The sequence below is a fragment of the Rhineura floridana genome, chromosome 3 (assembly GCF_030035675.1).
Source record: "Rhineura floridana isolate rRhiFlo1 chromosome 3, rRhiFlo1.hap2, whole genome shotgun sequence".
Classification (NCBI taxonomy): Eukaryota; Metazoa; Chordata; class Lepidosauria; order Squamata; family Rhineuridae; genus Rhineura; species Rhineura floridana.
The window spans coordinates 202,434,189-202,722,546 of record NC_084482.1 but is presented as its reverse complement, the minus strand read 5'-3'; the positions used below and the strand labels follow the sequence as shown (position 1 = coordinate 202,722,546).

Here is a 288,358-nt window from a genome sequence, read left to right as displayed (position 1 = left end):
CTTGGGTCACAAGTATGTATCTGGTTGCTTATCTGAAAGCTAAATCTTGGCGCCTAGACATAACAGTGTCTCTTCCCCGAGGTCAAAAGAGACTGCTGAGATTCATTATTTATGGAGAAGTGAAAGCTGTGCCTGGTTTGGGAGAGGGTTTGGGGAAGGGCCATAGCTCAGTGGTAGAGCAGCTGCCTTGCATGCAGAAGGCCACAGGTTAAATCCCAGGTATCTCCAGGTAGGGCTGGGAGAGAACCCTGCATGAAATCCTGGAGAGCTGCTGCCAGTCAGTATAGGAAATACTAAACTAGAAGGACCAGACACCTGCTTTGAGATAACGTACCCTTGCCTGCTTCAAAAGAACAGGGACATCTCCACCATAGCACTGCAGAGTACTTGAAGTGCCATTCTAAGTGTTCCACTTAAATGAATTCTCCCCAATGTTGATTCTATGATGGCTCTTACAATATGCTGATGAAAACTCATTACACACTCCATTCAAATGCTCTCTGAAAAAGACTCATTATCTACTCTCTTTTCTTCTCTCTCTATTAAGATTTCCTCTGCAACTGAATCATTTTCCAGAATACAGTAGGGCCCTGCTTCTCGGTACCCCGCTTTTCAGCGTTCCGCTGATATGATGCCAGCAGGGCAATCAGCTGGAGGGGGAGCTGGAGCTCCCCGCACTCCAGCTGATTGCACCGGAGGAGGGAAGATCCGCTGTAGCGTGCTACAGCCGATCTTCTCCTCCTTGGGGGCAGTCAGACTCCCACACTCCAGCTAATCGCGCCGGAGTAGGGGAACATCTGATCTTCTCATCCTCAAGTGAGATCAGCGGGTTAGGTTCCAGACCCCCGCGATACAGCTGATCCACTTTTCGGCGGTTTTCGCTTTCCAGCAGGGGTCTCAAACCTAACCTGCCGTATGAGTGGGGCCCTACTGTATATGCATTTAAATAAATGTTGACCCTCAGTGAGTTTTTCATGTGGAGTAAGTATTTTGCTCTTTCCATGTATGTACATGATTTCTTCACCATGAATATTCTTTTATATAAAGTAAGGTTTCCACTCAACTGGAACCTCTTTCCACACTCCAGTAATTTCTATGGTTTCTCCCCTGTGTGGGTTCCTTGATGATAAGTAAGGTGTCCGCTAGCTCTGAAGCTTTTTCCACACTCCATACATTTATAAGGTTTTGCCCGTGTGGGTTCTTTGATGATAAGTAAGGCCTCCACTAGTTCTGAAGTTCTTTCCACATTTTATGCATTTGTATGGTTTCTCTCCTGTGTGGGTTCTTTGATGTGAAGTAAGGTTTCCACCATCACTGAAACTCTTTCCACACTCCATGCATTTGTATGGTTTCTCCCCTGTGTGAGTTGTTTGATGTTTAGTAAGGCTTCCACTAACTCTGAAGCTTTAACCACATTCCATGCATTTGTATGGTTTCTCTCCTGTGTGGGTTCTTTGATGTTTAGCAAGATTTGCACTCTGGCTAAAGCACTTTCCACACTCCATGCATTTATATGGTTTCTCCTCTGTTGTCAGCTCTACACTGCGTCAGCAGTGCCGGTGGGGGCTGGAATTCCTGGGTGGTTGGCAGGGAAGCAAAGTCCTTAGCCGGCAGTCTGGCCATAAATCTGCCAGGTCTAGGAGGAGGGGAGCTGATAAGGGCCAGGCTTGTCCGAAGCGTACTTGCCGAGTCAGGAGTCCAGAAGCGAGGTCAGTAGAGGTCCGGGATCAAGTGCCAAGGGGTCAGTCCAAAAGAGGTTGCAAGGAAACTAGGAACACACAAGCCACGCCTGACGTTGCAGTCAGCAACAAGTGGCAGCCAAGGTGTGCCTTATAAAGAGCAGGGTTGACAGCAGGTGTGAGCCCTCAGCGTTTGGGCCTTAAGGAGACAGGCCTGCCCCTCTTCTGCCTGACCTTCTGCAGTCTACGTTCTGCAGGTGAGGGGGGAGTATCCTGTGCACTGTCTGCGTCTGGCTGCAGGGCCTCTGCTGTATCTGGGGTGCTCTGCAGCTGAGGGGGAGAAGGAGCTGGATTCTCAGGAGTTTCCTCCGTGTCTCCTTCTGAGTCTGCTGCTCCTGGGTCTGCTGCTGTTACTCCCGAGTCGTCCTCATCTGAGGAGTCCTCTGACAGGGCCATGACATCTGTGTGGATTCTTAGATGTTTAATAAGGCTTCCTTTGTGACTGAAGTTTTTTTCACATTCCATACATCTGTATGGTTTCTCGCCCATGTGGATTCTGTGATGTAAAGTAACCCCCCTTCTAGTTCTGAAGCTTTTTCCACACACCATGCACGGCAGACTCCCTGGCCGAGGTGCTCGAGGTGATCTCAAACGTGCGAATGTTGTCCCCGGAGCTGTTAGTTCTGGGTGACTTTAACATACACGCTGAGACCACTCTCACTGGAGCTCCTCGGGATTTCCTGGAAACCATGGCTTCCTGGGAACTGCGCCTTAGTAATACTGAGCCCACCCATGTAGCCGGTCATACCCTTGACCTTGTATTTGTCCCGGGGGGGAGGGTAGTGTGCTGAAGTTAGGGGCAAATTCTTTTGCCCCTGTGTCATGGTCAGACCACTATCTGGTAAAGATGGATCTCTCAATGCCGCATGCCCTCCGCAGGGGTAAAGGTCCTATTAGAATGGTCTGCCCCAGGCGCCTGATGGATCCAGACGGTTTCCTGACGGCGCTTGGGGAATTGGAACCTGCTGAAGGTCGCCCGGTTGAAGCCCTGGTGACGGAGTGGAATGAGAGGATCACCAGGGCGTTAGACCGAGTGGCTCCGAAACGTCCTCTCCCCCTGAACAGAACTCAAGTAGCACCATGGTACACACCATGGTTCCGTACTTTGAGACAGGAGGTGAGACGACTAGAGCGCTGGTGGCGGAAGTCGCACTCTGAAGATGCTCGGACACAGGTTAGAGCAGCAATAGCTGCCTACCAAGTGGCGGTAAGGGCAGCAAAGAGGGAATTCTTTGCTGCCTCTATTGCATCAGCTGAGTGCTGTCCCAGGAGGTTGTTCCAGGTGGTCCGAAGCCTGGTCGGTCCAGTTGCTCAGGAAACCTTGGAACAGTCTAAGGCCTCCTGTGACAAATTGGCAAAGCACTTTGCTGATAAAATCGAACACCTGAGGAGCTCGATTCCGTGCGCTGTGGATACAGTGAGTGAGCTAGAGTTGACCAGTTGCAAACCGGTCAAATGGGATCGATTTCGGCCTCTTCCTGCTGAGGATGTGGACAAGGTGCTCTCATCTGTAAGGCCTACCACTTGTCTAAATGACCCTTGCCCATCGTGGCTCCTTATGAGCTGCAAAGAGAGATTGGGTGAGGGGATCAAGGCAGTGGTTAATGCATCCTTGCAAGAGGGTGTTATGCCACTAGCCCTCAAGGAGGCTATTATTAAACCCATCTTAAAGAAGTCCTCCTTGGATCCCCAGATCTTAAACAACTTCCGCCCAATTTCAAACTTACCATTCTTGGGCAAGGTCATTGAGAGAGTGGTGGCAAATCAGTTGCAGACACACTTGGATGAAACGGATTATCTAGATCCATACCAATCGGGTTTCAGGACTGGACATGGAACTGAAACAGCCTTGGTTGCTCTGGTTGATGATATGAGGAGGGCACTGGATAGGGGAGAATTCACCTTCCTTGTCCTCCTGGATCTCTCAGTGGCTTTTGATACCGTCGACCACGGTATCCTTTTAGATCGCCTGGAGAGTTTGGGATTGGGAGGCATGGTTTTACGGTGGTTTCAATCCTTTCTCTCTGATAGGTGCCAACAGGTAGCATTGGGTGATGAGGTTTCAGACCCTTGGCCTCTCAATTGTGGTGTGCCACAGGGTTCTATCCTCTCTCCCATGCTATTTAAAATCTATGTAAAGCCGCTGGGAGAGATCATCAGGAGATTTGGGCTGCAGTGTCACCAATATGCAGATGACACTCAGCTCTATCTCTCATTTAAATCTTCACCGGAGAGGGCTGTGGAGACCATGTCCAAGTGCCTGGAATCTGTGAGTGGATGGATGGGCAGGAACAGGTTGAAGTTGAACCCTGATAAGACCGAGGTACTACTTGTGGGAGACAAGGGAGGGTTAGGAGATGTTGACCTGGTGTTTGGTGGGGTGAAGTTGCCCCTACAGGACCAGGTCCGCAGCGTCGGGGTTGTTCTTGATTCCAAGCTGTCCATGGAGGCTCAGATTTCGGCTGTGAGCCGGGCAGCTTGGTATCAATTACACCTTATACGTAGGCTGCAACCCTACCTCCCTGTTCAACAGCTCCCGCTCGTGGTGCATGCCCTGGTCACCTCTCGATTGGACTACTGTAATGTGCTCTACGTGGGGTTACCCTTGAAAACGACCTGGAAATTACAACTTATACAGGATGCAGTGGCACGCTTACTTACCAACAGCCGCCGACAGGACCACATCACGCCAGTATTATTTGATCTACACTGGCTGCCGGTTGTTTTCCGAGCCCGATTCAAGGTGTTGGTTTTAACCTTTAAAACCCTGTACGGTTTCGGCCCAGCTTACCTGAAAGAGTGCCTCCACCACCACCAATTATGCCGCCCAACTAGATCAGCCACACAAGGCCTTCTCTCAATCCCGCCAACCAAAACAGCTAGGTTGGTGGGTACTAGGGAGAGAGCCTTTTCTGTGGTGGCCCCCACTCTCTGGAACTCCCTCCCATGTGATCTTCGACATGCCCCTTCCCTAGATGTATTCCACAAGGCCCTGAAGACGTGGCTATTCCAACAAGCCTTTGAGGTCCTTGGGATGGGTAAATCGTCATGAGTCTGTCATCTATCGTATGTTGTTAATATAATTGCTTTTATATGTATTGATGGCTGTCCAGTATTTTTATCTATTGTTATTAATGTGATTGCATCTGATATTATTGTATTTTATCTTTTTTAATGTACGTCGCCTAGAGTGGCTAATTGCCAGATAGGCGACAAACAAATTAAATATTATTATTATTATTATATGGTTTCTCTCCTGTGTGGATTCTTCTATGTGTATTAAGATTTATACCATCACTGAAGCTCTTTCCACATTCCATGCATTTGTATGGTTTCTCTCCTGTATGGGTTCTTAGATGTACACTAAATTTCCCACTCTCCCTGAAGCTTTTTCCACACTCCATGCATTTATATGGTTTCTTTCCTGTGTGGATTCTTAAATGTTTAGCAAGGCTTGCCCCCTGACAGAATTTTTTCCCAACATTCCACACATTGATATGGTTTCTCCCCAGTGTGGGTTCTTTGATGTCTAATAAGGCTTCTACTATTACTGAGCATCTTTCCACACTCAATACATATATATGGTTTCTCCCCAGTGTGAGTTCTGCAATGAATGTTTAATTTAAATATATTTTGGAATATTTTCCCACAAACTGGACACTTCATTCTTCTCTGCCTTATGTAATCCTGTGGAATCAGGAGTTAATGGATGTCAGCACTCCAAGAAGCAGAGTATTTCTTCCTCCCATTTTTTGATTGGTTTTCTTCATGCCTTTTGTGTCCCCTTTGATTTCCAAATGTGTCTTTTCTGATTTCATGCTTCCTTGTTTCAGATGATACAACAGATGGCTTGCTATACTTCTCATTGTCCTGCCCATCACCAGCTTGAAAAAAGAGGAAAAAAAATATTCTGTTAGGAGTTCAATACTGAAACCAAAGCTCTCACTTGGTATCAAACCCCTTTAGTCACTTCAGTTTTCAACAACTACAAGTTTCTCCCCTTTCTTCTCCATATAGTACCCTGCTGAAACCTAGGCTGAAGTCCATTTCCTACTTGATTTCATTAGGAACAGGCAGGGAGATGTGTGTGTGTGTGTGTGTTTCTGTGCGCAGACACAAAACAAGGAGCTGCATGACAGTGGTCCCATCAAACCTTTTTTTTGGGGGGAGAGAGAAATCTTTACTTGGGCCTGAAAACATGAGGAAGGCACCAAGCAGACCTAAATGAGAAGATCATGCAAAAAACAGGGAGAACCAGAAGTGAAAAGGCCCTCTCTGTTATCATCCTCTGAGCTTCCCTACTCAAAGGAAGGACCTGCAGAAGATCTTCAGATGAAGTTCTAAGAGCTGGGTAGGTTCATATTGGAGGAAGCGTTCCAGAAGACAATGGGGTCCTGAGCTCAAAGATATCACTTTGAACAGGCAACCAATGTAGCTGTGGCAGAACTGGTGTTATTTGGTAGGGGAATTCTTCACCATTTAACACCCAGCAGAGTGTGTATCTCATGTGCAACCACTGAATCTTGACTAATGAGGGCAGGTGTTGTTATTTAGCCATTTGAACTTTTTTCCCTATTATAACTTTTCCCTCAATGAACAGACTCTTCTTGTCTTTTCCTGTTCCTAGGTTGAGACTAGGGGACAGAATGAGATTAGAGGACAGCCTTCAGAGGAAGAATTACAGGAGATCATGGGAGACAGCGAGCGAGAGGCGAAGTTCAATCAAGCAGAGGCAATGAAACCATACTCTACAACAAGAAAATAGTAGCGGAAAACTCCCTACTGCAAGTATACCGAGAAGACCCATGTACTTGCCAGGTATGCTATCTCCCTGGAGGATGGATTAGAGATGTGACTGAATGGTTGCCAACACTCATAAAGCCCACTGACATGTATCCCTTTCTTTTAATGCATAATATTGCCAATAGTGCTACAAAGAAATCACATCAAGACTTTGAAGCACTGGGAAGGAATCTCAAGGACCTTGGGGCCCAGATAGCTTTCTCATCCAATCGTTCCAGTACTTAGGAGTAGAAAGAGAAAGAAAAATACTCCACGTGAATAATCCAGGTGGCTACGACACGAGATATTTGGATTCTGGTATTATGGGATTCACTTCCTGGAAGATTGTCTGCTGGGGGCAAGTAATGTGTTGTACCTCACAAGGACTGCGAAGAATGTGTTTGGCTATGGCATGGAGAACTTCATCAGGAGGGCTTTAATCTGAATCCTAAGGGGGAGACAGATGTAAACTTGGAGGTAACAATTAATGAAGACTTACAGACAGGAACTGAGAGAACGGCTCTAATGGGGCCCAATAATAATCTTCATAAAACTGCAGGAAGGAAGTCATACTATAAAATCACATGGCCTTCAATATCTATATACTAATGCCCACAGTATGGAAAACAAACAGGACGAACTTGAACTCTTAATACAGGAGGGTACATATGACTTTATAGGTATAACTGAAACTTAGTGAGATGATTCCCACGACTGGAATACAGCAATTAAAATATACAACTTGTTCAAAAAGAACAGAAGGAATAGAAAGGGAGGTGGAGTCGCACTATATGTTAAACAATATATCCCTGCACAGAAATACAGGGGGATGAGCTTGGTAGCCCCATTGAGAGCATCTGGATTAAAATTAATGGGGAAAGGAATAAAAGGAACATGAGGATTGGAGTCTACTATCGACCACTCAGTGAAGGAGAGAACTGAAACTTTTGAAAAGCAAATTGTCAGTGTATCAAGGAGGCATGATGTAGTAGTAATGGGAGACTTCAATTATCCCAGTACCTTTTGGGAGACAAATTCTGCCAAACATGGCCCCTCTAAGAAATTCCTGACTTGTGTTGCTGATAACTTTTCCCTACAGAAAATGGAGGAAGGAACCAGAGAATCAGTTATCCTTGACTTGATTCTAACCAATAGAAATGACTTGGTGGATGAAATGGCAGTTACGTGAACTCTGGGGAAAGTGACCATGCTATACTTGAGTTCTTGATTTTAAAGGAAACAAAATCTGAGTGTAGCCAAACATGTACCCTGGACATAGGAAAGCTGATGATAATAGACTCAGAACAAAGATGAATAAGGTCCCATGGCAAGAGACCCTAATGTGAAAAAGAGCCCCAAATGATTGGGAGTATCTAAAAAAGGAAATTCTAAAGGCACATTTGCAAACAACTCCAACAAGGGAAAAAGGTGGAAGGTAGCAGAAGAAGCCAATGTGGTTCCACAAAAAGCTCAGAGATGACCTGAAAACAAAAAAGGAGACATATAGGAAGTGGAAGAAAGGCCAGGCCACAAAGAAAGAGTACAGACAGGTAGCACAGAATTGCAGGGATGGTGTCAGCTTAAGCTGAGAATGAGGGATGCCAAAATCAACAAAAAAGCTTTCATCAGGTACATGCATAGTAAAAGCCAGAGAAAAGAAATAGTGGTTCAGCTACTCAATGAGGATGGCAAAATGATAATAGATGACAAAGGAAAAGCAGAAGTGCTCATTTCCTACTTTGGCTCAGTCTTCTCCCAAAAGAGGTTCTATGACCCTCCTGGCAAACATGAAGTACAAGTTGAAGGGGCAGGATTGCATCCTGAGATCGACAGACAAACAGTCAAGGAGTATCTAATGACTTTGAACGAGTTCAAATCTCTAGGGCCCGCTGAACTGCATCCTAGAGTAATGAAGGAACTGGCTGAAGAACTCTGAGAACCACTGTCTATTATTTTTGTGATATCATGGAGGATGGGCAATGTGCCAGATGACTGCAGAAGGGCTAATGTTGTCCCTATCTTCAAAAAGGACAAAAAGGAGGAACCTGGGAACTACTGACCAGTCAGTCTGATATCAATCCCTGGGGAAATTGTGGAACAGATTATAAAGCGGTCAATCTGTAAGCACTTTGTAAACACTGCAATGATTACTACAAGCCAACATGGTTTGCCAAGAACAAATCCTGCCAGGCTAATCTTACCTCATTTTTTGATCAGGTAATCTCCCTGACAGAATGTGGGAATGCTGTGGCCATAATATATCTCAATTTCAGCAAAGCATTGACAAAATGCCTCATAATATTTTGATTAGGACTAGAAGTTAATGAAATTTTCAGCTACAACTAAATCCAGTTCTTTTGTTATGCCTTAAAAGTTGTGTTAGAAATAGATCCAACATAAATATACAAGAACCTGTCCTCTGTATCATGACTTGTACAAAACTACTATTTGCAAAATGTTGGAAGGTGCACAATGGGTTTTATTCCCAACTAAGTGTGCAGAAGAATGCATATAAGAAAACTGAGATCAAGTGTAAGAAAACCAGGAAGATGGGAAACCACCTGCCATATATATGTTGAACAGTTATACAACTTCTAATACAGATCTTAGTTAATTGGATCTGTTTAAACTTGATCCTCTCACATCACTCTAATTACTTCTCCCATTAATTATTGTAACATGCTATTAGTCTCACTGTCCCCTTTCTCAAATCTGCCTAACCCTACATTCTTTTGCTAATGTCTATTCTGCCAAACATTACAATCGACTGATTCCTTCCCATTATTCTTATCCTCTCATCCTAATCCACCCCAGTAAACATCCTAATTCACCTCAAGGGGCAATCCCCTTTCACTGTTGAACAAACCTTGTATGTGGGGGTATACTTCAACGACACACACCATATAGTGTATATTCCCAATAGAAAACATTTCTTCCTAAATACATTACAACCATGCTCCAAAGAGCAAATTCTAGCATTCCCCAGGAGCATGAACAAAAAATACCTACAGTCTTTGGGGAAAAGACATAAAAACATAATCTTAATGAATTTTATCACAGAATTTTTAACCACAAAGTGACCATTTATAGGATTTGCTTCCTTATGAATTATCTGATCCTTAAGAAGATCTCAAAGCATGCAAGTCGTTTCTTTTCTTGTGTAGGTTCTCTGATACCTTGTAAGATTTGCATGTTGATTTATGCGCCATATGCATTTACATGGCTTCTTCCTTATCTGGATTCTTTAATGTCTCCTATGACTAAAACTCATTTCATACACCATACACTTCTATGGTTTCTTCCCTGTGTAGCAAATACTGTGTAGTAAAGTGTCTGAAAAGTGGGATAAAAATAATTAAATAAATAGAACAGTATGATTACCAGACAGCCAGGTTTTATCAGGGTTATTTACACATTATTGTATATTAATGGAATAACTGAGTTGAGGAATAATTTTGAATTATGTTTTACTTAAGTTTCCAGCTCTAATCTGCAACACCTTACCAGCAACAGGCAACACAACAAGTGAGACTTAGCAATGTTTGGAGAAAGATTTCTGGAACGTGTTAAGCTGTTTATAGGTTTCAAACATCTCGTTTAATTAAAGTTTTCCATATTTTCACAATCTGTAGTCCTGTCTTTTTCTGCTCTTCTAGGTGTGGCAGCAGTTTTGTGTTATGCCATGTCCTCACAGCAATTTTATACTATGCCATAGTTCCAGGGTGACCATTTTGCGCTATGCCACACCCCCATAGAGACCATTTTGTGACTGGTGCCCACCACACATTCTTAGAATTTCAGATGTGCCCATGGGCCCAAGATGATTGGCCACCACTGACCTTAAGGGCCCCTGAGCATTAGACTTATGCCTCGGCTTCTGAACTGTCCACTGTTCTGAATGTAGCCATGGAAGAACCATAGAGAATAGGGCTCAAGGAACAAGCTGGAAAGTTCAAATTTATCGGCGTGAAAAGGCCTTTGGGTGGACAGAGCCACAGGGAAAATGCCTGAACGAATAACTAGCAGATTAGGAGACGAATGTTTGAGGTAATTAATAGGGGAAAGTAAGGAAATTTCAAAGGGACCATTAGAGGTTAAAATATTATGTTCTGTAACAGAACCACTGCATTGCACTGAGTGTGTGTGATCAAGGCATACTATGATTATGCCCTGAGGTTCTCCACCGTCCACATCGCTCACTGCACATGGGAGCCACATCGCTTCCATTCAAAGGAGGTCGCTGATTCATAGGGTCGCCATAAGTCATAATCAACTTGAAGGCACATAACAACAACAAAAACATTCAAAGGATTAAGATCAACAGTGAGCTAAAAAAGATTGTTGTTGTTGTTATGTGCCTTCAAGTTGATTACGACTTATGGCGACCCTATGAATCAGTGACCTCCAAGAGCATCTCTCATGAACCACCCTGTTCAAATCTTGTAAGTTCAGGTCTGTGGCTTCCTTTATGGAATCAATCCATCTCTTGTTTGGCTTTCCTCTTTTTCTACTCCCTGCTGTTTCCCCCCCAGCATTATTGTCTTTTCTAGTGAATCATGTCTTCTCATGATGTGTCCAAAGTAGGATAACCTCAGTTTCATCATTTTAGCTTCTAGTGACAGTTCTGGTTTAATTTGTTCTAACACCCAATTATTTGTCTTTTTCGCAGTCCAGGGTATGTGCAAAGCTCTCCTCCAGCACCACATTTCAAATGAGTTGATTTTTCTCTTACCTGCCTTTTTCACTGTCCAACTTTCACATCCATACATAGAGATTGGGAATACCATGGTCTGAATGATCCTGACTTTAGTGTTCAGTGATACATCTTTGCATTTGAGGACCTTTTCTAGTTCTCTCACAGCTGCCCTCCCCAGTCCTAGCCTTCTTCTGATTTCTTGACTATTGTCTCCATTTTGGTTAATGACTGTGCCGAGGTATTGATAATCCTTGACAAGTTCAATGTCCTCATTGTCCACTTTAAAGTTGCATAAATCTTCTGTTGTCATTACTTTAGTCTTTTTGACATTCAGCTGCAGTCCTGCTTTTGTGCTCTTTTAACACATACTTTTAACTTCTACATGTCTGGATATTATTATTATTTAATAGATTTATTGGTCACTTGATACCTGAAGGTCTTCAAGCGACTTACAATATTAAAAACAAAAACTAAATTATTATTATTATTATTTATTTCTACCCCGCCTTTTGGCCAAGAGGCCCTCAAGGCGGCTTACAAAAAACCACAAATATAAAAATATATCAATAAAAACAATACAATTTACAATAGGCAATACATAAATAAATAAGTGTGGGTAAGGAGAAGGATGGGCACAGGAGAAGTCCAAAGGAATGGATCTTGAGGGGAAAGACCTGGAGAAGAGATCCTTTTATCATACTATAAAAACAGCAACACCCCCATACAGCCACAGGAAGCTTTGGCTAAAGCACCATCTCAGCCTATCGAATGCCTGGGAGAAAAGGCAAGTCTTTCCCTGGCACTGAAAAGATGTCAATGAAGATGCCAGGTGGACCTCACTGGGGAGCATATTCCACAGACGGATAGGTTTCCCTGAACAAAAACGCTTTAAGCAGATGCTGAAAAGAGTAAGGCAAAGCAGTCTCCCTGAGGTCAATAGGCAGGGAGTTCCAAAGGGTAGGTTTTGCCATATTAAAAGAACTATGTCATACAAGTGCAGACTGAGTATTATGTGGCACCTTTAACAGTGCCAGTTCCTCAGATCAAAGCAGTGGTTATACATTAAATATATACGCTGTATTTATGTATAGTGTAATTTTAATTTCTCTTTGATAATAATATATTTACATAAACTAAAGGGCATTCTAGGGTCTACTGCTGATGTATTTAAAATAAAATCTTTCCAAATGGATTTTAGCCTCTCGGGTCCTGTTTTGCCAGCACCTCTTGCCCACTGGGGCAATTTAAGAAGCTCATTTTCACGACCAGCCAAGGAAAAGCCACCCTTACCCACAGATGCAACATTCTCACCCTTCTCCAGCGTGACTTCCTCCTAGACAGCTCTTTGGCCTGGATCCAGGGATCTCTCTCCCTCTTGGTGAAATACACAGGCACTTCCCTCAGAAGACAAAAGCCAGTGAAAGACAAAAGCCAGTGAAAGACAAAAGTTTCTCTGCTCAGAAATAACCTCTCCTATATGCATTCCTCTCCATGCAGACATCTTCCCCCAATTTGAATGGGGAAGACCAGGCAGCTTTGTGTCCGCTTTTTATTTTATTTGTGCAGGGTTCAAAACTCGATGTGAGAGACGCTGTATTTTTCACAGCCTTTTCCCTTGGTCACCTTGACTTCTCACAGCAATACAAGCGACACAGGCATATGATTTCCCCCAACACAGAATGAGACACCCAGGCTACCCCCCGCATCTCTCCATGAAAAACCCTCCCTTACCCAAGGGGGTTACGAAGCAGCTCCACCATGAAGAAGCTATGATTCAAATTGTGTTTCTGATGCCATTGCTCTGCCTGTAGGGGAGACAACAGAGGAGGAAACCAGGCCGTCTCTGGGATTCTTACAGATGTCCCCATTGTGCATTGCAAAGGAAGCAGAGCTTGGGTCCAGGGGCAGCTGAGAAGTAGCGTCATTCATGCAGGGTGGACTCCAGATTTTGGAGGGCCCTTGGGCAACGCACCCTCCACGCGCCTCCCTCACCAAGTGAGTCCATCTCCACACAGCAAGTCCAGACGGCTCTTGTCAATGGGCCCCTACTTGGAGTGTGGGCCCTTGGCAGATGCCCAAGAATACTAACCGTTGAGACCAACCCTGCTCCCAAAGGTCAGTGGGGGAAAGAGAGGTGATGGGAAAGTTTTCATTCTTTGTACATGTTACTCGGCTCATTTTGGCATGGGAGAATCTGCGCAAACTGTGGTGATTGCCCCAGAGAGCTATGGGGCAATATTGAAGCAAACTGTGGTGAAGGAACTCTGGCTGATGGTTTAGGCAGGCCTGAGTGTCTTTCCTAAAGTCACAGATGTCTCCCTCTGCCTGAACTTTGGAATTCAAGTAGCAGAAATGCTGACGAGGCCTCAGTTGAGCAGAGGCAAAGGACCAGTGCAAAGAAGAAACAGGATCTGTTACTCCTTATGTCCCCAACAAGTGACCTTTGTGGGGTTCACATGTAGCCCGATAAGACTCCAAAACGAGTCAGCTTCCTAAAACGTTGGAAAACTCTTCTCTTTGTTTGGGGGGGGGAGGTTTCGGCCTGTCATTTACCAATACAGAGTCAATGTTTGGTTGTGAGCAATTGGAGGATTAAAGTAACCAATCAGCAAGTAAGAAAAGATTTTGGGATGTTGGGAAACAAAGTGAAGCATTTTCTTCACTGACTCCTTCTTAGCATCATTTCTTTTTCACGCACGCAGTGCCTCCTCTCCCACTGGATGCTTTGTGATGCAACTTCTCTGGAACTTACACAGAGAGGACTACTTTGGTTTTTAATTTCGTTCTTGCTGCTTGTAATAACTTTACACCGGGCTCACATTTTCTCTGCTGAGTTTTCACATACTTTTTGCACCACTCTGATTAATCTTTGCTACTTGTTTGGGGTGATTTTCTTTCTACCTTCTCAGAACTGTTGCTTGTGATTTTTGGCTCTGGAGGTACCATAGCTCAAGCCTCCCCATTTTAGGCAGAATTGCTTGATCCAGAGGCTCCTAAATGGAGGTTTTTTATTTTGTGTTCCTGCCCCACATACGCCTCTCCGAGGTTTTTGTTTTACTCATCTCCTGTAATTTATTCACCACTTACCCTATTCCCACCCTCAACTGCCAGTTTCTTTCATCTCCTCCCCCCCTACTCCTTTGACATTCACTTTTTCATCCTATGAAAGCTTCCTTCTCTTACCCCCTTTGTTCTCGATTCCCGGCTTGCTGTTTTTTAGGGTTTTTTATTACTACTTTTAAGTCTCAACAAGGTTCTCTTCAATATTCCCTTTGGCCCTTTCCTTTCACAGGTGGGAGAAGAGGCTTCTTGGATTAAGGAGACTGGGTGGGGGAAAAGGAGGACTGTGTGTGTGTGTGTGTGTGTGTGTGTGTGTGAGAGAGAGAGAGAGAGAGAGAGAGAGAGAGAGAGAGAAGATTTGGGACAGACAAAAGTAAGTACCTCTTCACACAGGTATGGAATTCACACCCACAAGAAGCAGTGATGGCCACCAACTTGGATGGATTTAAAATATGATTAGACACATTTATGGAGGAAAAGGCTCGCAATGGCTGCTAGGCACGATAGTTATGTTCTGCTTCCACTGTCTGAGGCAGTATACCCTTGAATATCAGTTGCTGGGAAACAAAGTCAGGAGAGCGCTCTTGTAGTCAGGTCCTCTTTCCAGCCTTCCCACAGGCATCTTGTGGACCACTGTAAAAACAGGATGTTGGACTAAATGGGCCATCGGCCTATCCAGCAGGGCTCTTTTTATGTCCTCATGAGAAAGTGGAGTGGCAGAAGGCTTTGCAACCATCCTAGGGGCTTCTTCTCCCTCTGCCCATCCCTTTCACCTCCCTCCTTCCTGCTCTCTGGTCTTTCCCTCACACTAGACCAGAGCTTGGAAAAGTTACTTTTTTGAACTACAGCTCCCATCAGCCCCAGCCAGCGCCATGCTGGCTGGGGCTGATGGGAGTTGTAGTTCAAAAAAGTAACTTTTCCAAGCTCTGCACTAGACCAACCATGTCATCCATGTCCTCTCTGTCCACCCTCCCCTCCAGATTTGCATGCTGCAGCCTTGCTCTCTTACCAACCCCCAACAGTCCGGCAAGAGAACTAGATGATACATTTTACTGTTTTTAAGTTTTACTACTGACAGAGAATGAAGCCAGCTTTTATTCTATGACTGTCAGCGGGATTCTAATAAATTGGATATTGTGCTAGGTACAGTTTCTCTGTGAGCATCTAAGCAATAAACAAAGCTCCTTGTATTTTTGCACTTGAGGTCATGACATCACAAAGAATGCTTGGACTAATTTACCACTACATACCACTGCTGATTCCTGCTTTGGAACTCAGTGATGAAATATTTGGAATGTAACCCCATAATTTTTCTGCCAGGGTCCAGCAACCTTAATTACGTGCACAGATTCTATGGGCTTTGACTTGAGAGCCACTTGCACACAGAAGACAGCATACATCATTAATTTATAGAAGTTGATGTCAGAAGATGTCCTGATGCACTAGCTTGGAGGTCTTTAAAGGGGGACAGACCCAGTTTGTGGAGAAGCATAAGCATAGTGGGATCAGTTTACCTGAAGAATTGCCGTTCGCACTTGAACATCTACAAGTATTATATAGTGCCCATTGCGCATGTGTGAGTCAATATTTTAGTGAGGTAGCACCTGTGCTTTAAAACATTAGGCAGGCACCCTCACTATGCTATCTATGACATCTACGAAAACCTTTTAAAAAAATTCTGCAAGCCCATCCAGACCCTGGCTTGTATCCAGTGTGGCATCGTCAGCTCTAGGGCCACATCCACACCAGACATTTATTCTACTTTAACAGTCCTGGATTCCCCCAAAGATTCCTGGGAAATGTAGTTTGTAAAGGGTGCTGAGAGTTAGGAGACCATTATTTCCCTCACAGAGCTCCAATTCCCAGAACTCTCTGGGAAGAGGGGCTGAATGTTAAACCACTCTGGCCATTGTAGCTCTGTCAGGGGACTAGGAGTCTCCTAATAACACTCAGCACCCTTCATAAACTACAGTTCCCAGGATTCTTTGGGAGAAGCCATGACTGTTTAAAGTGGAACAAATGTCTGGTGTGGATGTGGCCCTGTTACCACTTGCACAAGGAGCCTTTTCCCCCTCCTCCCCCTGTATGTCTCCTAAACCTATTCTGGGGATCCTTCCAACACTCCAGATCAGGTTTGGGAAGGAGGGAGCTCCTGTGGTGCAAGCAGGATATAACAGCCGCAGAGCTTGGAAGTAACTAGTTACAAGTAACGAATTACTTGTAATTCATTACTTTTTCAAGTAACGAGTGGGTAATTCCTTTACATTTTGACTGTAATAGAACTAGGAGTAATTTTATTACTTTTGTGGAGTAATTGTAACGTTTCCAGAATTACTTTTGGGCATTACTTGGGGGGGGAGCAGGGGAAGTCTTCTGCTCCTCTGATTTGTGGATGAAAATCATGTGCCTCAAATTGGGCTTCTGTGCAGTGTCGCTCTTTCCTCGTGCTCTGTGGATGGGCAGGAGGCGACGAGGGAGGAGGCGGAGAGTGAGACGGGGTGGAGTGGAGAAAACAATTATTTAAAAAAACGGATAGTGGTGGTGAAGAATGGAGTGGAGGGGGAAAGGATCTGGAGGTCAAGAACATGGATAAAGGAGGATAAGGAGGCAGCAGCAGAATGGAGATAAAGAACTGTGGAGATGAAAGATGACAACGTGTGTGTATACTGTGTTTGCACTTGGCACACAAAGTGGCCTCCACCACCCTCTCTGGCTACTGGCATTTGCAGTATTTTAACTTTTTTGCATCTCAGAGGAAAATGTTTGCTTGAGTGAGTGTCCCTTAGTTGGTGGCAGGGCAGGGTCCAGGAGGTGGTTAAGTGAGAGAGATTATGCTGTCTGTCTGAATGGGGGAGAGTTTGCACTTGGTTTGACGTGCAAAGATCTGAGTAGTGGCCTCAGCCTCCCTCCCTACCACCCATACCAGAGGAGAGACCACCATTGCTATCTTATGAATAAAAATAATTATTCTACTACCTCTGTATGTGTGTGTTTATTTTTAATGTTGTTTTAGGCTACTTAGATGTGCAGCAGCCAAGGCCAGCACCTTGTAGGCGGTTTTTTTAAAAAGTAACTGAAATGTAATTGTTACACCAGAATTAAGGTTTGTGCCGCTGGTTGAGGTCCAATATCAAACAACGGAGACTCAGAATTGCCAACCAAGGCCTTTTATTAGCTATACGTTTGCAAAGCGGAGAGCTCACATAGGCTCATGTCATTTTGTGAGGTCTGAAGCTGTCATGATTCTACAAGCAGTTATACACTTTGAGTTCCAAGCAGTTGGCAATACATAGACATTCCAAAGGTGGGAGGGAGTTCTACTCAGTTCTACTGTGCCTCAAAGTAAAGATAAGGAATACTCCCTGAATTGTACTGTGTTCCTCTCACTAACTGTTTTCTGCTGCTATACAAGATCGCTGTTAAACAATGAACAGAGCTGAGAACTGAGCATCTCTTCTTAAAGCAGGCAGGAACTTAAAATCCATTCTTTCTATCAATCAATAATCTATATTTTTATAACAATTGTAGTGATTACTTTGAAGAAAAAGTAAAGTAATCAGTTACTTTCAGAGCAATTGTAATTGTAACGGTAATTACTACTTTTTGGGGCCATGTAACTGTAACTGTAATTTATTACTTTTTAAAAGTAATCTTCCAAGCTCTGAACAGCCGTCGGTTTCCCCACTAAAGAAAGGGGAAAGAGTCGCAAAGCTACCCCGCCCCCATGCCTCGTGCTCTCAAACCCATAGAAAACGCATAGCGCGCCAATAGGGAGATCGGTGCTCCTTAGGGGCTGGCTAATTTGCAGTTGGATAAGCTTGGATTCTGTGGTGGGGCCACTTCCTTCGTTTTTAAAGAGGACTCCCCCACTCCCACCATCCCCTCCATAAGGAAGCCTGTTTTCCTCTTCAGCAGGGCGTCCTTGCCCCGTCCCAAGGCAGGGATGTGGGGGGCTTCAAAGAGGATCGTGCAATGGAAGCCCCGCAGCTCTTTGGGTTCTACATTCGCAAGGATCAGTCCCTGCCTTTTGTTACAAGAGGGAAACTGGGTGGAGGACCTCCTTCATTCCCTTCCCCCTTCCCTTGGTCGACGCTTCAGTCTCCTCACCGAAGTTGCTCCTTTCTAGATTTTATTCTGTGCAAACTGCGCGCATCAAATTTCAGCTCCTCCGAGGAATCTCACAGTGTTCACCACCCTTTGGGAATGCATTCACTACAGTCTTCCCCATGTTACAAGCTTCCTGCTTCTCTAGGAAAGCGAGCGCAATCCATTTAACCTTGGAGGACTCAATGGCAAGCCCCCTCCCCCCAAACAACCCTGCCACCCTCTCCCCGTCTACAAAGCTGCATTCATTGTGTCTTCAGAATAGGTCTGTTTGTTCTTGGCTTTTTCCTCCCTGGAACGAATTAGGAGGGAGTCTTCGGGCTGCAAGGGAGATGGAAAAGCCAATTGTTTTTTCCTTCCTCGCTCGGAAGCAAATGAAAGAAAAGCTGATTGCCAAGGCCACAGTCATTTAATATACTTGCTTCCCAACTTTCTTCACACCATTACCCTTGGCCCTTACTGGCCCATAGCCTGGGGTGGTCCGCCCCCCCCTTAAATTTTGTCTGCCCCTCCCCTATTTTTTTAACAAAAATAAATTTAAATTTAATACAGAACATCCCGCACACACATTTTGGTGACCTCCCCCCCTCGAACTGCTAGGCTTGCACGACACTGAAGTTGGTTCCTAGTTCCCAGTTCCTTATTTGCTTGAAAGTTCAAAACACTAAAAAAAGAAGAAAAGTTGACAGCTACAGCAACTTCAAGCCAAAATTAACATGTCTTTGAACACCAAGATATATGTTGGGGTACCCTGTGTATGATATATCACTGTGATCGGGGGACTCCCCCCCCCCGTCAAGACTGACAATAAATTTATGCAATCCAAATCATCAGGTTTCTGATATTATCATAAATACATAATGATATCATAAAATCATAAAAAATAAGTAACTGGGGGTGCCCATCCCAAAATCTGCTCTGGGCCAGGACAAATCATATACCCCAGGAAAGGGGAGGGTGTCCTCTATGAGATGCCACTGCGTCCTGCCTAGCCCAGAGCTTCTGTTGGGCGCAGGGCACGGAGGAGGGCATCTATGCAAAACCAAAGCAGAGAAAAACATACAGGAAAAAATAAGTAACTGGTAGTGCCTCCCCAAAAACTGCTCTGGGACAGGACAAATCATATACCCCAGGAAAGGGGAGGGTGTCCTCTACGAGATGCTACTGCGTCCCGCCTGGCCCAGGGCTTCTGTTGGGCGCAGGGCACGGAAGAGGGCAATTATGCAAAATCAAAATGGACAAAAATACGCAGAAAAAATAAGTAACTGGGGGTACACACCCCAAAATCTGTTCTGGGCCAGGACAAATCATATACCCCAGGAAAGGGGAGGGTGTCCTTCTAAATCTCCAACTAATTCAGAGATGATTGAAAACCAGTAGATTATTTTGAATGGGTGAAATTGTTTAATTCCAGCCCATGTGAAATGGTGTTGATTTTGTAAACTGCAAAAATGTTCTGATATATTTCTAAGAAAAAAGTTTTTTACTGTTTTACCAGTTCTGATGACTTCCTGATTTCTTTTTTTTAAAAAAAATAAGTCTGCACTTGTTTACGTGTTCATTTGTATACTTGGTTGTTACCTGTTGGAGAACTATAATATATATATGTAGTAAGTTATTCAGAGATATAATAAATCAAATGCACAACAGTTCTTCTCAAAGTATGACTGTATGTTATCTGGTGCCATGACAGAAGGAAACTTGGCCGGATCACCAGACAATGATTCACTCGAGAAGCATAAAGATGTAATTTCATAGATGAGACTCTAAACTATGCATGGATGGCATCTAATAGGAGACAGTATCCCTGATGTGTGGAACTATGATTTGTGGTGCCCCAAATCATATTTTGGGACGGGCATCCAAGTTCCTTATAATCTTTCCTATATATTTTGGCTATTCTTCTGATACGTAAATTAATGTTGTTGGTGTTGGTTAGATTTATTCCCTGCCGTTAACTAAAACGTTCCCGGGTGGATCACAAAAGTTTAAAAATGCATAATTAAATACAGTTAAAAACACTCTAAAATAAGAAATGTTTAATGACATTGTCTGTGCTATGACTGAACAAAAAGCTCTGACCTGGGTTGGAACCAATGCCATCTTGCAGAGGATCCTGTCCTGTATGAATATGTGTATGATTTATGGTACTTCGAAGAAAGTTTTGGGGTGTGCAACACCAGATCCTTTCCCCCCCACCTTATATATTTTGATGTGTATAGTTGCTCAGATCCACTCCTTCTGCCCACAAGAAACTCTGGGCCAGTCAGGAAGCCATGGATTCTCATAGAGGATGTTTTTGTCCATTTTGATTGTGTGTAGATGCCCTCATCTGCGCCCTGCGCCCTGCAGAAGATCTGGGCCAGGCAGGAGGCACTGGTATGTTATAGGGGACACCCTCCCCTTTCGTAGGCTGAATGATTTGTCCTGGCCCAGAGAAGATTTTGGCGTGAGCACCCGTTACTAATTTTTCCTGTATGTAGTTGCCTGCTTTGGTTTTGCATAGATGCCCTCATCCGTGCCGTGCACCCAGGAAAAGGTCTGCGCAAGGTGGGACACAGTGGCATCTCGTGGAGAACACCCTCCCCTTTCCTAGGGTATATGATTTGTCCTGGCCCAGAGCAGAGTTTGGGGTGGGCAACCCAGTTACTTATTTTTTCTTGTAAGTTTTTTTCTGCTTTGAGTTTGCATAGATGCCCTCATCCATTCCCTGCACCCAACAAAAGCTCTGGGCCGGGCGGAACGCAGTGGCATCTCATAGGTGACACCCTCCCCTTTCATGGGGTGTATGATTTGTCCTGGCCCAGAGCAGATTTTGGGGTGTGTATCCCCAGTTACTTATTTTTTCCTGTATGTTTTTGTCTGCTTTGATTTTGGATAGATGACCTCCCATGTGCCCTGCGCCCAGCAGAAGCTCTGGGCCAGGTGGGATGCAGTGGCATCTCATAGAGGACACCCTCCCCTTTCCTGGGGCATATGATTTGTCCTGGCCCAGAGCAGATTTTGGGGTGTGTACCCCCAGTTATTTATTTCTGTATGTTTTTGTCCATTTTGATTTTGCATAGATGCCGTTGTGCGTGCCCAGTGCCCAGCAGAAGCTCTGGGCCAGACGGGATGCATGGGCATCTCATTGCAGACACCCTCCCCTTTTCTCAGGTATATGATTTGTCCTGGCCCAGAGCAGATTTTGTGGCTTGTACCCCCAGTTACTTATTTTTTCCTGTATGTTTTTGTGTGCTTTGGTTTTGGATAGATGCTCTCCTCCATGCCCTGCGCCAAGCAAAAGCTCTGGGCCAGGTGGGACGCAGTGGCATCTCATAGAAGACACCCTCCCCTTTCCTGGGTATATGATCTGTCCTGGCCCAGAGCAGAGTTTGGGGTGGGCACCCCCAGTTACTTATTTTTTCCTGTATGTTCTTATCTGCTTTGGTTTTGCATAGAAGACCTCTTCCATGCCCTGCGCCCAGCAGAAACTCTGGGCCGGATGGGATGTACTGGCATCCTGAAGAGGACACCCTCTCCTTTCCTGGGGTATATGATTTGTCCTGGCCCAGAGCAGATTTTGGGGTGTATACCCCCAGTTACTTTTTTATGATTTTATGACATCATTATGTATTTATGATAATATCAGAATCCTGATATTTTGATTGCATAAATGTATTGTCAGTCTTGACAGGGAGAGTCTCCTGATTACAGCGATATATCATACAGGGTACCACATCATATATTTTGGGGTTCAGGGGCATGTTAAATTTGGCTTGACGTTGCTGTAGCTGTCAACTTTTCTTCTTTGTTAGTGATTGAACTTTCATGCAGATAAGGAACTGGGAACTAGGAACCAACTTCAGTGTCGTGCAAGCCTAGCAGTTCGAGGGGGAGAGGTCACCAAAACGTGTGTGCGGGATGTTCTGTATTAAATTTAAATTTATTTTTGTTAAAGAAAATAGGGGAGGGGCAGACAAAATTTAAGAGGGGCGGACCACCCCAGGCTATGGGCCAGTAAGGGCCAAGGGTAATGGTGTGAAGAAAGTTGGGAAGCAAGTATATTAAATGACTGTGGCCTTGGCAATGTTACGCTTGCTACGTTATACCTCCACCTGGAACTCAGTGCCAGTCAACATGGATGAAACTGACTCTGCAACCCCCAACTTTTTCTTCTGTAACTTTCTACCTATCAATTTCATGGAGAAGCCTTTGAATGGGTACTTATCATAAGTCTATGAAACCTCCTGGATCACAGGCAGTATACCACAGAGTACGTTTTGCTGGGGAATAGTAGCAAGTAAAGTTGATTGCCTTCAGACTTCCCAGAAGCATTTAGGTGGCCTCTATGGGGAACAGGAGGAGGATGGATTAGGTCTTTTGTTTGATCCAACAGGTTCCTCTCATGTTTGGACTACTCTGTGTCTGGGAATTGTGACTAAACTAGAATATGAGTTGTTCCCCCAATCAGCATTACTTCGCACAGTGGTTCTTAAACTTTCCTACTCCCAGGGCCCTCCAGTCACAAAATGGTGGTGCAGGGGCAGAGCCAGTTATAGAACGAGTGGTAGATGGAAGTAGAGTTGGAAGGGGCATATAAGGCCATCAAGTCCAACCCCCTGCTCAATGCAGGAATCAAGTAAAAGATTTGCTAGATAGGGCTGGAGGACATTCCTGATCAGGGATGGCTCCTCCTACTGGTTGTGACAGGAAGGATCTAGAAACTTCTTTCTCCTGGGGGAGGAGTCGTCCTGGTCTCCAGACTGGCCTTGCCTGTTGCCTGTGAAGGTTGCTCTTTTCTTCTCTCTGCTCAGAACTTCCTTTTACCTCTGTTTTTTGCTGTTTTTTTTCCCGTTTTTTCTAATTTTGGTCGTTCTCTCCTTAATGTTAGCTATTTCTCTCTTCTGTCTCCATCCTTTACTGTTTTCTCCCCACCCTGCCCGCCTTCACATCATGAAGCAGAGCCAGCATGGCTTCTGCAAGGGGAAGCCCTGTCTCAGTAACCTATTAGAATTCTTTGAGAGAGTCATCATATAGATAGAGATAGATAGAGATAGATAGATAGATAGATAGATAGAGGTGATCCAGTGGACATAGTGTACTTAGACTTTCAAAAAGCGTTTGACAAGGTACCTCACCAAAGACTTCTGAGGAAGCTTAGCAGTCATGGAATAAGAGGAGAGGTCCTCTTGTGGATAAGAGATTGGTTAAGAATCAGAAAGCAGAGAGTAGGAATAAACGGACAGTTCTCCCAATGGAGGGCTGTAGAAAGTGGAGTCCCTCAAGGATCAGTATTGGGACCTGTACTTTTCAACTTGTTCATTAATGACCTAGAATTAGGAGTGAGCAGTGAAGTGGCCAGGTTTGCTGACAACACTAAATTGTTCAGGGTTGTTAAAACAAAAAGGGATTGCGAAGAGCTCCAAAAAGACCTCTCCAAACTGAGTGAATGGGTGGGAAAATGGCAAATGCAATTCAATATAAACAAGTGTAAAATTATGCATATTGGAGCAAAAAATCTGAATTTCACATATACGCTCATGGGGTCTGAACTGGCGGTGACCGACCAGGAGAGAGATCTCGGGGTTGTAGTGGACAGCACGATGAAAATGTTGACCCAGTGTGCGGCAGCTGTGAAAAAGGCAAATTCCATGCTAGGGATAATTAGGAAAGGTATTGAAAATAAAACAGTCAATATAATGCCGTTGTATAAATCTATGGTGCGGCCGCATTTGGAATACTGTGTACAGTTCTGGTCGCCTCATCTCAAAAAGGATATTATAGAGTTGGAAAAGGTTCAGAAGAGGGCAACCAGAATGATCAAGGGGATGGAGCGACTCCCTTACGAGGAAAGGTTGCAGCATTTGGGGCTTTTTAGTTTAGAGAAAAGGCGGGTCAGAGGAGACATGATAGAAGTGTATAAAATTATGCATGGCATTGAGAAAGTGGATAGAGAAAAGTTTTTCTCCCTCTCTCATAATACTAGAACTCGTGGACATTCAAAGAAGCTGAATGTTGGAAGATTCAGGACAGACAAAAGGAAGTATTTCTTTACTCAGCGCATAGTTAAACTATGGAATTTGCTCTCACAAGACGCAGTAATGGCCACCAGCTTGGATGGCTTTAAAAGAAGATTAGACAAATTCATGGAGGACAGGGCTATCAATGGCTACTAGCCGTTATGGCTGTGCTCTGCCACCCTAGTCAGAGGCAGCATGCTTCTGAAAACCAGTTGCTGGAAGCCTCAGGAGGGGAGAGTGTTCTTGCACTCGGGTCCTGCTTGCGGGCTTCCCCCAGGCACCTGGTTGGCCACTGTGAGAACAGGATGCTAGACTAGATGGGCCACTGGCCTGATCCAGCAGGCTCTTCTTATGTTCTTATGGGTCCGGGAGCTTGGGAGGATCGTTCAGTCCAATTGAGCAGTTTGGCGCCGTGTGAGGCTTTCTTCAGAGCAACGGAGCGTGGCTAGCCGCAGTGCTTCAGCAACAGTGGCAGCCATTTTTGAAGGGAGACTGACTTCTTGCTCCTTGGAGCTGTGTTTTTGCCACACTCATGCTGAGCGAGATTGCAGGATCCGGCTCCCCCCTCCCCCTTCTGAGGAGAAGAACCAGTGAGGTGTGCTGCCTGGGGGTATCTACCCCCAAATCAGATCGTGCAGGGCAGCAGGGGGTTGAGCGGCGCCCGCTATGGCAGTTCGCTATTGCAGCAGTTTCCCGCACTTTTTTCCTAAGTGCAGAACAGCTGTGGCTGCCACTTTATGGCTTTGCCTGCCTCTTCCTCATTCTCCCGCCAAGATTTCTGTTACATGGGAGATGTGATGGATTCTCGAGAGCTGCCAGCACAAGGCTCAACAAGCTATCAGCCTACGCTCTACCCAACCCCAAGTGGGGGCAGCGGGGGGGTGAGTATTCCTGCTTGAAGGTATGGAAGTCCCACACACACACCCCATTCTCAGTTTCTTAAGCTCTTGTCTGGAGTCAAGGAGTTTATCTTTGTTGAAATCAGGGCCCCCATTTACCAAGCCCTTAAAAGTAAGCGGGACAGGCCCTCAAGTAGGTGATCCCATAAAGGAAAGTGGAGGTGCAGATATCACTCTAGCGACTCACGCAGGGAGAGGAGATATAGCAGCTATACCAAATCCCCCTCTCAATGTACCCTTGCCATCAGCTGGGGTGACACACACCCTGACATCAACCTAGGTGTCCTACTCCTATTCCCTGCGATATTGTGCAGGGTGGGGGTTCAGACAGTGCCCATGGTGGGAGACAAGGATCTCACTGGTAAAGGGTGCTATGAGTCAACAGGACTGATCAGATACCCAGACATATGCATACCCCGCACCCACTACAGTCCAGGGGTTGCAGGTACAATGACAGTTGCCCAAGCAGGTCTATGGCCAACAGAGGGCATTGTCTGACTTGGATGATTCCCCTGAACCTGATAGGGAAGAGGGGGAATCGTCAGGAAAGGATCTAGAGGTGACCCAGTGCAACCTAGGCTCTTTCCCTGGAGGTTTTTCAACCCCTTCCTCTGAAGGCACACATAGTGCTGCAGTTCTCAGATATTGAGGGGGGAGGCGATGCCCATGACCAGTCGAATTCAGCGGGAGCTAAAAAGGCTTCCATCGACTGGTGCTAAGCTGGTTGTTGTCCTCAGGCTTTTGATGATGTGTGGGATGCAGAATGGGCGTTCCCATGTAAATCAAAGCTGCCTACTAAATAGGCAAAGAAGCATTTCGTGTTTGCAGCAAGATCCTAGTCTCCATCCTGGTTTGATGTTATATATATTCCCAGGATTTTAAGGGGCCTCCCCCTTGGGGGAGATATCCTTCATGAAGGAGACATACAAGCCAGGGATACTCGGAGCTACTAGTTATATTTGCAGGAAATCCCACAGATTTTCCTTTGGCAGCCATTTTGTGGGATCTCACCCTTTGAGCTCTTCCAGCAGTTTGTTCCAGCAGTTTGCACCCAGTTCTCGTGGAACCAGAAATCTGAGGCTGCTTCTGTTCTAAGTTTTCAGGGGATGAATTGGAATCCACGCCTGATATTTCACCCTTGGCTCTGGCCAGGCAGTTTTTCCGGTAAATTAAGGAACAGCCTGTGGCACCCAAGCCAAGCCAAGTTCCTGGCCACAGGGCATAAAATAAAACAAGGATGTTCCCTTCTGCTCCTGCCAAACAGCCCACAGAGGTGGTTTAATTCCCCACGCCCCTTCAGAACTGTCTGGAGGGCTGAGTGGGTTTCTCTTCATGATGTTTTTGAATTGGTCTAGCTTTCCCTGGTTTCCACCTTGATGGTTGATGTGAGGCCCCTTTACCCAGAGGTTGTCAGCTGGAACAAAGGGTGCTTATCAAGATTTTGGGGGGGATTGGGGATGCCTAAGCTTAGGTGACAAGGTATTCCCTCTTCCTTGTGTTCTAGCCCCGACGCCAGGTGCTTAGGTCAAAGCATGGGGCAGTGGATACGTGTAGTGTACTCCCTGGAGAAAGTGTGTTCCCTCTATGTGGAAAGGTTACACAAAGTGACTCCCTTAAACCCAGTCAGCCTTCAGGTTGGCTATGTCTGTTTCCTCCTCCCTCAGAAACATAAGGGGTGAAATATCTGGGAAGAAATCTTACGTATTTCAGGTTTGTTCCTGTGGAAACGTTAGATTTTCCTCCTCAGAACAGACAGGGACATGAGTAATCTGGGCTGAGACATTTAGAGAGCTGATTCTCTCTCTTAAAGGCCTGAAATGGTAGGCCCAGGGAACGTTGCCAGGACAACAACAGAGGAACCTGTTAGCTCCTCTAGGGGGCCACAGTCAGAAAGCATATAGCGGGTTATGTTCCGGATCCCCGCTGTAAAGCGAAAACCTCTGTAAAGCGGATCCCATTGACTTACATTGACCCAAAATGACGCCTGGCAGCAAAAAACTGCCGTAAAAGTGGAACAAGCGCTGTAAAGCAGGGCCTTTCTACAATTCACAACCGGTGTATTAGTGGAACGCTGTAAAGCAAAGCGCTGTAAAGCGGGGCCCTACTGTATATGGAAAGCCTCAAAGCCTTTCCTGAGGCCTCAAAAGGTTATTACACCCCCTCCCCCCAGGAGAAGGCCCACAACCCTTACATGTGGTAGTATTTGCAAGAACAGTTGGCTTATCTCTATAGCTGCAGTTTGGAATAAATTCAAATAATTACCTTATGAAGAGCCAGTGGGGTGTAGGGCCAGTCACTGCCTGCTAGCCTCAGAGGAAGGCAATGGTGGGCCTCCTCTGAGTGCCGCTTGCCTTGAGGCCTTACTCATGGGGTCGTTATGGGTTGGAACCGACTTGAAGACAACCCCCTTCGACCTTAGGAACCCTTGTGGAGCCTGAGCGCACCCTCTAGAGGATGGAGGTTAAGTGTCCTGGTGGGTGAAACGGAAAGATGGGCTTGTCTCTTTTTCTGGTGTCATGAGGCTATATCCCTAGACATTGAAAAAGTTCCACTTGCCTCTGTGTTGTCAGGGTTTCAGTATACTGGCTTATGGTATACACAGCTTCAGAAGAGCTCAGTTTCTATACCATAGGTGTAACGGCCTGCACATAATGGCCCCTTCAACCTCAGAGACTATTGTGGTTTTTCTGTCTGAGCCTTGGCAGTTCAGTATTAATTAAAATGTATGTTTTCAATGATAGCCAGTGTGGGACAGTGGCTGGAGTGTTTGGCTATGACATGGGAGCCCATGGTTCGCATCCCCACATGGATGTGGGGATCATGGGGTGACCTTGGGCCAGTCACTTCCTCTCAGCCTCAGAGGAAGATGGTGGTAGGCCACCTCTGAGTAGCACTTACCACAAAAACCCTATGAACTCAACCAAAGGTTTCTTGGGGTCGCTATAAGTCGGAATCGGCTTGAAGGCAGTCCACTTACTTTTATCTGTTAAATGTAACGTAAATTTCTTTATTCCTCTCTTTCACAGATAATCCCTGTCCGAGGATAGTTTTAATAGAATGAGGGAGCAGAAAATGCTTGCTTCTATATTGTCTAATCAAGAGGAAAAGCAGCCCCCTATCCTTCTACTCTTTGATGTCCCTTTAATCAAAGTTTGATTATGGGGATGGTTGGTGCTGCACAGTTCTACGTGACATTGCCAGTAGCTGCCACCACAAACAAGCATGAGAAGCTGCATCTAGCCGCAGAAGCTTTTGCCTCAGAGTTTGGTATAAGGTCAAACCATTCTGACATATAAATAACGACCTTTACAAGTGTTCTTTGGGCATGCTCTTTCTGACCTAATCGGAGGAGGGTGTCGGGCTATAATCTGATGGGTGACGCTCGTCCCCCTGTCCTTTCAGTAGCTTCTGCTTCCTTTCCCGGTAATGACTCTCATTATTTGAAAAAATGGTTTTAACTAGAAATTCATATAAAGTGTTGGGTATTTTACCTACTAACCCTACTGCATTTACCTCAGAGAGGAAAGTTATGAATGATTATGGGCAGTCAAGGATTACGCAATATTATAGAAAGAGAGAAGCAATACCACCTATTCCAATTAGAACTTTTAATCTAGAAGAAAATTTGGATGGGACAACTTTAAATAAATCCTCTTCACATTTACAGGCTACTACAGATATTTCCCCTTTAAGAGCACAAACTTCGGAAATACCTTGTTTAAAACTTTCCCAAGAGATAAAAACGATAGAGGCATCGGAGACAGTCCCTTCTGGACCTGTTATAATGACTAAAGAACCAAGCTCTATGCCAACATTGGAATCTTCATAAACTGATCAAGTTACTGACTCATTATGCCACATAGAAGGGGTTGAAAGTACGATAAACCAATTAGAATCATCTCTACAAGGAACTCCTTTGGATATGAATGCTCTTAATTTTACACAGTTTATGGATAAAATTCTTAAAGGAACCGTAGTAGAAAATGTTTCTCCTTTTAAGTCTTTTAATTCTTCTGCAAATAAATTTAATTGTGATATAACTGCCACTCAGAAAACCCATTATATAGAGGGGTCCTGGGCAACAGCGGTCACTCAATCCCTCTCACAAATATCGAATTTTGTGGCGGAGTCGATTTCTTTATTATCAACCTTGACAGATCTAATTTTAAAAGCCCAACCCCACCCGAAGTTTGAGAAAACATCTTCAATCCAAGTATCTCAGAGCTCTCAAACTATGATTATGCGTTCGAAACTCTGTATGTGCAGCAACACCACTAAGAAACAACAAAAAAAGCTACACGGAAACAAGAGCAAAAAGACTAAGAATTTTAGACCAAAATGCAAATCACATATGAATTTTGGGAAGCTTTTTACTTTACTGGACACTCCAAGACCTTCAGGAAAAGCGAAAAAGAAAAAGAAGAGAAAACTTAAACAGCTAAAAACACAAAATATGAGCGACAATCTTTCAGTGGATACGACCATCATTTCCCCTGTTAATGATGTATGCTGCGAAACTCTCCTGAAGCCTATACGAGAGGAAATTCCAGATCAACCGGATTCCTCCCAATATACTCAACAATCTGTTAGTGGAGATATAAAATCATCAGTAGAGGCAACCCATGATCAACTTGATTTCTCCCAATATCTACAACAGCCTGTTAATGAAGACACAACAATGAAATCAAATATAGACCAATGGAAACTTGTTTTAAATGAAGAAAAACTGGTTATATTGAACCTTTCAAAACCTACCAATTGGCTTAACCATAGAGGTCGAAGACAACATATTTGGGAATTCTTTGAATCTTTACTGCCGGGTATGATTGAATTTAATATAATTAAATCGGTACACTATCTTTCCTCTAGCTATACGGCGATTAAAGCGTTAGTAACTTTTCATACTCCTACTGCAGTAAACCTTTTATATGAAGAAAGACTCTTTTTAGCATCCCATCATATTGAATTAATAAGAGTCTTTGAAAATCAAGCACCACCTCAAAGCCTTTGTCTACCTCACTCAAAGACATCTATTCGACAAATTCTGACAAAGAAAATTGGAAAACTAGAGAACACCCCTCAAACAAACTTACAGAAAATAAAGACGTGTTCTCGTTTGTCGGAGAATTTAATTTATATACCAACTAACAATGCTGCCAACCAAAGGAAATACGACAATTTACCTGAGGAGCAAAGAAATGTACAGAAAGTAAAGACTTATTCGCGTTTGCCGGAGAATTTAGTTCACACACCAATCAACAATGTTGTTAATCAAAGGAAATATGATAACTTACCTGAGGAGCTCTTTCTCCTCGATTCCTACAAAGATTTTACTGTAGATGAGCAGACTGAAGTAATCACCAGATTAAAGCAACTATTGATCGCTCTGGGAAAGATCTCAGAACCTTGACTAGAAACAGTCTCTGAGAATGACGGAAGCCGATTGTTTATATGTGTGAATGAGGGAATAGTGGAAGAGACCCATGTGACGGCCATCGAAGTTTTGAAGGATCGAGGGAGATACGCTCTTGGGAGACACTTATCTAATCGAACTAGGGAAGAATCCAACAGAACGTTGGTAATCCCTAAGTTGCTCTCTCATTCAGATACCCTGGATAGCCGTGGTGACTATTCCCCCGGGTTGAAAATGCTGCTCGTGAACGCCAGGTCAGTGAATGGCAAATCTAGTGCTATCCAGGAATTGATTCTGGATGAGCGCGCTGACCTGGCGTGTATTACAGAGACCTGGTTGGATGAGGCTGGGGGAGTTAATCTCTCTCAGCTTTGTCCCCCTGGTTTCTCTGTACACCAGCAGGCTAGACCTGGGGGACGGGGAGGTGGAGTCGCAGTGATTTTTCGAAATACCATCTACTTGACCAGGTACCCTCTTCCACAGTTCTCAGGGTTCGAATGTGTTTTTTAGAAGCTGGGTGCTGGGGACAAAATAGGGATTCTGTTGGTGTACCGCCCACCCCGCTGCCCAACTGTCTCCCTTCCTGAGCTAACTGGGGTAATCTTGGGGTTGATACTGGAGTCTACCAGGCTTGTGGTACTGGGCGACTTCAATGTCCACGCCGATGTTGCCCTTTCTGGAGTGGCTCAGGAGTTCATGGCCTCCATGACAACCATGGGTTTGTCCCAAATAATATCTGGCCCCACTCGAGACGCTGCTGGTCATACTTTGGACCTTGTCTTCTGCGCTAGATGAGATATTTGTGATCTTGGTGTGGAGGAACTTTCATTAGTTCCGTTGTCATGGACAGATCACTACCTGGTCAGTTTTCAACTCACTGCGACTCAGAACCTTCACAGGGGTGGGGGACCAATTAGAATGGTCCGCCCCAGGAGACTGATGGATCCGGATGGTTTTCTGATGGCTCTTGGGGATTTTCCGGTCACCTCGGCAGGTGATTCTGTCGAAGCCTTGGTCGACCTTTGGAATGAGGAAATGACCAGGGCAGTGGACACAATCGCCCCTAAGCGTCTCCTTTCGCGGATTGGAACTAAATCTGCTCCTTGGTTTACTGGAGAACTGACGATGATGAAACACGAAAGACGGAGACTAGAGCGACACTGGCGGAAAACTCTAAACGAATCTGATCGAACACGGGCTAGAACCTATCTAAAAACCTATTCCATAGCAATGAAGACCCAGAAGAAATTCTTCTTCTCCGCCTCTATTGCATCCGCTGAATCTCGTCCGGTGGAATTGTTTCGAGTTGTTAAGGGTCTTTTAAATTCTGACCCTCATGAATACATTGACCACTCTATAGCCCGTTGTCATGAGTTTGCATGTTATTTTGCAAACAAAGTTGCTCAGATTTGTTCTGACTTAGACGCCAAGATTAATACAGTCTCTATGGATGTAACTTCGGCTCCTGCTTGTTTAATTAGAATGGATTCTTTTCAGCTTGTTCAACCCGAGGATGTGGACAGAATCCTTGGAGAAGTACGTCCTACCACGTGCATGTTAGATCCTTGCCCTTCCTGGCTTATAAAAACTGCCAGAGAGGGACTGGTTAAGTGGGTCATGGAAGTGATTAATGCCTCTTTGGGACAGGGCAGAATACCGTCCTGTCTAAAGGAGGCAGTAATAAGACCTTTATTGAAAAAAACTTCCTTGGACCCTCTATTATTAGGTAATTACCGCCCAGTATCTAATATTCCTTTTCTTGGCAAGATAATAGAGCGGGTGGTGACTGCTCAGCTCCAGGGATTTTTGGATGAGACGGACTATCTAGATCCAGCTCAATCTGGTTTCAGGCCAGGTTGTGGAACTGAGATGGCTTTGGTCGCCTTGGTAGATGACCTTCGCAGAGAGCTGGACAGGGGGAGTGTGTCCCTGTTGGTTTTACTGGATCTCTCAGCTGCTTTCAATACCATCGACCATGGTATCCTTCTGGGCCGCCTTGCTGGGATGGGACTTGGAGGCATGGTAATACAATGGCTGCGGTCCTTCCTGGAGGAACGAACCCAGAAGGTGGTTATGGGGGACTTCTGTTCGACCACCTGGCCATTGACCTATGGGGTCCCACAGAGCTCAGTTTTGTCCCCCATGTTATTTAATATCTACATGAAACCGCTGGGAGAGGTTATCCGGAGTTTTGGGGTTCGGTGCCACCAATATGCAGATGACACCCAACTCTATCTCTCCTTTCCACCTGATGAAACCAAGGAAGCCGTCCAGGTTCTCAACCGATGCCTGGTATCAGTGATGGACTGGATGGGAGTGAACAAGCTCAAATTAAATCCTGACAAGACAGAGGTGCTCCTCGTCAGTCGGAAGGCGGAGCAGGGAATAGGGATTCAACTTGTGCTGGATGGGGTTACACTCCCCCTGAAATCACAGGTTCGCAGTTTGGGAGTGCTCCTGGACTCGGCTCTGACCTTGGAGGCACAGGTCTCGGCTGTGGCTAAGAGTGCTTTCGCTCAATTAAGATTGGTGCGCCAACTGCGCCCGTTCCTTGACCAGTCAGACTTGACCACGGTGACACATGCCTTAGTTACATCCCGATTAGACTACTGTAACGCGCTCTACATAGGGCTGCCCCTGAAGACTGCTCGGAAACTGAAATTGGTACAAAGAGCTGCAGCCAGGATGCTAACTGGGGCGGGATATAGAGAACATACAACTCCTTTGTTGTATCAGCTCCACTGGTTGCCCATTTGTTTCCAGGCACAATTCAAGGTGCTGGTTTTGACCTATAAAGCCTTATACGGCTTAGGTCCAGGCTATCTGTCAGAGCGCCTCTCCCTCTATGAACCTGCTCGGACTCTAAGATCCTCCAGCAAGATTCTACTTATCACCCCTTCTTTCCTGCAAGTTCATCTTGCAGAGACACAGAATAGGGCTTTTTCGGTGGCCACCCCTAGACTGTGGAATTCTCTCCCTATTGAGGTCCGGTTGGCTTCCTCATTATCGAATTTTCGTGCACAGGTGAAGACTGTTCTATTGAGACGGGCTTTTAACCAATGTAGTTAGTTTTAACCTATGTTTATTTAATTTTATTTTAAATTGTTTAAACTGAATATCATGTTTATTAATTACTTCTGTTTTTAATGTAAGCCGCCCTGAGTTCCTAGGAAAAAGGGTGGGGTATAAATATTTTAAATAAATAAATAAATAAATAAATTCCAAGATCCCATTCCAGCAAAGGGGAGAATTAGGGCGTCCATTCCAGATATGCCTTAGAGGGAGCTACAGTGGTAGTTGTTGCTCTCCAATTAATGGAGTGTACGATGGACAGCTTGGTGGCTGAGCGGATCGGGTCAAGGGACAAGGTTTTCTTGGGGAAAGTCCTGGATATATTATCGACCTCATGTAAACAGTCAACCAATAGGGGTTTCTCTCCCACCTGGAGGGTATTTTTGAGCTGGTGCTCAAAAATCTCTGTGGATCCGTTGTCCTGAAGCGTTCAGGCCTTCATGGGTTTTTTACACTCAGGTTTGGACCAAGGGTTCAGTGCAGCCATCCTCAGGTGCCAGGCAGCTTCCCTCAGTAGTATGTCCTCTAGTCTGGGGGTTCCCTGTTGTCTTCAAACCGCTTGCTCTAAGCGTTTCCTTAAAGGGGTGGTTCTCGTTTCTTCGCAGACTGTTCATAGGTTTTCAACGTGGAACCTAAACTGGATGTTGTTGGCACTAGCAGGCTCACTCTTAGACCCTATGGCCACCTGCCTTCTGAACACCTTGTCTTATATGACAGTATTTTGATGGCCACCACAACAGTTTTTTATAGGTCTCAGGAGATGGATTTACCGTCTTTTCTGACCATCTCCTTCCTGCATTCAGGTGCGTAGGTGGCACCTGTTGGACATTATTTCTTTCTTTCTTTATTGCATTGGTATACCGCCCCATAGCCTAAGCTCTCTGGACGTTGGGGGTGCTACATACTGGAGTTTAGACATCCCGAATCATCATTTGTATCTTTCCTGGGGAACTCTTAAGGGAAAGAAGGTGTTTACCTCTTCCATCTCTCTCAGGTTCAGGGCGGCCATAGCTCAGGCCTAAGAGGCATTGGGTAAGGACCCTGCAGCACATTCTGTTAGAGGGGCGGCTGCCTCTGCATCATGTAAGGGCAGTTTCCCAATCATGGACATCTGCTGGGGGACACGTGGGCCTCTCCACACACCCTCATCAGATATGATAAAATAGATTTCTATCCCCCAGCCGATGCCGTGTTTGGTAGCAAGGCATTCCAGAAGGGGCTAAATCACTAGTTTCACACAGAGGAAGCCCACCCTGGGGATGTGGATACTGCTATGTTATATCCCTAATCAGAAATGTCCTCCAGTCCTGTCTAGCAAAAATGGACATTTTACTTACCGTGAATTTCTATTTGTGGGTAGGGCTGGAGCACATTCCACCCACCTCTCCTTCCTCTGCACCGGCCTTCTGGAGCTTGGGGTTGGGGCTTGAAGCATTCTGCTAGTGTCTTACATTTTCACACGATGTCTAGTACCGCGCGTATCTCATTTTGTGGGAAGTTTTTCTCCAGTTGTCTGTTTTGTCTCTGGTTATTACCTTTTTCTAGTTACTACCTTTGTACAGGTGTCTGTTTAATAAACGTCTGCATGGTTGGCGTTGATGGGGTCGAGGAGTTCTTGCTCTGTCAGCTCAGTCTGGAGAGCGAGATGACTCCTCCCCCAGGAGAGGAGACTAAGAAGTTTCTAGACCCTGCTTGTCATGACCAGTAGGAGGAGCCATCCCTAATCATGAATGTCCTCCAGCCCTATCCACAAATAGAAATTCACGGTAAGTAAAATTTCCATTTCCCCCCAGATGATCTGGTATGGAAGGAGAAGGCTCACGGTTTGTCCTTTGCGCTGCTTGACATTGCATTTATTAATTTTTAAATATTTAGAGTGATTTCTAGACTACTGGTTTTCAGAAGCATACTGCATCTGACTGTGTTGGCAGAGTGCAGCCATCGGGGCCAGTAGCCATTGGTAGCCGTATCCTCCATGAGTTTGTCTGATCTTCTTTGAAAGCCATCCAAGTTTGTGGCCATCACTGCCTCTTGTGGGAGCACATGCCATAGTTTTACTATGTGCTGTGTGAAGTAGGACTTTCTTTTGTCTGTCCTGCATCTTCCAACGTTCATCTTCATTGAATGTCCATGACTTCTGGTTTTATGACAGAAGGAGAAAAACTTTTCTCTATCCACTTTTGTCATTCCATGCATAATTATATCCACTTCTGTCATGTCGCCTCTGGCTCGCCTTTTCTCTAAACTAAAAAGCCCCAAATGCTGCAGCCTTTCCTCATAGAGGAGTTGCTTGATCCCCTCGAATATTCCAGTTGCCCTTTTCTGATCCTTTTCCAACTCTACAATATCCTGTTTTGAGGTGAGGCGACCAGAACTATACACAGTATTCCAAATGCAGCTGCCCCATAGATTTATACAGCGGCATTATGAGATCAGCAGTTTTATTTTCAATACCTTTCCTAATGATCCCTAGCATGGAATTTGCCTTTTTCACAGCTGCTGCACCCTGGGTCAGCTTCTTCATTGAGCTATCCACTACGACCCCAAGATTTCATTCCTGGTTGGTCACTGCCAGTTCAGACCCCATGAGAGTATATATGAAATTAAGGGATTTTGCTCCAGTATGCATAACTTTACACTTAGTTACATTGAATTGCATTTGCCATTTTACTGTCCATTCACTCAGTTTGAAGGTCCTTTTTGAGCTTTTTACAATCCCTTTTTAACAACCCTGAACAATTTAGTAGCATCAGCAAACTTTACCAGCTCACTGCTCACCCCTAGCTCTAGATCGTTGATGAACAAGTTAAAAAGCACAGGTCCCAATAACAATCCTTGGGGGACTCCAAATTCTACAGCCCTCCATTGGGATAAAGTTTATGCCATTTATTCCTACTCTGCTTACTGCTACTTAACCAGTTCCTGATCCTCATGACTTCTAAGCTTACCCAGGAGTCTTCAGTGAGGTACCTTGTTGAAAGCTTTTTGAAAGTCCAAGTACACTATGTACACGGGATCACCTTTATATGCTTGTTGACACTCTCAAAGACTTCTAATAGGTTAGTGAGACAGGACTTTCCCTTGCTGAAGCCATGCTGGATCTGCTTCAGGAGGACTTGTTCTTCTATATGCTTGGTTGATTTGTCTTTAATAATACTTTCTTCCATATTTCCTGGGACAGACGTTAAGCTAACCGGCCTGTAATTTCTGGGATCCCATTTTAAAGGCTGGCACTACAATGGCCATTTTCCAGTCCTCAGGTATGCAGGTGGTTCTGAGGGACAAATTATATGTTTTTGTTAGAAGATCAGCAATTTCACATTTGAGTTCTTTGAGAACTCTCAAGTGGATGCCATCCAGACCCGATGATTTGTCAGTTTTTATTTTGTCTATTAAGCCTAGAACTTCATCTTTCATCACCGCTATCTGCCTCGGTTCCTCAGACTCCCTTCCTGCAAATGTTAGTTCAGGTTCAGGGATCTGCCCTATATCCTCTACTGTGAAGAGAGATGCAAAACATTTATTTAGCTTCTCTGCAATCGCCTTATCCTGCTTTAGCACACCTTTGACTCGCTTATCATCTAAGAGTCCAATCGCCTCCCGAAATGGTTTCCTGCTTTGAATGTATTTAAAGAATGTTTTGTTGTAGGTTTTTATGTTGTTAGCAATGTGCTCCTCAAATTCTTTATTAGCATCCCTTATTATCTTCTTGCATTTGTGTTTCCAGAATTTGTTTTCCTTTCTATTTTCCTCGTTCAGACAAGACTTCAATTTTTGGAAGGAAGCCTTTTTGTCTCTAATAGCTCCTTTGACTCTGCTCATTAACCATGCTGGCATCCTTTTGGGCCTTGTGAAACCTTTCCTAATCTGCGGTATATACTCTAGTTGAACTTCTATTATTGTGTTTTTAAACAACTCCCAAGCATTTTGGAGTGATGTGATCCTCAGGACTTTTCCTTTCAGCTTTCTTTTTACCAATCTGCTCATTTTGGGGAAGTTTTCCCTTTTGAAATCAAATGTGACTGTTGGATTTTCTGGCAAGTGGCCATTTACTTGTACGTTTAATTTATTAGCACTATGGTCACTGTTCCAGATTGGTTCGACAATACTTACTTCTTGCACCATGTCCTGAGTGTCACTTAAGAGTAAGTCCAGGCTCGCTGTTCCTCTGATTGGTTCCATGACCAACTATTCTAGGGCACAGCCATTTAGGGTATCTAGAAATTTTGCTTCTTTGCTGTGACTGGAACACCTATGTAGCCTTCTATGTCAAGATAGTAGGATTACTGTAATGCGCTCTATGTGGGGCTGCCCTTGAGGTTCGTCCAGAAGCTGCAGCTGGTGCAAAATGCTGTGGCGAGACTGCTCACTGGGGCAGGGTATCACCAACATGTCACCCTGCTGCTGAAAGAATTGCACTGGCTGCCCATTTGCTACCGGGCCAAGTTCAAGGTTGTAGTTTTGGTGTACAAAGCCCTATACAGCTTGGGACCAGGATACCCGAAAGACCATCTTACCCCTTATATACCCAGTCAATCACTGCACTCTGCAGGTGAGGGCCTCCTGCAGATACCATCTTGTCAGGAGGTTTGTTCTGTACAGTATAGGAAACGGACCTTTAGTGTGGCAGCACCTACCCTGTGGAATTCCCTTGTCTTAAATATTAGACAGGTGCCATCTCTGCTATCTTTTCAGTGCCTTTTGAAGATTTTCCTCTTCCAACAAGCCTTTTAAGTTGAGACCTATCCCAGCCTGTATCTGTGTTAGAATTGCTTTTAATATGTCTTTTAATATGTCTTTAACCCTTTTTTAAAAGATGTTTTTAAAGTTTTTTTCTTTTAAATGTTTTTAACATTGTTTTGTTTTAATGTATTTTAAGATCTGTTTTTATGATGTTTTAAAGTGTTGTTAGTACTTTGTTTGCCGCCCTGGGCTTCTGCTGGGAGGAAGGGCAGGATACAAATTAAATAATAAATAAATAATAGTTGAAGTCACCCATTACTACAACATTTCCTAGTTTGGATGCTTTCTCGATTTCATTTCTCATCTCAAATCTCCCTGAGCTATTTGATTGGAGGGACGATAGCATGTCTCCAGTACTAAGTTCCTCTTGGGGCGCAGCATCACCAGCCACAACGGTTCTGTGGAGAAGGTTCTGTGGGGGTTCTAGCTTGCTGGATCCAATGCCCTCTTTCATCTATAGAGTGGCACCACCGCCAATACATCATTCCATTTCGTTCGAGTGTAGTTTATATCCAGGGAGAACCGTGTCCCACTGGCTTTCTCCGTTCCACCAGGTTTCTGTTATGCTCACTATATCAGTGCTTCCTCCGAAGATGTTGTGTTTTTCCTGCAGTGGAGGAAGGGAGTCATGGAGGGGTTGTTGCTGCCTGCTTGCCCCACTGGCAGGAAGTTGGTCTTTTGAGGGGTTCAAAAAAGGGGTCAAAGACCAAGATGCTGGAAAATAGGAACTTTTATTATAGATAAAACCCAACATGTTTCAGCCTGTTATCTGCAGGCCTTCATCAGGGGATAATACCTTATAAGATTATAAGACCAGCAAATCGCTTTCTGTGAGATTGAGACATTTGATATTGACACAGTACAGAAAGCGATTTGCTGGGCTTATAATTTTACAAGCTATTATCCCCTGATGAAGGCCTGCAGATAACAGGCTGAAACGCGTTGGGTTTTATCTATAATAAAAGTTCCTATTTTCCAGCATCTTGGTCTTTGACCCCTTTTTTGATTTCTCTTTTGGATGCTAGCCACCCTCTGCTTATTCTTTTGAGGGGTTCCCCAAGTGGGCTGGGCAGCCACATCCCAGATTGACTTCCTGCTAGCTCCACTGGAGGTCATTCATGAGCTCTCTCCAGAGCACGTGAGAGCAAGATGGGATTCTTTTCTTTGTCTCTTTACTTCCTCATTCCTTCCTCTCTTCTTCTTGCTCTTTCTTAGCCAGCTATTTCAGCAACCTGATCTCCCCCTCCTTCTTTCCATTGTCCTCTCCATCTGTCAATTTCACCCCCCTTTTTCAAAAGAAAGAGGGGAGGGGGAAGGAAAGAGAGGGGCCAACGTGAGCATGATGGTCCTCTCAGTGGATTCCTCGGAGGAGAGTGAGGGAAGGAAGCTCGCCCGAGGTGGGGGTTCTGCTTCTGCGGTTCAGCATTGGGACTCTTCTGCCCTCTCCAGCACCACAAAGGTAGCTGGGGGTCTTGTGACACGAGCGGCGGCATTAGGCATTCCGGCAGGCCCAGTGATGAGCCGGGAAGAGGAGGGAGGGAAAGGCCAAGGGTCCCTATCTCCTGTACCTCATGAGGCCATTCTGCTAACACCAGAAGTCTTCAGGGGCTTCAGTGGGTGTTTACTCACCCAGCCCCCAGTTCCGGACAGGCTCCCCACCCCAGTGAGGCCTGGCAGTGGAGGCCGTGGAGGTTCCTGGCACTGCAACAGGCCAGGGGTTCAAGGGGGGACTCATTTGCCACAGGTGGTACCGGTGCCACTGCAGTTTCCACACGTGCACCCCCAGGCCTCCCATTTCACAGGATGGTTCCCTTTCTCTGGAGGAAGGCAGCCAGCAGGGTCGGGGAAGGTCGCTTAAGGGCAGGCAGGGCTGGGGGTCCCAGGAAGACATCAGTCCTCGAAAGAGGCAGTTCCCAGGCAATGAGGCAGCGGGGGCAGGAAGACCCCCCCTTCCCTCCCTCCCTCAGATAGGGTGGAGGGGGAACTCTCATCTGTAGGGTCAGAGGAGGAGGAAGACTCGGGAGCTCCCAAACTGTTCGCCCCACAGGACCTAAAAGCCGTCCTCAGGAAGGCCTGCAAAACAGTTGCACTCGCTCCTATTGCCTCTAGGGAGGAGGAGCAAGCAACAGAGGCAGGGGACTCTTCTATAGCTGTTCCAAAGCGCAAAACTTACAAGAGAAGTCCTTTGCACCAGGCTTTAAGGAAACCGTTATGTCCGAGTGGAAGAACCCAGGGGCCGCTAGATCCTGTCGAGCGCTCCTGAGACATCCTTAACCACTTGAGAAAGAAGAGGTTGAATTTCTGGGGGTCCCGCTCATAGATCCGCCAGTAGCTTCTCTGGCGCATGGCTCCACGATGGTCCGGGATGGGCAGGACTTCCGAAAGAACCCAGAGGATAGGAAGGCAGAGGCCATGTTGCGCACGGTGCACAAAGCCTTGGTCTTATCCATCAGAACCTCAGCACCGCCATCCTTTATGGCCAGGACCTGCCTGGTATGGGCACAGGCCATTTTGCAGTAGGCGGCCCAACCTGATCCCCATGTACAACCGGGACTGACCGAGCTAGCCACGGCCTCCGCCTTTGTGGCAGGTGGTTCAGGAGATGCTATCCAGCTCTCACCTAGAGCCATTGCAGTGGATGTTACTGCACAGAGACAGCTCTGGCTCCAGTCTTGGCACGCTGCCATCAGGGCAAAGTCCAACCTGGCCACTGACCCCTTTTAAGGGGAACAGCTGTTTGGAAAATGTCTGGTTGCCAAGCTGGTCTCCAGGGCCTCAGGAACTGTGGCCACTTCCAAGCAGACCTTCCGAGTCAAGAAAAGTTCTCCCTCCTGACTGACATTGGCTACAAGTCCACGCGTGGCTCTTGAGAGGGGACACCTAAGGGGGTTTGGTTTCTCTGACAAGGGAGCTTCAGCCATCATGGCCTTGCAGAGAAGCTCCATGCAATGCATGTATGAGTTGACGTGGAGAGCCTTTGTCAGGCGGCCATAGAGGAAAGGCCAGGCCTATTAAAGTACCTAGACAGCCCAGCCCAGGGCTCTGACCCCAGTGGGGACAATGGAGTGATCTGCTAATTCTGACTGTACCTTCTTCTTCAGGACTCTTTCAACTTTTGCCCAGGAGCTCTGCTCCCCTTCTCTCCTTTATCTGGGTTGCTATGCAGAAATATGGGCTTCAGTTAGATGTTAGAGTCTGGTTGCCCAGTCAACTCGAATAACCCATCCCAAAGGTCAGCTTCCTGCCAGCAGAATGAGTGAGTGGCGACAACACCTTCATGACTCACTCCTCTGCTGCAGAAAAGCAACTTTTTTTTTTTTTTCAATAATTTTTATTCAGATTTTCATAAAACATACAAGACAAAATCATAAAACATTCAAAGACAAAAAACAAAATCAAAAATAGTTAAACAAAAAGAAAAAAAGAAAAAAAAACAAAAATAAAAAATAAAGAGTAAAATATTGACTTCCCATTTGTCAAAGATCAAATCAGTTATAAGTCTATAATATATAACAATCCTGTCTCTTAAGTCATATTATAAAATCACTTTCCTCCAGTAGTTATCTTACTTAATCATCAAATCTCATAAACATTACTTTATTCTTTCCACAAAAAGTCAAAGAGAGGTTTCAATTCTTTAAGAAATATATCTATCAATTTTTTTTTCCAGATAAGCATATCGATTAATCCATCTCATTACTAATTATGATAATCTTATTGTCATAACCATAGTCAAAATAAACATTTCAATTAATCCATCACATCAGAATCTGTTAGGTTCAATAATTTCAGTAGCCATTGTTCTATTATCTCTATTAGTTCCATTTTCCATCTTCCATCTTCAGTAGTCTTGTTAAGTCCAGTAATTTCAATATCCAATCTTCCATTATCAGTATTCCATAATAATCTTGCTGTCAAAGCCATAGTCATATAGTAAGAGTCTGATGGGAATTACCTCTATCCCAAATATTTTCTTGCCATCCATTCTGAATAGGTTGCTGAAATACTGCTGTAAAATCATATCTCTGTTCTTTTTTTCAAAATACACTGGGTCATCTCTTAAAAGTTTTTCCATTGTCACATGGCTGCAGTTAATTCCATAAATTTTCTCTATATTGGGCTCCATCACATCATTCCAGTCCAGAAGATTATCCATGCCATTGATAACTTTATCTCTAGAATCTTCATTCATTTCTTCAGAGATAACATTGAGTTCCAAACAATAGATTTTATTTCTAAAGTCCATAAACTCCAAATCTTGTTCCTGTTCCACGTTGGTTCCAATCTCCGGGATCTCCTCTCTCACAGGGACCCCTATTCCAGTCTCCAGGGTCTCCTCTCTCACAGGGACCCCTGTTCCAATCTCCGGGGTCTCCTCTCTCACAGGGACCCCTTCCAGGGTCACCTCTCTCACAGGGACCCTTATATCTTTAATCTCCTGCTTCATTTTACTCAATTCAATTTTCATTATCTCAATCTCATCCATTATTTTATGAAACATAGTTATTTCCAGATTTTCAGCCACTTTCTTAATTGCCATTTTAAAAGAAAAATATAGGAAAACCACTTCTTATTTCAGCAACAATTGGGTTAATTCTCCAAACTTGGTGACATCACAGTATAAACAGAGCAGACAGCCTTATCTCTCCAATAGTTAAGTAAACAAAATGCAGTTCCCAGGATCGAAACAATTAATGGCAATCGTCAAGAAACAGATTCGTCAAAATAAAATAGACCAAAAAGAGAGTAGTCTCAAAACAGTATAATATTTTTCAAAATAAAAATCTGGAATAGAAATCCCTCTTCTGTGTATATCTTTAGAATGCAAATCCAGGACAGCTTTTTGCAACAAAAACAGAGATAAGCTATTAATTAGTGCGTAGCAGAGAGAAGTTATGGCTCCCCAGTGAGATGTCAAAAACTGATCAATCTGGCAAATCTCTTTTAAACAGCAACAATTTAAGTCAAGTAAAAGAAAAATATAGAAAGAAGGGTGCTTGCCTGTTAGTGCGTTCTCTCTTAGAAGATAAGATGAACGTTCGCTTTAACAGATAGAGCTTGCTGTTGAAAATCCGTCCCATAAATCGTCGGCTGGACCTCGTCCCATAAATTAATGAGATCTGGTCGTCCCAACAAAAATAGGCTTTGAGGTTAATCTCTTCGTTTCTCCCTACCCGGGAGAAGTTTAATCAGTCAAAAAAAAAAAAAGAAAAAACTGACTGATATATCTGAATAAGCTTCTTTTGAGGCAGGAGCCCGTCTCAAAAGCAGGCACAGGCTAAGTCACCCTTCCCGGAAGTCCAGAAAAGCAACTTTTCATGGTACGACCAACATTCACTTCACATAAACACATCCTGAGAGTCTTGTGAATTAGGATCTTCCGAAATTGTCAATTAAGATCTTTCAAAAATGTCAATAGCATGTGTAGGCAGATCTCCGTAGAACGTACACTCACAGAGGTCTTAAAAATGGGGATATTGAGCGCACGCATACAGAATCAAAATATACACATTTAACACCCCAATAGGGAATAGTTCAGCAAAAATACATATCTATTAACATCAGTAGAGTTAGCCTGTGACAATATACATTTCTTTGGAGTGAGGGAATTAGCTAAATAATCTTGACCATAACGAAAGTCACCCACACATTCAACATACATGCAGACACGAAGGAGCAAACACAGAAGGCATAGGAGTAGGTGGGGGGTTGAGTTCAGCACAACTGAGGAAGGACACTAGACTGCCCTTTATCATTCAGGGTTTACTTTGGAGAGTTGGCCTCAATCACAGCACTTTACCAGCTTTCCTTTTTATTCCACCAGGAGATGTCTGCAGGATTATGGCTGAAGGGGAACCATCAGAAGCGTCATTGGAAAGAGCTGAAGAGCAGAAGGAGGAATGGAAAGTGTGGAGTAAAGATGGAGCAAAGAGACAACAGGGGAGACACACAGAGAAGCTGGGGGATGAAGCCAGTACTTCTCAGGGAGGTGTAAATAAAATTCAGGGGGGTGCTGATCACCTGAAGGAAATGAGAACATCTCCTAAGTGCAGTAAAATCTTAACTTGCCCAAAAGCCCTGAATATACATCCAAGACGGCATATGAGAGAAAAAGCATATAAATGTTTAGAACGTGGAAAGAGTTTCAGTTACAGTAGCTCCCTTACAAAACATCAAAGATCTCATTCAAGGGACAAACCTTATGAATGCTTGGAGTGTGGAAAGAGCTTCAGTCAAAGTGGCACCCTTACTACACATCAAAGAACTCATACAGGGGACAGACCTTACGAATGCTTAGATTGTGGAAAGAATTTCAGTGACAGTGGCCACCTTACTAGACATAAACGAACTCATACAGGGGACAAACCTTATGAATGCTTGGAGTGTGGAAAGAGCTTCAGTCAGAGTGGCAGCCTTAGAGGACATCAAAGAACTCATACAGCCAAGAAACCTTATCAATGCTTTGAGTGTGGAAAGAGCTTTGGTGACAGTAGCTCCCTTACTAGCCATAAACAAACTCATACAGGGGACAAGCCTTATGAATGCTTTGAGTGTGGAATGAGTTTCAGTCAGAGTGGCACCCTTACTAGCCATAAACGAACTCATACAGGGGAGAAACCTTATAAATGCTTGGAGTGTGGAAATAGCTTCAGTCAGAGATCCTCCTTTACTTTGCATCAAAGGACTCATACAGGGGGCAAACCTTATGAATGCTTGGAGTGTGGAAAGAGCTTCAGTCAGAGTGGCAGCCTTAGAGGACATGAAAGAACTCATACAGGAGAGAAACCTTATCAATGCTTTGAGTGTGGAAAGAGCTTTGGTGACAGTAGCTCCCTTAGTGGACATCAAAGAATTCATACAGGAGACAAGCCTTACAAATGCTTTGAGTGTTGAAAGAGCTTTAGTCAGAATAGGAATCTTCAGGCACATCAAAGGATCCATACAGGGGGAAAGCCATAGAAATGCTTTTGATGTAGAAAAAGCCTGAAGCAGAGTTCCAGTCTTAATGTACATTAGAAGTTCCATACAGTGAAGAAACCATCTAAATGTTTGGAATGTGGAAAGAGCATTACACCCTTGCTACAGATAAAATTTAATTGAGGTTCACACTGGTGGAAAACTTGTTCTGTTCACTTCTCAGTACACCTCTTCTACATAATAGATGCCTGTAGGATATACTAGTGGAAGGAATTGTTAGGAATGTTTGAGCTGTTAGGAAAGTTTAAGTGAAGGTTGTTACTGAGCTCAGTTTTGGGGTCAAATCTGCGAGGATGGTTGTAGGGGCAAATAAAAACTTCAAGATACCTAGATGTAATGAGGAGGCTTAGTATGGCATGCCCCAGTTCCCCTGTCTCATAATTGTCTCATACCCCTGATCTATAGGGTGTTTGTGGGGTGCTTATTGCTTTTGCAAACTGCTTGAATCTAAGAGAGCTCTCTGTGTAGAACAGCAAGCTGAAATTGCGGGATACAAATTAAATAAATATAGCACACATGAGGCCTTAGAACATAATTTATTGAATTAGTCTGCAGAACATATCAAGAGAGTGTTGGGAGTAAAGCACCAACACAATGGTATAAATAACCTGAAGTGGGGTGGGGGAAGAGACAGAAAGGCAATCTAGTCTTGCCTCTGCTGATTCCTCTTCCACAGAGTTTGGTGTTTTTGCAGGCTTTGCTCCTCTTTACTCCCTTCCTGTTTTTCTTCAAAATCTCTCCGAGTGCAAGCCACATGGCTGTTTCAGCGTGTATGATTTTTCTGCTTTGTTGTAATAAACCTTATGTTTCTTTAAACTACCAGTCTTAACAGACCAGTTATTGCTGCAATATATATCTAAAATGAAAGGTACTTCAGCTCCACATAAAAGTAAAATGCATTTAAAACATGACATAAGGGAGAAAGCACCCTTTTCTTCCAGTGCGAGAGCCGCATTGCCTTGTGGGCAACCTTGCAGGGGGCTGCATACCAGTGATGGGTGAGGCCAGAGGCAAGAGCGGGGGTGTTAATCTGGTCATTGCTGGGGCTACATATGGCAGTTATGGTAAGAACATGTAGTAGTGAAAGTGTGAGGTGAAGGCTGGAAAGTGACTTGAAAGACTAGGGAAATGTAATTGTTTTCCTGCTTCTTTTTCTTCATTTTCGAAGGGCTGAGGAATGTTTTATTGGCAACTGAGTTATCTGAGGGGAGACGGCGAGAGAACGAGCTAATGCTAATGGTCTCTCCTGTTTCTCTACTCTTGCTTCAGATCTGCAGAAGCTGATTTGTTCAGGCCCACTTTGAGGCTGGGAGGAGGGGGAGCTCTGGTTTTATTTTTATTTTTTATTATACAACCACAAGAGTGGCTGTATACTATAGCCAGCATGGATTTTTTGCATTCCACAATGTTAAATTGAAAATACCCCCATACCATTCTGCTGCTTCCCATAAGCACCTTACAAAACTTATAGTCCTGAACTCAGAAACTCTTGCTTAACAACCCTGTATGTTTTCATGGTGATACACAAAACAGTCAGAGAGAATCAAGTGTTCAAAGTGTAAAAAGAGGAGGGGGGGGACCCAGATCCCTTTTGGACTTTTTTCTGTCAGAGTTCTCATAATTTGTTGAAATTAATTAAGCATCAGCCATGTTCACAGAGTCCCTGTAATCCTATTACTGGCATTGCCCCATACTCTGACCTTCATCTTCTGCAGTTTAAAAGTTTAAAAAATGCATGGCTGATTTTTAATTAAAGTACGACATTTAACATTGAAGTCTATTATAGTGTTGTGCATGCTCAGTAAGAACCAACTATCAGTGTTCTAAAAGCCAAAGTCACATCTGTTTGGCTTGGCTAATTGGGGCCACCCATGCCAGACATTGATTCCACTTTAGACAGTCATGGCTTCCCCCACAGAATCCTAGGAAGTGTAGTTTGTGAAGGCTGCTGAGAGTTGATAGGAGACTCCTATTCCTCCAACAGAGCTCTAGTGGCCAGGCTGGTTTAACAGTCAGCCCCTCTTCTGGGGATTTTAGGTCTGTGAGGGGATTAGGGCCTCTCCTAGCAACTCTCAGCACCCTTCACAAACTACACTTCCCAGGATTCTTTGGGGCAAGCCATTAAGGTCTAAAGTGAAATAAAAGTCTGGTGTGGACGTAGCTAGTGACAGCTTTGGTTTAAATTTGGGTGGGAGACTACATGTGCCTGCCGTAGAATAAAAAGGTGGGGGAAATGCTGAAAAACAGTGATACTGTTCACAATGTTTCCCTTTTGGAAAGCAAAGGGGCTTTCCCTCTGTCTAGTGCCTGACCCCCAATCTCCCTCCACTTTCTTACCCCTACCCTTCCTCCCCTTCTTTCCCCCTTCACCCTCCCTGCCCCTCCCCAAGTCAGTTGTACCTCTCCTAGGTATGATTGCACAGGAGTAAATCCCATTGAACTCAATAAGCATGCAAATCATCAAATCTACACTCCCTCCTCCCTCCTATCCCCACCCTTTTGCCCCTCCGCTTCCTTCACCCCTCCCTCCCATTCAGTCCGCTCCCCCTCTTTCTCTCTCCTGTCCCCTTCTCCTCCATGGTCAGTTTCACCTATCCTAAGCATGATTGCAGGGGAGTAAATCCCATTGAACTCAATAAGCATGCAAATGATCAATCCATTCTCAGCAAACTTGCACAGGATGCCATTTCTTACCTTCTGGATTAAAAAGCAGAGAAATTCACTAATGGGCAAAAAAAACCCTTGCAGTTTAAGAACGTACCTATAGACCACAGATATTTCTATTAAACTTTAAACAGCATGGAAATTGGGCAGCTATAGTGAATGCAACAGGGCGGCAGGAGACCTGACCTCCTCTCTGAGATACTGTATGGCCCAGAAATTTGTAAAAATGCAAACAGAATTTGGGTTGGTCTTTCACAGTCCAAAAAAATACCTTGGACAACTTATTCCTTGACCAGTAACCAAAGACAAATGAGCATACAAAGTCAAGGTCTAATAAAACGTGATATGTTCTGAAAAATATGCAGAAATAAATAATGGAAAATATGGTCTCATAGCCATATGAATGTACAATAATGACCAATTTCTACTGCACATCCAATTTACTCCCACAAATTGTGATGTAAACTGCTTGCTGTGCTGACAAGATGTACGTGCACTCCCAATGACAACACAGCAATAAATTGCCAAGGTATTCTAATGCAGAAGTATAAAATGCAAACAGAGAACATATCTCAAATAATTTGCCAAACGTGATTCGACTTGAGACAAGTCTTCTTTAATGGCATCTATATGGAAAGTTTCTCTTTGAGTGGGGATTTAGATAAGGCAATACTTAAAAATATATAAAAAAAACTTTTATTAACATGAAAGAATGTACCAGTTCATATTAAAAATATACTTAAAATTTAAAAAAGGCTTACCAAGTGAACTACATTGCTGCTGCAGCAAATATCATCTATGGAAAATACTTTACAATCCTTCCATAATGCAGCAAGATACAAGCCTATGTGAACATGACCACTCAGGATTATATTCCAATTCATATTTGGAATTGCTTTTTAATATGTTTTTAAACCTTTTAAAAAAAACCAATATGTTTTAACCTTTTTTAAAGATGTCTTGGAAGCTTTTTAAAAATGTTTTTAAAGATGTTTTGTTTTAATGTATTTTAAAGTCTGTTTTTATGATTTTTAATTTATCAATACTTGGGCGCAGTCATTAACCAAAATGGAGACAGTCAAGAAATGAGAAGAAGGATAGGACTGGGGAGGGCAGCTATGAGACAACTAGAAAAGATCCTCAAATGCAAAGATGTATCACTGAATACTAAAGTCAGGATCATTCAGACCATGGTATTCCCGATCTCTATGTATGGATGTGAAAGTTGGACAGTGAAAAAAGCGGATAAGAGAAAAATCCACTCATTTGAAATGTGGTGTTGGAGGAGAGCTTTGTGCATACCATGGACTGCGAAAAAGACAAATAATTGGGTGTTAGAACAAATTAAACCAGAACTATCACTAGAAGCTAAAATGATGAAACTGAGGTTATCATACTTTGGATACATAACAAGAAGACATGATTCATTAGAAAAGATGATAATGCTGGGGAAAACAGAAGGGAGTAGAACACAACAGGTTCACAACAGATGCTCTTGGAGGTCGCTGATTCATAGGGTCGCCATAAATCGTAATCGACTTGAAGGCACATAACAACAACAACAACGTGTTTTTAGTGCTTTTGTTTGCCACCCTGGGCTCCTGCTGGGAGGAAGGGCGGGATATAAATCAAATAATAAATAAAATATTCCAATTCAAACAAGAACTTAAAATTTATCTCAATCCATGAAAAGTTTCCTCACCCAAATGTTCTACTTCTTTCTCTTGTTTTTGCTCCCATTCTGCATGTATATGCTTCTTTATTCTAAGTCCATGCTCAGAAATAAGCTGATTTATATATTTATTTTTATGGGTTTTTTTATGATGACTCAGCATCCAGTGGGAGGATGATGCAATGTTACATTTTCCAAGACTGATGGAATGCTAACACCCCTGCATACGGGCTTCACTCTGACAGTACTTAACATATTTAGAACAATGATATCAATTTACAGAACTTAGCATGTAATGTAATATATATATACAATCTATGAACCATTTTGACAGAGCCAAACTGACTCACAGAGAATAGCTAGGAATAACCATAAATGAATCTATGAACAGGATAGATATAGTTCTACATAAGAGGCATCCAGTCTAACTCTTCATTTAAACCATTTGGCATTAAGGTATCTAACTTATATATCCAAAACATTTCCCTCCTTCTTAGCTGTTTGCACAATTCTTTCCCTGAGGTTTTAATTTTTTCTACACACCAAAATTGAAGAGATTTCTCATCATGTTTGAATTCCAAAAAGCGTTTTACTAATGGGACACATACTTTCTTTGTTCTAATACAACTTTTATGTTCACAAATGCATATTTTAATTTTCCTTGTAGTCATACCCACATACAAAAGTGGGCACGGACAACGCACAATATATAGAATCCCTTTAGCATTGCACGTGAATAAATCTTTGATATGATATGCTCTCTGATCTCTGGGGTTAATGAATGATTTGATTTTGTTGCAATTAGAACAAACACTACTGTTGCCTTGCCTGGAGTGCTATGAAGCAACCTTGGTGTTCTCAGTCCCAAATGTACTAACAAGTCCCTTAAATTAGGTGCACATTTGTATGCAAACATGTGATAGTTCTTACAGCGTGAAATATCCTCCAGGAGGTGCCAATGTTTATTGATAGCCTCCTTTATGGATGCTGCATGTGTGTTAAATGTTACCGGTACAATCATCCCGTGCTCTGGAGCAGACCTGTTCTTGGATGTCATATATATATATATATATTGTGCTGGTACACAGCAGTGCAAAGTCATAACAAAAGTGAAAGCAGAGCATGTTTTTGAAGGTGCCAGTGGAGAATCACAGAGGCAGGGGCCTCAGATGCTCCTCTTTGTCCCCCTCCCAGATGAACGTATTCTGGGGTCCACCCACCTTCACTTAAAGTCATAACATTTATTGGACAATTCCAACTTTCTGATCCAGTTTGGTGGTCAGTATAAAAGATGCATTCAAATATTGGGGAATTAGCTGTTCTTTGGGGGGGGGTTGCATTTGGGTCACTTTTTTTCTTACTATTATCTGCTTTGCTCCGTCCCTGCTTTTGCATGCTTTGCCCAAGCTGAAGGCTTCAGGGCCACCCAATCATATGTAGCTATGTCTTTAATATCCTGGGAAACTCAGCTAAAAACACATGTCGTTGGGCTGGAGGGAGTTAGGTGGAAAATACTGTGTTTGCTTTGTCGATGCTATTTTAATCATTCTCTCGGCGTTAACAGTTCATGTTTTTGTTACTTAACTATGAGTTCATATCATTACTCATTAGTTTATGCAAATATATATCACATTGTTTTAAGACGTTTTGTAAGTTACCTGAGGTTGCTGTAGTTTCAAGTATTTCTCAAAGTAAACCAGGACTCTTGCCAACTCGCGATGTGGCAGCCTCTCAGCCAAATCCCCCTTCCCTGCAGAATACCAAGCCTTGTGAGGGGAGATAGGGAGTTGCCAGCCTCTTTCCTGCAGCCTTCTTCCTTGGGAAGGAAAGGGCCGAGAGGTATAGAGGCATCTGAAAATTAGTTTCTAAATTTCAATTAGTTTAAGGCATGCATACACTGTCAAACTCTGGCCCATGCATCAACCTTCATTGGATTCTTGACCCTGGTTCAGTTTACACAGCAGCAACCCAGTCTGCGTCTGTGTTGGAATTGCTATCTAACATGCTTTTAAACCTTTTTTTTTTTTTTTTAAATAACCTTTTTTTTTGTAAAGTCTTCAAAGCTTTTTTAAAAAATGTTTTTAAAGTTGTTTGATGTATTTTATTGGCTGTTTTTATGATGTTTTAAAGTGTTTTCAGTGCTTTTGTTTGCCGCCCTGGGCTCCTGATGGGAGGAAGGGCGGGATATAAATTAAATAATAAATAAACAAACAAACCCAGGAGAACAGGGAGAGAGAAAAAACAAATCTATTACCAGAAACCACAAACTCAGAACTGTAACTGAAATGAATACACCAGTTTATTGAAGTACAGTGGTATCAGAGGACATGAAATGATCGACATTCTCAACTGAGACAACAAAAATGTAATGTTACAGCAACACAAATTATCATATTTATTTATTTATTTATTTATTTATTGTACTTGTATAGCACCCCATAGCCGAAGCTCTCTGGGCAGTTTACAGCAATCAAAAACATTAAAACAAATATACAATTTAAAACACATATTTTAAAAACAATTTAAAACACATATTTTAAAAACAATTTAAAACACAATTTTAAAATTTAAAACAATATAAAAACAATTTAAAACACATGCTAAAATGCCTGGGAGAAGAGGAAAGTCTTGACCTGGCGCCGAAAACATAACAGTGTTGGCACCAGGCGCACCTTGTCAGAAACATCATTCCATAATTTGGGGGCCACCACTGAGAAGGCCCTCTCCCTTATTGCCACCCTCCAAGCTTCCCTTGGAGTAGGCACCCGGAGGAGGGCCTTTGATCTTGAACGTAGTGTATGGGTGGGTTTGTATCGGGAGAGGCGTTCCATCAGGTATTGTGGTCCCAAACCGTGTAAGGCTTTATAGGTCAAAACCAGCACCTTGAATTGAGCTCAGAAACATACAGGCAGGCAATGCAAGCGGGCCAGAATCGGTTTTATATGTTTAGACCGTCTGGTCCCTGTTACCAATCTGGCTGCTGCATATTGCACAAGCTGCAGTTTCCGAACCGTCTTCAAAGGCAGCCCCATGTAGAGTGCATTGCAGTAATCTAATTTGGAGGTTACCAGAGCATGGACAACTGAAGCCAGGTTATCCCTGTCCAGATAGGGACGTAGTTGGGCCACCAACCGAAGTTGGTAGAAGGCACTACGTGCCATCAAGGCTACCTGAGCCTCAAGTGACAGAGATGGTTCTAGGAGAACCCCCAAGCTACGAACCTGCTCCTTCAGGGGGAGTGCAACCCCATCCAGAACAGGTTGGACATCCACAACCTGGTCAGAAGAACCACCTACTAGCAGTATCTCAGTCTTGTCTGGATTGAACCTCAGTTTATTAGCCCTCATCCAGTCCATTGTTGCAGCCAGGCACCGGTTCAGCACATTGACAGCCTCACCTGAAGAAGATGAAAAGGAGAAATAGAGCTGCGTGTCATCAGCATACTGGGCGGCAGATTGATGATTTGATAGTGGCAACAAAAAATTGTTTTTTTTGCTGCCCTCACTGCCCCTAAATACAGCTTACATAGGCACTTACCAGTGAGTAATTGCATCTACCAGGAGTTCACCTCCATCTGTACTCAAGCCGTCTCCGATATTGTTTCATCGCTCTCAGCTCTGGGGTATACCATGGAGCCGTATGAGCTCTACACAGGAGAGGGCGCTCAGGATCAATCATGTCAACCACCCGGGTCATTTCTGTATTCCACAGTTCAACCAGGGTTTCGACAGGAGCACCAGCCCTATTAGCCGGAAAACTCCCCATCTGGATCCATTAGTCTCTGGGGGCGGATCAACTTAATAGGTCCCCCACCCTTGCAGAGGGGAAAAGCCACTGTAAGTCAAAGCTTCAGCAATCAGTGATCTGTCCATGACAGAGGGACTGATGTAAGGTCCCCCACATTCAGATCACCATCTCCATGTCCAGTTGCAAAAACCAAGTCTAGAGCATGCCGTGCTACTTGTGTTGGGCCAGTGGCATATTGGAACAGTCCCATGGTTGTCATGGAGACCATGAAATCCTGAGCCACCCCGGATAAGGTGGCCTCGGCATGGATGTTGACATCCCCCAGAACCAACAGTCTGGGGGATCTCAACAGTACACCCGAGACCACCTCCGTCAGCTCAGCCAGGGAGTCTGTTGGGCAGCGGGGTGGGCGATACACCAACAGAATCCCCAGTCTGTCCCGTTGACCCAACATAAGGTGCAAACACTCCAGACCAGTAGTCACAGGGACAGGGTGCCTGTAGAGAGAGATGGAGCTCCTATAGACCACAGCAACCCCCCCTCCCTGACCCTCAGGTCTACTCTGATGCTGAACCAGGTATCCTGGCGGGCATAGCTGGAAGAGACTGACTCCCCCCTGCTCACCCACCCAGGTCTCAGTTATACATGCCAGATCGGCTGCCTCATCCACAATTAAATTGTGAATGAGGGAGATCTTATTATGCACCGATCTGGCATTTAGCAGCAGCATCCGGAGGCCTGAGAGCTGGCTGATAGGGCAACCAACAAACCTGCGGGTGTGGGAGGACCGGAACAAGGCACAGCCGTTAACTGCCTGGACCGCGTTGCCCTTACCTGGCAAGCCCTCCTCACAACTCCATATCTCCCTCGACCCATTACTACACTGATTGGGGGCCCCTCAAATCTCCCCACTTGGCTCTGAGTCCTCTCTCCCAGGTACATAACTGAAGACCCAGAAAAAGGCAGACAAAGCAGGAGCCGCCTCAGCCAGCTGGCTTATGTATCCCCTCCAGAGAAGGGACAGGCGGAAAAAATCAGCCACAGCTGGCTGAGTACCTGGGGCCTGGTCCTGCAAGGTGTGGCCCCCGCAGAGCAGAAGTCCAACTGGGAAAGGGCGGTGGGGGTGGTAACCGAGCAGCAGCAGCAAATGGCTCCCTTTCCCTGGATGGTGGTGTCCCCCTTCCTCCTGCTGGCACTGGGTCTCATAGGAAATATCTTACTTTTGGATCATCTGCAAATTTGGTAAGGATTCCCTGCACCTCCTCATCCAAGTCATTAATAAACATGTTGAAGAGCACGGGACCCAGGTACCCTGCTCATTACCTCCCCCAAGTTTGAGAAGGAACCATTGATAAGCACTCTTTGGGCACGATTCTGTAACCAACTGTGGATCCACCTGAGAGCAGAGCTTGGAAAAGTTACTTTTTTGAACTACAACTCCCATCAGCCCAATCCAGTGGCCATGCTGGCTGGGGCTGATGGGAGTTGTAGTTCAAAAAAGTAACTTTTCCAAGCTCTGCCTGAGAGTTGTTCCATCCAGCCCACATTTAGCTAGCTTGCTCATCAGAATATCATGGGGCACTTTGTCAAAAGCTTTGCTGAAGTCAAGATATGCTGTATTATGTCCATAGCATTCCCACATGCGTCAGAACGATCAGATGCTGTGGCACCCCCATTTATTTTAAAGCATGCCATAGTGTAATTGGTTCATTAAATGTAGAAAATCCTTCCCAAAGTCTAATTTACACAATAAAGCCTTTTAAAAACTCTGTTCTACCCATCAAAGGCTCTAAAAGCATCTAGGAAAACAAGCTGCTGAACATTTACAGGAATTATTAATTAAATGTATAAAATTTAGAGCTCTGTGAATGGTATCACCAATGTTCCTCGTAGGAATAACATCAGTTTGATCTGTCACCACATACTGACCTATAAAGAGATTCAACCTTGTGACCATCACCAAAGAGGATCTTAGTGTCTTGGTTTATGAACGCAAATGGGCAGTATGAATCCTATTGAATCCTATCTGGTTTCAATAAAAGCACTATCTTTTACCATTGCCAGGTTCCAGGCAATAGCCTCCTGATGGGGTATAGTTAAAAGTTTGGTGAGCCAAAGGGTTCGTTCAGGCCTAAATGCCTTATTATTATTATTTATTAAATTTAGATCCTACCCTTTCTCCCAGTAGGAGCCCAGGGTGGAAACAAAAACACTAACAATCCTCTAAAACATCATAAAAACAGACTCTAAAATATATTAAAACAAAACATCTTTAAAAACATTAAACCAAAGCATCTTTAAAAACATCTTTTTTAAAAAAGCTTTGAAAACATCTTAAAAAACCATTCTAACACAGATGCAGACTGGGATAAGGGATATAGACTGGGATATAAAAGTCACTTGTGAAGCCGTCTTCTGGTGATTTGCCGTTCTTCAAGTTTTTGATAGCCCACCTCCTACTGAAATGGCCTGAATGCACAGGATTGAGAGTTCTGCGGTCTCCCCTTTTGTCCGTAAAATATCCAGATTACTTATATGGCAAACGTGGCCACCTGAGCTTCCAGAGTCTCTGCCAGCAGTTAGTCTGAGATAGGCATGCTAATGGTTTGAGATCTTGATCTAGGGATAACTTAGGAAAATTCATTTCTTTAACATATAAATTGCTTCAGTACACATAATGCTATGGACAGCTGCAGCCGAGGAATCAGAATATCAGATCATACACAGTACATACGGGGGATGTGCACCAAACATGTTACACTTTAGAACAGTAGATGTCGTACATCACATTACAGTCTTCTTCGCTACAACATGTAATGGACTCAGCTCGCTCTTGTAGTCTGGATCAGCAACAGGCAGAGCAGCGTTCTTCTGACCAGGCTTAAAGCACTGGTAAAAATGTCCTGGCCTGACTGTCTTGTCACCTGTTCCCATCTGTGAATCTCACAGCATATGCTGCTTATGTTCTTTATGTATTCTCTGTATAATGTAATCTGACCTTGTGTCTGTAAGCGATGGTGCTCATCAGGAGCGTCTGACGTATACAAATTAGCAAAGAAAGATGCAAATTCAGAATTAATTTGCTTGTGGTCAAAAATAGATACTCTTGAATCATTCCAGGGATTAGAAATTAAATTTCTTGTATTTGGAGAGCATGAGTTAATAATTTAGAACCCCTGTCACCAAATTCATAGTATCACCTTTTCATGTGTGCCATGGCCACATCATCTTTACCTGTCTCTAAGGCTTGTAACTCCATTTGCTTACTGTGTAAGACCTGGCCTATTGTACCATGGCAAAGGCAACGATTTTGGCAGAATCCGGCTCCAAAAGGCCAACTGGCCATTATTAGGTGCACAAGGGGAATATAACGTATACATTTCTAATTTCCCTCACAGAGCTCCAGTTCTCAGAGTTCTCTGGGAAGAGAGACTGACCACTACACCACTGGGGGAATTGTAGCTCTGTGGGAAGGACAGGAGTCTCCTAACAACTCTTAGCAGTACCCTTCACAAGCTTCACTTCCCAGGATTTTGGGGGGAAAGCCGTGACTGTTTAAAGTGGAATAATAGTGGAATAAATGTCTGGTGTGAATGAGGCCCGAGTTTCTTTTACATAGTTCTCAGTCTGGCATCCATCTTGGAAACACTCCCTTAAAGTGTTTAAACTAGTTAAAGTGGAAGAATAGTGGGATTATTGTTTTCATCTTACTGATGTAGCCTAAATACAGTAGATTATAGCTCCCCCATACCAGCTTGCCCATTTCCACAGCCAGGGACAAGAGCACAGCGGAACACGCAGCCATGGAGCCTCCTGTAGCTCACAGATGGGAGTGGCAAAGCCAGCATGGCCTTCAGTAGCTCATCTGGTAGAGCAGAAGAAGGTAGTGTGCAATGCAAGGCATCCTTAGGCTGCCGGTTCAACTCTGGCTCGGAGGAATGCTGGAGGTTCCGGTGGCAAGAGTGGCACAAAGCAAGGGGAGTGTTCTTTTGGGCAGCGTCCATCCAAGAGAGACAACTTGGCCAAAGAAATGTAAAGCTTTGCCAAAGCCTGGGACTGAACTCGAGACCTTTAGCTTTTCAGTCTCCCAGCTGAGCTACTTCGGCTGCTTCAGGAGCAAGCAAGCACAATTCTAACCTCTGTGAGCCAAGGTTCAAACAGGCTAAGAAGGGGGCTGTCATCTCCCCACCACACACACTGGTTTGAAACCTGGTTTCAGTCTAATGATGGATGTTTATATTTTAATGTCTGTGTAATTGGTTTTTTATACTTGTAAACCACTTAGGAACCTGTTCTGACATCATGTAGTATATAAATGAATTAAATTATTGCTATTATTACTATTATTATTTCACATCTGGGGCAAACATGGCAACCATGTTGCTACAAAAACTGCACCTTGGCCAGAGCCTCATTCCTGCCCCCTGAGTGAGAGGGATCCATCAGGCATGTGGTTACTGCATGTGGCAGTAATGGCCACCAGCTTGGATGGCTTTAAAAGAAGATTAGACAAATTCATGGAGGACAGGGCTATCAATGGCTACTAGCCATGATGGCTGTGCTCTGCCACCCTAGTCAGAGGCAGCATGCTTCTGAAAACCAGTTGCCGGAAGCCTCAGGAGGGGAGAGTGTTCTTGCACTCGGGTCCTGCTTGCGGGCTTCCCCCAGGCACCTGGTTGGCCACTGTGAGAACAGGATGCTGGACTAGATGGGCCACTGGCCTGATCCAGCAGGCTCTTCTTATGTTCTTACCCCTTACTGTACCTCTTGAAAAGTTTCATATGAAACCTACAGAACATTTGTGGCATGAGAAGTTACAGGATTTCAGCAGGATGTGCACTGATCGGAAATGAAGCAATCTGACCTCCCCAAAACGCTTGCAGGTCCAAATAGCTTTGAAAGCAGGATCACATATGCACCAACAATGCACAATAAAAAAGACCACCTGTAGGGGCCCCAGCTGCAGTTTCTGGACTATCTTCCAGGTAGTGCCACAATCCTGCTGGCAGGAGCAGAACCATCATCACATCAAGCCTCCAACTCCAGCGTCACCAAGTTGTCTGTGGGAGGATACCATGGCTAATGGCATGAAAGCTACCGAGAGGTCAACTCCCCACATCTGATACAGGTCATAAGTCAGGATGACTATGACGCTAGCACATCCATTGCACTCTTGGTGTGCTGATCCCTGCAATTTCCCCAAATGCAGGAAACTTGAGTGTATCATTTGTGGGTCATGCGTGGCCTGAGAAGGGAGATCCAGCCAAACCGAGTGTTCCCGTCTGCTCGGGCCACCCTTCCCTTTAGACCTTGCTACTACCAGATGATTGGGTTTTCCTGCAAGGCTGCCAATCATCATTCAGCCTTGGGTCTCCCTGAAATCTCTCAAAGTAGTATTGTTTATGGCTTCTAGGCATGGGGGTGTTTAAAATAATTAGAGACCACAACAGTTTTAGGAACAAAATAAAAAGTTTTTCTAAGTGTTCATGAGTAGAATGATGCGGTGAGGCAGTGGTGCTCAATGCGCCTGGTGGCGGTGGTGGCAATGACGTTGCTCAAGACGCCCAGTAGCGGTGGTGGCAATGGTTGTGTTCAAAGCGCCCGGTAGTGGCAGCAGCGATAGCGGCACTTGAAGTGCCCTACAGCAGCAGTGAAGGAGGTGCCTGGGGGGGGCAGAAGCAAGCAAGGCACCCAGTGCACTGGCTGTGCTGTCTGGGCCTGGGTCAGTCGGTTGGTTGGTGAGAGGGAGACCTGTGGGAGGGGAGGGGATCTGGGTGGATGGTGACCCATGGGGAAGGAGGGCTGGTGACCCATGGGGGGAGGGGAGGACTGGCAACCCATAGGGGAGGGAGGGCTGGTGACCCATGGGGGGAAGAGCACTGGTGACCAGTGTGCAGGGGGAGGGAGGAGGAGCACTGGTGACCTGTGGGAGAGGAGCGCTAGTAACAGTAGGCAGGGTTGGCAAGCAAAGCAAGCAGAGGTGGAACCCCTAGTACTAAAATATTTTTTTAAAAAGTTTATTAGAATACAGGCATTACAGGGAAAAAGCTACTAGCATACAAGCAACTTCCCCATGGAGCAAAAGAAAGTAGATTAAAACACCATCAACGTTGCCTGAAACGAAACGGTTCCTTGCCATACCATTCTCCATAGAACTTTCTGTCTTTCTGCAGCTATCATATATATTCTTAACATGCCGAGTTCCACCTTGAACTAAATCTCAATCAGCCAGCTACCTCCAAAAATAGCCCCTGCCTACCTGCCCCCTGTCAATCACAGGCTCTGCCCAGCAGGTTAAAGACATCAGGAAATATTGGAACCCAGGTTACACGCACCAGGAAGTATTTGGAGACTTTAATTCCCAGGTCGCAGGGAAAAGATGCGACATCCTCCACATCCTCAGTGGAGTTCCCACTTCCCATTTGAGTCGCACAGGGCAGGGCAGGTATAGCTAGTTACCTCTATAATCCTCAAGACAACAGACAGGCAAGAGTTTATATGTTCATGTAATACAAAACAGTCTATAAAAGCAAGGTCCATACAAGCAGTCCATTTCAGCAAAGACGACTTTCTTCAATGACCAAGGCCACTTCAGTGCCTACCTGAGACCTGAAGCTAGTTCAGGGATGCGGAAACTCAGACCCAGGTGCCAATTGTCCTCTTTATCTGGCACATGAGAATCTCTCCAGGCCATATCCCTCACTGGCTCTGCTTTGCACTTTCCTTGAGTGTTTCTGCCTGGCTGGATTGTGTTCCTTAACTCTGATAATGCTTCCTGTTGGCCTAGACTGAGGATAGATGTGAGTCTGTGTAGAAACCAGCTTACTATAAAAAGGTAAAGTTGACATTAATTGCTCTGCCCAGTTCTGCATCTGGCCCTGCCCACCACTGGCATGTGTTCCCCAAGGCTGTCCTGGAAGGAATGTGACCCTTGGGCAGCAGCGCAGTGGCAAATTTAGAAGTGCAGGGTCACTTCATTAGTCATCAGGATCCTTACCATACCATTAACAGAAGTGTAGTAATGGGGGATTTGGGGGCTTGAAAGAGACATCTAGTTCAAAAACCCTTCTCAGTGGCAGGACGCACCATGTGCAACAGAACCCTGAAGTCTTTCTTGGAAGAACAAGGCCTGCTGTCATCCGACCACATTACAGTAGGACCCCACTTTACAGCATTCTGCTGATGTGGCAGCTTTCAATTGGGGGAAATTCCCCGTTTTAAAGCCAATTTTGCCGTTTTGCAGCATTTTTGCGCGACGCCACCCATTAAAGTAAATGGGTTCCACTTTACGGCGGGGGCCTGGTCCCTAACCCGCCGTATAAGCAGGGCCCTACTGTAGATTCTTTTACAAGACAAAGGCTCCGAAGTTCATTTGCCGCCTATAAGCTTCTAGGACAAATTGCCCAAACAAGTGACGTATGCCACAATTTACTATGGGGAAAAAAAGGGGGGGGGACTTGAGTCATCATTCAAGCTGACCGGATGTACAATCTTAATTAGCAACTAATACGTGGTTTTGTTGAGTTCTGAGTGAGCAGTATCATGAGAAAGAGCAACTTTAGTTATGACGGGGATACAGGAGGGCAGGAAATGCAACTCCTTGTGCGTCCTTCCTCCTCTGTGCTACTCTGACAGGCCTGAAATGCAAATTTGCTCCATCTTCCCTGCCCCCCATCCCTACATAAAGATGCGCAAAGTCCCTTCGCATGTTCTGTTTCTACAAGTTCTGTTCTGACATGATTTCAAGAGAAGGCGTAGCTCACTGGTAGAGCATCTGTTTTGCATACATAAGGTCCCAGGTTCCATATTTGACATCTCCAGGTAGGGCTGGAAATTGAACCCCGGTCTTGAAACATGCAGAGCCATTGCCAGTCGGTGTAGTACATACTGAGCTAGATGGACTCATGGTTGATTCCGTATAAGGCAGCTTCAGATTTGATAGAAAAGTCCAAGCCAGGAAGCCCAAGACACTTGCATATCTGAAATCTCCATTCCATGTGAAGATACTGAATGACCTTTGCGTGTAAATCACTGCATTAAGTCGTCATTTGGTGACTCCCAGTTGAACATGTGAGTTGCCACCGTGGAAAAGCATTGTGTATGAGGTGAAAGAAGAAGCTCTGCATGTGGCTGTGGGTTCTGTGATTTCTGCACAGAGCATAATTAAACAATTTGCCCAGTACAGGCAAGTGGTATAGCCAAGCTAAATTCTAGGCTATTGGGTATGTTTTTAGATGTGACTTTCAAAGTAATGGATAAGGGAAAGAAAAAAAATACTTTACATACATCATATTGCTAATTATAGATATAAAGGATAAATGGCATTTTGTCAAAAGTATTTTTGTCTACATTTTATACCTCCTCCTTGGTTTTCCAAGCTTGGCATGGAATGCTTCTCATACAGAATTAATTTGAAATGCTGCGTATTTATTATCATAATCATCATCTTCAAAATAAAAAATGTACTGCCTTCAAGTTGATTTCGACTTATGGCGACCCTACGAATAGGGTTTTTATGAGGCTGAGAGGCAGTGAGCTTCATTTGGCAGAGAGATTCCGTTATGCCATTGTTAAATCTTATGGATAAAAAAAAATTATTCTACTACCTCTGTATGTGTGTGTTTATTTTTAATATTGTTTTAGGCTACTTAGATGTGCAGCAGCCAAGGCCAGCACCTTGTAGGCGTTTTTTTTAAAGTAACCGAAATGTAATTGTAACAGTAATTACTACTTTTTTTGGCCAAGTAATTGTAACTGTAATTTATTGCTTTTAAGTAATCTTCCAAGCTCTGCATGTTCTCATATTCTTATCATTCCCTAGTGTCTGTCTCCCCAACTAAGCATTAACAGGGAGAAGCACCACCCCTTTCAGCTGCCCTGCTGAAAACGTCAGTTGCTTAGTCCTTTCTTGAAAGGGGGGAAGAAACTATTCACAGATCTTGAACGTGCAGACAGCATAGACTTATTTTCACAGGGCTCCTGTAATTATATTTGCAAAGCAGTAGGCTGGTATGGCATTTTAAACTCCAGGCACACAATCCCCTCCCCAGGTCAGTAGAATGTGGACAGATTTCCTAATGCAACTTTTACCCACCTGATGCCTTCCAGATGCTTTTGGATTACAACTCCCATCAGATTGAGCCAGCATAACCATCCTCCTGGACCAGAATGGCTTGACCAGTTTGATGACAAAAATGGATTACTGCAATGCACTCTATGTGAGGCTTCCCCTATGCATGGTCCGGAAAGTGCAGTAAGCACAGAATGCCGTGACATGAGTGGTGCTGGGGGGGGGAGACCCTTAACATTATGCCTTAATAGTTGTGTTAAAAAAATATAACAGCCCTCCTTAGAGCTCTGCACTGGCAGGTCAAATTCAAGGTGTTAATATTAACAGCTTGAGACTAGTTTACTTACTCCATATATGCTCACTGGACTGCTGCAATCTGCAGCACTGGCATTTTTACAAGTGCCATATAATGTTCATTCCACACTTACAAGGAATCTCTTTCCGTGTGGCAGCATCCACTCTCTGGAACTCCCTGTCCACTGACATCAGTTGAGTGCCTTTGCTGTATTCATTTCCAACCTCTCCTAAAAAGTATTTGTTTAGGCAAGCATACCCAGACACATACATTTTACATGTATTTTAATACGGAATTTTATTTTATAATTTTACAAGCTTGAAGCTTTCCCCATATTCACAATATTTGTGTGGTTGCCTGTTCCACCTCCAAGCAGTGAGAAGTTCTGGGACAGCTAATAGCCACAATAGCTGTTGCACTCGTAATGCTTGCAAGATCTGTAACAAGCACAGATGTCAACTGTCCCCATTTCTACTCAGGCAATATGATCACAGGGCTTAGTAATGGCAGCCACATTATCAAGGGTTCATTAATCTTCCAATGTGATAAATGCTATTAAATGACAACAATGCCAGTCTACATTCTATATATGAACTGGCAGGAGTGTAGTAGTCTTAGGAGTAGGGTCCCAGCAGGGTTCCTATGTCTCCAGCATCCTGAGCCAATCAGCATGAAAGGAGACGGTATTAGCAGCTGAGAATAGTCTTCTAACATGCTTCATCCTTTCCTGCTGACTGGAACCAATCAGAGTGAGAGGACGTTAATCAGCCACAGAGAAGACTCTTTTCAATAGCTAACACTCTCCTCTTTCATGCTTACTGGCTCCTAGGGACGTCTGTTGTTCTGGGAGAAGGCATTCACAAAGATCTCATTCTCAACACAGCAGCAAAAAAGGGTGTGTGACTGTGACTATCATGAAGGGACCCTGCACTTCTGAATTTGCCACTACACTACTGTGAACAGGTCAGCCTCTGCACAAAAGAATAAAGCTACAGCAACCAGAAATCAGAAAGGGCCAGTCTTCAAAAAGTAATCCAGAGTGGAACTGCTGAATTATAACTTAACAAGAAGTTGGGATTATCAGTTCTAGATTGAATTGTAATACTGGATATTTCTTCTTTAAATTCCCTACAGCTGTCAATTAATTTAGCAATACTAGGATGTTTGAGTTATCACCAAGTTCTGCAGTTGTGAATGGCCACTGTTTCTTTGCATGAATTTAAGCTTTCATTGTCGCAACTAGTATTTTTCATGTTTCATTTTCATCTGACCTCACTGCTCACTTTCATCCACTGCTCACTAATGGTCACACTTGGTGCATTTCCTGAAATGGCCACCTGCAACGTAAACTCTGATTCCATAACAAACTTGTTCGTCTCTGAGATGTCACAAGACTCTGGCCCTTCATTACCATACTGATTTAAACATGCAATTTGATACACTTTCAAATTTTCAAAATTCATCACTTAAATCTTTTCTTTCTGAATTTAAAGCGTAAATAAGAGAAAAGGCTACAAGTTAATGAAATTTTCAGCTACAACTAAACCCAGTTATTATGCCTTAATAGCTGTGTTAAAAAATGATCCAAAAGAAATCTACAAGAAAATTTCCTCTCTATCATGACTCCTACAAAAATGCTATCTGCAAAATATTGGAAGGTGCACACGGGGTCTTATTCCCAACAATAGGAGCGCGTATAGTCAAGTATAAAAAAAAGGAAAGATGGGAAACCACCTGCCAAATATATGTTGAATATTTTTATAACTTCTAATATAGATCTTGGTTAATTAGATCTGTTAAAAGCTTGGTTCTCTCTCACACACATTTCTCACACTAGCTCCTTCTCCCATTAATTATTCTAACATACTATTAGTCTCACTGGCTCGTTTCTCAAATCTGCCCAGCCTGAGATTCTGCTGCTAGTTTGACCTCAATGCACAGTCCCCCTTCACTGCTGAAAAGAACTTTGAATGTGTGTGTGTGGGGGGGCATACTTCAAACACATGCACCATATAGCGTGCATACCCAATGGTAAACCTTTCTTGCCGCATAAATCACAACCATACTCCAAAGGGCAAGTTGATATTCTGATTATCATGACATTCTGATTAGCAAGCTAGCTAAATGTGGGCTGGATGGAAGAACTACCAGGTGGCTCCATAGTTGGCTACAGAATGGTACTATCAATGGTTCTTTCACAAACTGGGGGGAGGTAACAAGCAGGATACAGCAGGCCTCAGCACTGGGCCCAGTGCTCTTCAACATTTTCATTAATGACTTGCTCTGACTAAATTTCTTTCCACAGTCCATGTGTTTCTCCCCATATGGGTTCTTTGATCTGTATTACAATTTCCATCATTAGTGAAATTCTTTGAATAGTGCCAACTCTCATTATCTCTGACTGTTGGCCGTAGTAGAGTTGGAATCCAACAAGGGCAGTTCTAGGCGTTTATATGTTTGCTGCAGTTTGATCTTTTTGATGCCAAGTTTCAGTTACGTCCAAACCTCAGTCCAAATTCCATACATTTATATAGTTGCTCCCTTGTACGACTTCTTTGATAAGTAGCAATGCTTCCCCTCCAACTCAAGCTTTTCTAAACATTAAGCATTTATATTGTTTTCCCCCTATATGGGTTTTTTATGTTTAGTAAGGCTTTCCCCATCAAGGATGGACTTTCCAGACTTGATTTATACAGTCTCTCCCGTGTAAAGTTTTTCATGTGTGGTAAGTTTTTCACTACCAGTGAAACTCTTTCCATATTTCATACACTTACATTATTTCTCCTGTGTGGGTTTTTTGACGTGAAGTAAAGCTACTGCTTACACTGAAGCCCTTTCCACATTCCATGCATTTATATGGGTTTGTTTAGCTTTTAGTAAGGCTTCCAGTATGATGGGAGCACTTTCCACAATAGGCATTTACATAATTTCTCTCCTGTGAAGGTTTTGATATGAAGCCAAATTGTTACTTTTACTGAAGCTCTTTCCACATTCCATGCATTCAAATGGCTTCTCTGGTGTAGGTTCTCTGATGAGCAATAAGTCTCCGGCTTGCACTGAAGTTTTTTCCGTATTCCATGCAATTATATGGTTGATTCCCCGGGTGGGGTCTTTCATTTGAAGTAAGACGTTAATGCTGACTGAAGCTCTTTCCACACTACATACATTCAAATGGGTCCTTTCCTGTATGGGTTCTTTGATGTTTAGTAAGATTTGCAGTCTGGATAAAGGACTTTCCACATTCCATATGTTTGAATAGTTTCTCTCGTGTGGATTCTTTATGTTTAATGTTTCTCCCCTGTGTGGGTTCTTTGATGTTTAGTAAGGTTTGCACTCTGGCAGAAGCACTTTCCACACTCCATACATTTATATGGTTTCTCCTCTCTGTGAGTTATTTGATGTGTTTTAAGATTTGCACTCTGGCTGAAGCACTTTCCACACTCCATGCATTTATATGGTTTCTCTCCTGTGTGGGTTCTTTCATGTAAAGACAGACTTCCACTACCACTAAAGCACTTTCCACACTCCATACATTCATATGGTTTCTCCCCACTGTGGGTTCTTTGATGTGCAATAAGGTTATTGCTCACACAGAAGCTCTTTCCACACTCCATGCATTTATATGGTTTTTCCCCAGTGTGGGTTCTTTGATGTAAAGACAGACCTCCACTACCACTAAAGCACTTTCCACACTCCATACATTGATATGGTTTGTCCCCTGTGTGAGTTATTTGATGTGCAATAAGGCTTGCACTCTGGCCAAAGCACTTTCCACATTCCATACATTTAAATGGTTTCTCCCCTGTGTGGGTTCTTTGATGTGCATGAAGGTTTGCACTTTGGCTAAAGCACTTTCCACATTCCATACATTTAAATGGTTTCTCCCCTGTGTGGGTTCTTTCATGTAAAGACAGACTTCCACTACCACTAAAGCACTTTCCACACACCATACATTTATATGGTTTCTCTCCTGTGTGGGTTATTTGATGTACAATAAGGCTTGCACTCTGGCCAAAGCACTTTCCACATTCCATACATTTAAATGGTTTCTCCCCTGTGTGGGTTCTTTGATGTTTAGTAAGGTTTGCATTCTGGCTGAAGCACTTTCCACATTCCATGCATTTATATGGTTTCTCCCCTGTGTGGGTTCTTTCATGTAAAAACAAACTTCCACTACTAGTAAAGCACTTTCCACACACCACACATTTATATGGTTTCTCCCCGGTGTGGGTTCTTTGATGTCCATGAAGGTTTGCGCTCTGGCTGAAGCACTTTCCACATTCCATGCATGTATATGGTTTCTCCCCTGTGTGGGTTCTCCAATGATTATCTAGTGTTGATTTGTCTGCAAAGAATTTCCCACACAGTGGACACTGTTTCATTTTCTTTCTTTTGGGACCTTGTGGAAGTTCATGGAGGTCTGAACACAGAGATGCAGAGTATTTCGTCCTCCAAATCTCTGACTGGTTTCTGTCCTGTGTTTCTGGTCCCCTAAGATTTTCAAATGTCTCTTTTCCCACTTCATGCTTGACTGTTTCAGATGACTCCTCAGATGGCTCATTATAACACTCATTATCCTTCGCATCATCTGCTGGGGAAGAAAAAACAATACAATTCATATTACTCGTACTATTGTCAACAGAACAGAAGAATGTTGGTCAAGAAAATTCTGCAACAGGACCATGTCTTAAAATGAGGATGGGGAACCTACGGCCCTCCAGATGTTCTTAGACTCTTGCCTCCTATCATTACTGGGAATCACAGCCAATGGTCAGGGCTGATGGAAGCAACATCTGGAGGGCCACAGCTCTCTCATCTTTTGTATATGAGTTCTCAAAGCAGGCTGAACTATTTTTTGTGGAGTGTGGAGAATTCTCTCTACTTGAATCCTAGAATGGAAGAAAAGGCAGATTTATCTATTTATCTCATTGGATTATTTATAAACCAACTTATTACAAATATCACGGTGTACTATCAAATCAATAAAACATCATAAAATTATAAAATCATAAAATACAGAGCAGATTACCAATAAACAACCCGGTAAACGTTACTCTGGTTACTAGGCCTTGGTCAAACTAGGAAACAGTGTATTAATAGGAAAGAGATACAGGGCTACTTTTTCTGTGGCCGACCATTTCAGGGTAATATAATGGTACAGATGGGCACCAGGGGGCATGGCTGGAATTTGGGTGAAATCTAGCAAAATGGGTGTGAAAATCAAGGCACTCTTAACCCAGTAACAAGTGAGATGATAGACATGCTTTGAAATAGGATTGCCCCCTGCCTGCACACTCCACCCAGGCAAGCCTGTCCCTGTAGACAGCCACACATTGGATTTGCTGAGGACCTACACGCAAAGTCCAATGTTTGTAGGCCTGAATATCCTAGTAGTGTCACAGATTTTTTTTCCTTTGGTTGTTAGGTTGGGCTTTTTCAAACATGTTCCCTCTTCCCAGTTCAAAATTGGCAGCAGACAGGCTGGAGACAGACATTTTATTCTGATTATTTTTTAAACTCGTATTACATACATATCCATTCCAACCTTTCTCCAAGGAGCTCAAAGTAGCATTCATGGGTCTCTTTTTCCCCATGTTATCCTCACAACAACCCTGTGAGGTAGGTTAGGCTGAAAGACAGTGAGTCACACAGTGAATTTCATAGCCAATGTTAGCTCTGTTCTCCTAGGTTCTAGTCCACTTAATATCCCTCCATCTTATTCCACATTCTGGAAAAAGATAAAGATGTTAATCAGCAGGGGAAGGGTAATAATGTTTTCCCATAGGTCTAGAAATGTGTGGGACTGTCCTTAACAGTCCTGTGTGGCACCTTTAAGATTAACCAATTCTAATCCTGTACATACTTATCAGGGAGCAATCCCCGTAGAATTCAGTGGGACTTATCTCTGAGTAATGTATCGTTATTGTTGTATGAATGCACACTAGAAATTTTGACAGCAGGGACCTCTTCTCAACCAAGGTAAGACTTGTAAATGCTAAAACTGCAGTGTTTAAATGTTTGTTTACAAAGGAAAAGACAGGGAGAGAACCAGAAGAGGGGGGACGGCGGCACAAAACTTTTCTTCCAGCAGAGAAGCACCAGTGACAGCAGGCACCCTTTCTGAACCAAGGTAAGACACTTTTCAGTTTACGTAGGTGCTAATTATTTGTAAAATTGCAAAACGTAAGTGTCCACAGGAGCTTTGCAACAGAGGAGAATGGGGAGAATACCAGAACAATTTGGCCACAGCCCCGTGCCTGCTCACTGGCCACACCCCATGACCTCTTAGCAGCACAACCAGGTCTAGTGAGCATCAGCCACCACTGATGTTCAGGGACCCTTGAGGTCAGTAGTTGCCAACCTTTTTAGATCCAGGGGCATGTCTGGAATTATGATGATGTGTCATGGGCACCACTCACAAAATGGCTGCTGTGGCAGCATGGCATAGCAAAGAAGGGCTGCTGTGAGGGTGTGGCGTAACACAAAATGTCAGCCAAATTCAAAAGTGCAAAAAAAAGTAGGATCACAAAATTGTGCAAATTTAGAAGACTTTAATTTTTAAAGAAATGTTTGACATTCAAATGTTTCAAGCCACAGAGTGGAAAACATATGAATAGCCAAACAAGTTATAGGAACCTCCTTTCCCAAACATTGCTAAGTCTTCTCCGTTGAGGCCTTCAAGGAAATACCTCTGAGCATTCTCTGACTGCCCTTCAAGGTAGGCCTATAAAGAGCCCTCATAAAAACTGATGGTTTAGGAGCCTTCCTAACCTGGACTGGAAAGCAGGCAGTCCCCCTCCAACTCACACATGGACACACATGGAAGGAACCTCTTTGCCATATTTCTGGATTAGGACTGGCTGAGTGCTGCAGAGAGCTGATTGGCCAGAGGGCAGTAGATTGACAGAAATGTCTGCAGAGCTTCTCTAATAATAGTATAAAATGTGTGTGTGATAGGAAAGAATTCACAGCTTTGAGATTTTTTGGGGTGGTGGTAGCAGTAATAAATGTTTGGCATTCTCCTTGGGAGGGCTGTGCCTTAGTAACCCTAGTGGACCAACCTCCACTGTTGAACATTATGCTGATGCCTGGGCTTGTGGTTACTCCAAAAACTGTCCAAAGCTACTGAATGTAGCTTACACCAGCTTGGAATTAAGTAACTGAACTCAACGAACCTCACTGGACTGATCTAAAAATCTTTGAAAGCAGCTGACTGTAGTTCCTATATTGCAGGGTAAACTAAAGGTGAATAAAGATCATTTCGGAGTAGAACTTCGAACGGATTCTAGTTCATATGCATGTCCATTCCCTTCAACATCATCCCACCAGCAGGGGCCAGACTCTTAGCTTTCATTTTTAAAAAAAGTAAGTCAGATACCTATATAAGAAAATTAGAAAACAAATTGTGGAGGCGATATTCTAAGGCTTATTAGGCAGATACAGAGGGGCTGCTCTTGCTGAGGACGCTTAGTCACTTAACCACTCCTGCTAAGCAATCAGAAGGAAGGGGTGTGAGGCATTTCGTGTTATCCTATCTGAGAGAGATTCATTCTTTTCCAACAGGAGCAGCTTGCAGCGAGAAGTACAGGTGCAGGAATGAAGTGAATGATGCCTTGTGCCTTTTATAGCTTGTGTCAGGCAGAAATTAAACAAGTCAACCCTTTTCTAGTACGGACATGAAATTATGAGGAAAGCTTCACTTGTCAATGCTGTCTGTCAGATATCTTATTAAATTTGTGTGGCTCGCGATTTACTTTTGGAGTCTATAATTCACCACAGCACCCTGAAACATTCTGAATGCTGAAATTTATTTTGCTCAGGATGATGAAAGCCGAAAGGAAGCCCAGAGGCTGATGCGCACAGATGCGAAAGGAGAGTCCAGAGTTGCACGACGCACACAATAGGAACATGGAACGTCAGAAGCATGAACCAGGGAAAGTTAGAAATTGTCAAGCAAGAAATGGAACGTATCAACATTACAATACTTAATGTGAATGAATTAAAATGGACGGGAATGGGACATTTTCAATCAGGAAACTACAAAATATTTTATGCAGGAAATGAGAAATTAAGAAGAAACGGGGTTGCTTTAATAATGAGAAGTGACGTAGCAAAAGCAATAAGGAGCTATAACACAAGGACTGAGCAAGTGATGTGAATGAGATTAAACAGAAAACCTATTAACATAAGGAGTGGAGGGGAGCACCTCGACAAGTGAGAGACTCCCCCGCTTGGGCAGCCCATGATGCAAGGGGCAGCAGGGGTGCGTGAGTGGGCAGAGGAGGTCCCCGTGGACCATATAGTGCTGTTTGAAAATATAGTTTGAAATGGCAGCAGAATACCATCAGCCAGCCACACTTTGCTGTTTGGCTTTCGTCTAACTTTCTCCAGCCCGTCTGGCTGTGAAGAGGAATGATACAGGTCTGGAGGAGGAATGCACAGTGTGGTGCTCCCTTTTTCCTGGGTCTTCATCTTTAATTAATCCTCATGCAAAAAAAAAATCAGTTTTAAAAAATGGACTGTTGCTTCAGCTTGCCTTGGGATTATGTTTTGGACCTAGACTGATTCCTCGTGTTTAACCTTGTCTTGCTGAGACTACCCTGCACCTCAAAGCCTGCTCTCTTGGAGAGACTCGGGAGGCAGCAGTACGGAGCCGCACTCAGACTGGAGGCGGAAGCAGCTGCACAAAGTGTGGAGTGTGGAACTCGTTGGGCTGCCGGAGCCCGCCGAGTGCCCAGAGTCCCCCTTCTGCTTCTCCCCACTACTTCTGCTGCCCCCGCTAACACCATCTCCTCTTCCTCGGGCCGGCAGCCCTGCGTCCTCCCCCAGCCGCAGCTTCATCCTAGCTGGCTCCCACGACACGCTGCTGGCGGGCGTCAAGACTCAAGCTGCGGGAGCTGGCGCCACCAAAAAGACCATGGAGCCGCTGCCACCCTCAGTTGGAACAGGCTTCAGGGAATTGTGACATTGAGATGCAAACCACTGCAGGAAAAAGGATGGATGTCTTTAAGACAAGGTCTTCAATTGTGAGTTTTTTCCTGGACTTTTTTTTCTTAATAATGTTATTTGTTATTTAGTTTAATTTTTGTAAATTGTATTGCTTTCATTGATGTATTTTATACTTGTGTTTATTTTTCTTTGTAAGCCGCCTTGAAGGCCTTTGGCCGAAAGGTGTGGTATAAACAAATTTAATAATAATAATAATAATAGTGTTTGGGAGACTGTCCATAGTCTCCCATGGGGCTGAGGGCCAGGGTCCTACAGCCTTCAGAAGGGGGAAAGCGCCTGAAGCAGAGTTGACAGACAGCGAGCGGAGCAGAAAGAGCGAGGAAATGACTCTCCAAGCAACTTTTATAGTGATGGGGAGCTGGAACAAACAGAGTGAAGTTCCTGTCTTGTACATCAATTTAATTATTTTCGTTAGGCAGATCTGTGTAAAATGTTGTAGTTTGTGGATTATCGTCATCTTTGGGGTGGGAAGGAATAGTGTAATAGGGATCCTTGCTGTTTCCTCAGCAGTTCTTTACTCTGCTAACTTTGACACACTCCAGCCCTTGCTTTCCAGAAACAGTTTAACAACGTGATGGTTCCTCATTCCACACTCATTTAGGCCTCGTGGCTGTTGTCGCCTTTGCCTTCCTTAGCATCTCATTATGTTGATGGCATGCTGTTTCCTGATAACCTTATCATACCCCCAGAGGACAAGGTCTCGCATGACAGTAAGCAAAATGTAGCACAAAGTTCCAAGAATAGTACATCAAAGCTTGCCACACAGAGGAGGGCCAGGATCTCTTCTCGATCGGCCCAGAGTGCAGGACATGGAATAATGGGCTTGAGTTGCAGGAAGCCAGATTTTGGCTGAACATCAGGAAAAACTTCCTAACTGTTAGAGCCATATGACAATGGAACCAATTACCTAGAGAGGTAGTGGGCTCTCCGACACTGGAGGCCTTCAAGAGGCAGCTGGACAGCCATCTGTTGGGAATGCGTTGATTTGGATTCCTGCACTGAGCAGGGGGTTGGCCTGGATGGCCTTATAGGCCCCTTCCAACTCCACTGTTCTATGATTCTATAACCATCATCCAAGTCTACGGTCCAACAGCAAACTCAGAAGAAAAAGAATTGGAAAGATTTTACACAGAGGTACAGGAAGAAATTGATCACACACCAAAACAAGATGTGCCGATAATCATGGGGGACTGGAATACAAAAGCAGGGAACAGAGAAGTATTGAGGGAAAATAGGGCTTAAGAGATAGAAATGAAGCAGGAGACTTATTGAATTCTGTAAAGCCAATAATCTGTTTCTTGGAAACATATTTCTGAGCAACCGAAAAGACAACTGTACACGTGGGCATCACCAAATGGTCAATATAGGAATCAAAATTGATTATATAATTGGTAGCAGAAGATGGAGAAGTTCTATACTTTCTGCAAAAACAAGACCAGGAGCAGACTGCAGTACAGATCATGAACTGGTCGTATTGAAAATCAGAGTAAAGCTAAAGAAGAAGAACAAAGCAATCATAAGGCCATAATACCATTTAAATAACATCCCAGAAGAACATAAAGATCAAATAAGGAACAGATTTGAGGCTTTAAACTTAGTTGACAAAGAACCAGAAGAACTGTGGAGTAAAGTCAGAGACTTTATCAGGGAAGAATGCAAAAAGAGAATACTAGTTAAAAAGTCTCTCTAGTTAAAAAGAGAGAAAGACCCCAATGGATGACTGAAGAAACTCTTAAAATGGTTAAAGAGAGAAGGAAAGCAAAAGGAGACAGGAACATGGTTGGAACACTAAATGCAATAATACAGCAACTAGCATAGGGACAAAAAAAACTATTACAAAAGTTATTGTATAGAAATAGAGGAGGACAAGAGGCCTATTCCGAAAGATCAGAGAAATTAAAGGGAAATTTAAACCAAGAGTAGGGATGTTGAATAAACAACAAGGGAGCAACTGACTGACCGAAATAAAATAAAAGGAAGATGGAAGCAATACACTGAAGAACTCTATAAAAGAGATGCAAGGATGACAAGATTCATTCATGGAGGAACTGTATGATGAAGAACCAGAAATTTTAGAATGTGAGGTGAAAGCTGCTCTTAAAATACTTGGAAGAAACAAATCACCAGGAACAGATGGCATACCAATAGAGTTGCTACAGGTTACTGAAACTGAATCTGTCCAAATTTTGACAAAAAAATGTCAATAAATACGGAAAACAATGGGCCACAGACTGGAAGCGCTCAATATACATCCCAACTCCAAAGAAAGGGGATCCCAGGGAATGCAGTAATTATCAAACTATTGCCTTAATATCCCATGCAAGTAAAGTAATGCTCAAGATTCTACAACAAAGGGACTTCCGGGAAGGGTGACTTAGCCTGTGCCTGCTTTTGAGACGGGCTCCTGCCTCAAAAGAAGCTTATTCAGATATATCAGTCAGTTTTTTCTTTTTTTTTTTGACTGATTAAACTTCTCCCGGGTAGGGAGAAACGAAGAGATTAACCTCAAAGCCTATTTTTGTTGGGACGACCAGATCTCATTAATTTATGGGACGAGGTCCAGCCAACGAAGGTGGGACGGATTTTCAACAGCAAGCTCTATCTGTTAAAGCGAACGTTCATCTTATCTTCTAAGAGAGAACGCACTAACAGGCAAGCACCCTTCTTTCTATATTTTTCTTTTACTTGACTTAAATTGTTGCTGTTTAAAAGAGATTTGCCAGATTGATCGGTTTTTGACATCTCACTGGGGAGCCATAACTTCTCTCTGCTACGCACTAATTAATAGCTTATCTCTGTTTTTGTTGCAAAAAGCTGTCCTGGATTTGCATTCTAAAGATATACACAGAAGAGGGATTTCTATTCCAGATTTTTATTTTGAAGAATATTATACTGTCTGAGACTACTCTCTTTTTGGTCTATTTTATTTTGACGAATCTGTTTATTGACGACTGCCATTAATTGTTTCGATCCTGGGAACTGCATTTTGTTTACTTAACTATGGAGAGATAAGGCTGTCTGCTCTGTTTATACTGTGATGTCACCAAGTTTGGAGTATTAACCCAATTGTTGCTGAAATAAGAAGTGGTTTTCCTATATTTTTCTTTTAAAATGGCAATTAAGAAAGTGGCTGAGAATCTGGAAATAACTATGTTTCAGAAAATAATGGATGAGATTGAGATAACGAAACAAAACCTGCGACAGGGTTGTAAGGAGCTGAAAATTGAATTGAGTAAAATGACGCAGGAGATTAAAGATATAGGGGTCCCTGTGAGAGAGGTGACCCTGGAAGGGGTCCCTGTGAGAGAGGAGACCCCGGAGATTGGAACAAACGTGGAACAGGAAAAAGATTTGGAGTCTATGGACTTTAGAAATAAAATCTATTGTTTGGAGACACAGGAGATTAAAGACATAGGGGTCCTTGTGAGAGAGGAGACCCTGGAGACTGGAACAGGGGTCCCTGTGAGAGAGGAGACCCTGGAGACTGGAACAGGGGTCCCTGTGAGAGAGGAGACCCCGGAGATTGGAACAAACGTGGAACAGGAAAAAGATTTGGAGTCTATGGACTTTAGAAATAAAATCTATTGTTTGGAACTCAATGTTATCTCTGAAGAAATTAATGAAGATTCTAGAGATAAAGTTATCAATGGCATGGATAATCTTCTGGACTGGAATGATGTGATGGAGCCCAATATAGAGAAAATTTATGGAATTAGCTGCAGCCATGTAACAATGGAAAAACTTTCAAGAGATGACCCAGTGTATTTTGAAAAAAAGAACAGAGATATGATTTTACAGCAGTATTTCAGCAACCTATTCAGAATGGATGGCAAGAAAATATTTGGGATAGAGGTAATTCCCATCAGACTCTTACTATATGACTATGGCTTTGACAGCAAGATTATTATGGAATACTGATAATGGAAGATTGGATACTGAAATTACTGGACTTAACAAGACTACTGAAGATGGAAGATGGAAAATGGAACTAATAGGGATAATAGAACAATGGCTACTGAAATTACTGAACCTAACAGATTCTGATGTGATGGATTAATTGAAATGTTTATTTTGACTATGGTTATGACAATAAGATTATCATAATTAGTAATGAGATGGATTAATTGATATGCTTATCTGGAAAAAAAAATTGATAGATATATTTCTTAAAGAATTGAAACCTCTCTTTGACTTTTTGTGGAAAGAATAAAGTAATGTTTATGAGATTTGATGATTAAGTAAGATAACTATTGGAGGAAAGTGATTTTATAATATGACTTAAGAGACAGGATTGTTATATATTATAGACTTATAACTGATCTGATCTTTGACAAATGGGAAGTCAATATTTTACTCTTTATTTTTTATTTTTATTTTTATTTTTATTTTTATTTTTTTGTTTAACTATTTTTGATTTTGTTTTTTGTCTTTGAATGTTTTATGATTTCGTCTTGTATGTTTTATGAAAATTTGAATAAAAATTATTGAAAAAAAAAAAAGATTCTACAACAAAGGCTCTTACCATATATGGAGAGAGAAATGGATCATATTGCAAACATACATTGGATAATGGAACAGTCCAAGGAATTTCAGAAGATAATCACCCTGTGCTTTATAGATTACAGCAAAGCCTTTGACTGTGTAGATCATGAAAAACTATGGAATGCTTTAAAAGAAATGGGGGTGCCACAGCATCTGATTGTCCTGATGCGCAACCTATACTCTGCACAAGAGGCCATTGTAAGGACAGAATATGGAGAAACCGATTGGTTCCCCATCGGAAAGGGTGTGAGACAGGGGTGCATTTTATCACTCTGTTTATTTAATCTGTACGCAGAACATATCATATGGAAAGGGGGACTGGACCAAGATGAAGGGGGTGTGAAAATTGGAGGGAGAAATATCAATAATTTAAGATATGCAGATGATACCATACTACTAGCAGAAGCCAGTAATGATCTGAAACATACGCTAATGAATGTTAAAGAGGAAAGCACATAAAGCGGGACTACAGCTGAAGTCAAGAAGTCTAAAATAATGACAACAGAAGATTTATGTAACTACAGTTGACCATGAGGACATTGAATTTGTCAAGGATTATCAATACCTTGGCAGTCATTAACCAAAATGGAGACAATAGTCAAGAAATCAGAAGGCGGCTTGGACTGGGGAGGGCAGCTATGAGAGAACTAGAAAAGGTCTTCAAATGCAAAGATGTATCACTGAACACTAAAGTCAGGATCATTCAGACAATGGTGTTCCCAATCTCTATGTATGCATGTGAAAATTGGGCAGTGAAAAAAGGGGGTAAGAGAAAAATCAACTCATTTGAAATGTGGTGGTGGTGGAGAGCTTTGCACATACCATGGTCTGCGAAAAGACAAATAATTGGGTGTGAGAACAAATTAAACCAGAACTATCACTAGAAGCTAAAACGATGAAACTGAGCCTATCATACTTTGGACACATAATGGGAAGACATGATTCACTAGAAAAGGCAATAATGCTGGGCAAAACAGAAGGGAGTAGAGAAAGAGGAAGGCCAAACAAGAGATGGATTGATTCCATAAAGGAAGCCACAGACCTGAACTTACAAGATCTGAACAGGGTGGTTCATGACAGATGCTACCGGAGGTCATTGATTCATAGGGTCGGCATAAGGTGTAATCGACTTGAAGGCACATAACAACAGTGGAGGAAATGGAGCACTAGGGAGAGCTTCTGCTGCCGCTGGGGTGGGGAACCTCCACCGCGAGAGGGTGAATGTGGCCCACCAGGGTTCTCTATCTGACCCTTGGGACCCTCCATAGGCTACAGCCCCTCTCCCCAGGCCCTCAGCAGCTACACTATTCTATGCAGACGTAGGTAACAGACAGACATGAAGACTGAGTCTGCCTTCCTTTATGGAGTGTGTAATTTTTAAAACAACATGGTTTTTTAGGCGGAAAGTGATGGCAGCGTGGAGAGTACTGTTGAGCTCAGGTGCTGCTTGCAGGCTTTTCATAAGCAGAGTGGGGCATGTTTTTAGCACAGTAGGCAAGATCTTTATCTCCTTCCCCCCACCCCACCCTGCCTAGTGAGCCAACTTTGACAGGCAGGTGGGGCACCTCCCTGTCAATCATCTCATGGGGCCAGTTGATGTCGTCATGATGAGTTGGCGAGGCTCATTTGACAGTGACATGAAATGGAGCCTGCAGTGTCATCAGTGCCCAGTTCTCTGGAATGCTCTGCCAACAGAGATTCAGCAGGAGCCTTCTGTTTCAACTGTTAAGCGCCTGCTGAAAACCTTTCTCTTCCACCAGGCTCATGCAGGCAATTAAGAAGATGCCTTTTTTTGCAACAGTTAACCTTGGTCTCTATTGTATTTTTAATGTTTTTATTCTATGGTTGTTTTTTTAATGTGTTGTAAACCACTTTGATGTTTTTAACAAAATAGAGGTATAAAAATATTTTAATAAATAAATAAACAGGTGGGCAGTCCTGCCCATTTGTCAAAGCTGACCTGTGGGGGTGGGGTCTGACAAGTGGAGGATTAAATCCTGCTCTCTGCAGGGATCTGCTTTGTTAGCACATTCCCCACAGGGAACTCACTGGCAAAGCAGTACCCAGCAGGATTGAACCTTGTCTCCTGACTCATCAGTTGACATCACTCCCCCCTCCCCCAAAAAATCAAATACCCAGCCCTCACATGTTAGGGAGACAGCTAGGCTAGATCCTGTCACACTAAAAATATAGATCTAATATTGAGCGGTGGGGGAGTAGAGAATTAAAGCCTATGCACCAAGACTTTGAGGTTTACCACCTCATCTGATTTTGAGACTGGGCCACAGAAGGAGAATGATGAAGCATCACCAGAGCAACTGGCCCAGCTCCCCCTTTCCACACTGGCACCCCTAAAGTGCGGTAAAGAATCCTAAGAAGAGAAATTTTCCCCTTCAGCATCTCTGAATCAAGAAAAACTGTCCTTACCCAGAGAGGCCACATTCTCATAATTCTCCCACATGACTTCTTTGGACAGAGCTCTTTGGCCTGGATCCGGGAGGTCTCACTCCCCCTTGGGGAAATACACAGCCAGGGACACCAGCCTCTGAAAGACAGAAAAAGATTCTCAACACAGAAATAATCTCCAGGCAGACAGCATTGTCTCCAGTTTGAAACGGTATTTGATAACTGGTTAACTTTGTGCATTTTATTTTTTCAGGATTCTTGCAAGATTTAAGACTTCAGGCAAGAGACTTAAGAGCATTTACCACCTTCTTACTTGGTCAGCTTAACATCTTGGAGTGCCAAAGGTAAAAGGAAAGAGATGTTTTATTCTAGACAACCAAGGACACAGAAGGAGGCACCCAGGCTCTCCCCTGCATTGCTCCCTGATCATCCCTCCCGTACCTCATCTGAGCTCACAGCACCCACCCTGGGCTTGTTTTGTCTTTGCACAGCCATAAATGGCAGAAATGGCAGGATTAGCTTGACCTGTCCCCCAAGGGAGCAAACATTCTCAAATCCAATGCAAAATCTCTTAACAAAGCTCCATATAAACACAGCCAGTCGTGTTTCTTATCATTGCTGACCATATTCTTTTTCCCCTCCAAATAACTATCAGGCAAACCATTCTCTGATCTGATTGCTATTTATTTATAACAATGTTATGAAGCCTCACATCCCTTTTAGGATTTTTTGACACTGAAACCTGAATGCACCCCAGAAGTCAGCATCCTAAAGACAGCAAACATAAATTCAAAGGAATTTTATTGCATCTAAAGAGGATTATCATACTTATGAAAATATGTGAACAGTTGTTAACTTACATAGGCAAGCCTAGCCAGGAGAAGGGGGGGGCTGCTTGCCCACAGCAAGAGAGAAATGGTTTGACAACATCAGCTGTATATGAGAAAGAGAGAGACAGATAGACACACTTTGGGAAAAGAGGAACACAATTTAGTGATTTTAATAAAAGAGAATCATAGAATCATAGAATAGTAGGGTTGGAAGTGGCCTACAAGGCCATCCAGTCCAACCCCCTGCTCGATGCAGGAATTGAAATCGAAGCATTCCCGACAGGTGGCTGTCCAGCTGCCTCCTGAATGCCTCCAGTGTCAGAGAGCCCACTACCTCTCTAGGGAATTGGTTCCATTGTCGTATGGCTCTAACAGGAAGTTTTTCCTGATGTCCAGTCGAAATCTGGCTTCCTGCAACTTGATTCAAAGGAAGTTTATTGCATTTAAAGGGGATGATCATACTTATGAAAATATGTGAACAGATGTTAACTGACACAGACAAGCTTAGCCAGGAGAGCTTTGGGGGGGCTGCCTGCCCACAGCAAGAGAGAAATGGTTTGAAAACATCAGCTGTATATGAGATAAAAAGAGAGAGACAGACCAACACACTTTGGAAAAAGATGGGGAAAGAGGGACCCAATTTAGCAATTTTAATAAATGCAGGAGATTTTGGAGTGACTGGGAAAAGACATCAAGTTCAGTTCCGGAGAGCTCAAAGAAGGCATCATTGTGAACCATTTGGCTTTCTTAAGAAAAGTAAAGGAAGAAGGCTAGAAAAATAGGCTGAGAATTCAGTGGAAGCTTGAAGGGATTTGTACAAAGCTTTGGGAGGAAATGGGAAGAGAGAAAAAAGGGAAGAAACAAAAAGGCATTTTAAGAAGGTATGAGAAGCGTAGAGGAGGAAAAAGATCTGTTGTCAGTTTTAATGGACTGGATCAGACTATTTTGGTAAGGAGAGTTTGGTCGTGTCTCCCTGGAGCCATCCTGGCACAGCAAAAGTGACAAAGGAAGGAGTGTAACAACTACAGACCAGTCACCAACACCCCATTCTTGGCAAAGGTGGGGGTGAAGGTGGTTGTAGAGTAACGGCAACTATTCCTGGATGAGACTGTTTATCTAGATCCATTCCAATCTGGTTTCAGACCCAGTTTCGAAACAGAATCAGCCCCAGTTGTCCTTTAAAGGTGATCTTTACCCTGAGCGAAATAGGGAAGTGTGTCCTGTTACTTCTGCTTGATCTCTCAGCGTCATTTGATACCATTGACCATGGTGTTCTCCTGGACCGACTCAGTGGGATGGGTATCAGAGGCACTGTATTAGAATGGTTCTGCTCTTACCTTCAGGACTGTGTCAAGACAGTAACACTGAGTGAATGATCCTCAGTCCCCTGGCACTTGTGCTGTGGGGTTCTGTAGGGTACTGCTCTCTCCCCAGTACTATTTAACATCTATATCAAGCCGTTGGGAGCGGTCATTAGGAGCTGTGGAGCAAGGTGTCAGCAGTATGTTGATGACACATGACTCTATTTCTCCACTTCTATAGCTACTAGGTGATTCTTCCCTGATTCTGAGCTTGCTAGTAGCCACATTCATGGCCAACCCTTGAGTTTAATAATAAGAACAAAAGCAAAGACTAAAAATCTTGTCTTCCTGATAGTTATTGAGTGTTAAAATGTTTTTAAGTGGTGTCAGCAAGGAAGTTTGTCCTAAATCTCTGAGAAATGGTTTCTAGAACTGCAGTTTTTCCGAGGTGAACATAGTTAACCTTAAAACTTCCAGAAGAAGTCTGATGAACTTTTGTTTTACTTCAAATATATACACAATAAGAGGGGGTGGCCAAGAACTGCAGTGAAAGGAGACAGCAACCAATGGATTTAACAGGAGGTGTTGCAACTTGGCTTCCTTGAAATTGCCCCTATCTGAGTTGTTATAAGGGAGGCTCTCTCCTCACTTCACACCCACAAGCTGTTCCTCCTGCCTAGGAAGGTGGTTTCCTCTACGTCCTGACAACTCTGATGGACTAAGGAAAGAACTTCAAAAGTCAATGGAAGGAAAATGGTGCAGTTGGTCCATTCTGCATAAGAACATGAGAAGATCCCTGATAGACCAGGCCAAAGACCATGTAATCTGGCAGGGGCCATAGCTCAATGGTAGAGGATATGCCCTGTGCATAGAAAGTCCCTGACCACGACCTGGGAGACCAGGGTTCAATTCCCCACAAAGCCATGAAGCTCACTGGGTGGCCTTGGGCCAGTCACTGCCTCTCAGCCTCGGAGAAGGACAATGGTAAACCCCCTCTGAATACTGCGTACCATGAAAACCCTATTCATAGGGTCGCCGTAAGTCAGAATCGACTTGAAGGCAATCCAAAAAATAAAAAAATCCAGGTAAGGCTTGGAGAGACTCCTGCCTGAAACCCTAGAGAGCTGCTGCCAGTCAGTGTGGACGATACTGAGCAAGATGCCCCAAAGTTCTGTCTCTATAAAACGCTGCTTCTAAGGTCTAATCGTGTTCTCACAGTGACAAACCGGATCCAGGTGTGTACATTTCGATTCCGGGGGGGGGGGAAGAGGCTTCCCTCGTTTTTGAGAAAGCTCCCCCCCCCCTTCAAGCAACCTGGCAAAGCTTTTTTTTTCCCTTTGCATAAAGGCGCCCTCTACACACACCCCATCTCCCAAAGGGGGCCGAGTTGAGCTCCGGGGGCGGCTTCAGAAAGGCTCCTGCCCTAGAAGCCACGCGGTCATTTGGGCCTCTCTTGGCAGCTGGGCGTGGACAGATTCCGCCCCCTCCCTAAGATGCTGGGCAGGGGCTTCTCCCCCCTAAACCTAAACCAACAAAAATGAATCCTCAACCCGCCCCTTCCCCCCAATCGCTCCCAATGTTGCACCTTAAGCGTTTCCTCCTCCCGTCCACGCCCGAATCGGCCTCCCGCCGCTCCTGACGAAGGAACCTCGCAAAGCCGATTTCCCTTCCGGAAGAGAAAAGGAAGCTTCAGACGGTCTCACCCCCAGACTTTAAAACTTCCTGCCTCTCTAGGAACGAGAACTCTGTACATTTAACCCTTGGAGGAAAGAGGGGCAGAAGCTGACTCTTCTCTGCCTGTCAGCCGTGAGACAGCCCCATGGTCATCATGGAGGCTATGAACAGGGCCACCGTCAGCCTGCCTCGGGCCCCAGCACACGCACACATGCATGCACGCACCCTGGGCCTTCACCCCTTGGCTACCTCATCAAGCTCATTGCGTTCACAGCCATCCCTGAGTGGGCTGGAACCATCATCCTTCCAATTAACAGTCAGACACACTAACCCATTGTGCCACAGGCACTCAAGCAGTGCTGCTTGTCAGCCTCTCTTGCTCTGAGCACGCACAGACAGAGATGACTGGCTAACAAACGGTGAAATGATCCAGGCCAGGTCATACCACCCCCACCCCTGCATCCAACAGAGCGGTGCATGGGGGGCGCACTGGGCCCATAACCCAAAGGTCAGTGGATTGAAACCGTCCTCTGCTAAGTGGTTGCTGCCCTTTGCTTTTGCCCTTGAATGAGTCACAAAAGAAAGGGGGGGAATGGTACCTTCCTGCTACTGATTAGGGTTAATACTCCCTCCTTCATCTGACAAGCCTCGGATAAAAAATTGTATTGAAGAGCAGAGGGAGATGGCTTCTTGCTACTTTTGCTTTGGTGCAACTTGCTAGCAGGGTTATAGCTCAGTGTTACAGTCTGTGCCTTCTGTGGAACCCTCAGGTACTGAGGAAGTCTACCACCAGACAGCAGACACAGGAGAAACCAGCAAACCTTTCAGGCCTCTTGGTTAGGTTTCCAGCAGCAGCTCTGTCCAGAAATGCTGATCTAGTTAGACTCTGGCGCTGCTCCCATGGAGACTCAGATAATGGGAAAGATCTCTTGTTGAAGCACACTGCAAACTTTTACCATGGGCAGAATATTCCACTGACAAGATGTTGCTGAAGTTGGAAGCTTTTCCTGTACTCGAAACATTTTTATAGCTGTCTTTTCTCAAGCAGTGAGAAGTTCTGAGGCAGCTCGTAGCCACGATGGGTCTGTTCTGCCTCTGCTTTCAGAGGCAGTATACTTCTAAATATCAGCTGCTGGGAACCACAAGTGGGGAGAGTGCTCTTGCACTCAGGTCCTGTTGGTGAGCTTCCCAGAGGCATCTAGTTGGCCAGAGTGAGGACAGGAAGCTGGACTAGATGGGCCTTTGGTCTGATCCATCCCCAGGGCTGTGGAGTCGGAGTCGTGGAGTCAGAAGCAATTTTGGGTGGAGTCGGAGTTGGAGTCAGAAGAAATGTACAGACTCCAACTTCGAAATAAAATTAATATTAATAAATTAATATACATTTGCCATTATGAAGTAGTCGGAGTCAGACAGTAGAAAAACAGAGGAGTTGGAGTGGAAGGTTTGACGTACCGACTCCACAGCCCTGTCCATCACGGCCCTTTTTATGTTCAGTTTGGTTTCCTCTGGAAAGCTTTTGGGATGTTAGTAAGGGGAGGCAAATATGCCCTCCTACAGTTTGTCAGAACTGCTACACCACATCAGAACCCCAGATAAAAGCCCTGCAAGACCAAAATGCCTTCATACCACTCACAGCTCTCTCTCTGCCTGTTTAATCTGGGGGGCAAATATCCCTTCCTACCTGGCTCTCAAAACTCTCCCCAAGCCATGCCCTTCCGCACTTCGGCTTTGCACCCAAAGTCGTTTTGTCTGGCTGGAATGCATCCCTGATAATGCCTCTTGCTCGTCTGGATGGAGGACCGAGAGAAGTGGCGTACATAATAGGAACATGGAATGTGAGAAGCATGAACCGGGGAAAGCTAGTAATTGTCAAACAAGAAATGGAACGTATCAACATTACAATACTTGGCGTGAGTGAATTAAAATGGACAGGAATGGGACATATTCATTCAGGCAACTATAAAATATTTTATGCAGGAAATGAGAAATCAAGAAGAAATGGGGTTGCTTTAATAGTGAGAAGTGATGTAGCAAAAGCAATTAGGAGCTACAACGCAAGGTCTGAGTGAGTGATATCAATGAGATTAAATGGGAAACCTATCAACATAACCATCATCCAAGTCTATGCTCCGACGGCAAACGCAGAAGAAGAAGAATTGGAGAGATTTTACGCAGAAGTACAGGAAGAAATTGATCTCACACTAAAACAAGATATGATGATAATCATGGGGACTGGAATGCAGAAGTAGGGAACAGAAAAGAACTAGGAATTGTGGGGAAATGGGGCTTAGGAGATAGAAATGAAGCGGGAGAAAGACTTATTGAATTATGTGAAGCCAATAATCTATTTCTTGGAAAAGAGAAAGCAAAAGCAAAAGGAGATAGAAATACGGTTAAAAGCCTGAATGCCATAATATAGTGACTAGTCCTTAGGGACAAATACAATTATTACAATAATAATTGTATAGAAACAGAACAGTAAAATAAAAATGATAGAACAAGAGCCTTATTCCAAAAGATTAGAGAAATTAAAGGAAAATTTAAGAGTAGGGATGCTGAATAATCAACAGGGGAATATAGTGACTGACCGAGATAAAATAAAAGGTAGATAAAAGTAATATACTGAAGAACTCTATAAAAGAGATGACAGATTCATTCACAGAGGAATGATATGATGATGAACCAGAAATCTTAGGATACGAGGTGAAAGCTGCTCTTAAAATACTTGGAAGAAACAAATCACCAGGAACAGATGGCATACCAATAGAGTTGCTACAGGTTACTGAAACTGAATCTGTCCAAATTTTGACAAAAAAATGTCAATAAATACGGAAAACAATGGGCCACAGACTGGAAGCGCTCAATATACATCCCAACTCCAAAGAAAGGGGATCCCAGGGAATGCAGTAATTATCAAACTATTGCCTTAATATCCCATGCAAGTAAAGTAATGCTCAAGATTCTACAACAAAGGCTCTTACCATATATGGAGCAAGAAATGGCAGATGTCCAAGTTGGATTTAGAAAGGGAACAGGTACCAGAGATCATATCGCAAACATACGTTGGATAATAAAATGAACTAAGGAATTAAAGAATAAAATCACCCTGTGCTTTATAGATTGTACCAAAACCTTTCATTGTGTAGATCATGAAAAACTATGGAATGCTTTAAAAGAAATGCGGGTGCCACAGCATCTGACTGTTCTGATGCACACCCTATACTCTGGACAAGAGGCTAATGTAAAGACAGAATATGGAGAAACCGATTGTTTCCCCATCGGAAAGGGTGTGAGACAGAACGTATCAAAGCAGGATTGGACCAAGATGAAGGAGGGGTGAATATTGTTGGGAGAAATATCAGTAATTTAAGATATGCAGATGATACCATACTACTAGCAGAAGCAAGTAATTATTTGAAACGAATGCTGATGAAAGTTAAAGAGGAAAGCACAAAACCAGGACTACAGCTGAACGTCAAGAAGACTACAGTAATGATAACAGAAGATTTATGTAAATTTAAAGTTGACAATGAGGACATTGAACTTGTCAAGGATTATCAATACCTTGGCACAGTCATTAACCAAAATGGAGACAATAGTCAAGAAATCAGAAGAAGGCTAGGACTGGGTAGGGCAGCTGTGAGAGAACTAGAAAAGATCCTCAAATGCAAAGATGTATCACTGAACACTAAAGTCAGGATCATTCAGACCATGGTATTCCCAATCTCTATGTATGGATGTGAAAGGTGGGCAGTGAAAAAAGCAGATAAGAGAAAAATAAACTCATTTGAAATGTGGTGTTGGAAGAGAGCTTTGCGCATACCATGGACCGTGAAAAGTACTAATAATTGGGTGTGAGAACAAATTAAACCAGAACTGTCACTAGAAGCTAAAATGATGAAACTGAGGTTATCATACTTTGGACACATAATGAGAAGACAGGATTCACTAGAAAAGACAATAATGCTGGGGAAAACAGAAGGAGTAGAAAAAGAGGAAGGCCAAACAAGAGATGGATTGATTCCACAAAGAGAGCCACAGACCTGAACTTACAAGATCTGAACAGGGTGGTTCATGACAGATGCTCTTGGAGGTTACTGATTCATAGGGTGACCATAAGTCGTAGTCGACTTGGAGGCACATAACAACAACAACAAAATTTGTAAGTAATGTGGAACAAAACATAGACATCAAAATGTGAGCTGCCCCACCCCAATGCACACTTTCTGTGAAATGAGCTCGCCTGCTCAAGGTCTCACCCCTTCAGGTTTTTAGCCAATGAGTGAAGTCAGAACTGTGACTGAGTCAACCAGGAATGAAAAGCTGCTGCTGTTGTCTTCTTTCTGGCTAGCGTCTATCTCCTTGCAATCTCGGTTTGAGATCAGGTACTCCTTATGAGTTACTTTCTGAAGATTCTACTACAAAGTAAATGCCAATGGGTTTAAAGAATCCCTCACACGCACACACACACAACCAAAACGGGCAGATGCAATACTGAACACTTTGCAAAGAGGCTTGGAACTTAAGTTCCAGGAATTAAGAATTTACTGTATAATTAAGTACAAAGGTATACATGTCTATTCAGAGGTATGTCTGTGTGCCTAACGGGGTGTACTCTGAGGTGAGCGAGTAGAGGATTGCAGCCTAGTTTGCCTTGTGAGAAAGAGGCAGAAAAGGGTTCATGGTGAGACGACCCCTTGTGCACATCAACCCCGAAGTTAACTTGAACCTATGCATCTAAACACACAATAATCATGCCACGTGGATTGAAGCTTGGAGATGTAGTAATTGGGGTGGGGAACAAAACATGTCCCTTTACAAAGATGTATCGCTTTGGTTAAAAGAAGCAAAATGTGATGCCTATAACACAAGCATGACATCCTCTTTTGCAGCCAATGTATATATCTTCTATATCTTCACAACAGCTATGTGGGGTAGGTTTGGTTGAGAAGACTGGCCCAAGGTGGGAAGTGAGCAAAACAATGATGAGTTGAATGAGTTTAAAAGGCAACACTGTACATGCTCACAGTACTTTTTTCAATGGTGGCAAACTGGCTTTTATTTGCTGCAAAAAAAAAATCAGGAATGTAGTAAGCAATCAAAGCATGAAGTTTGGGGGTTAGAGAAAAGATGAGCAAGAGGTGACATGAGAGAAGTGTCATAAATGATGCATGGCATGAAGAAAGTGGATAGAGAAAGGCTTTTCTCCCTCAGAACACTAGAGCATGTGGATGAACTAGAAAAGGTCCTCAAATGCAAAGGTGTATCACTGAACACCAAAGTCAGGATCATGCAGACCATGGTATTCCCGATCTCTATGTATGGATGTGAAAGTTGGACAGTGAAAAAAGCGGATCAGAGAAAGATCAACTCGTTTGAAATGTGGTGTTGGAGGAGAGCTTTGTGCATACCATGGACTGCGAAAAAGACCAATAATTGGGTGTTAGAACAAATCAAACCAGAACTATCACTAGAAGCTAAAATGATGAAACTGAGGTTATCCTACTATGGGCACATCATGAGAAGACCTGATTCACTAGAAAAGACAATAATGCTGGGAAAAACAGAAGGGAGTAGAAAAAGAGGAACGCCAAACAAGAGATGGATTGATTCCATAAAGGAAACCATAGACCTGAACTTACAAGATCTGAACAGGGTGGTTCACGACAGATGCTCTTGGAGGTCACTGAATCATAGGGTCGCCATAAGTCGTAATCGACTTGAAGGCACATAACAACAACAAACAGTGAAAGATTCAGGAGAGACAGAAGAAAGGACTTCATGCAGGACATACTTAAACTATGGAATTTGCTCCCATAGGAGGCAGTGATGGCCACTAATTTAGACAGTTTTAAAAGAGTTTTTGCTATTGGAGGCCGCTGATTCACAGGGTCGCCATAAGTCGAAATCAACTGGAAGGCACATAACAACAAAAGAGGATTACTCATGGAGGATAAGGCCAGCAATGGCTACTAGCCACAATGGCTATGCTCTGCCTCCATGGATGCTGGCAGCATGCCTTTGAATGCCAGTTGCTAGAGACTGCAGGAGGGGAGAGTGCTGTTGTGCTCACGTCCTGCTTGGGGGCTTCCCATTGGGGCACCTGGTTGGCCACTGTGAGAACAGGATGCTGGACTAGATGGGCCACTGGCCTCATCCAGCTTTAGGGCTCTTCTGGTGTTGTTAGAGATCAAGGTCAGGCACACGGTCCTCTCCCTTTCTGGCTTATCCTCACAACAAGCCTGAGGTAGGTGAGGTAGGTTAGGCTAAGCGACAGTGGGTGGCCCAAGGGCACCAAGTGAGCTTCATGGCTGCGTGGAGATTTCAAATCCTTTTAATTCAATATTGAAAAAGAAAACCTTGCTCTAATTATTACATTTGTGGCTTCTTTTGTGAGTGCAGCACGGAGCCCTATTCACATACAGTCTACGGAGCCCAGAAAATCCTGTGGGAATCCCTGGTACTCCTCACCGGCAGGATTTAAGACTGCAGGTGAGAGTTTTAGGAGCATTTACCGTCTTCTCAATTGGCCAACTTGACATCTCGGAGTAATGTACTGCCCTCAAGTCGATTCCGACTTATGGCGACCCTATGAATAGGTTTTCATGAGGCTGAGAGGCAGCGACTGGCCCAAGCCACTCTGTGAGCTTCATGGCTATGTGGGGATTTGAACCCTGTTCTCCCAGATCGTAGTCCAACACCTTAACCACTACACCACACTGGCATTTACCGTCTTCTCAATTTGGCCAACTTGACATCTCGGAGTACAAACATAAAAGGAAAGAGGCATTTTATTTTAAACAACCGACGACACAAAGGAAGGCACCCAGAAAGTCCTTTGCATTGCTCTCTGATCATCCCTCCCTCATCTCATAGCGTAGTGACAAATTCAGAAGTGCAGGGTCCCTTCTTGATAGTCATAGCCATGCCCCCCACTTTTTTGCTGCGGGGTTGAGAATGAGATAAATGACTTCTTGCACAACAACAGACATCTCAATAAGCATGAAAAGGGAAAGTGTTAGCTACTGAAAAGAGTCTTCTCAGTGGCTGACTAGCCACCTTTCACTCTGATTGGCTCCAATCAGAAGGAAACGACAAGGAAGCATGTTAGAAGGCTCTTCTCAGTGGCTAACACACTTCCCTTTCATGATTGGCCAGCAGGAATCTAAAGACACAGGGATCCTGTTCCCAAAAAAGCAAGGGGTCTAAGACCCTCCAAGACCTTGGACAACTACACCTCTGTCCTTACCTGATCTGAGCTCACAGCACCCACTCTGGACTTTTCATTTTAGAGCTTGATCTGTTCCCCAAAGGAGTGAACTTTTAGAATTAAATCCAAAAATCTTAACAAGGTTCCACAAAAACACTCCCAGCCATATTTAATATCACTCCTGACCATACTCTAATTTCTCCAAAAAGCAATCAAAGCGTTTTCTGATCTTTTAATTTTTTTTATAACAACGGTAAGAGATGTGCAAGTCTCAGGATCTTTTGACGCTGAGACATGCACACTCTCCAGAATTTGCTACACCAAGGACAACGACAAATTCAAAGTAATTTTATTGCATCAAAAGGGAATTAGCATAATTTTAAAAATATGTGAAAAGTAGGATAGACTTATCAAGAGCATTGTCTGCCCAAAGTAAGAGAGAGAATTGGTTCTAAAACGTCAGCCTTAAGGGCCCAGAATACCACAAAGACTCCAGATACACATGAGTGTGTATACGTGCAAGAGGGAGTGTGTATGAGTGTGTGAGTGGCACAGACTTTGGAAAAAAGATGGGGAAAGAAGAGAAGATGGACACAAGTTGGTGATTTTAATAAATGAGGGAGGTTTGGGGCTGACTGGGAAAAGGCAACAAGTTTCTTTCTGGAGAGCTCAAAGCAGCCAACAGCATGAGCCATGAAGGCAAATAGGAGGCTGCTTCCTATGTTTTATCCTGTTCTCACAGTGGCAAACCAGACCCAGGTGGGTAAGTCTGGATTCTTTGTGGGGGGACCTTCCCTCATTTTTGGGAGACCTCTTTCTCCTCTTCCCTCCTCCCCCCTTCAACCAACCCAGCAAAGCCTTTTCCTTTCCAGAAAGACACCCTCTAACCCATCCCCATCTCCCAGACCACATTCATTCCACAGTCATCACTTTCCCCAAAGAATCATGGGAAGTCTAGTTTGTGAAGGGTGCTGATAGCTGTTAGGGGAGCCTTATTCCCCTCGTAGAGTTAAAGTTTGTCAGAGTAGTTTAACAGCCATTTCCTCTTCCCAGAAAACGCTGAGAATTGTAGCTCTGTGAGGGGAACAGGAATCTTCTAACAGCTTTCAGCCCCCTTCACAAACTACACTTGCAGGATTTTTCGGGGGAATCCTTGACTATTTAAAGTGGAATAAATGTCTGGTGTGAATGTGGCTCCAAAGGGGGGCGAGTTTAATTCCGGGGCAGCTTCCCCAGGAGCCACGCGGTCTTTTGGGCCTCTCTTTGCAGCTGGCTTACTTTGGACAGATCCAGCTCCTCCCTAAGATGCCGGGCGGGCCTTCCCTCTTTCCCAGCCTAAACAAAGAAAAACGAATCCTCGACCCGTCTCTTCCCCCCAATGGCTCCCAAAGTAGCACCTTTAGCGTTTCCTCCTCCCCTCCACGCCGAATCTCCGGCCGCAGGAACCTCGCAAAGCTGATTTCTCATCCAGGAAAAAGAAGCGCGTTCAGAATGGTTCTTCTTCCTATGAGGTTTTATGAAGAAGCAAGGCCTAAAAGGCCCGTTTACCGCCGCCTACTGGCAGAATAAGAAACAAAACGCGCGCGCGCCGCACACACACACACACACACACACACACAAACTGTCATCTCTATATCGTAAACAATCCCATAAAATAAGGTCTGCCGTTTTACACACCCCACAAAAATCTCAAATATCCAAACTTACTCGCCCTTTACTAAAAAATTAGGATGAACTGCACAGTGTCCTGATAAAACACGGAATAATCAAACTGGTCGCATTCGACCAGGTCGACCAAACATTTGAAAATCCACTCAAAACAGATGCCAATGAAATTGGTTCCTAGTTCCCAGCTCCTTATTTGCTTGAAAGTTCAAAACAGTAAAAAAGAAAAGTTGACAGCTACAGCAACTTCAAGCCAAATTAACATGTCTCTGAACCCCAAAATATATGTTGAGGTACCCTGTATGATATATCACTGTGATCGGGGGACTCTCCCTGTCAAGACTAACAATACATTTATGCAATCAAAATCATCAGGCTTCTGATGCTATCATAAATACATAATGATGTCATAAAATGATACAAAATAAGTAACTGGGGGTGCTCACCCCAAAATCTGCTCTGGGCCAGGACAAATTGTATACCCCAGGAAAGGTGAGGGTGTCCTCTACAAGATGCCACTTGTCTTGCCTGCCCCAGAGCTTCTGCTGGGCACAGGGCACGGATAAGGGCATCTTTGCAAAACCAAACTAGAGAAAAACATACTGGAAAAAATAAGTAACTGGGGGTACCCACCCCAAAATGTGCTCTGGGCCAGGACAAATCATATACCACAGGAAAGGGGAGGGTGTCCTCTATGAGATGCCAGTGCGTCCCGCCTGGCCCAGAGCGTCTGCTGGGCGCAGGGCACGGATGAGGGCATTTATGCAACATCAAAATAGACAAAAACATACAGAAAAAAATAAGTAACTGGGGGTACCTACCCCAAAATCTGCTCTGGGCAGGACAAATGATATACCCCAGGAAAGGGAGGGTGTCCTGTACGAGATGCCAGTGCATCCCGCCTGTCCCAGAGCTTCTGCTGGGTGCCGGGCACGGATGAGCGCATCTATGCAAAATCAAAGCGGACAAAAACATACCGGAAAACCAAAGGAAACAAAAACATACAGGAAAAATAAGTAACTGGGGGTGCCCATCCCAAAATCTGCTCTGGGCCAGGACAAATCATACACCCCAGGAAAGGAGAGGGTGTCCTCTATGACATGCTACTGCGTCCTGCCTGACCCAGAGGTTTTGCAGGGCGCAGATGAGAGCATCTACGCACAACCAAAATGGACAAAAACATCCTCTATGAGAATCCATGACTTCCTGACTGGCCCAGAGTTTCTTGTGGGCAGAAGGAGTGGATCTGAGCAGCTATACACATCAAAATATATAAGGTAGGGGGGGAAAGGATCTGGTGTTGCCCACCCCAAAACTTTCTTCGAAGTACCATAAATCATACACATATTCATACAGGACAGGATCCTCTGCAAGATGGCATTGGTTCCAACCCAGGTCAGAGCTTTTTGTTCAGTCATAGCACGACAAGGTCATTTATCATTTCTTATTTTAGAGTGTTTTTAGCTGTATTTAATTATGCATTTTTAAACTTTTGTGATCCATCCTGGAACGTTTTAGTTAACGGCAGGGAATAAATCTAAACAACACCAACAACATTAATCTATGTATCAGAAGAATAGCCAAAATATATAGGAAAGATTATAAGGAACTTGGATGCCCATCCCAAAATATGATTTGGGGCACCACAAATCATAGTTCCACACATCAGGGATACTGTCTTCTATTAGATGCCATCCATGCATAGTTTAGAGTCTCATCTATGAAATTACATCTTTATGCTTCTCGAGTGAATCATTGTCTGGTGATCCGGCCAAGTTTCCTTCTGTCATGGCACCAGATAACATACAGTCATACTTTGAGAAGAACTGTTGTGCATTTGATTTATTATATCTTTGAATAACTTACTACATATATATATTATAGTTCTCCAACAGGTAACAACCAAGTATACAAATGAACAGATCTAATTAAAAAAAAAAATCAGGAAGTCATTATCAGAACTGGTAAAACAGTAAAAAAACTTTTTTCTTAGAAATATATCAGAACATTTTTGCAGTTTACAAAATCAACACCATTTCACATGGGCTGGAATTAAACAATTTCATTGTTGTCTTTTCGGCGCCAGGTTAAGACCTACCTCTTCTCCCAGGCATTCTAGCATTTTAGCATTTCAGTATTGTAGCATTTAGCATTTTAGTATTTTTAGTATTTCAGTTTAGTATAGGTTTATTTGGAAATTTAATGAGTTATGTTTTAAATTGATTAATGTGTGGTTTTAAATTGTATGTTGATATTTTGATGTTGTGAACCGCCCAGAGAGCTTTGGCTATGGGGCGGTATAAAAATTTAATAAATAATAATAATAATAATTCACCTATTCGAAATAATCTCCTGGTTTTCAATCATCTCTGAAATAGTAGGAGATTTAGAAGAGCACCTTCTAAATTGCACATTGCACATCATCGTTATTATTTGGTCCTTTATAGCCTCATTGCTACAATATGACTTGGAGTACTATTTTTCTTTGTGAAGCCTTGGAACAACTCATCTGTTGCACAAACATCACCACATCCTGTGTTTTGAAACTCCCTAACTCCATCATAGACATTCCAATCACTTGCATTTCCCAGATTGTGGAAAGAAACAAAGTGATTTCCAGTGTTGAAAGTTAGCCCTACAACTTTGTACCTGGGCCGGACGGGATGCACTGGCATCTCGTAGAGGACACCCTCCCCTTTCCTGGGGTATATGATTTGTCCTGGACCAGAGCAGATTTTGGGATGGGCACCCCCAGTTACTTATTTTTTCCTGTGTGTTTTTCCCTGCTTTGGTTTTGCAAAGATGCTCTCATCCGTTCCCTGCGCCCAGCAGAAGCTCTGGGCCAGGCGGGACGCACTGGCATCTCATAGAGGACACCCTCCCCTTTCCTGGGGTATATGATTTGTCCTGGCCCAGAGCAGATTTTGGGGTGGGCACCCCCAGTTATTTATTCTTTATCATTTTATGACATCATTATGTATTTATGATAGCATCAGAAGCCTGATGATTTTGATTGCATAAATGTATTGTTAGTCTTGACGGGGAGAGTCCCCCGATCACAGTGATATATCATACAGGGTACCCCAACATATATTTTGGGGTTCAGGGACATGTTAATTTGGCTTGAAGTTGCTGTAGCTGTCAACTTTTCTTCTTTTTTAATGTTTTGAACTTTCAAGTAATAAGGAACTGGGAACCAACTTCAGCATCGTTTATTTTTTCCTGTATGTTTTTTTCTGCTTTGGTTTTGGATAGATGCCCTCTCACGTGACCTGAGTCCAGCAGAAGCTCTGGGTCAGGCAGGACGCAGTGGCATCTCGTAGGAGACACCCTACCCTTTCCTGGAGTATATGATTTGTCCTGGTCCAGAGCAGATTTTGGGGTGTGTACCCCCAGTTACTTATTTTTTTCTGCGTGTTTTTGCCCAGTTTGATTTTGCATAGATGCCCTCGTGACTGCCCGGTGCCCACCCGAAGCTCTGTGCCGGATGGGACGCACAGGCATCCCAAAGAGGATACCCTCTCCTTTCCTGGGGTATGTGATTTGTCCTGGCCTAGAGCAGATTTTGGGGCATGTACCACCAGTTACTTATTTTTTCCTGCGTGTTTTTGTACAGTTTGGTTTTGGATAGATGCCCTTGCATGTGCCCTGCGCCCAGCAGAAGCTCTGGGCCAGGCGGGATGCAGTGGCATCTCATAGGGGACACCCCTTTCCTGGGGTATATGATTTGTCCTGGCCCAGAGCAGATTTTGGGGTGTGTACCCCCAGTTACTTATTTTTTATGATTTTATGACATCATTATGTATTTATGATAATATCAGAATCCTGATGATTTTGATTGTATAAATTTATTGTCAGTCTTGACGGGGAGAGTCTCATGATTACAGTGATATATCATACAGGGTACCCCATTATATATTTTGGGGTTCAGGGGCATGTTAAATTTGGCTTGACGTTGCTGTAGCTGTCAACTTTTCTTCTTTGTTAGTGATTGAACTTTCACGCAAATAAGGAACTGGGAACTAGGAACCAACATCAGCGTCGTCTAATAAATCACCTCCTTGCATGCGTCGCACCTGGAGTATATCCCCAACAGCTTTCTTTAACCACTCTGCCAACTTTACCAGATCCACATCTCCTACTTTTATCGCTTGTGCCACTGATTTAATCACAACAAAATACCGATTCCTTCCTTCCTTGAGTAAAGTCAGCAACACCACCTCCTCCACCAGCTGCCCCCAATTTCTTCTTCTTAGCCTGAATCCCTTCCTGCACTTTCTCCTCGAGCCCCTCTTCCACATGACCCTCTCTTCTCTTCCTTCCTTTAGAGGACAGCATTTCTGCTATCCTCCTTCATACAAACTCACACCACACACACACCACTCACCCTAAGAACAGCTCCAGTTCCTCCCTACTCTAACCCTCCCTAGCACCACAACTTTCCCAACGACAATTGGAGCCAGGTGCTCCTAGAAAAGAAAAAACTGGACTCTGCTTCACCCGAAAGACCTCCTCACACAACACTCACACACACTCAACTCGTCAACTCTCAAAAGCCTCCATTCACGATGGTCTCACCCCCCCCACTTAAAAACTTCTGTTCATTTTAACCCTTGGAGGAAAACGTGGAAGAAGCAGACTCTCTTTCCCTGCCCGTCAGCCTTTCAACAGCATTCATTGACACTCCAGAATAGTTTTGTTTGTTCCTGGCTTTTTTCTTCCTCTTTGGAATACACTAGCACAGTGGCTCCCCAACTTTATTTCCCCCCACAGACCACCTGAAAATTACCGAGGGTCTTGGCAGACCACTTACTGATTTTTGTACCTGTTGTAGCAATTGTGATGTGCTGAGCGAGATGCCGTATATTTAATTGTATTTTTATTGCTTCTTTTATTTACTATGTTGCAGTTTATAGTATTACAATTTGAATTCTATGGAATTCAATAAAATACAATATAATAAAAGAAATAATAAAAATGAATATGAATATTTATTCTGGACTCGCTGTAGGCCACCTGATGAAGCTCATGGACCACTGTTGGTCCACAGACCAATTTGGGAACCCTTGCTGTGGTGTAGTCTAGTGTTATCAAGGGGCATTGGCTTTTGGGGGGGACAAATGCAGTGGGGAGGCTGTGATGGTCCCTGAAACAGTTCAATGAATTAAGGGTTGGAGGGGGTGAAAGGAGCCAGGGAAAAACAACTGAGGGTTTCAATGGCAAATGGAAAAAATGTTGTCTGATGCCAGGTCTTCCTGTAGATGGACAACTAATTTACCCCTTGAGAAACAATCTACACCTGGAACACAAGACCAGAGACCTGGTGGTTTTGCCACCACTCAAGGTTGTACCAGAGTAGACCTCTTTTATTATACTGGTTGTGGGTGATTTGGGTGCAAGTTCTGCCTGGCCCATGTCTTTCTCTGCCTTTTGTCTACCAAAGACAAGCATAGTCAAAAGCTTGCAAACAGTTGATGAAGGTGGGATTTGAACCCACGCGCACAGAGTGCAATGAATTAGCAATCCATTGCCTTCACCACTTGGCCACCTCATCAAGGGAGGGCATTCACAGCCATCACTGGATGGGACTGAACCACCATCCTTCTGGCTAAAAGCCAAATACACTGACCCATTCAACTATAAAGACCTGGGCAATGCCACCCCCCTCCCCAGCTTCCTTTGACTTGAGGTTTCAAAGCCTGACCTGGCTACATAACAGGCTGATGAGCCACACCAGGCCACTTTTCCCCATCCAGTAGAGTGGCAGAATGGGAGTGTCCTGGGCCCATAACCCAGAAGTCGGTGGATCAAAGCCATCCTCTGCTAGGTGACTACAGGTTTTAGATCATGAAAAAATGAGAAAGAAAAGGACTCTCTTTGATAGGAGTTATCCGCGCTTGTGTCTGGATCCCTCAGGTCCTACATCATGTTCCAAAACTTGAAAGGCTGAATCCTTTTAAATAAGGGGTTAATGGTTCTCATCAAACATCAGAGATACCCGAAGAAAGTTCACTTAAAACAAGCCCATTTCATAAAACTCAAACTCTCACGTGAATAAAACCTACCCTTGTCTGTATCTCACAGGATTCATTTTTTTAAAGGTCTGAACATGCATTCTGAAGTAGGGTATTGTTCCATGTGCCTTTCACAGGCCTCTCATGGAAGGCCTTTCCTTGGTTACATCAGCCCCCTATTCTGGAACAGGGACTCACCAGCAACAAGAGAGCAACCAACACAGAAGGGATGGGGAACCCGTGGCCCAGGGGCCAAATGCGGCCCTTCCAGGCAACTCAATCTGGCCCTCAGAACTCTCCTCAGGACATAGCCCTCAGTAGTCATTTCTCCAAACCCTCCTCTAGGTTCTTTTGCCCGGCTAGTAATGTAATAAGGCCTCTCGCTTGCCTGGATTGAGAGCTGCGTATGTTGAAACATCTGTGGAGTGGGTGCACTCAGTGGCGGCTGGTGCCCCCTGGAACAGGTAGGGCGGAAGGAAGTCAACAGTAGCTGGGGTCAGAGTCCATGACTGGTGGAGCCACAGCCAATCACAGGCAGAGCCTACTAATCCTAGTTTTGTCCCCAAACTCCTTCCTGCTGACTTCTGTAAGAGCAATATTGAGATTGAGAGGGAGTAGGTTCACAAGCAGTGCCACCCGATGGATTGATTGCAAGGAACAGGGCAGGCAGATGTGGGTTGGCTGAAAGAAGACTGAGGTTGTGAGGCAGTGCCCCACTTGCCCTAATGCAGGGTTTCTTAACCTGGGGTCCAAGGACCCCCAAGAGGTCTGTGGATATATTTCAGGGGGTCCGTGAACTTGGATGGGGAAAAAATTACGTCTTTATTTTCACTAACCTCTAAGAGAGTCTAACTGAAATTTAGCATTTCCTTCAACTATGAATGTAGGCAACAAACCACAGTAGTACGTGTGACTTTGTCACCAATAGAAATCACAGATATTTTCATATCACATTACAGTTGTTGCAGATATCTCAAAATATTGTTTTTGCTCATCAATACTTCAAAATTACAGTAGTTATTAGACCCTCCGCTGGATCGCATGTAATCACAGTCTTCCTGTCTACAGACACTTGTGTGACGTAGCTGGCCAACTATCGGGCAACTCTGCGCCTAGTAGTCATTCAGCTACCAAACCAAATATTTCTTTTAATGTTTTGAAGGTCATCGAGGAATTGGCAGCCTCGCCATTCCCCTTCAGTATGCAACTGGATGAAACTACAAACATCTCTCAATATAGCAGCTCCTTGTTTTTGTTCGCTATGTGCATGCTGACGCCATCAAAGAAGAATTCTTATTTTGTGAGTCTCTTTTGGAAGCTACAAAGGCCGTCAACATTTTGGAAATGGTAGAAAGTTTTTTTGCCAAACAAAACTTTGACTGGAAAGAAAAGCTTCATACACTTTGCACAGATGGAGCTCCTGCGATGCTTGGCAATACATCTGGTTTTGCTACTTTAGTGAAAAAGGAAGCTCCTCACATCATCGTCACTCATTGCTTTTTACACAGACATCAGAGCTTGGAAGTAATTCGTTACAAGTAACATATTACTTGTAATACATTACTTTTTTGAGGAACGAGTGGGTAATTCCTTTACATATTGATTGTAATAGAACTAGGAGTAATTTTATTACTTTTGTGGAGTAATTGTAATGTTTCCAGCATTACTTTTGGGCATTACTTGGAAAAAAAGCAGGGGAAGTCTTCTGCTCCTCTGATTTGTGGATGAAAATCATGTGCCTCAAACTGGGCTTCTGTGCAGCGACACTCTTCCCTCATGCTGTGTGGGTAGGAGGCGATGAGGGAGGAGGTGGAGAGTGAGACAGGGTGGAGTGGAGAAAACAATTGTTTAAAAAATGGATGGTGGTGGTGAAGAATGGAGTGGAGGGGAAAAGGAGCTGGAGGACAAGAACATGAATAAAGGAGACAGCAGCAGAATAGAGATAAAGAACTGTGGAGGTGAAAGATGACTGTGTGTGTGTGTGTGTGTGTGTGTGTGAGAGAGAGAGAGAGAGAGAGAGAGAGAGAGAGAGAGAGAGAGAGAGAGATTGTGAGAGAGAGTAATGTGTTTGCATTTGACACCCAAAGTGGCCTCCACCACCCTCTCTGGCTACTGTGCTGCATTTTAACATCTCAGGGGAAAATGTTTGCTTGAGTGACTGTCCCTTAGTTGGTGGCAGGGCAGGGTCCGGCAGGTGGTTAAGTGAGAGAGATTATGCTTGCACTTGGGGGGGTTGCACTTGGTTTGATGAGCAAAGATCTGAGTAGTGGCCTCTGCCTCCCTCCCCACCTCCCTTACCAGCGGAGAGACCACCATTGGTATCTTATGGATAAAAAGAATTATTCTACTACCTCTGTATGTATGTGTTTATTTTTAATGTTGTTTTAGGCTACTTAGATGTGCAGCTTAAGATGTACTCAGATCATGAAAAACTATGGAATGCTTTAAAAGAAATGGGGTGCCACAGCATCTGATTGTCCTGATGCGCAGCCTATACACTGGACAAGAGGCTACTGTAAGGACAGAATATGGAGAAACCGATTGGGAAAGGGTGTGAGACAGGGATGTATTTTATCACCCTATTTGTTTAACCTACACAAAGAACATATCATACGAAAGTGGGATTGGACCAAGATGAAGGAGGTGTGAAAATTGGAGGGAGAAATATCAATAATTTAAGATATGCAGACGATACCATACTACTAGCAGAAACCAGTAACAATTTGAAATGAATGCTGATGAAAGTTAAAGAGGAAAGCACAAAAGCAGGACTGCAGCTGAACGTCAAAAAGTCTAAAGTAATGACAACAGAAGATTTATGTAAATTTAAAGTTGACAATGAGGACATTGAACTAGTCAAGGATTATCAATACCCAGGAGGGACTTAATACTGGGAACGATCTATCGTCCCCCTGATCAAAATGCTCAGGGAGACCTTGAGATGAGATATGAAATTGAGGAAGCATCCAAACTAGGAAATGTGGTAGTAATGGGTGACTTCAACTACCCGGACATAGACTGGCTGTATATGTGTTCCAGTCATGACAAAGAAGCAAAGTTTCCAGATATTCTAAATGACTATTCCCTAGATCAGTTGGTCATGGAACCGACCAGAGGGACGGCAACCCTGGACTTAATCCTCAGTGGGGACCGGGACCTGGTGCGAGATGTAAGTGTTGTTGAACCGATTGGGAGCAGTGACCACAGTGCTATTAAATTAAACATACATGTAACTGGCCAATTGCCAAGAAAATCCAACACGGTCACATTTGACTTCAAAAGAGGAAACTTCACAAAAATGAGGGGATTGGTAAAAAGAAAGCTGAAAAACAAAGTCCAGAGGGTCGCATCACTCGAAAATGCTTGGAAGTTGTTTAAAAACACTATATTAGAAGCTCAACTGGAGTGCTTACCGCAGATCAGAAAAGGTACCGCCAGGGCCAAGAAGATGCCAGCATGGTTAACGAGCAAAGTCAAGGAAGCTCTTAGAGGCAAAAAGTCTTCCTTCAAAAAATGGAAGTCTTGTCCGAATGAAGAAAATAAAAAAGAACATAAACTCTGGCAAAAGAAATGCAAGAAGACAATAAGGGATGCTAAAAAAGATTTTGAGGAGCACATTGCTAAGAACATAAAAACCAACAACAAAAAAATTTATAAATACATTCAAAGCAGGAGACCATCTAGGGAGACAATTGGACCCTTGGATGATAAGGGAGTCAAAGGTGTACTAAAGAACGATAAGGAGATTGCAGAGAAGCTAAATGAATTCTTTGCATCTGTCTTCACAGTGGAAGATATAGGGCACATCCCTGAACCTGAACTAACATTTGCAGGAAGGGATGCTGAGGAACTGAGACAAATAGTGGTAACGAGAGAGGAAGTTCTAAGCTTAATGGACAATATAAAAACTGACAAATCACCGGGCCCAGATGGCATCCACCCAAGAGTTCTCAAAGAACTCAAATGTGAAATTGCTGATCTGCTAACTAAAATATGTAACTTGTCCCTTGGGTCCTCCTCCGTGCCTGAGGACTGGAAAGTGGCAAATGTAACGCCAATCTTCAAAAAGGGATCCAGAGGGGATCCCAGAAATTACAGGCCAGTTAGCTTAACTTCTGTCCCTGGAAAACTGGTAGAAAGTATTATTAAAGCTAGATTAACTAAGCACATAGAAGAACAAGCCTTGCTGAACCAGAGCCAGCATGGCTTCTGCAAGGGAAAGTCCTGTCTCAGTAACCTATTAGAATTCTTTGAGAGTGTCAACAAGCATATAGATAGAGGTGATCCAGTGGACATAGTGTACTTAGACTTTCAAAAAGCGTTTGACAAGGTACCTCACCAAAGGCTTCTGAGGAAGCTTAGCAGTCATGGAATAAGAGGAGAGGTCCTCTTGTGGATAAGGAATTGGTTAAGAAGCAGAAAGCAGAGAGTAGGAATAAACGGACAGTTCTCCCAATGGAGGGCTGTAGAAAGTGGAGTCCCTCAAGGATCGGTATTGGGACCTGTACTTTTCAACTTGTTCATTAATGACCTAGAATTAGGAGTGAGCAGTGAAGTGGCCAAGTTTGCTGATGACACTAAATTGTTCAGGGTTGTTAAAACAAAAAGGGATTGCGAAGAGCTCCAAAAAGACCTCTCCAAACTGAGTGAATGGGCAGAAAAATGGCAAATGCAATTCAATATAAACAAGTGTAAAATTATGCATATTGGAGCAAAAAATCTTCATTTCACATATACGCTCATGGGGTCTGAACTGGCGGTGACCGACCAGGAGAGAGACCTCGGGGTTGTAGTGGACAGCACGATGAAAATGTCGACCCAGTGTGCGGCAGCTGTGAAAAAGGCAAATTCCATGCTAGCGATAATTAGGAAAGGTATTGAAAATAAAACAGCCGATATCATAATGCCGTTGTATAAATCTATGGTGCGGCCGCATTTGGAATACTGTGTACAGTTCTGGTCGCCTCATCTCAAAAAGGATATTATAGAGTTGGAAAAGGTTCAGAAGAGGGCAACCAGAATGATCAAGGGGATGGAGCGACTCCTCCCTTACGAGGAAAGGTTGCAGCATTTGGGGCTTTTTAGTTTAGAGAAAAGGCGGGTCAGAGGAGACATGATAGAAGTCTATAAAATTATGCACGGCATTGAGAAAGTGGATAGAGAAAAGTTCTTCTCCCTCTCTCATAATAATAGAACTCGTGGACATTCAAAGAAGCTGAATGTTGGAAGATTCAGGACAGACAAAAGCCTCAGGAGGGGAGAGTGTTCTTGCACTCGGGTCCTGCTTGCGGGCTTTCCCCAGGCACCTGGTTGGCCACTGTGAGAACAGGATGCTGGACTAGATGGGCCACTGGCCTGATCCAGCAGGCTCTTCTTATGTTCTTATGTTCTTACCTTGGCACAGTCATTAACCAAAATGGAGACAATAGTCAAGAAATCAGAAGAAGGCTAGGACTGGGGAGGGCAGCTGTGAGAGAACTAGAAAAGGTCCTCAAATGTAAAGATGTATCACTGAATACTAAAGTCAGGATCATTCAGACCATGGTATTTCCGATCTCTGTGTATGGATGTGAAAGTTGACAGTGAAAAAAGCAGATAAGAGAAAAATCAACTCATTTGAAATATGGTGTTGGAGAAGAGCTTTGCGGATACCATAGATTGCAAAAAAGACAAATAATTGGGTGTTAGAACAAATAAAACCAGAACTATCACTAGAAGCTAAAATGATGAAACTGAGGTTATCATACTTTGGACACATCATGAGAAGACATGATTCATTAGAAAAGATAATAATGCTTGGAAAAACAGAAGGGAGTAGAAAAAGAGGAAGGCCAAACAAGAGATGGATTGATTCCATAAAGGAAGCCACAGACCTGAACTTACAAGATCTGAGCAGGGTGGTTCATCACAGATGCTCTTGGAGGTCACTAATTCATAGGGTCGCCATAAGTCGTAGTCGGAGGATACATAACAACAACAACAAGATGTTTGCATTATCACTGAGTCCTGAAGTTGTGAATGGTCATTATTTGCATGAATCTAAGCTTTCATAGTCACAGATGGTATTTTCTGAATTTCATTTCCATCAGACCTCAGTGCTTACTTTCCTCCTGTCAATAAGGATCACACTTGATGCATTTGATCAAGTGGATCTCTGGACCACAAAAGCTTATGCCATGATAAATTTGTTAGTTCCCCCAATTTCACAAAATTCTGGCCCTTCATTACCACACTGATTTTAAAAACAAAACTTTTTCAGCTACAATTATTTTCAGCTACAACTTTATGCCTTAACAGTTATGTTGAAAATAGATCCAACACAAATCTATAAGAAGCTCTCTTCTCTATAATAACTTCTACAAAAACATTATTTGCAAAATGTCAAAAGGTGCACAGTGGGTCTTACTCCCAACATGTGTATAGGAATGCATGTAAGAAATTGGCGATCAAGTATAGGAAAGATGGGAAACCACCTGCCATATATATGTTCAATATTTCTACAGCTTCTAATACAGATCTTGGTCAATTGGATCTATTGTATTATTATTATTATTATTATTATTATTATTATTATTATTATTTCCAATCCACCCTTCCTTCCAGAAGGAGCCCAGGGAGGAGAACAAGCAATAAAACACTAAAAATATCTTAAAAACAGAACATCTTTAAAACATATTTAAAAACATTTAAAAATATATTTTAAAAAACTCCAAAATGCAGAATGGGATAAGGTCTCTACTGAAAAGGCTTGTTGAAAGCGCTGAAAAGACAACAGAGACGGTGCCTGTCTAATATTTAAGGGGAGGGAATTCCAAAGGATAGGTGTCACTACACTAAAGGCCCGCTTCCTATGTTGTGCAGAATGGACCTCTTGATAAGAGGGTATCTACAGGAGGCCCTCACCTGCAAAGCACACTGATCAGCTGGGCATATAAAGGGTAAGACGATCTTTCAGGTATCCTCGTCCCAAGCTGTATAGGGCTTTATACACCAAAACCAAAACCTTGTACTATGCCTGGTAGCTGATGGGCAGCCAGTGCAATCCTTTTAGCAGTGAGGTAATATGGCAATATCCTGCCCCAGTGAGCAGCCATGCCACCATATTTTGCATCAGCTGCAGCTTCTGGACCAACCTCAACAGCAGCCCCACACATAATGTATTACATTAATCCAGCTTGGAGGTTACCAGTGTATTGACAACAGTGGTCAGGCTATCCCAGTCCAGAAACAGCCGCAGCTGTCTTACCAGCCGATCCTGGTAAAAGGCACTCATAGCCACTGAAGTCACCTGGGCCACTAATGACAAAGATGGATCCAGGAGCAACCCCAGACTATGAATCTCTCTCAGAAGGGGTATGACCCCATCCAAAGTAGGCAAGTGACCAATTATCTGGATTGGGAACCATCGACCCACAGCATCTCCTTCTTGCTATGATTCAAACTCAATTTATTGATCCTCATCCAACCAACCACAGAGTCCAGGCTCTGGTCCAAGGCTTGCACAGCCTCTCCCGATTCCAATGTTACTTAGAAATAGAACTGGGTATCATCAGCTTACTGCTGACCCCTTGCCCAAGTCTCCTGATGACCACTCCCAACGGCTTCATATAGATGTTAAACAGCTTTGGAGATAAGTTGGTATCTTGCGGCACCCTGCAGCACAACTGCCAGGGGGCTGAAAGATATCACTCAATGCTATTATCTGAAACCAACATTGCAGGTAGGATTGAAACCACAGTAACACAATTCCTCTGATACCCATCTAACCAAGTCTGTTCAGAAGGCTACCATGGTGAATAGTATCAAAAGCCGCTGAGAGATCAACCAAGAATAGCAGGGTCATACTCCACCTTCTCCCAATAAAGGCCACCCATTAGTGCAACCAAGGCCAATTCAGTCACACAGCCAGGCCAGAATCCAGATTGGAATGGATCAGGATAATCTGTTTCATCAAGGAATCCTTAAAATTGCTGCACCACAACTTGGTTTTCTCACTTGCTATTCTAATTTCTTCTCCATTAATCACTGTAACGTACAATTAGTCTGTGCTGTCTTTCTCAAATCTGCCCAGACCTAGAGTCTTCTGCTAATTTAATCTACGCTTCTTGTAAATTCTCTGATTCTTAGGAAAATTTCAAAGCCTGCTCTTCTCTTCTGTGTAGGTTCTCTGATATCTAGTAAGATTTATGTGTTGATTCAGGTAGTTTCTGCACCATGTGTATTTCAAAGGTTTGTTTCTTATGTAGATTCTTTGATTATTCCAATGACTGAAACTCTTTTCACACACCATGCATTTATATGGTATCTTCCTTATGTAGGTTCTTTCCTGCGTAGCAACTCTTTTCTTACAGCCTATGTATTTCAATAATTTCTCTTCTGTGTGGGTTCTTTCATGTAAAAAAAGAATTTACCCCATCTAAATCTTTCTGATTGCATACATTTATACAGTTTTTCTTGTGTGGGTTTTTCTCATTTTGAGAAACAGCTGTGCGGAAGCTTCTTCCAGAATCCATACATTTAAACTGTTTCTCCCCAATGTGGTTCCTTTGATTTGTACTAAGCCGTATTAGAGAAGCCAACAAGATATGGAGAGCACCAGTTCAGTGAAGGTATTTCTATGGTCACTCCCATCTGAACTTTTTGAGGTCAAGAAAGGTTTTAGTCATGTATGAAGCTTGTCCTTAATTTCATACATTTATATATAGAATCGTTTGATGTAAAGTGAGGGTGCTGTTCACACTAAAGCTCTTTCTACATACTATGCATTTAAATGTTTTCTCCCCTGTGGGTTCTTTGATGTGAAGTAAGTTTTCTACTACTGATGAAGCTCTTCCCACACTCCATGCATTTATAATTTCTCTCCTGTGTGGGTTCTTCGATGTTAAGCAAAATTGCTATTTTTACGGAAGCCCTTTCCACATTCCATGGATTTATTTGGCTTCTCCCCTGCGTGCATTCCTTGATGTTTATTAAGGATTCCACCATCTTGGAAGCGCTTTCCACACATTAGGCATTTAAATAGTTTCTCCCCTATATGGGTTCTTTTATGTAAGTTAAGGTTTCCACTAGACCTGACGCTCTTTCCACACTCCATGCACTTATAAGGTTTCTCTCCTGTGTGGATTATTTGATGCAAAGTAAGAATACTGCTCACATTGAAGCTCTTCCCAAACTCGGTGCATTTCAATGGCTTCTGCCTGTATGGGTTCTTTTATGTATATTCAGGATTCCGCTAGAGTTGAAGCTCTTTCCTCATTCCATATATTCAAATGGTTTCTCTGGTGTAGGTAAGACTCTGGCTGGCACTGAAGTTCTTTCTGTATTCCATGTAATTGCACACTTGTTCCCATGGGTGGGGTCTTTCATGTAAAGTACGATGTTAATGCTGTCTGAAGCCCTTTCCACACTCCATACATTCATATGGATTCCTTCCTGTTTGTGTTCTTTGATGTTTAGTAATGTTTCCAGTCTGTATAGAGCACTTTCCACATTCCATACATTTTGTTTCTCCCGTGTGTGGATTCTTTGATGTTTAGTAAGGTTTATCCCGTGTGGGTTCTTTGATGTTTTCTAAGATTTGCACTCTGGCTACAGCACTTCCCACATTCCATACATTTAAATGGTTTCTCCCGTGTGGGTTCTTTGATGTTTAGTAAGGTTACTGTTCACCCTGAACCTTTTTCCACATTCCATACATTTATGTGGTTTCCCCTGTGTGAGTTCTTTCATGTTTAGTAAGATTCCCGCTATTATGGAAGCATTTCCCACACACTAAACATTTATATGGTTTCTCATCTGTGTGAGTTCTCTAATGTCTATTAACATGGGCAATCCGACTGAAGCAGTTTCCACACACCATACATTTATATGGTTTCTCCCCAGTGTGTATTCTTTGATGTGAAGTTTTTAATTACTGATGAATCTCTTTCCACAGTCCATGCATTTTATGGTTTCTCCCCTGTGTGGGTTCTTTGATGCTTAGTAAGGCTGCCAGTATCATGAAAGCACTTCCCACACACTAGACAATGATAAGGTTTCTCCTCTGTTTGAGTTCTGGGATGTATATTGAGACAAATACTCTGGCTGAAGCACTTTCCACATTCCATGCAATTATATGGTTTCCCCTTTCTGTGGGTTCTTTGATGCGTATTAAGGTTTGCACTCTGGCTGAAGCACTTTCCACACTCCATGCATTTATATGGTTTCTCCCCAGTGTGTATTCTTTCATGTGAAGTAAGTTTTTGATTACTGAGGAATCTCTTTCCACAGTCCATGCATTTATATGGTTTCTCCCCTGTGTGGGTTCTTTGATGTGTATTAAGATTTGCACTCTGGCTGAAGCACTTTCCACACTCCATGCATTTCTTTGGTTTCTCCCCTGTGTGGGTTCTTTGATGTTTAGTAAGGCTTCTACTGTCATGAAAGCACTTCCCACACACTAGACAATTATATGGTTTCTCCTCTGTGTGAGTCCTGTGATGTATATTGAGGCAAGTACTCTGGCTGAAGCACTTTCCACATTCCATGCATTTATAAGGTTTCTCCCCTGTGTGGGTTCTTTGATGTGCAGTAAGGTTTGCACTCTGGCTGAAGCACTTCCCACATTCCATACATTTATATGGTTTCTCCTCTCTGTGGGTTCTTTGATGCGTGTTAAGGGCTGAACTATTGCTGAAGCACTTTCCACACTCCATGCATTTATATGGTTTCTCCCCTGTGTGAGTTCTTACATGTAAAGACAGATTTCCACTACCAGTAAAGCACTTTCCACACTCCATACATTTATATGGTTTCTCTCCTCTGTGGGTTCTTTGATGTGCATTTAGGTTTGCACACTGGCTGAAGCACTTTCCACACTCCATACATTTATATGGTTTATCCCCTGTATGGGTTCTTTGATGTGCAATAAGGTGATTGCTCACAAAGAAGCTCTTTCCACACTCCATGCATTTATATGGTCTTACCCCAGTGTGGGTTTTTTGATGTAAAGACAGACTTCTGCTACCACTAAAACACTTTCCACACTCCATACATTTAGATGGTTTCTCTCCTGTGTGGGTTATTTGATGTACAATAAGGCTTGCACTCTGGCCAAAACACTTTCCACATTCCATACATTTAAATGGTTTCTCCCCTGTGTGGGTTCTTTGATGTGCATGAAGATTTGCATTCTGGCTGAAGCACTTTCCACATTCCATGCATTTATATGGTTTCTCCCCTGTGTGGGTTCTTTCATGTGAAGACAGACTTCCACTACCACTAAAGCACTTTCCACACACCATACATTTATATGGTTTCTCCCCTGTGTGGATTCTTTGATGTCCATGAAGGTTTGCAGTCTGGCTGAAGCACTTTCCACATTCCATACATTTATATGGTTTCTCCTCTCTGTGGGTTCTTTGATGCGTATTAAGGGCTGAACTATTGCTGAAGCACTTTCCACACTCCATGCATTTATATGGTTTCTCCCCTGTGTGAGTTCTTACATGTAAAGACAGATTTCCACTACCAGTAAAGCACTTTCCACATACCATACATTTATATGGTTTCTCTCCTGTGTGGGTTCTTAGATGTGCATTTAGGTTTGCACACTGGCTGAAGCACTTTCCACATTCCGTGCATGTATATGGTTTCTCTCCTGTGTGGGTTCTCCAATGATTATCTAGTGTTGATTTGTCACTTAATATTTTCCCACACACTGGACACTCTTTCATTTTCTTTCTTTTGGGACCTTGTGGAAGTTCATGGAGGTCTGAACACAGAGATGCAGAGTATTTTGTCATCCAAATCTTTGACTGGGTTCTGTCCTGTCTTTCTGATCCCCTAAGATTTCCAAATGTCTCTTTTCCTACTTCAAGCTTGACTGTTTTTGATGACTCCTCAGATGGCTCATTATAACGCTCATTATCCTTCGCATCATCTGCTGGGGAAGAAAAAACAATACAATTCATATTACTCATGTGCTACTGTCAACAGAATGTTGGTCAAGAAAATTCTGCAACAGGACCATGTCTTAAAATGAGGATGGGGAACCTATGGCCCTCCAGATGTTCTTGGACTCTTGCCTCCTATCAGTACTGGGAAACACAGCCAATGGTCAGGGCTGATGGGAACAACATCTGGAGGGCCACAGCTCTCTCATCTTTTGTATGTTCTCAAAACAGGCCCAATTAAATCATTAAAACATCATAAAATTATAAAATCATAAGATACAGAGCAGATTACCAATAAACAACCTGGTAAACGTATTAATATGAAAGAGATACAGGGTTAACTTTTTCTGTGGCCGATCATTTCAGGGTAATATAATGGTACAGACGGGCACCAGGTGGCATGGCTGGAATTTGGGTGAAATCCAGCAAAATGGGTAACAGAGCATGAAAATCAAGGCACTCCAAACCCAATAACAAGTGAGATGATAGACATGCTTTGAAATAGGATTGCCCCCTGCCTGCACACTCCACCCAGGCAAGCCTGTCCCTGTAGACAGCCACACGTTGGATTTGCTGAGGACCTACACGCAAAGTCCAATGTTTGTAGGCCTGAATATCCTAGTTGTGTCACAGATACTTTTTTTCTTTGGTTTTTAGGTTGTGCTTTTTCAAACCTGTTCGCTCTTCTTAATTCAAAATTGGCAGCAGACAGGCTGGAGACAGACATTTTATTCTGATTATTTTTTAAACTCGTATTACATACATATCCATTCCAACTTTTCTCCAAGGAGCTCAAAGTAGCATTCATGGGTCTCTTTTCCCCCATGTTATCCTCACAACAACCCTGTGAGGTAGGTTAGGCTGAAAGACAGTGAGTCACACAGTGAATTTCATAGCCAATGTTAGCTCTGTTCTCCTAGGTTCAAGTCCACTTAATATACCTCCATCTTATTCCACATTCTGGAAAAAGATATCGACGTTAATCAGCAGGGGAAGGGTAATAATGTTTTCCCATAGGTCTAGAAATGTGTGGGACTGTCCTTAATAGTCCTGTGTGGCACCTTTAAGATTAACCAATTCTAATCCTGTACATACTTATCAGGGAGCAATCCCCGTAGAATTCAGTGGGACTTACCTCTGAGTAATGTATCGTTATTGTTGTATGAATGCACACTAGAAATTTTGACAGTAGGGACCTCTTCTCAACCAAGGTAAGACTTGTAAATGCTAAAACTGCAGTGTTTAAATGTTTGTTTACAAAGGACAAAGACAGGGAGAGAACCAGAAGAGGGGGGACGGCGGCACAAAACTTTTCTTCCAGCAGAGAAGCACCAGTGACAGCAGGCACCCTTTCTGAACCAAGGTAAGACACTTTTCAGTTTACGTAGGTGCTAATTATTTGTAAAATTCCAAAACGTAAGTGTCCACAGGAGCTTTGCAACAGAGGAGGATGGGGAGAATACCAGAACAATTTGGCCACAGCCCCGTGCCTGCTCACTGGCCACACCCCATGACCTCCTAGCAGCACAACCAGGTCTAGTGAGCATCAGCCACCACTGATGTTCAGGGACCCTTGAGGTCAGTAGCCGCCAACCTTTTTAGTGCAAAAAAAAAAAGTAGGATCACAAAATTGTGCAAATATAGAAAACTTTAATTTTTAAAGAAATGTTTGACATTCAAATGTTTCAAGCTACAAAGTGGAAAACATATAAACAGCCAAACAGGTTATAGGAACCTCCTTTCCCAAACATTGCTAAGTCTTCTCTGTTGAGGCCTTCAAGGAAATACCTCTGAGCATTCTCTGAGTGTCCTTCAAGGTAGGCCTATACCGAGGCTGCTAACTGGCCAGAGAACAGCAGATTGACAGAAATGTTTGCAGAGCTTCTGTAATAATAGTATAAAATGTGTGTGTGATAAGAAAGAAATCACAGCTTTGAGATTTTTTTGGGGGGGTTAACAAATGTTTGGCATTCTCCTTGGGAGGGCTGTGCCTTAGTAACCCTAGTGGATCAACCTCCACTGTTGAACATTATGCTGATGCCTGGGCTTGTAATTACTCCAAAAACTGTCCATAGCTACTGAATGTAGCTTACACCAGTTTGGAATTAATTAATTCAACTCAACAAAGCTCACTGAACTAATTCAAAAATCATTGAACTACAGGTGCAGGAATGAAGTGAATGATACCTTGTGCCTTTTATAGCTTGTGTCAGGCAGAAATTAAACATGTCAAGCCTTTTCTAGTATGGACAAGCAATTATGAGGAAAGCTTCACCTGTCAAAGCTGTCTGTCAGATATCTTATTAATTTTGTGTGGCTCCTGATTTACTTTTGGACTCCATACTTCACCACACCACCTTGTAACATTCCGAATGCTGAAACCTATTTTGCTCAGGATGATTAATTATGAATGAAGACATACATTTGGAGGAATTTGAACTGAACTAGTTTGTTTTGTAAAAAGATGTACTTAAACTGGAACTGGTTCTTTTTTAAAATGATCCTTCCAAACTCTGGCTGTTGTTGTTATGTACCTTCAAATCGATTATGACTTATGGTGACCCTATGAATCAGTGACCTCCAAGAGCATCTGTCATGAACCACCCTGCTCAGATCTTGTAAGTTCAGGTCTGTGCCTTCCTTTATGGAATCAATCCATCTCTTGTTTGGCCTTCCTCTTTTTCTACTCCCTTTTGTTTTCCCCAGCATTATCGTCTTTTCTAGTGAATCAGGTCTTCTCATTACGTGTCCAAAGTATGATAACCTCAGTTTCCTCATTTTAGCTTCTAGTGACAGTTCTGGTTTAATTTGTTCTAACACCCAATTATTTGTCTTCTTTACAGTCCATGGTATGCGCAAAGCTCTTCTCCAACACCACATTTCAAATGAGTTTATTTTTCTCTTATCTGCTTTTTTCACTGCCCACCTTTCACATCCATACATAGAGATTGGGAATACCATGGTCTGAATGATCCTGACTTTAGTGTTCAGTGATACATCTTTGCATTTGAGGACCTTTTCTAGTTCTCTCATAGCTGTCCTCCCCAGTCCTAGCCTTCTTCTGATTTCTTGACTATTGTCTCCATTTTGGTTAATGACTGTGCCGAGGTATTGATAATCCTTGACAAGTTCAATATCATCATTGTCAACTTTAAAGTTACATAAATCTGTTGTCATTACTTTAGTCTTTTCGACGTTCAGCTGTAGTCCTGCTTTTGTACTCTCCACTTTAACTTTTATCAGCATTTGTTTCAAATCATTTTAATAGGGGTATACAAATCTTTTAACTAATAAATGAACAGGTGGGCGGTCCTGCCCATTTGTCAAAGCTGACCTGTGGGGGTGGGGTCTGACAAGTGGAGGATTAAATCCTGCTCTCTGCAGGGATCTGCTTTGTTAGCACATTCCCCACAGAGAACTCACTGGCAAAGCAGTACCCAGCAGGATTGAACCTTGTCTCCTGACTCATCAGTTGACATCACTCACCCCCCCCAATCAAATACCCAGCCCTCACATGTTAGGGAGACAGCTAGGCTAGATCCTGTCACACTAAAAATATAGATCTAATATTGAGCGGTAGGGGAGTAGAGAATTAAAGCCTATGCACCAAGACTTTGAGGTTTACCACCTCATCTGATTTTGAGACTGGGCCATAGAAGGAGAATGATGAAGCATCACCAGAGCAACTGGCCCAGCTCCCCCTTTCCACACTGGCACCCCTAAAGTGCGGTAAAGAATCCTAAGAAGAGAAGTGTTCCCCTTCAGCATCTCTGAATCAAGAAAAACTGTCCTTACCCAGACAGGCCACATTCTCATAATTCTCCCACATGACTTCTTTGGACAGAGCTCTTTGGCCTGGATCCGGGAGGTCTCACTCCCCCTTGGGGAAATACACAGCAAGGGACACCAGCCTCTGAAAGACAGAAAAAGATTCTCAACACAGAAATAATCTCCCCTATGTATATCTCCCCCCCCAAAAAAAATCATCTCCAGGCAGACACCATTGTCTCCAGTTTGAAAGGGTAGTTGATAACTGGCTAACTTTGTGCATGCTCTTTATTTTTTCAGGATTCTTGCAGGATTTAAGACTTCAGGCGAGAGATTTAAGAGCATTTACCACCTTCTTACTTGGTCAGCTTAACATCTTGCAGTGCCAAAGGTAAAAGGAAAGAGACGTTTTATTCTAGACAACCAAGGACACAGAAGGAGGCACCCAGGCTCTCCCCTGCATTGCTCCCTGATCATCCCTCCCGTACCTGATCTGAGTTCACAGCACCCACCCTGGGCTTGTTTTGTCATTGCAGGGCCATAAGTGGCATGTGCAGAAATGGCATGATTAGCTTGACTTGTCCCCCAAGGGAGCAAACATTTTCGAATTTATTTATTTATTATTTATTTATTGCACTTGTATACCGCCCCATAGCTGAAGCTCTCTGGGCAGTTTACAGCAATCAAAAACATTAAAACAAACATACAATTAAAACACATATTTTAAAATTTAAAACAATATAAAAACAATTTAAAACACATGCTAAAATTCCTGGGAGAAGAGGAAAGTCTTGACCTGGTGCCGAAAAGATAACAGTGTTGGCACCAGGTGCACCTCATCACACACGTCATTCCATAATTTGGGAGCCACCACTGAGAAGGCCCTCTCCCTTGTTGCCACCCTCCGAGCTTTCCTTGGAGTAGGCACCCGGATTTTGATCTTGAACGTAGTGTACAGGTGGGGTCGTATCAGGAGAGGCATTCCATCAGATATTGTGGTCCCAAGCCATGTAAGGCTTTATAGGTCAAAACCAGCATCTTGAATTCAGCTCGGAAACATACAGGCAGCCAATGCAAGCGGGCCACAATCGGTTTTATATGTTTAGACCGTCTGGTCCCTGTTACCAATCTGGCCGCTGCATTTTGCACAAACTGCAGTTTCCGAACTGTCTTCAAAGGCAGCCCCACATAGAGTGCATTGCAGCAATCTAATTTGGAGGTTACCAGAACATGGACAACTGAAGCCAGGTTATCCCTGTCCAGATAGGGACATATAGTTGGGCCACCAACCGAAGTTGGTAGAAGGCACTCTGTGCCACTTAGGCTACCTGAGCCTCAAGTGACAGAGATGGTTTTAGCAGAACCCCCAAGCTATGAACCTGCTCCTTCAGGGGGAGTGCAACCCCATCCAGGACAGGTTGGACATCCACCACCTGGTCAGAAGAACCACCCACTAACAGCATCTCAGTCTTGTCTGGATTGAGCCTCAGTTTATTAGCCCTCATCCAGTCCATTGTCGCAGCCAGGCACCGGTTAAGCACATTGACAGCCTCACCTGAAGAAGATGAAAAGGAGAAATAGAGCTGCGTGTCATCAGCATACTGATGGCAATGCACTCCAAAGCTCCGGATGACCGCACCCAATGGTTTCATGTAGATGTTGAACAGCATGGGGGACAGAACTGACCCCTGCGGAACCCCATACTGGAGTGTCCAGGGTGCCGAGTAATGTTCTGCAAGCACCATCTTCTGGAGGCGACCTACCAAGTAGGAGTGGAACCACCACAATGCAGTACCTCCCACTCCCAAAGCTAGTCTCCCCAGAAGGATACCATGGTCGATGGTATCGAAAGCCGCTGAGAGATCAAGGAGAATCAACAGAGTCACACTCCCCCTGTCTCTCTCCCAACAAAGGTCATCATACAGAGCGACCAAGGCTGTTTCTGTGCCAAAACCAGGCCTGCAACCCGACTGAAATGGATCCAGATAATTGGTCTCATCCAAGAGTGTCTGGAGCTGGCCTGCCACCACTCGTTCAAGGACCTTGCCCGGGAATGGAACATTTGCTACCGGCCTACAGTTATTGAGATTTTCTGGGTCCAGGGAGGGCCTCTTCAGGAGTGGTCTCACTACTGCCTCTTTCAGGCAGCCAGGGACCACCTCCTCTCGCAGAGAGGCATTAATCACTTCCCTGGCCCAGCTGGCTGTTCCATCCCTGCTAGCTTTTATTAGCCAAGAAGGGCAAGGATCCAGCACAGAAGTGGTTACACAAAACTGTCCAAGCACCTTGTCAACGTCCTCAAGCTGAATCAAATGCAAAATCTCTTAACAAACCTCCACGTAAACACAGCCAGTTGTACTTCTTATAATTGCTGACCATACTCTTCTTTTTCTCCAAAGAGCTATCAGGCAAACCATCCTCTGATCTGATTGTTATTTATTTATAACAATGTAATGAAGCATGCAGCTGGCCTACAACCCTCACATCCATTAGGATTTTTTGACACTGAAATCTGAATGCACCCCAGAATTCAGCATCCTAAAGATAGCAAACATAAATTCAAAGGAATTTTATTGCATCTAAAGAGGATTATCATACTTATGAAAATATGTGAACAGTTGTTAACTGACATAGGCAAGCCTAGCCAGGAGAAGGTTTGGGGGGCTGCTTGCCCACAGCAAGAGAGAAATGTTTTGAAAACATCAGCTGTATATGAGACAGATAGACACACTTTGGGAAAAGAGGAACACAATTTAGTGATTTTAATAAAAGAGAATCATAGAATAGTAGGGTTGGAAGTGGCCTACAAGGCCATCCAGTCCAACCCCCTGCTCGATGCAGGAATTGAAATCAAAGCATTCCTGACAGGTGGCTGTCCAGCTGCCTCCTGAATGCCTCCAGTGTCAGAGAGCCCACTACCTCTCTAGGGAATTGGTTCCATTGTCATATGGCTCTAACAGGAAGTTTTTCCTGATGTCCAGTCGAAATCTGGCTTCCTGCAACTTGATTTTGGGGTGACTGGGAAAAGGCATCGAGTTCAATTCTGCAGAGCTCAAAGCAGGCATCATTGTGAGCTATTTGGCTTTCCTAAGAAAAGTAAGGGAAGAAGGCTAGAAAAATAGGTTGAAAATTCAGTGGAAGCCTGAAAGGGTTTGTACAAAGCTTTGGGAGGAAATGGGAAGAGAGAAAAAAGGGAAGAAACAAAAAGGCATTTTAAGAAGGTATGAGAAGCGTAGAGGAGGAGAAAGATCTGTTGTCAGTTTTAATGGACTGGATCAGACTATTTTGGTAAGGAGAGTTTGGTTGTGTCTCCCTGGAGCCATCCTGGCACAGCAAAAGTGACAAAGGAAGGAGTGTAACAACTACAGACCAGTCACCAACACCCCATTCTTGGCAAAGGTGGGGGTGAAGGTGGTTGTAGAGTAACAGCAACTATTCCTGGATGAGACTGTTTATCTAGATCCATTCCAATCTGGTTTCAGACCCAGTTTCGAAACAGAATCAGCCCCAGTTGTCCTTTAAAGGTGACCTTTATCCTGAGCGAAATAGGGAAGTGTGCCCTGTTACTTCTGCTTGATCTCTCGGCGTTATTTGATACCATTGACCATGGTGTCCTCCTGGACCGACTCAGTGGGATGGGTATCAGAGGCACTGTATTAGGATGGTTCTGCTCTTACCTTCAGGACTGTGTCAAGACAGTAACACTGAGTGAATGATCCTCAGTCCCCTGGCACTTGTGCTGTGGGGTTCCGTAGGGTACTGCTCTCTCCCCAGTACTATTTAACATCTATATCAAGCCATTGGGAGCAGTCATTAGGAGCTTTGGAGCAAGGTGTCAGCAGTATGTAGATGACACACACCTCTATTTCTCTATTTCTGTAGCTATTGGGTGTTAAAAGTAGTGTCAGCAAGGAAGTTTGTCATAAATCTCTGAGAAATGGTTTCTAGAACTGCACTTTTTCCTAGGTGAACATAGCTTGCCTCAGAACTTCCAGAAGTCTGATGAACTTTTGTTTAACTTCAAATATATAAGCAATATGAGGAGGTGGCAAAGTATTGCAGTGAAAAGAGACAGCAATCAATGGATTTAACAGGAGGTGTGGCAACTTGGCTTCCTTGAAATTGCTGATCTGAGTTGTTATGAGGGAGGCTCTCTCCTCACTTCACACCCACACAAGCAGCACAGTTGTTCCTCCTTCCTAGGAAGGGGGCTTCCTCTGCATCCTGGCAAGTCTAATGCACTATGGAGTCCAGACACTGAGAGAGAATGCCAAAAGACAATGAAAGGAGCATGGTGCAGTTGAAAACACTTTGGGGGGACGCATTCTGCATAAGAACATGAAAAGATCCCTGGTGGACCAGGCCAAGGCCCCATGTAATCCAGCAGGGACAATGGTAGAGTTCAATGGTAGAGGATCTACCTTCTGCCAGAGTCCCTGATTCAATCCCCTCATATCCAGGTAAGGCTGGGAGAGACTCCTGCCTGAAACCCTAGAGAGCTGCTGCCAGTCAGTGTAGACAATACTGAGTGAAATGGCCCAAAGGTCCATCTCTATAAAATGCAGCTTCTAAGGTCTTATCGTGTTCTCACAGTAGCAAACCAGATCCAGGTGTGTAAGTTTTGATTCTGGCGGGGGGGGGGTTCCCTCATTTTTGAGAGAGCTGCCCCCTTTCAACCAACCCAGCAAAGCTGTGTTTTTTTCCATTGCAGAAACCCTCTACCCCCCCAATCTTCCAAAGGGGGGGGGAGTTGAGCTCTGGAGGCAGCTTCAGAGGGGCTCCTGCCCTAGAAGACATGTGGTCATTTGGGCCTCTCTTTGCAGCTGGGCTTGCACAGATTCAGCCCCTCCCTATGATGCCAGCTGGGCGGGGGCTTCTCTCTTTCCCCTAAACCAACAAAAATTAATCCTCGACCCATCTCTTCCCCCCAATCGCTCCCAATGTTGCACCTTAAGCATTTCCTCCTCCCCTCCACGCCCGAATCGGCCTCCCGCCGCTCCTGACGAAGGAACCTCGCAAAGCCGATTTCCCTTCCAGAAGAGAAAAGGAAGTGTGTTGACGATGCTCTCACCCCCCTTTAATAATAATCATCTTTATTGTTACAGTCAATGACCAGCTTGAAGTGATCAGATAAAATTGTTAAAGTACAATACTATAAAATAGAATTGTCAAAGACATAGTTATAAAATCCCAACAAAACACAAGAAAGAAAAAAACCAAGAATTATAAGGAGTCAGTTCGTGGTGAATTTTGATCGCTGCAGCACAAAATTTGGCAACACTGGAGGTGATAAAAGTATTTTGATCCGAAAGTAGTAGGACATAAAATGCGTCTGATCGTCCTAGGGTTTTCAACAGGAGAAGTACAATTAAAGATTTTCGTAGATCAGAATAGAATGGGCAGTGTAGGAGGACGTGGGTCACTGTTTCCACCTCTCCAGCGTCACACGGGCACTTACTGTCATAGTAGGGTTTTTTTATATATATCTTCCCTCCAGGACAGCAGAAGGAAGGACATTAAAACATGCTAATGTGAAAGCTCTGTGATGTTTTTGCACCGAGAGTGTAAGAAGATAATTTGCAGGTTTATTGAATTGTAGCGCTCTATCCACTGAGGCATAGTTAGAGGACAAGCCCAAGTCTTGTTGGCGCTCGATATCAGCAACATGTTGCCTAAATGTAGACCAAGCCATATCATATCCTTGGGAAATGAGGTAGCCAAGGGAAAGACCATATAGTTGGAACTTTTGAGGCAAGGTTTGTTTCCATAATGACTGGAACTCGTCCTGTAACGTTAGTGGGGCCAAACCAGTTGGAAAAAAGATTAGTTTCCGCCAGAATTTGAAAATAGCAAGCCAAACCCTGGTTTTGGCCTTTTGCAGGCCAGCCTCTAATTGTAAGACAACAATTGGGACACAATGAGGTACATGAAGGACAGCCCTCAAGAATTTGGATTGTACTGCTTCCAGAGGTGTAAAACTGGGATAGGGGCCAAGTTGTGCTCCATATAAAAGCTGTGTTAAAGACTTAGTCTTGAACAGTCTTATTGCCGCTGGTACAGATAAAGTTTAATATGGCAGAAGCACTCCTTTGGGCTCACTGGGCAATGTACGCTGCTTTGGCCTTCCGGCTGCCATTTGCCTGAAAAACAACACCCAGATATTTGAAAGTCTTTACCTGTTCAATCTTGTGTCCACTTATAGACCATTTGTACATCCTCAGTCTTTTAGCAAAGGCCATGACCTTTGTTTTTGGTAATTTATTTGTAGCTGTTCATCATGGCAGTATTGCGCAAGGGCTCGCAAGGCTCTCTTCAGTCCTATGGGTGACTGGGACAAAATCACTGCATCGTCAGCATATAGTAGCACTGATATAGTAGCCTGTGGGCTAGTTTTGGAGGATGTATATTTAGGCAATCGAGTGCTGTAGGCAGTGAGTTTATATAAACATCAAACAGCAGTGGGGCTAGTATGCATCCCTGTGTTACTCCTTTAGAGGTTGGAACAGGGCTTGAAAGGAGGCCCTCTGGATTGCACCTAATTCTTAAGAAGGTGCTTTCATGTAGTTTGTACATGAGGAGTAGCAAGCGACGGTCCATGATGGAGGCCTCAAGTTTTTGCCAGAGTTTGTTTGGGGAGATAGAATCAAAGGCAGATTTGAGATCAACGAAGGCAGCAAACATATGTTTTGGGTTTGCTGCTATATTTCTCCACTAGGTGTTGCAAAATTAGTGCCTGGTCCATTGTGGATTGGCCTGCTGTAAATCCAGTCTGTTGGTCAACTAGTGTTGAGCCTCTGATCACCCACAAGGGCATGGGAGAGGGAAGACATGAGCTTCAGACTCCCCAGCTGCCAGGAGGTGCGGAAGACGCAGGATTGGTGGAGTCTCAACAAGACCTTGGGAGGGAGAGTGAGGATGCATTCGGGCCAATTCCCACGGATGGAGCGATATCCGAAGAGGAGAGCGCGCCACCCCCAGACTGATCCGAGGAGCCGTCGGAGGCTGCCTCTGAGCGGGCAACTCCCCCTTCACCAAGTGGCTCAAGGGAGCCTCCAAGTGCGTCTCCGCCCCTCAACCTAGAGCCTGTTGCTAAGGAGCCAGTTCTTTCGGATGAGCCGCTGGAGGCAGGCCCCCCCTCACCCCGCTTGTGATGCCGTGAGAAATGGACAGGACAGAGGTCGGACTTGCGCAGGAGTCAGAGATTACAATCAAAGACTTTCCCTACTTAAGACTGCAGCTTTCCAGTTTACGCTGCTGAGTCAACTTTCTTCACACGTTGCAGAGCATGTCTAAAGTGTAGTTAGGGAACTCTAGTGAGCTAGCATAGAGATTTTTATGAAGCGCACTGCTTTTGATGTATCCATTACTTTAATAAAACAAGATTTAATTGCACCAGTGTCTCAGCCTCGTGGGTCTCGCTCTGAACGGGACAACTAGAATATTTTTGTGGTCCATCCAAGCTAGGAGTTTCCAATAAAGATGTCTAGCGTATAGCTTGCTGATTATAGATAGTAAACTAATTGGACGATAATTTGCTGGGTTATCTTTCCTTCCCTTTTTAAAAATGGGAATGATAACAGTCAGGCCCCAGTCAGGGGGGAAGTGTGCGTTTTTGTCTATATAGGTAAAGAGGTTGGCCAGTATTGGGGCCCACCATTCGATATTTCTTTTAATGAGCTCTGGGGGGATATAATCACAGCCTGGTGCCTTGCCTGGTTTTAGCTGGTTTACCTGGTCAGTTATCTCAGAAATTGAGACAGGGGCCATTTGGGTAGAGATCCAAGAGTGCATTCCAGCGGTAAGGTTGGTATTGCCTCATCTGTATACAATCCATGAAAGTGGGCTTCCCAAGCCTCAGCAGCGATATGACAGTCAAAACACAATGGAGCAGAATTAGATGAAATTGCAGTTAAATGCCAAAAGGCAGCCATATCATTGGACTTAACTGCACTAATGAGCTGTTCACAAGCTGCTCGTTGTGCGTTCACCTTTTTTCCCTTAAGCAAGGTTTTATATTGTTTTTTACAGGATATTAAGTCGCTCAATGGTACCACTGAGGGATTTTTCTCATACAACCTGAATTTCACAATGAGAGCATTTTTTGCAGCAATACACTTATGATCAAACCAGCTCTTAGATCTGGGTTGGTTGGTTCTTGGTTTCCCTATGCACTTTGCTGTTAGGTGGTCCTTCAGTTCTTTAACCAGTATATCACAGTGATCTAAGATCCCAATTTGGGTCTGTTGCAATGATTGAACAGCGGATCATATGGAGTTGGTCAGTGCATAGAAGCTGTGTAAAGGCCCTTTCGATCCTCGGGGACCATCTAAACCTGGTGATTCTAACGTTAGCCTCAATATTAGGCTGGAAGGCGGCTACTGTGAACATGTGCCAGTCTAAAGGCTTTAAAGCCAGGGCCAATGGAAGGTGGTCACTGTCTGGGCAACTGTCTATTTCCAGTTGGACCACAGAATTTAGCAAGTTGCAGGAGGAAATTACATAATCGATGACACTCATCCTGTCACCTGACCAGAATGTAAATTCTCCTGGGGTGTCCCATTACATTGCAGTTTAGAATACACAGGTCCATTCATTGTGTCATCTGGGCCAGCTGAAGCCCTGCATAATGACAAGTATTGTCTTTAGATTGGCGTATATTCATCAAGGAAGAGAAGGGCCTTTTTGGAGGGCATACATGATGGTGTGCATTAAGGTCGTTATCATTTGGCCCCAGTCTGGCATTGAAGTCTCCCTCAATAAGCACTTGCATGTCGGAGGCAATTTGTAATAAATCTCCAATGTAGGTTTCTAAGCCTTGCCATCTGTTTTATTTGAGAACGGAGACCTTGAGGGGGAAGATATACATTTATGAGTATCATATTGGCACGTTGTAGTTTAACCATCACTGCTATTGCAAGTTGATCCAGGGAGGGAAGATTAGTGATTGAAACACAAAGTCTAGTAGAGATCAGTATAGCTAAGCCACCCCTAGGCCTGCCCTTCTTATCGCTGGGGGAGGCATATAGCTGGTGAACGGTGTATATGTCTATGTCATCTAAGGCCCAGGTCTCTTGTAGCATCAGAATATCAAAATTAGATATGTAGTTGATGAAGGAGTTATCTCTGGTCTTTGATTTCTATCCTGCAATATTCCGGGTGAGGACTGAGAGATTCCTTTGAAACATTAAAGGTTGTTCAGGATCTTCTAAGGGAAGCTCTGTCCGTATTCTATGCAGGCCACTATGTCAGCCCGTATTAATTATGCTTTCCAACTGAGCAGGTGGTCATTCATCTCCTGAACCAAGGTATAAAAGTTCATCTTTAAGTGGGCTCAGTTTGCTAACATTAGATCTCACCGGATGAATGATGTCTATTTGAGGGAGCCCTACATTTTCCAGCTCTGTCGCTTCCCAACTCATCCTCTTCCAGATATCTCATTGCCAGCCAATTTATATCACTAAGTTGCCCCCCTATTAAGTACTTAGCTGGTGCACTATGATCTCCCTTGACTGGGTTTGAGCCCGTGTCTGTTACCATGGGGTCTATTTCTACTAGAATATCCTCTCCTATCGCTTCCTTCTCTTTGCTAGCAGATACCTCAACCACAAGTTCTTCTCTTAGTTGGGGTATGTCTTGTTTGCCGGCTCTTATATTGTCTACAGTCGGGCAGCTGCGCTTCTCTTTTCTCTCGTTTAGATCTGTTGTTTCGTCTATCGGACAAAACTGTTTTTCCTTTAATCTGCTTCTTAATAAATCAAGTCTATTCAAAATCTCTGCCTGATCAAGAGTAGGCAACATCCAAAATGAATTTAGTAAAGCTTCCTCCTCTGCATCAAAGGTTTCAGCACTTCGGATAGAGGCTTGTTGTAGGCTGCAGGTGGGGACTGAATATCTCAAATATAATCCCTGGGAGCTTGGTTGTGTGTAAGATGAACCAGAGTCTGGAGTCTGGTTTAAATCAATAAGGTGTTCAGTGCAATGCACATAAACATTTCTTTTATGATAAACATAGGGGAGCTGGGGGGGCCTGATTTTCAAAACATCTTATAATCGCTAAATTATATTTGGAAAAAGCCTCCCTGGCTCTATAGATGTAATTGGCTGTATCCCGGTCTTTAAATGTGACTATAGCCCGAGCTCTAATTCCATTAAAGTACAGATATTCAACAAGAGTTATATCCTTTGGACTCAGTGTTCCCAACAGCACTCTGTTTAAGATGTGTAGAAGATGTAGTGTGCTGTGTCAGTAAGCCTTTTGGTTTAGGGCAATTAACGAGGTCAGCTTTTGTGGTATTATCACTAAATTCCAGCCATTTCTCATTTGTTTATCTAGCTGTGGCTCCATGCAATAGTGTATGTGGCCCGACTTAGGGATGTAAGGATCAACATCATACTTTCCTGCATTAGCGCTGAGTACGTTTGCCCATGGGTCCTGCTTCTCTTCCAAGCTTAGATGCCTTATTTTCTGATTGATGTTGTCCCCCCACTTCTTCCTATCGGCTGCTGACTGGCAACATTATTTGATCCTATTTTCTTTCCCCTTTTCCCCTTAGGAGCTGTCCGGGCAGTCTTACTAGGATCTGGGTTTATGTCGCTGTCTAGCAGTTTAACCAGCCTCTCCTAATGTTTATTCCAGCAACAATGGACTTTTTTCTCCTGCTTTTTAATATTTTTAAAACTTCCTGCCTCTCTAGGAACCAGAGCTCAGTTCATTTAACCCTTGGAGGAAAGAATGGCAGAAACTGACTCTCTCTTTCCCTGCCTGTCAACCGTTAAACTGCATTCATTGACACCTTCAGAATAGTTTTGTTTGGTCCTGGCTTTCTTCTTCTTCTTTTTATGCAATACACTAAGAGGAAGCAGGGGGTTGGGGGGAGCCCTCCGGCTGCAGGGGAGACGGAACGGCCAATTATTCTTTTACCCCCTCCTTGCTCAGAAGCTATTAAAGAGAAGCACAAAGTTCACCAGAAACACTGTAAGTCAAGGATGGGGAGAGGATCCTGGATTCCAGCTCCCATCAGCCCCTGCCAGCACAGCCAACAGTCAGGGATGATGGGAGCTGTGGTTCAGCAGCATCTGGAGGGCCGCAGACACTTCCCGTCCATCCCCTTGGAAGGTTCTAAGCTGGTGTCTTATCCAGACCTTCTTAATTTCAGCAAATAAATGTAAACGTACTGCCTTCAAGTCAATTCCGACTTATGGCAACTCTATGAATAGGGTTTTCATGGTAAGTGGTATTCAGAGGGGGTTTACCATTGCCTCCCTCTGAGGCTGAGAGGCAGTGACTGGCCCAAGGTCACCCAGTGAGCTTCATGGCTGTGCGGGGATTTAAACTCTGGTCTCCCAGGTCGTAGTCCAACACCTTAACCCAGCCTTTCCCAACCAGTGTGCCTCCAGATGTTGTTGGACCACAACTCCCATCTTTCCTGACCATTGGCAATGCTGGCTGAGGCTGATGGGAGTTGGATGAAATGTTTGGCTGCAACCACTGTTTCTTCTCCCTGTCGATTTCTGCCCACCTCTGTGATTGTCCAGCAGCCTTCCTTATATGAAAGATCATTCATTCCCAATGTTCCCTCTCCCCAGACCACTTGAAAATTTATTTATCTATTATTTGATTTATATCCCGCCCTTCCTCCCAGCAGGAGCCCAGGGTGTCAAACAAGAACGCTAAAAACACTTTAAAACATCATAAAAACAGACTTTCAAATACATTAAAACAAAACATCTTTAAAACCATTCTTTAAAAAGCTTTCAAAACGTCTCTCCTGCATCCTGCTGCTGCGCACGCTATGCGTACAGAGCTACTATCAATCAAGATGTCAGCACAGGCTTCTCTAAGGGACTGATACCCCTGCCGCCATCTTGGTTGATGACACGCATGCACGGTACGCTACGTGCACACATGCTTGCCATCAACCAAGATTGCCTGCCATCAACCAAGCGCGCACAGCAGCAGCAGCCAGGAGAGAGGTAGGTGGAGTGAGCGAACAGGCAGGTGGCCTGGAAGCTCCCTCCCTGTGATCCACGGCGATTGAGAAAGGGGAACGCTACTCACCCACCCTAACAAGGGCCCTTCAGGGGCCCCTGTGGGCCACAGGGCCCTCGGCCAGGGCCCAACCTGGCTGCCCTTTGGCACCAGCCCTGACCATGAAGTTCCAAGCCGGAACACTAGAGGCAGCCTCAGCATGGACATTGAAATGACCCAAGACTATGGCTTCCTAAAGGAAGACAGCTGACCTGCTATCCTTATTGGGGGAGCAGCAGGAGCTGCCGCCTGCTGCGGAGGACGAGCCTGGGCCAAATCTCTTGACTGCAGCTGCTGGAGAAGGAGACCTACAGCAGCATGAGGAGGAAGAAAGCACACCTGGGAAGCCAGCAAGCTGCCTCCCCCCTCCCCGGACAGTGCAGCAAGCCAGCAACAGGGTGACTCTGAGGGGGAGGCATGAGGACTGCAGGCTGCCGCCGCTGCTATCATCACTGCCACCATCCAGAGGCCCCATGGCTTTTCAATGGAGGAGCAGCCCGGCCTGCAGCAGCAGCACTCGCCATCACCACACCACCACCACTACTATTACAACCAACACCACCAGTAGTACTTGGCCGAGGGCAGCAGGCCCGGTAAGGCCCAGCCGCAGCAGAAGGTGCCCCTGCAAGCGTTCAAGCCTCCAGCCTCCACAGCACGAAGCACCCCGCAAGAAAGCAGCCCTGCAGTGTCGGTTAGCTGGAGGAAAGATGATGGTCCCAAGGCCATCTAGGGAGCTGAGCAGGGACTTGAACCTGAGGCTCCCCAGTACTTTTGATTTAACTAATAACTTCTTCAGATTGTAACCCTGGGCTCTTCCTGCTTTTAATTAACAATATTATGATAATGTTATTTGTACTTTAACTTTTGTAAATTATATTGTTTTTATTGTATTTTTATTGTATTTTATACCTGTGTTTATTTTTCTTTGTAAGCTGCCTCCAATACCACAGCTATGATGGCCTCCCCAGCTTGGTCAGAGAAGTTGCTAGGCAGCAGGGTGGATGGTATACCAGCAGCAACCCTAGTTTACTATCTTCTTGGCCTGACACCGGGTGCAGGCCCTCACAGCCAGCTCTAAGACAGTCTTGGTCGCCATAAGTCGTAATCAACTTGAAGGCACATAACAACAACATAGTTTGTAAGTAGTCTGGAACAAAACATAGACATCAAAATGTGAGCTGCCCCCACCCCAGTGCACACTTTCTGTGAAATGAGCTCACCAGCTCAAGGTCTCACCCCTTCAGGTTTTTAGCCAATGAGTGAAGTCAGAACTGTGACTGAGTCAACCAGGAATGAAAAGCTGCTGCTGTTGTCTTCTTTCTGGCTAGCGTCTATCTCCTTGCAATCTCGGTTTGAGATCAGGTACTCCTTATGAGTTGCTTTCTGAACATTCTGCTACAAAGTAAATGCCAATGGGTTTAAAGAATCCCTCACACGCACACACCACAAAAATAGGAAAATGTGATACTGAACACTTTGCAAAGAGGCTTGGAACCCAAGTTGCAGGAACTTGTTAAGAATTTACTGTATAATTAACTTACAGTACAATGGTATACATGTCTACTCAGAAGTAAGTCTCTGTGTGTCTTATAGGGCTTACTCTCTGGTAAGTGGGTACAGGATTGCAGTCTATACTACCTTGTGAGAAACAGGGAAAGAAGGGTTCATGGTCAGAAGATCCCTTGTGCACACCAACCAGGAAGTAAGTTCACTTGAACTTATGCATCTAAACACACAATAATCATGCCACATGGATTGAAGCTTGGAGATGTAGTAATTGGAGTGGGGAACAAAACATGTTCCTTTACAAAGATGTATCGCTTTGGTTAAAAGAAGCAAAATGTGATGCCTATAACACAAGCATGACATCCACTTTTGCAGCCAATTTATACCTCCTTCTATATCTTCACAACAGCTATGTGGGGTAGGTTTGGTTGAGAAGACTGGCCCAAGGTGGGAAGTGAGCAAAACAATGATGAGTTGAATGATTTTTAAAAGTGACACTGTACATGCTCATGGTATTTTTCAGTGCTGGCACACTGGATTTTGTTTGCTGCAAAAAAAATAAATGAGGAATGTGATGAGCAATCAAAGCATGAAGTTTGGGGGTTAGAGAAAAGGTGAGCAAGAGGTGGCATGATAGAAGTGTAATAAATGATGCATGGCATGAAGAAAGTGGATAGAGAAAAGTTTTTCTCCCTCAGAACACTAGAGCATGTGGATATTCAATGAAGCTAAAACAGTGGAAGATTCAGGAGAGACAGAAGAAAGGACTTCATGCAGGACATACTTAAACTATGGAATTTGCTCCCATAGGAAGCAGTGATGGCCACTAATTTAGACAGTTTTAAAAGAGTTTTTGCTATTGGAGGCCGCTGATTCACAGGGTCGCCATAAGTCAAAATCAACTGGAAGGCACATAACAACAAAAGACGATTACTCATGGAGAATAAGGCCAGCGATGGCTACTAGCCACGATGGCTATGCTCTGCTTCCATGGATGCCGGCAGCATGCGTTTGAATGCCAGTTGCTAGAGACTGCAGGAGGGGAGAGTGCTGTTGTGCTCACGTCCTGCTTGGGGGCTTCCCATTGGGGCACCTGGTTGGCCACTGTGAGAACAGGATGCTGGACTAGATGGGCCACTGGCCTCATCCAGCTTTAGGGCTCTTCTGGTGTTGTTAGAGATCAAGGTCAGGCACACGGTCCTCTCCCTTTCTGGCTTATCCTCACAACAAGCCTGAGGTAGGTGAGGTAGGTTAGGCTAAGCGACAGTGGGTGGCCCAAGGGCACCAAGTGAGCTTCATGGCTGCGTGGAGATTTCAAATCCTTTTAATTCAATATTGAAAAAGAAAACCTTGCTCTAATTATTACATTTGTGGCTTCTTTTGTGAGTGCAGCACGGAGCCCTATTCACATACAGTCTACGGAGCCCAGAAAATCCTGTGGGAATCCCTGGTACTCCTCACCGGCAGGATTTAAGACTGCAGGTGAGAGTTTTAGGAGCATTTACCGTCTTCTCAATTGGCCAACTTGACATCTCGGAGTAATGTACTGCCTTCAAGTCGATTCCGACTTATGGCGACCCTATGAATAGGTTTTCATGAGGCTGAGAGGCAGCGACTGGCCCAAGCCACTCTGTGAGCTTCATGGCTATGTGGGGATTTGAACCCTGTTCTCCCAGATCGTAGTCCAACACCTTAACCACTACACCACACTGGCATTTACCGTCTTCTCAATTTGGCCAACTTGACATCTCGGAGTACAAACATAAAAGGAAAGAGGCATTTTATTTTAAACAACCAACGACACAAAGGAAGGCACCCAGAAAGTCCTTTGCATTGCTCTCTGATCACCCCTCCCTCATCTCATAGCGTAGTGACAAATTCAGAAGTGCAGGGTCCCTTCATGATAGTCATAGCCATGCCCCCCACTTTTTTGCTGCGGGGTTGAGAATGAGATAAATGACTTCTTGCACAACAACAGACATCTCAATAAGCATGAAAACGGAAAGTGTTAGCTACTGAAAAGAGTCTTCTCAGTGGCTGACTAGCCACCTTTCACTCTGATTGGCTCCAATCAGCAGGAAACAACAAGAAAGCACATTAGAAGGCTCTTCTCAGTGGCTAACACACTTCCCTTTCATGATTGGCCAGCAGGAATCTGGAGACATAGGGACCCTGCTCCCAAAGAAGCAAGGGGTCTAAGACCCCCCAAGACCTTGGACAACTACACCTCTGTCCTTACCTGATCTGAGCTCACAGCACCCACTCTGGACTTTTCATTTTAGAGCTTGATCTGTTCCCCAAGGGAGTGAATTTTTAGAATTAAATCCAAAACTCTTAACAAGGCTCCACAAAAACACTCCCAGCCATATTTAATATCACTCCTGACCATACTCTAATTTCTCCAAAGAGCAATCAAAGCGTTTTCTGATCTTTTAATTTTTTTTATAACAACGGTAAGAGATGTGCAAGTCTCAGGATCTTTTGACGCTGAGACCTGCACACTCTCCAGAATTTGCTACACAAGGACAACAATGACAAATTCAAAGTATTTTATTGCATCAAAAGGGAATTAGTATAATTTTAAAAATATGTGAAAAGTAGGATAGACTTATCAAGAGCATTGCCTGCCCAAAGTAAGAGAGAGAATTGGTTCTAAAACGTCAGCCTTAAGGGCCCAGAATACCACAAAGACTCCAGATACACATGAGTGTGTATACGTGCAAGAGGGAGTGTGTATGAGTGTGTGAGTGACACAGACTTTGGAAAAAAGATGGGGAAAGAAGAGAAGATGGACACAAGTTGGTGATTTTAATAAATGAGGGAGGTTTGGGGCTGACTGGGAAAAGGCAACAAGTTTCTTTCTGGAGAGCTCAAAGCAGCCAACAGCATGAGCCATGAAGGCAAATAGGAGGCTGCTTCCTATGTTTTATCCTGTTCTCACAGTGGCAAACCAGACCCAGGTGGGTAAGTCTGGATTCTTTGTGGGGGGACCTTCCCTCATTTTTGGGAGACCTCTTTCTCCTCTTCCCTCCTCCCCCGTTCAACCAACCCAGCAAAGCCTTTTCCTTTCCAGAAAGACACCCTCTAACCCATCCCCATCTCCCAGACCACATTCATTCCACAGTCATCACTTTCCCCAAAGAATCATGGGAAGTCTAGTTTGTGAAGGGTGCTGATAGCTGTTAGGGGAGCCTTATTCCCCTCGTAGAGTTAAAGTTTGTCAGAGTAGTTTAACAGCCATTTCCTCTTCCCAGAAAACGCTGAGAATTGTAGCTCTGTGAGGGGAACAGGAATCTTCTAACAGCTTTCAGCCCCCTTCACAAACTACACTTGCAGGATTTTTCGGGGGAATCCTTGACTATTTAAAGTGGAATAAATGTCTGGTGTGAATGTGGCTCCAAAGGGGGGCGAGTTTAATTCCGGGGCAGCTTCCCCAGGAGCCACGCGGTCTTTTGGGCCTCTCTTTGCAGCTGGCTTACTTTGGACAGATCCAGCTCCTCCCTAAGATGCCGGGCGGGCCTTCCCTCTTTCCCAGCCTAAACAAAGAAAAACGAATCCTCGACCCGTCTCTTCCCCCCAATGGCTCCCAAAGTTGCACCTTTAGCGTTTCCTCCTCCCCTCCACGCCGAATCTCCGGCCGCAGGAACCTCGCAAAGCTGATTTCTCATCCAGGAAAAAGAAGCGCGTTCACGATGGTCTCACCCCCTCCCACTTTAAAACTTCATGCCTGACGTTGAACTCCGGGGCAGCTTCCCAGGTCGTTTGCGCCGCTCTTTGCAGCTGGGCTTGGACAGATTCAGCCCACCCGCATGATGCCGGCCGGCGGGGGCTTCTCTCTTTCCCCGGCCTAAACGAACAAGAATGAATCCTCGACCCGCCCCTTCCCCCCAATGTTGCACCTTTAGCGTTTCCCCTTCCCCTCCATGCCGAATCGGCCTCCCGCTGCTACTCCCGAAGGAACCTCGCAAAGGCAATTTCCCTTCCGGAAGAAAAAAGGAAGCGCGTTCACAATGGTCTCACCCCCCCATACTTTAAAACTTCCTGCCTCTCTGGGAATCAGAGCTCTGTTCACTTTAACCCTTGGAGGAAAACGTGGAAGAAGCAGACTCTCTTTCCCTGCCCGTCAGCCTTTCAACAGCATTCATTGACACTCCAGAATAGTTTTGTTTGTTCCTGGCTTTTTTCTTCCTCTTTGGAATACACTGGGACAGTGGCTCCCCAACTTTATTCCCCCCCACAGACCACTTGAAAATCACCGAGCGTCTTGGCGGACCACTTAGATTTTTGTACCTGTTGTAGCAATTGTGGTGTGCTGAGCGAGATGCTGCATGATGTTTAATTGTATCTTTATTGCTTCTTTTATTTACTATGTTGCAGGTTATGGAATTCAATACAATACAATATAATAAAAATGAATATGAATATTTATTCTGGACATGTCATGGGCCACTGTTGGTCCACAGACCAATTTGGGAACCCCTCCTGTAGTGTAATCTAATGTTACCAAGGGGCATTGGCTTTTTGGGGGGGGAATGCAATGGACAGGCTGTGATGGTCCCTGAAACAGTTCAGTGAATTAAAGGTTGGAGGGGGTGAAGGGAGCCAGGGAAAAACAACTGAGGGTTTCAATTGCAAATGGAAAAAATGTTGTCTGATGCCAGGTCTTCCTGTAGACCGATAACTAATCTACCCACTGAGAAATAATCCACACTTGGAACACAAGACCAGAGACCTGGTGGTTTTGCCACCGCTCACTGTTTCTACCAGAAATAGTAGACCTCTTTTATTATACTGGTTGTGGGTGATTTGGGTGCAAGTTCTGCCTGGCCCATGTCTCTCTCTGCCTTTTGTCTACCAAAGACAAGCATAGTCAAAAGCTTGCAAACAGTTGATGAAGGTGGGATTTGAACCCACGCGCTCAGAGTGCAATGAATTAGCAATCCATTGCTTTCACCACTTGGCCACCTCATCAAGGGAGGGCATTCACAGCCATCCCTGGATGGGATTGAACCACCATCCTTCTGGCTAAAAGCCAAATGCACTGACCCATTCAACTACAGAGACCTGGGCAATGCCACCACCCCCTCCCCAGCTTCCTTTCGCTTAAGGTTTCACAGCCTGAGCTGGCTACATAACAGGCTGATGAACTACACCAGGCCACTTTTCCCCATCCAGCAGAATGGCAGAATGGGAGTGTCCTGGGCCCATAACCCAGAAGATGGTGGATCAAAGCCATCCTCTGCTAGGTGACTACTGCTTTTAGATCTTGAAAAAATGAGAAAGAAAAAGACTCTCTTTGATAGGAGTTATCCACGCTTGTGTCTGGATCCCTCAGGTCCTACATCATGTTCCAAAACTTGAAAGGCTGAATCCTTTTAAATAAGGGGTTAATGGTTCTCATCAACATCAGAGATACCCGAAGAAAGTTCACTTAAAACAAGCCCATTTCATAAAACTCAAACTCTCACGTGAATAAAACCAAATTGTCTGTATCTTACAGGATTCATTTTTTTAACGGTCTGAACATGCATTCCAAAGTAGGGTACTGTTCCATGTGCCTCTCACAGGCCTCCCGTGGAAGGCCTTTCCTTGGTTACATCAGCTCCCTATTCTGGAACAGGGACTCACCAGCAACAAGAGAGCAACCAACAGAGAAGGGATGGGGAACCCCTGGCCCAGGAACCAAATGTGGCCCTTCCAGGCAACTCAACCTGGCTGTCGGAACTCTCCTCAGGACACACCCATCACTATTTATTTATTTATTATATTTGTATACTGCCCCATAGCTGAAGCTCTCTGGGCGGTTTACAGTACCTAGTCATTTCTCCAAACCCTCTTCTAGTTTCTTTTCCCCGGCTAGTAACAGAATAAGGCCTCTTGCTTGCCTGGATTGAGAGCTGCGTATGTTGAAACGTCTGTGGAGTGGCTGTGTGATGTTCCTGTATTAGTGTATATAGGGTAAGTGCTGTTTGTATAGGAGATACATGGTAAGTAGAATGAAAGAGGAAGGGGGATTGAATGGGCAGTAGAATGCTGGATGATTGGCTGAATGTTTTAAAATGGCTGAGGGTATAAATGGAAGGAGGTCAGGTAAATCTGGAGGTGGTGAACGTTGGAGTGGATGTTGATAGGTTGTTTTGGTGGGTTTGAGAGAGTTGTTTGTCAGGAGAGCGTGGAGAAGGAGGGGGTAGAGTTCGGATTAGTATTAGATAAAACCATATGCTTATGTGCCTTATGAAGTAATCTTGTTATCTTTGTTATCTGTGTTATTTAATAAATACTTAATTTGGTTTACCAAAGGCCTGATCCTTGGCTGGGGTTTCACAGACCAGAAAGGAGGGTGAGGTAAATAACCAAGCCTGAAGGGAAACTATAACAAATGGTGGCAGCAGGGAAGGGAAGAATAACACCACAAGTATTCAGAGCAAACCAGAATTATAAGCAGTCTGAGTAAATCAAAGGGATTGAGACAGCTTAAGCACGCAGTCACAGAGGTAACCTAATTGAGGGAGACTCAGGCAGAGTCTCTGGGACTACTGGTTATAGGATGTGACTGGTGGTGCTGCCTAGCAGGGGGATCTGTTGAGATCTGTGCTAGAGCGGGGAGAGAAATCATAAGAGAGGACAGTCCGGATTGGTGGAGTCCCTGGTGGTGCCTAGTGACAGGCAGTAACCACGAGCAGGTAGGAACCTGACAGGGAGAGCCAGGGAAGGACGCCTCACAGGCTGCACTCAGTGGAGGCTGGTGCCCCCTGGAACAGGTAGGGCGGAAGGAAGTCAACAGTAGCTGGGGTCAGAGTCCATGACTGGTGGAGCCACAGCCAATCACAGGCAGAGCCTACTAATCCTAGTTTTGTCCTCCCTGCTGAGTTCTATAAGAGCAGTATTGAGATTGCGAGGGAGTAGGTTCACAAGCAGTGCCACCCGATGGATTGGTTGCAAGGAAGAGGGCAGGCGTGGGCTGGATGGAAGACGACTGAGGTTGTGAGGCAGTGCCCCACTTGCCCTAATGGGTCAGCCTCTAGTAGCTGAATTGCAGCCCAGTGTACAGCCATTGCCCATCAACCGCTAATCTGCAAACCCCAGAAGTTAGCTAACTAGGACCGGGGGCCCTCAGTATGAAAAAGGTGTCCCACCCCTGCGATAAGAGATACAAAGGGACCAGATCCTGCAACAAGCCCAGATGTCAACTATGTCCCTCTATCTATTCAGGCATCAAAGGTCCTAGTAATGTCAGCCACATCGTCAAGGGATTGTTCACCCGCTTATCTTCCAACATGATAAAATGCTGTGAACTCCCAGCAGTGTCACTATTTGCATAAATCTAAGCTTTCATTGTTACAGATGGTATTTTCAGAATTTCATTTCCATCAGAACTCGGTGCTTACTTTCCTCCTGTCAATAAGGATCACACTTGATGCATTTGATCAAGTGGGTCTCTGGGCCACAAAAGCTTATGGCATAATAAATTTGTTAGTTCCCCCAGTTTCACAAAACTCTGGCACTTCATTACAAAAGCATTCTTTGCAAAATGTCAAAAGGTGCATAGTGGGTCTTACTCTCAACAACATGTGTAAAGGAAAGATAGGAAACCACCTGCCATATGTAGGTTCAATACTTCTACTGCTTCTAATACAGATCTTGGTCAATTGGATCTATTGTATCATTATCATTATTATTGATTATTATTATTATTTCTATCCCACCCTTCCTCCCAGAAGGAGCCCAAGGAGGAGAACAAGCAATAAAACACTAAAAACATCTTAAAAACAGAACATCTTTAAAACCATTTTAAAAACATATTAAAAAAAACTCTAAAATGCAGAATGGGATAAGGCTCTACTGAAAAGGCTTGCTGAAAGAGGAGGGTCTTCAATAAGCGCCGAAAAGACAACAGAGCTGGTGCCTGTCTAATATTTAAGGGGAGGGAATTCCAAAGGATAGGTGCCACTACACTAAAGGTCCGCTTCCTATGTTGTGCAGAATGGACTTCCTGATAAGAGGGTATCTACAGGAGGCCCTCACCTGCAAAGCACACTGATCTGCTGGGCATATAAGGGCTAAGATGATCTTTCAGGTATCCTTGTCCCAAGCTATATAGGGCTTTATACACCAAACCCAAAACCTTATACTATGCCTAGTAGCTGATGGGCAGCCAGTACAATTCTTTCAGCAGTGGGGTAACATGGCAATATCCTACCCCAGTGAGCAGTCATGTCATGCCACCACATTTTGCATCAGCTGCAGCTTCCAGACAAACCTCAACAACAGCCCCACATAGAATGCATTACAGTAATCCAGTTTAGAGGTTACCGGTGCATTGACAACAGTGGTCAGGCTATCCCAGTCCAGAAACGGCCGCAGCTGTCTTACCAGCCAATGCTGGTAAAAGGCACTCATAGCCACGGAAGTCACCTGGGCCACTAATGACAGAGATGGATCCGAGAGCACCCCCAGACTATGAACTCAGAAGGAGTATGACCCCATCCAAAGTAGGCAAGTGACCAATTATCTGGACTTGGGAACCATCAACCCACAGCATCTCCTTCTTGCTATGATTCAAATTCAATTTATTGGTCCTCATTTAGCCAACCACAGAGTCCAGGCTCTGGTCCATGGCTTGTATAGCCTCTCCCGATTCTGATGTTACTCAGAAATTGAGCTGGGTATCATCAGTGTACTGCTGACCCCTCGCCCCAAGTCTCCTGATGACCACTCCTAACGACTTCAAATAGATGTTAAACAGCATTGGGGACAAATTGGTATCTTGCGGCACCCTATAGCACAACTGCCAGGGGGCTGAAAGACAATCACTCAGTGCTATTCTCTGAAACCAACCCTGGACGTAGAATTGGAACCACAGTAACACAATGCCTCCGATACTCATCTCACCAAGTTGGCTCAGAAGAGTATCATGGTCAGGGCTGGCCCCAGACATGCTGTGGCTTTGGGGCACAAGCCTGCCACAGGCCCCAGCGCTCCCCTTCTGTGATTCGTGGCAGGATCGCTGCCGCGGATCGCATGCCCTGCCATTCCTTTGCTTAACCTACCTTTCTCAGCTGTTCTGCGGTTGCACACACAGCATTGCCCTTAAGAAAGATGGCGGACGAGGTTTCCCTAAGGGGCTGAAACCTCTGCCGCCATCTTGGCTCATGACAGGGATGTGCACATGCAGCATGCATACATGCCATCAGCCAAGATGGCAGCAGGGGCTTCAGTCCCTTAGGGAAACATCGTCCACCATCTTTGTTAAGGGGAGCACTGCGTGCGCAACCGCAGAACAAGGTAGGTTAAGCAAGGGAATGGCTGAGCCCCAAAGCTCTCGCCATGCAATCCGCAGCAGCAATCCTGCCGCAAATTGTGGAAGGGGAGCAGAGGGGCCCCCTGTAGCCCCAGGTGCCCTTGGCCAGTGTCCCACCTGGCCACCCTTTAGAACCAGCCCTGATCATGGTCAATAGTATCAAAACTGGTGAGAGATCAACCAAGAATAACAGGGTCGCACTCCACCTCCCAATAAAGGCCATCCATCAGGGCAACCAAGGCCAATTCAGTCCCACAACCAGGCCTGAACCCAGATTGGGATGGGTCAAGATAATCTGTTTCACCAAAGAGTACTTAAAATTGCTGCACAACTTAGTTCTCTCACTTGCCATGCTAATTCCTTTTCCCATTAATCACTGTAACACACTAGTCTGAGTGCTCTCTCTTAAATCTGCCCAGACCTAGCATCTTCCACTAATTTAATGTACAATTCTTGTAAAATCTGATTCTTAGGAAAATTTCAAAGCATGCAAGTAGGTTCTCTTCTGTGTAGGTTCTCTGGTATCTAGTTTTATGTGTTGATTAAGGCAGTTTCTGCACCATGTGTATTTAAAAGGTTTGTTTCTTATGTAGATTTCTTGATTATTCCTATGACTGAAACTCTTTTCATACAATATGCATTTATATGGTTTCTTACTTATGTAGGTTCTTTCCTGTGTAGCAGCTTTTTTTACAGCCTATGCATTTAAATAATTTCTCTTCTGTGCGGGTTCTTTACTCCATCTGAATCTTTCTCATTACATACATTTATACAGTCTTTCTCGTGTGGGTTTTTCTCATTTTGAGAAACCGCTGTGCAAGGACTGAAGCTCCTTCCAGAATCCAGACATTTAAACTGTTTCTCCCCAATGTGGTTCCTTTGATCTGTACTAAGCCGTATTTTAGAGAAGCCAACAAGATATGGAGAGCACCAGTTTGGGGAAGGCATTTCTATGGTTACTCCCATCTGAACTTTTTGAGGTCAAGAAAGGTTTTAGTCATGTACAAAGTTTGTCCCAAATTTCATACATTTATGTATAGAATTGTTTGATGTAAAGTAAGGGTGCTGTTCACACTAAAGCTCTTTCTACATACTACGCATATAAATGTTTTCTCCCCTGTGGGTTCTTTGATGTGAAGTAAGTTTTATACTATTTATTTATTTATTTATTATTTGATTTATATCCCACCCTTCCTCCCAGCAGGAACTGATGAAGCTCTTTCCACACTCCACGCATTTATACTTTCTCTCCTGTCTGGCTTCTTTGATGTAAAGCAAAATTACTATTTTTACTGAAGACCTTTCCACATTTTTTTTTCAATTAATTTTTATTCAAATTTTCAAAATCAAGACAATACAAAAAGAAAAACACAAATTAAAACTAATACAATAAAAAGAAAAAAGAAAAAAAACTATTGACTTCCGATTTGTCGTAGTTCAGCTATAGGTCTATAATATATAACAAACCTGTCTCTTGATAAATTGTAAAATCACCTTCCTCCAGCAGTTATCTTAGTTGGTATCAAATCTCATTAACATCATATCATTTTATTCCTCTACAAAAAGTCAAAGAGAAGTTTCCAATCCTTGAGATATATGTCCATCATTTTTTTTCTAGACAGACATGTCAATTAATCCAACTCTTCAAGTCTATTAAATCCAGTAATTTCAAATCGCTCTTCTTCCTTTATCCGTGTTGATTCCATCTTCCATCTTCACGCACCCAATAATCTTGCTGTCATAGTCATATAATAAGAGTCTGATAGGGATTTCCTTCATCACAAATATTTTCCTGCCATCATTTCCGAACGTATCACTGAAATATTGTTGCAGAACCGCATCTCTGTTCCTCTTTTTTACAGAATGCACTAGCACATCTCTTGAAGGGTTTTTCATTGTCACAAAACAGGAATTAATTCTGTAAACTTTCTCCATTTCAAGTTCCATCAAATCCTTCCAGTCCATGAATTTTTTCGAACCGATATCTTTATCTCCAATCTCTTCACCAATTCCTTCAGGGACAGCGCTGAATTCCAAACAGTAATATTTGTCTCCAGGATCCATCACAGCCAGGAAATCCAAATCTTTTTCCAAGACCATATTTAATCCAATCTCCAGGGCTTGAACCTTCCCTTTAATTTTTCTTTCATCCTTTTTTAATTTTCCAAATTTATCTTTGTTCTCCTTTCTCATAGAATCCTGAATTTCTTTCAGCTCCTGTCTCATTTCGCCAAATTCACTTATCATCACTTGTCTGTTATGTCTGAGTTCTTGTTTTGTTAGCTTAATCTCATTCATTATTTTCTGAAACATATCTAAAGAGAAAGTCCCTTCTTGTACATCCATGATCTCAACCACCTTGATTGTCATTCTTAAAACCAAAAAAAAACACAATCCCTTCAATTTCCAATGTCCCAAGCAAAGAACAGTTTATTTCTTTATCCAGTTACAAAGGAGTTAATCTTTCAAGCCAGCTGACGTCACCCTCTAGACAAGACGAACTGTCTTATCTCTTGTATGTCCAAAAGTGCCAAAACAACTTTAATTCACAGCATCCAAATAATTAGTAGCAGGAAGAATGAGCAGATTCGTCAAAAAAAAAAAAAGTAAACCGGAAAATAGTCCCAGACATATATTACTCAAAAGTCTTATAAATCAAAAAAAAATTTTTTCTCTTTAAATTAGAAACCCCTCAGCCGTCTGTAATCTTTATAATGCTGAATTCCATGCCAGCTTTTTGCAATAAAAATAAATAATAATAATAATAAATTTTATTTCTAGGCCGCCTATCTGGCCACACAAGCGGCCACTCTAGGCGGCGTACAAGATAAAGTAAAATACAACATACAAACTACATAAAAACCCAAGAACTACAATATAAAATGAAACCGAACCCACCCATAGCTAAAACCAATGGCACCCAAAAGAAAACAAAAACAAAAAAACAAAAGACAAAAACCCAGGCCACCTCAGCCAGCCGGCTTATGTATCCCTCCAAAGAGGGACAGGTGATGGAAATTAGTCACAGCTGGCTGGGTACCTGGGACCTGGTCCTGCAGGAGGCATGTCTGCCAGGCAGCAGTCCCACTGGGAAGGGTGGTGGAGGTGGTGTTCCAACAGCAGCAGCAACAGCAGGCTCTCCTTCCCTGGGTGGCGATGTTCTCCTTCTTCCTGCAGGCACTGGGTCTCCCAGGCCACCTCAGCCAGCCGGCTTATGTATCCCTCCAAAGAAGGACAGGTGATGGAAATTAGTCACAGCTGGCTGGGTACCTGGGACCTGGTCCTGCAGGAGGCACGTCTGCCAGGCAGCAGTCCCACTGGGAAGGGTGGTGGAGGTGGTGTTCCAACAGCAGCAGCAACAGCAGGCTCTCTTTCCCTGGGTGGCGATGTTCTCCTTCTTCCTGCAGGCACTGGGTCTGAATATAAAGATAAACTATTTCTATTTTCTTCCCCTTAGCTCCGTGAATAAAAGAGAAAGCTATGACTCACCCAGGCTTTCTTAATTGCTGGTTCTTTGACAAATCTCTTTAGCTGTATTGATAACAAAATAATGAGAAAAGACAGGAGGATGCTTGCCTGTTAATCCGTTTTTCTTTGAAGAAAAAAAAACGGCTCACTTAATCAGTTGAGCTGGTTGGAAATCCTAGCTCCCTCCGAGCTGCTGGAAGACCTTCTTTCACAGAATTCCAGCCTCCAACAAACACAACAAAGCTCTGTGGAAAATCTCTACGTTTCTTCCTTATCTGGAAGAAATTTTCCCCAGTCAAAAAGCCCTTCTGACTGGTTTTAAAACTGAAAGTTTCCACCAAGACGGGAGCCCGTCCCAGAGGCAGCACAGGCGGAGCGATCCTCCTGGGAAGTTCAAGACCTTTCCACATTCTATGCATTTATTTGGCCTCTCCCGTGTGCATTCATTGATGTTTATTAAGGATTCCGCCATCTTGGAAGCACTTTCCACACATTAGATATTTAAATAGTTTCTCCCCTGTATGGGTTCTTTTATGTAAGTTAAGGTTTCCACTAGACCTGAAGCTCTTTCCACACTCCATGCACTTATAAGGTTTCTCTCCTGTGTGGGTTCTTTCATGTGAAGAATACTGATCACATTGAAGCTCTTCCCACACTTGGTGCATTTCAATGGCTTCTCCCCGTATGGGTTCTTTTATGTATATTCAGGTTTCCACTAGAGTTGAAGCTCTTTCCACACTCCATGCACTTATAAGGTTTCTCTCCTGTGTGGGTTCTTCAATGTGAAGTAAGAATACTGCTCACATTGAAGCCCTTCCCAGACTCGGTGCATTTCAGTGGCTTCTCCCCGTATGGGTTCTTTAATGTATATTCAGGTTTCAACTAGAGTTGAAGCTCTTTCCTCATTCCATATATTCAAATGGTTTCTCTGGTATAGGTAAGAGTCTGGATGGCAGTGAAGTTTTTTTCCATATTTCATGTAGTTATATGGTTGTTCTCCTGGGTGGGGTCTTTCATGTGAATTAAGATGTTAATGCTGTCTGAAGGCCTTTCCATACTCCATACATTCATATGGGTTCTTTCCTGTTTGTGTTCTTTCATGTTTAGTAATGTTTGCAGTCTTGATAAAGCACTTTCCACATTCCGTATGTTTGGTTTGTCCTGTGTGTGGATTCTTTGATGTTTAGTAAGGTTTCTCCCCTGTGTGGGTTCTTTGATGTTTTGTAAGGTTTGCACTCTGGCTAAAGCACTTCCCACATTCCATACATTTAAATGGTTTCTCCCCTGTGTGGGTTCTTTGATGTTTAGTAAGGTTACTGTTTACCCTGAACCTTTTTCCACATTCAGTACATTTATGTGGTTTCTCCTCTGTGTGAGTTCTTTCATGTTTAGTAAGGTTCCCGCTATTATGGAAGCATTTCCCACACACTAGACATTTGTATGGTTTCTCCTCTGTGTGAGTTCTCTGATGTCTATTAACATGGGCAATCTGGCTGAAGCACTTTCCACACACCATACATTTATATGGTTTCTCCCCAGTGTGTATTCTTTCATGTGAAGTAAGTTTTTGATTACTGATGAATCTCTTTCCACAGTCCATGCATTTATAAGGTTTCTCTCCTGTGTGGGTTCTTTGATGTGTATTAAGATTTGCACTCTGGCTGAAGCACTTTCCACACTCCATGCATTTATATGGTTTCTCTCCTGTGTGGGTTCTTTGATGTTTAGTAAGGCTTCCACTATCATGAAAGCACTTCCCACACACTAGACAATGATAAGGTTTCTCCTCTGTGTGAGTTCTATGATGTATATTAATGTGTGCAATCTGGCTGAAGCACTTTCCACATTCCATGCATTTATAAGGCGTCTCCCCTGTGTGGGTTCTTTGATGTTTAGTAAGGTTTGCACTCTGGCTGAAGCACTTTCCACATTCCATACATTTATATGGTTTCTCCGCTCGGTGGGTTCTTTGATGCGTATTAAGGTTTGCACTCTGGCTGAAGCACTTTCCACACTCCATGCATTTATATGGTTTCTCCCCTGTGTGAGTCCTTTCATGTAAAGACAGACTTCCAGTACCACTAAAGCACTTTCCACATTCCATGCATTTATATGGTTTCTCCCCTCTGTGGGTTCTTTGATGTGCATTCAGGTTTGCACACTGGTTGAAGCACTTTCCACACTCCATACATTTATATGGTTTCTCTCCGGTGTGGGTTATTTGATGTGTAATAAGGTTATTGCTCACACAGAAGCTCTTTCCACACTCCATGCATTTATATGGTTTTTCCCCAGTGTGGGTTCTTTGATGTAAAGACAGACCTCCACTACCACTAAAGCACTTTCCACACTCCATACATCGATATGGTTTCTCTCCTGTGTGGGTTATTTGATGTGCAATAAGGCTTGCACTCTGTCCAAAGCACTTTCCACATTCCATACATTTATATGGTTTCTCCCCTGTGTGGGTTCTTTGATGTGCATGAAGGTTTGCACTCTGGCTGAAGCACTTTCCACATTCCATGCATTTATATGGTTTTTCCCCAGTGTGGGTTCTTTCATGTGAAGACAGACTTCTACTACCACTAAAGCACTTTCCACACTCCATACATTCATATGGTTTCTCTCCTGTGTGGGTTATTTGATGTGCTATAAGACTTGTATTCTGTCCAAAGCACTTTCCACATTCCATACATTTAAATGGTTTCTCCCCTGTGTGGGTTCTTTGATGTGCATGAAGGTTTGCATTCTGGCTGAAGCACTTTCCACATTCCATGCATTTATATGGTTTCTCCCCTGTGTGAGTTCTTTCATGTAAAGACAGACTTCCACTATCACTAAAGCACTTTCCACACTCCATACATTTATATGGTTTCTCCCCTGTGTGGGTTCTTTGATGTCTAGGAAAGTTTGCACTCTGGCTGAAGCACTTTCCACATTCCATGCATGTATATGATTTCTCCCCTGTGTGGGTTCTGCAGTGATTATTTAGTGTTGATTTGTCTCTGAATATTTTCTCACACACTAGACACTGTTTCGTTCTCTTTCTTTTGGGATCTTGTGGAAGTTCATGGAGTTCTGAACACAGAGATGCAGAGTATTTCTTCCTCCAAATATTTGACTGCTTTCTGTCCTATCTTTCTGATTCCTTATGATCTCCAAATGTCTCTTTTCCCACTTCATGCTTGACTGTTTCAGATGACTCCTCAGATGGCTCCATATATCTCTCATTGTCCTTCTCATGACCTGCTGGGGAAGAAAAAAGAAAACAATACAATTCATATTACTCATGTGCTATTGTCAACAGAACAGAAGAATGTCGGTCAAGAAACTGCAACAGGACTACGTCTTATAATGAGGGTGGGGAACCTATGGCCCTCCAGATGTTCTTAGACTCTTACCTCCTGTCAGTACGAGGAAGCACAGTCAATCGTCAGGGCTGATGGAAGCAACATCTGGAGGGCCACAGCTCTCTCATCCTGTGTATATCAGTTCTCAAAGCAGGCCCAACTATTTTTGTGGAATGTGGAGAATTCTCTCTTTGAATCCTAGAATGTAAGAAAAGGCAGATTTATCTATTTATTTCATTGGATTACTTATAAACCAACTTATTAAAAATATCATGGTGTACAATTAAATCATTAAAACATCATAAAATAATGAAATACAGACCAGATTACCAATAAACAACCCAGTAAACGTTACTCTAGTTACTAGGCCTTGGTGAAACTAGGAAACAGTGTATTAATATTTTATTTATTTATTTATTTATTTGTTAAATTTTTATACCGCCCCACTAGCATAGCTCTCTGGGCGGTGTACAACAGAAAGTATATAGAATAAAATCACATAAATCAGTACAAAAACATATATAAAAAAACCACAAATCTAAAACCAAATTGAACATATTAAACTAAAATGCCTGAGCAAAGAGAAAGGTTTTAACTTGGCGCCGAAAAGATAGCAATGTCGGCGCCAAGCGCACCTCAACGGGAAGACTATTCCACAATTCAGGGGCCACCACTGAGAAGGCCCTGGTTCTTGTAACCATCCTCCGAGCCTCTCTGAGTCGGAACTCGGAGGAGGGCCTTCGATGTTGAACGTAGTGTACGGGCAGGTTCATATCGGGAAGGCGTTCCAGGAGGTATTGTGATCCCGCACCGTATAAGGCATTATAGGTTAAAACCAACACTTTGAATCTGGCCCGGAAACATATAGGTAGCCAATGCAAGCGGGCCAGAACAGGTGTTATACGTTCGGACCGCCTGGTCCTCGTTATCAGCCTGGCCGCCGCGTTTTGCACAAGCTGTAGTTTCCCAACCGTCTTCAAAGGCAGCCCTACGTAGAGCGCATTGCAGTAATCCAATCGAGAGGTTACCAGAGCATGGACAACTGAGGTGAGGTCCTCCCTGTCCAGATAGGGACGTAGCTGGGCTACCAATATGAAAGAGATACAGGGCTACTTTTTCTGTGGCCGACCATTTCAGGGTTATATAATGGTACAGATGAGCACCAGGTGGCATGGCTGGAATTTGGGTGAAATCCAGCAAAATGGGTAACAAAGTATGAAAATCAAGGCATCAAGTGAGATGATAGATACACTTTGAAATAGGATTGCCCCCTGCCTGCACACTCCATCCAGGCAAGTCTGTCCCTGTAGACAGCCACACGTTGGATTTGCTGAGGACCTACATGCAAAGTCCAATGTTTGTAGGCCTGAATATCCTAGTTGTGTCACAGAATAATGTTTTCCCATAGGTCTGGAAATGTGTGGGTCCCTTCTTAACAGTCCTGAGTGGCACCTTTAAGATTAACCAATTCAGGCTGTAATCCTGTACATACTTATCAGGGAGCAATCACCATAGGATTCAGTGAGACCGCAAAGAAGACAAATAACTGGGTGTTAGAACAAATTAAACCAGAACTATCAGTAGAAACTAAAATGAAGAAACTGAGGTTATCATACTTTGGACACATAATGAGAAGACCTCATTCACTAGAAGACAATAATGCTGAGAAAAATAGAAGGGAGTAGAAAAAGAGGAAGACCAAACAAAAGATGGATTGATTCCATAAAAAAAGCAATAGACCTGAACTTACAAGATCTGAACATGGTGGTTTATAACAGATGCTAGTAGAGGTAGTTGGTTCATAGGGTCACCATAAGTCATAATCAACTTGAAGGCACATAACAACAACTAATTATACAATTGCAAAATTTAAGTGTCCACAGTAGCTTTGCAACAGAGAAGGATGGGGAGAATACCAGAACAATTTGGCCACAGCCCTGTGGCTGCTTGTTGGCCACACCCCATGACCTCCACAACCAGGTCTAGTGAGCATCACCCACCACTGATGTTCAGGGACCCTTGAGGTCAGTAGTTGCCAACCTTTTTAGATCCAGGGGCACGTCTGGAATTATGATGATGCGTCATGGGCACCACTCACAAAATGGCTGCTGTGGCAGCATGGCATAGCAAAAAAGGGCTGCTGTGAGGGTGTGGCGTAACACAAAATGTCAGCCAAAATGTCAGTGCAAAAGAGTAGGATCACAACATTGTGCAAATACAGAAAACTTTAAGTTTTAAAAAAATGTTTTGACATTCAAATGTTTCAAGCCAGACTGGAAAACATATAAACAGCCAAACAGGTTATAGGAACCTCCTTTCCTAAACATTGCTGTCTTCTCTGTTGAGGCCTTCAAGGAAATACCTCTGAGCATTCTCTAATTGCCCTTCAAGGTAGGCCTATACTGAGGCTGCTGGGTTAGCCCTCATAAAAACAGATGGTATAGGAGCATTTCTAACCTGGACTGGAAAGTAGGCAGTCCTCATCCAATTCAAATGTTAGTCATATGAGTTTTCTCTTCAGACACACATGGGAGGGACCTCTTTGCCATAACTACACTTCTGGATTAGGATTAGCTGAGTGCTGCAGAGACCTGACTGGCCAGAGAACAGTAGATTGAGAGAAATGTTTGCAGAGCTTCTCTAATAATAGTATAAAATGTGTGTGTGATAGGAAAGAAATCATAGCTTTAAGATTTTTTTGGGCGGTGTTAATAAATGTTTGACATTCTCCTTGGGAGGGCTGTGCCCCAGTAACCCTAGTGGACCAACCTCCACTGCTGAACATTATGCTGATGCCTGGGCTTGTGGTTACTCCAAAAACTGTCCAAAGCTACTGAATGTAGCTTACACCAGCTTGGAATTAAGTAACTGAACTCAATGAACCTCACTGGACTAATCTAAAAATCTTTGAAAGCAGCTGACAGTAGTTCCTATATTGCAGGGTAAACTAAAGGTGAATAAAGATCATTTTGGAGTATGAACGGATTCTAGTTCATATGCATGTCCATTCCCTTCAACATCATCCCACCAGCAGGGGCCAGACTCTTAGCTTTCATTTTTAAAAAAAGTAAGTCAGATACCTATATAAGAAAATTAGAAAACAAATTGTGGAGGCGATATTCTAAGGCTTATTAGGCAGATACAGAGGGGCTGCTCTTGCTGAGGACGCTTAGTCACTTAACCACTCCTGCTAAGCAATCAGAAGGAAGGGGTGTGAGGCATTTCGTGTTATCTTATCTGAGAGAGATTCATTCTTTTCCAACAGGAGCAGCTTGCAGCGAGAAGTACAGGTGCAGGAATGAAGTGATTGATGCCTTGTGCCTGTTATAGCTTGTGTCAGGCAGAAATTAAACATGCCAAGCCTTTTCTAGTATGGACATGAAATTATTTATTTATCGTACTTATATACCACCCCATAGCTGAAGCTCTCTGGGCGGTTTACAGTCATAAATCAATGCTGTCTGTCAGATATCTTATTACTTTTGTGTGGCCCCTGATTTACTTGTGGACTCTGTACTTTACCACAGCACCCTGAAACGTTTCTAGTTCATATTCATTTGGAAAATTTGAACTGAACTTGTTTGTTTTATAAAAGGGTGAACTGGAACTTGTTCCTTTCTAAAATGACCCTGCCAAACTCTGGCTAAAATCCATCTTAATTGGGGGGAGGATGAGGCCCTCCAGATGCTACTGGACTCCCAATACCCATCAACCCCTGACAGCATGGTCAATGGTCAAGCATAACTGGAGTCCAGCAACATCTGGAGGGCAGAAGGCACACCATCCCTGCCTTGTAAGGACACAAAGCTGCATGTGCTATGAACCCAAATATGGGCTTGTTTATAAGGATGCTTTTCTCTCAAGATGCAGGTGGTTCATAAGGACGTTGGGATAACAACAACAACAAAAAGTCCTGGTTTTGGGGTCCTTGATAAGAAGACGTCCACTACAACTGCCTAAAGATGATTGCATATCCATCTTTAGGCAGTCATCATCACTAACCATCATCAACCTTCTTGCTGTTGGAGAATTAGCTGGCACTACAGGAGGAAATGGAGCACTAGGGAGAGCTTCTGCTGCCGCTGGGGTGGGGAACCTCCACCGCGAGAGCGTGAATGTGGCCCACCAGGGTTCTCTATCTGACCCTTGGGACCCTCCATAGGCTACAGCCCTCTCCCCAGGCCCTCAGCAGCTACACTATTCTATGCAGACGTAGGTAACAGACAGACATGAAGACTGAGTCTGCCTTCCTTTATGGAGTGTGTAATTTTTAAAACAACATGGTTTTTTAGGCGGAAAGTAATGGCAGCGTGGAGAGTACTGTTGAGCTCAGGTGCTGCTTGCAGGCTTTTCATAAGCAGAGTGAGGCATGCTTTTAGCACAGTAGGCAACATCTTTATCTCCTTCCCCCCACCCCACCCTGCCTAGTGAGCCAACTTTGACAGGCAGGTGGGGCACCTCCCTGTCAATCATCTCATGGGGCCAGTTGATGTCGTCATGATGAGTTGGCGAGGCTCATTTGACAGTGACATGAAATGGAGCCTGCAGTGTCATCAGTGCCCAGTTCTCTGGAATGCTCTGCCAACAGAGATTCAGCAGGAGCCTTCTGTTTCAACTGTTAAGCGCCTGCTGAAAACCTTTCTCTTCTGCCAGGCTCATGCAGGCAATTAAGAAGATGCCTTTTTTTGCAACAGTTAACCTTTGTTTCTATTGTATTTTTAATGTTTTTATTCTATGGTTGTTTTTTTAACGTGTTGTAAACCGCTTTGTTTGTTTTTAACAGAAAAGGGGTATACAAATCTTTTAACTCATAAGTAAATAAATAGGTGGGCAGTCTTGCCTATTTGTCAAACCTGTCCTGTGGGGGTGGGTCTGATGAGCGGAGGATTTAATCCTGCTCTACTCAGGGATCTGCTTTGTTAGCACATTTGTTACGATTGCTTGGCTAACCCCATTTTGGTTCAAGTGGAACCCAGGAGGTGCAAGGCCAGGAACTATAACTCCCACTCTCACACCCCCCCACTTAATGGTATGGCTGGTGATACGTTCCAGAGGTTTTGTGCGAAGGGTAACAAGGACAGCTGTTGAGACACAAAAAGTAACTAACTGCATAAATGTTCTGCATAAATGTTATCTCTTCCTTTGGCAGATTTCCCTCACCCACAGTGAATCCTATTGTTCGTTAGGCGCCTTAGTTTTCAGGGTCAGAGATACACACACACATACACAACATCACCAGACTTTCATACCCTCCTTGGCAGGAGGGGGAGAGAGGAAAAAGTCTTTTAAAAACCAAAGCTTGAATCTAGAGGAAGAAAGGAGGAGGAAGGGGGAGCAAGGAACATCAGAGCTCCCACACACGTGTACGATGCTCTCAAGGGACGCATCAAGGACTGCAGGGACAGAACCGGGGAGACTCCGGGTCTCGGTGCAAAACCTTGAGACCAGGAGATTCCTTCCTGGTTTTGGATCAGAGCTCTTCCACATAGCTTTAACTGTATTCAACCACCCCTCTGGGCATAGGATAGGTAATCTCTCCTACCTTTCACCACTTATAGTAATAGGGTCCTTTGATTTCTTTAGTATAATGAATGGGTTAGGATATTAATCATTAATGCTGCCACGCACCCAAGTAATTCTGTAATGCTATTCTACTCTTTCTCTCAATAAAAGAAAGCTTTGCTTTATTTTGGTTTGGACCTGCATTTCTTGGGGATAGATACACCATTTAGGCACATTTCAGGGCAAAGCGCTTGTTTTATCCCTAGCAAAAGATCCCCTCCTCTCAAGGAGGTGTGTTTCATGGGACATGAGCGTGACAAATTCACACACTCAGGTTCCCAAGAGCACATGTCGTAACACATTCCCCACAGGGAACTCACTGGCAGAGCAGCGCCCAGCAGGATTGAACCTTGTCCCCTGACTCATCAGTTGATGTCACCCAAAACTAAAAATAAAAACCATACACCCAGCCCTCACATTAGGGAGACAGCTAGACTAGATCCTGTCACACTAAAAATATAGATCTAATACTGGGGGGTGGGGGGTAGAGAGAGAATTAAACCCTATGCATCTCCAGCAAGACTTTGAGGTTTACCACCTCATCTGATTTTGGGACTGGGCCACAGAAGGAGAATGATGATGCATCACCAGAGCAACTGGCCCAGCCACCCCTTTCCACACTGGCACCCTTAAAGTGCGGTAAAGAATCCTAAGAAGAGAAATTTTCCCCTTCAGCATCTCTGAATCAAGAAAAACTGTCCTTACCCAGAGAGGCCACATTCTCATAATACTCCCACATGACTTCTTTGGACAGAGCTCTTTGGCCTGGATCCAAGAGATCTCACTCCCCCCCTTTGGGGAAATACACAGCAAGGGACACCAGCCTCTGAAAGACAGAAAAAGATTCTCAACACAGAAATAATCTCCCCTATATATATCCCCTCCCCCCAAAAAAAATCATCTCCAGGCAGACACCGTTGCCCCCAGTTTGAAAGGGTAGTTGGTAACGGGCTAACTGTGTGCATGTTCTTTATTTTATTTTTTCAGGATTCTTGCAAGATTTAAGTCTCCAGGCAAGAGATTTAAGAGCATTTACCACCAGTGTTTGGTTAGGTGTTGGACTATGACCTGGGAGACCAGGGTTTGAATCCCCACACAGCCATGAAACTCACTGGGTGACCTTGGTCCACACTGCCTCTCAGCCACAGAAGAAGGCAATGGTAAACCACCTCTCAATACCGCTCACCATGAAAACCCTATTCATAGGGTCGCCGTAAGTCAGAATCAACTTGAAGGCAGTCCGTTTCCATATTCCACCACCTTCTTACTTGGTTAGCTTAACATCTTGGAGTGCCAAAAGTAAAGGGAAAGAGGCGTTTTATTCTAGATAACCAAGGACACAGAAGGAGGCACCCAGGCTCTCCCCTGCATTGCTCCCTGATCATCCCTCCCGTACCTCATCTGAGCTCACAGCACCCACCCTGGGCTTGTTTTGTCACTGCAGGGCCATAAATGGCAGAAATGGCAGGATTAGCTTGACCTGTCCCCCAAGGGAGCAAACATTCTCAAATCCAATCCAGAATCTCTTAACAAAGTTCCATATAAACACAGCCAGTCATGTTTCTTATCATTGCTGACCATATTCTTTTTTCCCTCCAAATAACTATCAGGCAAACCATTCTCTGATCTGATTGTTATTTACTGTATTTATTACAATGTTATGATGCATGCAGCTGGCCTACAACCCTCACATCCCTTTTAGGTCTTTTTTGGCACTGAAACCTGAATGCACCCCAGAAGTCAGCATCCTAAAGATAGTAAACATAAATTCAAAGGCATTTTATTGCATCTAAAGGGGATTATCATACTTATTATAATACGTGAACAGATGTTAATTGACATAGACAAGCGTAGCCAGGAGGTTTGGGGGGCTGCCTGCCCACAGCAAGAGAAATGGTTTGAAAACATCAGCTGTATATGAGACAGACAGACCAATACACTTTGGAAAAAGATGGGGAAAGAGGGGAAGGGGGGCACAATTTAGCGATTTTAGTAAATGAGGGAAATTGTGGGGTGACTGGTGAAAGCCATCGAGTTCAGTTTTGGAGAGCTCAAAGCAGGCAACATTGTAAGCTATTTGGCTTTCTTAAGAAAAGTAGGGGAAGAAGGCTAAAATAACAGGCTGAGGATTCAGTGGAAGCCTGAAGGGATTTGTGCAAACCTTTGGGAGGAAATGGGAAGAGAGAGAAAAAAGGGAAGAAACAAAAAGGCATTTTAAGAAGGTATGAGAAGCATAGAGGAGGAAAAAGATCTGTTGCCGGTTTTAAAGGACTGGATCAGCCTGTTCTGGTATGAAGAATTTGGTCGTGTCTCCCTGGAGCCATCCTGGCACAGCAAAAGCAACAAAGGAAGAAGTGTAACAACTACATACTGGTCGAAAACACCCCATTTTTGGTAAAGGTGGTGATGAAGGTGTTTGTAGAGCAACTGCAAGTATTCTTGGATGAGACTGATTATCTAGATCTATTCCAATCCGGTTTCAGACCCAGTTTCAAAACAGAATCAGCCCTGGTCGTCCTGATGGATGACCTATATTGTGAGCGACACGGGGGAGTGCGCCCTGTTACTTCTGCTTGATCTCTCAGCATCATTTGATACCATAGACCATAGTATCCGCCTAGACCAACTCAGTCGGATGGGTATCAGAGGCACTGTATGAGGATGGTTCTGCTCTTACCTTAAGGACCGTGTCAAGACAGGAGGACTGGGTGAGTGTTCCTCAGTCCCCTGGCACTTGTGCTGTGGGGTTCCATAGGGTACTGCTCTCTCCCCAGTGCTATTTAACATTTATATGAAGCTGTTGGGGGCGGTCATTAGGAGCTTTGCAGCAAGTTGTCAGCAGTAACATTTCTCCATAACATCTGAATGAGAAGAGGCTGGTAATGCTCTGGAATGGAGTCTGAATGCTGTAGTGGACTAGATGAAGGCCAATAAAATGTGCTTGAGTTGTGGGCAGAGGCTCTTTAGGTAGATGGTTCTTATGTCCAAGAAATAGGCAAATGACCAATTCTAGATAGGATTCAGCTCCTCTGAAGGAGCAGGACAGCAGCTTAAGGATAAACCTTGATTCATCTTTGTCACTAGAGACTCAAGTATCCTCTGTGGCTAGAAGTGCCTTTTGTCAGTTTTGTCTGGTTCCTCAGCTACGGCTGTTCCTGGACAAGCATAACCTGACCACTGCAGTCCATGTGTTGGTAACCCCAAGGCTGGATTACTGCAATGCGCTCTATGTGGGGCTGCCCTTGGGCCTGGTTCAGAAATTCCAGCTGCTGCAAAATGCGGCGACCAGTTTGCTGATGGAGGCACATGGCTGATGACATCTGTTAAAACATTTGCACTGGCTGCTCATCCACTACACAGCCAGGTTCAAGGTCCTTGTACTACCTTGCAAAGCCCTGAACAACTTAGGTCCAGGGTATGTTAGGGACCGCTGAACCAGCTCAATCACCAAGATCATCTGTTGGAGCAGCACTAGTTGTCGGTTGAGTTGGCAGGGCTCATTTAACATTGACACAAAACTGAGCCTTTAGTGTTATTGGCCCAATTCTCTGGAATGCTCTGCCAACAGAAATACAGCAGACACTTTCTGTTATGATTTTAAATGCCTGCTAAAAACATACCAGGCTTATGCAGGCAGTTAAGATGTCTCTTTGCAGTGGTTGATCTTGTTTGTACTGTATTTTTACTGGGTGATGTTTTTTGAAATGAAATAGCAGTATACAAATATGTTTATAAATAAATAAATAGAAAAAGGAATTCCAGAAAAGGACAATTACAGAAGGGGCACATAACCTGTTCTGCAGAGAAGAGACCACAGATCCTGGCAAAATGCAAGTTGTTGGAGATCTGAAAATTACAAATCGCCAAGCTTAGCAAGGATCCTTGGAAGCAAGAATCCTCACCTTGGAGAGAAGTTCCCCTTTCTCCAATTCTGAGCTTGCTAGTACCCACATTTATGGACAAATCTTGAGTTTAATAATTAGAACAAAAACAAAGACTAAAACTCTTGTCTTCCTCATAGCTACTGGTGTTAAAAGTTTGTAAGTGGTGTCAGCAAGGAGGTTTGTTGTAAATCTCTGAGAAATAGTTTCTGGAACTGCAGTTTTTCCTAGGTGAACATAGCTTGCCTCAGAACTTCCAGAAGTCTGATGCACTTTTGTTTTACTTCAAATATATAACCAATAAGAGGGGGTGGCAAAGAATTGCAGTGAAAGGAGACAGCAACCAATGGATTTAATAGGAGGTGTGGGAACTCAGCTTCCTTGAAATCGCCCCTAACTGAGTTGTTATAAGGGAGGCTCTCTCCTTACTTCACACCCACAAAAGCAGCACAGCTGTTTCTCCAGCCTAGGAAGGTGGTTTCCTCTGCATCCTGCCAACTCTGATGGACTCTGGATACTGGGAGAGAATGCCAAAAGAGAATGAAAGGAACAAGGTACAGTTGAAAACACTTGGGGACCCATTCTGCATAAGAATATTAGAAGATCCCTGGTGGACAGGCCAAGGGCCATAGCTCAATGGTAGAGGATCTGCCTTGTGCACAGAAAGTCCCTGATTCAATCCCCGCATTCAGGTAAGGCTGGGAGCCTCCTGTCTGGGAGCCTCCTGTCTGGAACCCTAGAGAGCCGCGGCCAGTCAATGTAGACAATACTAAGCGAGGTGGCCCAAAGGTCTTTCTCTATAAAACGCAGCTTCTAAGGTCTTATCGTGTTCTCACAGTAGCAAGCCGCATCCAGTTGTGTAAGTTTTGATTGTTGGGAGGGAGGCTTCCCTCGTTTTTGAGGGAGCTCCCCCCTTCAACCAACCCAGCAAAGCTTTTTTTCCCTTTGCTGAGAGGCGCCTTCTATCCCCCCCCCCATCTCACAAAGCGGGAGAGTTGAGCTCCGGGGGCGGCTTCAGAGAGGCTCCTGCCCTAGAAGCCGCGCGGTCGTTCCGGCCTCTCTGGGCAGCTGGGCGTGGACAGATTCAGCCCCTCCCTAAGATGCCGTCTGGGTGGGGGCTTCTCTCTTTCCCCCAAACAAACAGAAATGAATCCTCGACCCGCCCGTTTCCCCCAGTCGCTCCCAATGTTGCACCTTTAGCGTTTCGTCCTCCTCTCCACGCCCGAATCGGCCTTCCGTTGCTCCTGACAAAAGAACCTCGCAAAGGCGATTTCCCTGCCGGAAAAGAAAAGGAAGCGCGTTCACGATGGTCTCACTCCCATACTTTACAACTTCCTGCCTCTCTAGGAACCACAGCTCAGTTCATTTAACCCTTGGAGGAAAGAGTGGCAGAAACTGACTCTCTTTCCCTGCCTCTCAACAGTTAAACCGCATTCGTTGACTTCTTCAAAATAGTTTTGTTTGGTCCTGGCTTTTTTCTTTTTTTTGGAATACACTAAGAGGAAGCCGAGGGGGGGGGAAGCCCTCCAGATGCATGGGAGATGGAACAGCCAGTTGTTCTTTTACCCCCTCCTTGCTCAGAAGCTATTAAAGAGCAGCACAAAGTTAGCTAGAGCTAGAGGGAGCCCCAGCTGACAAAGCGTCAAGGCCCCAGCTGACAAAGCATCAAGGCAAGTTAAGCAGCAGAGCGAGTTCGGCAGCAGGGCGAGGAGGCCAGGGCCCCCCACTCTGCCCTTCTGTTCCCTGACCTCAACTAAACCACAGTCTCCAACCTATTGACGTAATAAACCTTAAACAAAACTATGCAGGTAAGAAGCCAGCAGGGGTGTGGGGGCTTTCCAGTGTTTTGCACAGCCTGCAGCATGTACGACTATCTGCCTGTTGGACAGAAGTCGTGGGTGTGCTCTCGGTGCAATGAGCTCCTGGCTCTCTGGGAACGACTTCATTTCCTTGAGGCCAAGGTGGCAGACCTGGAAAAGCTGAGAGAGGCAGAGAGGTGTGTGGAGGAGGCCTTCAGGGACGTTATAGCTGTGTCCCACTCCAGCGATGATAGCTCTCCTGCTATCATGGAGAACGATGGTCTCGGGGAAGGAGAGCATCCAGTTGAGGAAGAGGGAAACGATCCCTTAGAAGGGACCCATTCCTTGGGGGATGAGCGGCTATCCTCTCGTGCCGAGGATATGTCTCCAGGGTGTGGAGGGATCCTTGTAGTGGGTGATTCGATCATTAGGAACATAGACAGTGGGGTGTGTGATGGGCGTGTAGACCGCAAGGTGTTTTGCCTGCCTGGTGCGAAGGTTGCGGATATCGCCCGTCGTTTAGATAGTTTGGTAGACAGTGCTGGGGAGGTGTCAGTGGTCGTAGTGCACGTTGGCACCAACGACATGGGGAAATGCAGCCGTGAGGTCCTGGAAGCAAAATTTAGGTTGCTAGGTAGGATGCTGAAAGCCAGGACCTCCAAGGTGGCTTTCTCTGAAATGCTACCGGTTCCACGTGCAGGACCAGCCAGACAGGCCCAGCTTTGCAGTCTCAATGCGAATGGAGAAAACCAGTGGGATACGGTTATCCCTGGATATAAACTATATCGGAAGGACAGGGAAGGACGTATTGGTGGCGGAGTCGCTCTATACGTGAAAGAAGGCATTGAATCCAGCAAGCTCGAAACCCCAAAAGAGGCAGACTCCTCCACAGAATCGTTGTGGGTGGTGATACCATGCCCCAGGAGGGACTTAATACTGGGAACGATCTATCGTCCCCCTGATCAAAATGCTCAGGGAGACCTTGAGATGAGATATGAAATTGAGGAAGCATCCAAACTAGGAAATGTGGTAGTAATGGGTGACTTCAACTACCCGGACATAGACTGGCCGCATATGTGTTCCAGTCATGACAAAGAAGCAAAGTTTCTAGATATTCTAAATGACTATTCCCTAGACCAGTTAGTCATGGAACCGACCAGAGGGACGGCAACCCTGGACTTAATCCTCAGTGGGGACCGGGACCTGGTGCAAGATGTAAGTGTTGTTGAACCGATTGGGAGCAGTGACCACAGTGCTATTAAATTAAACATACATGTAACTGGCCAATTGCCAAGAAAATCCAACACGGTCACATTTGACTTCAAAAGAGGAAACTTCACAAAAATGAGGGGATTGGTAAAAAGAAAGCTGAAAAACAAAGTCCAGAGGGTCACATCACTCGAAAATGCTTGGAAGTTGTTTAAAAACACTATATTAGAAGCTCAACTGGAGTGCATACCACAGATCAGAAAAGGTACCGCCAGGGCCAAGAAGATGCCAGCATGGTTAACGAGCAAAGTCAAGGAAGCTCTTAGAGGCAAAAAGTCTTCCTTCAGAAAATGGAAGTCTTGTCCGAATGAAGAAAATAAAAAAGAACACAAACTCTGGCAAAAGAAATGCAAGAAGACAATAAGGGATGCTAAAAAAGAATTTGAGGAGCACATTGCTAAGAACATAAAAACCAACAACAAAAAATTCTATAAATACATTCAAAGCAGGAGACCATCTAGGGAGGCGATTGGACCCTTGGATGATAAGGGAGTCAAAGGTGTACTAAAGAACGATAAGGAGATTGCAGAGAAGCTAAATGAATTATTTGCATCTGTCTTCACAGTGGAAGATATAGGGCAGATCCCTGAACCTGAACTAACATTTGCAGGAAGGGATTCTGAGGAACTGAGACAAATAGTGGTAACGAGAGAGGAAGTTCTAGGCTTAATGGACAATATAAAAACTGACAAATCACCGGGCCTGGATGGCATCCACCCGAGAGTTCTCAAAGAACTCAAATGTGAAATTGCTGATCTGCTAACTAAAATATGTAACTTGTCCCTCGGGTCCTGCTCCGTGCCTGAGGACTGGAAAGTGGCAAATGTAACGCCAATCTTCAAAAAGGGATCCAGAGGGGATCCCGGAAATTACAGGCCAGTTAGCTTAACTTCTGTCCCTGGAAAACTGGTAGAAAGTATTATTAAAGCTAGATTAACTAAGCACATAGAAGAACAAGCCTTGCTGAAGCAGAGCCAGCATGGCTTCTGCAAGGGAAAGTCCTGTCTCAGTAACCTATTAGAATTCTTTGAGAGTGTCAACAAGCATATAGATAGAGGTGATCCAGTGGACATAGTGTACTTAGACTTTCAAAAAGCGTTTGACAAGGTACCTCACCAAAGACTTCTGAGGAAGCTTAGCAGTCATGGAATAAGAAGAGAGGTCCTCTTGTGGATAAGGAATTGGTTAAGAAGCAGAAAGCAGAGAGTAGGAATCAATGGACAGTTCTCCCAATGGAGGGCTGTAGAAAGTGGAGTCCCTCAAGGATCGGTATTGGGACCTGTACTTTTCAACTTGTTCATTAATGACCTAGAATTAGGAGTGAGCAGTGAGGTGGCCAAGTTTGCTGACGACACTAAATTGTTCAGGGTTGTTAAAACAAAAAGGGATTGCGAAGAGCTCCAAAAAGACCTCTCCAAAGTGAGTGAATGGGCAGAAAAATGGCAAATGCAATTCAATATAAACAAGTGTAAAATTATGCATATTGGAGCAAAAAATCTTCATTTCACATATACGCTCATGGGGTCTGAACTGGCGGTGACCGACCAGGAGAGAGACCTCGGGGTTGTAGTGGACAGCACGATGAAAATGTCGACCCAGTGTGCGGCAGCTGTGAAAAAGGCAAATTCCATGCTAGCGATAATTAGGAAAGGTATTGAAAATAAAACAGCCAATATCATAATGCCGTTGTATAAATCTATGGTGCGGCCGCATTTGGAATACTGTGTACAGTTCTGGTCGCCTCATCTCAAAAAGGATATTATAGAGTTGGAAAAGGTTCAGAAGAGGGCAACCAGAATGATCAAGGGGATGGAGCGACTCCCTTACGAGGAAAGGTTGCAGCATTTGGGGCTTTTTAGTTTAGAGAAAAGGCGGGTCAGAGGAGACATGATAGAAGTGTATAAAATTATGCATGGCATTGAGAAAGTGGATAGAGAAAAGTTCTTCTCCCTCTCTCATAATACTAGAACTCGTGGACATTCAAAGAAGCTGAATGTTGGAAGATTCAGGACAGACAAAAGGAAGTACTTCTTTACTCAGTGCATAGTTAAACTATGGAATTTGCTCCCACAAGATGCAGTAATGGCCACCAGCTTGGACAGCTTTAAAAGAAGATTAGACAAATTCATGGACGACAGGGCTATCAATGGCTACTAGCCGTGATGGCTGTGCTGTGCCACCCTAGTCAGAGGCAGCATGCTTCTGAAAACCAGTTGCCAGAAGCTTCAGGAGGGGAGAGTGTTCTTGCACTCGGGTCCTGCTTGCAGGCTTCCCCCAGGCACCTGGTTGGCCACTGTGAGAACAGGATGCTGGACTAGATGGGCCACTGGCCTGATCCAGCAGGCTCTTCTTATGTTCTTAAAGTTCGCCAGAAACACTGTAACAGTCAAGGATGGGGAGAGGATCCTGGACTCCAGCTCCCATCAGCCCCTACCAGCACAGCCAACAGTCAGGGATGATGGGAGTTGTAGTTCAGCAATATGTGGAGGACTGCAGACAACTCCCCTGTCCATCTCCTTTGAAGGTTCAAAGCTGGTCTCTTATCCAGACCTTCTTAATTTCAGCAAATACCTGGATGAAATGTTTGGCTACTACAGTCCTCTGTTTATTTCTCCTTGTCCATTTCTGCCCACCTCTGTCAGCGTCCAGCAGCCTTCCTTATATTCTAAGCTACACAGGAAGCAGATTGGACTGTGAAGTAAAGGTAAAGGTATTGCCTTCAAGGCGATTGCGACTTATGGCAACCCTATGAATAGGGTTTTCATGAGGCTGAGAGGCAGTGACTGGCCCAAGGTCACCCAGTGAGCTTCATGGCTATGTGGAGATTCGAACCCTGGTCTCCCAGGCTGTAGTCCAACATCTTAACCACTACACCACACTGTCTCTCTGGACCAGCCTTTCCCAACCAGTGTGCCTCCAGATGTTGTTGGACCACAACTCCCATCAGCCTCAGCCTGAGGCTGATGGGAGTTGTGGTCTAACAACATCTGGCGGCACACCGGTTGGGAAAGGCTGCTCTGGACTGTGAAAGACCAACCCAAATTGTGTTTGCATTTTTACACATTTGTAGGGCAATACAATATCTCAGAGATGAGGTCAGGTCTCCTGCTCCCCTGGTGCATTCATTATAGCTGCCCAATTTCCCTGCTTTTTGAAGTTTGATAGAAATATCTGTGGCTATAGGTACGTTCTTAAACTGCAAGGTTTTTTGCCTATTACTGAATATATATTCAATGCAGTGAGGGTGTAACCTTTTCCTCCCCTTAAGACCAATAGGAATGGTTTTTTCTCCCTTAAGACCAATAGGTCCTGCCAGGTCTCTAGAATTCACTGATTTTTTTTAAAAAAAGAGGTGCCATGATTCAAGTCTCCATCAAGTTCCAGCCTTAGAGGGCTCCGTTTCTCCTATCTCTGATCTGGTATTTGAGAATCAGTATACTAAAGACACATCTCACATGCTCAGACACTACCCTCGTTAGATAAGATGATTGACTGAACTGATAATATTGAAATCTTGATTTCTATCTGCATCACAATTTGTAGTGGTGTGTTCATTTCACATTTCCTAATTGTTGGTAGAGGCAGCCTCTCAGTCACAATATTGCTTTTAATTGATGCTTTGCTGGCTTTTTGTTTTATGCTGGATTTTTATACTGCTGCATTGACCTGTTTTATGTTTGTTTCTATTTTGTGTTTTTATTATGTCTTTACATTGATTGTGTATTTTTATTGTTTTTATTATGTTTGTAAGCTGTCCTGAACTCTGTTTTTAACAGTGGAAGGGCAGGGTATAAATCATCTTAATAAATAAATATTCCATAGTGTTGCAAAGTAGAATCTAGGCATTTAAGGTGGAAAATGAAAGGGTTTTTTAAAAATTCCTCATATCCTGTCCCAGTTTTGGTGGTAATTACTAGGCACAAAAACAAAACAACTGGATAATCCAACCTTGTGAAATGTGGGTTCAAATCCCAGCCTCATCAGATGAAGTTTGGATTTGCTGCACTGACTTTGCCCCTTAGGAGGTAAAAGGCAGATGAAAGCTTGTGCCAGTCAGGGCTTGAACCCAGGTCATAAGATTGAAGACTGCCCAGAGCCAGCAAACAGCTTTGCAGGTTCTCTCAGGAACTGGGGCATTTGTTGCTATGCCCACTTTTGGTTGCCCAGAAGGGAATGCAGTCCTTGGCCTGAAAAACATTCAGCAGCCCTGGCTTATTTCAGGTTGTGCAACACACACACACTCCTTTAGACGTGCAGGATGCTAGCATCCTCATCTCAGATCCCCCATTATTTCCTACCCATGAACCACCACCAAGAAAGGCCCCAACCAAACATTTTGGATCACTAAACTGCATCTGCCTAGCAAAAAGGATGCTCAGCCAGTAGTGTTAACAACATAGTCTGGGTCCTTACTGCTTCCTCCCCTACAGAAAGATGTGCTGACTTAAAACATTCCTGCAGATATATTTTTTGATATGATTTTACAGTGGCTATTTAATATATTTAACAAAATTTATATACCCCCTTGATTATTTTTTTAATTAACAGCTTCTGAGCAGTTTGCAAGAAATATTAAAATTATCTTTAAAAAAACAATTAAAATCTTTTTAAAAATAAGTAAAACAGCAGTAAACTAAAAAGAGACTGAAACACTTCAACATCTGTGTGTCTGGATAGCCTTGCCTAAGCAGAAATGTTTTAAGCAGGCACAGAAAAGAATATAGCAAAAGTGCCTGCCTGATGTCAATGGGCAGGGAGTTCCAGAGTGTAGGTGCAGCCACACTAACAAAAACAATTTCTTACAAGTGCGGAATGAGTATTATGTGGCACCTGTAACAATGCCAGTTCTGCAGATCAAAGCAGTTGAGTGGGCACATAGGGAGAACGTGATCCCATAAGTAAACTGGTCCTGAGCTGTTGAAAAAAAAATGAAAGGGACAGCCTTCAAGTCGATTCCAACTTATGGGCGACCCTATGAATAGGATTTTCATGGTAAGCGGTATTCAGAGGGGGTTTATCATTGCCTTCCTCTGAGGCTAAGAGGCAGTGACTGGCCCAAGGTCACCCAGTGAGCTTCATGGCCGTGTGGGGATTTGAACCCTGGTCTCCCAGGTCGTATGGGTTTATATACCAGTAGTTACACCTTGAACTTGGCCCGGTAACAAATTGGCAACAAGGGCAGATCTCTGAGCAGAGGTGTTATATATTGAAAGGGTCGCACGCCTGGCAGCAATCATGCTGCAGCATTCTGCACTAACTGCAATTTCTGGGTCAAGTGCAAAGGAGCCCCCACATAGAGTGCATTACAGTACTCCAATCTTGAAGTCACCAATGCCTAAACTACTCTGGTCAAGCTCAGCCAACATAACATAAGAAAAACCTGCTGGATCAGGCCAGTGGCCCATCTAGTGCAGCATCCTGATCTCACCATGGCCAACCAGATGCCCATGGAAAGCCTGCAAGCAGGACCTGCGTGCGAAGAGCACTCTCGTCACCCCATCCAGGAATGGCCATCGCTGTCATACTAGGTGTAGCTGGTACAAGGCACTTCTATGTAGACAGGCTTCTGCTATACTGCTGCAATCCTATGCCAGTTTACCTGGAAGTAAGCCCAATGATCTCAATGGGACCTACTTCTAAGTAGACATCATAAAAACTTGGGTATTGCACACATGGTTAAAGGCTCATCACTACTCTGTCTGCTTGTAATTCCTAGCAACTACCAGAGGCATACTACCTCCAACAGTGGATGTACAGTAGAACATAGCAAATGTACCCATTTCTAGTCTTATATTCCATCCTCCATTTTAACCCCTATCTGGTTCCCTCAGTTCCTGCACATGTTCCTTGTTCCAAAACTAAAAGGCTTAAATCTGTTTAATAAGGATTTAATAGTCTTATCAATCATCAGAGGCCCTTGATGAAAGCAAGTTCACTTTTACTGAAAGTTCACAGAACTCAAGCTCTAAAAGGACAATAAGGCAACAGCACAATCCCAACTATATCTACTCGGAAGTCCTTAATAAATGTCAAGTGTAGTGTCTTCGTGTGGTGGTGGGGGGCTTCCCTTTGGTGTATGAATAAAATCTGCCAGATTGTTAACTCATCTGTATCTCATGGGAATCACATTTTTAAAAGTCTGAACCCCCATCCTGAAGGACGGCAGCCACGGTGAGAGTGTGACCATTGAAGCATGCATCAAGCAATTGTCCAGATCTCAGTACTAAGAATAAATCTACAATGTATGAAGGTCTAAGCAGAAATACAATGAGAATTAATAAAGACCCACAATGTACAAAAGGTTCTGTATTGAACTCAGTAATAATAATATAAAGACACAAAATGAAATGAAGTCTGTGAAGTAATCATGAATAACAGCACACAGATACAAGTCTGTTTCAACTAAATGTCTTAATCAGATCTTGTTATAAATGTACTGTCAGTACTACCTGTCTTGCGACTGTGGGTTGTATGTTACTCCTACTCAGAGAAGACCCACTGAAATTAATGCAATTACTAACACAGGTTTATTCATTTCTATTTTTGTTTTTTTAAAAAATTCTAAGATATAACAAAAAACCCAAAACAGCAGGGGATGAAAAAACAGGAAATTAGGAATATCCTGACTGCGTATTGAGAATCAACAAAAGTGTATCTAAAAATATTTTTTTCTGCACCTTGATACAAAGAAAAAGAATACAGTACTTTCACCTTTACAAAATCCATAGATTGCAGAAAGCCTTGGGCTTTGATATTGCTATCTGCCTCCTTAGGGTAGGAAATAAAACTCCACCCTTCTGTAACAAATGTTGTTTTCTTTCTATTAATTTCAAGAGGTCTACTCTGAGTAAAATCTAATTGGACACAACCCAGTCATGTTAAGTGTTCTACTTGCCCCTTCCAGGCTTTGGGTGGAAAGGCTTTCCTTGATTACAGAGAGCCCCCTATTCTGAAACAGCAACTCACCAGCTGCAACAGCCCACCCAACAGAGAAGAGGGGGGAACCCCTGGGCAGAGGTCCAAATGTGCCCCTTTCTGATCTCTTGATCTCACCCTCTGATCTCTTTCAAGCCACCTCTCCCTGTGGACCCTCGTCCCTCACACTGGCAATTCTTCACTTCCTGCCCCAGTTTTTTTTGTCTGGCTAGTAATAATGTGTCTCAAACATGCCAGAAAGAAGAATGGCTTCTTTATTTGTACAATATGCCTAATGCGTTTCAGCCAAAAATGCCTATCAAGGGCTTTTCTAAAAAGATAACATGACAATTACTACCCAGATACAGAACCACATATAAAAAATTAAAAACTTAAGATTATTATTATATAATGAAAATTCTGTGCAAGCTAAAGGTTCAGTGAGAAACATATAAACGAGAAACAGCCATAAGACATAAAAACATCTTTAATGAAATTAAGACCCCTGGGCTTGATGAAACAACTTCATTGCAGTTTGAAGAGGGCCTCCTACGAGACTTTGCCCTAATAGTTCTTTTATAACACAAGTATCTAAGGTCAGCTCTTTAAGAAAATGAAAAAGTGTTTATGAATTGCAATAATGGCTATTTTTTAGAATTTCACTACAGCTATCAATCAATTGAGCAATGCTAAGATGTTTGAGATCACCAAGTCCTGCAGTTGTGGATGGCCACTGTTTAATTGCATGGATTTAAGCTTTCATCATCACAGACTCTACTCTCTACATTTCATTTCCATTGGACCTCACTGCTTACTTGTCCCCCGACCACTTAGGTACACACTTGGTGCATCTGATGTATGGATCTCTGGGCCTCAAAAGCCAATGCTGTAATAAATTTCTTATTCTCTGAGGTGTCAGAAGATTCTGGCCCTTCATTACCACACTGGTTAAAAACTCAAATATACTATTTGATACAGACTTTCAAATTTTCATAATTCATCACAGAAATCTTTGTATATTTGAAGTGTTAATACTGAACATGAGGGGGCTGAATGCTGTTACTGACATTTTCAGCTACAACTGAACCCAGTTCTTTTATTATGCCTTCACAGTTATGTTGAAAATAGATCCAACAAAATATATAGGAAGCTCTCCTCTCTCTGGTAATGTATACAAAAATATTATTTGCAAAATGTTGGAACATGCAGTGGGTTTTATTCCAAACGTGTGCATAGGAAGGCATAAATAAATCAGAAATCAAGTACAAGAAAAGCTGGAATGATGGGAAACTACCTGCCATATATAGGTTGAATACTTCTACCACTTCTAATACAGATCTTACTTAATTGGATCTGTTGTAAGTTTGGTTCCCTCTTGCGCACACACACACTTGTTACACTGATTCCATCGCCCATTATTGTAACATACAATTAGTATCATGGTCCCTTCTCACATTTGCCCAGTCCTAGATTCCTCTGCTTACGTCCAGTAAGATTTGTGTTAATTCAGGCCCTTTCTGCACCACATGCATTTAAAGGTTTCTTTCTTTTGTGGGTTCTTTGATGCCCCCAATGATCGAGACTCATTTCATATACCATACACGTATCTGGTTTCTTCCCTGTATGGGTTCTTTCCTGTGTAGCACTCTTTTCTAGCTGTGTATGTATTAAAATAATTTCTCTCCTGTGTGAGTTCTTTTGTGTAAAACAAGAAATCACTCCATCTGAATCTCTCAAAATTTATGGAGTGTGGAAAGTGCTTACTAAACACATTCCTCTGTGTGACGTTTTCTAATGTTTAGTAACAGTTGTACTCTGATTGAAGTTCTTTCCACAGTCCATAGGTTTACACTGTTTCTCCCCATATGTGACCCATATCAAGACTTCCACTGTCGATGAAGCTCTTTGAACACTGCAACTGTCATCATCTCTGACTGCTGGCCTTTTTAGAAGTGGAATTTTATAACGGGGGGGGGGGAGAGACCAGGTTTAGGAAGGCTGTTCTAGGCACTTGTTTGCTCACCTGTGTGAACTTTTTGACACCAAGAGAGTTTCACTCACGCCTGAAGCTCAGTCCAAATTCCATGCATTTATACAGTTGCCCCCTCATGTGCATTATTTGATCAGCAGCAACAGTTCCACTCCAATTGAAGCACTTTCCATAACCTAAGCGTTTATATGGTTTCTCCTCTGTATGGGTTTTTCATGTGTAGGAAGATTCACTACTCATGAAACTCTGCCCACATTCCATGCACTTACATAGTTTTTCCTGTGTGGGTTCTCTGATGTGAAATAAGATTCCTACATTTATTTATTTGATTAAATTTATATCCCACTCTTCCTCCCAGAAGGAACCCAGAGTGGCATACAAGGTGCACTTTTACTGAAGCTCTTTCCACATTTCATGTATTTCTATGGTTTCTCCCGTGTGCATGCGATGTGTATTAAGGTTTGTGCTCTGGCTGAACCACTTTCCACACTCCATACATTTCTATGGTTTCTCCATGTGAGTTCTTTGGTGTCTAGTAACGTGTGCAATCTGGCTGAAGCATTTTCCACACTCCATACATTTATATGGTTTCTCCCCTGTGTGAGTCCTTTGATGTCTGCTAAAGTGTGCAATCCAGCTGAAGCACTTTCCACACTCCATACATTTATATGGTTTCTTCCCTGTGTGGGTTCCTTGATGTGAAGTAAGTTTTTGACTACTGATGAATCTCATTCCACACTCCATGCATTTATAAGGCTTCTCCCCTGTGTGGGTTCTTTGATGTGTACTAAGGTTTGCACTCTGGCTGAAGCACTTTCCACATTCCATGCATTTATAAGGTTTCTCCCCTGTGTGGGTTCTTTGATGTTTAGTAAGGCTTCCACTATCATGGAAGCACTTCCCACACACTAGACAATTATATGGTTTCTCCTCTGTATGAGTTCTTTGATGTATATTGAGGTAGGTACTCTGGCTGAAGCACTTTCCACATTCCGTGCATTTATATGGTTTCTCTTCTCTGTGGGTCCTTTGATGTGTACTAAGATTTGCACTCTGGTTAAAGCACTTTCCACACTCCATGCATTTATATGGTTTCTCCCCAGTGTGGATTCTTTCATGTAAAGACAGACTTCTGCTACCAATAAAGCATTTTCCACACTCCATGCATTTATATGGTTTCTCCCCTGTGTGGATTCTTTCATGTAAAGACAGACCTCCACTACCACTAAAGCACTTTCCACACTCCCTACATTTATAGGGTTTCTCCTCTCTGTGGATTCTCTGATGTGTATTTAGGTTTGAACTCTGGCTGAAGCACTTTCCACACTCCATGCATTTATATGGTTTCTCCCCTGTGTGGATTCTTTCATGTAAAGACAGACTTCCGCTATCACTAAAGCACTTTCCACACTCCATACATTTATATGGATTTTTCTCTCTGTGGGTTCTTTGATGTGCATTTAGATTTGTACACTGGCTGAAGCACTTTCCACACTCCATACATTTATATGGTTTCTCCTCTGTATGGGTTATTTGATGTGCAATAAGGCTATTGCTCACACAGAAGCTCTTTCCACATTCCATGCATCTATATGGTTTTTCCCCTGTGTGTGTTCTTTGATGTGAAGTAAGGTGTGCAGTTTGGCAGAAGCACTTTCCACACTCCATGCATTTATATGGTTTCTCCCCTGTGTGGGTTCTTTCATGTTTACTAAGGTGTGCACTCTGGCTAAAGCACTTTCCACATTCCATACATTTAAATGGTTTCTCCCCTGTGTGGATTCTTTGATGTGAAGTAAGGTGTGCACTCTGGCTGAAGCACTTTCCACACACAATGCATCTATATGGTTTCTCCCCTGTGTGGGTTCTACAATGATTCTTTAGTTTTGACTTGTCTGTGAATATTTTCCCACACACTGGACACGCTTTCATTCTTTTTCTTTTGGGGTCTTGTGGAAGTTCACAGAGGTCTGAACACAGAGAAGCAGAGTATTTCTTCCTCCAGTTCTTTGACTGGTTTCTCTTCTGTCTTTCTGATTCCCTATGATTTCCAAATGTCTCTTTTCCCACTTCATGTTTGACTGTTTGTGATGACTCCGCAGATGGCTCCCTAAAATTCTCATTATCCTTCTCATCACCTGCTGGGGAAGAAAAATGAAAAATTAAGCAATTCATATTTCTAAGTGCTATTTTCAACAGAAGGGAAGAAAGTTGGTCAAGAAAACTCTGCAACAGGACTATGGGTTATTGCAAGGACTGGAAACCCATGGCTCTCCAGATGTTCTTGGATTCTGAACTCCCATCAGTAGTAGGCAGCACAGCCAATTGTCAGGGTTGATGGGAGCAACATCTGGAGGGCCACAGCTGTCTCATCCTGTGTTTATATCTTCATTCACAAAGCAGGCCCAACTGTTTTTTTGTGGAGGGTGGAAAACTCTCTCTACTTGGATCCTGGAATGCAAGAAAAGGCAGAATTATTTATTTATTTCATTAGACCATTTATCAACCAACTTATTAAAAAATCATGATCTACAATGAAATCATTAAACATCATAAAATTATAAAATACAAAACAGATGACCAATAAACAACCAGGTTACTATGTTCATTAGGCCTTGGGCAATAATATGAAAAAGATACAGGGTTATGTTTCTGCGGCAAACCACTTTAGGGCCACATAATGGTACACAGGGGAATTAGGTGGCATAGCTAGAATTTGAGTTGAAAATGTGTAACAAAAGAGAGCATGAAAAACAAGGCACTCTCACCCAAATGGGATGAAAGGAGTGCTTTGAAATAGGACAGGGATTGTTCCTGGGATCATGAAGATGATCTAAGGGAGGCACCCCTTCATGCACCCATGAAAGTTACCAACTGATGCCAAAGGGACCAAAAATGATCACTAAAAATAACCAATAACCACATTTGAAAACTTGGCTAGAATCCAGGTTTCCTAGTCTGGGGCAATGGTTCCCCAACAACTACTCTGGTGAGGTACTATTTTCTATTCTATTCTGTATTTCATATTTTTGTAACTAAGAACTTATCCTGCCTGTGTTATTAGCCAGTAAGTGACGTCAGAGCTGTGATTGATAAGTGAGTTGTTTGGACACTAGGCAATAGGAATTCCTGGGGTCCTAAAGAGGTGCTATTTGCTCTTTCCTTTTAGTGCACTTTTCCTGCTTCCCTCTCTCTCTCTCTCTCTCTCTTTAGTCCTTGGAATCCCCATAGTTTGCCCTTTTTCACCAGGATGTGCTGGATTTACCTGAGATCACATAGTGCCTAGAAATTATTTTCTGCAAATACTACTACATAATAAATGTGGGTGAATGTTAAAGAATCTCCCTCCCCTCAAAAGGCAAATGTGAAAACTTTGCAAAGAGTCTTAGGCATGCCTTTGTAGGAGCTAAAGACCAAGGACTCATTAAGAATTCACTGTAGAGTTAACACAGTACAATGGTATATATGTCTATTCAGAAGAGAGTGCCTTTTCGTTAATGGGGCTTACGTCCAGGTAAGTGGATACAGGATGGCAGTCTAGGCTTTGGTTTACGGTTGGCACTGGGGGGAACAGCGTTTTTTTTTTGCCTTTAACAGCTGTATGTCAGCAGAAATTCAACAGGTCAAGCCTTTATGATGGGAAAACCTTAACCATAACAATTGTCTAATTTGGTGTTTTGCCATGCCCTCCATGGAAGCCATTTTGTGACTGGCACCCCAGCAATCTCTAAAAATTCACGATGCACCTCTGATCCAAAAAGGATGGCAACCCCCGGCTTATACTGAGGCTCCTGGTTAACCCTCATAACAATAGATGGGAGTAGAAGCCTTCCCAGCCTAAGTTGCAAAGCAGTGAATCCTTTTATAGTTCAAATGTCAGTCTTCTCTGCCATAGCTATACTTTTGGATTAGGATTAGCCAAGTGCTGCAGAGACCCGATTGGCCAGAGAAAAACAGACTGACAGTGTCATGCCTCCATTGGATGAGTCCTCGGCAAAGGATGAGTGGAGTGCCACAGCAGACTCATCTGAGGGAACAAGCAGACCAAAAGTGCTGCTCCAAGCCCCTGCCACTGGAAAAAGTTCCACGCACAGCTGGAGTCCCTTAGTCAGGCTCAGGGAATGAACTGAAGGCCCCTCTGGCCCCTGCAGAGTGAAGATGCCAGCAAGTAGCAGAGCAACACAGGTGTTCTGACTGTTTAAGGTTGTAAGTTCCTGGAGCCGGAGGGCTGGCTGCACAAGAGAGTGGAGTTCAGAAGGCCACAAGAGGCCTTTTACCCTCCACTGGAAGCAATGTTGGACACCAGTGTTGGACCTTCACTAGTTTTAACCATGACCCAGACTCTGTCAAGTATTTTGGACCCTGGACTGCCTTGCTAGACTTCGCTTGCTAAACCCCAACTGGATTTGTTGCTCAGAAAAAGACCACAGCTCCTCCTTTCCTTTCCCTCATTATCTCCAAGCCTCACCAGATGTATTTTATTATTTATTTATTTATTTATTACATTTATATCCCGCCCTTCCTCCTAGCAGGAACCAAGGGCAGCCCAGCCGCTGGCTAATTGTTTTACTGCACCATCAATCATCACTGTGCAGCGGACAAAGACTGACAGAAATGCTTGCATCACTTCTCTAAGTTCCAACAGAAGTATAAAATGTGTGTGGGAAAGGAAAATGTATGTGGCTTTGAGATTTTGGGAGGGGGTATTTTTTAAAAAATGCCTGACATTCTCTTTGGGAGGGCTGTGCCCCAGTAGGCCTAGGGGAGCAGCCTCTACTGCTGAACATTATGCTGATGCCTGGACCTGTGATTCCTGTAGGAATTGTTCACTGTTCTGAATGTAGCTTACACTAGTGAAGAACCATAAAGAAGAGGGCTCAAGGACCAAGCTGGAAAGTCCCAAATTTATAGGTCTCAAAAGGCCTTTGAGTGGAAAGACCCACAGGGAAAATGCCTGAGTGAATAACTAGCAAATTAGGTGAGAAATGTATGAAATAATTAATGGGGGAAGTTATGGAACTATTACAGGTCAGAAATATATTCTGTAACAGAAACATCATTATCACACTGAACCTGTGTGATCAAGGCATGCTTTGATTTGTGCTTGGAATTAACTAGATCATGTGAACGTTAACTGAACTAGTTCAAAAATGTCTGAACACGACCTGAAAATAGTTCTCAAAAGTGCTGGGTGAACTAAAGGTGAATTAAGTTCATTTTGGGGTAGAGGTTTGAAATCTTTTTAGTTCATATTCTCTCTCATCCCCATCACCACCAATGAAGGGGCCCCAGCCTCTTACCTTTCCTTTAAAATAAAAAAAAAGTCAATCAGACACCTATGAAGAAAATTAGAAAACAAACTGTGGAGGTAATGTTCTAAGGCTCATCAGACAGATAGAGAGGTGCTGCTCTTGCCAAGGATGCTTAACCACTGTTTATAAGTAACCAGAAGGAAGGAATGTGAGGCATTTCCTGTAACGTCCTTGCTGAAAAGATTCACGCTCTTCCAACAGGTGCAGCTTGCAGGTATAGGAACAAAGGGAATGGTGCTTTGTGCCTTTTATAGCTGTGTGGCATGCAGAAATTACACAGGGCAAGCCTCAGTATGGAGATACAATTACAAGGAAAGGTTTCCCTGTTGGCATTCTGTCAAACATCTTATTTTGCCTGACTCTGGTTCATATGTTCTGATAGCTTATAATGTATTTTAAATGTTATGTATATATTGTCAAAATGAATTATTCATTTGGATTGTTATATTGTGTTTGAACGGTCATTAACTGTGGCTTTTTATCAGAATCTGTATACTTTGTGGATGTTTGAATTTTAATTATACCCTATTGTTTTAATGTTGTGCATTTATATGCTGGTCTTTGACCATAATAAATTATTATTATTATTATCATTATCATCATCATCATCAACTGTCATTGTAATGCTATATTAATACATATTTTTTCAGTTGTGAGCCACTTTGGCGCTTTTGTGTGGAAAAGCAGCATACAAACTGAATTAATAATAAATCGGGAAGCCCGGAGGGTGGTTACGAGATCCAGGGCCTTTTCTGTGGTGGCCCTGAGTTGTGGAACAGCCTCCCCGAAGAGGTACGCCTGGCGCCTACACTTCCATCTTTTCGGCGCCAGGTAAAGACCTTTTTATGCTCCCAGGCATTTTAATCTTTTTAACTTTTTAATCTTTTAATCTGTATTTCTAATTTTTGTAGTATTTATTTTGTTTTTGTTGCGTTTCTTGTTGTTTGTTCGTATATGTTTTTGTATTTTTATTATGATATATTGTATTTTATCTCGTTTGTTCACCGCCCTGAGAGCTATTTTGCTAAGGGCGGTATATAAATTGAAATAATAAATAAATAAATAAATTATTACTACTGCTACTAGCCTGTGGTCCCTGATTTACCTGTGGGGTTCTTTTTAAAACGAACTGTCAAAGCTCTGGCCACAACCCATCATAATAGAGGTGCAGAACTTGTGGCCCCCCAAATGTTATTGGACTCCAATTCCCATCAGCCTCCTGGCAGCAGGGCCAATGGTCAGGCATGATGAGAGCTGGAGTTTAGTAACATCTGGAGGGCACAAGCCACACCATACCGGCCTTCTAAGAAACAAAGTTGCATTTGATCTCACCCCAAATATGGGCTGGTTTACCACGAGGATGCTTTTCTCTCATGATATAGGTGATTCAGAAGGACTTTGGTATAGTGGGCTAACCCCCCCTCACACACACCATGATTTTGGGCTCCTTGCTAAGAAGACGACTGCCTAAAGATGGGTGCATGTCCATCTTTAGGCAGTTATCGCTGCCCATCATCAGCCTTCTCACTGTTGAAGAGTTCGCTGGCACCAGAGGAGGAAATGGAAAACTTCTGCCATAGGAGAGGTGAGGAGCTTCCTGCCCAAGGGCTGAATGCGGCCCTCCAAACCTCTCTATCTGGCCTTTGGGGCTTGTCCCACGATACACCCCCCTCTCCTTAGGTCACATCCTTTAGCGGCTATAGTACTGTAAGTAGGTCTGAGAAACAAGACATTAGAATTGAGTTTGCCTTCGTCTATTGAGTGGTTTATGTTTAAAGGGATGTGCAGGCGGTTAGTCAGAAAGTGAAAACAGTGGGGGGGAGCACTGCTGCGCTCAGGTTCTGCTTGCAGACTTCCCATAGGCCAGGGTGGGGGAACATGTCTTTAACTCTCCTCCACTCTTTTGTGGGCCAACTGCAGTTAATCGTGCAGCCTCTTGTACCAGCTCCTGGCTGGGACAGGAGGCATAAAAGCCCAGCTGCCCTGTGGTTTCTTGGGAACAGCTGCAGCACTAGGGGGACAGAAGACCTGCCCTGGGAATGAGTATCTGAGCATCTGGGTGCTTGCTGCCCCTCAAGGCAGCTGAAGTCCCTAATAAGTGCTGCAAGGATTGGGACCCCCTGCCTGACCCTGGCTCCAGAAAGAGGCTGCAGTTAATCACGTAGCCTCCTGCATCAGCTCCTGGCTGGGTCAGGAGGCATAAAAGCCTGGGAGGGCGAGGGCGCTACCCTCTTCTATTTCTTTTGTTTTTCTAATCAATCTGGAGGAGAATGGGTAGTGGGGAGGGAGTGTGGTGCATGTGTAGTTCCTGCGCAGGATGAGAGCCTGTGCAGTGAACTAAATAAGAGAAAACTGCCAGATGCCTTCAGAGTGAGAGTCTGTCACTGGCAGAAGGCGGGCCCTCCCTGGGTGTGATCTGAGAGGGGGAGTAGATCTGCCCTGTGTGAAAATATTGAATGGGTCTCACTGTTGCTAATTCTCGCAGAGAATTGGCTCAGGTAGGTATTGTTGGTGGGGTCTTGTTGGGCCCATATCAGGTATTTAGGAGTTTTAGTAAGGAGGAATATGGGTGATGCCACCCCAATTTCGGTGATCACGGGTAGAGGGAGGAATAGCCATAGGGAGGTGGTGAATTACCATAAAAGACGAGGGCAAGGCTATCTACGCCTTGTTCCTTGCTGCCACTCCTCTCATGGATGGGTTCCTCGTTGCTCATCTGCTGTGCCCACTGGCCCGTGTGGGTTGTTGTTTAATGCCAGATCAGTACATAGTAAGACCACACTCATCCATGATTTGATTGTGGCTGTAGGTGCCGATTTGGTGTGCATTACCAAGACCTGGGTGGATGAGCTGGAAGGTGTTGACCGACCCAGCTTTGCCCACCTGGATACTCGGTGCAACACCAGCACAGGCTGCAGGGACGGGGGAGAGGAGTTGCTGTGGTCTAAACAACTTTCATCTCTGTCACCAGGAAACCACTCTGTCTTGGAGCTGGCTGTGAGGGCCTGCACCTGGTGTTGGGCCGAGGAGACTGTAAACTAGGGTTGCTGCTGGTGTACTGTCCACCCTGCTGCCCGACAGCTTCTCTGACCAAGCTGATGGAGGCCATCTCGGTTGTGGTACTGGAGAAGCCCAGAACAACAGTCCTGGGTGATTTCAATGTCCACGCTGAGGCTGCCTCTAGCGTTCCAGGTTGGGACTTCATGGCCTCCATGATGACCATGGGCCTGTCTCAAGTTGTCACCAGCCCAACACATAGGGCAGGGCACACCCGCAACTTGGTTTTTGCTCCAGATGGAGGAGAGGTGGTCTGGAGATAGGGGTGGTGGATGTCACCCCATTGTCATGGTCAGACCACTTCCTGGTGAAATTTAGATTTACGGCTCTGATCCTTCCCTGCAGGGGTGGTAGACAGATTAAGATGGTCCACTCCCAGAGACTAATAGAATCCACTGGATTCCTGAATACCCTAGGGGAGTTCCCAGTAGATAGAGCAGGTGACTCTGTTGAAGCCCTTGTCATGCTGTGGATCAGCAAGGCACGTCAGGCTCTTGACACGATTGCCCCTGAATGCCCTCTCCAGCATTATGGAGCCCAGTTTGCAGCTTGGTACACCAGTGAGTTAAGGGCAATGAAACAGGCTGGACAACAGCTAGAGCACAAGTGGTTAGAGACTGAGGCTGATCGGGCACGAGTAAAACATCATAACCGTGCCTACTGTGTGGCGGTGAGGGCAGCGAGGAAGGCCCACTTCTCTGCCTCCATTGCATCCTCAAGTAGCTGTCCAGTGGAGCTTTACCGTTGACCTCAACTCCAGGAAATGGGAGTTTTAGACCCCTCAAAGGCCCACTGTGAATGATTTGCTAGGCACTTTGACGGTAAAGTTGCTCACCGTAGCAGTCTTGATGCCCCATCCACATCTACTGTGATTCCCCATGTCCAGTGCAACGTCTGCTGCAACTTCTTGGGAACGGTTTCAGTTGATGCGGCCTGATGACATACACACGGTCTTTGCGATGATGCAGCCACCAACGTGTCCTCTCGACTCTTTCCCTTCTTGTCTTATTAAAGCTTGCCAAGGGGGTTTGACCAAGTGGATCCAAGGTGTGGTCAACACATCATTGCGGGAAAGAGTGGTTCCAGCCACCCTGAAAGAGGCGGTTATTCAACCACTCCTGAAAAAGCCAGCCATGGACCCATTGGTATGTGACAATTACCGACCGGTTGCAAATACCCCTTCTTAGGGAAGGTGATAGAGAGGGTTGTGGTGCAGCAATTGTAAGTACCCTTGCATGAAACAGATTATCTTGACCCATCCCAGTCTGGGTTCAGGCCTGGTTATGGGACTGAATTGGCCTTGGTTGCCCTGATGAATGACCTTTATCGGGAGAAGGACAGGGGGAGTGCGACCCTCTTACTCTTCTTCGATCTCTCAGCAGCTTTTTGATACCATTGGCCATGGTATCCTTCTGGGCTGACTTGGTGAGATGGGTATTGGAGGCACTGTTTTAGAGTGGTTCTGATTCTATCTCCAAGGTCGTTTTCAGAGAATAGCATTGGATGATTATCTTTTGGCCCCCTGGCAGTTGTGCTGTGGGGTGCCACAGGGTACCATCTTGTCCCCCATGCTGTTTAACACCTATATGAAGCCCTTGGGAACGGTTATCAGGAGATTTCGGGTGAGGTGTCAGCAGTACACTGATGATATCCAACTCTATTTCTCTATAACATCTGAATCAGGAGAGGCCGTGCAAGCCCTGGACCGCTGCCTGGACTTGGTAGTGGGCTGGATGATGGCCAATAAATCGACTCTGAATCCTAGCAAGATGGAAGCACTGTGGGCTGGTGGTTCCCGAGTTCAGATAATTAGTCAGTTGCCTGCTTTTGCTGGGGTCGTACTCCCTCAGAAAGAGATTCTTAGTCTGGGGGTGCTCCTGGATCCATCTCTGTCATTAGTGGCCCAGGTGCCTTCAGTGGCTAGGAGTGCCTTTTACCAGCTTTGGCTGGTGAGACAGCTGCGTCTGTTTCTGGACCGGGATAGCCTGACCACTGTTGTGCATGCACTGATAACCTCTAGGCTCGATTACTGTAATGCGCTCTATGTGGGCCTGCCCTTGAGGTTGGTCCGGAAGCTGCAGCTGGTGCAAAATGCAGCAAGACTGCTCACTGGGCCACGGTATCGCCAACATGTCACCCCCCTGCTAAAAGAATTGCACTGACTGCCCATTTGCTACCGGGCCAAGTTCAAGGTTCTAGTTTTGGCTTACAAAGCCCTATACAGCTCGGGACCAGGATACCTGAAAGACCGTCTTACCCCTTATATGCCCAGTCGATCACTGCGCTCTGCAGGTGAGGGCCTTCTGCAGATACCTTCTTATCAGGAGGTTCATTCTGCACAATATAGGAAACGGACCTTTAGTGTGGCGGCACCTACCCTGTGGAACTCCCTCCCCTTGAATATTAGGCAGGCACCATCTCTGCTATCTTTTTGGCGCCTTTTGAAGACTTTCCTCTTCCAACAAGCTTTTTAAGTTGAGACCTATCCCAGTCTGCATCTGTATCAGAATTGTTTAATATGTTTTTTTAATAATGTTTTTAACCCTTTTTTAAAGTTGTTTTTTTTAAAATGTTTTTAATGCTGTTTTGTTTTAATGTATTTTAAGACCTGTTTTTATGATGTTTTAGTGTTTTAGTGCTTTGTTTGCCGCCCTGGGCTCCTGCTGGGAGGAAGGGCGGGATACACATTGAATAAATAAATAAATAAAATTATAAATAGTCTTGGTGTACAAAACCCTATACAGCAGCCTTTCCCAACCGGTGTGCCTCCAGATGTTGTTGGACCACAACTCCCATCAGCCTCAGCCATAGCTTGGGACCAGGATACCTGAAAGACCATCTTATCCCTTATATACCCAGATGATCACTGCGCTCTGCAGGTGAGGGTCTCCTGCAGATACCATCTTATCAGGAGGTCCGTTCCGCACAACATAGGAAACAGACATTTGTGTGGCGGCACCTACCCTGTGGAATTCCCTCCTCTTAAATATTAGACAGAGAGCCAGTGTGGTGTAGTGGTTAAGGTGTTGGACTACAACCTGGGAGACCAGGGTTCAAATCCCCACATAGCCATGAAGCTCACTGGGTGATCTTGGGCCAGTCACTGCCTCTCAGCCTCATGGAAACCCTATTCATAGGGTCGCCATAAGTCAGAATCGACTTGAAGGCAGTACATTTTTAAAAAATATTAGACAGGTGCCTGTTATCTTTTCAGCGCCTATTGAAGAGTTTCCTCTTTCAACAAGCCTTTTAAGTTGTGACCTTATCCCAGTCTGCATCTGTGTTGAAATTGCTTTTTAATATGTTTTTAAACCTTTTTTTAAAAAAATATGTTTTTAACCTTTTTTTTTAAAGATGTCTTTGTTTTATTTTAATGTATTTAAAGTCTGTTTTATGTTTTAAAGTGTTTTTAGTGCTTTTGTTTGCTGCCCTGGGCTCCTGCTGGGAGGAAGGGCGGGATATAAATCAAATAAATAAATAAATAAAATTCGAGAACTAGGTGGACCACTTACCTGTCACATCATTTGACTTCATGATGACATCAGGTAACTGACAGGTGGGAGGTACAGCCCGCCTTTCAGAGTTGACCTGCAGGGTCTGAGGGTCTGAGGAGTGGAGGGATAAATCCTGCTTTCTTGCCAGGAAACACAACTGCTGAAACACTACCCAGCAGGACCAAAACTTACCCCACCAACCCATCAGCTGGCATCACCCAAAAATAAAAATCCTCCACATGTTAGGAAGATCCACCACGTTAGGGAGACAGCTAGGCTAGATCCCTTTACAGTAAAAATAGAAATCTAATATTATGCGGGGGGGGGGAAGAGAGGGAAATTAAATCATGTGCGTCTCCACCAAGTCTTTGACATTTACAACTTTATCTGATTTTGAGACTGGAGCACAGAAGAATTATGACAGCTGACCAGAGCACCTGGCCTAACTACCCATATCCAGGCGGCATCCCTAGAGTATGGTGAGAATTACTAAGAAGAGGCATTCATCCCTTCAGCATCTACTAACCAAGAAAAAAAAGTCCTTACCCAGAGGTGCCACATTCTCATAATTCTCTTGCATGACTTCTTTGTAGACAGTTCTTTGGCCAGGATCCAGGGGTTCTCACTCCCTCTCGGTGAAATACACCATGAAAGACAGCAGCCTCTGAAAGAAAAAAGATTCTCAGCACAGAGATAATCTCTTCTATATACATTCCCTATATACAGAAATAATCTCCAGGCAGACACCATTGCCCCCCATTTGCTGGATAACTTTGTGCATTGCCAACAGACAGGTAAAAAAGGTCCAGTGGGGCTGGAGCCAGAGGGGACCCAGACTCTTAGTTTCCATTAAAAGAAAGTTTGTAAGTAGTCTAGAACAAAACATAGACATCAAAATGTGAGCTGCCCCCACCCCAATGCACACTTTCTGTGAAATGAGCTCACCTGCTCAAGGTCTCACCCCTTCAGGTTTTTAGCCAATGAGTGAAGTCAGAACTGTGACTGAGTCAACCAGGAATGAAAAGCTGCTACTGTTGTCTTCTTTCTGGCTAGCGTCTATCTCCTTGCAATCTCGGTTTGAGATCAGGTACTCCTTATGAGTTACTTTCTGAAGATTCGACTACAAAGTAAATGCCAATGGGTTTTAAAGAATCCCTCACACGCACACACAACCAAAATGGGAAAATGCGATACTGAACACTTTGCAAAGAGGCTTGGAACTTAAGTTCCAGGAACCTGTTAAACATTTACTGTATAATTAGCTTCAGAGTAAAACAGCTGGTATAGCACAGTGGAGAGGAGAGCCTGGCTGGGAGTCCAGAGTCTGTGAGTTCAAATCCCCGATCGTGGCTCCTGGGTGGCAAGGGCCAGCTAAGTATCATCCCCACAGTGAGTGGCTCAGGGGTTATGTGCCCTGCCACCTGCACAGCCGTGGGCAAGCCCCATAGTCCCAGTTGCCCCCTAGCTGGCAATTGTGGACAGGAAGGGGCTGCCTTGTGCAGCTGTGGCAAGCTGAGCAGGCCCTAGGCAGCTGGGGAGGACTAGCCTCAGAGGGACGCAATGATAAACCCCCTCTGAATACCACTTACCATGAAATCCCTATTCATAGGTCGCCATTAGTCGGGATCGACTTGAAGGCAGTCCATTTCCATTTTAACTTAGAGTACAATGGTATACATGTCCATTAATAAATGAGGGAGGTTTGGGGGTGACTGGGAAAAGGCAAAGAGTTCCGTTCTGGAGAGCTCAAAGCAGCCAACAGCATGAGCCATGAAAGCAAATAGAAGGCTGCTTCCTACGTTTTATCCTGTTCTTACAGTGGCCCCCCTCTAGGATGCACACCTTAACACGGTGAGGGGGTTTGAGAGTGTTAAAGAATCTGAGAGCAATGCTGTCAGGCATCTAGCAGGGGCACTCAAGGCGGAATAGTCAAAGCTGAGACAGCAGACTAAGATGCATGCAAACTCAGAGGAAGGCAATGGTAAACCACCTCTGAGTATCTCTTACCATGAAAAACCTATGAACATAGTGTTACGATTGTTTGGCTAACCCCATTTTGGTTCAAGTGGAACCCAGGAGGTGCAAGGCCTAGAACTATAACTCCCACCCCCACTTTCACACACACCCCACCCGATGGTATGGCTGGTTATGCATTCCAGAGGTTTTGTGTAAAGAACAACAAGGGCATCATTAAGAAACAAAATTAACCAAAAGCTACTGCATAAATGTTATCTTCTTCTTTGGCAGACTGCCCTCACTCATAGTAGAATCCTCCATTGTTCGTTAGAAGGAGCCTTAGTTTGTCAGGGTCAGTTAGAAATATACACACACACACACACAAAATCACCAGGAGATTGACAGGAGAGGGAGAGAGAAAAAGTTCCCTTTTAAAAACCGAGGCTTGAATCTAATGAAGAAGAAGGGGGCAGAGGGTCATCGGAGCTCCAACAGACATTGCTCTCAAAGCAGGACTGCAGGAACTTGAACTAGGAAGCAATTCTGAGCCTCAGACCAAGCCTGGAGACAACCAGATTCCTTCCTAACTTCGGTTCAGAGCTTATCCACATCACTTCAGCTGTTTTGACAGCTCACTCGTGGGGCTAGGATAGGTAATCTTTCTCTCTTACCTGTCACTCTTTATAGTAATAGGATCCTTTGATCTCTTTAGTGTAAAAGTTATGAATGGGTTAGGATATTAAGAACATAAGAACATAAGAAGAGCCTGCTGGATCAGGCCAGTGGCCCATCTAGTCCAGCATCCTGTTCTCACAGTGGCCAACCAGGTGCCTGGGGGAAGCCCGCAAGCAGGACCCGAGTGCAAGAACACTCTCCCATCCTGAGGCTTCCGGCAACTGGTTTTCAGAAGCATGCTGCCTCTGACTAGGGTGGCAGAGCACAGCCATCATGGCTAGTAGCCATTGATAGCCCTGTCCTCCATGAATTTGTCTAATCTTCTTTTAAAGCCGTCCAAGCTGGTGGCCATTACTGCATCTTGTGGGAGCAAATTCCATAGTTTAACTATGCGCTGAGTAAAGAAGTACTTCCTTTTGTCTGTCCTGAATCTTCCAACATTCAGCTTCTTTGAATGTCCATGAGTTCTAGTATTATGAGAGAGGGAGAAGAACTTTTCTCTATCCACTTTCTCAATGCCATGCATAATTTTATACACTTCTATCATGTCTCCTCTGACCCGCCTTTTCTCTAAACTAAAAAGCCCCAAATGCTGCAACCTTTCCTCGTAAGGGAGTCGCTCCATCCCCTTGATCATTCTGGTTGCCCTCTTCTGAACCTTTTCCAACTCTATAATATCCTTTTTGAGATGAGGCGACCAGAACTGTACACAGTATTCCAAATGCGGCCGCACCATAGATTTATACAATGGCATTATGATATCGGCTATTTTATTTTCAATACCTTTCCTAATTATCGCTAGCATGGAATTTGCCTTTTTCACAGCTGCCGCACACTGGGTCAACATTTTCATCGTGCTGTCCACTACAACCCCGAGGTCTCTCTCCTGGTCGGTCACCGCCAGTTCAGACCCCATGAGCGTATATGTGAAATGAAGATTTTTTGCTCCAATATGCATAATTTTACACTTGTTTATATTGAATTGCATTTGCCATTTTTCTGCCCATTCACTCAGTTTGGAGAGGTCTTTTTGGAGCTCTTCGCAATCCCTTTTTGTTTTAACAACCCTGAACAATTTAGTGTCATCAGCAAACTTGGCCACTTCACTGCTCACTCCTAATTCTAGGTCATTAATGAACAAGTTGAAAAGTACAGGTCCCAATACCAATCCTTGAGGGACTCCACTTTCTACAGCCCTCCATTGGGAGAACTGTCCGTTTATTCCTGCTCTCTGCTTTCTGCTTCTTAACCAATTTCTTATCCACAAGAGGACCTCTCCTCTTATTCCATGACTGCTAAGCTTCATCAGAAGCCTTTGGTGAGGTACCTTGTCAAACGCTTTTTGAAAGTCTAAGTACACTATGTCCACTGGATCACCTCTATCTATATGCTTGTTGACACTCTCAAAGAATTCTAATAGGTTACTGAGACAGGACTTTCCCTTGCAGAAGCCATGCTGGCTCTGCTTCAGCAAGGCTTGTTCTTCTATGTGCTTAGTTAATCTAGCTTTAATAATATTTTCTACCAGTTTTCCAGGGACAGAAGTTAAGCTAACTGGCCTGTAATTTCCGGGATCCCCTCTGGATCCCTTTTTGAAGATTGGCGTTACATTTGCCACTTTCCAGTCCTCAGGCACGGAGGAGGACCCAAGGGACAAGTTACATATTTTAGTTAGCAGATCAGCAATTTCACATTTGAGTTCTTTGAGAACTCTCGGGTGGATGCCATCCGGGCCTGGTGATTTGTCAGTTTTTATATTGTCCATTAAGCTTAGAACTTCCTCTCTCGTTACCACTATTTGTCTCAGTTCCTCAGAATCCCTTCCTGCAAATGTTAGTTCAGGTTCAGGGATCTGCCCTATATCTTCCACTGTGAAGACAGATGCAAAGAATTCATTTAGCTTCTCTGCAATCTCCTTATCGTTCTTTAGTACACCTTTGACTCCCTTATCATATTAATGATTAAGCTGCCACGCACCCAAGTAATTCTGGAATGCTATTCTACTCTTTCTCTCAATAAAAGAAAGCTTTGCTTTATTTTGGTTTGGACCTGCATTTCTTGGGTTAAATATATATATACACCATTTAGGCACATTTCAGGGCAAAGCGCTTGTTCTTATCCCTAGCAAAAGATACCCCTCCTCTCAAGGAGGTGTGTTCCATGGGACATGGAGGTGGCAAGTTCAGACACTCAGGTTCCCAAGAGCACATGTCGTAACAATAGTATCCAAATACAACACAAGATAGTGCTGGAAGATGAGACCCCCAGATCAGAAGGCGCTCAACGAGCTAAAGAACAAACGACAAGTACGAGTAGCACTGTGATTAATAATGCAGATGGGTCAAAGCCAAAAGGAAGCCCCGAGGCTGATGCACACTGATGGAAAAGGAGAGTCCCCAGTTCTATGACGCACACAATAGGAACATGGAATGTGAAAACAGGGAAAGTTAGAAATTATCAAGCAGGAAATGGAACATATCAACATTACAATTCCTGGCATGAGTGAATTAAAATGGACGGCAATGGTACATTTTTAATCAGGCAACTACAAAATATTTTGTGCAGGAAATGAGAAATTAAGAAGAAATGGGGTTGCTTTAATAGTGAGAAGTGATGTAGCAAAAGCAATTAGGAGCTATAACACATGGTCTGAGCTGCAGGGATGGGACTGTGCTGGGACCATCAAGGGGCAAGCATTTCCACATGCCTTGCCGCACTCCTCTGCCTGGGCCTTATCAGGAGGAGCTGCAGGCTGAGATGTGCTGCTGCAGGGATGAGACTGTGCTGGGACCATCAAGGGGCATGCTTTTCCACCTGCATTGCCCCCCACCCCTGCTCTTAGTGACATTTTTCTGGGGACTGCCCTTTACCAGGAAGATGAATGCTTTTGGTTTGCTGCTCCTGTTTTTTTAGAGATGTTAGGACTTTGTTAGTTTGAATTTTTTTTTTTGAAAATTGTATTGTTTTTATTTGTATTTTGTATTTTTATTTGTGTGTAAGCCACCTTGGGGGGCTATTTGGCCAAAAGGCGGCCTAGAAATAAAACATTACATTACATTACAGTGTTATCAATGAGATTAAACGGGAAACGTATTAGCATAACCATCATCCAAATCTATGCTCCAACAGCAAACAGAGAAGAGGAGGAAGGAGAGATTTTACACAGAAGTACAGGAAGAAATTGATCACACACCAAAACAAGATGTGCTGATAATCATGGGGGACTGGAATGCAAAAGTAGGGAACAGAGAAGAATTAGGAATTGTGGGGAAGTGGGGCTTAGGAGACAGAAATGAAACAGGAGAAAGACTTATTGAATTCTGTGAACCAATAATTTTCTTGCAAAAACATTTTTGACCAACCAAAAACACGACTGTACACGTGGACATCACCAAATGGCCAATACAGGAATCAAATTGATTATATAATTGGAAACAGAAGATGGAGAAGTTCCATACTTTCTGCGAAAACAAGACCAGGAGCAGACTGCGGTACAGATCATGAGCTGGTTGTATCGAAAATCAGAGTAAAGTTAAACAAGAACCACAAAGCAATCATAATGCCAAAACACAATTTAAATAACATCCCAGAAGAATATAAAAATTAAATAAGGAACAGATTTGAGGCTTTAAACTTTGTTGACAGAGAACCAGAAGAACTATGAAGTGAAGTCAGAGACATGATCAGGGAAGAACGCAAAAAGACAATACCTCTAGTTAAAAAGAGAGAAAGACCTCAATGGATAACTGAAGAAACTCTTAAAATGGTTAAAGAAAGAAGGAAAGAAAAGGAAAAGGAGATAGAAACATGGTCAGAACCCTAAATGCAACAATACAGCAACTAGTACATAGGGACAAAAGAGAACTATAATAATAATTATTGTATAGGAACAGGACAACAAAAAGGGCAGAACAAGAGCCCTATTCCAAAAGATGAGAAATTTAAGGGAAATTTAAACCAAGAGTAGGGATGCTGAATAATCAACAGGGGAACACACTGACTGACCTAGATGAAATAAAAGGAAGATGGAAGCAATACACTGAAGAACTCTATAAAAGTAATGCCACAATGACAGATTCATTCATGAAGAAACCGTATGATGAAGAACCAGAAATTTCAGAATGTGAGGTGAAAGCTGCTCTTAAAGTACTTGGAAGAAACAAATCACCAGGAACAAATGGCATACCAATAGAGTTGCTACAAGCGACTGAGACTGAATATGTCCAAATTTTGACAAAAATCTGTCAAGAAATATGGAGAACTAAACAATGGTCCACAGACTGGAAGCGTTCAATATACATCCCAATTCCAAAGGAAGGGGATCCCAGGGAATGCAGTAATTATCGAATTATTGCCTTAATATCCCACGCAAGTAAAGTAGTGCTCAAGATTCTACAACAAAGGCTCTTAACATATATGGAGAAAGAAATGCCAGATGTCCAAGCTAGATTTAGAGAGGCACCAGAGATCATATCGCAAACATACGTTGGATAATGGAATGGAGCAAGGAATTTCAGAAGGAAACCACCCTGTGCTTTATAGATTACAGCAAAGCCTTTGACTGTGTAGATCATGAAAAACTATGGAAAGATTTAAAAGAAATGGGGGTGCCACAGCATCCGATTGTCCTGATGCGCAACCTATACTCTGGACAAGAGGCTACTGTAAGGACAGAATATGGAGAAACTGATTGGTTCCCCATCGGAAAGGCTGTGAGACAGGGGCGTATTTTATCGCCCTATTTATTTAATCTATATGCAAAACATATCATATGGAAAGCGGCACTGGACCAAGATGAGAGACATGTGGAAATTATTGGAAGAAATATCAATAATTTAAGACATGCTGACGATACCATACTACTAGCAGAAACCAGTAATGATTTGAAACGAATGCTGATGAAAGTTAAAGAGGAAAGCACAAAAACAGGACTACAGCTGAATGTCAAAAAGACTAAAGTAATGAAAACAAGATTTATGTAACTTTAAAGTGGACAATGAGGACATTGAACTTGTCAAGGATTATCAATATCTCAGCACAGTCATTAACCAAAATAGAGACAATAGTCAAGAAATCAGGCTAGGACTGGGGAGGGCAGCTATGAGAGAACTAGAAAAGGTCCTCAAATGCAAAGATGTATCACTGAACACTAAAGTCAGGATTATTCAGACCATGGTATTCCTGATCTCTATGTATGGATGTGAAAGTTGGACAGTGAAAAAAGCAGATAGGAGAAAAATCAACTCCTTTGAAATGTGGTGTTGGAGGAGAGCTTTGCGCATTCCATGGACTGCAAAAAAGACCAATAATTGGGTGTTAGAACAAATTAAACCAGAGCTGTCACTAGAAGCTAAAATGATGAACCTCAGGCTATCCTACTTTGGACACATCATGAGAAGACAGGATTCACTAGAAAAGACAATATTTCTGGGAAAAACAGAAGGGCGTAGAAAAAGAGGAAGGCCAAACAAGAGATGGGTTGATTCCATAAAGGAAGCCACAGACCTGAACTTACAAGATCTGAACAGGGTGTTTCATGACAGATGCTTTTGGAAGTCACTGATTTATAGGGTCACCATTAGTCATAATCGATTTGAAGGCACATAAAAACAATAGTGGAATAAATGTCTGGTGTGAATGTGGCCTGGCAAAGTTCAACTCCAGGGGCAGCTTCAGAGAGGCTCCTGCCCTAGAAGCCACGCAGTTGTTTGGGCTTCTTTGCAGCTAGGTTTGGACAGATTCAGCCCCTCCTTATAATGCTGGCCGGGCGGGGGCTTCTCTCTTTCCCCTAAACAAGCAAAAATGAATCCTCGACCCGCCCCTTCCCCCCAGTCGCTCCCAACGTTGCACCTTTAGCGTTTCCTCCTCCCCTCCATGCCCGAATTAGCCTCCCGTTGCTCCTGACGAAAGAACCTCACAAAGCCGATTTCCCTTCCGGAAAAGAAAGCGCATTCACTATTGTCTCCCCCCATTCTTTAAAACTTCCTGGTTCTCTAGGAATCGCAGCTTTGTTCATTTAACCCTTGGAGGAGAGTGGCAGAAGCTAACTCTTTCCCTGCCCGTCAACTGTTAATCCACATTCATTGACTTTCAGAATAATTTTGTTTGGTCCTGGCTTTTTTTTCTTCCTGACAGTTCTCACCAGGACTCAATTCCAAAACTCAGGGCAACTGATCCTGGCCAGGGACAACCCATACCTCCCTTACCAGAGCTGAGAAAACCAACAACAACCCTGCAAAGTAGGTACATGGCCACCACTTCTTAAACTTGGTCACCTACTCTGGTCCAAGGGGAAACCCAAAGTGTCAGAAATAGACCTGCAAATGATTACAGAAAACAAGAGCCAAAGATACACTCCTTGTCTTGGAGCCTTAAGGCAAAATATCCAGTTATATGGTAGTCTGTGGCTAATTAGCCAAAGTGCTGAATTCAGAGCCAATTCCTCCCTGAAATGAACACTCACTGATAAATAACAGATAACTTTATTTGAATAAAATAGAAGTGAAAAGATATAGCAGAAAAATAGTTCCTTAAACCAAACACCCCCAAGGGCTAGGTAAAATACAGAGAGAGTTCAAATCACAAATAAAAACAACAAAGTGTCTTTATTGTTATATGCCTTCAAGTCAATTACGACTTATGGCGACCCTATGAATCAGTGACCTCCAAGAGCATCTGTTATAAACCATCCAGATCTTATGATCTGGCTTCCTGTTTGAAATCAATCCATCTCTTGTTTGGCCTTCCTCTTTTTCTACTCCCTTCTGTTTTTCCCAGCATTATGGTCTTTTCTAGTGAATCATGTCTTCTCATGATGTGTCCCAAGTATGATAACCTCAGTTTCATCATTTTAGCTTTTAGTAATAGTTCTGGTTTAATTTGTTCTAACACCGAAAGTAAAATGTACCCTAATCTATACTCACACAAGTTAAACCAGCACAGTAAAATCATGGTTCCACATCTCCCCAAAACTGTATAACCTGGACAGCAGATGGAAGATGAAATCACAACATCAGGTAGCACCAAAGAACATTGGGAAACAAAAAGGTACGGTTCTGTTCTTATGGGGAAAAGCCCAGCAACAACCAGGAATTAACTAGCCATTTAGTGGACTTTCTGATGATGAAATCCGCAAATGCTTTTGCAGCTAACAGTCACACACATCTCCAACCTTCTCAGGCCTGTGGCCTTGAAGTAGCAGCTGATAAGCAAGTGTTCTTGCTTACTGCTTAATTAACTGAATTCAGTTGTGAGAACTGACTGTTTCATGGCCTCTCAGAGGCCCTAATTCAGGCAAGATGTCCCCCCCCCATAATTCCTTGCCACAGAACCATTCTAGAAACCAGGCGTTGTTGACAGTATTACAATTTGAATTCTATAGAATTCAATAAAATAGAGTATCATACAAGAAGCAATAAAAATGAATATGAATATTTAATCTAGACATGACATGGACCACATGATGAAGCTCATGGACCAGTTTGGGAACCCCTGCTGTAGTGTAGTCGAGGTAGTGTAGTTATCCAGGTGTATTGGCAGTTTTTTTTTTTTTTTAGGGAAATGCAGTGGGGAGGCTGTGATGATCCCCAAAACATTTCAATCAATTAAGGATTGGAAGGGGTGAAGGGAGCCAGAGAAAAACAGTTGAGAGTTTCAATAGCAAATGGAAAACATGTTGTCTGATGCCAGGTCTTCCTGTAGATGGACAACTAATCTACCCACTGAGAAACAATCTACACCTGGAACACAAGACCAGAGACCTGGTGGTTTTGCCACTGCTCAATTGTACCAGAAATAGTAGACCTCTTTTATTATGCTAATTATGTGATTTGGGTGCAAGTTCTGCCTTGCCCATGTCTTTCTCTGCCTTTGGTCTACCAAAGACAGAACATTCAAACGCTTGAATGTTGATGAAGGTGGGATTTGAACCCACGTGCTCAGAGTGAAATGAATTAGCAATCCATTGCCTTCACTACTTGGCCACCTCATCAAGGGCAGGGCATCCCCAGCCATCCCCAGATGGGCTTGAACCACCATCCTTCCGGTTAAAAGCCAGATGCACTGACCTATTCAACTACAGAGTCCTGGGTAATGCCACCCCCCCCAGCTTCCTTTGGCTTGAGGTTTCACAGCCTGAGCTGCCTACATAACAGGCTGATGAGCCACACCAGGCCACTTTTCCCCATCCAGCAGAGTGGCAGAACGGGAGTGGGCCCATAACCCAGAAGTTGGTGGATTGAAGCCATCCTTTGCTAGGTGACTACCAGAGCTTGGAAGTAAATCATTAGAAATAATGAGTTACTTGTAATTCACTCCTTTTTTGTGTAACGAGTGGGTAACTTCGTTACATTTTGCTTGTAACAGAACAAGTGGTAATTTTATTACTTTTCAGCTGTAACTATAAGGTTTCCCGCATTACATTTGGATGTTATGGGGGGGGGGACAGGGGAAGTCTGCTGCTGTGATTGGTGGATGAAAAACATGTGCCTTATACTGGGCTTCTGCACAGAGCTGCTCTTCCCTCGTGCTCTGTGTTAGAGGCACGAGGGAGGAAGTGGAGAGACAGAAAGAGAAAATGCTTCAAGAATGGACAGGCAAGGACAGAGAAGGCAGCAGCAGAATGGAGGTGAGGAGCTCTGTGTGTGTGAGGGTTACGGTAACATCCCTACCCACACTCTCTTGCCTGTGCTTGCTCAGCCACCCCCTCTTGCACACTCTGTCACTCATCCTAACACCCCCACCCCACTCTCTTGCCCCCACTCACCCCCTGCTCACTCCCTCCGTCACTCTCTCACTCTACCACACCCCACTCCCCCCGCCTGCTCACTTTATATATATATATATTTAAAACTGTGGTCTTTAGTTGTGGTTGTATTGCAAGAGTGCTTAGACGGCTGCTGTTGCAAACTCAGGGAAGTCATTTTCATATCTATTTCACCCTTTTTAGTGTGTTGCATAGATTGTCAAATGTATGTCAGTATTTATTTGGCTGCAGTAGAGATGGGGGGGCTGGAAACGGAAAGAGAGGAACAGTACCCTTTATGGTACTAATTTGAAGGGTTAGATCAGTGGTGTCACTAGGGGTGTGGGGGGGGTGCGGACTGCACCAGGTGACACCAACAGAGGGGGTGATTCTCAGCTTTAATTTTTTTAAAAAATTAAGTTTCTAGGTGGTCCAGTTCTCGAGATAGACATAAAAAAGTCAGCTGCCCCTGTTAAATCTTTTTTTAAACTACTGTATAGCACTTCGTAGATTTAACCCCGCCCGTTCAGGATTGCAGCCAATCAGTGAAGTGTTTGTTTGACCTGTGGCAGTGTCTAGTAAACCTCATTGCAAGGCCAGAAAATTATGGTTTCCCCCTCCATTTATCTGAAAATCTCATAAATTGGGTAAGTATATACATTTCAGTTTTTTCCCCTCTTGTGTGTAGGAGTCAGATCCTGGGTAGTGTTTTGAAAACCTTCCCAATACTTGCTTTTGTGGGGGTAAAAGCATTGCTAATCCCATATCTCCAGAGTAAATCCCATTGAATTCAATAGGATTTACGTTTGAGTAGACATGGTTATGAATGTGCTGAAAATCAATGGGACTTTGGAGTGAATGTAAAAAAGAATTGTGTTTGTGTTCTCTTTCTGTTCCCCCCCCCCAGTCCTATTTTAAAGCACGTAGGCAGGGCTTACTTAGGTATTACCATTTTTATTCTGTAGGAAACTAATACTGTTTTTTTTTAAAACTAATACTAATTTTTCTGCAGTGACCAATTGGTTTGACAATAAACTATTATATGGGCTGTATGTATTTATACATCTGCAGTGTGTGTGTGTAGTCTTTCCAACAACCCTGTGAGGTAGAGTTGGAAACCAAGGCAGCTCACAACAAGAAATAAAGCCATTTAAAATCCAATAACCATAAAGCAAGAATAAACAGTTGGAAAACAGCCTAAAGAGGCATGATTCTGAATTTTGGGTTGGGTGAATGAAGTTTATTTATTATTTGATTTATATCCCGCCCTTCCTCCCAGTAGGAGCTCAGGGCGGCAAACAAAAGCACTAACATCACTTTAAAACATCATAAAAACAGACTTTAAAATATATTAAAACATCTTTGAAAATATTTTTTAAAAGCTTTAAAAAAACATTTTTTAAAAAACAAAGAAAAGGCTTAAAAACATATTAAAAAGAAATTCCAACACAGACTCAGACTTGGATAAGGTCTCAACTTAAAAGAACAAGTTGAAAGAACAAGTTCCTTATCACTTGAAGCTGTAGTTCTCTGAACACTTCCAAGTTTGAGTAAGCACCATTGAATACATTGGGACTTGCTTCTGAGTAAACAAACATCGGATTGCACTATAAATATATTTACAGATTGTGTAATTCATGAACATAATTGAGAGTCATGTTTATATAAATATTTCTTCATACTGTGTCCCAATAAGTATTTGATTTCACACTATGGTTGTAGATGATTTTTTCCTCTACATTTTAAGTGTGCCCTTCTTCCTGGGTGTGGTCATGGTTCTCCATTGTTTTCATGCTGAGGGGAGGATAGGCTGAGAGATGGTGAGTAGCACATTTAAGGTCTCTTCACCTCCCCCCCTTTTTAATTTGTATTTATTTTATATTTCTCCAATATCTTCCCCTGGCTGTTTTTATGTATTTAAAATATTTTTAGATTAAATAAATAGGAAATCATAATTGTGAACCTCCCTAAAAGCAATTTACCGATCCTTATGTTTTGGCAAAGTGATGGTGTGAAGGCATGCTGGTAGAACAAGAGACCATGTTTGAGGCATGTAAGGTGTTTGAGGACTTTGTCACACATTACTTTTTGAGACCTGTAGATTCATGTCGGAAAGAATACGTGCACGTATTGAATGGTGGCTTGGGTGCTGTTTTTTCAGTCTACGCTGCATGCGTAGCGAAGGTGATACATCATCTGGCAGCTAGCTTCATAACGTGAAAATGAAAAACATTTGCATCACCATTCACTTGTTTACTTTTCTCACTATTGAGACCACTTCATATATTACTTTTTCATACACAGAAATTTAATCTTTGTATAGGAAAAAGTATTTTGTGAAATGTGAAGGACAGTGGCTGCCCAGTCAGTATAACCACTGTACAAGATCTACTCAGCCACTGTAATTACCTTTTTGTTTTGAGTGCCCTTTTGTCTGGGTCTTGGTTCAGGTGTGTATCCAACTTTGATGTGCTTATGGAAGGGGTGTGCAAGTAGTGCCCCCACAAGTGTGGAGGCTTGGACAAACATTGTGTTATGGAAAACCAAAGTCTGTGTGAAAGTACATATTTGGGAATGCCATCAGTGAATCCTAAACACACTTAATAAATAATATCGAACTTGCACGTCACAAAATATATTACAGTCATGTCCATAAGCACCGGGAGGGTAGTCGCCCAGGGGATTTTAGTCCCTCTGCTTTTTTGGGAGCAGGGTCCCTATGTCTCCAAGCATCCTACAGTCAGCATGAAAAGGGAGTGTGTTAGTCACTGAGAAGAGTCTTCTAATAGGCTTCCTTGCCTTTCCTGCTGATTGGAGCCAGTCAGAGTGAAAGGAGGTGAGTCAGCCACTGAGAAGACTCTTCTCAGTTGCTAACGCTCTCCACTTACATGCTGATTGGCTCCTAGAGATGTTTGTTGTTGTGAGAGAATGCATTAACAAAGATCTCATTCTTAATCCAGGAGTAAAAAAAGGTATATGTGGCTGCAACTATCATGAAGGGACTCTGCACTTCTGAATTTTCTACTAAACAACTGATAAATACCTATGTAACTTTGTGTCTGGAGACTTATTATTAAGAATCACTTTCCATAACTATAAGGAGGTATGTCCACACGCATGCATCCCAGGCACCTAAATGAGGGGTGAGAGCAGCATAGGGACATAAGCAGATGTCTTATACCAGGAGTTCCCAAACCTTTCTTCTACATAGACCACTTGAAAATTGCTGAGGGTCTGAAAGTATCTGAAAATTTACTATGGGCATATGCAAGATAATTAACTCCCATTAGTGATAAGAGCAAGAATTTGGGCTGTGCGTATGATATTGTAATTTAAAGGTGTAATTTTAATTTTGCTAGTTTTTTATGTCACTACTATTGCCATTACATTCAGTGATATACGGGAATTACGATTTACGAGTAATATTAGTACAAAAAACATTACTAAGGATTCTGTATGGTCTGGTACGGGAGGAGGTCCATGGGGGTGACACCATGAGTTACCGCACCAGGTGACACCAACCCTAGTGACGCCACTGTGTGTGGGTTCTTTGATGTACAGTAAGTTTTACACTGCTCCTGAAGCTCCTCCCACACTCCGTGCATTTAAATAACTTCTCCCCTGTATGGGTTCTTTTATGTATATTAAGGTTTCCACTAGTGTTGAAGCTCTTTCTACATTCCATACATTCATATGGTTTCTCCCCCGTGTGGATTCTTTGGTGTTTAGTAAGGCTAGTGCTTGCACTGAAACTCTTCCCACACTCCATGCATTTAAACGGCTTTTCCCCTGTATGGGTTCTTTTATGTACATTAAGGTTTCCACTAGAGTTGAAGCTCTTTCTACATAGCATACATTCATATGGTTTCTCCCCCATGTGGATTCTTTTGTGTTTAGTAAAGCTATTGCTTAATCTGAAGCTCTTGCCACACTCTATGCATTTAAACGGCTTCTCCCCTGTATGGATCCTTTTATGTTTAGTAAAGCTTCCACTACAATGGAAGCCCTTTCCACACACTAGGCATTTATATGGTTTCTCCCCTGTATGAGTTCTTTGATGTGTATTAAGGTTTGCACTCTGGCTGAAACACTTTCTGCACGCCATACATTTATAAGGTTTCTCTCCTGTGTGTGTTCTTTGATGTATAGTTAGGTTATGACATGAACTGAAGCTCTTTCCACATTCCATACATTTATATGATTTCTCCCCTGTGTGGATTCTTTGATGTACAATAAGACTACTGCTTGCACAGAAACCCTTTCCACACTCCAGGCATTTATATGGTTTCTCCCTTATATGAGCATGTGAATGTAGACTTATGCTGTCGCTGAAGCACTTTCCACACTCCATACATTTATATGGTTTCTCCCCTGTGTGAATTCTTTGATGTTTAGTAAGGTTATAGCTCACATTAAAGCACTTTCCACATTCTATACATTTAAATGGTTTCTCTCCTGTGTGGGTTCTTTTATGTGAAGTGAGATTGCTGCTCACACTGAAGGCCTTGCCACATTCCATGCGTCTATATGGTTTTGCCCCTGTGTGGGTTCTGCAATGTTTATTTAGTGTTGACTCGTCTCTGAATATTTTTCCACACACTGGACACTCTTTCATTCTCTTTCTTTTGGGATCTTGTGGAAGTTCATGGAGGTCTGAGCACAAAGACGCAGAGTATTTCATCCTCCAAATCTTTGATTCATTTCTCTCCTGCCTTTTTGATCCCTTTTGATTGTCATATGTCTGTTTTCTGACTTCATGTTTGACTGTTTCCGATGACTCCACAGATGGCTCCCTAGAATTGCCATTATCCTTCACATCACCAGTTTGGAAATAAAAAAGGAAAAAACAGGTGTTACTCTGGTGCTATTTTCCAGGCTTTGGGGTCCTGAAGACAAATTGCTACAAGATGTTACACAACAAAATGGAAGATTTTTTGCCAAAAAAACTGCTACAAAACTGCAATCGGATTATGGATTATAGCAAGGATGGGGAACCTATGGCCTTCTAGATATTTTTACATCCCATCAGAACTAGGTAGCAGAGCAAATGGTCAGGGTTAAAAGGAGCAACATCTAGAGGGCCACAGCTCCCATCCTGAGTTTATAGCTTAATTCACAAAGCCAGCCCAACAGTTTTTGCTGAGAGTAGAGATTATTATTTATTTTATTAGACTATTTATCAACCACCAACTTATTAAAAATATCATGGTGATGTACAATAAAATCATTAAAACATACTTCTTTTAAAAAATCAAAGTTTTCCAAAGTTGCATCATTTTATGGTCCTGTCTTTTTCTGATCTTTTAGATGTGGCAGACATTTTGCATTATTCCACACACCCACATCAGCCATTTTATACTATACCACACCACAAAGGAGACCATTTTATGACTACTGCTAACGGCACATTCTTTCAATTCCAGGTGTGCCCACATGCTCCAAAAAAAATTGGCAATCACTGACCTAAAGGGTTCCGGAACAACATTATGATTTTACCTGGGTTTGTAACTCCCCCAAGCACTGTTCTGAATGCAGCTTACACCAGTGAAGAACTGTATTTATGCGTGGACACTTCTCAGGCGACACATAAGTGCCATGTTGAACTGATACAACTATTGCGGACGTTAGTTCTTGAATGGATACCTTCATAGGGTTTGCAACACAGAACAATGTCTGGCATACCTACACTCGCCTTCCTACGCTGAGGAACCTAAGCAGTTAGTTTGTTTTAATGCACTATTATTGTTAAAGTTTTATAAATAAAGAGCAAATGCTACTCTTCTAGTGTATTACTTGGCATACACACACCCAGACATGTGGGGAAGATTTAACCGTGTATCAACAACAACACACAAGTTGCAACTGTACAAGGGGTCCCAAACTTTTTGTGACTGCTCTTCAGCAACAAGACAGCCTCCAGAGAAAGCAATGGGTACTGTGAGAGGGGTCCTAGACTTTTGATAGGTGTTCCCAATCAATAAGACAACAGTTTAAACATGAATCGGGGACTGTGCGAGGGGTCCCAAACTTTTTGTGACTGTTCTTCAGCAACAAGACAGCCTCTAGAACGTGCAATGGGGATTGTGGGAGGGGTCTTACACTGTGTGCAGGTCTTTCTGATCAGTAAGACAACACTTAAAACATGACATGGGGACTGAGCGAGGGTTTACAAAAATTTTTTTACTGTTAGCCAACAAAAACCACAAAACCAGTATAACAGGAGATGGGGACGGTGGAAGGGGTGCCAAACTGGGATAGACAGAATGGGTTACAAACAGCTAGCACTGTTCTGGAGCCTGCCGGGGGAACTCGGCAGAACCATGTTGTCCCGCCTCCACAGTGCACAGTCTGTGGTGCAGACCAGGAATCCACAGCGTCTCCATCTTTCTGATGGTGTCCTCGGTGGACTTCTTGTGCTGCTCAAAATGCTGACCTGTAAATGCAGAGGAATAATTGGCATTGTATGTTGTAGCCGCGTGCACATTGCGTGTTGTTCACATTACAAGGCAGAGCATGGGTTTTGAAAGTTTGCACACATAGCCGATGAGATAAAAACGCAATGCTTTGGCCCAATTACATGTATGTAATCTACCCAGATCTCACCTAGGGTGGTAGTTTTGCTGTCCAGGATTTCGATCCTGGCCATAAGATCCTCCAGACTGGTTGTCTGGGTAGACTGGGGCAGCATGGTCATCTGCGTGGAGGTATGCGCGACGCTGACCAGTTCGGCCACAGTGTGCATGGCTCTGGGTGGTGTGGCCTGGGAGGACTTGCCTGTTATGAAGAAACCACAGAAAGCATCATTTGTTGACATTTTGCACCACCAACTGCAATGCTGCCCATGCCATGACTTTCCATCCTGCCTGGTGCGTGGTTGGATATCCTTCAGAAAGAGTGTAAGGGATGGTGAGATGCAGGAGCCGCCGAATGTGTGCAACTGTGGGTGATAGCAACTGTAAATACCATAACCCATAACAGTTGCAGGTTAATTGGGTGCACCAACAGTTTTCGAACTGTCCTGCATGTGGCTGGCCATGAACCAGTATGATTGGCGACCTACCTTCTGGCTGTTCCTCGACCACATCATCCTCCCCCGAGGAGAGCGGGTCGCTTGTTGGCCGCGCTGTGGGTGGAGAAGGGAACTGTTAAATCACAGAAGAATTATCACCAACCTAACATGACATTCAGTGAATTGCCAACCACCTTGTTTGGAGGAAGGCAACAGGCAACACATACACTGATAACTGGCAACATTTTTTTTATTTCATGTTATTTATAGAGTGTATTTGTCGCCCATCTGGCCGGACACCCAGCCACTCTGGGCGACGTACAAAATAGGAATACAACACCTAGACATTAAAAATCTAAAAACAATGAGGATAAAATCTAGCCCACCCCAAAAGCCTGCCTGAAAAGCCAGGTCTTCAAGGCAGGTCGGAAACTCATCTGAGAAGCACTGCTGGCATCCCAGTTGACCACACATGTGGAGAAGTCAGAGGCATGCACTGTGGCTCCCCACAGCACATCATGTTAGCAATCGCCCATACCTGGACAGTGGGCATGACACATATGTCCACACATGTGGTGAAGTCAGAGGCACGCACTGTGGCTCCCCACAGCTGATCAAGTCAGCAACCGGCCACACCTGGACAGTGGGCATGACAGCAAAGCGGAACCCAAGCAGTACACAGTCCCATAAAACTCAATAAACATCGTGTTAACACTTTCCCAAGGAGGCATATTTAAGACCATAACTCACAGACATCGTTATTGAATTCGGGTGCATATCAGCAGGCCAGCGATCCTCCCATGAGGGATGCCCCCCCTCCTTCCACAAGCCGTATAGCTCTTTAAAATACGGCGTTCTCTTATTGGGGGGGGAGCCCTTTGGATGCCTCCATGGCGTTCAAGAAATTGGCCTTCAGCCGCTTGAACCTGGAGCGCACCTGTGCGGTCATGCGCTGGAACCCAGCCTCGCCCAGCTGACGTGCCACCCCTTGAAAAATTGGAGCAGTAAGGAGGGGGGTGCTCCCCATTAGTCACTCCGCTTTTCCCACCCTCTTAACAAAGGTGAGGAGCATTCTGAGCTCCTCAGCTCTCCAGTAGCGCCCCTTCCGTGGTCGCCCGCTAGCCATGGCTTCCATCGTGGGATCCTCCACTTTTGCACCAGCTGAAGGCCGTGAAATTGTTGTCACGCTGTCACGCAAAAGCGAATCCGCGCTACACGCACGTTTTCAGCAGCATTTGGCCTACAACAATAGAGGCATGAACTCCAACCTCCTAAACAAGCCTGTTGGGTAATGCATTGCATTTCCAGTAATAACTCCTGCACTGAGTACAAACAAAAAGCTTTGGTAGTTCTCACGCCAGGAAAGCAATATATTCCACAAACGCAATACACAATACTGTGCATTTTAGAGCTAGAAGAAACACGCAAGAGGCAAGAACGGTTCAGACGAAGGCATGCGGTGTTTTGCAGAAGCGCAAAAGCACTGAATGGGAAGTCATGTTGGCAACGTATGTTGCTGTAGTTGTGGGGCCCCCGTGCCCAGAGAAGCAAGGAGGGTACACTTGAAGGGGAAACACATATCACTATGGCACAGACATAACTGGAATCCGAGGGAGAGTTTGGCAAGTGGAAAAGGGAAAGATGCAAGAAGCCGCTTGCAAAATGCAATCAGTTTTCTGCTATCTTGCAAAAGCGCAGGTGTGGAAGAAATGCCAATTAAATAGGCTGCTGTAGTGTGTAGCTTGCCAAATGGAATAACTTTTCCGCTATATCGCGAATGCGCAGTTCTGTAAGCATGCCAAGCAGATATGCTGCTGTAGGTGCTCTGTCACTGAGCTATAGCCTTTCCCCCATAGGAACGGAGGAAGCTGCAATCCTGGCTTATGGCTACCCTATGCAAAGAGTAAGCGGTATTCAGAGGGGGTTGCCCCATCGCCTCACTCAGAGGACGGTCCTCCCCAGTTGCCTAGCCACAGACATTTATATGTACTTGGAGGAGGCTATGAGTAACTGTAACCAGAGGGAGTGTTTGGCGAGCTGAAAAGGAAATATGCAAGAAACCGCTCGACAAATGGAATAACTTTTCTGCTATATGGCAAATGCGCAGTTCTGTAAGACATGCCAAGCAGATACGCTGCTGTTCGGTGGGGGACACCGGTAACCGTAGGTGTTGTTTGTGTGCGATGAGAAACTGGGCTGCGGCGTGTTTTTCTTCTTTGAAGCCATGCAGCCTCGCAAGCCGCTTCCCGCTCTTGGGGAACCCCCTGATCCCCAGCTGAGTGGCTGGACAGTTTCCCCCCTCTCCGCTCATCAGCTGTGAAGTGGGTTTGTGTGAGGTATTTGGCGGGAGGTTTGAATCCCCTGAGTGGATTCCTTGTGCTGCCCACTCATCAGCTGTGAAGCAGGTGTGTGCAAGGCTTTTATGCGGGCGGTGCGAATCCCCTACCTGAGTGGGTTCTTTGTGCTGCCTGCCACCCTTTCATCAGCCAACTATGCTTTTGCCCTGGGGCCCCCACAGGCTACGGGAGGGCCTGCATACCCCCCCACTTCCCAGACCCCAGATAGTATATATGATATCAGACGTGTGTGTGTATATTGCGAACGTTTAATGGGGCACAACACCCGGGAAACGGACTGGGGGAACACATACCATTATCGAGCAGACATTCATGGTGAGGAATACATACACCTAAAGATTGTTCTCTATTATAAACCGGGCAATAGCTGCTCTAACCGCATTCCCCCTGCGTGCATTTGAGTTGTCATTTCGCCAGAACTGCTCCTCATATGCCAGTAGTTCCAACCGGTCCGACACGTCAATTTCCTCGTGTAGAATGTGTCCTCTGCTCTCGCAGATGTTATGTAGCACAACGCAGGAAGTGACCACACTAACAAAATTTTCTTCGGCGACAGGGAGGCGAGCAGTGAGACGTCTCCATCTTGACTTTAAACGCCCGAAACTTCTTTCCACCACATTTCTGCAGCGGTTGAACACCCGGTTGAAACCCATCTGGAAGTTGTCTAGATGGCCCCCATAGGGCTTCATCAGCCAACTGTGCATTAGGTAGGCGGCATCAGCAAGGATGAGGGGAGGCACCTGAACACCCCTGATAGTTATGGTGGGATTACCGGGGACGAAAACTCCGGAATCCATCGCCTGAAAGATTGTGGAATTGCGGAAAACAAATGAATCGTGATTTCGGCCACTCCAACCAACCTCAATGTTAATGAAACGACCAGTATGGTCACAAGTCCCTTGCAGTAAAATTGAGTAAAAACCCTTGCGGTTGATATATTCCTCGCCCTGTCCTCCCGGAGCCATTATCGGAATGTGGCATCCATCAACAACCCCTACCACCTGAGGGAAACCCATTCTCAGGAAGCCGTCCATTATCTGAATAAAAGGAAAGCAAGCTTTATTGGAGTTGCACTGTTTCACTTTAGCGCTAGTCCAATCAAAATAACAGTAACCTTTATAATACCAACACTGTTCACACGCAATAAAAAAAGTTTTGAAAGTTACTTCCTGAGGATTTCCAATATTAAGTTTTGGATAGGAGAACGTGCTCTATCACCAGGCACACCTCCACGACAATCTCTCCCACGGTTGACTTTCCCAGTCCGAAGTTCACTGCTACCTCCCGGTAACACTCCATCGTTGCCAGCCACCAAATAGTAACAGCCAGCCTCTTCTCAACCGGAATGGCATCACTCATATTGGTTCCTTGTCTTTCAAGATGGGGTCAAAGAAGATCTGCCGTTTCGTACAAGGTAGCCCGAGTCATACGGAAGTTGGCTAGCCATAGATCATCCTCCCAGTGTTGCAGGACTTCCCTCTCCCACCAGGATCTTGCATGATCGCGAACCCAAACCCGGTGAGGGATATTTCCTCCAAATTCGCTTTGGGCCATGACCGCCAACTTATGCAAACGGGAGCCCCTACGTCTGTTGCGGTCATGCGGTTGCTTGAGGCTTTTCTTCCATATCATCTGAAGCAGCTCATCTTCCGTCGCCTCCCTTTCTTGCTCCGCCAACATGAACTGAAGGGAAACATCCCTCAGCTGCACAAGGCACAAATTTAAAAGCTGTAAGTGGAGGTGAACAAGAGCCAAAAACTCTGTTAACTCCATTGCACCTGCAACTAATAAAGTATCAGGAAATTCAAACTTTCGCGTTTCCGTGTTCAAGCGCGCATGTGCAGAACTGATCGAGGTGGAAGGGGAGAGAGGAGCAGACGTCATATTTTCCCAACGAATCGGAACATAGTAGGATGTGTCAGGGGCGGGGATAGGAAAAAAGCGAGAAGAATGCCGCATCTTCGGGCTGCATGTGCGGCCGGGAAAAAAGCGTGTTTTTAATATCGGGAAAGAGTGGGAAAGGAGCGGGAAAAGGGGCAAGTGAGGACTCTCGGATGACAGAGCGGGTATAGAAAACCTGGATTATCCCGCTCCTTTTGGATGAGCCCTGTGTGACCTTGGGCCAGTCACTGCCTCTGAGCCTCAGAGGAAGACAATGGTAAACCGCCTCTGAATACCGCTTACCATGAAAACCCTATTCATAGGGTCGCCATAAGTCAGGATCGACTTGAAGGCAGTCCATTTCCATTTTTTCAGATACATCCAAAGCAGTTTGCCTCTTTAATCTAGCTACTACTTCTAGGAACTTTGCACTGCTCTAACTCTAAGAATGACCTCATGACTCTAGGACATTGACTCAGCAACTGTGTTTCCCCCGAGTCCCCTTAAGTAGGCTTGGATCTCGCACGCAAATGAAGCCTCCTCCTCAGCTCCATCTGTTGAACTTCCTGCCTCAAACACCTCCAAGTGTGGGGTGAAGGTGGTTTCATCTCAGCTTCCACCTCCAAGAGAGGGGGCTGCTACCTGTCAGTTTGGGCGGGGGAAGCTGGGCAGTGCTCTGCTAGGAAACGTCTGACGTACAAGGTTGACTCTCTGGTGGTGGCGGCATGTCCAGCTGGAGAGTGTCAGATGCGCCAGGTGGTGCTTCCACAGGGAGGTCAAGAGCTGAGGGGGCTGAGCTGTCCAAGGTGGGGCTGGGGCGCCCTGTGAATCCATCCTGCTGTCTGCCCCCTCTCCAGGTTCCCAGTCCAAGTCCTCATCCTCTGTTTTGCCCTCATCTATCCATCCCCTCCCTGCTTGGCTCATGACATCATCCCCCCATGCCGATTCCCCACCCCAGGGACTTGGGCTTGTCTGGATAAGCTTCATGGAACACTCTCACCAAATCCAGCACATGGACGTCTGTTGCCGCTTCCCGGGATCTTTCCTTCGGACCAAACCCCCTCTAGTGAATCAGATGCTGTAGCTTTCCTCGATACTGGCAAGAGTCAAGGATCTGCTCCGCTTCATACTCCTTTTGACCATTGACCATGACTGGTGGGGGCAGAGCTTCGGGGGTCTGGCAGCTTCTCTGGGGTGAGCAGGGATCAGTGAAATACTGGGTGGATCTTTAAGGAGGTGGGTAAGCGTAAGGTGACCGGGTTGATTTGTGCTTCTACTTCGAAAGGTCCAAGTCTCCACACCTCTAACCTGTTGCAGGGAATCCGCGTCGGCAAGTAATGAGTGGAGAGCCACACTTTGTTGCCTACTTGTATTTCAGGGCCCAGCTCGTGAAGCTGATCTGCTACTCTCTTGTAGTCAGCTTTAGACCTGGCTAATTGTTCTTGTAGCAGCTGCTGTATGGCTTGCAACTCCTGCAAAACTCTGCCGCCACTGGGACATCCGAATCAGAGCTGGGGTTGGCGAAGGTGAGCGGGTGGTAGCCAAAACTGGCAAAGAATGGTGTCTGACGAGTGGATGCGTGTACCAAATTGTTGTAAGCACAGCTAGGGGCAGCAACGACACCCAGTTCTCTTGCTGGTAGTTCACATAACAGCGGAGGTACTGCTCCAGGGCTGCATTCACGTTCCCTGCGCATCTATCTGGGGGAGGTGCATGGATGACATCCTCCGCTCACTCTAACAGCTGCCACAGGGCGTGCTGGGACCTTGCTGTGAACTGAGTCCCCCCCAATCTGAGACCAAACTGGTGGGGAGTCTGTTTTACTAAAGGCATCCACAATGACCAAAACTGACATTTTCCCCTGAGAAGCGGGCAGGTCTGTGATGAAGTCGAGTCACCATTCGCTGGTCCTTCAAGCGTGGGGAACAGCTACAGTAATCCAGCTGGCCGCCCCAGGGCGTGTTTAGCTCTCTTGCATGTACTGTACATATCTTTCCATGTCATACTTGACCCTTGGCCACCAGAAGTCCTGTGTGACCGTCTGTAAAGTTTTAAACACCCCAAAATGCCCTGTGGTTGAGGAGTCGTGGCATTGATGGAGGACCTTGGCTTGAACCTCTCCTGGACGCACATAAAGGATTTCATAGCGATAGAGCAATTTTTTGACCTTGCAATGGGTTCTAGCTATTGCCTGGAGGTCAACAAATCTCTTGTCAATCACAACCCTGTCACTATTGGCTACAAATATTAAAGGGTGGGGTTAGAGCAGCCAGCTACGAGCTCATTTAACAGAAGTTGTGGGGGCAGCTGACGTTTTGGTGTATATCTCTTGAACCAGACCACCTAGAACCATTTTTTTTATAAATGAAAGCTGAAAGTCCAGAGATTCAGGTGACTCACCTGGAGACCCAGGGAGGACCCCAAAAATCTGGAGTCTCCAGGTGAAAACTGAAGAACCGGCACCCTAGGAACTAAGGAAATATCAAAGTGCTGAATTTTCTTTTGCTGCTGATGAACTTTTTATGAACTAAAATGTTTATTTGGATGACACTAGCTACGATCCCTCATAACAGGAGTGAGGAACCTGCAACCCTTTTGTTGGATGTTGTTGGACTCCAATTCCTATCAGCCCCTGGCAGCAGACTGGGGAGAACTTCTGCTGTAGCAGGGATGGGGAACCTCCAGCCTGGGGGGGGGGGAATGTGGCCCTGCAGGCTTCTCTCTTACCCTTGGGATTCTACTTAGTCCTCACCCCTCAGCAGCTACAGTATTTTAAGTAGACCTCAGAAACAGATATAGACATTAGGACTGAGTTTGCCTTCCATTAGTGATTGCGTTATGTTTAAAGCAATGTGGTTTTTTAGGCTGAAAATGATGGGAGTGTGGAGAGTTCCGCTGCACTCAGGTCCTGCTTGCGAGATTCCCATAGGCAACTGGTTGGTCATTGTTGGAACAGGATGCTGGACTTAACAGGCCTTTGACTTGATCCAGCAATGCTCTTCTTGGTAGTTTTTATTTATTTATTGTATTTATATACCGCCCCATAGCCAAAGCTCTCTAGGCGGTTTACAATAACTAAAAACATTAAAAACAAATATACAAATTTAAAAACACATCTTTAAAAACAATTTAAAACACATGCTAAAATGCCTGGGAGAAGAGGAAAGTCTTGACCTGGCGCCGAAAAGATAACAGTGCGGGCCCCAGGCGCACCTCGTCAGGGAGGTCATTCCATAATTTGGGGGCTACCACTGAGAAGGCCCTCTCCCTTGTTGCCATCCTCCGAGGTTCCCTCTGAGTAGGCACTCGGAGGAGGGCCTTTGATGATGAGTGTAGTGTACGGGTGGGTATGTATATATTAGTATATATATATATATTTGGTATGTATATATTGCAGCAGAGTGCAGAACAACTAGCCTGTTAAGACTGCTAGTTGCAAAAATGTATAAACTTAAGATTTATTACTACAAAACGGTAAAGTCATACACGCTGAAGCAGCCAGGCAAACACACTCAAGGAGGCTGCAAAGCAGGGCCAGTGACAGGGGTGGCCTGGGGAGAGTTCCAGAGGCCAGATAGAGAGGCCCATTGGCAAATGTTAGGAGGAACTTCCTAGCGCTAAGAGCTGTTTCACTGATAAGCTGGCTCAGGATCTCCTTAGCTGCAGGTATTAAAGCAAAAGCACATGTGTGTGTGTGTGACTGCCTATGCATGTGTCACAGGTGCTGTAGCTGCATTCTTTATTGCAAATCCTACATCGAGTAGGATATACTAGGTGAGCTCCAAGGTCCCTTTCAACCCTATGGCCACATTCACACCATACATTTATTCTACTGTTATTCCACTTTAAACAGTCAAGGGTTCCCCCAAAGAATCCTGGAAACAATCATTTGGGAAGGGTGCTGAGAGTTGTTTGGAGACCCCGATGCCCCTCAAAAAGCTACTACAATTTCAAGAGTGGTTTAACAGCCAGCTTCTCTTCCCAGGGAACACTGAGAGCTGTATCTCAATGACAGGAATAGGAGTCTCCTCTCAGCACCCTTCCCAGACTATCCTTCTCAGGATTCTTTAGGGGAAGCCATGACTGTTTAAATTGGAATAATAGTGGAATAAATGTATGGCGTGAATGTAGTCTATAACTCCTTTACAAGAGAGGGGGCTCACATTATGGAAGACTCCTTTATACACACACAGATAAAGACACACCCATGTCCCCCACATGATAGGGAGACCACTGGACGAGGTCCCTTCCAATTAAAAACATAGATCTAATTTTTTGGGGGGAGGAGAGAGAATTAAATCCTGCAAATCCCCATGAAGTGTTTGAGGTTTACCACTTCACCTGCTTTTCAGACTGAGCCACAGAAGGAGAGCGATGAGTCATCACTCACATCAGTGGCAAGTGACTAACTTTGCAAGCTTCAACACTCCAAAAATGGGAAGTTCCCACTTTTCCAGAGAGCTTCGGCTATGGGGCAGTATAGAAATTTAATAAATAACAATAATAATAATTTCCAACTGGCATCAGCCAAGCTCAGGTCCAGCAGAGTGGTGCATACGAGACATGTCCAGAGCACATGGCCCGGCCTCCCATTTCTACACTGGCATCCACAGAATTCAGTAAAGAATACCAGGAAGACAAATTGATCCCTCTGGCATCTCTGAATCAAGGAAAAACCGTCCTTACCAAGAGAGGCCACATTCTCATTATTCTCTGGCATGACTTCTTCGGAGAGAGCTCTTCGTCTTGGATCCAGGAGATCTCACTCTCCCTTCTGGAAATACACAGCCACTTCCTCAAAGGACACCAGACGCTGAAAGAATAAAAAGATTCTCAACACAGAACCTCACATGATACCTCTACACCACTGGTGCAGCTGGTGAGGGCCTTTTCATTCCAGAGGGGAGATCCTGCCAAAGAAAAACCTCCAATGTGTTTGCCTGGTCTAGAGCAGTTATATGCAGAGCAAGAAAGTAACACGATCCTGTCAAAAGTGGGAAGGGACCTCTTTGCTTTTATGTGGCATCAAAGGAGGCCTAATAGCAAGTTCAGAGGCAGCACTGCTCAGGTCTCTGTGGCGCAATCGGTTAGCGCATCTGGCTGTTAACCAGAGGGATGGTGATTCAAGCCCACCCAGGGGTGGCTGCTGCTACTCTGCCCATGAAGAGGTGGCTGAATTGTGGGATGCTAATCTGTTGTGTTCTGATCACGTGGGTTTGAGTCCTACCTTCATGAGCACTTCTCCCCATTGTCTGAAGGTCCTCAATGTAGAGTAGAAAAGTTTGGCTGGCTGTGCTGTCTTTGCCTCTTCAAATGGCAAAAAGCCAAGGAAGGCAGGACTCAAACCCAGGCCACAAAGTTGGAAACCTTGCATGATGCCTCTGCACTACCAAGCAGCCAATGACGGCCTTTCCCTTCCCAGACGAGAGATCCTGCCAAGGTTCCTGAACCTCCATTGCAATTGGCAGGCCCAGAACAGTTATTGGTAGAGGATTAGATTACAGGGATCCTGGCCAAAAGTGGAAAGGGACCTCTTTCGAGTGGTGCACAAACCAAAAGGCAGCTGCCACCTAGCAGAGGATAAGAACATAAGAACATAAGAAGAGCCTGCTGGATCAGGCCAGTGGCCCATCTAGTCCAGCATCCTGTTCTCACAGTGGCCAACCAGGTGCCTGGGGGAAGCCTGCAAGCAGGACCCGAGTGCAAGAACACTCTCCCCTCCTGAGGCTTCCGGCAACTGGTTTTCAGAAGCATGGCCTCTGACTAGGGTGGCAGAGCACAGCCATCACGGCTAGTAGCCATTGATAGCCCTGTCTTCCATGAATTTGTCTAATCTTCTTTTAAAGCCATCCAAGCTGGTGGCCATTACTGCATCTTGTAAGAGCAAATTCCATAGTTTAACTATGCGCTGAGTAAAGAAGTACTTCCTTTTGTCTGTCCTGAATCTTCCAACATTCAGCTTCTTTGAATGTCCATGAGTTCTAGTATTATGAGAGAGGGAGAAGAACTTTTCTCTATCCACTTTCTCAATGCCATGCATAATTTTATACACTTCTATCATGTCATCTCTGACCCGCTTTTTCTCTAAACTAAAAAGTCCCAAATGCTGCAACCTTTCCTCGTAAGGGAGTCGTTCCATCCCCTTGATCATTCTGGTTGCCCTCTTCTGAACCTTTTCCAACTCTGTAATATCCTTTTTGAGATGAGGCGACCAGAACTGTACACAGTATTCCAAATGCAGCTGCACCATAGATTTATACAATGGCATTATGATATCGACTGTTTTATTTTCAATACCTTTCCTAATTATCGCTAGCATGGAATTTGCCTTTTTCACAGCTGCCGCACACTGGCTCGACATTTTCATTGTGCTGTCCACTACAACCCCGAGGTCTCTCTCCTGGTCGGTCACCGCCAGTTCAGACCCCATGAGCGTATATGTGAAATTCAGATTTTTTGCTCCAATATGCATAATTTTACACTTGTTTATATTGAATTGCATTTGCCATTTTTCTGCCCATTCACTCAGTTTGGAGAGGTCTTTTTGGAGCTCTTCGCAATCCCTTTTTGTTTTAAAGACCCTGAACAATTTAGTATCGTCAGCAAACTTGGCCACTTCACTGCTCACTCCTAATTCTAGGTCATTAATGAACAAGTTGAAAAGTACAGGTCCCAATACCGATCCTTGAGGGACTCCACTTTCTACAGCCCTCCATTGGGAGAACTGTCCGTTTATTCCTACTCTCTGCTTTCTGCTTCTTAACCAATTCCTTATCCACAAGAGGACCTCTCCTCTTATTCCATGACTGCTAAGCTTCCTCAGAAGCCTTTGGTGAGGTACTTTGTCAAACGCTTTTTGAAAGTCTAGGTACACTATTTCCACTGGATCACCTCTATCTATATGCTTGTTGACATTCTCAAAGAATTCTAACAGGTTACTGAGACAGGACTTTCCCTTGCAGAAGCCATGCTGGCTCTGCTTCAGCAAGGCTAGTTCTTCTATGTGCTTAGTTAATCTAGCTTTAATCATACTTTCTACCAGTTTTCCAGGGACAGAAGTTAAGCTAACAGGCCTGTAATTTCCGGGATCCCCTCTGGATCCCTTTTTGAATATTGGCGTTACATTTGCCACTTTCCAGTCCCCAGGCAAGGATGATTTCCATCGATCAACCTCTGGGTTATGGGCCCAGCATGCTCCCACGGTGCCACTCTGCTGGATAGGGGGAAAAGGGGCCTGGCCTGGCTTGTTAGCCTGTTTTTCACTTAGTTGGATTTGGTCAGTAAAAAAGAGAGGCTGATTGGTGGCCCCGCTCAGGTCTCTGTGGTGCCATCTTGGCCGTTAAGAAAAATTGCGGTTTAAGCCTGCCCAGAGACAGCGTCAAGCACCAACTAAGTCCTACTCTGAGTAGACCCATTGAAATTAATTGACCCAAGTTAGTCATATCTATTAACTTCATTGGGTCTCTGTGAACAGGACCAGAATTGGACACAACCCCACTTTATCTGTGAGGAGGTAGCGGAGCTGTGAAGGCGCTGGACTGCCAATCCATTGTGTGCTGCGGCCCTGGGTTCGAATCCTCCACGTCGGCTCTTTGTAAGCTTTTGGCCTCTCTGCCTTGCCTTTGCTTTTCGAAGGGGAAAAAGGCAGAGGGGGGAAAAAACTGCCCCCAGCCTGGACCTGCACGTACCGGAGTCACACAACAAAACCGACAACTTTGCCACAGGAGACTGACAAGGGCGCATCAGTGGCGCGCCTGGCGAGTTCCTTCCGTGGCCCAAAAGCCTGCAGGAAAGCTGCCAGTGCCGCCCCCCGTTCCCTCAAGCCCTCGGGCTCGTCTTTTCCCAGACTTTCCCCGACATCTCAGGAGTTAACATGACAGAGTCGTGACTCCTAGAGAGGCCGGGGAAATAAGTCAAGAGCGCAGGGCATCTTCCTGTTCCGCCTCTCCCTCCCCTTTCCCCCCTCCCCTCCCCTCCTTTCTTCATTACAGTGGTGGGAAGTTGCCTTTTTCGGCTTTCTCAGGACTGGAGCCTTTCCTGCAAATTCCGTTCCCAGAGGATTGAAGGGGGGGGCAGCAATGCCAAAAGACCGCGTGGAGCAGGTGAGCTAAAGCAGGGAGGGAGGAGCAACTAGCAAGGGCGAGATCTCAAAGGGATCTGCAGCAGCCGAAGGCGGACAAAGAGGCTTGAGGGCATCTGCAGGCTGCAGGAGGCCGGCAGGGAAAGAGGATAATGGTTTTCTGAATGTGGTCGCCGGCGGGTGCTAGTTAGGTGATCGGTGGTGTTCATGCATACAAGGATTTTGCAGAGCCCGTGTGACGTTGTTGGCGTTTGAATGCCAGCCCTCATTCCTGCCCGCCCCGCTCATCCTTTAAAAGAGATGTACCCTTTCCGGGGGTAATCTAATAGGTTCTGTTGCCAGAGACTCTTATCTGCAGTGGAGGCTGACTAGTAGGACTGATGGGACATTGCCCCACCAGCCTCACTCTGTTCTCAGCCAGCCCCCACCTACTTGTTGGACTGCTTTTGGGGAAGGGGCCGTAGCTCAGTGAATAGAGCATCTGCCTTGCATGCAGAAGGTCCCAGCTTGTATCCTGAGCATCCTCTTGCAGGGCTGGGAGAGGCCTCTGCCTGAAATCCTGGAGAGCTACTGCCAGTCAGTGTAGATACAGTACTGAGCTAGACGAACAAATGGTCTGCCTCAGTATAAGGCAGCTTCCTATGTACCTGCCTTCCTTCCTAGGTAACAACCAGTCCAGGGGGTGGTAGTCCTTCCTTTTCCTTACAGTAGGGCCCTCTTTACAGCGCTTCGCTAATGCGGCGGTCTCAGTTAGACACAATTAGACTAAAGCCCCACTCATACAGCACTTGTTCCGCTTTTACAGCGGTTTTCGGGCATTGCGTGCCATTCTATTCAATGAGTTCTGCTTTTCAGTGGTTTTCGCTTTTCAGCGGGGGTCTGCTGTATGAGTGGGGCCCTACTGTGTTCATAATGTTGTTCTTGTGGAACTTAGCAGAGAGGAGGATGGGAGACAAAACTAGAATTCCGTGGCCTTGCCTGGCACTGGCTCTGACTCATCCCACTATTGGGCTTCCTGCCTTTTGCCCTACCAGTCCCAGTGGGCGCTAGCCACCCCAAATATCTGAATGGCCAGTTTGCAGTGTTAAGCACCTGTCCAGAAGCACCCTGAGTGTCCAAAGCACTTTTGCATACATTTTCACAGAGTTTTCTGGGAAGAGAAATTAATTGTTACAACACTTTGTAGCCCTATGAGAGGAAGAGGTGTCTCCTAACAATTCTCATCACGTTTTATTTATTTATTTATTTAATTTAATTTATATACCGCCCTAAGCCCGAAGGTTTGTTGTTGTTGTTGTTGTTATGTGCCTTCAAGTTGATTATGACTTATGGCGAACCTATGAATCAGTGACCTCCAATAGCATCTGTTATAAACCACCCTGTTCAGATCTTGTAAGTTCAGCTCTGTGGCTTCCTTTATGGAATCAATCCATCTCTTGTTTGGCCTTCCTCTTTTTCTTCTCCCTTCTGTTTTTCCCAGCATTATTGTATTTTCTAGGGAGTCATGTCTTCCCGTTATGTGTCCAAAGTATGATAACCTCAGTTTCATCGTTTTAGTTTCTAGTGACAGTTCTAGTTTAATTTGTTCTAACACCCAATTATTTGTCTTTTTCATGGTCCATGGTATCCGCAAAGCTCTCCTTCAACACCACATTTCAAATGAGTGGATTTTTCTCTTATCTGCTTTTTCCTCTATCCAACTTTCACATCCGTACATAGAGATTGGGAATACCATGGTCTGAATGATCCTGACTTTAGTGTTCAGTGATACATCTTTGCATTTGAGGACCTTTTCTAGTTCTCTCACAGCTGCCCTCCCCAGTCCTAGCCTTATTTTAATTTCTTGACTGTTGTCTCCATTTTGGTTAATGACTGTGCCGAGGTATTGATAATCCTTGACAAGTTCAATGTCCTCATTGTCAACTTTGTCACTGTCAACAAACTACAATTTGTCAACGCATTGTCAACAGACTACAGTTCCCAGGATTCTTTGGCAGAAGGCATGACTGTTTAAAGTGGGATGTTACTGCTTGAAATGTATAGCATAGATGGGGGCCTCAGCCTTGAAAAATAAGCCCACAAATGTTATGAGACTGTAACAAAAAAAAAAAAGACTAGTCTGCTAGCTGCCTGCATTGGCATCCTGACTGCAGACGTCCCCTCCTCTGCAGCCTACATGGAAATACAGGCAGCTAGCCTCTTAGCAGGCTAGTCTTGTCCACAGTTTTGTCTGGCAGCAGCTCTCCAAGGGGTCAGACAGGGGACATTCATGTCTCTAAATGTCCCAGCAACTGATTTGGATTTTTAAAGCAACATCTTTTGAAATTAGGAATGTTCGCCCAACCAACAGAAATTAAGGGCTGCTCCAGGCAACCTATCTATTGAGCATTCATCCTGATTTGCTTGCACAAAGCTTACGCAGAGGTTAAATTTTACCCAGTCTTTATTGAGCATTCATTCTGATTTGTTTCCACAGTGCTTACGCAGATAAATTATATCTTGTCTTTTATTGAGCATTCATTCTGATTTGTTTGTGATATGACAATGAGCATTCTTACGTCATTCATCCTGATTTGCTTGCAGGGTGTTTGTACCCTTTCCTGCTAGTCATTTGTTCATCCCACACTTTTTAATGCATTTCCCCGTCACTTTGTTGTGCTAGGGCGATAGACCGCTTTAATCCACTTTTATTGAGCAAACTTAAATTTCCTGGTATGTGCTTCAAGCTGTCCTGCAAAATATTAGCAGCCATGGAGGCTGGTCTGTTAGGGCAAATGGGGCACTGTCCCACCAACCTCAGTCTGCCCTCACCCAGCCCCCACCTGCCTGCAATCATACTTACAACCAATCGGGGGTGGCTCTGCCTCTCATTGGTTCTGGCCTCACCTACTGTTGGTCTTCCTGCCTTTCACTCTGCCAGTCCCAATGGGCACCAGCTGCCACTGCCTGGCAGTCTGCTGGTAGCCTAAGAGTTTCTCCTGGCCAATAGCAATGAGGTTTCACATACAATGGCTATCTTTGTTCTCCCAGCTGGAAAGCAACAGCAAAGATGCTTTGAAATGTAATGGACATAATTACATCCATTGTAATTATGATTCTGCACAAGAGGGCAGGATGAGATCTAATGGTTTGAGGAGGGTAGATTTCAGTTGAACATTAAGCAAAATGTCTTGATGATAAGAGCAGTTTGACAGTGGAACTACGTAGAGGAATGGTGGACAATCCCTCGCTGGAGGTCTTTAAGCATTTGTTGGGGATGCTGTAGGGTCACGTCCAAACTGCCACTATTTTGTGGGAGGGGATTCAATCACATGCCAGAAATTGACGCTTGCATTATTAAAATGGATTAAGGTACTCTGGTCACAACAAATCCACTTTAAGAAAAACACAGACTTTGCGGTAAGAAAAGCGGTGAGGAAATGCACTTAAGAAGTGTGGGATAATAATTGATTGAATCGTGTGACCTTTGTGCAAGCAAATCAAGATGAATGCGCAAGAAACAAGTTGCCTGGAGGAACCATACTCTGGATTTCCTGCATTGAGGTTGGATTCAATGGCCTATGAGGCCCTCTCAACACTACAGTTCTATGTCATTTGACAATGTTGTGCTGTGGGGATCCTGTGTGTATTTTCTTTGTCTATTGCTGATCAATTTTATTTTATTATTGTTGGGCATTATTCTGCTGTTATGCTTTGTTATGACCAGTGACTTCAAACGAACAAGCTAAAAGGAACACAAGCCATAACAACTCCTTAGATCTTGCTCTTCAGGGCAAGACCCATAATATACAGTATTACCTCAGTTAACAAAGTAGATGTGTTCCTGGACATTACGTCTTTAATAGGAACTTTGGTACCAGAGGTAGGAATAACATGGAAAGAATAGGGATAGGTTCCTACACCCACTCATAGATGGTGGGGGCAGCTTCAACAGAGGTTTTAAAGGGTGCCTACCTGGCTGCCTACGTGGCACCCCTCCCCCCTTCTCTAAATCATATTGGATCCTTCCCTCCCCAGCCCTGGGAGGTAGCAAGAGATCTCTTTAATGCAAATCAAACACATGGGCTACTACTCAGTTTTACCTTAGAGCAATGGCACAGACTTGAAAGTTTATAGCAAAGCAAAGCTGGTCAGCTTCACCTTAAAAAATCCCTTCCTTAAAAGAAGCTTCCTTTCTGGAGGATTTGTTAACTGAGTTATTACCGTATTAGCAGAACACATGCCAAAGGTTCTAGGTTTTTCCAGAATCTCCATTAAACAAATATCAGGGGGAAGGTATGGCAAAAGTCCCTGCTTGATACCCCAGAGATCATCTGTCAGACACAGCAAACAATACTGGGCTAGGTGGTGCAATGGTTTCAGTCAGTGCCAGTGTTTGAACAATTATATTTTGGCTTAATATTCTGAGATATGAACAAGCTTTTTGTTTGCAAACATAGCCCCTTCTGTCCTCCCTTGATGCAGACAATCAAATCAACCAACTTGGCAGTTTTTTTCCACTACACTGGTTTGGTATTGTGGTTAGAGTGTTGGACTAGGATCTGGGAGACCAGGGTTCAAATCCCTACTCGTCCATGCAGCTCACCTTCAGCCAGTCACTGTCTCTTAGCCTATCCTACCTCACAGGGTTGTTGTGAGGATAAAATAGTGAGGGGGAGAACCATGTTAACCACTTTGAAGTCGTTGGAGGGTGCAATATAATAATAAATATCAATAGTTTCAGTTTTGTCCTATTCAGGAAACTATAGTTAATGGCTTCAGAACAAGCCAGTGTATGAAATCATTTTTTGACATTGGCTTAATATCCTGGTTTGTTCTGAAGCTGTTAACCATGGTTTCCTGGTTTATATGAAATGGGAAATATAGTTAGTTGAAGGGTCTCTGGTTTATTTGCTGGCCTCCTCAAAGAGAGAAGGGGCTGCATGTATGGCTAAAAGTCTTGTTCATATTTCACTTATTAAATCAAGGATCGTCTGAAACAGCTCAATACAAGGCAGCTTCCTGTCTTCTCTCTTTTGTTCTGGAAGGTGATGGCTAAGGCAAGAAGAAGGGAAATCTTCAGCTAGAAAAACGTGAGCAAGTCCTGAGGTGAAAGAGATGCCTGGAAGTCAACAGGGATACACAAGATATCCTGAGAAGGCAACAGAAGAAGCTTTTCTTTGTGAAGATGAAGATAGCAGTTTAAATGAAAGTACCTTCCAAGAAGAAATCATCATGAGTAAGGGAGAGAACAGGGGCGCTGACTGTGGGACAAGCCTCCATCAGAGCTCTGAGCTTCTTGAGAATCAGAATGTGCAAACAGGGGGAAATCAATATAAATGCTCATATTGTTGGGAAGCTTTTCGTGAGAGAACCCACTTGGTTACACATAAGAGAATCCACACTGGAGATAAACCATACAAATGCACAGATTGTGGGAAAAGCTTTAGCACAAGCTATGAGTTTATCGATCATATACGAGTACACACAGACGAGAAGCCATATACATGTTCAGACTGTGGTCAAAGCTTCCATTTGAAATCAAATCTTACTGCACACAAGAGAACCCATACAGCAGAGAACCCCTATGAATGTGCTGAATGTGGGCAAAGCTTTGGTAAGAAATCTCATCTTGTCACACATGAGAGGACTCACACTGGAGAGAAACCATATCAGTGCTCAGACTGTGGGAAGAGCTTTAGTCAGAAAGGAAATCTTGTTTCCCACATGAGGATTCACACAGGGGAGAAACCGTATAAATGCTCCCAGTGTGGCAAATGCTTCTCTCACTGCACTTCCTTGATGATGCATGTGAGAACCCACACAGGGGAAAAGCCATACAAATGCTCAGTCTGTGAAAAAAGCTTTGTTAACAAGGGAAACCTTGTCTCGCATGTAAGAATCCATACAGGAGAAAAACCCTACGAATGCACAGATTGTGGAAAAAGCTTTAGCACCAGCTTTCAATTTATAGAACATAAAAGACTGCATACAGGGGAGAAGCCCTATATGTGCTCATACTGTGGACAAAGCTTCAATTCAAAATCAAACCTTATTACACACAAGAGAACCCACACAGGGGAGAAACCTTATCAATGTACCGTGTGTGGGAAAGGTTTTCGAGTTAAATCATCCCTTACTAAACATGTGAGAATCCACACGGGGGAGAAACCCTACGAATGTTCGGAGTGTGGGAAAAGCTTCAATACTAGCTCTCTGCTTGTAAATCATAAAAGGGTTCATACAGGAGAGAAACCATATAAATGCTCAGGATGTGGGAGAAGCTTCCGTCAGAAAGGAAACCTTGTTTCACATATGAGAATTCACACGGGGGAGAAACCATATCAATGTTCTGACTGTGACAAAAGCTTCATTGATAAAAAGTCCCTTATTAAACACAAGAGAACCCATCCGGGAGAGAAAGCTTATGAATGTTCAGATGGAGGGCAAAGCTTCAGGTATAGCTTGACGTTTACATAGCACAGTATAATCCACTGGACCAGATTGGACAATACTGCTTGATTCAACTGCATATATTGTCCCTTCCCACTGACTCAGCATTTCTCCCTCCCCTTTGACATCACCAGATGTCCGTACGAAACCATAATGTTGAAATATGGATGTATACATGTACTTAGGTTGCATTTGTGTGGGTCAATACCCAGATTTGGTGGGGTCAGTTTCCAGCTTATGCTGGTCAGGCCACATCTGGAGTACCATGTCCAGCTCTGGGCACTGCATTTTAAGGAGGTCATTGACAAACTGGGATGTTTCCAAAGGAGGGTGCCTAGGATGGTGAGGAATCTAGAAAACAAGACCCCTCACAGGAATAGTTGAATGATCTGGTTATGTTTAACTTGGGGAAGAGAAAATTAAGCAGAGAGATGTATGATAGTGGTCTCAAATAATCACACAGAATAAGGAATTGTTTTCTGTTACTCTAGAGGACAGGACTAGAACTAACGGGTAGAATTTGCAGGGAAGCAGATTTTGGCAAAATATTAGGAAAAACTGTTCAACACTGGAACAGCCTTCTTTTGGAGGTAGCATTATGGATGTTATCTGTTAAATTAACTGTGGAATCTGGGCCTGTGCACTTTGGGTACGGCACATTGAAATGTCACACCCTTCCCCATAGATACTTTCAGAGATGGGCAGGCACCCGAGGCGGCAGGATGGGAAGGTGCATATCCGCCTACACGTGGGTAAGATCAGAGAGGTATTGTCCAGTCTTGCTAACTGTGATGTCTTGACACAAGATAAGACCTATTAGAGCAGCCTTTCCCAACCTGGTGCCCTCCAGGTGTTTTGGATTACACCTCCCATCAGTACCAGGCCAGCACGGCCATGCTGCATTAAAAGAAAGCAAAGTAAAAACTCGGGGCACTTCTGTGTTTTTTGTTGCCATTTCGAGTAACTTCTACTTTGCTCTGAACATTGCTTCAGTTGACTCATCCTGTTTTCCTTTTAAGACGGCCAGGGAACCTTTTTCAGTGCAGGAACCCTCTCACGGGCAACCTTCTAAAGGCTGCATGGCAGTAGTGAGTGGGGGCCATAGACTGTGGAGTCTGGTCCATTTGGGTGAAAGGGGCGCTGTCCCACCAACCTCAGTCTGCCCTCAGCCACCCCCAACCCACCTTGCCTTCTCATATACTCCCAGCCCACAGCCAGCTTCCTCCTCCTTAGTCTCAGTGTTGGCCTTGTAGAACTTGGCAGGGAGGAAGATGGGAGACAACTCTGGAATTAGCTGACTCTGTGATTGGCTCTGGCTCCACCTGCTGTGGGCCTCTCTTGCCTTCCGCCCTACCAGTCACAATGGGCACCAGCCAACACTGGCCATAGGCAAAAATGGATGGAGCAACGGATGTGGTTCTTAACCTTTGTACAGCAGGGCACATTCTAGCCATGCAAAGGCCAGAAGCTTCTTCATCGCCCTCCACCTGCTTACGTCCCTCTTGTCTTACATACAGGCAAACAAGAGACATTATCATCATTCAGAGACACATTCCAACCCGGCAAAAGCACCCAAGGAGTGTGCAGAGCAGGGCTGGGGAGGGATATGAAGTGGCAGACAGAGAGGCGCAGAGGCCCACATTTGGGTCCCAAGCCTGAGTTAGTCTTGCTGATCAACGTTCTCAGCCACTGAGTGAGGGGAAAAAAACACCTTGTTGCATTCCAACAGAGTGGCACAGTTTAGGCCAGGATAGGGAACCGGTGACCCTGCAGATGTTGCTGGGCTCCGGCTCCCATCATCCCTTGATCAATGACCATGCTGACTTGCGGGCTGATAAGAGTTGGGAGTTCATGACTTCTGGAAGGAGCCAGGCTGTGAAAGGCTGGTTTAGAGTTTTGCCTGGAAATGTAAATGCACCAACGCATTTAGTCTACTGTGTGCGGATTAAATTGTAGGTTTGGATGTTAAAATCTTTGCTCCTCTCATTAAATTCTACGCCGCAAAATGTTGTGGCTCCATGCACTGTGCCAGGGACTGCTGACCGCTGCTCCATGTGGTGAAGCGCAGAACTGCAGCCTGCCAGTGAAGAACTGGCTGCAGCCACGCAGCTGACCACTGGATCCTCCTAGGCAAGGAGGAGTACAAGAGGGCTTCTTGTCCTAGTGGTGCTTTGCTTGAGCAACATTGTCTACCTGAGTCCTAGTGTGTCTAGAGTTTCTAGACGGCCTCTGTTGCCTGCTGCCTAACCCCAACTTGTCTTCTGAAGTGAAATGTGTTAGAGGGGTGGAGATTGCCCTTCACGGTCTTGCAGAGACGTTTTCCTGTTGTGTCTGCTTTATTTTCTTTAATGCATCATCACTGGTGCCTTTTGTTTTATTGATTACATTTTTATCCTGCCTTTCCTCCAAGGAAGAGAGCCAGTGTGGTGTAGTGGTTAGTGTTGGACTACGACCTGAGAGACCAGAGTTCAAATCCCCACACAGCCATGAAGCTCACTGGGTGACCTTGGGCCAGTCACTGCCTCTCGGCCTCAGAGGAAGGCAATGGGAAACCCCCTCTGAATACCGCTTACCATGAAAACCCTATTCATAGGGTCGCCATAAGTCGGGATCGACTTGAAGGCAGTCCATCCTCCAAGGAACTCAAGGCAGTGTATGATTCCCTTCTCTCCCATTTTATCCTCACAACAACCCTAAGAGGTAGGTTAGGCTGAGAGATTGAGACCGGCCAAAGTTCACCCTGGGAACTTCATCGCTGAGCAGAGAGCTGAACCTGGACCTCTCTGGCCCTAGTCTAGCCCTCCAAACCAGGGATGGGGACCCTTTTTCAGGCCAGATTCCCTTCTGGGTCACCTTCTGGAGGCCTCATATCAGTTGTGGGTGGGCCAGAGGCAAAAGTGGGTGGAGCAATGGATGGAAATTTTACCTTTGTACAGTAGACTAGTTTTTACACACACATCCCTCTCTAGCCTCCATCCAGGCAGGCAAGAGGCGTTCGTTCAAAGGCACATTGCTGTGTGAAGCGGGGCAAGTACGGAGTGGAAGGGATGTGGCCTGGGGAGAGTTCCAAGGGCCAGATGGAGAGGCCTGGAGGGCCACATTTGACCCCCGGGGCTGAGACTCCCCACCCCTGCTCTGAACACTGCACCTTGCTGGCTTTCCATGCTTCCATAAACTAAATACTTTTTTTCCGCTCCTGCACCTTCTATAATATTCTATCAGGTCTGTTAATATTTCCCCCCCCCCCCGTTTTTTTATCCCATCCTTCCTTGCAAGCTTCCTGTGTTAAAGAACATCCGGGGCATGGTGGGATTACATCTGGCCAGTGTCTGTGTCCAGTCGCTCAAGCATCATTTGCGCTGGGCCCAGGACAAAAGTTGTAACAGCTTCCCCGCCCCCCAGTCTTCTCTCTTTTGGATGATTGGAGGATGAATTGGTATCTTTTTTGGCATCTTATATTTTCAAGCGCTTTAACTCCTTTTGGGGGATGTGTGTGTGTGCCTGATTTGTACTTCTAGCCAGACACAGCAGTACAGCATAAACATCATTCCTTCTATTTCCGATCATCAGGCTCTGAGCGCCGTGGGTTATGTCACCAAAATGGCACCACCCACATGCAAGAGGGAGGTAATCAGCAGGCTTGGGGGAACCCAGAAGTTTTGAGTACAAAAAAATATTTAAGGGAGGAAAACCCTTTACAGCAGCAGTGGGCTGGGGTGGGGACCCGAAGACCAGCCTATGAGGACTGAATAGGCTCAGTAGTCACAGATGTGGCTGACAGTTTGGGTGGTGGTGAAAACCCTGTGGGGGGAGGGGAATGTAATGGTGCGTCATGGAGGAGGGCATGCCTGGCTGACTAAGCACGAAATAGGAGCATTCCATGTTGCAACATTTACATTAATTAGCACAAGAGCGCACTGAGCATCAGACACTACTTCTGACCATGGGGACAGAACATAGCCATCGTGGCTAGCAGCCATTGATGGCCTTTGCCTCCATGAATTTGTCTAATCCTCTTTTAAAGCTATCCCAAGTCGGGGGAGCAAACTCCATAGTTTAACCATGCACTGTGTGAAGAAGCACTTTTTTTCTGTCCTGAGTTTTCCAACATTCAGCATCACTGGATGACTCAGAGTGTTGCTAATCTCCCCATGCACACCACAGAAGGCTCCCCAACCCTCAGGAGTGGCTTTTGGGGAGACACGGGGCTGCAGCGTGAAGAAGCCGAGAAAGCCAGCAGAGCATTCTTTGATTCAGGTTTTTATCTGGTGCCTGAACCAGACACGCTGCCACCTCCGCTTGAAGGCTGAACATACCCTCAGTAACAGAGGGCATAAGAACATAAGAAGAGCCTGCTGGATCAGGCCAGTGGCCCATCTAGTCCAGCATCCTGTTCTCACAGTGGCCAACCAGGTGCCTGGGGGAAGCCCGCAAGCAGGACCCGAGTGCAAGAACACTCTCCCCTCCTGAGGCTTCCGGCAACTGGTTTTCAGAAGCATGCTGCCTCTGACTAGGGTGGCAGAGCACAGCCATCATGGCTAGTAGCCATTGATAGCCCTGTCCTCCATGAATTTGTCTAATCTTCTTTTAAAGCCGTCCAAGCTGGTGGCCATTACTGCATCTTGTGGGAGCAAATTCCATAGTTTAACTATGCGCTGAGTAAAGAAGTACTTCCTTTTGTCTGTCCTGAATCTTCCAACATTCAGCTTCTTTGAATGTCCACGAGTTCTAGTATTATGAGAGAGGGAGAAGAACTTTTCTCTATCCACTTTCTCCATGCCATGCATAATTTTATACACTTCTATCATGTCTCCTCTGACCCGCCTTTTCTCTAAACTAAAAAGCCCCAAATGCTGCAACCTTTCCTCGTAAGGGAGTCGCTCCATCCCCTTGATCATTCTGGTTGCCCTCTTCTGAACCTTTTCCTAATTATCGCTAGCATGGAATTTGCCTTTTTCACAGCTGCCGCACACTGGGTCGACATTTTCATCGTGCTGTCCACTACAACCCCGAGGTCTCTCTCCTGGTCAGTCACCGCCAGTTCAGACCCCATGAGCGTATATGTGAAATTAAGATTTTTTGCTCCAATATGCATAATTTTACACTTGTTTATATTGAATTGCATTTGCCATTTTTCTGCCCATTCACTCAGTTTGGAGAGGTCTTTTTGGAGCTCTTCGCAATCCCTTTTTGTTTTAAAGACCCTGAACAATTTAGTGTCATCAGCAAACTTGGCCACTTCACTGCTCACTCCTAATTCTAGGTCATTAATGAACAAGTTGAAAAGTACAGGTCCCAATACCGATCCTTGAGGGACTCCACTTTCTACAGCCCTCCATTGGGAGAACTGTCCGTTTATTCCTACTCTCTGCTTTCTGCTTCTTAACCAATTTCTTATCCACAAGAGAACCTCTCCTCTTATTCCATGACTGCTAAGCTTCCTCAGAAGCCTTTGGTGAGGTACCTTGTCAAACGCTTTTTGAAAGTCTAAGTACACTATGTCCACTGGATCACCTCTATCTATATGCTTGTTGACACTCTCAAAGAATTCTAATAGGTTACTGAGACAGGACTTTCCCTTGCAGAAGCCATGCTGGCTCTGCTTCAGCAAGGCTTGTTCTTCTATGTGCTTAGTTAATCTAGCTTTAATAATACTTTCTACCAGTTTTCCAGGGACAGAAGTTAAGCTAACTGGCCTGTAATTTCCGGGATCCCCTCTGGATCCCTTTTTGAAGATTGGCATTACATTTGCCACTTTCCAGTCCTCAGGCACGGAGGAGGACCCAAGGGATAAGTTACATATTTTAGTTAGCAGATCAGCAATTTCACATTTGAGTTCTTTGAGAACTCTCGGGTGGATGCCATCCGGGCCCGGTGATTTGTCAGTTTTTATATTGTCCATTAAGCTTAGAACTTCCTCTCTCGTTACCACTATTTGTCTCAGTTGCTCAGAATCCCTTCCTGCAAATGTTAGTTCAGGTTCAGGGATCTGCCCTATATCTTCCACTGTGAAGACAGATGCAAAGAATTCATTTAGCTTCTTTTTTAGCATCCCTTATTGTCTTCTTGCATTTCTTTTGCCAGAGTTTGTGTTCTTTTTTATTTTCTTCATTCGGACAAGACTTCCATTTTCTGAAGGAAGACTTTTTGCCTCTAAGAGCTTCCTTGACTTTGCTCGTTAACCATGCTGGCATCTTCTTGGCCCTGGCGGTACCTTTTCTGATCTGTGGTATGCACTCCAGTTGAGCTTCTAATATAGTGTTTTTAAACAACTTCCAAGCATTTTCGAGTGATGTGACCCTCTGGACTTTGTTTTTCAGCTTTCTTTTTACCAATCCCCTCATTTTTGTGAAGTTTCTTCTTTTGAAGTCAAATGTGACCGTGTTGGATTTTCTTGGCAATTGGCCAGTTACATGTATGTTTAATTTAATAGCACTGTGGTCACTGCTCCCAATCGGTTCAACAACACTTACATCTCGCACCAGGTCCCGGTCCCCACTGAGGATTAAGTCCAGGGTTGCCGTCCCTCTGGTCGGTTCCATGACCAACTGGTCTAGGGAATAGTCATTTAGAATATCTAGAAACTTTGCTTCTTTGTCATGACTGGAACACATATGCAGCCAGTCTATGTCCGGGTAGTTGAAGTCACCCATTACTACCACATTTCCTAGTTTGGATGCTTCCTCAATTTCATATCTCATCTCCAGGTCTCCCTGAGCATTTTGATCAGGGGGACGATAGATTGTTCCCAGTATTAAGTCCCTCCTGGGGCATGGTATCACCACCCACAACGATTCTGTGGAGGAGTCTGCCTCTTTTGTGGTTTCGAGCTTGCTGGATTCAATGCCTTCTTTCACGTATAGAGCGACTTCGCCACCAATACATCCTTCCCTGTCCTTCCGATATAGTTTATATCCAGGGATAACAGTATCCCACTGGTTTTCTCCATTCCACCAGGTCTCCGTTATGCTCACTATATCAATGCTCTCCTGTAAGACCAAGCACTCCAGTTCTCCCATCTTGGTTCGCAGGCTCCTAGCATTAGCGTACAGGCACTTGTAAGCAGTGTCTCTCTTCAAGTGTCTTTGGCACTTGTGGTTAGGCCTGTGGTAATTTTGCTCTTCTGAATTTATATCCTGTGCCCCTGCTGTCACAATGCCTACTTCTAGGCCTACCCCTTTTAAAATTTCATCATTTCTTTGGTTTTTATCCCAGGGGGGAGGTTTATTCCGAACCGGACCTTTCTCAGCTCCTGTTGGGTTTCCCCCCTCAGTCAGTTTAAAAGCTGCTCTGCCACCTTTTTAATTTTAAGTGCCAGCAGTCTGGTTCCATTCTGGTTCAAGTGGAGCCCGTCCCTTTTGTACAGGCCCGGCTTGTCCCAAAAAGTTCCCCAGTGCCTAACAAATCCAAACCCTTCCACCCGACACCATCGTCTCATCCACGCATTGAGACTGCGAAGCTGGGCCTGTCTGGCTGGTCCTGCGCGTGGAACCGGTAGCATTTCAGAGAAAGCCACCTTGGAGGTCCTGGCTTTCAGCATCCTACCTAGCAACCTAAATTTTGCTTCCAGGACCTCACGGCTGCATTTCCCCATGTCGTTGGTGCCAACGTGCACCACGACCACTGACTCCTTCCCAGCACTGTCTACCAAACTATCTAAACGACGGGCGATATCTGCAACCTTCGCACCAGGCAGGCAAAACACCTTGCGGTCTACACGCCCATCACACACCCCACTGTCTATGTTCCTAATGATCGAATCACCCACTACAAGGATCCCCCCACCCCCTGGAGATATATCCTCGGCACGAGAGGATAGCTGCTCATCCCCCAAGGAATGGGTCCCTTCTAAGGGATCGTTTCCCTCTTCCTCAGCTGGATGCTGTCCTTCCCCGAGACCATCGTTGTCCATGATAGCAGGAGAGCTATCATCGTTGGAGTGGGACACAGCTATAACGTCCCTGAAGGCCTCCTCCACACACCTCTCTGCCTCTCTCAGCTTTTCCAGGTCCGCCACCTTGGCCTCAAGGAAATGAAGTCGTTCCCGGAGAGCCAGGAGCTCATTGCACCGAGAGCACACCCACGACTTCTGTCCAACAGGCAGATAGTTGTACATGCTGCAGGCGGTGCAAAACACTGGAAAGCCCCCACACCCCTGCTGGCTTCTTACCTGCATAGTTTTGTTTAAGGTTTATTACGTCAATGGGTTGGAGACTGCGGTTTAGTTGAGGTCAGGGAACAGACGGGCAGAGTGGGGGGCCCTGACCTCCTCGCCCTGCTGCCGAACTCGCTCTGCTGCTTAACTCGCCTTGATGCTTTGTTATCTGGGGCTCCCTCTAGCTCGTGGAGCCCACGAGGAGGGCAGCTCCTCCTGATTATCCATGAGACAAGCAAGTCAAAGGACATCCTGGGTTGTCCAACCACTCCAGGTAAAGAGCTTCCCCTCCCTAAGGAAGTACCCACAAAAGACCCCCAGATGAGCGTATGGATCCAGTTTTAGTTTTGCACATAGTTCTATCTACCAAGTGAGGCCATTGATCCATATCTGGACCAGCACTAGGATTGGGACAACTTCTGCATGGTCTCAAGTGGAGCATCTGTCCAGCACCAGATACATGAGACTCTTTCTTTTCATGGACTCCGACTCCCGTCAGCCCCAGCCAGCCACTGGCCAGGGATGATGGGAGTTGTAGGCAGACATCTTGAAAGCCATAGGTTTCCCCATCCCTGTTTTAATGGCTCCAGGCCATTCTAGGAAAGCCTCAGCCCAAACAACCTGTGCTATAATGGTAAGAAGAACTTATCTTTCAAGATGGATCAGTCTTCAACCCATACGGCCAAGAGGTTAGATAAGAGGAGATCATGTGATCAGTGTCGGGAGTAGGACTGGGGAGATCCAGTTCAAATCCCCACTCAGCCATAAAACTCTGTTGGTGATCTTGAGCCAGTCAACTCTCAGCCTAGCCTAACCACCTCACAGGAAACATTTTTTTTTGGGGGGGGTGACCACCAACACCCCCTTAAGCTCCTTGGAGAAAAAATGGGATGTGAGTGTAATAAATAAAATTACACATTAAAAATCAAATGCTTTGTTGATAGCCATTATCAATAAAATTGACAAAGGCTATCAATAGCTACTAGCCATGATGGCTATGCTCTCCCTCCACTGCAGGAGGCCGTATGCCTCTGAATACCAGTTGCTGAGAATCCCTAGTGGGGAAAGAGTTGCTGCCACACTCAGGTCCTGTTTATGAGCTTCCCATTGAAGCATCTGGTTGGCTATTGTGAGGTTTTTCTTATGCTAAACCTTGTAGTTTATGCCAGTAAGTCACACAGGTCCAGTGTGGTTGTTTGCTCAGCAGAAAACACTGTATGTATAAGATTTCAAAGTAATAAATTTAAAAAAAAATTATTTTGCACATATTTTTCTAGCCCATCATATCTGCTCTGGTGTGAATTCAATATATATGTATAAACAATATATAAATATATATATATATATAATTTAAAAACAGTTAAAACATGACGGAAGATGCTAAAACTCACATTCCAACTCAACCAAATGTTAACTTTTTCTTATGGCTGAGTGTATACATTCTTCAACAGGGCCAGAAAAATATTTCACATTTCTGCGTCCCCCGGCGACCCAGTGCCTGGGATTCATCTAGCCCCGTTCATCCATGTATTCGGTGCAATGTTAAAAGGTGGAAAGGCCAAGTGAACTGAAGCTGTTTTCAGTCACTTCACCACCTTCTCCGATGGCGAGTATGCTGGGTGTGAGCATGGAATGTTCTGCCCCCATCAAGGAGTCGCTAGAGTCTACTCGAAGTGCAGCCAGAGATTGGGCACCCAGGGAACACTTCCTTTTTTGCAGCTTTCTCTGGGCATCCTTTTGACGGCGAATCGCCGTTTGTTCGGGGGTCTCGGTAGCTCTGCGCTGTGCGTTCCTTTCGGCTTCAATGCGCCTCCGCTGCAGCCGCTGCTCCGGACTCTGCCGCGCTCTGTGGCGTCTCTGGCGCTGCCTGGCCAGAAGCCTCTTCCGCAGTTCCCGCGTTTCCACATTGAAGCATACGTTCATCTGTATGTACTGATCTGCAAAGAGGCTAAAATTATAGCAGGTATAGAATATAGATGCAATGAGCCACGTTTGGGGCTTAGAGGGGAGGGGGAAAGAAACTGCTTGGAATATCGAATGTTAAGGTAAGTGGGAAGAGGGAGAGCAGAGAATAGATTTAGAAGATGACTAGTTCTAATCACACTTGTGGCAGACGGTTTGCACAGTTTACACTGGCTGGCAGCAGCTGTTTAGGATTTCAGGCAGGGAATCTCTCCCATCTCTGGAGATGCCAAGGATTGAACCTGGGACCTTATGCATGCAAAGCAGATGCTCTCCAACTGAGCTTACAGCCCTTCCCTTCTTTGTTTTCATTCAAATAAACTGGTCTGTTGTGAACCCTGAATCATTTCAAGGAAACCCACGATTAAGGAGAGTTTGAAACCTAGTCCGGTGCCTAAACAGGGAACACAGTAAGTAGCAGTGCCATCAGGGCAGAACTTTGGGGCAGAGGTCCAGGGTCCCACTCAGCAGAACAAGCAGGAGGCCAGGGGAGGCAAACACCACAAAGCTGACTTACTACGTTTTGAAGCAAATGCAGGAACACGTGGCCATCTAAAGCGGGAGGGCCTGCAAGTGCAGAGTCTACAATTGCTTAACTACAGTCCTGACAGTACAACTGCCACATATATACTGGAAAGGGAGGTAAATGTGAGGACATTGCATTCATGGCTGTATCCACAACAATCTTATGCTCACTTCAAGGTGCATGGAGGTTAACAAAACAGGTTTTTTGCCTTTGAAAAGCCTAGATATAATCTGCTTATTTACATACTGCGTTCCCCAGAAATAATATTGGGCTTAAAGTGCAAGAAAGTGCATCTGGCAGGCATGTTCTGCGGGACCAACATGGCTATGTTAGTTGTACTAAAAACATCCTAAAATGTACTAAAAGCATTTTGTGATGCTAAATTCTTAGGAACAACAGAAGCTGCTTTCTCCCAGGTCAGATTATTGTTCGTTCATTTCACAAAAGAGAATTCACTTCCCATATAGAGCAGGAACATATTGCACATCCAAATGATTTAAAGTACAATCCACTTGCAGGGCTTCCAGTCCAGGCCGTTCCAATGACCTTCCTTTTACCTAGCCACTTGTGATCCACACTACCACGTCTATCCATTAAAGTCTTTCCTGGCCCTTATGCCAGGGATGGGGAGCATGCGGCCCTCCAGATGATATTGGACTCCAAATCCCATCAGGCCCAGCTTGCATGGCTAATGGCCAGGGGTTGATGGCAGCTGTAGTCCAACCACACCTGGAGGGCCCTGCCAGCCTTTTAAAGGTTTCAGATGACTCTAAGCCAGTGGCTCCCAAACCTTTTCCCCCAGGGACCACTTGAAAATTCTTCAGGGTCTTAGTGGACCACTTAATGATTCTTCTGCCTGTTCTAGCAATTGCAATGCACTGTGCTAGATGCTGTAGATTTTTTAACTGTATTTTTACAGACATGCCGCTGACCACCTGAATGAAGCTTGTGGACCACTGGTGGTCTGCAGACCACAGCTTGGCAACCCCTGCTTGACGTCTTTGCTGAGATGACATCTTTCTACACTCAGTTACGGGGGGGGGGGGAACCCACTGGGAGCTGTCCAGGGTCCTGATTTATCTTGCCTTTATACAGAAGAGGCTTGTAGTACAGTATTTGTTGCCACTTTCCTTTTGGCTTCCAAGCCTCAGCAGAACAGGATAATCATTTCTTTAAAAAAAAGAAGACAGAGAACCTTCAAAGTGAAGAGTCCAGGGACTTCTGGCTTACTGCCCGAACCTCACAACCTTAGAGTTGAATTGCATGTTATGCTTGATCGCCCAATGTAATTTTCTTTTTGTAAAAGCAACTATGGTGGACAGGGAAGCCATGGTATGGTGGGAAGGGAGGCCTGATAGTGTTCCTCTGTGCTCTCACCCCAGTCAGGTCACCCTCTGGGAGCTACCGTTAACCGCAGAGAGAAAAATGTGCAGGCTTAAAATTTTAAGCCCAGAATTTTCCCCATCTCTGTGGCTAATAGCTCCAGGGGCAAGTGATCTGCATCAGAGCTCTGCTGCAGAAGGGTAAGGATTAGCTCCCCACTTCCCTAACACAAGCCTTTTTGTTGTTATGTGCCTTCAAGTCGATTTCGACTTATGGTGACCCTATGAATCAGCGACCTCCAACAGCATATATCATGAACCACCCTGTTCAGATCTTGTAAGTTCAGGTCTGTGGCTTCCTTTATGGGATCAACACATCTCTTGTTTGGCCTTCCTCTTTTTCTACTCCTGTTTTTCCCAGCATTATTGTCTTTTCTAGTGAATCATGTCTTCTCATTGTGTGTCCAAAGTATGATAACCTCAGTTTCATCATTTTAGCTTCCAGTGATAGTTCTGGTTTATAACCCCAACCCTTAAAGCCACACTTTAAGTATCCTGGAAACGCTGAAACATTCAGATACAAGAATTCTTACTTAACAAACTGATGTCCACATCCTTGTCATTGGCCTCCAGGGGGAGCTGCTGCATCATCTTCAGGTAATCTGAAGGGACTTGCTCAGACTTCAGAGAATTCAGCTCATCCTCTGGAGATTCCACCACCTGCAATTCAAACAGGCATATTTTGTTCAGTGAATGTACTGACGACAAGAGACACGGACCTTCTCTGGCCCAAAGGAAAAATGAAAGGGCAGTCCCAGTGCAAATCAGGATGGTAGAAACCGTGGCCAATGATGTGACATGGGCTTTCAGGTGATTACAAATGTCTAAAAGAAATAACTAAATTTTCTGCTGCTATATTTTTCCATGGAATAGCTCCCATTTTTAAAAACACATTTTTTTCATAAAATTAGTTAACAGCTTAATGAATGAAAAAGGAGCAGCAGTGGGTCAGTGGCAGAGCATCTGTTTGGCATGCAGAAGGCCCCAGGCTCAATCTCTGGCATCTCCAGGTAGGGCTGGGAGACAGTCCCTGCCTGAAACCCTGGAGGGCCCCTGCCAGTCAGTGTAGAAGACAACACTGAGCTAGATGGGTCAATCGCCTGACTCAGTACAAAGAAGCTTCCTATCTTCCTTAACACATTACCAGTCAAACTGGGCATTTAGAATGGATACAATACCAATCAAATCTAAAATCAAAGTAGTAATTCACTTTTTTCAGGTGTGGTGTAGCGGTTAAGGTGTTGGACTATGACCTGGGAGACGAGGGTTCGAATCCCCACACAGCCATGAAGCTCACTGGGTGGCCTTGGGCCAGTCACTGCCTCTCAGCCTCAGAGGAAGGCAATGGTAAACCCCCTCTGAATACTGCTTACCATGAAAACCCTATTCAAAGGGCCGTCATAAGTCGGAATCGACTTGAAGGCAGTCCATTGCATTTTTTTCATCCCTTTACCACTGAGCTGCAGCCCTTCCTGGAGAAGACTGGGATGCCTTCAAAGGCTGGCATGCCTACCTTTTGCTCCTGTCTCTTTGGCTCTTGTGACCGCAGGAGGAAGACCTCTGCCAGGGCCACCGCCTGGGCACAACTCTCTGGCTTACGATCCCTGACCCAGATGTCCATTTCCGCAGGGAGGACAATCAGGAACTGCTCCAGGATCAGCAGATCCAAGATCTGCTCCTTGGATCGTCTCTCCGGCTTCAGCCACTGGTGGCAAAGCTCCCAGAGCCTCTTGCAGACGTCCCGGGGCCTTCTGGCCTGCCGGTAGTGGAAATGCCGAAAATGCTGGCACCGCATCTCCATGCCAACGGTGTCCTCGTCCAGAAGCACCTCCTCCACTTTCTCAGGGGAGTCTGTGTTACTGGGAGCCTGCTGGGCTTCTCCACTAAGGTCTGTCTGGCTTTGGAGGGGCCACAGCCCTTTGGGCCACTGGCTGGCATCGCTCGTTCCCTCCTCCTCTGCAGTCTCTCCCGATGCAGGCAAATGCAGCCGTGGGTGCCTCCATCCCGAGGGAGGGGACTGCATTGTCTTGAGGAACTCCTGCAACTGGGCTTCCCAGCGCCGACACAGGCCCTCATCTGCCTCCAGGTTAATTTGCTGTAATGCTGCCGCCCCTGCCGGAAATTCCCCCGCAGGCCCCACCTGGACAACTTGGAGGTCTCCTTCTTCCGCTGCTAAGCTTTCTCCTGATTTGGGTCGTCCTTGCTCCTGCTTCTTCATTTTTGCTTCTGGCCACCCAGGAGCTGAGAAGAAAAAAAGCAAGCGTCCAATAATTTATTCTCGCTAGCTCCCTGACAATAACAACACAAAATCAGGGGTAGCCAATGTGGTGCCCTCCAGATGTCCCACTGACCATAGCTGGCATGACCAGGAGTCAGGTATGATGGGAGCTGGAGTGCAAGAAGATCTGGAGGGCACCATGTTGCCTATCCTTGACAAAAAATCATTGGCAACATCTTAAAACGCCTAGTTTTCACTAAGATGGTGTTTGGGCTGCTGCAGCCTGAGGGTGGCGGTTCACATGATGGAATGCTCCTCTATTGAGGGAAAATCCTGCACACAGAAAACTAGCATGTCAGGGATAAGTGCTCTAGCCAAGCCATCTCTCTTGACATGCCAGCTTTCTATATGCAAGGAACTGTGAAGGGAATGAAGGAGCATTCCCTCTTGCAAGCATTCGTGCATATCACTTTACATTTGCTAACATTAGGAGAATATGAAGCTGCCTTATACTGAGTCAGACCACTGGCCCATCTAGCTCAGTACTCTCTACTCTGACTGGCAGCAACTCTCCAGGGTTTCAGACAGGGGTCTCTCCCAGCCCTATCCGAAGATGCCAGGGACCCCCTGCGTGCAAAGCAGATGCTCTAACCACTGTAGCTATGGCCCTTCCCATGGTACACGGCATATCCATTCCTCCAGTTTGGATAGATCCTTTCGGAGCTGCTTCTGCCTCTTCACCACCACACTAAATAATTTGGTGTCATCTGACAGCCCTGGCAGGCGCCATTTGACTTGGCAAGTGAGCAGACCTGCTGCCGAATCATGTAGATTTGCACAAAGGCCAACTTTTGTAGAAGGCAAGAACATGCAAAGGTTTCAGGCCAGAGATGGTCTGAAATTCAGAACGGTGCAGTGGTTAGATTGTTGGATTCAGAGCAGAGATATCAGAGTTCAAATCCCTACTTAGCCATGAAACTCACTGGATGGCTTTGGGATAATCGCTCACTCTCGAGCCTAACCTACCTCCCAGGGTTGTTGCGAAGATACAACGAGCAAAGGAAGCCATATATACTGCCCTGAACTCCTCAGAGAAAGGTGGGATTTTTAAAAATGCAATAATAAATAATTCCACATAGGCCTTCCAGAGATGATGATGATGGCAACGATGACTCGTTTTATTTATAAGATACTCCATTTCCTTCAAAAATACAGAGAGGCCAGAGATGCAAAGAACTGTACCATCAGAACAGTCCTTGAACTTTAGACAGCAGATAGATAGGGGGAGAAAGCAACCACCTATGCTTGGTCCATCCTGAAGAAATTTGTGGAAATATAGTACTATATTTATTATTTATATATTTATGATATTTATCTTGCACCTTTCCCTCCAAGGAGTTCCAGGTGCCATACATACTACTCTCCAATTTTATCCTCAGAACAACCCTGCGAGGTAGGTTAGGCTAAGAGACAAAGACAGGCCCAAGGGGATCTCCATTGTCAAGAGGCAGTATAACTGTGAATACCAGTCGCTGGGAATCACAAATGGGAGAGTTGAGCTCAGATCCTGCTTGCGGGCTTTCCATTGGAGCATCTGGTTGGCCACTGTAAGACCATGATGCTGGACTATGATAGGCCTTTGACCTAATGCAGTAGCCAAGCTCCTCTTTGGTCACCCAGTGAGCTTGACGGCTGAGTGGGGATTTGAACCCTGGCCTCCCAGTCCTAGTCCAACACACTAACCACTATGCCACACTGAGGAATAGATCTTTACCCAACATGCTGGCCCTCCTGTTGTCTATCCACAGTCCCTCTGTATAAAGTTGTGCCTTCTCTAATGGCTCCTGTTCTGCCTTCGGTGAACTAGCAACTGCCTCCTCAATCACCAGTGGAACCTGGGGGGAGGGAAAAGGATTTATAGAGCATGCTGAGCATCCAAAACACTTCATGTACTGTACTTTCGTGAAATGATTTTGACAACTCTGCAAAGTAGGTCACCATTATTATCCTCATTGTGCAGATTTCATCCCCCCAACGGCATATTCCAGACTCTTTCCTTGAATTTTCAATATGTGTGTGTATGTGTGTAAACAATAAGAGGAACAAGTAAGCTAGATAGAAATGCATGCAAGCCATATCCTGCCTAACTGCTCACAGAAGTAAGCCTGCTCCTGGCTTCCAAAACACTGGCATAAGAACCCAAGAGCCCACTGGATCAGACCAAACAAAAGGCACACCTAGTCCACTACCTCACAGCAGCCAACCAGATTCCTATGGGAAGCCTGAAAGCAGGAGCCAAGTTCAACAGTGCTGCTCTGCTCACCCGTGATTCCCAGTCACTGATACTCAGAGGTATACTGCCTCCAACAGGGGAGGCAGGACATAGCTATCATGGCTAGTAGCCACTGACAGCCTTATCCTCCATGAACTTGCCTAATCCTTTTTTAAAGTTGGTGCCCGTCGCTGCATCTTGTGGGAGCGAATTCCATAATTCAACTACACGCTGCGCGAAGAAGTCTTTTCTTTTGCCTGTCCTAAATCTTCCAACATTTAGCTTCATTTAATGGAACAACTGACAAGCACTTATCAGTGTCCGTTTTCAATTTTATAAAATTTAGTTACTATTAACATCCAGTACAGTTAAATATATTTGTTCTTATGAAGTGGCTGTGCACTTAGGTTCCGGCTATTCTGCTTTGATTCTCTCTCTCCTCCCCACACACACATATGTACCCTTTTGCCCCCTGACCCCAAATGTTCTGGCTATGGAGCTACTTCCCAGTCTCTCTTTTTATTTCATCAGATCCCATACATTATTGTCCCCCAAGGTGGAGCCATTTCCAATTTAGCCCTTTGTGTTAAGGAAAGTGACTTCTCCTATCCTCTGTCACCCGCACCCACTCACATCTGGCAGAACTACCCCCTTCCTGGTTGTAGCGCCCACTCTTGTGGGTAGAATGTTACACCAGGCCCCAAGTTCAAATCTCCATTTAGCCACAAAGCTCGCTGGGTGACCTTGGGCCAGTCTCTCTCTAACTTACCTCACAAGGTTGGGAAGGGAGAACTATATATGCCTCTTTGAGCTTCCTGAAGGAACATCAGGATAAATACATGAAAGGACGGGGAACACATGTAGCCCTCTGGATGTTGCTGAACTACAACTCCCGTCAGCTCCTGCCGGCATGGCCAATGGCCAGGGATAATGGGAGTTGTAGTCTCAACAATATCTGGATGGTCACAGGTTCTCCCACCCCTGAAATTAATAATACTACAAAGCATAGCTCCAGTGTAACCTATCCCACCCTCATCGCACCATCCCCTACCACCTTCTAATTTGTCAACAGAAACCCACCAAGTATCCTCTCAGGTCTAAAACATTATTATCCAATTATAGTGGCATTGCCTGAGCACCACTCCAAAGGGTCAGCTCCCTTAGGCATTGCCCTTTAGCATCCACCTGAGCGCAGGTGCCTCTGGGACTACAGACCTTTCTCGGGTGCTCCTCTGCTTCAGGTGTGTGCCACTGAAAAAATGAAGTGGTAGGTGTCTGGAAGCATCCTCCGCAGCCTCCCTACAAAGATAGTCTCTGGACCCTGTGAAAGATCATACAGGAATAAATGGTCTCACCTGTGGCTTCTGCCCCTCAGGTATTTGCAACCTTAGCAGGAAATCCTCTGCCAGAACCACCGCCTGGGCGCAAGTCTCTGGGCCATGTCCTCGAACCCAGATCTGCATCTCTAGGGGCAGGATGGCCAGGAACTGCTCCAGGATCACCAGCTCCAGGATCTGCTCTTTGGTGTGTTTCTCCGGCCTCAGCCACTGGCAGCAAAGCTCCTGCAGCTGCCTCCACGATTCCCAGGGTCCTTTGGCCTCCTGATAGCAAAAGTGCCTGAAGTGGTGGCAGCGCACCTCCAAGCCATAGAGGTCTGGAATCTCTTCTTTCACTTTCGCAGGAGAATCCTGGCTGCGTTCATAGAGCTCAAAGGGTCCTCGAGAAAGGTCTGGGAGGGCCTGCTTCACAATCTCACTTTGAGGCCGCTGACTGGCATCTGCTACTCCATTCACAGCCGGGGTGATAAAATCCATAGGACCCTCTCCTGACACTGGCTCAGGCAGGCATGGATTTTTCCATCCTGAGTGGGGGGGTTGTCCCAGCTGCAGGAAATCCTGCCACTGGGCTTCCCAATGCCTTTCCTCTGGTTCCTGTTTTATTGGGAATGGAGACACCCCAGTCAGGAGCTCAACCTGGACAACATGGAGGCCTCTTTCTCCCGCCTCTGACATCTCCCCTGTTTCAGACTCTTCTTGGTCTTGGTCCTCCATTTTTACTCCTGGTTGTATCAGTTGCCCTGTAAACAAAAGATGACTTTGATCAGTGGGAAGGAGTCAAATCAGAACAGTGGGCTGTATTCAATGTAGTGCTAAGGAGATCATTCCATCAGCGCAAACATTTCCTCTCTCCTCCCCCTGCACCCTGTTCTGAAGGTTCTCCAAACAGTGGGTGGGGCACCCTCTTTCCCTTTTCCTGCCATGTGAGTTTCTCTTCATCCTCATCCTTCCTTGCCAGCCACACAAAATTAGGCTGAGGGCCACATGAAATTCAGCTTAGACGGTGGCTAATGAGGCCTGGGTTCAAATCCCCACTTAACCATGGGTAAGGCTGCCACAGCTGCTTCTGTCTGTCCCCTCCCCATCATCTATCCCCTCCGCAACCTGCTGTAATTGATCAGGACTCCCACTATTACCACAGGGGAAGCAGGTGGTCACAAAGGGAACAAGCTGCTTTGTTGCTGGCTGCATCTAGAGATTTATTTATTTATTGCATTTTACATTCCACCTTTCTTCCAAGGAGCTCCATACAGTATATACGTGGTTGAACATTAGCAAAGCCCTGCTGGATCAGGCCAAAGGCTCATCTAGTCCAGCATCCTGTTCTCACGGCGAACAAGGTGTCTCAATGGGAAGCACACAAGCAGACCTGAGCACATCAGTGTTCTCCCTCACCTGTGGTTCCCAATAACTGGTATTCAGTAGCATAGTGCCTCTGGCAATGGAAGGAGAACATAGTCATGGTGGCTAGTAGTCACTGATAGCCTTATCCTCCATCAATTTGTCTAACCCCCTTTTACCATCCAAGTTGATGGTTATCACTGTCTCTTGTGGGAACAAATTCCATAGTTTACGCGCTGCGTGGAGTAGTACTTTCTTCTATCTGTCCTCAGTCTTTTAACATTCGGCTTCACTGGATGGCCACAAGGTCTAGTATAATGAGAGAGGGTTCTGTTCCTTCTCCCCACTTTAACCTCACAACAACCTTGTGAGGTAGATTAGGCTGAGAGGTGGTGATTGGTTCAGTGTTACCCAATGAGCTCGACGGAGATCTTAACCTGGGCCTCCTGACTTCTCATCTGAATCTGGTAACCGTATTACGGAGGAGGGAGCACCAGAGAACAAGTGCTGCCACTGAGAAAGCCTGAAATGTCACAAACAAGGTTGAGCTGAAAGGGGTGATATTTATTTTTTGCAAAAACAGAAACAGTTGGCAGCCACAGAAAGCACCTGTGCTTTCAGTAACTGCTGCTTCCTAGTTGGTGTGACAAGGCCTTCTCAGTGGTGGCTCTTGGATTGTGGAATTCCCTCCCTGTTGAACTGTGACTGTCTCCCTCATTATTATTTAATGGCCGAAAGACACTGTTTTTGGCAAAACTTCAAATTATTTGCTGTTTGGATTTTTGTTTTTTAGATGTTCATAATGTTTTTAAAGTTTTCTTTTTGTTTTAATTTTGGTTGTGTTGTTTTCCTGTGTTATTGTTTGCCTGCCCTGGGATCTTTTTGGTGGAACCTAAATAAATAAACTAGCAACTGACTGGCATCTCAACCCTACCTGGCCATCTCTTGCTGCTGCCTTATACTATCTGCAGGCGGCAGATCCACACCGTACATTTAAAGCACACTCAGTGCACGTGACATCCCCTAAAGAATCTTGGGAACCATAGTTTCCCCCTCACACAGCTATAATTCCCATCACCCTTAACAAACTATAGTTCCCCAGATTCTTTGAAGGAAGTTATGTGCTTTAAATGCATGGTGTGGATCTGACCAAGGATTGATCAGACTTCCACACATCTGCAGGACTTGGGGCAATTAACAAACAGCACTGTCAAATCAGCTGTGTTAAATAGCCAGTTCAAAGACCAACCGAGATCACTATCAAATAGACTTGACAAGCAGAACAGATAAATCATTATGCGGATAAGCATGAAGAAAGAAGTGCAAGCTATATATAAAACAGATTTTTGTCATTCAGCAATGTATGGGTTATGTTTTGTTTTATGATTTGATCTAACTTGGAGATTCCATTTTGATTTACGATTGCCTGTGACTGGTGCTTTTCAATATTGTGCACCAATCTGAACACTGAAAGAGTGAACCATAAACATTGTAAATAAATTAAAATAAAGCTGCTCTCATACTTAAACAATGGCCATGAACGATAACTATGACTAATAGCTAAATGTGAAATAGATGTAATAAATTAAAAACAGAGTAAAATTATCTCCCTCTAGACATAGATTATTATGGACACTGGATGTCCAAGGATGAAAGAAATTATAGCAAATAATTTATACAGTAATCCTAACTCCCTCATCTGTGCTTCTGCAGAAGGTTAGGATAAGGCAGAGAGGTCCCCTTGCCAAACTCCACAAATGAGGCAGAGCTCTACCACCAAAAAACACAGGCCAAAAGTGCAGGTGGTTGAGAAGCAGACAACAGTTCAATGGTAGCGCATCAGCTTTGCATGCAGAAGGTCCCAGGTTCAATTGCCAGCATGTCCAGGTAGGGCTGGGAATGTCCCCTGTATGACATCCTGGAGAGCATCTGCCAGTCAGTGTAGAGTCTACACTGTAGACAGTAGTGAGTTAAACAGGCCAATGGTCTGGCTCAGTGTAGAAGTTTTTCATCCCTTTGAGAAGACTTTTTCATAAAGCAGTGCATAGTAACACAGAAATTAAATGCAATGCTAGTCCTACTCAGAGTAGACCCACTGAAATGAATGAACCTAAGTTAGTCATGTCCATTAACTTCGATGGGTCGAAAACTAGCAGCGGATACAACCCATTTATTATCTGAAGGGGGGAAAAACGTAATTTAAAAATAATCCCCAGCCATCAACAAAGTAATAAATAGCTAGAGGTGGCATTAAACTCCGCCCAGGAAAGCTAATGAAATGTGTTTCCATGGCTTTTACCAAACATTCGACGCGATGTTAATGGCAACCCCTGAGCAGATCCCATCTTCTTCAGCGTCTCTTCCTCCGCATCTTTTCTCCGCTGCCTCATGGCCCGCATCCTCTTCCTCGATTCTTCCCGGTGCTTCTTTTGGTAAGCATTGTTCAGCTTCCGGCCTTCCCTCATCATCTTCATTCCTCTCCTTGCCTTTTCTCGCTCGGCGAGTTTTTGCTCCTTGCTTTGCCTGGCCCTGCTCTCTCTCTTCCTCTCAGCAGCGCTCTTGCTCATGGTGCAGAAAACTTGATGCCCTCTCTTCAGTGATTTGGGGGGGGGGGTTGATTTGAAAAAACATGAAAAGTCAGGTGATTGTGTTCTAGAGGCTGGCTTCCACCTTTCCCCCCCCCCAAGGCCTCTGAGACTGTTCTGTGCGGCAAGGGCTGTGGTACAAATTGCATTCAGCTCCTTGATGGGCCTGCCTCCTCGGCCTAGCTAAGGAGAGTCAGAAAGGAAGAGAAGCTTCAGGACGGAGCCTGCCTTCTTAGGAACACAGGAAGCTACCTTATTCTCAGTCAGACCATTGATCCATCCAGTTCAGTAATGTCTACACTGACTGGCTATAGCTTGCCAGGGTTTTAGACAAGGTTTTCTTTCTCTCAACCCTGCTGGGAGATGCCGGGGATTGAACCTGGGATCTTCAGCATGCAAAGCTGATGCACTACCATTGAGCTACAGCTGAGGAAAAGTTGGTAGAACGTAAGAACCTAAGAAGAGCGCTGCTGCTGGGTCAGGCCAGAAGCCCATTTAGTCCACTATCCTGTTCTCCCAGTGGCCAACAAGACATCTATGGGAAGCCCACAAGCAGGCCATGAGTGCAACAACATTCTCCCCACTTGTGATTCCTAGCTCGTGGTGTTCAAAGGCATACTGTTTCCAACAATGGAGACAGAACCATGGGCTAGTATCCGCTGATAGCCTTATCCTCCATGAATTTGTCTAATCTTTTAAAGCTATCTAGGTTGCTTCTAAGTGCTTCAGGAAAGGGCTTTTTGGTTTGGCACAGAAATGCCTCTGATTCTACACTCTTCTAAACCCCACCCAGGCTTAAGTTACTGACAATTAACCAACCCCTAAAAATGTTCTAATTAACTAAATATATAATTAAATTGTCATCTTTTTACCTGAAACCAACAGTGTATGGCTATTAAATTTACATGGAGGGAATTATGACAGCCAACACCGTGTTATGCTAGTCACACACAGTTGTCACACGTGTTAGACCAAGGATGAGAAACCTTCATAGTGGTTTGACTGAGGCATAAAATGACTTTTTGAACAACTGTTGCCATATCATGAAACCCCCCCCAAAATGTTTAAAATGATATAGAACATGACAGATATATGTGAAAGTAATGGATTTATAATAACAATATTAATAATAAACCCTGAACAACTTGGGTCCACGATACCTTAAGGACTGCCTGCATGCTTATGTCTCAACTCTATCACTGAGATCATACAGAGGCAATGGTAAACCCCCTCTGAATACTGCTGACCATGAAATCCCTATTCATAGGGTCGCCATAAGTTAGGATCAACTTGAAGGCAGTCCATTTCCATTTTCATAAATAAAATAAATAAATAATGCACTAGATTAGATTTTAAAAAATGATTAAAATTATCTTCCCAAAACGTAATCTGCTCAATTCTGACTGTCAAGGGAAAACCCCTACTTAAACAGATTTACTATATTCAAAAAAGACTAAAAATTAACATCTCTCATTTTTAATTCTTAAAAAACAGAAGCTAAATATGAAATAGGACATTGGATTAAAATATACATTATGATAACTTCACCCAACACACACACAGACCTGCTTCTAGTGTAATGTACTCAGTGGGAGAGAGGCAGGCTTTAGTTGCCATGGAAACCAGAGAACACAGAAGCTCGAAGCCGCTAAAGTGACTAAAGCTTCACTCTCATACACAGCAGAGCAGGACCTATTTCTTGAATTTCCTACTGCAGAAGGGAGTTCACATCTCTCTCTCTCTCTCTGTGTGTGTGTATGTGTGTGTGTAAAACAAGCATACCCTGCACATAGAAAATTAGTCTGTAAGGGAAAAGGTCCCAGCCTACAGTTTTCCTTGACATGGACTGCCTTCAAGCTGATCCTGACTTATGGCTACCCTATGAATAGGGGCTTTCATGGTAAGCAGTATTCAGAGGGGGTTTACCATTGCCTTCCTCTGAGGCTAGTCCTCCCCAGCTGGCTAGGGCCTGCTCAGCTTGCCACAGCTGCACAAGCCGGCCCCTTCCTTGGCTGCAACTGCCAGCTGGGGGGTAACTGGGCCCCTTGGGACTATGCAGCTTGCCCACGGCTGCACAGGTGGCAGGGCACCTAACCCCTGAGCCACTCACTGTGGGGGTGACCTTTAACTGGCCCTTGACACCCAGGAGACACGAGCGGGGATTTGAACTCACAGACTCTGGACTCCCAGCCAGGCTCTCCTCCCCACTGTGATAGACACACTAGTTTTCCACATGCAGGGGATTATCTTTTATATGGAGAAGTGTTAAATGTGAAAATTCACCTGCAATAAGAAGTAGCACAGTCAAGAAACAAGTTTATCTCATCTGACGTATGTGATAACCAATGCCAACCCTTTAAAGGTTAAATTAATCATTAATTTAAATCCCATTGCAGTCAATGGGATTTAAGTCACAAACTAACTTTCACTTGAATTGGGCCTAGGGTTATAAAGTCTCCGAAGACAATGAGATTCAATGGCAGTTTACTGCACGATGAAATTAGATTTTGTATTCCCAGCAATCTTGCTTTCTGATCCAAGGCTCTCCTGTGAAAGAAAAGAACAGCCCTGCTGGATCAGACCACGTCTGTGCAGTTCAATATCCTGTTTCCCACAGTGGCCAACCAGATGCATTCAGGAAGCCCACGCAAAGGGCATGAGAGCAACAGCCCTCTCCCATTATTTGTCCCCAATAATGGTACACTGCCTCTGAACATGGAAGTTTTATCTAGCTTTGTTCACCAGTTGCTGTTGTTATGTCCCTTCAAGGTGATCCCTAACCTCTGTGAATTTGCCTGACCTCCCTTTTTAAACCAATTAAAGCCTAAAGTCCTCTGCTAATACATTGGAGAATACCCAGAATTGAATGTTCGCTCCTGATCTGGTTGGAATGGGGCAAGTGGGAAGCTGTAGCTCAACGGTAGAGCATCTCCTTTGCACACCGAAGGTACCAGGTTCAATCCCCAATGCCAGCTCCAGGTACGGCTGGGCATGTTTCTCTGCCTGAAACCCTGGAGAGCTGCTGTCAGTCATTGTAGATGATACTACAATGAGTTAAATGGCCCAAAGGTCTGACTCAATATAAGGCAGCTTCCTATGTTTCTAAGGGGGACTCTGTTGGGATCACTACACAGACACCCTCTTAGGCAGATTGGGCTGGTTCATTAGGGTGAACAGGGCACTGCCCCCCCAACCTGACTGCCCTCAGGTTACAACCATTCATTCATTGGCGATCACTCATGGCTGAGTAAGATTGTCTTCCAAGATAAGGTCTTTAACCGTAGGTCCATAAGTGACTGTAGAGGCCAATTCTGGATCCACACAGCCTCCCACAGTGAGGACATAGGTTTCCAGATGGAAGATAGTCACAATGAGGATTTGCTTGATACACCTTCCACTTAGCTCGTTTGTCCCTTTCACCCTGTACTTGTGCTTCTTCAAAGTCCAAAGCACCTTTGATAATGGCTGACCTCCAATTGGGACCCAACCAATCCAGGGATGGCTCTGACTGTTATTGGCTCTGGCTCCAGCTACTGTTGGGTTTCCTGCCTTCTGTCCTACCAGTCCCAACATTGCTCTTAGGTGGAGGGATTTGCAGGGTGGGATGGAGGTAGACATAGGAAGCAGCCTTATACCGAGTTGGTCCACCCAGCTCAGCATTGTCTACACCAGAGGTTCCCAAAGTGTGGTCTATGGACCACCAGTGGTCTACAAGCTTCATTCAGGTCACCTGTGGTGTGCGCCTGTGGATCTGTGGTTGAGGATGACAGATAGCACATCCATCAAACTGAATACTCATATTGATTTGTAATTGTATTTTACTGCTTCTTTTATTTCCTATATTGTATTTCAATTTGAATTCTATGGAATTTTGCTACTACAGGCACAAAATTAAGTGGTCCACCAGGACTCTCAGCAATTTTCAAGTGGCCCATGGTCTACACTGATTGGCACCGGCTCTCCAGGATTTCAGACAGGGGTTTTTCCCAGCCCTACCTGCATATGCCAGGGATTGAACCTGGGACCTTCTGCATGCAAATCAGTTGCTCTAACCACTGAACAAGGCCCTTTCCCTCAGGAAGCTACCTAGGATAACCAAACCCAGAGAATAGGGTATGTGCGTTTTTTTAAAAATGAGCAAATGAGGAGAGTTCTGACCAGCACAGCTTGGACTGCCGAGCAGCTGCTGAAATCCTCTCTTTGACGCAACTGTTTAGAGGGGCAAAAAAACCCCTCCCTTTGCATCTGGTCTTCCCATTTCTCCAGCTTCTCTTCCTTTCCACTCCATCAAGCTTTTCACTTCTCCTTTAACTCACCCTCTTCCTGCTGGCTTTCCACTGGAGGAGGGGAGAACTCCCCTGGCCACCCGCAGTCCACAGTTATGACCCCAAGCTGGAAAACGCTAAAAGAAGTCTTTTGGGGAAAGAGGTTCCCCAAACAAACACGAAGACAGAAGTGGGCGGGACAGGGAAGCGAATAGCATTCTTCCTTTCTCACATTTCTGGACCGCTCTAGGCAGGAGTTCTCGCTGCATTTAACCCATTCAATCTCTTTTAGGAAAGCTGACAGCCTTCTGGAGCGGGAAGGATGGAGAGACATATAACATAAATAGTCTCCTTAATTTAAAAAAAATCTGGGAGGCCTCTTGTGATGTGATTTAGCTTCCTTACAGCAAGTCAGATCCATGTAACTCTATTCTTTACACTGACTGCCAGCAGCCCCCCAGGCTTTCAGGCAGATATTTATCATGGAGGATAAGGGTTATCATTGTCTATTAGCCTTGAAGGCTGTGCTCTTCCTACGTAGTTGCTTCCAAATACCAGTTGCTGGAAACTGCAGGAGGGGAGAGTGCTCTTTGCATTAGGTCCTGCTTGTGGGCTTCCCATTGGGACAGGATGCTGGACTAGATGGACCGCTGGCCTGATCCTGCAGGCTCTTATGTCTCTCTCTCAGCTGTACATAGAGATGCCAGGGATTGAAATCTTCTGCATGTGGAGCAGATGCTCTGCCACTGAGCTACAGCCCTTTCCAGTGTGGTGTAGTGGCTAGTGTCAGACTAGAACTGGTGAGAGACCCCCATTAGTATCCTTGCACAGCTGTGAAGCTGATGGGATGACACTGGGCCAACCATTATCTCTCAGCCTAGGCTATCTCACAGGATTGTTGTGAAGATAAAAAGAGCAGAGAGCCACTCATGCCACCCTGAGCTGTTTTGAGGAAGGCTGAGATAAAAATGAAAGACCTGCATCACAGAAATAAATTCAACAGGTCTCGTTTCCCATTAATGCTAGGTGTTTTTGTGCTAGGGAAACCTTGGCTGTGTACAGACCATTTAAAGGACATCCAATGCCCTGCACGGATCCAGGGAACGGTAGTTTATCCCTCACAGTGCTATAATTACCAGCACCTTTAACAAACTACAGTTCCCAGGATTCTTTGGAGGTGGAGGAAATGTGCTTTCAATGTATGGTGTGTACGTAGCCACTTCACTGACTGGATTTCTGTTTGTCTGATGCAACTCTTCAAGGTCACACACATCCTGACTGCAATTCTTCTTTAGTTGCTCTTCCGCAGGAGTAGGCTCTAAAGACCACAAGCAAGCAACCAGCTGTGGTTTAACACATTTTCTGGGGTCATTCAAAAACATAGTTCATTCCTGTTGTGGCTGTGCTTTTGCTCCAATGGCCATTTGGAAGAAACCACTCTATGTCTATGACCTTTTCAGAAACTTGCAGCACAATCCTAGACATGTCTACCCAGAAATAAGTCCCACTGAGATTAGTGGGCTTAATTCCAGATAAATGGGCATTGGATTACAGCCGCAGTATATTCCCATGGTAATATGGCAAAAGCTAATGCATCTCTATATGTTGCCACTGAGATGCCTGGTAGAGAGCCAATGAGGTGTAGCAGTTAGCGTGTCAGACTACAACCTGGGAAGCTGTTTCAAATCCTTGTTTATTTTATTTCAACAATGTATTTAATGCTTAACGCTGTACTTTCTACTGGGTGTACACCGAAGATACACAAAAGATACAAAGGATAAGTTAAAATTAACCATATAATTAGAAAAGCTTACTTACCGACTGTTGACATGAGAAAAAAGTCTTCACCAAGTGCCTGAAGTTCAACAGAGAGGGGGGCTTGGCTGCAGTGGCATAGCTAGCGTATTTGACACCTGGAGCGGATCACTGATTTTTTAACATCTTAATAGTCCCCTCCCACCACCCTCTGCAATTTTGAAGTGGTCCTTGGGGAGAAAGGTTTGGGAACCCCCCCCCCATGAACTACAAACAGACATGTTTAAAAGTGGGAACATTTGACTCCTCTCTACTGGCATTCCCATAGTAACAACCTCAATGTGATTTCTGCTGCCAACCTCAAAACTGTCTTGGAATTTATTTAACAAGCTCCCATCCTGCTTAAACCATGCTCGCGCGGGGGGTACTTTATTTTCTTATATGATGGCATCACTGTGCCTAGTGCTTTACAAGGTACAAGAAGAGAGGTCCCTGCCCCCAGGAGCTTCCAATCTAAAACTTCCAGGGAGCGGGGGAAGCAAAAGGCAGCCCGTGGAGGGTTACTTACAACAGGCCACGGGAACTTGCAGGGGGGGGGGGAGAGATTGGCAAACCATGAAGAGCGAAAGCACTCTGCAGCCCCTTGTCCGAGGCCAGGTTGGCAGGCAGGCCCTGCACGCGCACCACCAGGCTCCAGCCCAAGCCCCACAAGGTGCCTGTCATGATGCACACGGCTTGGCACAAGCCACCGCCACCCGGCTCAGCCTCCATAGCTGCACGTCCAGGTTCATAATGAACACTCCATCTTAGGGTTGCCAGGTCAGAAGCATCCCCAAAACTGAGATTTTAGGGGCAGGCCCAAGTGACATCATGGGGGTGGGCCCAAGTGATGTCACAGGGAGGGTCCCAGTGATGTCATTAAGCATGATACATTAAGCATCAATCACAGTTGCTTGGAGCATACAATTAAAAAAAATATCTGATTGGAAATTAAGCTAGACATTTTAGCTAAAAGATGGAGCCTGGGTAGGGAATATTTAATCTAGCCTACTTGCTTTCGGCAAGAAGGGTTTAAGTGCCTTCAGGCCAGGCCAGTCACCAGAAGGTGACTGTAGAAAGAAAGGAGCCTAGTGTTGTGGAGATGTTAGATGGGAGCATTCAGGAGTAACGATGGATGCCTCTGAAGGCTGCAATTCTAAACACACGTACTAAGGGACTAAGCCCCATAGAACTCAACAGGACGTAGTTCTGAGTAGATAGTTTGGATTGTGCTGTTGGTAAAGCTTGACTAGGGATCCTCTGCAAAGACATCCATATTCAAGCAGGGTTGGCAACCCCCTGCCTTGAATGCCCTTTTAATGTGGCTGCTCCAAACTTCTTTACAGATTTGACCCTTCACTTCAGAAAGAGGTCTGAGAAATGAGTAAGAGTAAGAAGATTCTCTACCCTTTCTGTCTACCCTGTGGGCTGCTATAAACTCACTTTGACAGCCAACCCAATTCCAGTGAGTAATAATTGACAGAGAGAAAACACAGGCAGCAGCTTGGGAACAACAACTGCAGCCACACTTTCAAATATGTGAATTCTCTTTTACCACTATTGGGCAAGGAACAAACTGCCATGCAACCAACAAGGTGCATCATCAATGGGTTTTAGGGGGTTGAGCTGAGCCCATGCAACCACTGCTGTTGCTTCTATAGATGTAAGGGAGTGAGGTTAAAGGTAAATGAAATGCAAACAGAAAATGAAAAACAAAAGACAGTGATGCTTTCCTAAATGCAATACCATACCAACCACAACAAGATTCCTATGAGTAAGGCAGACAACTTAGCATCCCACAACCAGTCAGGATTCATAACCAAAAACCAATACTAAAAAAATCTTGGCAGCCACTCAGTTAATGCAGAATGCTGGGGCACGATTGCTGACATGAGTGAGATCCTATCAGCACATAATACCTCTGCTCTGAAATCTGCATTGGTTGCTGATTTGCTACCAGGCCAAGTTCAAGCTGTGCTTTCCATGTTATGGGTGCCACATAGTACTTGTTCTGTTCTTGTAAGAAATCAGTCCTGTAAAGTGGCAGCATTTTGGATACTCTGTTCATAGGGTTTTCATGGTAAGAGGTATTCAGAGGTGGTTTACTATTGCCTTCCTCTGACTTTGGACACATATCATACTTTGGACACATAATGAGAAGACATGATTCACTAGAAAAGACAATACAGAAAAACAGAATGGAGTAGAAAAAGAGGAAGACCAAACAAGAGATGGATTGATTTCATAAAGGAAGCCACAGACCTGAACTTACAAGATCTGAGCAGGGCGGTTCGTGACAGATGCTATTGGAGGTCACTGATTCATAGGGTCGCCATAAGCCAAAATTGACTTGAAGGCACATAACAACAACAATGAAGTGGCAGCACCTACGCTTTGGAACTCCTTGCCTGCTGACATTAGGCAGATGCCTCTTTTCAGCAGCTGCTAAAATCATTTTTGTTTAGGCAAGCCTCTTCAGGCATGTAGAAGCTATTGTGTTTTTAAATCTGTTTTTAACTCATTGTTGGTTTTATTAATTTGAATGTTTTTCAATATGTCTTTAACTTTTTGCCAATAATTTTATTGTTTTAATTCTTTCTGTAAACCGCTTTGAGATTTTTTTTTTACAATAAACCAGTATATAACTGTTGTAAATAAAATAAATAAATTTTGGAGTCACAGCTTTTAAAAATGTTTTTAAAGAAGTTTTGTTTTAATATATTTTAAAGTCTGCTTTTATTATTTTTAAAGTGTTTTTTAGTGCTTTTGTTTGCCGCCCTGGGCTGCTACTGAGAGGAAGGGCAGGATATAAATCAAATAATAAATAAAAAGAAATAAATAAACTTCATTCACCCAACCCAAAATTCAGAATCATGCCACTTTAAGCTGTTTTGCAACTGTTTGTACTTGTTTTATGGTTATTGGTTTTTAAAGGGATTTATTTCTTATTGTGAGCTGCCTTGGTTTCCAATCACCAACCCTACCTCGCAGGGTTGTTGGAACGACTCCATGCACACACACACTTGTAAAAATACACCCCATATAATAGTTTATTGTCAAACCAGTTGGTCATTGCAGAACATTTTTTTAAAAATCAGTATTAGTTTCCTACATAATAAAAAATGTGATACCTAGGTAAACCCTGCCTAATTGCTTTAAAATAGGATTGGAGAGGGAGAGAAAGATTTACAACACAAACACAATTCTTTGTTATGTTTACTCAAAAGTCCCATTAATTTACAGCACAATCCTAACCATGTCTACTCAAAAGTAAGTCCTAATGAATTCAATGGGGTTTACTCCAGGTACATGGGATTAGCATTGCTTTACTCCCAGAAAAGCAAGTATTGGATTAAATACTTTCATATTGCCAAGGTTTTCAAAGCACTGCCCTCTCCAACAGCCCAGGGTCTGACTCTTGTACACAAGAGAAGAAAAACTTTAAGCCATATTCTTACTTACTCAAACTGAAAATCTCAAAGCCACCATTTTCTGACGTTGCAATGAAGTCTAAGCGCTGCCTGGGTCAACAAACCACAATCCTGGCTTCACTTATTGGCTACAATCCTGAAAGGGCGGGGTTAGAGCCAGAGCTTGGAAACGTTTTTTTTTAACTACAACTCCCATCAGCCTAATCCAGTGGCCATGCTGGCTGGGGCTGATGGGAGTTGTAGTTTTTAAAAAAAACTTTTCCAAGCTCTGGAGCTAACCGCTGCTATGCAGATCCATTAAACAGATTAAACAGTCATGGGGGGGCGGCAGCTGATGTTTTGGTGTATATCTCTGGAACCAGACCACCTAGAATTGTAATTTGTTTTTTAATTGAAGCGGAGAGTCCGGAGATTAAGGTAAGTTAGCCGTAGACCTGAAGGGGACCCCCAAAACCAGAAACTCCAGCCGAAAATCAGACACCTGGTAACCCTACTCCATCTTGTACCCCCTTATTGGCTGCACCCGGGGTGCCCCCTCCCCCACGGTACGCCACTGCTTGGCTGATGTCAGCCAGAAGGGACCACAATACCTAGTGCAGTTTTTGGTGCATGAAGTTCACTGGATGGCATTCAGCCAGTCATCAGGTCTGGTGCCAGCGGGCAGACAGGTTGGGCACTGGCTGAGAGCCCCTGGCACTGTGAGGAGCACCCGCTACTGGGGCAGGAAAGGTGTACCTCCCACTCCACACTAGCTTTGGGTCGTAGAGCATGCACCCTGTGATCCGATGCTGGCGTGGATCACAGAGTAGCAATCACCTTACCAGACAACACCCCCCTGCTGCCAGCATGGGCTAGCCATGAAATTCCCTGCAGCAACCATGGTGCTGCTGCATCCGTGTATAGTGCACATATGCTTACCATCACCCGAGATGGCGGCCAGGGGTGTCAATGGCTGTCATAGGGGCATGTGACCTAACACAAAATTAGATAATGGTCGTTGCTGCTGCTTCCCATGCGCTAGACTACCTCAGGCTTACTATATGAAGGTAGCCATGTCCCTTTGGTCCTGATTGTAAAGATCACATATTATTGATTTTACACACACACACTGAAGCCTTTTCTAACAACAGGGAGCCTTCCCCACTACCAGGAAAAGCATGTATGTATGTATGTTTTACATCATATCTCAGGTTCTCAAAATGCTAAAACTAGTTTTTTATAAAAAGAGAAAAAAAGCTGGGAATCTAGGAATTATAGTTCCTCATTGGGGTACCAAAGAAGGCCTTCAAGGCCCTGGCTTGGTGACCCCTGGGATACACCTAGGGAGGAGAAAACCATCACTTTCAACTCTGTGGAAGGTTAACAACTTCATACGGTTGTTGTGAGGATAAAAGGGAGAGGGGTGACTACGTGTGTCATACTGAGGTTCTTGGAGGAAGGGTGGGATTTTAAAAACTAACGGTGCGACTGTTGGAGCAGCAAGGCATATTTCACTTTTTAAAAGCTCAGTAGTAGGCCCCATTGGATGTCAAAACACTCCCCCTTTCTGCCCTCTCATTGTATATTATGGCCAGGGTTGATGGGAGTTGTAGTCCAGCAACATCTGGAAGGCCACGGGTTCCCGTGCCCTTCTATATTCCTTCGTGCATTGTGGTGGAAGTGTCTACTCCATACAAAAATAAATTCCCTGCACGCAGGAAACTAGCAACAACAATCCTTCTCCCTAACATGCTAATTTTCTACATGCAGGGAATTTATTCTGGGGGTGGGAGTATGGAGGAGCATTCAGTGATAGAGGCCTCCACCTGCAGCAGTCTGAAGTAGTGCAGCCCAGCACCAAGTTGGAAACCTCAGTGAGAACTAGGCCTCGGTTATATTCTGTGTGACTGAGCAGACATGCTGGGCGGTGAGAGATATAATGGGATTCCTATTCAACGGACTCACTGGACTAGAGTAATCTTTCATAGGAAGCTGCCCTATACCAAGTCAGACCATTGGTCCATCTGGCTCATTATTGTCTTCACTGATTGGCAGCAACTCTCCAAGGTTTCAGGCAGAGAAGTTCCTAGCTCTTACCTGAAGATGCCATTGGGGATTGACCTTCTGCATGCAAGGCAGATGCTCCACCACTGAGTCACAGCCCTTCCCTATATATTCTCTTTTGAAATATACTGCTCAAGGTTACTGTTTCTGCATGCCTGTGTACTTACAGATCAGATTGATGGCTCCTCCTCAGAGTCTGTTCTGCAAACAATCTCCAGTCTTCTCTGCCTGCCCTCAGGGGAGGAGTGTTTCCCCTCCACCTTCCCCCAGAGCTAATATATTGGCTCCCCTTTCATTCCTGACAGTCAAGCAAGGAACACTTGTTCAGGATTTGTGAGAACCATGTCCTCCAGCCCAACAATCCCTTACCCCACTATCATCAAAAGGGTGAGGGAGGAGCATGAAACCAAACCACACACATACATTCAGAATTAAAACATTTATTTAGCAACAACAAAGAACTGCCCAGTCTCTTCTAAACCCACCTTGCTATGTTCTACACCACATCATATGTAGCTCTATGCCTACCTACGTTACCCACCCAGGTGAAAATATATGCTAAACCAGGGATGGGGAAGAAGCTCCCCTGCAGATGTTGCTGGAGTGCTCTTGCGCTCAGGTCCTGCCTGCGGGCTTACCATAGGCTTCTGGTTGGCCACTGTGAGAACAGGATGCTGGATGGGCCACAGGCCTGATCCAGCAGGGCTCTTCTGATGTTCCTATGATTACAACTCCCATCATCCATCACTATTGGCCATGCTGGCTGGGGCTGATGGGAGTTGGAGTCCATAACATCTGGACGACAAATTCCCCATCCCCGTACTAAACCTAAGAATGCAGCTTAAATGGAAAACCTAATCATTACCTATCCCTTTAAAACAGCCTCCCCCAACCCTGTGCCCTCGAATGTTTTGCACTATGGCTCCTCCAGCCAGCAGGCTTGTCAAGATGGCTGGGGCTGATGGGAGTTGTAGTTCAAAACATCTAGATCAGCCTTTCCCAACCAGTGTGCCTCCAGATGTTGTTGGACTACAACTCCCATCAGCCTCAGCCAGCATTGCCAATGGTCAGGAAAGATGGGAATTGTGGTCCAACAACATCTGGAGGCACACCGGTTGGGAAAGGCTGATCTAGAGGATGCCAGGTTGGGGGAGGATGCTTTAACGAAATGCATTAAAAACCCTTCTTTGTTGCTGCTGTCTTTGTCTGACCACTCTTGCCATCAGGAATATTGGAGTGGGCCATGGAAAGAATACTGATGTGGAGATACCTGTTTTATAGACCATGTGGGAGGAACCTTTGGCCTGCCAGATGTTTTTGATCTACAACTCCCATTAGCCCCATCAAGCATGGCCAATGGCCAGGGATGGTGGGAGTTGTAGATCAGCAACACCTGGAGGGCCACATGTTCTCCACAGCTGATATAGACCAGAACTTGGAAAAGTTACTTTTTTGAACTACAACTCCCATCAGCCCAATCCAGTGGCCATGCTGGCTGGGGCTGATGGGAGTTGTAGTTCAAAAAAGTAACTTTTCCAAGCTCTGATATAGACAGTCACCTGAACAAGAGCACAGTCAGGCCACCTCCTGTAGGTGCTGCAGGGCCAAATCAAAGTCCTGCTTGCTTTAATACGAATATGATTTCGAATACGAGGACCACTGAATGACAGGACCAGGCAAGGTGAGAATCACAGCAACGTTAACGTCTCCTGCTACATATGCACTTCAAAACAAGTAGAGATTCATCTGGGGATGTGAAACCTCAGCAGCCCTCCTCCCAAGGTTTTGTGTGTGTCATGCTCTCCCATGTATCATTTCGAGGCCTTGTCTTACACATTCTCTCCCGTGTGGATTCTCATGTGGGTCCTGAGATTTGAACTCTGGCTGAAGTTTTTCCCACAGTCTGAACATTTGTAGGGTTTCTCCCCAGTGTGCATCCTCCGATGCACTCTCAGTGCGGAGCTGGAGTCAAAGCTTTTCCCACAATCCAGGCACTTATGTGGCTTCTCTGCCGTGTGGGCCCTCTGGTGCTTCAGAAGCTCAGACTCCTCATTGTAGCTCCTGCCACAGTCCAAGCATTTAAACGGCCTCTCGTTCCTGTGGATCTTCCGATGCATCGTCAGCGCAGATATGCAATCGAAACATAGCCCGCACTCTTTGCACTTGAAGGGTTTCTCTCCCGTGTGGGTTCTCCGATGCTTGATAAGCTGAGACTCCTTATCGTAGCTTTCGTCGCAGTCTGTGCATCCAAATGGTTTCTTCCTCGCATGGTTTTTCACGTGCATTTGATAGTTGCTTTCCCAACGGAAGCTTTTCCCACACTCTAAGCACTGGAAGGGTCTCTCTCCTGTGTGGGTCCTTTCATGGAGATAAAGCACGGACCTCTGGGTGAAGCTTTTCTCACACTGGGAGCACTTGAATGGTTTCTCCCCTGTGTGGGTCGCCTTGTGCCGAATCAGGTGTGAAGACTTGCCATATCTTTTGCCACACTCCAAGCAGGCATACGGTCTATCCCCAGCATGGTTTTTCATGTGCATTTTAATGCTGCTCTCCCAACGGAAGCTTTTCCCACACTCTGAGCATCGGTACGGTTTCCCACCCATGTGAATCCTTCCATGAACAAAAAGCTGTGAGCTCTGACGGAAGGCTTTCCCACATTCTGGGCATGGGTAGGGTTTCTCTCCTGTGTGTGTCCTTTCATGAATGAGAAGATCATACCGTCGACTGAAGCTGTTCCCACAGTGTGAACACTTATGTGGTTTCTCTCCAGTGTGGATTCTCTTGTGGGTGATGAGGTGTGAGCCTTGACTGAAGCTTTTCCCACACTCAGAACAGGTGTATGGTTTCTCCCCTGTGTGGCTTCTCTTGTGTGTGGTAAGGAGACTTTTATCACCAAAGCTTTTGTCACACTCAGAGCATTTGTACCTTTTCTCTCCGGTGTGGGTCAGTTGATGCCTCATCAGATGGCCCCTCTTAATAAAGCATTTCCCACAGTCAACACAAGTGAAGGGCCTTTCTCCTGTATGGATTCTCTCGTGATCGGAAAGGATGGTGCTGGTACTGAATGTTTTCCCACACTCTAAGCATTTATATGGCTTTTGTCCTTCATGGCTTCTCCCATGCCTCACGAGAAGCGCTTTATAACCAAAGCCTTTCCCACAGTCTGCACACTGATACGGCTTCTCTCCTGTGTGTATGGTCTGGTGGTTAGCCAGAATTGAGAGCCGATCGAAGGCTTTCCCACACTCTGAGCACACATGTGTTTTCTTTCGCTTTCGGGCTGGCCGTCTCTTTGGAAGATCAGAGCTTTGGCTGCGTTTTTCCCCACAGTCAGGACCCTCTGTTTCTCTTACGCAGGAAGACGCTTCTGGAAAACATTTGTCAACACAGAGGTTCTCCTGTCCCTGGTGACTTCCAAATGTTTCTCGTATGTTTGGTCCCTGGAAATTAATTCCATTTGTGCCATCCTTTGATAATCCATTGAGTTCAGTTTGCTCAGGTCCTTCTTCCACCTCAAAAGTCTCTACCTCATCATCGCTTGCTTGCCAGTCATCTGCTAGAACAGAAAAGAGGATTCTGGTTTCAGTCAAACAAGGCCCACTCTGAGGAAAATCAACGCCACTTCTATTTATTCTCTAAAGTTTATTACGGATTGTAAACAACAGTGTCATCACTCCACTGAGGGAACGTTCTTGTTAGCAGAACATGGAAGGGAAGCCATTTTCAGTTATTCCTCCTCTCCCAAGCCCCCTAAACAGTGGGAGGCTGGTTCATCAGCCTGCCCCCAGCCAGCTCCCATCTGCCTGCCTTCTTACATACAGCCAGTCAGGGAGTGGTTCTGCCTGGCAATGGCTATGGCTCTACCTATGGCTGGTTTCCCTACTTTCTTCTCTACCAATCCAAATAGGCACCAGCTGCCACTGCCTCTAAATCTTCTTCAGAGAATTGGGGGACCCTCTGGAGTAGATTTAGCAAGGTAATATCCGTCCATATTCTGTGGACGGAAGGAACATAGGAAGCTACCTTATATGGAGTCAGACCATTGTTCCATCAAGCTCAGGATTGTCTACACTGACTGGCAGCTGATTTCCAGGATTTCAGGCAGGATTCTCTCCCAGCTCTACCTGGAGATGCTGTGGATTGAAGCTGTGGCCTTCTGCATGCAAAACCACTGCTCTACCAGCGAGTAATGGTCAGTGAAGCAACACCACTGAATAGAACGTCTGAAGATCTTACTGCCCTTTCTACATTTTAACATATATCTTATAGTTATCAGTCTCATTTGGAGATCTATTTTGACACACACATACACACAGACTGGCAGCTTATTCTTATTAATGGGAGCTGAAGTCATTTCTCTATTATATCAGGTGTGAGGAACACTCCCAATGTTGCTGAACAACAACTCCCATCATCCCTGGCCATTGGTCATGGTTGCTGGGGCTGATAGGAGATGTAGCTCAGCAACAACTGGAGGGCCAAAGGTTTTCCTCTCTTGGCTTATATTTATATGTTTACTAGGGGCTCCACCCCTGCTTGCTTTGCTCTCCAACCTGCTTACTGTTGCCAGCACACCCCCATGGGTCACCAGCGTGCCTCCCTCCCTCTCCCCTCATCAGGTCACCAGCGCCCCACCTCCCTCCCTCCCTCCCTGCACGAGTCACCCGTGCTTCCCCTTCCTGCACAAGGCTCACCAGTGCTCCCCTCCCTCCCCCCACAGGTGATCAGAGCTCTCCCCTCCCTCCCCCCATGGGTCACCAGCATGTGCCTCTGCAGAAGCGTTCACAGGTAGCGTGATGCTTAGAAAAGTAAGAAATTAGAATTGATGGGTCGTTCTTATAATTAATGTGAGGTGCTGTTGTTTCTCTGTTTTCTCGTTATATTTGCAACAACAACAAATGGGGGAAAACCCATTGGATACAAGTCTGTTTTATATATATATATATTGTGTGCATGCAGAAGGTCTCAGGTGTTGAAATGAGACAACAACGCTTGTAGTTAGTTACCTGAACCGGGGGGGGTGCGCTAGACAGAAATAAAATGCTTCTGTTCATCTCACTGACTATCTTGTAACTAGTTTGTTTGCTGACCCTCTGTTCCTCCTTCTTCTCAGACCACACTCTGTCCTTTGTTCTCCTTCTGTGCCATCCTGAGTTCTAATTCAAAGAGATGGCTATGTATGGTAGTAATAAATAAACCTTAACGTTTCTTGCTCACCTTTACCAGTGGTCTTAACAGACTGATTTGTTGCAACTACTGTGCAACTCTGCTGAATCCCAATAGGTTATGGGCCCAGACAGCAAAAGGTAAGTTTCAGAAGGTGTAGGAAAGTTTTTTGTGTGAATCTACAATGGTTTCGCAAGCTGGTGGCATTAGCATGCACAGCCTGATACCAAAGCTAGAACCAGATCACTTTCACATGTGACAACTGGCGATTGTTTTGGATCAAGGAGGATTCCTGGAGATAGTAACATAATAACAGGGTGCAGATGTCGATGCTGGATGGCAAGCAAAGAACAAGCCAGCTAAGACTCTTTTAATTCATTGTTTATGTGCCTCTGATATAGTACATGTCAGCTGTGGCCACCAGCACTAGGGTCCCCCTAAATGTGGGGGCTCCCAAAGTGCAGGGCCTGCAGCAGACACCCCTGTTTGCCCCCTAGAGACAAGCCTGGGCAGAAGATAGAACGTTACTTCCTGGTAGACCTCCGAGTGATTTGCCAGGAGCTCAGGATTTCTGATATCCAGTTGTATAACTATAGAAACAGCAAAGGTCAGATCCATACTATACTTTTAAAGCACATGGCTTCCCCCAAAGAATCCTGAGAAGTGTAGTTTGTTAAGGGGGCTTGGAATTGTAGCTCTGTGAGGAGCAAACTACAATTCCCAGGATTCCTTGGGGGAAGCAATGTATGAGTTGGATGTGACCACAATGACTCCTTGTCTCCTGCTAATTTTTTATCCAGAAATGAAGGAAGCTGTGAGAGGAGTAACTAGGAGTGGATTTATTGCATGGGCTGTTAAGTGTGTATTTTGTCACAGTTTTGTGTGAACTGAGCTTCAGTTGGTTCTGTATGCAAAACAAAATCCAAGGCTCAGAATTCTAACATGTGGCTTTTGTACCAGGATCCCACTGGTAAGAAACAAAGAGCCTAGATCAGGCCAAAGACCCGTCATAGTCCAGCTTCCTGTTTTCACAGTGCCTGCACGCAACACTTGTCATTCACAGTACCTAGTATTCAGAAGCTCTGACAGTGGACATAGAACATAACCATTGTGGCTAGTAGCTGTTGATAGCCTTCTCCTTCTACATGAATTTGTCTAATCCTCTTTTAAAGCCATCCAAGTTGGAGGACATCAGCGGGAGTGAAGTACTTTCTTTTGTCTGAATCTTCCAACATCCAGCTTCTCTGGATGTCCCTGAGTTCTAGTGCTATGAGAAAGGGAGAAAAACTGTTCTCTGTCCATTTCCTCCATGGTATGCATAGTTTTATACACCTCTATCATGTCCCCACTTACTCACCTTTTCTCCACATTAAAAAACCCCAAATGTTGTCATTTTTTCCTCATAGGGGATACATTTCCTTAATCATTTTGCTGGCCGTTTTCCAAACCTTTTGGAGCTCTACAATGTCCTTTTTGAGCCCAGGTAGATCCCAGGTTCTAACCAAAAGCTATGTAGATCCTGAGAGCCTGATTTGGCAGAAACCCCTACAAAATCCTTTTTTTTTTGTTCTTCTGTGAGTTAACTGCTCTCAAGACCCTCTATAATAACTGAGGATGCTGTGTCTCTTGCCTTTGAGGGTCCAGCGCCATCCTGTCACCCTAGGTGTGATGTCTCCACACTAGAGACGTAAAATTTCCAGAAATGTTGAAGCCATGTTGGGTTTTTCAAAAATTTTTCGGGGGAAAATGATAATTTCAGAAAAATTGAAAAATGCAATATTAGCACTTTTAACAGATTGTACAAGTTGGTTTGGCATAAAATTACCACATTTGGTATATTAAAAGTACATTTTATTCAAACAATTATTACAAATTGAATCTACCTTTTTTAATTTTTACTTTTTTTTGTAACAAATGGAGCTACAAGCTCCTGAACTGTAAGGAACCTTTTTCATTTTGCCAGTTTATGAGGAGCAGGCAAAAAACAATTTAAAAAAACAGACATGAACGTTAAAGAGGAAAGCACAGAAGCAGGACTACAGCTGTACATCAAGAAGATTAAAGTAATGACAACAGAAGATTTATGTAACTTTAAAGTTGACAACAAGGACACTGAACTTGTCAAGGATTAGCACAGTCATTAACCAAAATGGAGACAATAGTCAAGAAATCAGAAGAAGGCTAGGACTGGGTAGGGCAGCTGTGAGAGAACTAGAAAAGGTCCTCAAATGCAAAGATGTATCACTGAACACCAAAGTCAGGATCATTCAGACCATGGTATTTCTGATCTCTATGTATGGATGTGAAAGTTGGACAGTGAAAAAGGCGGATAAGAGAAAAATCAACTCATTGGAAATGTGGTACTGGAGGAGAGCTTTGCGCATACCATGGACTGCGAAAAAGACAAAAACTTGGGTGTTAGAACAAATTAAACCAGGACTGTCACTAGAAGCTAAAATGGTGAAATTGAGGTTATCATACTTTGGACACATCATGAGAAGACATGATTCATTAGAAAAGACAATAATGCTGGGAAAAACAGCAGGGAGCAGAAAAAGAGGAAGGCCAAATAAGAGATGGATTGATTCCATAAAGGAAGCCACAGACCTGAACTTACAAGATCTGAGCAGGGTGGTTCATGACAGATTCTCTTGGAGGTCGCTGATTCATAGGGTCGCCATAAGTCGTCATTGACTTGAAGGCACATAACAACAACAACGGTTAGCCCATTCAGTTTTCCAGATGGCACCAAAAGCCCGAGGAAAAGAAACAGTGACAGGTTTACCAGAAGGGGAGGGGAAAACCTTCTATGCACTCATAGCTGATGAACGAGAGGAAGTATCCTGAGCTCCAAGGTAACCTTGGACAGCTCCTTGAAAGTTCAGACTAAAACCCAGAGCAGATTTACTGCCCCACTGACATCACAGCCACCAGCCTCCACTGCTTACACTCCCCACTCTGCCAGCAATTAGTCTTGAGAAACAAAGTGTTTTTGCTTTTTCAAAGCCTAATTTTGCACCTTTCTGAGGTGCGACACAGTCACTTATGAAATATTAATTATACAGCTGTAGGAATGGTTTCATTGTTTTTAGCATTTGCAGGAAAGGTTTTAATCATTTTTGGATTTTTTTTATTACATTTTTTTTATTTTTATCTTGCTATACACCACTTTGATGGCCTCTGGCTTTGAAGTGGTTTTGTAAAATAAATAAGATAAAATTGGGGTGTGAGGTTCCAGGCTTAAAAACTGACAAATATATTACCGCATCAGCGTTGGTGGGCGTGGTTGTCATGGAATTTTAAGCAATGAGATCAGAAAGAAATGAAATGCAAAAAAGTATGACAAAAGTATGACAAGTATGTATGCAAAACCATTAAAACAGTGTTAATGAGAATAGGGACATTTTAGCATTAACACTCCAGGTGTTAATTAGCTAACCTAACCCAGAATGTTTAAGCTATCAGCAACACAGCTTTGCTTTTGATTTCTACAAGTCTGTAATCCTTGCATGTAAGTAGGGTTGAGATGAGGGTGGCTGGGAAGGAGGCAACAGCCATCAAGTTTAGTAGCTATTGATAGCCATAAAAATGTAAATGGACTGCCTTCAAGTCGACTCCGACTTATGGCGACGCTATGAATAGGGTTTTCATGAGGCTGAGAGGCAGCGACTGGCCCAAGGTCACCCAGTGAGCTTTATGACTGTGTGGGGATTCGAACCCTGGTCTCCCAGGTCGTAGTCCAACACCTTAACCACTACGCCACACTGGCTCTCAAGGTTAAAGACACACATTAAATATACTTGGTGCCCTCCAAGCGTTTTAGATCACAACTTCCATAAGCCCCGATGGGAGTTATGGCTGTTCTACAAGTATTTTCTTTATTCTGTCCTAAATTTCCCAACCTTCAGCTTCATTGGATGACACCCCCCCTGGTTCTAGTACTGAATGGACATGGACTGCCTTCAAGTCTATCCCGACTTATGGCGATCCTATGAACAGAGTTTTCATGGTAAGCGGTATTCAGAGGGGGTTTACCATTGCCTTCCTCTGAGGCTGAGAGGCAGTGAGTGGCCCAAGGTGAGCTTCATGGCTGTGTGGGGATTCGCACCCTTGTCTCCCAGGTCGTAGTCCAACACTCTAACCACTACACCACACTGTCTCTCAGTTCTAGTATCAGGAGGGAGAAAATGTCTCTCTGTTCCCATTCTCCACACCATGCACAATTGTATATACTTCCATCATATTCCTTCTTACTTGCCTTTCTCCATACTAAAATGCCCTACAATGCTTGCAGATTATGTTATCACTTTCTACTGGCTGTGGACATTTTATAAATAGAGCAGTTCACTTCAAAGCTTGGCCTTTTTCGTTGCAAAATGATGACTAATCTCCCTGGTCAACCTCTCTTGCAAGTTCATACTTGATAGGCAAAACATTTCACAGATGTCAAGAGTTCTTGCTCCAAAGCAGCACACCAACAGTTTTTGATGAGATCTAGCTCACTAAAATGTCTTTCAGCTTCTGTCACAGTCATAGGCAGCATGGAAAATCTCTGCAGGACTAGCAATGCTATGAGTGAGGATGTCACACTGAGAAGCACAAGTCTTTCTGTCTCCAGAAAATCTCACAAAATCTGGCAAACAGGTACAACACGGAAATAAGTTTCCATATGTATCTGCAAGCACGATCCACAACAGCGAAGAGGGGCGAACGGAAATTTGTCTTACCGTGAATTTCTGTTTACTGGGGATGATGGATGACATTGCTTATTAGAGATGATGCTTCCTACTGGAAGGAAGAAGCAGGGTCCACTAAAACCTTTTGCCACCTTTCCAAGAGGAGGACTCATCCCTCCCACCATACGAACTGGCAGAGCAGACAACTCATCAACCCCACGCCAACATTCCAGCTTCAACTCTGTCGATGACTGAAACTTAACTGTTGAGAAACTGTATGGAACAGAAAAAGAGAAACCAACAAGGAACAGAGAAGCACAGCAAAAAAAGGCTTAACCACATCAAAGTAGAACAACCGCCCCCAAAACCAATGGAACGCACACACATGGAAAGGACAGAAAACCACTTATCCATATGTATGGCAGCGGCAGGAGCCGTAACCTACACTTCTTAGATTGCCAGCAGAGGAAGGAGAGGTTGGGACGAATGTCATCCATCATCCACAGTAAACAGAAATTCACAGTAAGACAAATTTCTGTTTTTACTGGAGGGTGATGATTGGGTAATCTTCCTGGCAGACTGTGGGAATGTTGTGGACATAAAGTATCGTGACTTCAGCAAACCCTTGACAAAGTGCCCCATGATATTCTGATGAGCAAGCTAGCTAAATGTGGGCTGTATGGAATAACTATCAGGTGGATCCACAGTTGGCTACAGAATCGTACTCAAAGAGGGCTTATCAATGGTTCGTTCTCAAACTGGGGAGACGTAACAAGTGGGGTATCATAGGGATTGGTCCTGGGCCCAGTGCTCTTCAACATTTTTATTAATGACTTGGATGAGGAGGTGCACAAAATGCTTATCAAATTTGCAGATGATACAATATTAGGAGGGATAGCTAATACTCTGGAGGACAGGAGTAAAATTCAAAGTGATCTTGATAGACTGGAGCATTGGGCTGAAAACAACAGAATGAAATTTAACAAGGATAAGTGCAAGTTCTACCCCTAGGAAAAAGAAACCAAGTGCACAGATATAAGATGGGGGATACTTGGCTCAGCTACACCACACGTGAGAAGGATCTTGGAATAGTTATTGATCACAAGCTGAATATGAGCCAACAGTGTGATGTGGCTGCAAAAAAGACAAATGCTATTTTAGGCTGCATTAACAGAAGTTTGTTGTTGTTATGTGCCTTCACATCAATTACGACTTATGGCGACCCTATGAATCAGTGACCTCCAACGGCATCTGTCATGAACCACCCTGTTCTGATCTTTTAAGTTCAGGTCTGTGGCTTCCTTTATGGAATCAATCTATTTCTTCTTTGGTCTTCGTCTTTTTCTACTCCCTTCTGTTTTTCCCAGCATTATTGTCTTTTCTAGTGAATCATGTCTTCTTGTGATGTGTCCAAAGTATGATAACCTCAGTTTCATCATTTTAGCTTCTAGTGACAGTTCTGGTTTAATTTGTTCTAACACCCAATTATTTGTCTTTTTTACAGTCCATGGTATGCGCAGAGCTCTCCTCCAACATCACATTTCAAATGAGGTGATTTTTCTCTCGAGCATTATTTACTTGCATGGGTTATTAATGCAATAGTTCAATAATTACTGCATTCTCTGGGATCCCCTTTCTTTGGAATTGGGATATATATTGAACGGTTCCAGTCAGTGGGCCATTGTTTAGTTTTCCGTATTTGTTGTCAAATTTTTGTCAAAATTTGGACAGATTCAGTCTCAGTAGCTTGTAGCAACTCTGTTGGTATGCTGTCTATTCCTGGTGATTTGTTTCTTCCAAGAATTTTAAGAGCAGCTTTCACCTCACATTCTAAAATTTCTGGTTCTTCATCATATGGTTCCTCCGTGAATGAATCTGTCATCCTGTCATCTCTTTTATAGAGTTCTTCAGTGTATTGCTTCCATCTTCCTTTTATTTCATCTCGGTCAGTCAGCGTGTTCCCCTGTTGATTATTCAACATCCCTACTCATGGCTTAAATTTCCCTTTCATTTCTCTAATCTTTTGGAATAGGGCTCTTGTTCTTCCCATTTTGTTGTCCTTTTCTATTTCTATACAATAACTATTGTAATAGTTTTCTTTGTCCCTACGTACTAGTCGTTGTATAGTTGCATTTAGGGTTCTGACCATGTTTCTATCTCCTGTTGCTTTCCTTCTCTCTTTAACCATTTTAAGAGTTTCTTCAGTCATACATTGAGGTCTTTCTCTCTTTTTAACTAGACGTTTGCATTCTTCCCTGATAATGTCCCTGACTTCACTCCATAGTTCTTCTGGTTCTCTGTCAACTAAGTTTAAAGCCTCAAACCTGTTCCTTATTTGATCTTTGTATTCTTCTGGGATGTTATTTAAATTGTATTTTGGCATTATGAGTGCTTTGTTATTCTTCTTTAGCTTTACTCTGATTTTCGATACGATCAGTTCATGATCTGTACTGCAGTCTGCTCCTGGTCTTGTTTTTGCAGAAAGTATGGAACTTCTCCATCTTCTGTTTCCAATTATATAATCAATTTGATTCCTATATTGACCATCTGGTGATGTCCACGTGTACAGTCGTCTTTTTGGTTGCTCAAAAAATGTTTTTGCAAGAAACAAATTATTGGCTTCACAGAATTCAGTAAGTCTTTCTCCTGCTTCATTTCTGTCACCTAAGCCCCATTTCCCCACAATTCCTAGTTCTTCTCTGTTCCCTACTTTTGCATTTCAGTCCCCCATGATTATCATCATATCTTGTTTTGGTGTGTGATCAATTTCCTCCTGTACTTCTGCGTAAAATCTCTCCAATTCTTCTTCTGCATTTGATGTTGGAGCGTAGACTTGGATGATGGTTATGTTAATAGGTTTCCCGTTTAATCTCATTGATATCTCACTCAGACCTTAAGTTGTAGCTCCTAACTGCTTTTGCTACATCACTTCTCGCTATTAAAGCAACCCCATTTCTTCTTCATTTCTCATTTTCTGCATAAAATATTTTGTAGTTGCCTGATTGAAAATGTCCCATTCCAGTCCATTTTAATTCACTCACGCCAAGTATTGTAATGTTGATACGCTCCATTTCTTGCTTGACAATTTCTAACTTTCCCTGGTTCATGCTTCTCACATTCCATGTTCCTATTGTGTGCGTCGTACAACTCCAGACTCTCCTTTTGCATCTGTGCGCATCAGCCTCTGGGCTTCCTTTTGGCTTTGACCCAGCTGCGTCATTAGTCACAGTGCTACTCGTACTTGTCCTTTGTTCTTCCCCAGTAGCTCGGTGAGTGCTTTCTGACCTGGGGGTCTCATCTTCCAGCACTATCTCGTATTGCATTTTGGATACTCTGTTCATAGAGTTTTCGTGGTAAGAGGCATTCGGAGGTGGTTTACCATTGTCTTCCTCTGAGTTTGGACGCATCTTAGTCTGGCGTCTCAGTTTTGACCATTGTGCCATGGGTGCCCCTGCTGGGAGTCTAGCCTCTTGGTCTAGACTCCTGACGGCATTGCTCTCAGCTTCTTCAACACTCTCAGACCCCCTTACCACGTTAAGGTGTGCATTCTAAAGGGGGGGGGCTAACCCTAATAGGATTAAATTAGTTTGTAGGATGACTACAAAGCATTATATCTTTTCTGGTTCAAGCATGAATCAATTGTGCTATTATTGGCAGGGGGGGGTAACACTGCCCTTTCTGATGTGATAGTGTCCTTTCCTGTGGAAGGTGTTTTTCCTAAGTCTTTGTCCTGGTCAGAGGTTATACGTATTCCCAAGAGATTAAGAGTTCTCTCCCTTTTAATTTGTCGTAGTTGGATAGGGGAAGCTCTCCTACGCGCAGGAGACAGAAGGGCAAGAGTACTTGGATCTAAAAGTCACATTAGGAGATCTCACAATTCTCCTTCAAGCGGCCATTCTGAGGGATCTCCTCCTTTAGCTCCTCCAGCAGTTTTTTTCCTCCAGTTTATGTGGAACCAGCCAGTAAAAAGTCTGAGGCTGCTTGAGTTTTCAGTGAGGAATTAGGATATACACCTGAAATTTTTCCCTGCCTCCTTGGCTGTGGCCAGGTGGATTTTGCAGTAAATTAAGGAACAGCCTGGGGTGCCTGAGCCCTCATTACAATCCCTACCTAGAGGTTCCAAGAACTAATAAAAATGTTCCCTTGTGCTCCTGCGCAACTGCCCGCTGTGTTTGTTTTACCCACAACCTTCAATACTGTTTGGAAGGTTGAGTGGGCTGTTTCCATGAAGTTGTGAACTGGTCTAGTTTTCCTTTGTTACTGCCTTGACGGCTGATGGTGGGGCCCTTTTACCCAGAGTTTGTCAGCTGTACTCATCAAGATTTTGGGAGATTGTGTGAATCACTCAGGTTGGTGATGCATAAAGTTAGAACCCACTATCGGTGGCAATGTATCCCCTCTTCCTTGTGTTCCAGCCTTGATACACCAGGGTTTTAGGTCACGGCATGGGGCTGTGGATACATGTAGTGTACTCACTGCAGAAGGGTGACATCATGTCGGATTGTGGTCATCTGAAGGTTCAGCATGTTCCCTCTGTGTGGAGGGATTACACAGAGTGATTCCCTCAAACTTTGTCAACCTTTAGGATAGCTGTGCCTGTTCCCTCCTCCCTCAGAAACATAAGGGGTGACATGTGTGGTGAGGAATCTTAATGCGTTTCCATGTTTGTTTCTGTGGAGAGGTTAGAATTTTTCTCCTCAGAACAGAAAAGGATGCGAGTTAGCTGGGCAGAGACATGGAGTAGGCCCTAGTTGAGGAGTTCCCTTCCTCCTTTTCCCTGAATATTGATATCAAATTGTTTCCCTTTAGGGAGCTGGTTGCAGCCGTGGGCAAGCTGCATAGTCTCAAGGAGCCCAGTTGCCCCCCAGTTGGCAGTTGCGGACAAGGAAGGGGCTGGCTTGTGCAGCTGTGGCAAGCTGAGCAGGCCCTCACCAGCTGGGAAGGACTAGCCTCAGAGGGAGGCAATGGTAAACCCCCTCTGAACACCGCTTACCATGAAAACAATATTCATAGGGTAGCCATAAATCGGGATTAGGGTTGCCAGGTTCAATCCCTGAGACTGATCCTGTATCTTTAGGAGAAAAGAAAGTCAGCCAAATGCAGGTGTTCTTGCAACACCGTAATGGGAAAAACCACAAGGTGGAATTCTCCCTTACCCCTGCACAACTTTTAAAGATACAAAAGACCTCTTGGTTGCCAGGCCCAGCCTCCAAGACGTCTTTTGTATCTTTAAAAGTTGTGCAGGAGGGAGGGAGAATTCCACCTTGTGGTTTTTCCCATTACAGGGTTACAAGAACACCTGCACTTGGCTGATTTTCTCTTCTCCTAAAGATACAGGATCAGTCTCAGGCCCTGAACCTGGGAACCCTGGTTGGGATCGACTTGAAGGCAGTCCATTTCCATTTTCTCTCTTCCCAAGGCCTGAAGAGTAGGGCCCAGGGAGCATTTCCGGGGCAACAGCAAAAGAGCCTGTTGGCTCCTCTAGAGGGCGACAGTCTGCAAAAAAATAAATGGAAATCCCTCCGGAATCTGTTCTTGAGGATACAAAAGGTTATCCCAACCAGAGTTTGGAAAAGTTACTTTTTTGAACTACAACTCCCATCAGCCCCAGCCAGCATGGCCACTGGATTGGGCTGATAGGAGTTGTAGTTCAAAAAAGTAACTTTTCCAAGCTCTGATCCCAACCCTACCAGAGAAGGCCCTGCAGTACATATATGTGCAAGCATTAACAAGAGCAGTTGGCTCTTCTCAATAGATCCACTTCAAAATAAATTAATTAAGATAATTACCTCACAAGTCCATGAGAAGTTTGAGTACTTGCCCATGAGCAGTGGTTCTCAAACTTTTTTGGTTCACGGCGCACTATAAAACATACAAATTTTCTGGCGTACTTCATGTACAAAATTAAAAATATATTAATATATTTTAAACTATGAATAAAAATAACTTAATAATAATATACTTTCATAATATTCGTGGCACACCTAGCCACCTCTTGCGGCGCACCAGTGTGCCCCAGCGCACCATTTGAGAATCACTGCCCTAGAGGATGATGGTTAACACTGGTAGATGAAACTGAAAAAGAGGCTTGTCCTTTTTTCTAGCTTCACAAGGCTCTGTCCTTAGCCATTGAAAAGGCATAGTTGCCTCTCTTTTATCAGGCTTTCTAGATATTGGCTGAAGCTCAGTTTTCTGTGCCATGTGTGTATCTTGGCTATGGCTTGCACATGATGGTGCGTACAACCTCAGATGCTATTCTGTTTCTTCTTAAATCTTGGCAGTTCTGTATTAAATGAAGTGTATGCTTTAAATAAAAAATAAATTTTCTTTATTCCTTTCTTTGACAGATAATTCCTTTCCGAAGATGTTTTTAATAGAATCAAGGAGAAGATGCTTCTTTCTGTCTCATTTAATTAAGCGGAAAAGCAGCCTCAAGCCTGCTAGTAGTCCATTATGTTCCTTTAAACAATAGTTTAATTATGGAGATGGCTGGCATTGCACAGGTTCCCATGGCATGGCAAGATTCTGCACACATAAGTTTGAGACTCTTCATTTAGCTGGAAAAGCTCCTTTTATCAGAGTTTTGGCTAATGTCAAACCATTCTGGAGTATAGTTAGCTAACTTGATTGATGTCCTTTAGGCATGTTCTTTCCCATCTGATCGTAGGATGTGATCAGGTGACATCAGCCTGATGGTGTCGGGCTATAAACTGGTCTGATTATTGTGGTTTCTCCCATTTTTTTCCAGCAGCTTCTGCTTCCATTCCAAGATCCCATTCCAGCAAAGGTGAGAATTCAGGTGTCCATTTCAGACCTGTCATAGAGAGCTATGACAGTACATGCTTTTTCTCCAAATAATGAAGAGTGTTAGTGAGAGGAGCTACAGAAACTAATCCTGACCACAGATGCTAGGCTATTCAGTTGGGGTGTTCTCATCCAGGTAGTCACCCTGAGGATGGCAGCCTAGGATTTCAGGTCATTTGCTTGGACCTGAAGTCTTTGGCTTTGGATGTTAAAAGTGCCCATCTGTTGAAACATGTTTTTAGACGTTCCACATGGGGATCCCAGGAGATCCCAGAGAATGCAGTAATTACTGAACTATTGCCTTAATATCCCATGCAAATAAAGTAATGCTCAATATTCTACAACAAAGGCTCTTACCATATATGGAGAAAGAAATGCCAGACGTCCAAGCTGGATTTAGAAAGGGAAGACGCACCAGAGATCATATTGCAAACATACATTGGATAATGGAACAGAGCAAGGAATTTCAGAAGAAAATCACCCTGTGCTTTATAGACTACAGCAAAGCCTTTGACTGTGTAGATCATGAAAAACTATGGAATGCTTTAAAAGAAATGGGGGTGCCACAGCATCTGATTGTCCTGATGCGCAACCTAGACTCTGGACAAGAGGCTACTGTAAGGACAGAATATGGAGAAACCAATTGGTTCCCCATCGGAAAAGGTGTGATACAGGGTTGTATTTTATCACCCTATTTGTTAAATCTGTACACAGAACATATCATACGGAAAGCGGGATTGGACCAAGATGAAGGAGGTGTGAAAATTGGAGGGAGAAATATCAATAATTTAAGATATGCAGATGATACCATACTACGAGCAGAAACCAGTAGTGATTTAAAACAAATGCTGATGAAAGTTAAAGAGGAAAGCACAAAAGCAGGAGTACAGCTGTACATCAAGAAGACTAAAATAATAACAGAAGATTTATGTAACTTTACAGTTGACAATGAGGACATTGAACTTGTCAAGGATTATCAATACCTCGGCACAGTCATTAACCAAAATGTAGACAATAGTCAAGAAATCAGAAGAAGGCTAGGACTGAGGAGGGCAGCTGTGAGAGAACTAGAAAAGGTCCTCAAATGCAAAGATGTATCACTCAACACCAAAGTCAGGATCATTCAGACCATGGTATTCCCGATCTCTATGTATAGATGTGAAAGTTGGACAGTGAAAAAGGCAGATAAGAGAAAGATCAACTCATTGGAAATGTGGTACTGGAGGAGAGCTTTGCGCATACCATGGACTGCGAAAAAGGCAAATACTTGGGTGTTAGAACAAATTAAACCAGAACAATCACTAGAAGCTAAAATGATGAAACTGAGGTTATCATACTTTGGACACATCATGAGAAGACATGATTCATTAGAAAAGACCATAATGCTGGGAAAAACAGAAGGGAGTAGAAAAAGAGGAAGGCCAAATAAGAGATGGATTGATTCCATAAAGGAAGCCACAGACCTGAACTTACAAGATCTGAGCAGGGTGGTTCATGACGGATGCTCTTGGAGGTCACTGATTCATAGGGTCGCCATACGTCGTAATCGACTTGAAGGCACATAACAACAACAAGGGTTAGCCCATTCAGTTTTCCAGATGGCACCAAAAGCCCGAGGAAAAGAAACAGTGACAGGTTTACCAGAAGGGGAGGCGAAAACCTTCTATGCACTCATAGCTGATGAATGAGAGGAAGTATCCTGAGCTGGACCTTCAGGATCAGTAAGCTGTAAGGCTCTCCATGCTTTTGCCTGTAATGACTGAACCAACATCAGTTCTCCCTCAGAAAGTTCACCATCCTCCCTTGCAGGTTCAGAGGGTGAATGATAAGAATCAGGCAGTGCCCCCTCTTACCTTCAGGGAACTGTTGAAGGCAACAGCATGATCAGTGCCCTCTGCGCATGTTTCTTCGCCAACTCTCACAATGACAGGAGAACTCCTGGAATAGGGGGAGGAAGGAGACCCACAGAATTGCTACCTGAGGGACATCTGTGGGACCTCTTTCTCTTATACCTCCTGGAATGGTGCCTTACATTTGCCCCTCCATACTATATCCTTTATAGGCTTCTTGTGAAGAGGATCCCCCCCCTCCTGTGTTTTGTATGAGGGAGGGAGTCCTTAAAAAGCATGGGCATACTCATGAGAGAAACATTTGAGAAAACCCCATGACTGACATAGGAAGCAGCATTATCCCATTTGCAAAAGCTCCTGCCTCAAAGCGTTGGGTACTGTCAGAGAAGGAGGCGTTCGAGTCTGACCAGGCCCCTCATGGATGACCATAGCGGCCAGAGGTGGCAGAAGCAACAGGCAAAGACTTAAAGGCTCTTCCTGCAAAGCCAGGCACAAACACTGTCTGTGTGCTGTTCACCCACCCACCCCAGCAATTCTCAAGTCCATTGAAAGGGCTAGAAATGCTGAAATGTAAAGCCTCACTGACTGATGATACAATCAAGCAATCTAGTGATCCCACAGGGATCTGTTATGTTCAAATGGTTGATAAACAGAGCTGGTAGGGTAACATGATGATCAAATAGAATTGGCACTCCTGCTTCGGTAGGTTCTTTGCGGGACCCGCCAAGCTCTGTGCCCTTCAGAAACTGAAATCAAGCAATCTGACAGGGATGTGGTGTGCTAAACGCTTGATTAACAGAGCAGTTGGGGTAGACTATGGTCCCAGGCTATGGTCTGAAGGCACATGAGGCCACCACCTTCCTGAACCTAAGGAGGTCTGGGTCTGGTCAGTGTCTGGATGGGAGACTGCCTGGGAACCACATGTATGCTGCCTTAGGTTCCATGGTGAAAGAAAAGCGGGGTATAAATGTAATAAATAAATGTAATAAATGTAGGTTCTTTGTGGGACCCGCCAAGCTCTATGCCCTCCATGAAATGAAATAAGAGCTCTCTTCAGGGAACTCCAATGAAGGCAAAAGACTTCTTGCGACAACCAGACACTCCCCCTGGGCCACAAGGGGAAACCAGGGAAAGGGAATAAAAAAGTCATGAGACACACAGGGCAAACAAAGAAGTAATGTACTGAGGTAGAAGAATTACACCCAAAAGCTGTAGTAACACCAAAGGGTGAGAGGAGGAAGCACAATAAAAAAACACCAGCTCAGAAAACACAAGATAGAAAATGCACAAGACAAAGAAAAAGCAAATACTTGAGAGAGAACAAGAGGACCCAACCATCACCAACTGCAGGCAGGGTTGGTCTGGTGAGATGGATGTTGAGGGGAGGCAAAAGGCTTTAGTGGACCCTGCCTGTTCTTTCCAGTAGGAGGCATCATCTGTAAAAAGAAATGTCATCCATCATCCTTAGGGAAACCTCCAGCCCACAGGCCTAATTACCAGTCCTCCCCGTTGGTCCCTGAAGTCATTTAGGCCAAGCCACACCCATCGGCTTGCAAACTGCTGTGTCTTTGCCCGCACGGTTTGATTTCAAACCCCACAGGCAAAAGCGGGTCACTCAAAATTAGTGTGATGTCACTGATGTTATGTCAAGTGATTGACAGGTAGGCAGTCTTGCTCATCTGTCAAACCTGGCCAAAGGGCTGTGAGGGATATAACCATCTGGTCCACCAGCTAGAGCCAGTTCCCAGCCCTGGTCTACAATTTATTTATTTATTTATAAAAATATTTGTATACTGCTATTCATAAAAACAAAAGTTGCTTACAACAATCATGCATACATACAATAAAAACCATGTAAAAAATTTAAAATCAGAAATCATTGACAAACTATTACAGAAAGATAATTTCTGAATTGCCTGCATGAGCTTGGTGGCACAGAAAAGCTTTCAGCACGTTTCAAAGTCAAAACAGAAGATGCCTGCTGAATCTATTGGCAGAGCATTCCAAAGGACTGGGCTGATGATACTAAAGGCTTGATTTCTTGTTGCTGTCAAATGAGCCTCACCAATTGGGGGACTACCAATGACGCTCCTCAGAGGATTCAGGAGCCAGCTGGACAGCTGGGTACAGTGCCGTAACTAGCTTTTCATGTGCCCTGTGCAAGGTTTTATTTTTGGGCCTCTTAATTTTTTTTGGGGGGGGGCAATAATAATAAAACAAATACGATATAACAGTTGTTTATAAATAATTTTTGTGTACACAAGAAATATACAAGATCATTCACATGTATTTATAAATGAAAATAATTATTTTATTGCACTTTTCTGGCTTTCATTTCAGCAAATTCATTGATTACATCATCATAATTAATATCTTTAACGATATTATATTCAATCAAAATTATGGAAAGATTGGATAATCGTTCTTGTCCGATAGTCAATCTTAAATCATTCTTAATTAATTTTAACTTGCTAAAACTTCTCTCACACGACGCAGTAGAAACGGGAAGAGTGAGAAATATTCGGAGAGCAGCATTGATATTCGGATATGACTCAATTAATCCAAAGTCATGAAGAGCCTGTAGAATATCAAGCGAAGTTGCAGTTTTAACGTTTTGTATCAGTGTCGAGGCTTCAAACTTAAAGCTTTGAATTTCACATGTGAGCTTGTACATATTTAAATCTTTGCTATACTTAATAGCGAGATCTGCAGCCAATTTTTGTAAATCAGCAATGCTCATCGATTCTAAAGACGAGCCATAGAGAAAGCAAAAATAGTCACAGATAGTTCTCAGTTGCTCATAACGCCAATTTATTTGAGGCAATAGAGTGTCAAAAACGCTGTAAATATGCATTTTAAATAATTATTCGGGTGTCATGCTACTTCCTTCATCTGGTGCTTCATCTATTTCCATTTTCTTAACTCTTCACTTCCGTTTATTAGGAAATCCAATCTCTATATCCATTGTTTCAGCCAAATTTTTTGCTTCCAGGAAATTTTGTTCGAAACCTGTTTCTCATAGTCCTTGTAAATTTCCACATAGTCCATCAATTAATTTTGTTGCATGGTCTATCGATACATCTTTTCGTTGTAATGCTTTATTTGTTCGTTCAATGCACTGTAGAATTTTATTCCACACAGAAAGAGTACAGATAAATCTATAATTAATTTGTAACAGCAAACGTTTTGCATTTGATACAGCTTCCGGATTTGATCAATCATTTGCAATAGTTTCCAATCCTTTCTTTGCTTCGGATAATTGTAAACATAGTGACTTTATTGCATTGGCCTTTGATGACCACCTTGTATCAGAAAAACTTCTAAGTAACAATTTTAAAGACTTCATTAAAATTTCCCATCGTGTTGTTGAGGACGAGAAAAAATTAAATAATCTCTGCACAGTACCAAAAAAAGTTATCATTTCTGGCATTGTAGATGCAGCGTGGACACCAGCTAAATTTAGATTATGAGCTGCGCAAGGTACAAATAGAGCCAAATTATTAATTTCCAAAATACGTGCTTACTCCCTTGTATTTGCCAGCCATATTGGCACCGTTGTCATATCGTCCTCTGGCATCATGAATATCCAATTTATCAGCTTCTAGTTTATTTAAAATTTCAGTCGTTAAACCTTCTCCTGTTTTTTCATGTGATTGAATGAAGTCGATGAAGCTTTCTTCGATCATCACCTTACCATTAGAGTCAACATGGACGTATCTTATCATTTGACTCATTTGTTCTTTCCTTGAGACATCGAGAGTGCAGTCGAATAAAATTGTGTAGTACTTTGCTTTCTTAATTCTGCATATGATTTCATCGCCAAACAATTTTATTATTTCATTTTGAATAATGGGTGAAAAATATGAAACGGAACCTTTTTTATGTTTTTCAATACGTTCTTTTAAAGTAGTATTATAATGGCTAGCAAATTCAATTAAATTTTAAAAAATTCCGCAATTTGGATCTCCAATTATTTCATTTGAACCTCTAAGAGCAATATTATTTTTGGCACAGAATAGAATAGCATCTACTATTATTTTCAATATTTCACGCCATATCATTTTTTCCTTGTTAATTGAATTAGCTAAATAATCATTCCTGATCTTCTATCTTTTTCCATCACTTTCCATTTCACATAATTGTTTCAGTGCTCAGAGGAATTTTCGTGTTGGGGAATAACGACATGAAGATGCCTCCAATCATGGAATCCTTTTTGTGGGTCTGAAAGATTATGCGATTTGTGTCCAAAAAGCTTACAAGGAAAACAAAATATTGTGTTTTGATTAATAGAATATAACATCCATTTTCTTTTAACTGTTTCTCCATTAATTTGTTTAACATAAAACCAGTCCTTTGTAAATTTTCGCCCTGAATTGTCTGATACCAAGGTATTAAAGTTCATGTCGTCGCCTTGATCTGGACCATGTTTGACAAGGGAATATATTAATTTATTTGTAACAGCAGGCCAAGAATGTGGATCATTGTAAAGCTTACCTACCTGTTTTCACAATAACACATAAACGCAAAAACAAAGTAATTTGTTCGTTATCGAATCACAAGTCAAAGTCAGACTAGTTAACAAACAGCATCAACATATTTTCAGCTGTGGTCGTTGGGTAAAAAGCGGCATAAACCACGACATAAACATAAACATTCGCTCCCGTCGTGCGCGTGACGCGTCGATCAGTCCTGCGATTCAGTCATTCAGATGTTGGTGAGCAGAGTGAGTCAAGGGCGTCCAGGGACTGAGCGACGCAATGACCAATCGCTAAACCACTAAATAACGCGATGGGCTGCCTGGGCCCACTTGACGCACTCGGTTCACCGACATCTGAACCGCACAGCAGAGCACGGCAGCAAAATTTAAAATTTGAAAATATTTTTATATTTGACCATTTTTTTTGTCAATTCCATTTCAGGGCCCCCTTCGTCCTGGGCCCTGTGCCTGTGCACCTGTTGCACCTGCCTAGTTACAGCACTGGCTGGGTATGCTTTAATTTGGATTCCTGCACTGAGCAGGGGTTGGACTAGATGGCCTTATAGGCCCCTTCCAATTCTACTATTCTATGATTCTATGATTTCAGTGATTGAGCTGGATACAAGAGTTCAGGTGGTCCCTAAGATATCCTGGACCTAAGTTATTCAGGGCTATGTAAATTAATACAAGGACCTTGAACTTGTCTCAGTAGCATGTAGGCAGCCACTACAGATGTTTTAACATGGTGTCACATGTTGTTGGCCATGTGCCCCTATCAACAGTCTCGTTGCTGCATTCTGCACCAGCAGAAACTTCCGAACCAGGCCCAAGGGCAGCTCTCATATAGAGCATGTTGCATCAATCCAGCCCTACGGTTTAGCTTCAATTTTTCCCCTCAAGATAACAGGTTGTAGCATGGGCTGCCCCCCACTGAATCTACAGGTCCCTGGAAAGTGTACTCTTTCCTCCTTCCACCTACCCTGATGCTTGTGCCCTGACCCTGTGTGAACATCTGCTGCAAATCAGATGACCCGGGTCACAGAACAACGGCTCAGATGTTGATCTGAGTTACAGGAAGCAAAGAGATGAAAAGGTTCTGCAGAACCTCAAGTACTGTCTACCATCCAAGACGTCAGGCTCACCCAGCAAGCAGGCTGTTCTGTTGTCTTCTTGCTTAGCCTCCACATGAAGGGTTTGTTGGGACTCTGATGGATTCTGCTCCAACAATGGGAAGTCAGCAAAGGCCTCCTTCAGCAATCCTGGCGGCTGAAAGAAAAGCGTTCAGATGAAGTTAGGGCCTTCTGAAGGTCTGAAAAAACAACAGTTAATGCTACAGATGTAATGATATCTAAAGTTCAGAGGGATCTCAAAGGTTATGTAGTCTAGCACACACACCACAGCAGATGCACTAAATCTGCGGCTACTACAGCATTCCTGATAGATGACCATCCAGCTTCTGTTTGGTAGGAACTGGGTGAATTTACTATCCTCGGAAACAAGGAACTGGCATCCTACATGGTGTCAGCAGCAAGAATTTATACATCAGATTAAAAAAAGGGGGGGCATAAATTGGCAACAAATTGGCAGCCATTTATTGAATATAGCAAAGATTTAGGGTTTATCTATCTATTTCTTATGTGATTTATAGCCCGCCCTTCCTCCCAGTAGGAGCCCAGGGAGGGTTTGTTAATATACACTGGTTTGTTAATATACACTGCAGTTTTAACACTGTTTTAAAAATCAGTTTTGATGAGAATGCTTAAACTATTATTTAATCTGTTGTTGATAGGTTATGATATAGAGTTTCTTATTATGTTATGTTACATTATGGTTTTTTCTATGCCGCCTTTTGGCCAAAAAGGCCCTCAAGGCGGCTCACAAAAGTTAAACACAAATACAAAATACACATCAGAAAAGAACAATACAGTTTACAAAAAATTAAATAAACTATTAACATTGTTAAAAAAGCAACAGCAACATCTTTCAATAACAATACAGTAACAACCAGTCCTTTCCTAATGTTTTGACGGTGTCTACTAGTTCTTAACCTTTTTTTTACCCTTTTAGCTAACATGACAATTGAACACACACCCATCACACCTGGCTCCCCCAATTATTTTGTTTTAATTTTCAAAAGGATTGAAATATCATGACTTTTAATTATAAATAACATTTTGGGCGTAATGATAAAAAACGAATCAAAGTACTTATTTTTTTATTATTATTATTCATTGTACTTACATTATACATATTTTTTGGAAACACTCATGACCCCAAGATCTTAATATGACCCCCAGGGAGCCAACCCACCAGTTGAGAAACACTGATATAGATGCTTGTATTTTTTTTCTCCCCCTTGTCTCTACTTTTGTTAATTCCTTTTGAAACTGAATGTAAGTTTGTACTTAGTTTTGCAGACCTTTTGTAATGTAATTCTGCAGATGTTCTATCCAAACTCTAATGTTATTTTCCCCCTCCCCACTTCTTTAAAATTCTAGGCAATGGGCTTTATCCAACAAAGTCATCAAGTTAGCACAAGGATTTACACCTGTGCAATGGGACTTCTTCTCTCTTTCCCCTCCCTGTGTGCCCCCCTCAGATCTGTTCTTGGGGTTCCTCCAACCCTCTGGAGCAGATTTAGAAGGGGCATGGAAGCCACGGACAGGAAGTCCCATTGCACAGGTGGAAATCCTTGCACTAATGGGGTGACTTTTTTATTTTCAAAAAATTGAAATGGAGGGGAAGAGAATTGACGGTCTTTAGTGTTCAGTCAGAGCAGATATAACCTGATTGCTAGATGGTTTCCAGATATGTGCTGAAACAGTGACCTCTCCAGGCTTCTTGAAATTATTAGGGGCACTTCCAGATGACCTTCCAGATGACCTTGGCTATTTAATGCAAGTTCATTTCAATTTGTTTGCAGGGAGCTAAGATGATGCTGTATCAAAGCAAGCATTATTCCAGCCCTTTCCAGTGGGTTTCCCCATTACTTTCCTTATCACAAAAAAGTCTGGTATTTGGGGGTGAAGCGGGTTTGTTGCGCAAGGCCTCCCAATCAGCAATAATCACACAACCTAAAATTGCCAGTATGTGGTTGAATCACACCAGCAAAAGAGCAACAGTGTGGAAGTGGCCTAGGATTCAAAACAAAACCCCTCACCTTTTGTTCCCATCTCTTGGGCTCTTCAAAGAGGAGAGGAAAGCCTTCAGCCAGGGCCACCGCCCGGGACATGTTTTCTGGGCTGTGTCCCCGCACCCACCCCTGCATCTCTTTAGGCAGGATTGCCAAGAACTGCTCCAGGATCACCAGCTCCAGGATCTGCTCCTTGGTGTGTTTCTCGGGCCTCAGCCATTGGAAACAAACCTCCAGGAGCTGCCTGCCATTTTCTCGGGGGCCCTCCGCTTCCCGGTAGCAGAACTGTCTGAAGCGCTGGCATCGTGTCTCCAAGCCGATGGCATCTTTGTCATCTGGGATCTCTTCCTTCACTTTCTTAGAAGCATCCAGGCTTCTGGAGGCCTCGAGGATGCCTCCTTTGAGACCTGGAACCCATTCTCTTCTGGGCCACTGCCTGGCGTCGGCTATCCCCTTGAAAAAGGGGTGAAAAGCTGTGGTGTGATTCCATAGGGAGGGCTCCATCAGCGGGTTTCTCATCCTGAAACATGAGTACTGCTGCGTTTTCAAGAATTCCTGTGATGGGGCTTCCCACATCGGTCCCGGAGTCATCCCTGCCTGGAGCTCTCGGGTCGTTCTAGTCCGGATAGCATGAGGGCCTAGTTTGTTCTGGATAACATGAGGGCCTGGCATGCCTACCTCCGATTTCTCCCCAGGTTTTGCAGAGTCATGATCCTCCACTTTCATTTCTTGTGCTGCAAACAAAATATGCATTGAAAAGTACAGAGTTATGCATGAATTTAAGAAGAGCAGCTCTGCTGGTTCAGACCAAAGGCCCATCTAGTCTAGTCTAGTTCAGACCAAAGGCCCATCTAGTCCAGCATTCTAGGAACATAGGAAGCTGCCTTATACCAAGTCAGACCACTGATCCATCTAATTCAGTATTGCCCACACTGAGCGGCCAGGGCTCTCCAGGGTTTCAGGCAGCGAGTTCCTCTCAGCCCTACCTGGAGATGCTGGAGATTGAACCTGGGACCTTCCACATACAAGGCAGATGCTCCACCACTGAGCCAACCCCTTTCCCCTTTCTTTCCTAAAGTGGCCCACAAGCAGCACATGAGGACAACAGCAACTGTAGTTCGCCAGTGACTGGTAATCAGAGGCATGCTGCCTCTATAAAATGAGAACAGCCTTACTGGATCAGGCCAAAGGTCCTCTAGTCCAGTACAATCTCACAGTAGCCAACCAGATGCCCCAATGGAAAGTCTGTAAGCAGGACCTAAGCGCAACAGTGCTCTCCCCTGTTCTGATTTCCAATAACTGGTATTCAGAGGAATGGTGCTTCTGATAGTGGAGGTAGAACACAGCCATTGTGGCTAGTACCCATTGATAGCCTTATCCTCCATGAATTTGTCTAATTCCCTTTCAAAGTTGCCCAAGTTGGTGGCCATCACATCATCTTGTGGCATAGCTTAATTACGCACAGGGTGAAGAAGCCCTCCCTTTTGTCCATCTCAAGGCTCCCACCATTCAGCTTCCTCGGATGACCCCTGGTTCCAATATTATGTGCGTTTGAGAAAAATGTCTATTGTTATTATTGCCCACCCTTCACCAATAGGTCCCAGGGCAGGTTACAGAAATGTAAAGTACAGTATTAAAAACAGTTAAAACACATTCCATTCACAGGAACAGGGCGGGTCCGGAAAACACACATCTCAAGTACCAAAGGCCACGGTAAAAATGTGCGTATTCAGCATTCGCTGAAAACTGTACAGCTATTTTCTCCATACCATGCGTTATTTCTATCGTAGCATCTCTTACTTGCCACGTCCTTCTTTATTTATTTGTGTTATTTATTTGTTGTATTTATATACCGCCCCATAGCCGAAGCTCTCTGGGCGGTTTACAATAAACTTGTTTCCTTATGACCTGCTCATTGAGTATTCATCCAGATATGTTTGTGGGGAAGTTAGATGACATTTTGTTAGGCAAGTGTTATCCCACACTTTCCACAGCAATGTGCAGGGAAGGACAGCTTAACTCTTTCATCAGCTGTTATGATCCTGGTGAAAATTCCCCGTCTCCCAATAGCTGCTACTAGTCCTGGGAAGGAAGATCCTGTTGGAATCAGTGGGAGCTCTCCTACGGGGACTAATAACAGCTCCCAGGAGAGGAGGATTTTCATCGGGACTTCAGCAGAGGAGGAATGAATTAAACCTTCCTTCCCTGTGTTGTTGTTGTTTTTAAGGACTACCTTCAAGTTGATCTCGACTTATGGTGACCCTATGAATAGGGTTTTCACGGTAAGCGGTATTCAGAAGTGGTTTACCATTGCCTTCCTCTGAGGCTGAGAGGCAGTGACTGGCCCAAGGTCACCCAGTGAGCTTCATGGCTGTGTGGGGATTTGAACCCTGGTCTCCCAGGTTGTAGTCCAGCACTCTAACCACTACACCACACTGGCTCCCTGTGTGTTATAGTACAAATGAAAATCCGTCCCCACTGCTGTTAATTAATTTTAAAAAGCAAAACAAACCGGGGTTGATTGCTAAAGATACAGCTAGCAACCTGCCTAGTCTGACCCTCAGCATTTCATTTGAAACACTTAACTAATCCCTTTGAAATGAAAGCACAGTGAAAACTGACTCCCTCTCTGATGTGGGAATCAACGTATCTTAAACTACTGACTTCTTATGGAACCTAGAGGGGGTGGCTACCTTCCTTGGAAATCAGATAAGCCAGCATTTATGCAGATTCTTCATCCCAACACGCATTATTGCAGTGTTCTTGCATTTTTACCCTGTTCTTCCAGCAAGGGGGCTCAGTGTACAGCCCAACAGTAAGTCAGGGTTTATTCTAATATGCAGCTAAACACATTTTGTGCAGTGTCAAAAAAATTGTACAGTGTGAAATAACTTTTTGTCCAGTTGATCATATGGGATTTAATAAGGAGCTAGGTAGTTTCTAAAAAAGAAATAGATGAGAAAAAGAAATAGAAAATGAAGATAAATACTGGTTCTTTTCAAATCTTCATAACCTTATGCTACTAGTCAGTGCTTTTTCGGTAAAAAATGAGGTGCCAGTACTTATAATTGATAAAAGTACTGGGAGTGCCAGCACAAAGAAGCTGGCATAGGCAGCAAAAAAAGAGGTGCAGGTACTCTGTATTGGTGGGTACTGTCAGAAAAAAGGCCTGCTATGAGAGCCAGTGTGGTGTAGTGGTTAGAGTGTTGGACTACGACCTGGGAGACCAGGGTTCAAATCCCCACATAGCCATGAAGCTCACTGGGTGACCTTGGGCCAGTCACTGCCTCTCAGCCTCAGAGGCTCTGAATACTGCTTACCATGAAAACCCTATTCATAGGGTCGCCATAAGACGAGATCGACTTGATGGCAGTCCAATAGTATATTATGGGACAAATATACTAGTTTGGTGGTGGGCAGTGTGCTGGCTGCTTGTGCAATAGGAAGAAAAGCTTAGCATAAACCCTGCAGTAAGTGGAGCCGGTGCCAGTGACGGTCAGAGCCAACTCTTTCTCATTTTGGCTCTATCCTCCTCCCTGCTGAATTCTACGAAGGCAACACTAAGGAGGAGGAGGAAGCCACAACCTGGGATGATTTAAGTAATGCAGGCAAGTGGTGGGAGGCCAGAAGAGGGGGGATAGCGGGGCCATGGCCCCCTAAAATTGTTCTCCCCCCTACTTTTTTTCCAAAAAACAAATAATTAAATTCATCACATATTTTCTTCTTCCCTCCCCCTACTTTTTTTGGTGTCCCTCTGAACTTTTAGGCCGGCTATGGCCTGGGCCTAATGGACCAGCCTCCACTGATAACAGTATGAACTGGTTAGGCTGAGTGGGGACTTCAAGTAAGCTCTTGCAAGTCCTAATCTGATGTGCTGACTCAGGGACCATCCAATCTCTTTGAGCCCTTTGGGAATATTTGCAAACTGAAGAAACTATTATGGCACTATACACACACACACACACACCACAACCATGCATACATCGCAACCATGCACATGCACACACACCACTGCATGCACATACCACAACTATGTGCACACTGAAACCACACATACAATCACGCAGAGCAACCACATGTTCACTGTCCCCCACCCTGTTACCAGTTAGGCTTGGGGGGGGGGAAGTGGTTTTGCTTCCCAGCTTAGTCTGAGGAGGGGTGCCGATTTTCCTAGACAGTGCAAGTGAGGAGGAAATACCTAAAATGGCGGCTGGTGCCCATTGGGACTGGTGAGGCAGAAAGCGAAGAGGCCAGCAGTAGGTGAAGCCAGAGCCAATGACAGGCGGAGACGACGAATTCTAGTTTCCCCCCCTCCCCATCCTCCTCCTCCCTGCCGAGTTCTACAAGGAAAAATTGAGTCTAAGGAGGAAGAGGAAGCTGGCAGCCAGACCACCACCTAGACTGGTTAAAAGTAAGAAGTCAGGCAAGCAGGGGCTGGCTGAGGGCAGACTGAGGGTGGTGGGGCAGTGCCCCACTTGCCCTTATACAGCAGCACCCACTGATATACTTAACATTCTGTTCCAATCTGCAGCCTTCAGGCCTCTCTCTCTCACACACACAATTAAAACCAAAGGCTTCTTTCAACTCTAATTGTGGCAGGGCAGCGGAAGGGGGGAATGTTCAGCATGTGGGGTGGGGGAACCACAGCTGAGGAGGAAAAGAGTAATCCTTTCCTCTCAACCCCAATCACCCCTTTTCTTTTTCTAATTACCTCTATACCAGGATAACTTCACCCCCACCCCCCATTTTGCTGGGCTCCAACTCCCATCAGCCCAGCCAGAATGGCAAACGGTCAAGGATGATGGGAGCCGCAACACCCAGAGGGCCACAAGGTCCCTAGCCCTGCTCTGGACCATGCAGTCTCTTTTGGCATAAGCCCATGAGGGGAGTTCAGACAAGCTCTCCTGTGCGTGAAAAGCACACTTGAGGGCAGTGTGGGGCTGTGAGAGTTAGCCCTGCCACTGATCCTTTATTTTTATTTTACTTAACAAAGTTTATATACTGCAGGATTTTGACAAAACTGTTTCTAAGCAGTTTACAAAAAGTTGATATTAATAAAGCAGTTAAAAGCAAATAATTAAAAAATTTTTTAAAACAATTAAAATCACAACCGACTAAGGGCGGAATCCAACTCGCATTTACACCAGGCTGAGGGGAGTTGGATGTAGCAGATCTCCAGCTGAGCCAGCTGGGTCCCAGCTCAGCCAGGCTACACCGGCGTAAGTCCCTCAGCTCAGCTCAACCGGGGTTCAGTTGGCCCAGCCTGCTCAGCTGAGACCGGCATAAATGAAGCCAGCATAATCTGGGATACGTCCCAAAAAAGGGGTGTTCCAGGGGCGTGTCAGAGGAGGGGCCAAGGATAGAGGCCTTAGGCCACACTTGTGTTCAGAGAGCTCCTGCAGGTCCCAATTACACTGGGAAAAAGGTTGGTCTAAGAAAATTAATACAACAGAAGTCAATGGAGAAGGGGTACTTGGGAGAACAGGCTTTTACTTTGTGGTCCCTGCACGCAGCTCCCGACTGAGCCGGCGTTCAGCTAGCCTAGAGGCTCCTGAACAGCAACTGAATGTGGAGGAACTTTTTACAGGCTTCTCTTGCGCGGGCACCACTTATGCAGGCTCCCCTTGAGTTGGATTGCTCTGTGAAAAGACATCAGCACATCAACATCTGTGTCTGGACATGTTTGCCTAAACAAAAAAGTTTTAAGCAGGTGCCTAGGAATACAGTGAAGCCTGATGTGAATAGGCAGGTAGTTCCAAAGGTGCTGCCACACTAAAATAACAATTTCTGATGTACCCACAGGCCATGCGCTCCACCAACCTGGCCCAACACATGGTTGTGGGGTGGGTGTGTATGACTGGCATGTACATCAGCCACAGGGGCCAGGGCCAGCACACGGAGCCTCAGTACCACCTCCTGCCCTAAAACCAGTGTCGTGTAGTTGTTAGAGTGTTAGACTTGGGAGACCAGGGTTCCATTCCTCACTCAAGCCGTGAAGCTCACTGGGTGATGTTATCAGCCTAGCCTACCTATCAAGATTGTTGTGAGGATAAAATGAGAGGGAAATGTGGGATATGAATTTAATAAATAAATACATGCTTATGGGGATTCATCTGGCACCCCCCTCCAGGGTCTCACTCAATTAAATCTGCATAAGGCCTCTTCTTTTTTGTCATTGATGCTTTACTGAAATATCAGTTTTGGAAGGCTGTAAACACCATACATTTAAGACACACCTCTCTCCCTCCTTCCCCAAGAATCTTGGAAAGTGTAGTTTGTGAAGGGTGCTGTGAATTGTAGCTCTGAGAGGAGCAAACTACAGTTCCCAGGATTCTTTAGGGGGTGGGTGGAAAATGTGCTTTGAATGTATGGTGTGTACACAGCCTATTCCAAACTTCAGCCTGGGCCTTTCTAATCATGCTCAGGAGCATTTTTCTCTCTTCTTCCCTACCATTTTAATTTTATTTGTTTTGCTTTCCAGTCAACCTGCGGGATTGGAAAACCGGCTGATCGCTCTTGCGAGGTGCTAGCCGATTACCAGAGTACCGGTAGCAGCCTACCTTCGATGCTGGGCGAGGGGGATTACTTTATGGGGTTCGCTCTGGCAAGGTGCGGCGCGGCTCGCTTCAAAGAGAGATAAGTCACATCCTTCCGAAAGCTGCCCATCAAGAGCTAGAAGCCATCAGAGCTAAGCAAAATCCTCACAGCCCGAAGCAGGGCATCTGGGAATCCCATACGCTGGAACGGACGGCAAATGGCAGGAAAGGAACATAGGAAGCTGCCCTTTGGTCCATCTTAGCTTAGCATTGCATACACTGACTGGCTGCGGCTCTCCAGAGGTTTCAAACCGGGGTTTTCCTACCTAGAAAGGCGGGGCATTGAACCGAGGATCTTCCGCATGCACGGCAGATGCTCTACCGCTCAGCTACAGCCTTTCCCCATGAAAAACAAAGCCCGCTTCTTATGGGCTTGTCGGATTCGAACCCGGCTTCACTCAAGCCTGAAGGGAAAATCATGCCCCCCCCAACCAAGACCGACAAGCCCGTCCTGTCAGAAACAGGATACTGGGTCTACATGGCCCTCCTCCAGCACAGCTTGTATGGGAGATTTTGCTTATCTGGCATTTCCTTGGGAAGCCAATCTAAAAGCCATTCAGGACCTTTCTTTCTATTATTGTTGTTGTTATTGCTATTATTATTTTAAAGTGTGCTCCAACCTCGTACCATTTCCTTGTATTGCTCGCCTTCTGATCTGCACGGAGCAGGATGGGATGGCCCCAAGCCTGATTAGAATGAGCTGTCCGGGCATCCCTCTAGCCTACTACAGCTGCGACTTGGGGGACGGGATGTCTCCCTGTTCATCTTTCCAGCCAAGGATGTCTTGCACATCATCCCACTCCCCACCTTTCCCTGCGTCCGGGCGAGCAACCCTCCTTGGTTTCGCTCACCTGATCCATGTAGGCTTTCCATGGCTCTAGTCCTTGGAAATATGCACAGCTCTCCAATGTATTGATTTTTTGCAAAAAAAAAAAAAAAGGAGAAAGAGGTGCAAAGCAATTTCGGTTTGGAAACGCAGGTCTCCTGAAAGGAGAGAATAGGCGGGCGGGGGAAAGGCAGCTCGCTCGTCTTTCTCTGTTCCAGTTGAGGAGCCTGTCTGGAAAGGAAATCTCTGTGCATTTAACCCCTTTCAGCCTCTCTCTCTCCTAGGAAAGCTGCCAAAAGGGAGAAATCGGCCACAAGTCTCTCTCAGCTGCAGTTCCTCCTCCTCTTGTGCGTAATATGACACCTCCAGACTGCATCCAGGCGCTGAATTTCTGCCTGCCGCGAGACTGCAGATGGCAGCAGGGTGGCCTTCAGTGTTAAGGTACAATCAGTGCTTAATCTCTGAAAAGGTGCTCAGACCTTTGAAAGGACCTTGCAGCGCTCTCAGGGAAGGTGGCTGAGCGTTCATCCTCTCAACACACACTAGCATGCCAGGGCAAAGGCTCCCTGATCTGCTAGATTCCTATGTGCAGGATTTTTTTTTTGCAGTTAGAAGCAGTTCATACAAAGCTGAGCTGTAATTATGCATGACTTAACATACACATGCTTAGAAAGCACAAAAGGCATTGTCGTACAAAGCTAGCTTGTCAGGGCAAAGGCATCCTGATCTGTTAGATTCCTATGTGTGGGGATTTTTTTTGTAGTTAGGAGCAGTTCATACAAAACTGAGCTGCCATGCCACATGACTTAACACACAAGGGGAGGGAGAGAAAGAAAGGGAGAGAGAGAGAGAGAGAGAGAGAGCACTGACAGCTTTCAACAATTCAGAAGGTGTAAGTAAAAGGTGAGAAGTGGGAGAGATTTGCACTCTTTTCCTGCTAGACAGGAACCATCAGGAGGTTGTTATGTACTGGCTGCTATGGTTTTTAAACAGAACCAAGAGTCTTGAGGCCTTTAAAGACTAACACATTTATTACTCATTTTATCATTTACTTTTCATTGCATTTATATTCCATCTTTCCTCTCAGGAGCTCCAGGTGGTGCATATGCTTCTCCTCCTCCCTATCCTCACAACACCCTAGTGAGGTAGGTTAGGCTGAGTAACTGGTCCAGTGAGCATCATGGTTGAGTGGGGATTTCAACCCCGGTCCCCTAGGGCCAGGCCCAACACTCTAACCACTACACCCCACTGGCTTATGGCATATGTTTTAATGCACTACGGTCCACTTTATCAGATGCAAGTGAGAGCCAGTGTGTTTCACCTTTCCTCCAAGGAGCACAAGGTGGTGTACATGGTTCTCCTCCCTCTCTGCTTTATCCTCACAGGTTACACTGAGAAACAGTGACTGGCCCAAGGTCACCCAGTGCTCTTCGTGGTTGAGTGGGGATTTGAACCCTGGTCTCCCAGGTCTTAGTCCAACACTCTAAACACTGGATACATGATATGACTTGCCTTAGGATGACACTTGTCCTGAAAGGCAGGATAATAATTTAAGGTGTCAGAAGACCCTTGTGGAGAATTTAATGATGAGGTCAAAAATCTTTTGTTACTCCAGCTTCCAGGAGGAAAACATTGGTTTTGGGCAAAACAAAAAAAATGTGTGAATTCATCAGAACGGTTGTGAGTTTGCTGGCTGATTTACCGAGAAGGGGTCCATTAATATTATTATTATTAATCTTATTATTAAATTAATTATTAAATTAATTATTAAATTAATTATTAAAATAGAGGAAGGCCCGTGGCTTAGTAGCAGAGCACCTGCTTTGCATACAGAAGGCCCCTAGTTCAATCCCCGGCAATAGGGAGCGATTTCTGCCTGAAAGCCTGGAGAGCTGCCGCCAGTCACTTTAGACAATACTGAGCTAAAGTCATATCTAGATGGCACTGGACCCCAATCAGACTACACTGAGTTAATCCAACTATTCCATGGACCTGTTGGAGGGGTTCTGGTGAGAATGGCAACCTGTTCCATCTCTGATAGGAATGCGGTTTTGCCAAAAAAAAAAAAAAAGTTGCAGTTTTGGCAAAGGTATTGATTATTACATACCAGGTGCTTCACCTTCATCCCACGCTATTGCTGTTATATCAATAGACAGATTGGATGGCCCAGGACTGCTTCATCGGGAAACTGGATTAGAAGTTGGGAAATGGGAAGGTTCACAGAAAAGGGCTGGTTGGATAAAATCTGGGACATGGCTGTTTCTGAATGTCTGGCTTATTGCAGCAGAGTGGCCAGAGGGGCTGTCAAAGCAGATAATTAAAAAAAAAATTACTTCATTAGAAGATGCCAGATACTACAACGTATACAAAACATATGAATCATAAGAAAAAACAACAAAACATACCACAATTCAATACAATACAATGCATAAGAGGAGGTTGGATAAATGCATAATCACTAACAATTTCAGCTTAAGGTACATCAGGTGAAATGAGGGTAAAAGGTGTTACCTATCAATTTATCAGTCATCCTTCCAAACAACACAAGTACCAGATAAAGTCATACTTCATTGGTATAACCCATCTATGTGTCTGTCGAGCTATATAATAAGGCCACCAGGTCTCAGCAAAGGCCACTGAATCAGCACTGCCTCTTGCCATCTGCAGTTAGTGTCTCAGTTTCTCAGAGATAGCTATGATAGGGTGAGTTGACCAAGTTTTATTCCAATGAGACAGATCAATATCTAATCCACAGTCTGATTCCCACGCTGCTCAAAGGGTTCCCATGGGTGAACTTTGTACATTTAGTAGTTGAAAATAAAGCTTAGATCCAAAGCCCTTGTAACTATCCTGGGATTGTAGAACAAGCTTCTCAAAATGTTTAAGTTCTCTAGTACCCCAGGCTTTCATCTCTGGTTGTGCAAAAAAATATGCTTAATAGATAGTTTGACATCAGCTGATTTCCTTTAATTGACTTATGTGTAAATAGGCATGGGATTCTTCTCCAACCCGTTGTCCCAGGTGGTTTTGGGGAAAGACTATCTTCATAATTATGAATTTACCTCCCCAATAATTGTAACTGATGATTACTAGCTTAAATAAAAGCACAACACCATCTTATCATTATTGTATTGGCTTTTGACAGCTTTCTCTGTGAAATATTGTGCTCTATTTTGTTTACTTGCTTTTATGTACTGTCTTTGTTTAAAACTTTTCAGTAAAAATCAGTTAAAAAAACAAAAAGACAACGCTGAGCTAGAGCTAAATGTAGCCACTTCCAGTGCTCCTACTTGCATTTGTGAGCCTCTTTACCTTGAACTTACAAGATCTGAAGTCAATAATGCTGGGGAAAACAGAAGGGAGTAGAAAAAGAGGAAGGCCAAACAAGAGATGGATTGATTCCATAAAGGAAGCCACAGACCTGAACTTACAAGATCTGAACAGGGTGGTTCATGACAGATGTTGTTGAAGGTCACTGATTCATAGGGTCACCATATGTCGTAATTGACTTGAAGGCACATAACACACACAGCCTCTTTATACAACAGAAAAGAAAAGAAATGTCTCAAAGCAACTGAACAACAAAATTAAACGCAAAACAAATACATCATCATCAGCAACACAATAAGAAGTACAAATCCTACCTGACCCCACTAAAAGATGAGCATCCTAGAAAAGGCCTCCTTAACTACCAAGGCCTGGGTAAATAGAAATGTCATATCCTGGTGCTTAAAAGCTGACAACGTGACATCAGGCAGGTTTCCCTGGGGGACAACATGGTTGTGCCTTTAAGGAATGCCTAATCAACATCCCAGAATGGACAAAAGAATGTTAATGTTTCTTAAGCGCTACTACAAATGATCCACTCAACATGCAGTTCACCCTGCCTGCAAGACAGAGCTTGGCAGTTTTGAAAGCACAAAAAACAGATAAAGAGTTTGCTTGTGGACAGAGCAGGAGTTCCCAAACTGTGGTTCCTGGACAAGTGGTCCACAACAAGCTTTATTCAGGTGCTCCAAGGCATGTCCACATTAAGTATTCACTTTGATTTCTAGTTTATTTTTATTTCTTCTTTTATTTCTTACTTTGTATCTTACTGTATTGCAATTTGAATTTGTTGGGCTCAGTCCTGGGCCCAGTGCTTTTCAACATTTTTATAAATGATTTGGATAAGGAGGTGCAGGGGGAATGCTTATCAAATTTACATACGATACAGAATTGGAAGGGATAGCTAATAACGTGGAGGACAGAAACAAAATTCAACATGACCATGATAGGCTGGAGCACTGGGCTGAACACAACAGAAAACAGAATGAAATTTAACAAGGATTAGTGCAAAATACTACACCTAGGAAAAAGAAACCAAATGCACAATTGTAACATGGGCAATACTTGGCTCAGCAATACAACATGTGAGAAGGATCTTTGAATTGTTGTTGATCAGGAGCTGAATGTGAGCCAACAAGCAAATGCTATTTTAGGCTGCATTAACAGAAGTATAGTTTCCAAATCGTGTGAAGTACTAGTTCCCCTACATTCGGCACTGGTTAGAATTCATCTTAGGTACTGCATCCAGTACTGGACACCAAACTTTAAGAAGGATGCAGACAAACTGGAACTGGTTCAGAGGAGGGCAATGAGGATGACCAGGGGACTGGAAACAAAACCTTGTGAGGAGAGACTGAAAGAATGGTATGTTTTAGCCATGAGAAGAGAAAACTAAGGGAAGATATGATTGCACTCTTCAAGGACTTGAAAGGTTGTCCCACAGAGGAGGGCCAGGATCTCTTCTGGATCATCCCAGAGTGCAGGACACGGAATAATGGGCTCAAGGTGCAGGAAGCCAGATTTCAATTGAACATCAGGAAAAAAACCTCCTACCTGTTAGAGCGGTACGACAATGGAGCCAATGACCTCGGGAGGTGGTGGGCTCTCCAACACTAGAAGGATTCAAGAGGCAGTTGGACAGCCAACTGTCAGGTATGCTTTCCATTGGATTCCTGCATTGAGCAGGGGGTTAGACTCCATGCCTTATAGGCCCCTTCCAGCTCTGTTCTTGTTGTTATGTGCCTTCAAGTCGATTACAACTTATGGCAACCCTATGAATCAGCGACTTCCAATAGCATCTGTCATGAACCACCCTGCTCAGATCTTGTAAGTTCAGGTCTGGGGCTTCCTTCTTGCAGCACTACTATTCTGTTATTCTATGATTCCTCCCAAACCACTGGAAACTTCCTACCACGGACAGAACACTTGGTATAACCTCAGAAACAGTGAGTACACACATTACATCGCCAGTTGTGGAGCACTTATTCCAATCATATATCGGGCTAAGGAACCTTCAGCCTGGGGGTCAAATGTAACCCTCTCTAGGTGGCCCTTGGGACCATCTCCAAGCCACACCGCTTCCAGAGACCATGCCCTGGAAAGCTTTTGCTGGGCTAGAATGCGTTCTTGAACGTAGGAAGCTGCCTTATTGGTCTGTCCTCTCTCTGAGGGAGGCTCAGAGCACGGCGACAAGACAGAAGGCCTTTTCAGTTGTGGCTCCCCATCTGTGGTATGTACTCCCCAGGGAGAGCCACCTGGTGCCTTCGCTGACATCTTTTCAGTGCCAGGATAAAGACGGGTTTCCACCCCACCCCCCAGGCTTTTGATAGGCTGAGATGATATTTTGTGTTATTAGTGTCCTGCTAAAGCATGATGTGGCTGTTACGGGGGGAGGGGGTTTAAAATGATCTAATATTTTAATTGTGTTTTTCACAGTGTTGTATGTCGCTTTGAAACCTTCGGGTAACAAGTGACTAATGAATCTGATAAAAAATCATAGTAGCATGGTCACTGACTGGCAGCAGCTTTCCACGGTTTTAGGCAGGGAACAGCCCTGTGATAATGCATCTTGCTTGCCTAAAAGGAGGATGGAGAGATGCATGTGCATGTTTATATACACAACAGGGGTTCCCAAACAGCGATCCACAGACCATTTCACGCTGGTTGTCCACATCATGTCTGTGAAGAATGGCAGGAGCAGAAGCTGCTCCATCGTTCTAATGATTTGCACTATTCAGTAGTGTAATGGCAAATCCAGACGTTCAGGCTCCCTTCATGAGACATGCCACACACCCTCACAGCCACGCCCCTCGCCTGCTTGCTCTCCGTCATCTCCACCTCCCCAGTCCTTACCGCATGTGTCCTTCTACTACAACAACACACGTCTGTAGGAGCCAATCAGCGTGAAAGGGGAGTATGTTAGCTATTGAAAAGCGTCTTCTCAGTAGCTCACTCACCTCCTTTCACTCTGATTGACTTCACTCAGCAGGAAAGGAGAAGGATTCTTCTCAGCGGCTAACACACTCCCCTTTCATGCTGAGTGGCTCGTAGGATGCTGGAGACACACCCCCCAGACCCTAGATGACTACACCACTTACCATGAAAACCCATTAATGGGGTCGCCATAAGTCGGAATGGACTTGAAGGCGGTCCATTTCCATTTTGGAGGGAGAGGCACATGGTTTTTGGACTGGCTCCAGGGCCTCCCATCACCTTAATCTGTCCTTGACCTTAATTTATGCAAAGCTCAAGATAAGTATCAAGATGCAGGACTGGGCTTCCTGCTTGTCTTTTGTCCCCAGTATCTAATCCTCACCACTTTTCATATGCATATTATTTGCCCAGTTGAGGATATCAATGGGTTCCAAAACACAAGCGTTTTGTAAGAAGGATGGTAATCTTTGGAAGTGCCAGAACTCTTTTGTTGCTGCTGTTAATGCTGAGGGAGATTGCCACTTTTCCCCTCTTGCAAGGGCTTCTTTAGACAGCTGGGTGAAAAGGTGGCTGTTCAACTGGTGCCATTTTGTACAGGTGCAGCAAGCAAACCTAACAACTGCAGGGATGATAGTTGCTCCTGCCTTTTGTGCAAATCTCCTCAGAAGGCACAAAGCCTCCCCCCCCATCATCATCATGACTGGGTGACTGTGGGCTAGCCAAAACTACCTCACAGAGTTGTTGTGAGGATAAAATTGGGAGGAAGAGAACCATGCATGCCACCCAGAATTCCTTAGAGGAGAGGTGGGATATAGAGGTAATAATACGAATAGGAAAGATGGGATATATAAACGTTATAATAATATTAATACTTACTAGTACTCTACTTTCTGTCTCCACCAAGGTTTAGCCTCTTTTGCTCTCTCTCTCTCTCTCTCTCTCTCTTTTTTTTTTGCATTTTCATAAGAGAAACTCAAAGGGTTAAGTTGACAGAGCTATGGTTGCTAGAGAAGCCTGGTCCAGAGATTTCAAAGGGAAAATGTCAGTCACGGATACAGAAAATACAAAGATGTATAAATACAAAGACATCAGTTTCCTGTTTAAACACCACCACATTTAATGGTGAACTTATTTAAGAACTTAGGAAGCTGCCGTGTATCAAGTCAGACCAATGTTCCCTCTAGCTTGGTGTTGTTTACACTGACTGGCAGCAGCTCTGACTGGCAGTGTTTTAGGCAGGAGTCTCTTCCTGCCTTACCTGGAGATGCCTGGGATTGAACTTGGGGCCTTTTATTACTGAGCTAGGTCTTCAAGCAGAGGCTGGGCAGTCAGCCATTGGGGATATTTTTTTATTTGTATGTAATAAAATTTCTTGGCCAAAAGGCGGCCTAGAAATAAACCGCAACATAACATATTCTCACTCTGGGTTTCCTGCACCAAGCAAGGGTTTGGACCAGATGACTTACAAGGCCCCCTTCAATTCTATGACTCCATGAACTGTGTGATGCAGCTTTTCCTTGGACTGCTATCAGATTGGCAGCAAGCACAGAGTTTCATGTTTAAAACACACAAGCAGCAGGGCTTGCTATACCTATGTTAGAACCAACTAAAACACCACACTGGAGTGAGCAAGCTTTCAAGCGCCCCAGAAATCTTTATTAGCCTCCATGCTTAACTCTCAAAAGTTGGCACCTGAGTTTGATTGTTCCTCTCTTCCCTCCCTTGTGTTGTGTCTTTTTAAATGGTAAGCCTGCGGGGCAGGGACAGTCTTGTTTTAACTGATTATAAGTAAGCTGTTCTGGGAGCCTTTTTTGACTGAAGGGCAGGGTCCAAATGTTCCAAATGAATGAATGAACAAGTGAATGTCATGCATCCAAAAAAGTTGGAGAAGAGAAAGAGAGTCGA

The 288,358-nt window shown here is 44.3% G+C and overlaps 6 protein-coding genes, 1 long non-coding RNA gene and 3 other non-coding genes across 22 annotated transcripts; 3 read left to right on the top strand and 7 right to left on the bottom strand.

Moving 5' to 3' along the window:
- The first annotated feature begins 39,642 nt into the window (after nt 1–39,642).
- On the top strand, nt 39,643–46,304 carry LOC133381161 (zinc finger protein 239-like). 2 transcript variants are annotated; one of them, XM_061619806.1, is made up of 2 exons: nt 39,643–39,907; nt 44,335–46,304. In XM_061619806.1, the coding sequence occupies exons 1-2, from the start codon at nt 39,850–39,852 to the stop codon at nt 45,402–45,404; spliced, it is 1,128 nt and encodes a 375-aa protein (XP_061475790.1). In that variant the 5' UTR covers nt 39,643–39,849; the 3' UTR covers nt 45,405–46,304. The 2 variants fall into 2 exon arrangements, with proteins under 2 accessions (XP_061475790.1, XP_061475791.1); XM_061619807.1 differs by having other exon boundaries at nt 39,643–39,969.
- Nucleotides 46,305–62,428: 16,124 nt separating this feature from the next.
- LOC133381160 (zinc finger protein OZF-like) lies at nt 62,429–91,431 on the bottom strand. 5 transcript variants are annotated; one of them, XM_061619802.1, is made up of 5 exons: nt 91,306–91,431; nt 82,610–82,690; nt 79,754–79,826; nt 78,915–79,032; nt 62,430–67,527 (listed from the first exon to the last, which is right to left on the bottom strand). In XM_061619802.1, the coding sequence occupies exons 4-5, from the start codon at nt 78,946–78,948 to the stop codon at nt 66,221–66,223; spliced, it is 1,341 nt and encodes a 446-aa protein (XP_061475786.1). In that variant the 5' UTR covers nt 78,949–79,032; nt 79,754–79,826; nt 82,610–82,690; nt 91,306–91,431; the 3' UTR covers nt 62,430–66,220. The 5 variants fall into 5 exon arrangements, with proteins under 5 accessions (XP_061475789.1, XP_061475786.1, XP_061475784.1 ...); XM_061619805.1 differs by lacking the exon at nt 79,754–79,826 and having other exon boundaries at nt 62,429–67,524; XM_061619800.1 differs by lacking the exon at nt 79,754–79,826.
- A 5,614-nt stretch (nt 91,432–97,045) lies between these two features.
- Nucleotides 97,046–97,127, bottom strand: TRNAS-GCU (transfer RNA serine (anticodon GCU)). The gene has a single exon. It is a non-coding gene; the product is annotated as a tRNA-Ser (tRNA).
- Nucleotides 97,128–104,300: 7,173 nt separating this feature from the next.
- Nucleotides 104,301–130,762, bottom strand: LOC133381156 (zinc finger protein ZFP2-like). 6 transcript variants are annotated; one of them, XM_061619788.1, is made up of 5 exons: nt 130,421–130,762; nt 126,553–126,711; nt 126,226–126,463; nt 113,316–113,433; nt 104,301–109,510 (listed from the first exon to the last, which is right to left on the bottom strand). In XM_061619788.1, the coding sequence occupies exons 4-5, from the start codon at nt 113,347–113,349 to the stop codon at nt 107,532–107,534; spliced, it is 2,013 nt and encodes a 670-aa protein (XP_061475772.1). In that variant the 5' UTR covers nt 113,350–113,433; nt 126,226–126,463; nt 126,553–126,711; nt 130,421–130,762; the 3' UTR covers nt 104,301–107,531. The 6 variants fall into 6 exon arrangements, with proteins under 6 accessions (XP_061475772.1, XP_061475771.1, XP_061475774.1 ...); XM_061619787.1 differs by having other exon boundaries at nt 126,553–126,708; XM_061619790.1 differs by having other exon boundaries at nt 126,226–126,425; nt 126,553–126,708.
- A 949-nt stretch (nt 130,763–131,711) lies between these two features.
- TRNAS-GCU (transfer RNA serine (anticodon GCU)) lies at nt 131,712–131,793 on the bottom strand. Its single transcript has one exon. It is a non-coding gene; the product is annotated as a tRNA-Ser (tRNA).
- Nucleotides 131,794–138,535: 6,742 nt separating this feature from the next.
- On the bottom strand, nt 138,536–280,423 carry LOC133381162 (zinc finger protein 91-like). Its single transcript, XM_061619808.1, has 10 exons — nt 280,218–280,423; nt 272,798–273,504; nt 270,780–270,903; nt 249,047–250,220; nt 248,498–248,626; nt 191,166–191,886; nt 165,812–166,247; nt 165,146–165,727; nt 164,139–164,142; nt 138,536–142,491 (listed from the first exon to the last, which is right to left on the bottom strand). The coding sequence occupies exons 1-10, from the start codon at nt 280,237–280,239 to the stop codon at nt 140,775–140,777; spliced, it is 5,616 nt and encodes a 1,871-aa protein (XP_061475792.1). The 5' UTR covers nt 280,240–280,423; the 3' UTR covers nt 138,536–140,774.
- On the bottom strand, nt 142,632–153,695 carry LOC133381163 (uncharacterized). The gene is made up of 4 exons (XR_009761633.1): nt 153,579–153,695; nt 149,209–149,329; nt 142,993–143,139; nt 142,632–142,840 (listed from the first exon to the last, which is right to left on the bottom strand). It is a non-coding gene; the product is annotated as an uncharacterized LOC133381163 (long non-coding RNA).
- TRNAN-GUU (transfer RNA asparagine (anticodon GUU)) lies at nt 203,910–203,983 on the top strand. The gene has a single exon. It is a non-coding gene; the product is annotated as a tRNA-Asn (tRNA).
- Nucleotides 206,772–215,324, top strand: LOC133381159 (zinc finger protein 501-like). Of its 2 annotated transcripts, none has more exons than XM_061619799.1 (2): nt 206,772–206,943; nt 211,889–215,324. In XM_061619799.1, the coding sequence occupies exon 2, from the start codon at nt 212,019–212,021 to the stop codon at nt 213,378–213,380; it is 1,362 nt and encodes a 453-aa protein (XP_061475783.1). In that variant the 5' UTR covers nt 206,772–206,943; nt 211,889–212,018; the 3' UTR covers nt 213,381–215,324. The 2 variants fall into 2 exon arrangements, with proteins under 2 accessions (XP_061475783.1, XP_061475782.1); XM_061619798.1 differs by having other exon boundaries at nt 206,773–206,943; nt 211,949–215,324.
- Nucleotides 222,751–239,771, bottom strand: LOC133381154 (uncharacterized). Of its 2 annotated transcripts, XM_061619783.1 has the most exons (7): nt 239,448–239,528; nt 234,846–235,137; nt 231,224–231,945; nt 229,371–229,491; nt 226,892–227,619; nt 225,912–226,038; nt 222,751–223,445 (listed from the first exon to the last, which is right to left on the bottom strand). In XM_061619783.1, the coding sequence occupies exons 2-7, from the start codon at nt 235,111–235,113 to the stop codon at nt 223,051–223,053; spliced, it is 2,361 nt and encodes a 786-aa protein (XP_061475767.1). In that variant the 5' UTR covers nt 235,114–235,137; nt 239,448–239,528; the 3' UTR covers nt 222,751–223,050. The 2 variants fall into 2 exon arrangements, with proteins under 2 accessions (XP_061475767.1, XP_061475766.1); XM_061619782.1 differs by lacking the exon at nt 234,846–235,137 and having other exon boundaries at nt 239,448–239,771.
- Nucleotides 280,424–288,358: the final 7,935 nt, after the last annotated feature.

Bases quoted from the DNA above. Each gene is read 5' to 3' on its own strand.
- LOC133381161 (XM_061619806.1), top strand. From the start codon at position 39,850: ATGATGGTCCTCTCAGTGGATTCCTCGGAGGAGAGTGAGGGAAGGAAG. The intron at 39,908-44,334 runs GTGGGGGTTCTG...TTATTCCACCAG, and splicing joins GGGAAGGAAGCTCGCCCGAG to GAGATGTCTGCAGGATTATG.
- LOC133381160 (XM_061619802.1), bottom strand. From the start codon at position 78,948: ATGTGGGAGAATTATGAGAATGTGGCCTCTCTGG. The intron at 67,528-78,914 runs GTAAGGACAGTT...TTTCTTCCCCAG, and splicing joins TGAGAATGTGGCCTCTCTGG to CAGATGATGCGAAGGATAAT.
- LOC133381156 (XM_061619788.1), bottom strand. From the start codon at position 113,349: ATGTGGGAGAATTATGAGAATGTGGCCTGTCTGG. The intron at 109,511-113,315 runs GTAAGGACAGTT...TTTCTTCCCCAG, and splicing joins TGAGAATGTGGCCTGTCTGG to CAGATGATGCGAAGGATAAT.
- LOC133381159 (XM_061619799.1), top strand. From the start codon at position 212,019: ATGCCTGGAAGTCAACAGGGATACACAAGATATCCTGAGAAGGCAACA.
- LOC133381154 (XM_061619782.1), bottom strand. From the start codon at position 239,730: ATGTCTCTCCATCCTTCCCGCTCCAGAAGGCTGTCAGCTTTCCTAAAA. The intron at 227,620-229,370 runs GTAAAGATCTAT...TTTTCTTCTCAG, and splicing joins CAGGAGGGCCAGCATGTTGG to CTCCTGGGTGGCCAGAAGCA. The intron at 223,446-225,911 runs GTAAGAATTCTT...GCCTCTTTGCAG, and splicing joins TGTGGACATCAGTTTGTTAA to ATCAGTACATACAGATGAAC.
- LOC133381162 (XM_061619808.1), bottom strand. From the start codon at position 280,239: ATGGAAAGCCTACATGGATCAG. The intron at 270,904-272,797 runs GTGAGGGGTTTT...CTTTTCTTTCAG, and splicing joins CCAAGAGATGGGAACAAAAG to CCGCCAGGATTGCTGAAGGA. The intron at 166,248-191,165 runs GTAAAACTTACT...TTCACAGACAAG, and splicing joins GGAGGAGCTTCAGGAGCAGT to TCAAAACTAAAGAATCATTG.